Source organism: Oncorhynchus clarkii, chromosome 1 (genome assembly GCF_045791955.1).
Source record: "Oncorhynchus clarkii lewisi isolate Uvic-CL-2024 chromosome 1, UVic_Ocla_1.0, whole genome shotgun sequence".
Taxonomy (NCBI): Eukaryota; Metazoa; Chordata; class Actinopteri; order Salmoniformes; family Salmonidae; genus Oncorhynchus; species Oncorhynchus clarkii.
The window spans coordinates 50594442-50873847 of NC_092147.1; the positions used below are offsets into that span (position 1 = coordinate 50594442).

The 279406-nt window shown below is 43.7% G+C and overlaps 2 protein-coding genes across 12 annotated transcripts in view; both read right to left on the minus strand.

Moving 5' to 3' along the window:
* Positions 1-103400: 103400 nt before the first annotated feature.
* LOC139408486 (contactin-1a-like) lies at positions 103401-240539 on the minus strand. Its single transcript, XM_071152449.1, has 25 exons — positions 240408-240539; positions 160061-160198; positions 149538-149576; positions 138574-138700; positions 138152-138327; positions 137550-137645; positions 136334-136437; positions 135935-136037; positions 134718-134817; positions 134329-134510; positions 133880-134004; positions 132581-132698; positions 132057-132207; positions 131362-131489; positions 127578-127750; positions 124771-124894; positions 118912-119073; positions 116304-116453; positions 113617-113687; positions 112514-112748; positions 111472-111575; positions 110977-111166; positions 110654-110766; positions 107172-107328; positions 103401-105826 (listed from the first exon to the last, which is right to left on the minus strand). The coding sequence occupies exons 2-25, from the start codon at positions 160116-160118 to the stop codon at positions 105747-105749; spliced, it is 3066 nt and encodes a 1021-aa protein (XP_071008550.1). The 5' UTR covers positions 160119-160198; positions 240408-240539; the 3' UTR covers positions 103401-105746.
* Positions 240540-252813: 12274 nt separating this feature from the next.
* The window catches only part of LOC139408501 (neuronal cell adhesion molecule-like), a 110420-nt gene continuing 83827 nt past the window's right edge, over positions 252814-279406 (minus strand). For 3 of the 11 annotated variants that reach the window (XM_071152490.1, XM_071152482.1, XM_071152474.1), the window contains 25 exons: positions 278903-279025; positions 278437-278607; positions 274533-274589; positions 272195-272306; positions 271215-271399; positions 270658-270789; positions 270299-270442; positions 270040-270151; positions 269680-269846; positions 267270-267417; positions 266904-267028; positions 265903-266004; positions 265242-265439; positions 265060-265130; positions 264738-264963; positions 264262-264377; positions 263928-264132; positions 263645-263767; positions 262928-263104; positions 261266-261328; positions 260724-260852; positions 259720-259878; positions 258644-258775; positions 258413-258491; positions 252814-255421 (listed from right to left, as the gene is read on the minus strand). In XM_071152490.1, the coding sequence (XP_071008591.1) occupies positions 255175-255421; positions 258413-258491; positions 258644-258775; positions 259720-259878; positions 260724-260852; positions 261266-261328; positions 262928-263104; positions 263645-263767; positions 263928-264132; positions 264262-264377; positions 264738-264963; positions 265060-265130; positions 265242-265439; positions 265903-266004; positions 266904-267028; positions 267270-267417; positions 269680-269846; positions 270040-270151; positions 270299-270442; positions 270658-270789; positions 271215-271399; positions 272195-272306; positions 274533-274589; positions 278437-278607; positions 278903-279025 (3503 nt within the window). In that variant the 3' untranslated portion in view covers positions 252814-255174. The remainder of the gene's footprint in view (positions 255422-258412; positions 258492-258643; positions 258776-259719; positions 259879-260723; positions 260853-261265; positions 261329-262927; positions 263105-263644; positions 263768-263927; positions 264133-264261; positions 264378-264737; positions 264964-265059; positions 265131-265241; positions 265440-265902; positions 266005-266903; positions 267029-267269; positions 267418-269679; positions 269847-270039; positions 270152-270298; positions 270443-270657; positions 270790-271214; positions 271400-272194; positions 272307-274532; positions 274590-278436; positions 278608-278902; positions 279026-279406) is intronic. The other 8 variants (XM_071152561.1, XM_071152507.1, XM_071152516.1 and 5 more) reach the window with 4 other exon arrangements.

Consider the following 279406-nt stretch of genomic DNA (forward strand, 5'->3'; position numbering starts at 1 on the left):
CCCGAAGGAGACAACTGCAGCATTTACAATCCATTTGCTTAAGCAGCTCTTCATCAAACAACTCACCGCACCACATCCATAATGTATTTTTCCGTGATACAATTTCTAGATGCAAAGAACAATCTCATACAATCAATTTATTTCCTAAAGCATTTTTGGGGTAGAGTGAACATGTTTCCTTTTTTTTTCTCCCCTTCTTCATCTACACTGTATCAGGGCCAGTTATCAGGCGGTGTTGTGCCTCATTGACATAACGCTGTTTTCCATTTCATTCCCAAACGCAGCAGAGCTCGACTCTGCGCCTACCTACTCATTTCTTTCCGAACCCATCATCGTGCTCTGCTTTCTTCTAAATGGGTTCATTGGAAAGCAGGAAGGAATGGTCATTGGAAAAGGACTAACAATCAACTCGGAGTAGGTGTTATAATGGTAGAGACACATTTCGGCTCTGGCGCTTGGGCATTACGTCAGCAACAGTGACAGCTGTCTGTTAGTGTGGCCTAGGGGTGACATATTAACATGACTTTACACTCAATTCACTCAAGCTATTGGAATCCCAATCCCTCCGAGACCAAACTACGACACTAATGCTTTACTTTGATTCTAAGGTAATTCAGTTTGTACACTCCTATCATAGATATATCATAACAAGAAAGCACAGAGGAGAACACATTCATCTAAGCTAATGGACGCTTACTGTAAACTACTATAGCAGACTGCTGGAATCCCATCATAGCCATTAGTCTCTGAGCTCCACTCTGCTACGTTTGCTGTGCCACTCATCAACATCTGTGGTGCTGCTAATTAGCCCCAAAAAGCCACACATCAGTGGGTCTGAGCAGCAAGGAGACATGACACAATGAGATTTTCAAAAATCTATACGAGCTCCCAGAGCGAAGAAACTATGCTATTGTCTAGAAGAATGTATTTTAGGGGGTTTGGGTAGCCTACTGTGTCATTTGAAAGAAAGTAAGAGCTGTTAAGGATGCCAATAGCATGCCAAGCATGCCAATAGGGTTCACTTGTATTCTATCCTTGTCACTGAAACACTGTCTTCACCAACAGGACAATCACTGGGAGGTGAGAGAGAGAGAGAGCGAGAGAGAGAGCGAGAGAGAGAGAGAGAGAGAGAAGGAACAGGAAATATAAAATAAATTATGTGGCTTTCGGTCAGGTTCAGAGCCGAAAATAAAGAGATAGCAACTGGAGAGATGAAGAGGGAGAGAGGGGCAGCAAACAGAGAGCGTGAAAGGGAAATAGGAGAGGTGAGAGGGAATACAGCTCCCACAGCTCATGGGGTCAGTGCAGCAGGGACAGTGTCACAATTGCTTCTGAATGTGGAGAGAGGAGAGGGGAGGCGTGAGGGTGAGGGGAGGCGGAGAGGAGAGGCGTGAGGGGGACCAACCACTGTGACTGACTCCTGCTCCTGAAATCAGCGTCTCTCTCACGCCGGGAAGATGCTCTGCATAATAACAAAGGATTCCAGCTCTCTGTGTGGCATGTAGGTAGAGAGAGAGAGAGAGAGAGAGAGAGAGAGAGAGAGAGAGAGAGGGGGGGAGTGAAAGCGAGAGAGCAAGAAAGGTAGTGTGAAAGAGATAGAAGATGTAGCGTTGCCACTCCAACCAGAGAGAGAGAGAGCAAGAGAGAGAGTGAGAGAGAGAGAGTGTGAGAGAGAGAGAAAGAAAGAGAGAGAGAGTGAGAGAGAGAGAGAGACAGAGAGAGAGTAAGAGAGAGAGAGAGAGAGAGAGAGAGAGAGAGAGAGAGAGAGAGAGAGAGAGAGACAGAGAGAGGGGGAGCGTGTCCTCTGTGCAGCGTAGCTCTCACAGACAAAACACAGCGGGTTGGAAGTGTGTCAGTGTGTCTTTGTGGTCAGGAGGATACGTTTGTTATGACAGGGGACGCTTGCGTACAGAGCTCACACACTGCAACAGCTAACCTAGTCCTCCATTCATTCTCACGCTGTTTCTTCTGACACTCTCTCTTCTTGCTCAATACCTTTCCATCTCTTCAGCTGTTCCCACGATTCTCTTTCCCATTTTTTTCAACAATCTTTTGCTTTCTTTCATTTTCTCTCTCTTTTCCTCTCTCTCTCTCTCCCTCTTGTTCTCTCTTTTCCTCTCTCTCTCTCCCTCTTGTTCTCTCTTTTCCTCTCTCCTCCCTCCTTCTCCCTTTTCCCCTTCCTCTGAAAGTTTCAACTAGGTTTGCTTTAAAGACAAAGACTATTAACCAAATAGCTTCTCCATTACTGGTGCTAGTGCAGAAGCTTAAAACTATCTGACGCAAGCATCACCTTTATTAATTCATACAACGCCAATTACTATGACAACGCCCCTCACTTGAGTATATGACACAGACTCCAGTTGCACAGGACGAGCTGAGAAACGACAGGCAGCGGTTAACACAGCCTTCCCCCTAACCAACCTCCTTATCCTCTTTAAGGTTAAAGAGAGACATTTCACACCTAATTGATGCACCGAATAGTTTTTTATAAATCAGCTAATGAGGGCTGTGATCACACTCGTGTGAAGACACCGCATGTTGGAGGGAGGGGGGGGTTGGTGGAGTTCAATGGTTGAGCTCCAGGATAGGCTGAGCTCCTCCGTTATTAGCCTGTCGTGAGATGAGGCCTGGAGCGGGAAATAAGGGGAGAATGGGGGAGTTTTGAGGGAGACTAACACCACACGTTTACCCACTGAGCCACATAATTAAAAGATGCTTAAATATTGAGATCCACATACCGGTAATGAAAATGCTACGGTACGTGAGTCATGCTTACTATTTTTTTTATTTTTTATTTTACCTTTATTTAGCCAGGCAAGTCAGTTAAGAACAAATTCTTATTTTCAATGACGGCCTGGGAACAGTGGGTTAACTGCCTGTTCAGGGGCAGAACGACAGATTTGTACCTTGTCAGCTCGGGGGTTTGAACTCGCAACCTTCCGGTTACTAGTCCAACGCTCTAACCACTAGGCTACCCTGCCGCCCCTAAAGCTTACTAGTAATCCAAAGGAGAGTTAGACCATCAACTCTTCGTTGTGAGACGTCCCTCCTTGTTTATGCTTCATGCCTGAGTTAGAAAAGTATAAACAAGACATTGTTTCTTGAAGACCAAAGCTAAAAGAGTAAAGTACTAGTGTACATTGCCAGTGAGATTGAGACAGCTTGAAGCGAACAGAAACACATAGGTAGGTATCTTCCAAAATGAGATTAAGTTTTCAAATTGACTATAAACTCAAACATGCTCCAAGCACTCCCACACAAAGACGATTACAAACATTCCCAACCCCAAACAACCTAGCATGAACACACTCAAAGACTCAAACAGTCCCTTAAACACTAAACAATCTGCTACCGATCACACGAAGACAGACGACACAATTTGTACGAGCCAGTCACAAATTGTTCTAACCCCAAATAACATGTACCCAAACAAACAGCTTTTCACCCCAGAACGTGTGACAAGACACCGAATTGTTGACAACCCCCAAAAAAAGACTGGACAATAAATATAACCAAACTGTTAAATCACAACAGTCTGAACACTTCAAGTCTGCTTTTAGTACGACTGACTGTTCTACCTGCTCTCAGCCTCTCTGACTGAATGAACGGATTCCACTCCACTCTGACACATCTGAAGCACTCTTCTGACGAGGTGCGGAACTCACCGTCAGAGCTCTCCCTAGCCGGAAACACACAAGTCTGTCTCTCTCCTCTCTCTCTCTGTATTTATCTCTCACTCTCTTTCATGACGTGAAGCACTTTATTACGCGTGTCGAAAATCGCTATACAAATAAAGTTATTAATATTATTATTATTATTATTATTATTTGTCTCAGCTAAAATACCTCCTGTTCTCCTAACAGGTAAGCCGAAGGAAGCTCTCCTTGCCTCTTTTCAATACACAGAGATGCTTTGCACACAGCACACGGCAACACCATCAGGGCCGGCCCTAGCCTTTTGGGGGCCCAAAACATTTTATATGCCTCCATCTTGATGGGGGGGGGGGGGGGTTTAGAGTTAATTTCCTGAAATAGACACATCTTGCAATGAGGCATAGAGAACATATTGCAATTTTAAAGCAAGGGGCCCTAAGCGGTAGCTTACATCGCTTACGCCTAGTGCCGGCCCTGCTCATCATAGACAGCACACATCACACACCGTCACAGAACACACGCCATGCACACAAACACACTGACTGAATGGCAGCACCGTGACAGTGAGACTCAGCGGTGTCGGTATCCTCCACTCACCTGTGCGATCTCATACAGCAGCTTATAGTGTTCCTCTCGTTTCTGTAAAGTGCACAGATTGCAGCCCATTCTAATCGTCGTGGCAACGCCGGGCGTCCAATCGTCCCCGAGCGACAGCAGCAGCAGTGGAACCGTACGGACAGGGGGTCACCCTCCAGACCGGTGCACCCGTTCTCATCAGTCACTCCGTAGTGGGCATCTCACACACACCACACATTGACACACTCACATTCGCAAACAAACACCCTCCTACACACCGAGCCAAGGATATGCAAAGCTCCAGCGTGGTAGAACAGAAGGAAGCTCTAATGTGAAGCACTGTAATGGATACAGCAGTAGGAGCAGCTGTGATAGTAATGGTAGCGGTTTCAGCATCAGCCGGTGCCTCTCTCTCTCTCTCTCTCTCTCTCTCGTCTCCTCTCTCTCTCTCGTCTCCTCTCTCTCTCCTCGTCTCCTTTCTCTATCTCTGTCTCTCACTCACTCACACACTACACGCTGGAGTTGTGACTCCCGCTCTCCCGCTCACCGAGAAAGACACTCCCCCTTTTCCTTATCGGTTCACTTAGCCTTGGTGCACATGTCTACACAGATAGCTGCTCATGAATAAGGAGGTAGGCTGGGTTCATATTCATGAGGGGGTGTGGTCAGGGGACGGATCTGGTGAGGTAAAAGGGTCGTGTGGTACCCAGCGTGTTGGCTCATTAAGATCAAGGAACACTTACACAATGAGGTTCCTTTGTGTGAGCAGCACCTCGGAGGAGGCTGAGCAACACTGCATTCCCGCTGAATTATACAGAGAGAGAGAGAGAGAGAGATGAGTGAGAGGAGAGCTCTTTATGAAGTGATCGCAGAGAGTAGCCTCATCAACAGAGAGAGCGGAGGAGAGAGGGAGGCAGAAGGGAGGAGAGAGAGAGGAGGATATATAGAGAGAGAGGAAGAGAGAGAGTGAGAGGGTGAAAGAGAGACATGGAGAGAGAGAGAGTGAGAGAGAGAGAGAGAGAGGGAGAGCCGCTTAGAACACAGAGAGTGGAGGATGAGGAGAGAGAGAGAGAGAGAGAGAGGAGAGCCACTGAACTGATCACAGAGTAGCCCGTGTAATGCTCGACCACAAGCTTCCTATTTGAACAACCCCGTAATAAAAGGAAAGGTCAAAACCCCAAATGAAATGCTAACAACTTGAATGACTTCATGGAGCTCTGGACACTATGTGATCAATGTGCGCTGTGCACACACGCCGCGCAGGTGAAAACAGTGTGCATTTCTATGTTAACAGAGCCTAATGTGGAGATAAGACAGTCAACAGTGTAATGGATCTTTCCCAGCCACCATAAAACACACAGTATATTTACCTACACAAGCCACGACCATCTGACAACACAGAGTCGCACTAAATGACAGATTATAGTCCCAATGAATGACAGATTATAGGCACACTAAATGACAGATTATAGTCACACTAAATGACAGATTATAGTCCCAATGAATGACAGATTATAGTCACACTAAATGACAGATTATAGTCACACTAAATGACAGATTATAGGCAGCTGAGAGAGTTGTGGACGGCACTTGTTGTTTTACAAAAATAAACAGCATATATTAACAGGTTGTGTGATGAAACATTTTTGCATGTTACAGTATGTACAGTATATATGCTAAATGATAGATCACAGAGCTCAGAAACAGTTATAGATGGCACTGGTTGTTTTGCAATAAAAAAAGAATGGAGAAACAACAATGGTTGAACAAATCAATGATAAGCGGGTAAATGCGTGACAATAATATCACATTGTGTTATTGTTTTAGATACACATCACAATAGGATGCTTGAGCAAATAAATAGTATGGTATAGCTTCCGGCGGAGAAATACCCCCAAAACATATTGTCAGTAAGGGAGGCCAGGGAGACTTAAAAGAAGAAGATGGATAAATCGCTGGTTTCTCTCAAACTGCGATAATTACAAGACAAAAGACCCTAGCGCGGGTATCAGTCACGGTAGCCCTGACGCTATCAGGAAGCTCGGCTAACGAGCAGTAATTGTTAATAAATTGGGCCTCGGAGCCGTCAGTGTGTGTGAGTGTGTTTGTGTGGCTATAAGAGTAGATGAGTAGCGCTCATCATCAGTTGGCTACCGGGCATCCCAACCCCCTGGGACTCCCTAATGCGATTTTCTGGGCTTTAATTTTGTCTGGAGGCTTGCCAAATAGCTACCTACACTGAAAAAATATATAAATGCAACATGTTTCATGAGCTGAAATAAAAAATCCCAGAAATGTTCCATACGCACAATAAAAAATTACAAAATCCCTGTTAGTGAGCATTTCTCCTTAGCCAAGATAATCCATCTACCTGACAGGTGTGGCATATCAAGAAGCTGATTAAACAGCATGATCAGTACACAGGTGCACCTTGTGCTGACAACAATAAAAGGCCACTCTAAAATGTGCAGTTTGTCACACAACACAATGCCACAGATGTCTGAAGTTTTGAGGGCGCATGCAACTGGCATGCTGACTGGAATGTCCACCAGAGCTGTTGCCAGATAATTGAATATGAATTTCTCTACCTTAAGAACATTGTTTTAGAGAATTTGCCAGTATGTCGAACCGGCCTCAGAATCACAGACCATGTGCATGGCGTCGTGTGGGCGAGCGGTTTGCTGATGTCAACGTTGTGAACAGAATGCCCCATGGTGGTAGTGGGGTTATGGTATGGGTAGGCATAAGCTACTGACAATGAACACAATTGCATTTTATCGATGGCAATTTGAATGCACCAAGATACCATGACGAGATCCTGAGGCCCATTGTCGTGCCATTCATCCGCTGCCATCACCTCATGTTTCAGCATGATAATGCACGGCCCCATGTTGCAAAGATCTGTATACAATTCCTGGAATATGAAAATGTCCCAGTCCTTCCATGGCCTGCATACTCACCAGACATGTCACCCATTGAGCATGTTTGGGATGCTTTGGATCGACGTGTACAACAGCGTGTTCCAGTTTAAATGGACTAATTTCCTTGTATGAACTGTAACTCAGTCAAATCTTTGAAATTGTTGCATGTTGTGTTTGTATCCCCATGCATAACCATTAGGCTACACGCTTAATACTATAGTACCCAACCATCCCCCCTGTTCCTCCAAATCACCCCCCAAACACACACACACACACACACACTCCACAATCCAGAAATCCAGCAATACCATCCATCCGCTCCTCATTCTGAAGAAACCGAGAGAGAAAGAGAGGCAGAGAGAGAGAGAGAGAGAGAGAGAGAGAGAGAGAGAGACAGTGCATGCAGCAGCCTTTTTGCAGTTGCCTGGCAATACCAAATCCATGAAAAGCTGTTCACTAAAGTGTCAATTTGACATCAAAAGGGCTTGTTGTGAAAGAGAAAGACCAGAGAGTGAGAAAGAGCAGAGCAGGGGGATACAATGATATTGCATTTGGAGGAGAGGACCGGCGACTGGGTGCACAATAGCTGTTACAATGAGGTGTAAGGAGGATGTGAAAGGCACAGGAAGAGAGGCTGGGATATTTAAGTGATAATGCCAGAGAAACCGGTGTTTGGAGGACATATTGGCACGGGTGTTGTTAGACATGGGACAAAGTTGAGGGCTGGCTATCCGTGCCAATATATCCTCCAAACACCGGCTTCGAGGCCATTGTCACTTTTATACAACGGATTACCAACATATTCAAATAGTGATTTACATATTTTCAGAAAAAAATGTTATTTAGCGGGCATCCCGAGTGGCGCAGTGGTCTAGGGCACTGCATCGCAGAGCTAGCTGTGCCACTAGAGATCCTGCCAGCTGCGACCGGGAGACCCATAGGGCGGCGCACAATTGGCCCAGGATCGTCCGGGTTTAGGGGAGGGTTTGGCTGGCAGGGATGTTCTTGTCCCATCGCGCACTAGCAACTCCTGTGGCAGGCCGGGCGCAATGCACGACACACTGCTGACACATTGGTACGGCTTCCAGATTAAGTGGGCATTGTGTCAAGAAGCAGTGCGGCACGCACGGCTCTCGATCTTCGCCTCTCCCGAGTCCGTACGGGAGTTACAGCGATGGGACAAGACTGTTACTACCAATTGGATCTCACGAAATTGGGAAGAAACAGGGGTTTTGGTCATCCCTGTTAAGGATAAGATACCCATTGGTCAGACCTAATGGTCATCAACCCTGAACCCAGGCCGGTACAGTAACCTCTGCCTGAGGTCAGCGCTTTCCCTACATGAAATAAACTGTCGGCTGTAGTATGGTCAGAGTGTTCCAGCATGTCTTTTAGGGAAAATTCAAATCAACAGTCTTGCCCAAAACCCATCAGTGGTTGACTATCGTCCAGTACTTTTGGTATGTCTCCTCTCTTAGAAGGATTCCATTACATTCAGACTGTGCTGACATAACAACCGTCCTAACACAAATGTTTAACGGACAAAATAGTATCTTCAAACAACCAGTTCTGGTTGTCCAACAGTTTTTGATGCTGTGGTCAGTGACCCGTTAAGGCTAAGATGCTCATCGGTCAGCCTAATGGTCCTTCTCAGTCGCCCTGAACCCAAGGCCGATACAGTAACCTCTGCCTGCGGTCAACCAGTCAGCAGGCCACCTCTCAATGGGACGTGTCGAGTGAAGGATGACGTCCATAAAGAGCCTATTATGTGCATTGAGCACATTAAGAATGATACAAGTTCTCCAGTGTTAGTTTAATGGCTTTGGGTTTTACATTCTGGCACTTTGAATCTACATTAGATGGCATTTCAAGTGTTGCCTACGGATAGGTTCAGCACATTATACTAACATTTAGTAAAAACCATTAGCTAAAACACATTCACACAAAAGTGTATTTCTGTCCTGGGGTGAATGGTCCCATATGTGTTTGTGTTGCTTTAAATAATATAAATGACGAGAAATTGTCTGCATAAGTGAATACAATTGTGTGTAACTTCATTACAATGTCTACATAACAATTAGATTCTGTATTTTGTAATTAGCTAGTACAACAGTATTTCAGTCTGGTTGCCATCCTTGTCCTTTCTCTCAGTCCACTGTCCAGCAGTCATTTATCACAGGGCTGCACTTTGCCTGCCCGACTAGAAAAAAGGGTCCTTCATCGTGTTCCCAGTCCCAGTTAATAGGGCATGCCTGCATGGGCATGGGAAAGCCATTCATTTTCCTGTGATGGGCCTATTTCTATTTCGAGGTTTCTTCAATTCCATTTCTGACAAACTGCTATTTGAGCCTCACCTTACACCTTGAGGTACAACCTTCAGCCAAGTGTATAATTCAGGCATATGGGTGAGGTGTAAACTCTCACACACATTTCCAGCACACACACAGGCAGACAGGCAAACACACACACACACACACACAAAACGCCCACACTCACGTCTCTGATACGCATGTCCTGACATTTTTCATAGTGACTACTCAATATGAGGCTCCATTTTGCCCTCTTCTCAGCTCCAGAACCAGCCAAAGCTCTTGAGTTTCCGCACAGCATCCTACTCCAACATGCATAGATCAATAAGATTAGTTTGATTAAACTCAACACTTAGCACAGCTGTGACAGTACGCAGGTTAAATATGTTAAAAGCATGTAATTACCAGTGTCAGAAGGGCAGTGTGGGGAGGATCTGAAAGCCACGCGTACGTGTGAGGATTACGCAAGGCACATACACTTGCATACGTACGTGCGCCTCATGCACGCAAGTACACACATACATTTGCACGCCGCACGCACACACACACACTTGCTAAGAGCACTCCATGCAGATGCAACAGAGATGTAGACGTGTGTTTGTTTCCAAACAACACTTCAAGATTTTGGTAACCTTGACAACAAAACAAACACACACACACACACACACACACACACACGAGTAGTGTGTTATGTGATAGCAGGAGAAGATTTCATAAGGAACAGTGGTCGTACGGTTGGTACTGTCTCTCTATGTCACTTACGGTGAGGAATATCAAGTATCTCTACGCCAGTGGCGGTCGTTGCTGTTTAAGATTAGGGAAGATTTTATGAGCATGGACTTATTCCTATTACAGAATATTGGATGATGGCCATTCATATTCCATTCACTTAGCTCAATGTAACATCAAAAGGTTTAGGCTAATACACGATACTGTAAATTTGCCTTATACCCATCATGAGGTTGCTACAACTCACACGCATTAAAGTTTATAACGTAGGTGCACAAGTCGAGAGACAAATTGGAGTAATCAAGGTGACAGACAGTGCCCTTCAATACCGCCTTGCACACTCTTGCCTGCATCTAGCTGATCTGGGGTGTAATCATTTGTCACATGCCCAAAGTAAACTGCCTGTTACTCAGGCCCAGAAGCTAGGATATGCATATATATATATTTGGATAGAAAAAACTCTACAGTTTCCAAAACTTTCAAAATAATGTCTGTGAGTATAACCGAACTGATATGGCAGGTAAAAACCTGAGGAAAATCCATCCAGGAAGTGGGATTTTTTTGATGTGGGTATTTTCAATTGAATACCTATAGAGTATCTAATGGGTTAGGACCCAGATTGCAGCTCCTATGGCTTCCACTAGATGTCAACAGTCTTTAGACATTATTTCAGTTTTGTTTTCTGAAAAATGAAGACGAATGAGACCTTTCTGTAAGTGGACTGTAGAATCATGCAGTGCTGGTTTGCGCGCGTGACCGATTGTGCGCCATTCGTTGTTTTTTCTTTCTTTTGAATACGCTATTGTCCGGTTGAAATATTATCGATTATTTAGACAATTGACAACCTGAGGATTAATTATAAACATCGTTTGACATGTTTCGATGAACTTTACTGGTACTATTAGGATGCATTCGTCTGCATGTTTTGACCGCCTTTGAGCCAGTGGATTACTGAACAAAACGCGCAAACAAAACTGAGTTTTTGGGATATAAAGAGGGACTTTATCGAACAAAACTAACATTTATTGTGTAGCTGTGACTCTTGTGACTGCAACCATATGAAGATCTTCTAAGGTAAGTGATTAATTTTATCGCTATTTCTGACTTTTATCGCTATAATCCTTTTTGAAATCTGACAAAGCAGCTGGATTAACAAGAAGTTAATCTTTAAACCGATGTATAACACTTGTATTTATTATGAATGTTTATTATGACTATTTCTGTATTCTGAATTTGGCGCTCTGCAATTTCACCGGATGTTGTCGAGGTGCGTCGCTAGCGGAACGCCTGCGCCAGAAAGGTTAAGAAATGTTTTGCAAAAGAATCTGAGAAATGAATTCACCCCTGATCACCCGAACACACAGTTCACTTTCATAGCAGCTTCCTTTAGCTTGTGGAATTCAGTGCACACCACAACAGCTGTCTGTAACCAGGAGCTATAACCTTTCCAAGCCAAACCTTTATACCATAACTGCTAAGCATATTAATGTTATAGTCAACAAACAAGAACTAACGCATAAGTAAACCCACAATCCAATCCATGTATACAATCACGCAGTAGATCAACTAGATGGAGCCGTGGGCCAATTCTTTTGGCTGGTCGAGGGGCCAGAACATAATTACAGATCAATTGTAGACTGTAAATTTACAGTATGAATCCCAAACAGATAAACTCAGCAAAAAAAGAAACACACTCTCACTGTCAACTGCGTTTATTTTCAGCAAACTTAACATGTGTAAATATTTGTATGAACATAATAAGATTCAACAACTGAGACATAAACTGAACAAGTTCCACAGACATGTGACTAACAGAAATTGAATAATGTGTCCCTGAACAACTGATGGTCAAAATCAAAAGTAACAGTCAGTATCTGGTGTGGCCACCAGCTGCATTAAGTACTGTAGTGCATCTCCTTTTCATGGACTGTACCAGATTTGCCAGTTCTTGCTGTGAAATGTTACCCCACTCTTCCACCAAGGCACCTGCAAGTTCTCAGACATTTCTGGGGGGAATGGCACTAGCCCTCACCCTCCGATTCAACAGGTCTCAGATGTGCTCAATGCAATTGAGATCCAGGCTCTTCGCTGGCCATGGCAGAACACTGACATTCCTGTCTTGCAGGAAATCACGCACAGAACAAGCAGTATGGCTGGTGGCATTGTCGTGCTGGAGGGTCATATCAGGATGAGCCTACAGGAAGGGTACCACATGAGGGAGAAGGATGTCTTCCCTGTAATGCACAGCGTTGAGATTGCCTGCAATGCAAACAAGCTCAGTCCGATGATGCTGTGACACACCACCCCAGACCATGACGGACCCGCCACCTCCAAATCGATCCCACTCCAGAGTAACAGGCCTCGGTGTAACGCTCATTCCTTCGACGATAAACGCAAATCCAACCATCACCCCTGGTGAGACAAAACCACGACTCGTCAGTGAAGAGCACTTTTAGCCAGTCCGGTCTGGTCCAGCGATGCTGGGTTTGTGCCCATTGGCAAAGTGCACTGATGGAGAGATTGTGCATTCCTGGTGTAACTCGGGCAGTTGTTGTTGCCATCCTGTACCTGTCCCGCAGGTGTAATGTTCGGATGTACCGATCCTGTGCAGGTGTTGTTACACGTTGTCTGCCACTGCGAGGACGATCAGCTGTCCGTCCTGTCTCCCTGCAGCGCTGTCTTAGGCGTCTCACAGTATGGACATTGCAATTTATTGCCCTGGCCATATCTGCAGCCCTCATGCCTCCTTGCAGCATGCCTAAGGCACGTTCACGCAGACGAGCAGGGACCCTAAGTATGTTTCCCATGCTTGTTCAATGGTTCATTGAACAAGCATGGGAAACAGTGTTTAAACCCTTTACAATGAAGATCTGAAGTAATTTGGATTTTTACGAATTATCTTTGAAAGACAGGGTCCTGACAGAGTCCTGTTTCTTTTTTTGCTGAGTTTATAATATTTGATTAAAACATAATAATTTCAAACCTTGCTTACATTTGTATATAATCACATCTCATTATTATGCGTGGGAATACTTGGGAACAGATTTTCCAAATTAAAATCAGTTTAAGCTGTCCAACAATGCTCAGAAAACATGTGACAAATAAAACCACCCCGGGCCAAATTCGGCTCGCAGGCCACCAGTTGGGGAACCAACTGTCAGTTTAGCAGTTACACCGGCAGGCCCCGGTGGCAATAAATTAATAAAACTGAAAGCTTAAAACAGCTGCATTAGCTAAGAAGGTGAAAGGTAAACTAAGAAAACAAAATACAAAAAAATTGCTCAATCTCTCTCTCTCTCTGCTGCTTCTCCTTAATTTTTAAAAATTAATTAATTAATTAACTAATTAAATATTGTCTCTCTGAGAACTACTCACCACATTTTATGCACTGCAGTGCTAGCTAGATGAGCTTATGCTTTTAGTTCTAGATTCATTCTCTGATCCTTTGATTTTGTGGACAACATGTCAGTTCATACTGCAAGAGTTCTGATAGGTTGGAGGATGTCCTCTGGAAGTTGTCATAATTACTGTGTAACTCTAAGGAAGGGGTTAGAACCATGAGCCTCCTAGGTTTTGTAAGGAAGTCAATGTACACGGAGGAGGATTGAAAATAGCTGTCCTCCGGCTAAACCATGGTGTTACCCTAGAGATTGCTGTTGAGGCTACTGTAGACCTTCATTGCAAAACAGTGTGTTTTAATCAGTTATTTGGTGATGTGAACATATTTAATATCGTTTGATCAAAACATTTATACATTATTTTATATTTCCATTTTTTTCTGAAATTCACTGAGTAGGATGGTCCTCCCCTTGCTCATCTGAGAAGCCGCCTCTGCTCTATACTCCACTGACTTGCGACAAAAAAAAAACATGTTTATTAAACAAGACATTGATGTATCAGTTGTGTGGAAGGTATTTCTCTTTGGTGTATTGGCTTTGAAGAACGGAATTCAATTTACATGAATTGAAGATCCCATGGAGCTTTCAGATGTGACACAAATGTGACCTGTGCGTGTGTGCGCGCATCTGTGCGTGTGTCAGAGAGCCCTCAGATGTAATATGTGTGGCTCAGATGTCACAGCAGTGTACCAGTCTCTCTTCTGGGGCATACCGTGGTCTGATTTAGGATTAATTAAATGGCACTCATTTATGAATGAATCATCAACACAGCCCTACCAACTACCAGCTGTGACAGTGCTGATGGTATTCCTTCCAACACACACACACACACACACACACACACACACACACACACACACACACACACACACACACACACACACACACACACACACACACACACACACACACACACACACACACACACACACACACACACAGGTGGGTGCTTCAAAGCCAGCATGTGTCCAGATCGTGCATGGGAAGCCAACCAAAACATGTTTCTCAATGACAATAAATAATTAAAAAGTCTTGAATCATTAATTTATGTGGGAACGTGGCCATGGATATAAATAGCTCATGGATACACAGCCTTGCATGTTAGCATTTATAATTTTGTATTTCAGGCAGTCAACATAACGGCCATCTAATTCATACCCTGTACACTCTTCGAAAAAAGGGTTCTTCCGTTTTCCCCATAGGAGAACCCTTTTTGGTATCAGGTAGTGTAGAATCATCTGTGGAAAGGGTTCTACCTGGAACCAAAAAGGGTTAAACCACTGATTATATGTATCTGACTGTCATGAAGCATTTGAATAGTAGTATGCATTGAATTATAATGTCTGTCTACTATTTCAATGGATGGATGGATATCAGCTTGAATTCAAGTAAATTATCTGACTAAAACAATCATCTTGTCATGTTAATTCATGCCATTAAGAGTGTGCCGATAGAAAGACAACGTATAAATAAATAGCAACATGTCAGGCCAGAATTCCAACATCATTTGGTTCAAACTCATTCCTCCACTTCACAAGATTTTCTATTACAGTTTGTCCATGGGTCAACATTTCCCTCGTGAACCATGAAGAGCCCCAAACATACAGAGAACACAACGAGTAAACACTGCTCTGCTCCCTTTGGGGGTTAAGTAGAGCTCAGGAACATCAGGTTTTCACGGATGCAGTATCTTCAACCTAGCTTCCTTTTCCCCTGAAAACCAGATGTGTGTGGACCCCGCTCTGACGTTTATTTTGCGCCTGCTACATTAGGTTAATGTCTCACTGACAACTAGCATCAGGCAGTCAGACAAAGGACATGTACAACAACAGGCCAGAAATCGATTTCACACTCTCTGTCCGCTCCTGGCTGAGCGGCCGTCAATACAGTCAATAAAGTCCAGATGGTGAGTTTTGCTCCTCCTGAAGAGAGAAAGGCAAAGCAGATCTGTTGGAGAACAATCAGCGCAGAGGACGATGGAAGTGTGTGATCGTGTGTGTGATCGTGTGTGTGATGTGTGTGTGTGTGTGTGTGTGTGTGTGTGTGTGTGTGTGTGTACAAGGACGAACGGAAAAAGAATGAGGTCACTGAAAAGGTCCTCCATTATGTTGATTATAGCATATAGACAACCACAGAAATATCCCGCATAAGGCCTTTTGGGCAATGTCCCCTATACAACCAGAGACACCTCAATGACAAATGTGTCTGGTCCCAATGTCATCAATGTACAGTAACTGACCACAAAACAAAGGGGACTCTAGCTGGATGTCATGGGTGTTGGAACTTAGGGAACATTTTACAACTGAAAGCAGGGCCTGTTTTCATAAAGCATGCTGACCTCAGATCAAGTTGTCCCAGTCCATATCATTATAGGATCTAAAAGACACTACAAGACTCCACTTACTCTTTGTGCATAGGGGCCCAGATCATTAGTTGAAATATAAAAACATGACAACGTTAAAACAAAACAAATATATCACTTTATATTGTTTAGTAGGGGACTGTGCCAAGACAAACCCCCAAACCTCCAATCAGCCAGCTGAGATGAGATGTAGTGAACTTGTATGGCTTCATTTTCACAGGCAGCAGAACCGAGAGGAGTAGCGGCCTGCATGTCTGTCATCTCAATAGCTCTCCAGATTGATTTCAACAGAGGGGGCATTTCTCCCTGATCTTGAGGTGGGAAACAATTTGAAAACCCTGTTATGTGTCCTCTCCAAGCCTGAGGTAGCAAGATTGACTCATAAAAGTCAATGGAATATGTCCATGGAATAAATTCAATAAAAGTTTGACATATACATTTGTACTTAAATTTATAGAGAAAGAGATAGTAGTTTTAAGGTGCTAATATCAGCTGAAATACATTGTGGAGTACCTGTCCCAATGGCGATATGATATGACCTTGATTCTGAGGACTTCAAAATGAAAAAGTGAACAGACTCCACTTCCTCAAGACAAGTCTCCACAGAATCCAAGACAAATTGAAAATGTAAAACCTTGGGTCTAGACAGGCGTTGGCAGCGGTAGCAATTTGTGTCTCTCTCCCCATCTGTGCTGAAACAGGCCACTTTTGTGTACTCCGTAATTTCTGTTGTGATGGAATAGTTCATTGTGCTCTTTCAAGCTATTTGAGCCCAGACAAGTACACACACACACACACACACACACACACACACACACACACACACACACACACACACACACACACACACACACACACACACACACACACACACACACACACACACACACACACACACACACACACATCCATCCATTTCCCTCCACTGCTCCTTGCTATGACGCAGGGTGGGAAAATGCCATCAGCGAAAGCCTGAGGATAAGCTTCAAAAACCTCCAACCTAAAATGCATCGCTCCAGAAGGAAAGCGGTCCAGATCTGCTGGTAGTAATAACAGCAGTGTAGACGGATCGGCTCGCCTTGTTTTCACCACATAGAGATTAGTTGGGAATTATGATGATACCCACATACTCAGGAGGCAGTAATCTTATTTTTACTGTCTCTCTGATATGAAAACAAAAGCAGAAAAAAACTAGAGTGGCGCTGAAGGGCATGGCTGACGTATTACGGGCTCCTAACCAACTGTGCTATTTGGTGTGTTTTTTTCGCATTGTTTGTAACTTATTTTATACCTAATGTTGCTTCTACCGTCCCTAAAATAATTTTTGGATATCAGAACAGCGATTACTCACCTCAAACTGGATGAAGATTTTCTCTTAAAGGAGTCCGGCGCGAAGGATATACTGTTTCTCTGAGACCAGGCCCAAATACCCATCATTATCGTGAAGAAAAGACGGAGGTACAGGGGGCGGAGATTGGGGTGAATTGTGAGAATTTGTTGGCGAGTGGGTAACCCGTCTCTACCATCCGTTCTATTGGCCAACGTGCAATCACCGGAGAATAAACTGGATGTGCACCATTTGAGACTATCCTACCAACGGGACATTAAAAACTGTAATATCTTATGTTTCACAGAGTCGTGGCTGAACAACGACACAGATAATATACAGTTGGCTGGGTTTTTCGTGCATCGGCAGGACAGAACAACTACGTCCGGTAAGACGAGGGGTGGTGGTGTGTGTCTATTTGTCAATAACAGCTGGTGCGTGATGTCTAATATTAAGGAAGTCTCGCGGTACTGCTCGCCTGAGGTACCTCATAAAAAGCTATAGACCAGATCTACGAAGATCTGGTCTATATTTTTCGTAGCCATTTATCTACCACCACAAACCGATGCTGGCACTGAGACCGCACTTAACGAGCTGTATAAGGCCATAAGCAAACAAGAAAATACTCATCCAGAGCAAAGCTTAAATCCATTTGACCTCATTTCTACCAGCATGTCACATGTGCAACCAGAGAAAAAACTAAACTCTAGACCACCTTTACCTCACACACAGAAACGCATACAAAGCTCTCCCTCACCCTCCAATTGGCAAATCTGACCATAATTCAATACCCCTGATTCCTGTTTAGCAGCAAAAAATGAAAGCAGGAAGTACCAGTGACTCGCTCAATACAGAAGTGGTCAGATGATGCGGGTGCTACGCTAAAGGACTGTTTTGCTAGCATAGACTGGAATATGTTCTGGGATTCATCCAATGACATTCAGGAGTATACTACCTCAGTCACCGGCTTCATCAATAAGTGCATTGATGACGTCGTCCCCACAGTGACAGTGCGTACATATCCCAACCAGAAGCCATGGATTACAGGCAGCATCCGCACCGAGCTAAAGGCTAGAGCTTCCGTTTTCAAGGAGCGGGACACTCACCTGAACGCTTATAAGAAATCCCTCTATGCCCTCAGATGAACCATCCAACAGGCAAAGAGTAATTACAGGACTTAAATTGAATCCTACTACACCGGCTCTGATGCTCGTCGCATGTGGCAGGGCTTGCAAACTATTACGGACTAGAAAGGGTAGCCCAGCCGCGAGCTGCCCAGTGACGCGAGCCTACCAGACGGCTAAATCCCTTTTATACTCGCTTTGAGGCAAGAAACACTGAAGCATGCATGAGAGCACCAGCTGTTCCGGATGACTGTGTGATCACGCACGCTCTCAGTAGCCTAAATGTCTTTTATGCTCGCTTTGAGGCAAGAAACACGTTCTCCATAGCCGATGTGGGCAAGACCTTTAAACAGGTCGACATTCAAAAGACCGCAGTCCTCTGATGGATTACCAGGACGTGTACTCAGAGCATGTTTTTACACTGCTCCTACTCGCTGTTTATTATCTGTTTATAGTCACTCTACCCCTACGTACATGTACAAATGACCTAGACCACCCTGTAACCCCGCACTTTGACTCGTTACCGATACCCCCTGTATATAGCCTTGTTATTGTTATTTTCTTGTGTTATATATATTTTTTAATTTAGTTTATTTTCTTAACTCTATTTCTTGAACTGCATTGTTGGTTAAGGGCTTGTAAGCATTTCACGGTTCGGTCTACTACACCTTTTGTATTGTGACAAAGAGAGATAGACAAAGAGAGAGAGAGAGACAAAGAGAGAGAGAGAGACAAAGAGAGAGAGAGACAAAGAGAGAGAGAGAGAGAGAGAGAGAGAGAGGGTGCAAGAGAGAGAGCGAGAGAGAGATGTGTGATTTAGCACGCTGTGTCGGCTGTTACTGTTGTTGGCGCTCCAATTTAAGAGACTGGAGTAGATAGCTGGTGTGTAATGTTTCAATCGAAACAGGCAAAACAAACACAACATCAGCAGGCAGCATTTCCTAGTGGTACTGTACACAAACTGTGGATCAATTTGCACTTAATTGCATGTAATTAAGTGGTGGTATTTCAAGGACTCTTCGTGTGAATGTCACTCAAGTGGTGGGGAGCTGGAGAGAGAGGGGATCGCATGTATGAATACGTCGATGGCTATGTAAGGAATAAGGAGTCAGGTTATCGAATGACTCACAGGTCAGAGTATGGTCTGATGTTGAGCACAAAACAACCGCATTGCTGCTTGACACAGGGGTCAGAGAGAAAGGGGGCTGAAATGATCCCATCGCTTTAATATGCTAATACTGACTCCAAGTATCCAATTTCACAAATGCACACACTCCTCCATCCCTTCTCTCCTCCCTCCCTCTGAACAAATTGATCGATGTGTTTCTTTGGTGAGTTGTTAAGAAAGACAAAACATGGTTCTCAGATCAACTTGAAAGAAATGTCAGGCAAAACATTTCTTACAACCCATTGGCACATTTGATTGCAAACAAAGAATAGGTTTGCTCACTGTTATAACTATCTGGGAGATTCTGATCTTTCTTGATCACAGAATAAGGTTTGTTTAATACAGTGCCTTGCGAAAGTATTCGGCCCCCTTGAACTTTGCAACCTTTTGCCACATTTCAGGCTTCAAACATAAAGATATAAAACTGTATTTTTTTGTGAAGAATCAACAACAAGTGGGACACAATCATGAAGTGGAACGACATTTATTGGATATTTCAAACTTTTTTAACAAATCAAAAACTGAAAAATTGTGCGTGCAAAATTATTCAGCCCCCTTAAGTTAATACTTTGTAGCGCCACCTTTTGCTGCGATTACAGCTGTAAGCCGCTTGGGGTATGTCTCTATCAGTTTTGCACATCGAGAGACTGAAATGTTTTCCCATTCCTCCTTGCAAAACAGCTCGAGCTCAGTGAGGTTGGATGGAGAGCATTTGTGAACAGCAGTTTTCAGTTCTTTCCACAGATTCTCGATTGGATTCAGGTCTGGACTTTGACTTGGCCAGTCTAACACCCGGATATGTTTATTTTTGAACCATTCCATTGTAGATTTTGCTTTATGTTTTGGATCATTGTCTTGTTGGAAGACAAATCTCCGTCCCAGTCTCAGGTCTTTTGCAGACTCCATCAGGTTTTCTTCCAGAATGGTCCTGTATTTGACTCCATCCATCTTCCCATCAATTTTAACCATCTTCCCTGTCCCTGCTGAAGAAAAGCAGGCCCAAACCATGATGCTGCCACCACCATGTTTGACAGTGGGGATGGTGTGTTCAGCTGTGTTGCTTTTACGCCAAACATAAGGTTTTGCATTGTTGCCAAAAAGTTCCATTTTGGTTTCATCTGACCAGAGCACCTTCTTCCACATGTTTGGTGTGTCTCCCAGGTGGCTTGTGGCAAACTTTAAACGACACTTTTTATGGATATCTTTAAGAAATGGCTTTCTTCTTGCCACTCTTCCATAAAGGCCAGATTTGTGCAATATACGACTGATTGTTGTCCTATGGACAGAGTCTCCCACCTCAGCTGTAGATCTCTGCAGTTCATCCAGAGTGATCATGGGCCTCTTGGCTGCATCTCTGATCAGTCTTCTCCTTGTATGAGCTGAAAGTTTAGAGGGACGGCCAGGTCTTGGTAGATTTGCAGTGGTCTGATACTCCTTCCATTTCAATATTATCGCTTGCACAGTGCTCCTTGGGATGAGCTTGGGAAATATTTTTGTATCCAAATCCGGCTTTAAACTTCTTCACAACAGTATCTCGGACCTGCCTGGTGTGTTCCTTGTTCTTCATGATGCTCTCTGCGCTTTTAACGGACCTCTGAGACTATCACAGTGCAGGTGCATTTATACGGAGACTTGATTACACACAGGTGGATTGTATTCATCATCATTAGTCATTTAGGTCAACATTGGATCATTCAGAGATCCTCACTGAACTTCTGGAGAGAGTTTGCTGCACTGAAAGTAAAGGGGCTGAATAATTTTGCACGCCCAATTTTTCAGTTTTTGATTTGTTAAAAAAGTTTGAAATATCCAATAAATGTTGTTCCACTTCATGATTGTGTCCCACTTGTTGTTGATTCTTCACAAAAAAATACAGTTTTATATCTTTATGTTTGAAGCCTGAAATGTGGCAAAAGGTCGCAAAGTTCAAGGGGGCCGAATACTTTCGCAAGGCACTGTATTTCACATGCACCAATTGCATAACATACTGGAATGCAAGATTGTGTGGTAACATAGAAAGCAACTTTTTACAGAGAGCAAATGATTGCCACGCTTGTATAAGGCCTACATTCATGTTTTATACAGCATCCAATAATGAGGGTGGGGAGGGAATAGATTTGGAGCTCAGGTTAGAGCTAGGGTTAGGCTTAAACCGGGATGTGGACATGAAATTAGGGTTAGGGTTGTGGTCAGGGTTGTGGACATTCATATGGGTACAGTGCATCCACAGTGCATCCAAACACAGGCACAGTGGCACACACAGGTACAGTGAGTCTAGCCTTGTGGAGTGTAACACAGCTCATTAAAGCGTCAAGTGCCGCGGTAGAGCCGGCACGCCTCTGATGTGTGTTCCTCGACACCAAACACGGAAACAAATAAGCTAAAAACCCCGCTGCTGCCGTCCTACCCCTCGCCGCCACTGTCTGTCCCTCCAACGCACACACACACACACACACAACATTGATTTTCCAGTTATTATCCACACCAAATTATTGAATGTCAGATGATGGAGCGTTTGGGTCTACAAGTATTTCTCTCAAATGGGTTATCTTGCCCCTCCGCTGACGCCAAGGCAACCGCACTGTTGACACAGCGTTATTTTCTGCAGCACCAATCTACAAAATGAGTTCCCTGTTCGTTCTGCTCGAGGCACAGCGCAGGCCCGACCAGGCAACCCCATATATAAGTGGTTAATGGTAGCCCAGGAAGCCACCATACTGCTAGTAAGTGGGCACAAACTGCGATGATGGACACACACACACACCACTCAGATGTTCTGGGAACCATTCTAGTGTGACCCTGAACAAGGCCACCATAGGTCCTCACACATCCACCGCTACATGTATTTTGTCTGGTCAAATACCCTCAACCACCAACCAGTCCTTCTGTTAATCACATGTCGCAGTATATCGAACCCACAAGGGCGACCTTACAGAGGATCTGACAATGAGCACTGTGGCAGAACACCAAAGGTAACAGTTACTGTATGTCCGGCTCGATCGATGTCCTTTAGGTCTGTGGGGTAAACCATAAAAACATGGAAGAGATCCCGCAGTCCATCTTTTTTTTAAGGTTTAGGGTCAGTGCAGAGGTCACTGTTATGTGTGTATTTCCTGTTTTGCTTTCCTGTGCTTGCTGTGAGAGGGTGGAGCTGAGACTACCCCCTCCCCTGCTACACAAGAGATAAATGAACACCCCCACCACCCCCTCACCCAGTGGCTTTCTGAGAATGGGTTGTGCCTCAGAGCACAGGGCAGATTAAACCAAAGGTGAGCAATCATTTTGAAATCAGCCAATGGTTATGAAGGAAGGGGCAATGCGTTATCGACCCCTCTTCCACTGTAGCGACGTTCTGCTCGCTGGAGGGCGTCCCGGTCCTCACAAACCACACACTGTCTTCACAAAACACACGCTGCCCTCACAAACCACACGCTGTCCTCACAAACCACACGGTGTCCTCACAAACCACATGGTGTCCTCACGAACCACACGGTGTCCTCACAAACCGTAGTGTCCATCACAAACCACCTCATTGAGCCAACCACCCAGTGAGCTCTGATAGTAAAACCAATGTTTTTATAAATGAATGGACGATATACAACATAAATGACAAAATAAACAAAGCTCCTTGAGTCTGATTTGGGACTGATATGATGAAACCCTAAATAGAGGCTGTATACAAAGTGTACCAGGCAAGCTACAATTGCATAGCTTTTTATATCACTGTGCCGTGCACTGCCACAACAGTCTCTCCTGTCCACCATTTTGTAAAGCTATGATTTGTGTTTACTTGCCTTGGCCCAACAACCAACCTAAATTATTATTATTCAGTCCGGCATTTTACAATGGCCTCTATTATGTGCTACGACTGTCTGTTCTACACTCTCTTCATTGACAGTAGAGACCTGTGGTGAATACCAATCGTACAGTAAGCTCTACTATATTAAGTTTGGCAATATTCCAAACAGTAGTGTCAAAGTGAGGCTTTTTGTATTACTTTTATGGGAAGTTATGGACTGGTGTCAGCAATCTGTCTCTCAGCCTTCTGCTCCATTTGACGAGTAAAGAAAGAACGTTTGGCACTGTCGAATTGAAGGCTGCAAATAGTGGTGGGCCTCCAATGAATACAATGAAAATCTCCCAGACCAATCTTCCAGTTGTACACATTATGTTCCAACAGACATTCAAGACAAGTCATTTAAAAAAAAAAATAGTTATAAAATGCATTTGTTTATCGTATAGACAACAACATAACTACGACACAACCCACTGCAAACCCTTCGCAGTATGCAGACTGTACAGCAGCACCCTTGTCCCTTCCACACCCCGGGGGCCATTCCCCTGACATCATAAAACTGCTGCCAGCTAATACTGTGTGTTTAATTCCTTGTTGTGGAGCTCACCTCGAGGTGGCCCTGCCGAGCCCTCCCCGAAGCAGATTTACTGTCGGCCATTTTCTCGACTAATTGCCCGGCTCTGGTGTAGAGAGGTCAGCCGTGTCCGACGACAGGCTCCGGCAGAGCTAGGCGAGTACGGCTGTTCCTGTACAAGACACCTCACACAAAGGGTGAACTCTGCAAATAACAAAGTACACAGGAATTATTCTTGGTTCTCTGTCAGATAGGCTACAATATTATTTGCAGTACTGTTGAAGGCAGAGAGTTCTAAGAGAAGGCCATTACTGTACAAGCTCCTAAACGTTGTACTTTCCCATCTCATACATAAGCCTTATTGGTTCTTTTCAACTGACCCTGTTAGATACAAAACTGTATGTGGCCCATTGTTTGCAGATAAACACGTGTACATCACACAGAGGGGCAAACTCTGGACATAAAGCGAGTACATATTAAGCCTCCTTGTTTCTTGGTTTTGCTCGGGTAGATGCAACACAGTGCATTGTTCGCAGATTTTTTTTCTGCTGCGCTGTCTCTTTAGTAGAACATAAATCAAACACCGCTAGATAAAGCTGCAAGCAGATGTTTGATAGTGGAGATCCAGAAGTGCCATGTCTCCATGTCTCCTGATATGATATGAATCTGATCGGTTCTGCTTGGATCATGTTGCTGATTCGTGATATCATCCCGGTCCCTCCGGGATGCCGCAAAATCAACAGTTCCACGCATACTATGCCAGGGCTTGCAAATTTGATACAGCCACCGTACTATTTCCCACAAGAAACGGTCAAATCGTCGCAATGTCGCATAAGACTGACCAATAACCGCTGTGCATAAAGAGGGCTCACAATTTCAACCAATCACCGCACATTTGCCGCAAAATATGATTCAATCAAGCCACAAGTCAACAAACTTTTTTCCCCCTAGTCAGTGCATTTCTGCCTGTGTCTGGTCCTTGTTAATAGCTCTTAATAGCTCTCCAATAAAGGCACAATCCGTGATACATTTTTCAAACAAACGGCAACCCCACCACTTTGTTTGCTACATAACATCTGAGGGATTGGGCTGGAGGTACAGTATGTGACTACTGACAAATTGATAGAGCTATGAAATCAAGGATGGAATCGTTAATTGAAATGACCATTGAACAGCTGTAAACATGGCAGATTTCCCCTTTAAAGGCCCCTACAAACCCAGCTACTCTGGGCTTTCTCCCAGCACGTACTTTATGGGTACCAGCTGACACTCTCATCATTCAGTGTCTCCCTTGACTTTGTCATTGCCAGTGACCTCTTCCATTGAGCTAATTAGCCACAATTTAGTAATCACATGGTGGAAGTACTTTCCAATGGCTGTATAGCCCTACACCAGTAAGCAGGGACAATTTAAGTGTGTGTGTGTGTGTGTGTGTGTGTGTGTGTGTGTGTGTGTGTGTGTGTGTGTGTGTGTGTGTGTGTGTGTGTGTGTGTGTGTGTGTGTGTCCAGTCAGTATGATCTTCTATTAGTGATCAGGGACAAGCCCATTAACAGGGAGCTCCCACTTGTTAGCCCAGAGTTGCTGGGTTTGTAGTGGCATTTGTGTAGTGTGAGTGTGTGTGTGTTTGTGGTCATGCACCCACCAGAAAAGGAATTTGTGACCCAGGGAATAAAACTGCAAAGTTTCAATATCATTATGGAGATCATTTAATGAATTAAACTCTGTGTGGTTCAAAACGTAAAAGTTGCACATTCATTTCGAAATCATAGCGCATTTTAGGTCATTTTCCCAAGCAACATTTTGTTGCCGTGTTACATCGTGGCTACAGTCATTACACACGTTCCGGACCGTAACGAAAGAAGCTGTTGAAATCAGTAAAAATGTTATTTGTATGATTCGCCGAATACTACAGGTGTAGTGAAAGCATTTCACCTTACCGTGAAATGCTTAATTACAACAATGCAGTTCCAGAAATAGAGAAGAAAATATTGACTAAATAAACTACAAATAAAATAAAAAGTAACACAATAAAATAACAATAACGAGGCTATATACAGGGGGTACCGGTACCCAGTCAATGTGCGGGGGTACAGGATAGTCGAGGTAATTTGTACATGTAGGTAGGGGTAAAATGACTATGCATAGATAATAAACAGCAAGTAGCAGCAGTGTAAAAACAAAGGGGGGTCAATGCAAATAATGTGGGTGTTCATTTGGTTAATTGTTCATCAGTCTAATGGCTTGTGGGGGTAGAAGCTGTTAAGGAGCCTTTTGGACCTAGACTTGGCGCTCCGGTACCGTTATCCATTTGGTAGCGGAGAGAACAGTCTATGATTTGGGTGACTGGAGTCTTTGACAAGTTTTTGGGCCTTCCTCTGACACAGGCCCTGGATGGCAGGAAGCTTGGCCCCAATGATGTACTGGGCCGTTCGCACTACCCTCTGTAGTAACTTGCGGTCGCAGGCCGAGCAGTTGCCATACCAGGCCGTGATGGAACCGGTCAGGATGCTCTCAAACATTTTGAGGATCTGGGGACCCATGTCAAATCTTTTCAAGTCTTCTTTGTGGGGAAAAGGCGTTGTCTTGCTCTCATCACAACTGTCTTGGTGTGTTTGGACCATGATAGTTTGTTGGTGATGTGGACAACAAGGAACTTGAAACTCGACCCATTCCATTTCAGTCCCATCGATGTGAATGGGGGCGTGTTTGGCCCTCCTTTTCCTGTAGTCCACAATCAGCTCCTTTGTCTTGCTCATGTTGAGGGATAGGTTGTTGTCCTGGCACCACACAACCAGATCTCTGACCTCCTCCCTAAAGGCTCTCATTGTTGCCGGTGATCAGGCCTACCATTGTTGTGTCATCAGCAAACTTAATGATGGTGTTGGAGTCATGCTTGGCCACGCAGTCGTGGGTGAACTGGGAGTATAGGAGGGGAATAAACACACACCCCTGATGGGCCCTCATGTTGAGGATCAGGGTGGAAGATGTGTTGTTGCCTACCATTACCACCTGGGTGCAGCCCATCAGGAAGTCCAGGATCCAGTTGCAGAGGGAGGTGTTTAGTCCCAGGGCCCTTAGCTTAGTGGTGAGCTTTGTGGGTACGCTGGTGTTAAATGCTGAGCTGTAGTCAATGAACATCATTCTCACATAGATGTTCCTTTTGTCCAGGTGGGACATGGCAGTGTGGAGTGCGATTGAGATTGCGTCATCTGTGGATCTGTTGGGGCGGTATGCAAATTGAAGTGGTCTAGGGTTTCTGGGATGATGGTGTTGATGTGAGCCATGACCAGCCTTTCAAAGCACTTCATGTCTACCGACATAAGTGCTACAGGGCGGTAGTCATTTAGGCAGGTTACCTTCGCTTCCTTGGGCACAGGGACTATGGTGATCTGCTTGAAACATGTTGGTATTCCAGATTCGGTCAGGTGAGAGGTTGAAAATGTCAGTGAAGACACTTGCCAGTTGGTCCGCGCATGCTCTGAGTACACGTCCTGGTAATCCGCCTGGCCCCGCGGCCTTGTGAATGTTGACCTGTTTAAAGGTCTTGCTCAAATCGGCTATGGAGAGCGTGTTTCTTGCCTCAAAGTGAGCATAAAATACATTTAGCCCATCTGGGAAGATCATTGCTGGGTTTCCCTTTGTAGTCCATAATAGTTTGCAAGCCCTGCTACATCTGACGAGCATCAGAGCCGGTGTAGTAGGATTCAATCTTAGTCCTGTATTGACGCTATGCCTGTTTGATGGTTCATCTGAGGGCATAGTACTGTCACTGTGGGGACGACATCGTCAATGTACTTATTAATGAAGCCGCTGACAGAAGGCGTATACTCCTCAATGCCATTGGATGAATCCCGGGAACATATTCCAGTCTGTGCTAGCAAAACAGTCCTGAAGCGTAGCATCCGCGTCATCTGACCACTTCCATATTGAGCAAGTCACTGGTACTTCCTGCTTTACTTTTTGCTTATAAGCAGGAATCAGGAGGATAGAATTATGGTCAGATTTGCCAAATGGAGGGCAAGGGAGAGCTTAGTATGTGTCTCTGTGTGTGGAGTAAAGAGTTTTCCCCCCCCTCTGGTCGCACATGTGACATGCTGGTAGAAATGAGATAAAACGGATTTAAATTTAGCTGAATTAAAGTCCCTGGCCACTAGGAGAACCGCTTTGGGATGAGTATTTTCTTCTTTGCTTAGGACTTATACAGCTCGTTGAATACGGTCTCAGTGCCAGCATCGGTTTGTGGTGGTAAAAAGACGGCTATGAAAAATATAGATGAAAACTCGCTTGGAAGATAGTGTGGTCTACAGCTTATCATGAGGTACTCTACCTCAGGTGAGCAATACCTCGAGACTTCCTGAATATTATACATCGCGCACCAGCTGTTATTGACAAATAGACACACAACACAACCCCTCGTCTTACCAGACATAGCTGTTTTCTCCTACTGATGCACGAAAAACCCAGCCAATTGTATATTATCTGTGTCGTCATTCAGCCACGACTCGGTGAAACATAAGATATTACAGTTTTGACTGTCCCATTGGTAGGGTAGTCTCGAAAGGAGCTCATCCAGTTTATTCTCCAGTGATTGCACGTTGGCCAATGGAACGGATGGTAGAGACGGGTTACCCACTCGCTGACAAATTCTCTCAAGGCACCCCAATCTCCGCCCCCTATACCTCCGTCCTTTCTTCACACGAATGACGGTGATTTGGGCCTGGTCTCGGAGAAACAGTAAATCCTTTGTGTCGGACTCCTTAAAAAATATATTTTCATCCAGTTTGAGGGGAGTATTCGCTATTCTGATATCCAGAAGCTCTTTTCGGTTCATTAGAGACGCTAGCAGCAACATTACACAAAATAGCATAGTTAGTTAGGAGTCCATAAAATGGCATTCATCACCTCCGGTGCCATTTTCTCATTATTATTGAAACGCGCTAAATTGATTTTTTTCTAACAGAGCTTTACAGGATGTAGCTGACGGGACTGAATATTTCCTCATTTCGGAGTTCATCTGGATCAGTGAAGGACCAGTAACATGTGTTGCATGAGCTTATGCAAGGACAAACACCGGATGCACAATTAGTTATTGTGTTCTGTGCGGCAGCATGCAACAAAAGGGACCAAGGTGAAAGATAGCAACGTCGGAACGTTGCGTGGCGATTAAATACTAAATATTGTAACTTTGATACAAGTTTTGAATCAGCCAGTGTTCATGTTCATAACATTATATACACAATAGTGTTGAATTTTGCAGTTTTGTTTCACGGAACAACAGATTTTTGATGGGTGGCCTTTGGACTACAGGAGAATAGAAGCGTTATATAAATCACACTATATAAAGTTTGCCGAAAGCTGTAACCTCCAAAGTGAGAGGAGGAAAAAACAATTTCAGGTTTCATTTTACAAGAGGAGGTGTAAAAAATCAATAGGCTGAACGTGGGCTTATTGCCAGCCTGCTGTGGGAAAAAATGAAAAAAAAAAAAAAGCTGCAGGTTTTCTTCCCCAGATCCCTGGGTTCCAAACTGCACCCTATTCCCTACGTAGTGAACTACTTTTGACCAAAACCCAATTGGTACTGGTCAAAAGTAGTGCGCTATATAGAGAAACGGGTGCAATTTAGGACACACTTCTGAGTCCCTAGTCCTAACTCTGGATTACATCCCAACTCCTGCATCACAGCAGGGTGATTCAATGTGCCAAGCCAACACGCGCACACACACATGCACACACACATGCACACACAGCAGGTACGCAATTAATGTAGGTAGAGGTAGAGTAAAGACCCATCTAACTAGAAATGTATGATTCACTAAATACCACCCCTTAAAGCACGTTACTCTCCCTTCTCCCCTTCGCTGGTATAGAGAGAGAAACTGCTTCAGTACAACACGCAGGTGTTCATTTCACTCACACTCCCATTTTTGAGTTTCAGACAGTGAGAAAGAGGTTCAGACATTTCCAGAGTGTGTATTATACATCATCATCATGTGTAGTTGGCTACTGCGTCTGTTGTTCTATTTGAGTTGACCGATGCAAAGCAGATTTCTGGACAATTTGACAGGAAAGTACAATAACATGTAGTTTGTCACTGTATCAGTTTTATCCCTCCACCCTATTCTAAAACCTATTTATAACCCAATCAACCCGGTGCAATTAACTATTGACAATCAATCACTCTCCATGGCGCCAATCCATATAACTCCCATCTTCCATCCTTATGAGCCCTGGTCAAAAGTTGTGCACCACACAGGGATTAGGGTGCCGTTTGGGATGCAAGTAAGGGTGAGGGTGGAGCTGCTCTGCTGTGGTCTGTCAGTGAGGACAGGCATCAATAACCAAAGTGGAGGCCTTTAGCTGTAATTGTGTTGGAGGGGTCAGGGGAAGGTCAGGTGGGCATTTCACCAGCTCAGCCCCTGTCTAATGAACGGAGCAGAACACACACACACGAGCACGAACATTGTGTACGCACAAACTCATGCACACGCACACATGCAGGCAGGTTGGGACACACACATGCGCACAAGCAAGTACACACACACACACACCATGCACAACCCACACCCACACATTACTGACATTGTCCAATCCCAGGCCCCATTTCCCCTGCCAATCAAAACCCTGCGTGATGGATCTAAAGTAGATCCCAACACTGCCTGAGGTCCACTGACAGACCACACACTGACACAACACTGCCCAGCCACAGATATCACTCACTCACTCATTCACCATTAGGTTGAGTTGGAAGATGATGATTGGCTTAAAAAGAATCGGTGACTACAGGTGCAGATGACTATGATGTGCAAAAGCAGAACAATTTAACACAAATATTTTCTGTTATCTGAAGTCATATTTTTAAGAGTTCAAAGAATGAACTTGTGAGAAAAATACAGTGTCCAATCTGTGTCCAAGGATCTGTGTCCAATCTGTGTCCAAGGATCTGTGTCCAATCTGTGTCCAAGGATCTGTGTCCAAAGTTGATATTCATTTGGTATTTCATGAATGAACGATGCTAATTAGCAAACCTACAATGTGCACACCATCACACTATGCCGAGTACACTTTGCATCCAATAGACACACCAATTGAGTGGCGAGCCAACCTAAAATTAATTTAGAAAGGAATGATTTGGCTCTGGTTACATCAAGAGCAGGCTGTGCCAAATCAATGTATTCTTTCCAAATAAGAAGCTTCACTGCATCAGTCATGTAATTAAAATAGTATCGTAATGAGATTAGGGGAGCTGGCTGAAGAGAGTTGAAAGAGAGACGAGAGAGAGAGAACGAGAGAGAATGAGAGCGAGAGAGAGAACGAGAGCGATAGAGAGAGAGATCAAGAGAGAGAGAGAGAGGGAGAGAGAGAGAGAGAGAGAGAGAGAGAGAGAGAGAGAGAGAGAGAGAGAGAGAGAGAGAGAGAGAGAGAGAGAGAGAGAGAGAGAGAGAGAGAGAGAGAGAGAGAGAGAGAGAGAATATACAGTTCCTTCAGAAAGTGTTCACACCTCTATACTTTTTCAACATGTTGTTGTGTTACAGCCTGAATTCACTCTTTCCCTTTCTCTCTCTCTCTCTCTCTTTGTCCCTATCTTTCCTACTCTCTCCATTTCACTCTACCCCCCCCTTCTCTCACTCACTCCCTCTCCTTATCTCACTCTCTCCCCCATCTCGCTCTCTTTCTCTGATTCCCCCTTCTGAAAAATGATGAAATAAACTGTAGGTAGTGTTAGCTAACCTGCGGCAAAACTCCAGTATTTTTCATCCCATAGCTTGTTCATCATCTTTTAAGTAGTTAGCAAACAAGTTTTAAGCGCTTATTTTCCTGATTGATCAAAACACATTTTCTCGTTCTCTCTCTTGTCTCTCGGCAGCAGACATATAGTGAGCAATATGTTTGGTACATCAAATCGCAATACATATCGTATCGGCACCGAAGTATCAGGATAATATCGTATCTTCATGTCCCTGGCAATTCCCAGTCCTACTGTCCCTTTATAAAGATAGATCGTTCTGTCAATATCCTATGTGCTGGCTAGCATGAGCTCTCCCAGCCATTTACCAAATGACACCCTATTTCCTATTATAGTTCACTATTTTTGATCAGGGCCCATAGGGGCTCTGGTCAAAAGTAATGCAACATATAATGAACAGGGTGCCATTTTGAACGCAGACCCACTCTCCCGCTCTCCATGGCGGGCCTGGCTGTATGACTCTCCATTCCTGGCAGAAATAAGTATTTAATGCTTGTCCAAGAATCTACGAGCGCTGCTGTTTCCATTATCCATTTAGCAGGCTCTAAAAGGAGGATTTATTCCTTTAAATTAGCTCCTGTATAACATGATTGTATCATGGATCATAAACTTGAAGTCAATACAGGACGGGCGGATAGGAGGGACATTGTGGTTATGGAGAAAGAGAAATCCCTGACCCCGCATCCCAAATGGCACCCTATTTCCTATATAGTGCACTACTTTTGACCAGGGCCTTACAAAGCTCTGGTCAAAAGTAGTGCGCTATAAAGGGAATAGGGTGCCATTTGCGACGCAGACCCTCTCTCTCTCGTCCTCCCCAATAGTATTCAGCCAGGCCGGGGATGTGTGGGTAGGGCAGCAGCTGTTTCAAGCAGAACTTTATCTTAGGCCTCCTCCATATAGCTACAACCTCTGCAACCAATGTCCCACAGTAGCCATTTGCTCATTGGCCTATTACTTTCAATAGGCGTGTCAGTAATTGGCTATTTCACACATGTAAGGGTTGAGCTGGCAGAGGGTAAAGGCCAGGCAACCAGCCTGTCAGTGCCGGGTTCCACAGTCATCCATCAATTATGATCAGGCACTGGGAGAGCGACCACGGCCCTTAGCAAGGCACTCTGTCAAGCCCCATTCCAGCCTCCTAGTATCCTGCTTCATCCATTAAAATGTGTGTGTGTATGCATGTGTGTGTCTGTGTGGGTGTGTACAGCAGTCATAGACCAGAAAAGCCCACCATCAGACCTCTCTGAGAGATGGAACACAAAAAATAACGTATTCTATTCTTCGGACTCAGGGACTACTTTTCCTCCTTTGTCTCTATGGCTACCAGCTACCATCTGCCAGTCACCCACCCACCCACAGATTGGCTCTACTTTACTTCGACTACATCAGACATGCCCTTTCATCCACATGAGATGGATTTATGATTATTGTTTTGTTTTGTGTTGTTCTGAATCTGAAGGCGATAGAATCAATCAGCCGATAGCTGGTTGGCAGCCTTCTAAAACTGTCAGCTAAAACACAGCCTTGTTTCTGTACACAAATTAAAACAACTCATCTGGCAATGAGTGATGGTTGTTTATCTAGAGCCTTCATTCACATGCACGTTGTTGTTGATTGAGTGTCTGGAAAAGGCGCTCAGTGCTACATAGGCACCATTTGAAAGGCAGCAACTGTTTGATACTATAGTTCACCCATATAGAGTTATTTCAAAAAACAAGGAGGTCAGGGCACTCGGAGTGTGGTGTCAGGAAAACAACCTCTTACTCAACGTCAACAAAACAAAGGAGATGATTGTGGACTTCAAGAAATAGCAGAGGGAGCAACCCCCTATCCACATCGACGGGACAGCAGTGGAGAACATGGAAAGTTTTAAGTTCCTCGGCATACACATCACGGACAAACTGAATTGGTCCACACACACAGACAATGTGGTGAAGAAGGCGCAACAGCGGCTCTTCAACCTCAGGAGGCTGAAGAAATTTGGCTTGTCACCCAAAACCCTCACAAACTTTTACAGATGCACAATTGAGAGCATCCTGTCGGGCTGTATCGCCGCCTGCTACAACAACTGCATCGCTCACAACCGCAAGGCTCTCCAGGGGTTGGTGCGGTCGGCACAACGCATCACCGGGGGCAAATTACCTGCCCTCCAGGACACCTACAGCACCCGATGTCACAGGAAGGCCAAAAAGATCATCAAGGACAACAACCAGCCGAGCCACTGCCTGCTCACCCCGCTATCATCCAGAAGGCGAGGTCAGTACAGGTGCATCAAAGCTGGGACTGAGAGACTGAAAAATAGCTTCTATCTCAAGGTCATCAGACTGTTAAACAGCCATCACTAACATTGAGAGGCTGCTGCCTACATACAGGCCTACATACAGGCGACTTTAATAAATGGATCACTAGTCACTTTAATAATTCCACTTTAATAATGTTTACATATATTGCATTACTCATCTCATATGTATATACTGTATTCTATACCATCTACTGCATCTTGCCTATGCCGCTCTGTCATCGCTCATCTACATATTTATATGTACATATTCTTATTCCATCCCTTTACTTAGGTAGTTGTTGTGGAATTGTTAGATTACTTGTAATCTTACGTACTTAGATTACAATTGTTTGATGACTTAATTGTTAGATATTACTGCACCGTCGGAACTAGAAGCATAAGCATTTCGCTACACTCGCATTAAGATCTGCTAACCATGTCTATGTGACCAATAACATTTCATTTGATTTGCAGACGCCCGGCCTGCCACGAGGAGTCGCTAGACTATGATGAGCCAAGTAAAAAAAAAATGGCCAAACCCTCCGCTAAGCCAGATGACACAGGGCCAATTATACGCTAACCTATGTGACTCCCGATCACGGGCCGGATGTGATACAGCCCGGGATCTAACCTGGGTCCGTAGTGATGCCTCTAGCAATGCGATGCAGTGCCTTAGACCGTTGCACCACTTATTGTATGATGCACAATGCATGACACAGGGATGATTTCTGTATTTATCTTTAGTATTTTTTTGAGTGCTGACAAGCTAAACAATTTGCGACTATGTCAACAATGGACTAATGAAACAAATACCAAAAGATAGTTTTTGAGTGGAATTTTCCTTTAAGTGTGACTTATACTCATATTCAGTGTTATATTTGACAACATCACATAAATCAATGTCCATCCAGTACAGCAGGGGAATCATATCTTCATATCAACACATGAGGTTCATATTTATGAAAAGGGAGTGAGTGAGGGCCATTTCTTCTCCCTCCCTTTAGCTCTCCCACTCTCCCTCCCTCACTCCATCCCCCCCACCCTCCTTCCCTCCCTTCCTCCCTCCCTATCTCCAGTAAAACTTTGGTAGTCTTTATAAAAGGAGTGTACAGCAGGTCTGTGCTGGTTGGCTACCTGGGCCTCTGCTGAAAGGTAGGTAGTGAGAGGTGCCATCTATCACCTGAAACTGGCCTAAAGGCTTAACACACCATCAGCATCAGTGCCAGATGTTACCGTCGCAGCAGCAACACACACACACACACACACACACACACACAGACGTGCACACGCATGCACGCACGCTCGGATGCATGCATGCACGCACACGGATACCCACACATACACACACACACACACGTGTGCACACACACATACCCATCACTCTACCCTTCACTGTTAACTACAGTATGCAACATGGTGAAGTGGTCCTCCCTTTCCACCAGAAGGTTTAAGCATTGGTACACATTTTTGTACACGGCATCACTTGGACTCCTCCCTACATACTGTATCTTTGCTCTCAACTTTTATTAAATATATATTTGTATTTTATTTGAGTTTCTTTGCTCTCAACGAACAACAACTTCACAATCCTACAGCCTCCGCTCTCTTTCACAGTTCCTAGGACAAGTGGCTGAAATGAGGAAACAATCCCCATCTATAATGCTCCTTGTTCCTGGGACAAACTACAAAAGACTTTCAAACTGGAGGGGAGATCATCGCAGTCTGAGTTTAAAGCTCTGTTCAAAGAAAATGTCACTAACTATTGTAATTGTTTTCAAAGTATTGTATTGTATTTAGGGCTGTCAAACGGTTAAAATAATTAATTGAGTTAATGGCAAATAGTTGACCCCGATTAAAAGGTAGGAAGCATGAGATTTTACTCACCAAAGTAACAACACAGTGTGGTCAAAGATTTAGTAACTTAGTTGTAGGCACATTCTGGTTACCTATAACTACAAACATAATTATGTTTTGGGGTTTTTACATATTTATTCACTTATTTCCGGATATCTTCTACCCATAATGCACTATTTCTTAACGTCATATGGAGAATCTACTCTGTGCTACCAAGTTCGTATGTTAGCTCGGTAGCTAGCTCAAGTTGGCTAACGTTAGCCACTAGCCATGCTAGCATGTCATTTACATTCCAGACCAAGTCTTGGCGGTGATGAGCTACAATCCACCAGGCTCTGGTGTCTTCTTGCTGTGGGCTGAAAACGAAATTAGAAAATATATTTGTGTAGTAGCTCTTCTGAGGGTAAATGTTCTCGTTTCCAACACACACTATGACATATTTATAGGGATCGTTTACTCAAAATACAAACAAACACGATTTTCCACCTACCTTGGCTGTAGTTTACTCAAGGTATATTTTGGGATTTTAGTTTCCGTTCGAGACTTAATAGCTATATTTTGTTGCTGTTAGAATTCTCCGAAACACACATCATTAAATTGTTCTTGTGCCTGTGTAAGAAAACTACCATTACGTTTGGAGCAACATTTTACTAGCATGTTGTTCCAAAATACTTTGGTAATTGCATTTGAATTGCATAGCACTGTGTAACTACCGTACAGAAGAAGAAATGTGACTGTTCCTTATATCACTCCACTCCATGCACTCCACTCCATTATTATGCAATTATAAAGCCATTTCCAAAGTCCCATGTAACAACAATATCGCTATTGTAATAATCACACAGTTACTACACATGTATATTTAAGAACTTCATGTCAAGTGTTAATTACCTTATGTCTCACTCATTATGAGAATATATATTTTTTGTCATTTCAAGCTGCAAAAGTGGTCTAGTCTTATGTTGAGGCGAGTCCATGCTCCTCATGTATTTAATTATTGGCTATTGGCTAATATTGATAGTAACATACTACCTCAATTAGCCCGACTAACCGGTGCCTGTATGTAGCCTCGCTACTGTTATATTCTCGCTACTTACTGTATGTAGCCTTGCCACTGATATTTTTCAGTCTTTTTACTGTTTAAAAAATATATATATATTTACTTATCTACTGTTCACCTAATACCAATTATTTTACTGAAAAATTGCGCTGTTGGTTAGGGCCTGTAAGTAAGCATTTCACTGTAAGGTCTACTACACCTGGTGTATTTGGCGCACGTGACAAATAAACTTTGATTTGATCTGATATTTGAGAGCCCTCCAAATAATACTAATGGTCATATATTTCGACTAATTCAACTAACTGTTGTAGTTTTTGGTTCTTCATCCAACATTTGGCAGCAATCAAATAACTATTTTGGTTTTGTTTCAAATAATATATTCAAATCCCTTCAAATATTATTTGGTTTTCTGAAACCTGTGTTTGAAAATCAATGTAATTGTTGCCTTTTAATGAAACTCTATATAAACTAGTATTTCAAAAGTTGGAATTTTCAAATGACAAAATACAACAATTGTCTGCCCAGGTCAGCTGTGTGCCATTGTTGCCCTTCATGGGCACTCACCTACACACTCTTTGGTCTTTCTCTCTGGATACCCAGAGGCACATACACACAAAAACACACCAAAGCAAGCTATTGTCCTTACACACAAATGCCCAGCCCAGTAGAGTGACCTCACCCCACCCAATAAAGCAAGGCAGCGTACCATCATGTCACACGCAATAGAATGACCTCATCGTCAGGTTAATAATATAGCCACAATAGTCCCTGCACCCCTCTGTCTTGAGGACACTGAGAGCAAGCAACATAGGTGGCCAGCTCACTGCCTGAGTAAAAACAGCACCACCTCCTCTGGTCCTTTATACCCTCAGGTTTAGTCATCAAAGACAGGGATGGCCAGCTCACTGCCTGAGTAAATACAGCACCAGCCACATTGGGTCCTTCATACCCTAAGGATTAAGCATCATTGTGGTCGGACTGTCCTGTTCCTCTTCCCTCAATAAACATGCACTGGGTTGGTGGTTCTCAATTCGATTGAGGAAGAAGGATAGCTAATAATACATGATAATAATATATGTAATACATGATAAGCACTAATTGATTAGCACTAATTAACACTAATTAATCACAGATCAGACATACAAATGTTAAAATGTGAAAACGTCGATGAGGTTCAAGTGTTGGAATAAAGCTCAACAATGTTTTAATAAACAACGTCTGCCTTCACACACATCATAGGCACATTTCTTCACACACACACACACACACACACACACACACACACACACACACACACACACACACACACACACACACACACACACACACACACACACACACACACACACACACACACACACACACACACACACACACATCAAGTGGTTTTATAAGTGGTTTTCGTTGTGCTATATTTCTTAACTAAGCTGTCCAATTATGCGGTGGAAACGGCCATATTAGAATATATAATAACCCTGTTGAATCCTCTCAACCTCTAATTTGATTGATCACAGTTTAACGACCATGCTCTTGGAATATGTTGCCTTGACTCGTTAATCTAGTAGGATTCAGAAAGAAGTGTTGCAGTAATGTACTGTACAGTTCCACCCTGTTACAAATGGAATCAAACCAGGGCTGTCATGGAGCAGTAGTTTCCCCCAAAATCCATATTATTTTTGCAGTTGTAAATCTGAACTGTGTCAGTGGGCTGTAGTGAGGGGATTGGGGAGAAAATGGACCCCTTCATGCTCTATATACAGTGCATTCGGAAAGTATTCATAACCCTTGACATTTTCAACATTTTATTACGTTACATTTTATTACGCCTTATTCTGGGGCAGCAGGTAGCCTAGTGGTTAGAGTGTTGGACTAGTAACCGCAAGGTTGCAAGATCAAATCCTGTGCCGACAAGGTAAAAAGAATCTGTCGTTCTGCCCCTGAACAAGGCAGTTAACTCACTGTTTCTAGGCCGTCATTGAAAATAAGAATTTGTTCTTAACTGACTTGCCTAGTTAAAGGTTAAAATAGATTTTTTTTTATTCTTCCATGATATATCTACACAATAGATCTGTCAGATTGACCATTGCATTCTTGGTCAACTCCCTGACCAAGGCCCTTCTCCCCCGATTGCTCAGTTTGGCCAAGCGGTCAGCTATAGGAAGTTAAAATTGGTGGTTCCAAACTTCTTCCATTTAAGAATGATGGAGGCCCTGTGTACTTGGAGACTTTCAATCCTACATACATTTTTTGGTACCCTTCCCCAGATTTGTGCCTCGACACAATCCTGTCTCTGAGCTCTACGAACAATTCCTTCGACCTCATGGCTTGGTTTTTGCCCTAATATGTACTGTCAACTGTGGGACCTTATATAGACAGGTGTGTGCCTTTCCAAATCATGTCCAATCAATTGAATTTACCACAGGTGGACTCCAATCAAGTTGTATAAACGTCTCAAGGATGATCAATGGAAACAGGATGCACCTGAGCTCAATTTCGATTCTCATAGCAAAGGGTCCGAATACTTATGTAAAAAAAGGTATTTCTGTTTTCTACTTGTAATACATTTGCTAAAAATTCAAAAAACCTGTTTTTGCTTTGTAATTATGGATTATTGTCACGACTTCCACCGAAGGTGGCTCCTACCCCTGTTCGGGCGGTGCTCGGCGGTCGTCGTCGCCGGCCTACTAGCTGCTACCGATCCATTTTTCCTTTTCATTTGTGTCTGTCTGTATTGTTTACACCTGTGTCCTATTAGTTGATTTCGGTGGGTATATTTACCTCCGCTGCCTGATAGTCTTTGTGCGGGATTGTTTTTGTTGTGTTAGGGGTGCGCATCGGCACCACAGGGTTTTTCTTTCACATGGCAGTTGTACCGGTTTGGTATGTGTGTAGGAGTAGAGCTTTCTCCCCCATGTGTATCGTTTATTTTCCCTGTGTGTGGCGACCTCGGTTGGGCGTATTCTCCCCCCATGTTGTTGTTGGGAGTTTCGGAATCAACTATTGTGCCACTGGGACTTCCTTGCTCTCCTGCTCCTGATTCCTGCACCTCCCTCCTTCACAAGGAGGCACTTAACAAGTATTGTGTGTAGATTGATGAGGATAAAAATGTGTTTAATCCGTTTTAAAATAAGGCAGTAACGTAACAAAATGTGGAAAAAGCCGTGGTCTGAATACTTTCCGAATGCACTGTATGATCCTATAGCATGTATACGGTTGAGATGAGTGAATGGTGATCCTACGGCCGCCTTTACATTTTAACTTATGAACCATGGAGATTTAGCTCACCAGATGATCTATGTAGGCTATGCCATTTATATTAGCCTACATGAGCCCGCCAATATAGGGTATCTTGGGAATGATGGATAGAATAATGTATGCTATGTGATGATCAGCAGGGAGACATATACAGTGTCTTCAGAAAGTATTCACACCCCTTGACTCTTTTCACATTTTGTTGTGTTACAGCCTGCATTTTAAATGTATTACATTTATATTGTTTTGTCACTGGCCTACACACAATATCCCATAATGTCAAAGTAGGAAAATGTTTTTTTAGAAATTAATTAAATAAAAAGCTGAAATGTCTTGAGTCAATATGCATTCAACCCTTTTGTTATGTCAAGCCAGAATAAGTTCAGGAGTAAAAATGTGCTTAACAAGTCACAAAAGAAGTTGCATGGGCTCACTCTGTCTGCAATAATAGTGTTTTTTGAATGACCACCTCATCTCTGTACCCCTAACATACTAGGTCCCTCTGCTAGGTCCCTCAGTCGAGCAGTGAATTTCAAACACAGATTCAACCTCAAAGACCATGGAGGTTTTACAATGCCTCTCAAAGAAGGGCACCTATTGTTAGATGGGTAAAAATGAAAAAGCAGACATTGAATATCCCTTTGAGCATGGTGAAGTTATTAATTACACTTTGGATGGCGTATCAATACACCCAGTGACTACAAAGACACAGGCTTCCTTCCTAACTCAGTTGCTGGAGAGCAAGGAAACCGATCAGGGATTTCACCATGAGCCCAATGGTGATTTTAAATTAATTACAGAGTTTAATGGCTGTGATAAGAGAACTCAATAACATTGTAGTTACTCCACAATACTAACTGAATTGAGTGAAAAGAAGGAAGACTGTACAGAATAAAAAATATTCTAAAACATACATCCTGTTTGCAAAAATCCTCTAAAGCAGTACTGCAAAAAATGTGGCAAAGCAATTCAATTTTTGTCCTGATGCAAAGTGTTATGTTTGAGAAAAAAATGTACGGAATGGAGTTAAGCACAGGCAAAATCCTATAGGAAAGCCTGATTCAGTCTGCTTCCCACAAGATTTATTTTTATTTCACCTTTATTTAACCAGGTAGGCTAGTTGAGAACAAGTTCTCATTTGCAACTGCGACCTGGCCAAGATAAAGCGTAGCAATTCGACACATACAACACCTCAGAGTTACACATGGAATAAACAAAACATACATACATACTGGGATATTGGGAGATTAATTCAATTTCAGAAGGACAATAACCTATTGGCCAAATATACACAGGAGTTGCTTGCCAACAAGACAGTGAATGTTCTTGAGTGGCCGAGATGCAATTTTGACAAAGTCAAAGGGTATGAATTATTTCTGAAGGCACTGTATATGATGACATTCATATCACATCAATGTAATTAAAGCTGGAATCCAAAATGGTGAAACTGACACGTTCGCTTGGGATATTACAACAACAACAAAGTTACTGCAAACAACGAGCACTGTTTTTTTCTCTCTCCCTCAGACATCACTGCATGCACGATAGAACAGCAGAATATGTACTGCAATTTATTTTTTACACACTGCTCGATGCCCCCCCACCTCAGTTACGTCCACAAAACAAAAACAAGGAACAAAGGTGTGGGGGCGGACAGTGGCACTGTTTCCCCCAATGCTGAGTCCATCTTTAAAATAGAAAGTCATTCCTTTCATTGAAATTGAAACTCAATGGCATCATACTCAAAGTTTTTTGCATGAAAAATACTAGACATTCCACGTGTAACAGTGATTAAAATATCCATAGCTCGATTGCATTTTTTTTTTCTCCCAAATATGAATTTATTAACACAAGTAAAGACCGACACCGCAAAGGTGTGAGGGACAGAGAGGTCGATAAATTATGCCGGCTCGTCATTGTGGTGCCAAAATACAGTACATTTCAATTACGTCCATGTGAAATTGGATTTCCCGGGCGCATTAGGGGATTGAGAATCGTTGAGAGGTTTCACACTCCCTCCCTAGGTCCCATCCTTCTTGATGCACTGCCTTGATCACGAGACAGAGACCTAGCTTGAGTCCCAAATGACACCCTATTCCCTGTGTAATGCACTACTTTTAACCTTTGGGCCCTGGTCAAGAGTAGCGCACTATATAGGGAATGGGGTGCCATTTGAGGTGCAACCCTACCAGACTGGCTGCTCCTGGTTGATATTTTACAACCATGCCCAATGCTCCTAGCTTCAACTAGCTCCTGCTATACTGGCGCTGGTGTTATGAGATCAATAACTCAACATGGACAGTTGTGTTTTTTCTCTGGGAACAGCCACAGCTATGAGGGATTAATATAGATGATTACAGTTGTCTGCCCATTCTGAGGCCTGTATCCCAAATGGCACCTTCTTCGTATGGGCCCTGGTCGAAAGTAGTGCACTGTGTAGGGAATAGGGTGCCATTTGGGACGCCAGCCAGAGCCATTTTCCTTCTTCTGCCAGTGATTGGGTCCTCTCTTGACGGTCCTTTTCTAGGCCCTTTGTGTCACGCTCCCGATCGATATTGTTTAAAAGCCAGCGCTGTGTAGCTGGGTATTGTCACTGTAAATAATATTTGTAGACTCAATAAAGATGTCCGGGTCATAAGGTGGGTATGTGTAGGTGGTTTGAGGGGCCTTCTTTTACTATAGATGACGTCTCGAAGTGGGCTTGATATTGGTGATCTCCCCCCCCCCGTCACTGAAAAGCAATAGCTCTTATTATACATTTACCATGCAGTAACTGCAAATGTATTGCATGACTACTGTCTCTTTGGGTTGGCCATAAGAGGTGGGAGTGAGTGAACATTTCCAGAAACAAAGGATATGCCCCGTGGTCCAAATGTGCTGTGTGGTTCAATCTTCACTATGGGGGTTTGAATAAACCACACTATCTTCTCAAGAATCAAAATATCTTCAGCATCTTCACATAAAGACATCCTCTCCAAGTATTTGTTGAAGAGGAAACATGCAGCAGATTGCCTCATGTGTGTGACCATAGAGACATCATTTCTAGAGTGTACATCCGCAAGTCAATGTTCCATGTTGGGCAATTATATTTCTGTGCATGTGACTAGAGAGGATGGAGGTCTTGCCGTGAGGAACCATGAGGGACATAAACGCCAAGCCTCCCTCGTTGGTTCCTTATCCTGATTGGTCAGGTCGTTGGACTGTTAATAACAGCTAATTGACACAGGGAGGGGGCGGAACATTCGATAGGGAACACTCTCCACAGGGTTACCTTAAACTACACATGACCCCTACCTTAAACTGTCACACGACCGCGGCCAGAGACACACAGACGTAAACGACTCGGATGGCACATGCAGTACTCATAGACAAACGTCCTTTTCTCCTCCTGTCGTTCCCAACTTTCAGCAGACATTTTACTCTGAAAGGAGATTTTTCTTCTGCAGATTGCTGCACTGCTTTCTTTAAAACTTGAATGGACTTATTGGATTTATTGAATGAAACTATGTATTTTGGTGGGGGGGCAATTCTGAGAGACTTCATCCGTACAACAGGCTATCAATTGCCAGCCACTCCACCCATTGAGGCATGTAAAAGTCTCAAACAAATACATTACCATTGGATTGCTATCCATCTTGTTTTTTTGAGGCATTTCAAGGTTTTATTGCTGATCAATGGCCTTATTTAAAGCCTGTTAACCCACATGTTTCAAGGAACAAAGGACCATGTAAAGGCTAAAATAGAGGTAGAGACATTTGACGGAAAACTATTAAATATAACAGGCTATACTTCAAACCGAAAATGTAATTAGTTACCAACATGCTTGAGTACTGCAAGTGTGATAAATATTGCTGAAATGAACAATTATATTAGGCACACTACTAGCGCCTTTAATGCAAAACATCAATGATAAGATATTCATGATTACTGGTATCAATGTATGTATTGTCACTTTCAACCACTCAGTGCATATAGTACATACCTATAACGTGTACGCAAAACATCGGGAAGCAAGTACAGGGAGTGAATTGAATGAATAAACGAACATGGAACAAAACAAGAAACACGAGTAGAGTAACAGACATGACAGGTATAAACAGAAACAATAACGCCTGGGGAAAGAACCAAAAGGGAGTGACAGATATAGGGGAGGTAATCAGGAAGGTGATGGAGTCCAGGTGAGTCTCATGAAGCGCAGGTGCGCGTAACGACGGTGGCAGGTGTGCGTAATAATGAATAAACTGCCGACAACGAACGCCAGAGAGGGGGAGCAGGAGTAGACGTGGCAATACCTGTGAAGTACAGCATCTAAAGTGGATGGCGCACCCATATTGCAAATGAATACTAATAAACCTGTGAGGAGTGACTGTTTATAATCATGAATAAACGTATACATTATCTGATAACCTGGCCACTATCTACATGAATTTGAACGGCTAGCACCTTCAGAGAGAGTTACAATGTCTCTCAATAACTCTAGTCCTAATTTAAACACAACATTCAGAGAGGTTCTGATTGGAATGTCGCTCTCGCAAGGTTTCCACGCCATAGTTTATAACAGGACTGTAGGCTGAGAGCTCTCAGAGCGAGCTACTCAGACTGGGGAGTTGCAGAGCGGGAACGTGTCCATTTCTAACACGTCCTAAAAACGCTGTTATCTTAGAACCATAACTGGCAGACTAAAACAGCAGCACCGCTGAAATGTGTTCTGCTTCATAGTGAAACAAACATGCTATGTTACAATAGTAAAGGCTTTCATTTGAGCAACTCTTTTCCATGATGATATCAAAAGACTACAGTTAGCTATGAAGAACAATGCATAATGCATTAACATGCAAAGGATCATTTGTGCTTAATACATAGAAGAAGAAAATGAGCAGCTGTCAAACAGATTATAAACAAACCTTAACTGTTGTTTACTCATAAATGTGTTTAGATGTGTGTGTGTGTGTGCGTGCGTGCGTGCGCGTGTGTGTGTGTGTGCGTGCGTGCGTGCGCACGCGTGTCTATGAGTGAGTGCCCCTCACCTCCCTGTCACTTCCCATCCCATGTATAATGTATACAGTACTCCAGCCCTCACAGCTGGCTCTGATAATACCCTCAGATAGCTTCATTTATCTGGGTGTCAGGTAATGGCAGCTTTGGGTTGCAGCGATGGTCACATCCTCTATCTGTTCTGAATCCCCACTTTACGCCCCACAGATAGCAGGTAAAGATGTCCCGTCAGCAGGTGTGTGTGTGTGTGTGTGCGTGTGCGTGTGTGTGTGTGTGTGTGTTGAACTCATTTCACTCCTCGTCTGGTGAAGAATTTCACACTTAAATCCTGATGCGAGACAGTTGACATTACAAATCATTGAATCATTATTTTTTTTTGTATGTTTGTGTGGATGGGGTGTAGGTAAATGGTGTGTATCATTATGGTAGCAGCCTGCCAGAAGATGAAGAGGGTCTACTGCTGTGCCAAGGGTCATCTGGAGAGGTTAGAGGTCAGCTAGTATCATCTCTAAGGATCCAAAGACACTTTTCACCACCCAGCTGCAATGATCTATAGTTTTTGTTTACATAATGCAATCTTCTCCGCAATTCTGTCCCATCGTTACAGCCCATCCCTGAATGATGATGAAACGCAGACATTTCCAAAGAAACACAATAAAACAGGGGACAACGGTCTCTCTCTATATGGATAACTGGATGTCACCTGGTCATCAGTCCTATATGCCTCCTTTCATTAGCTGAGTGGCTGGATAACCCAGGTGGGACAAATCCAGCGGTCTAATGATGGATCAGAGACCCTCCAGGCACTGGACTGACCCCTGACCCCTAACCTCTCAGAGGACATTCCCCCACACTTCTGGGGTCACAGCCTCTCTGATCTCTCACTTCTTACCTCTAACCACCAACTACCAGCAATGGGACACCTTACATTAGAAGGAGAGGCCCAGGAGCATATGCAATAAGCCAAAAGGATGATCTGAGAGGATTAACCGCAGTCAGATATCAGGATCAACTGGGTATTGGATTAATCTAGAATATTCAGATGGCTCATTGTTGCTTGTTGTTGATAGAGCAGGGAACCTTGGCCAAATGTATTCTAATGTAATGCAATGTACACATACGATCTGCATCATTCTGCCATCCATCAGGTCATTTGAAAAGCACAACGTGTCATTAACATGTCTGGGTGAGTAAAAAGCAGTGACACAAATCAAAGGAAGGAGGCCGTGAGACACCCTCTCTCCATCTCCCTCCCATTCCCAGCATGCACTGATAAAGGGCATGGGTGGCATAAATTTACTGCTAAATGGGCGCCTGTCATGTAGAAGGTGAAGGATCACATCACTTCTCCGCCAGCAGCAGATGCCTGTGAAGGTCTAATGACGGTGACCTAGTGTGTGTGTGTGTGTGTGTGTGTGTGTGTGTGTGTGTGTGTGTGTGTGTGTGACACCTAACCTAGACAGACATCCCACACACACACGCCCACACACCCAGACCCAGGGTTAGGCAGACTCACACCCACACACTCCAGATGTGCCACAGGAGGAATCATTAGATACATTGGTTCAACAGACCTTCAAATTAATATAGGTCTTATGGAAATCAGACAAGCACAATAAGAAAGAGAAGAGAGAGAGAGAGAGAGAGAGAGAGAGAGAGAGAGAGAGAGAGAGAGAGAGAGAGAGAGAGAGAGAGAGAGAGAGAGAGAGAGAGAGAGAGAGAGAGAATTTGTCATTAAGGAAAGCTGATGACAAAGTCCAGTAGCAGTGGTGTCGCGTAGCTTCCTGTGAATAAACCCACTATTTTAACCTCCAGCAACACACACACACAAACACACACACACAAACACACACAAACACACACACGACTACACACCCTCAAATAAATGCTTTTAGCCAGGCGTATCTGCCTAACCACCTATTGGCCCAGTGGTATATGACTAGCTGTTGGGTGGGTGGATGGGTGGGGATATTTGTAAAGCCTAATTTGGGTAATGCAAAGTGACAAAAGAAAAGGGGCTCACACAATGCATTAATACACCATCCATCATGGAGCTAACTGTTCAATGAGACCTAATGGGAATAAGGCTGGGTTCAGCCTCACACACGCATGCAAGCTCACACACACCACACCCACACCCACCCACCCATCCACACACACACACAAACACACCTACACAGGACTCGGCCCACCCTGGCAGGCAGTGAATACAGCTGAACTCACTCATCTGAACAGGGCCCTTCATCATCTCATGTCATCTCCCGATAATACCGATTGCATCCCAAATGGCACCCTATTTCCTATATAGTGCTCTGTGAGCCCTAGTCAAAAGTAGTGCACTACATAGGGAATAAGGGTGCCATTTGGTACACAAACACTACCTTCAACGTCCAACATAAACAGTGGGAGTTTCAACAAGAACAGTCTAAATGCATCAAATACAGACAAGATTATTGTGTGGGAAGGACACAAAGAAAAAAAATGGGATGTTTTTCTATTGGAAGGAAACAGGTCACATCAGTATCTTAAAGGATAAGCAAATTCATTATCTGCTTTTGGGTGGTGAGGGAGGACGGATTAGAGATCCCTTTATGCTGAAATGTGATTGAAAAAGATAGCACATCTCATTTCTCACACGCAGACAAAATATGATTTGATACACTGGTGCTGCCTTCCTTTCCCATCTCTTCCTGTTGCTGTTTCTCAGTTAAAGGCTGGCTGAACTTCCTGATTTGTCCTCATTTTAGATTTGGTTCGTTAAGAAATGCTAGCAGCCATTACTGAATTCAAACGTGAGTTGGTTTTGCGGTGTGGTTTGATGTGGGTGTCTCTTGTTTGTGTTCGCAGGTGGGAAGAGTTAGCCCAATTATTTCACCAATTAGCTTCAGCTGGCTGGTGTGCGACCGTGGCCAAATTGGTTTGACTTTGGATAGCCTATCATCGTCAATAAATTATTACACAATATAAATTAGACAATATTTTCATTTTGCAAACCTTTTGGTTTTCTCATTAAATGCTTTTAATATTTGTACATTCATTTCTACAATTTATAGTTGGTTTGAGGTTTCTAAATCATTGACATTTTGAGCTATTGGAATTTTAACATATTGTCCCATGTACATTGTGTAATTTACAGACGGTCCTAAACTATCCCCATAGGGATATCCAAAGTCAAAATTGACTATGGGCATTATGACCGGGTCGCGTGCAGCTGCACTTCGAATTGATGGTTACTTGTTCCGCCAGCTGTGGGCATGTGGGCAGGATTAAAACAAACTCAAACGTAATTTACGTTGTGATGCAGTCACGACCACAAGTCTCACAAAACTCTGTTTTGGATGAAACTGACTTCATGAATAAAATGATCCTACTTATACTTTGTAGTCAAATTTGACAGCAGAATAAATGTGTTTCTGACTCATATCGATGCCCCATGGGCTGTTTTCGAAATGAGAAGTTGTTTTTTAGTGGCAGTAGCTCTTTAAGCGCTGAAAGTAGAACCAAAATCGTGGAATGTGACAGGGACCTAGTTAGAGATAATGTCAAGTGATGTCGTAGAAGAACAAGATTTACATTTTGACTTGAATTTGATCAGCTCTAGGTCTATGCTTAAAGCAGTGGTCGCCAACCTTTTCTGAGTCAAGACCACTTTCTGAGTCAAGACCACTTTCTGAGTCAAGACCACTTTCTGAGTCAAGACCACTTTCTGAGTCAAGACCACTTTCTGAGTCAAGACCACTTTCTGAGTCAAGACCACTTTCTGAGTCAAGACCACTTTCTGAGTCGAAACGCAAACCGAGATCTACCGCTCAGACTTTAAAAAAGTGTAAGCTATTGCAACATGAACCTATTAAAAACAGTTCTGTAGCAATGAGGTTTGTGCAGTAGGCTATAGGCCCAATACCTTATCAATGTCTTTACTTGAATTTCCCTGCCAATGTATTGTTGTTCGAACCATTTGAGGTAGCCTATATGATCACACCGGTAATAGATCAGCTGTTGTCTTAGCTGAGTGATCATACATTTCAATAAAAAAAGGGAAGGGACACAGTCTTCCAGATGATGGAGAAACTCGAGTTCCACCTCATTATTTCTTCTCATTCACAAATTCATGTTGTTACTCGTCAGGACACTGTTGTTCAGAGGAGCTAGCCAACAACACACCTGACACAATACTTCAAACTGAAGCTGGAAAGACTGCAAAGTAGCTGCACTTTGTTTCGTTTAACCTTTTTTCAATTGGCATTCTTTGTACAGTACATATCCATAAAAATGATGCCAGCTGATTCATGATTTCAGGTGGTGGAGAATCGCTGCCTGCCTGTCTGTCTCGTCCAGACTCCCGACACGTTCATTGCTATGGGACAGCTGGAGATTGAATTTTAATGTTGTGTCGGAGACACCAAGGTTTATACAAATCTCCACTGTTGAAAACCAAATGTTAGTCTAAAAGAAATGTGAGATGACGTCTAGATGATTTTTATAGTGGAGATCAAGTTTATAAATTGCCTGGCTGGGCTGATGAGACAGTGGATTGTGCAGAGAGATGGAACAGAGTAAATAGGCATTTTAACGTCGTAGATTTAGCCGGAGTTACTTGTGGAATAGACACCGGCTGGAATGCGGTTTTAACCAATCAGCATTTAGGATTAGACCCACCTGTTGTATAATTCATCACATCAGCTGCAGTCAGTGAGAGCTAAACAGGTGACGTCAGGTAAATCAATAGGAAGAATACACTGTAGTACACGTCAGATCACACTTACGTTCCAAAATTAGTTCTGAAGCACATGGAAACATCAAGGTTGGTGGAGAAACACACTTAAGACACACGTTTCATCTCATCCTATCCACCTTGTGTACAGTACAGAAGACCTGTGTTGAGGCTGCAGCCATGTGTGTGTGTGTGCATGTGTGTGCGTGTGTGTGTATGTGCGTGTGTGCTTGTGTGTGTGTGTGTTGGGGTGCCAATGTAACGGGGGGGGGCCCTTATTTCAACTGTCAATGAGCATTGGGTGACACACACACACACACACACACACACACACACACACACACACACACACACACACACACACACACACAGGCACACACGCACAGGCACAGACACACACAAGCACACACACTCTAATATCCCCTGATAATCAACGTGACAGGTACTATACATAACACATATCCTAGCCTGTTAGTGGAGGTTCAAAGGCCACCATGACATGTCAATTCTGATGTATGACACGTGGAGGGCTTATTCCATTACGATGGGAAATAGCAATGCTAGAAATGAATATCTTATATCCAGGGGCCAAAGTTTTATTAAATCTCTCAGCTACTCTGCCTGCAAGGCAATTTAGAGAAGGACTGGATGCTAGTAGTCAGAGATGGTTTAGATTCTGGGTTCTCATAATAAACATGAACAATTTGTGCGTTGTTACTTTTTTTTTGTGCTCTCACACTGCTTTTTGCTGAAGGCTCCACTAGCTGGAGGTATTATACAGTAAGTATGGGTATTGGGTCATTTGGGAACAAGATGTTCTTGCTCATGAAGATGCATAGCAAAGAGTTGAAATTTGAGCCTATTATACAGAACTGAAGAGGCATTCTTTTTCTGCTAGCTGGCTGCTATCTCGAAAAGGACTCCCTCTCAAGGGATCGCCGCACAGTAAGGATAAGCAACACAGCACAGGGAACCAAGCAAAACAAATATTAAGCACTACAGCCTGCACTATAGTCATAGTGTCAAGGTTATTGTCAACCCATATCTCCTCTTGTTCTCCTCTCTCCCATCTCTTACACCGGGGGAAGCAGGAGGAGCTTCAAAAACAGCACAAGGAGAAAATAACTACTTTCCAGGATGGTTGTATTTGATACTTACATACCTTGTGTGTGTGTGTGTGTGTGTGTGATAGGAGGCCTTTAGCAGGTCCCCTGGTTATCTCCCGAGCACAAGGCTAGGGCCATTGACTTTACGTGTGCCTGATTGGCAGCGGGCGGCTGATGGTTTAATGTGCTGATAAGGAACCGGGTTGGGCGCTCTCTCTCTCTCTCCTCTCTGTGTCTCTCCTTTTCCCTCTCTACTCTCTTTCAATTCAATTCAATTCAATTCAATTCAAAGGGCTTTATTGGCATGGGAAACATGCTTGCATTGCCAAAGCAAGTGAATTAGAACAAAAGTGAAGAAATAAATAAAAAATGAACAGTAAACATTATACTCACTCAGGTTCCAAAAGAATAAAGACTTTTCAAATGTAATATCATGGCTATGTGCAGTGTTGTAACAATGTGCAAATAGTTCAAGTACAAAAGAGAAAATAAATAAACATAAATATGGGTTGTATTTACAATTATGTTTGTTCTTCACTGGTTGCCCTTTTCTTGTGGCAACAGGTCACAAATCTTGCTGCTGTGATGGCACACTGGGGTATTTCACCCAGTAGATATGGGAAAAATCAAAATTGGATTTGTTTGTGGGTCTGTGTAATCTGAGGGAAATATGTGTCTCTGATATGGTCATACATTTGGCATGAGGCACGGAAGAGCGACTCAGTTTCAACCTCATTTTGTGGGCAGTGTGCAGATAGCCTGTCTTCTCTTGAGACACGGATTTAATGTCTACAGCGGCCTCTCTCAATAGCAAGGCTATGCTCACTGAGTCTGTACATAGTCAAAGCTTTCCTTAAGTTTGGGTCAGTCACAGTGGTCAGGTATTCTGCCACTGTGTACTCTCTGTTTAGGGACAAATAGCATTCTAGTTTGCTCTGTTTTTTTGTTAATTCTTTCCAATGTGTCAAGTAATTATCTTTTTGTTTTCTCATGATATGGTTTGATCTAATTGTTTTTCTGTCCTGGGGCTCTGTGGGGCCCCAGGACCAGCTTGCTTGGGGGACTCTTCTCCAGGTTCATCTTTCTATAGGTGATGGCTTTGTTATGGAAGGTTTGGGAATCGTTTTCTTTTAGGTGGTTGTAGAATTTAACGTCTCTTTTCTGAATTTTGATAACTAACGGAGTATCGGTCTAATTCTGCTCTGCATGCATTATTTGGTGTTTTAAGTTGTACACAGAATTTTTTTTTGTGCAGAATTCTGTATGCAGAGTCTCAATTTACTGTTTGTGCCATTTTGTGAATTCTTGGTTGGTGAGCGGAGCCCAGACCTCACAACCATAAAGGGTTCCATAACTGATTCAAGTCTTTTTTGCCAGATCCTAATTGGTATGTCGAATTTTATGTTCCTTTTCATGGCATAGAAAGTCCTTCCGGCCTTGTCTCTCAGATTGTTCACAGCTGCTCTCTCTCTCTATTCTCGCTACCCCGCTACCTCTTTCTCTCTCTTTCTCTCTCTGCTCTCTTCCTACTCACGCTACCTCACTTCCTCCCTATTTCCTACCTCTCTCCTTGCCTCCCCCACCCCACCCCCTTTGTTTCTCCCATCAAACTTGGCACAGGGACCCGGTACACTGATAAGGACATTGACTTTGCTGGCGCTGCTAGATTTTACACAGTGGAGGGGGGGAGGAACAAAAATACAGAACAGGAACACCCCCATAGAGAAGGAAGGAGAGAGGAGAGGATGGGGGAAGGCGGAGGTGAGCAGAAAACGCTTGTGTCTGTATTTATTGGTTCATGAATCAATATGGCTTTTCTTTTTACAGAATGTTCTCGTCCATGGAGAGGAGTGAGTATCTATCACATCTTCCTGGAGCTGCTACTGGACTGTGGGAAGGTCACCACTGATAGCCTGGCCCGCTGTGTGTGTGAGTGTGTTTGGGTGTACTACTCTTGTGGGGACCAGAAGTCCTCACAAGGATAGTAAAACAAGGACAATTGTGGGGATTGTCGGTCCCCACAAGGAAAAAGGCTATTTTAGGCTTAGGGGTTAGGTTTAGGCTTATGTTAGGGAAAATAGGATCTTGAATGGGAATCATTTGTTTTGGTCCACACAAGAATTGTAAAACAAACACCTGTGTGGTGTGGTGTGGTGTGGTGTGGTGTGGTGTGGTGTGGTGTGGTGTGGTGTGGTGTGTGTGTGTGTGTGTGTGTGTGGATGACAGCTGGGGTGAAATGAGGGATATTTATCATTTCAAAACAGACCATGGCAATGTCCCTGATTATATCACCTGATTCAGTGCATGTATCTCATTCACAAAGCCCTTTAAACATCCATGAACAGCTACCTATAGGATGAAACCTGCATACTGCATACTGCATAGTCCCCACTTTATGTTGATTCTGTGCACCATTAGGTCTATTTACACATAAGCCTGCTGACCTGCAGATCTCCTCCACAGTGGTAAAACATGCCTCTTGTGGTTTATCAACCATATTATGTACATTAAGCACGCATCGACAACCCTGAATGAGCTGCGTGTGTGGATACAGTAAACCAGGAAAGTCATACCTGAATAAGTGGCCTTTGACCCCAGTCAGTTGGTGAAGCCATAGAACAAACATTGAAAGAGTCTTTAAGATGTGAGTAAAAGTACAGAGAGCTGACGCATTGCAGAACAGACACCCAACAGCAGACAGAGTAGAAAGTATCCTATTCCCAAGCAGAGAGTGTATACAGTAGCCTACACTATTTCCATGGGTGGGTTGTACTGTATGCTCAGAATCATGGCACTGTGTTAGTAGCCCTACCACGCAGACCATCTCTGACTGGTAGTCGTAAACAAATCTACTTTGAAACAAAAGTATACACATCACACACATGCTTATGGGCTTAAAAAAAGAATAGACCTGTACCATGTCAGATATAGAGTTGAAATGTATTACATGTTTTGATTGCATCCCAATAGGACACTTCATATACATCACAGAAGACTGAAATATAACAAAACCGTTTGACATAGAGACATCGGATCTTCAGCCAGTTTCTTGAAATAATGTTTATTAATTATGAAATGATGAAAAATAACATTCCACCCATGGAGCCGCTAGAGGGCGATTTGTCCTTTGGCTGCAGGAAAGGCTACGAAGCTTGAAGGTGTTCTAGAATCTAGATTAACAAAGACCTCCTCCACCCTCTCAACAGCCCAGCCCAGCCCCCTGTCTTTAGAGATACACATATATATATATATATATATATATATATATTGATTAATTAATTCATCTATTTAATTCTGTGGGCCCCTGTCTAGCAGCAACATCACCTCTGATTAACATCAATTAACTGCAAGGAGAGATATGAAGATGCCCTGTTTTGATGCTAATGCTATCTGCTACTCCCACCGCTGGCTAATAAAGGGCTTTATCGCTAACCACTGTGATAGGATTATTTGTCAGTCAGTCAGTCAGAGGAAAGGAGGAAGGAGATCAGAGGGAGAGAGAGAGAGAGAATGAAAGCAAGAGAGAGAGAGCGGGAGAGAGAGAAGAAATCAAATAGACACCGCTCATGCATACTGTACATGGGGGAAATGAAGCCCCAGCGTTTGATGTCATCGGTAATATATCTGTCTGGGATATCACTTAATTATCATGTGCCAGCGGGGGCAGGGATGTTGGTGGAGATGGGAAGTGCAATCAGCTGAATTTAGATTGTGTGTTGCCTGTCCGTACTATCGTAGCGGACATCAATACAATGTGACATTATTCAAGAGATGTATGAAATATTCAGATTTTTCCTAGCCTTACTCTCACATTTTCATTCTACCGTCTGCCTTTCTATTTTTCTCCAATTCTCGCAGTTTCCCCTCAGTCTCTCATGGTCTTTCTCTGTCGTGCATCCTTGGTCTTGATGTCTCTTCTTGTTTTTCTCTTTCCCTCTGTGTTTGTCTGTCTCCCTCTCTCTCCTCCTCTCACTCTCACTCTCCCTCCTCCCTGCACTAACCCATTTGATTCCTCTCCTGGGTGGTTCTGCAGTAATGAGTGAGAGTGGGGTCTGTGCGGTTAGCTATCCTGGACAAGGAGGGGGGAGACCCAGCCACAGTGTGACCCTGCTCCTGTCTGATTAAGGGCCACAGCGACACGGAGAGAGGGGATGTCTCAGTGCCAACCCTTCTGATCCTCTCTCTCTCTATCTCTCACTGTTTCTCCATCTCTCACCCTCTCTCTCTTTCTCTCTTTCTGCCAACCCCTCTGACCCTCTTCCCAGGAGACAGTGAGTGGCAGGGGATACGGCAGGGTAATCAACCCACTCATCCAACAGGAGGGGATACAATCAGAGGGAAAGTACTTCACAGGTTAACACAGAGGGGGGAGGGGAGAGATATATAGGGGATAGAGAGAGAGAGATTTAACTATTTGCACGTCATTACAACACTGTATATAGGCATAATATTATTTTGGAACTTTTGTGAGTGTAATGTTTACTGTAAAATGTTTTATTGTTTATTTTACTTTTGTTTATCATCCATTTCACTTGCTATGGCAATGTAAACATATGTTTCCTATGCCAATAAAGACCCTGAAATTGAATTGATATAGGGAGAGAGATGGATATATAGGTGAGATAGATGGATAGATGGATAGATAGATAGATAGATAGATAGATAGATAGATAGATAGATAGATAGATATAGGCGAGAGATAGATGTGTAGGTGAGAGAGAGATAGATAGGGGGTGAGAGAGAGTGGGGAGAGAAAGAGAGAAGCAATATGGGAAGAATTTTAGAGACGGAGGAAGGCATAGGCAAATAGAAAGAGAGCCTGATCATCAGGGAAATATGTGAATTGAACTCTATAGTACTACTCCAACATCCAATATTGGCAAAGCGAAATGACCAATTCAAAATATGAAAACATAGCAGTGTTACCAGTGCCATCACATCAGGACTGGAGTACCATACATACTGTAGCATATGGGTTTCCATCATGGCAACCCAGTGTATCCCGAACTAACTCACACCTTGAGCTCCAAACCTACCAACCATCCATCATACAGCCATACACAGTACCATAACACGAGGGAAACAAACTGCATCTTACCACATGTTGTCTCCACGCAGTGTCCTTTCCACCATACCATGGCAGCCAATCCAAAGCAATCAACTCCATATCTCCTGACCTTCCCAACCCATCCACCCACACCACCCACAGACCGACATCACACGCACGCACACACACACACGCACGCGCTCCTGTTATCTCCCAGATAGGTCTCCTCTATGACAACCCACCGCAATCAAATCCCCATCTAATGATAACACAGCCTCTGATCCAACCCACCCACTCAGAGGAGATAGGGGACTGTAATAGGTGGACAGTGGATATGGTACAATGCAATCTATCTGCATCGAGAAAAGATATCATTTAGGCCACATTACTGTGTGCGAGCGTGTGTGTGTGTGTGTGTGTGCGTACGCGTCGACAACACACGCGCGTCTGGGTTACATCTCATGTTGGTGCAGGGCCATGAATGCATTGCATATCTGGATACATCGATTCTCCCACTCCCACTTGATTTGATTTGATGTGATTCTCCCACTTGTGCTGGTCTTTAGCATCACATCACGTTGCCACCTTACCTGCATGATGCGTTCTCCTTAGTAATAAGCTAACGAGATAAAGAACTCCTCTCAACTCTGAACCCCGAGGTGAACAAAGCGTTGTGACCCAGAAGGCTTGCTGTGCAGGTCACAACCCTAGGGAGGTCATGTCGGGTCAATAGCAGATATTCTATAAGATGACGAGACTTCCATTTGCCTTTGCCCTTCAAAACAACCGGAACCATTCCCAGGGAATTTGTGTCAAACCTTCTCTGCATCCATATAAATAAGGCAACGACACTTCCATCGCAGAGCAGAAGTGTTATTTCCCAGAGGACACAGACCTAATAGCGTCACATCTCAAAATGCCACAAGTCTCATGTCAGTTACTGTATGTTAATGAATTGCAGTTGTCACGCGCACATCTAATAACAGTTAGGTGCTGGGTAAATGAATATATAAGACCCTGTTGTCCTTTTCAGGCAGCGGATGTATGGCGGAATGCAGTATAATGGCATAATCATGCTCACCTCAGTCAGGTAGCAGACCCTGAGTGCTGATATCAGAGTTAATTGGAGACAGGTTTAGAAGAGTGGTAGAGGGAGGAGACGATTTGATGGGTCCGGAAATGAAGTGGTACGAGTTTGACAAGTGGCCCTTTAATGAGTAGACAGAGTAGGGGAATTTTTTTTTTTTTTTTGAAGATAATGTGTCCACTAACATGGCAAGGTGACGCTTGGTGATCTCTCTTTCTTCTCTCTGTCGATGTCCCAAATGGCACCTTATTCATTATTATATAGTCACTTCTACAAAGGGAATTGGGTGCTATTTTTGACCCAGACTTTCTCTTGATGATTATTCCAAGATGGAGGACGATGAGGTTGGAGAACGGAGAGGGATGGCAGAACCATTCTTTCTTATCTCTCCATTGATTCCAGACGACATGGAAGGAAAGGGAATGGATGAATGGATGGATTCCATCAGCAGCACCGAGAGACGAACAAAGACTTTCCATGGCGAAGGGTGTACAGTGGGTCTACAGCCTGAGATAAATGCCTGACTGAGGGCTATTTCCTGGTCCCGGGGATCTTAACGATCGGCAAATGTGACACACTTATATCTCTTGTGGTACTTGAGGCCCAATGACATACATGCTCTTCTGGCCAATCTGTCAGAGCACATACTGTACAGGCAGGTATTGAGGTAGTGAGTATGTTTTGGGGGACGCCATTTTTCTGCAGGTGGCTGTAAGGTTGTCTATTTAAATTAATCCTATTTTATAGTAGATGTCTGTGAGGAGAGCCTGCTGTAGAGATATTGTCCATCGGGAATTGCAGAGGGAGGGAAGAAAGAAAGAAAGATAGATAGATAGATAGATAGGTAGATAGATAGATAGATAGATAGATAGATAGATAGATAGATAGATATTGCGAGGGAGATGGAGAGAGAGGAAGAGCCAGAGAGAGTGAGAGAGAGAGAGAAACAGAACAAGAGAGAGGGAGAGAGAGAGAAACATAGCCGGATCGAGAGAGAGAACGAGAGAGAGAGAATGAGAGAGTGAGAGAACGAGAAACAGCGAGAGATAACGAGAGCGAGAGAGAGAGAGTGAAAGTGAAAGTGATAGACAGAGTGGGAGAGATGGAGAGAGCAAATAGGAAGATGGAGCAAGTCTGCAGCATGTGCCTAATGTTAGTGCATCGTTAACTAGCGGGGAATTGGGGAGATAGCATCAACAAGAATAGGCCAATCCAACCAGAGGGGATGAATTCAATTAATCCGTAAAGCCCATGATGTGCTCAAAATATTCAGAGTGCAAGGACTGCATAGGCTGCATGACAGGAAAAACATAGGCGTGATCATAATTCCAAACAGCAGGGGGGGGGGGGGGGGGGGGGGGGGGGGGGGTATATGCAACTCTTAGGTACAATCTGCAATAATTACAGCCCCTTTCCTCAACTTCATTGCAAAAAAAGTGTGAAAGAAAATACAGATTGTGGCTTTAAAACCAATGATTTCTAGTAACAGTGTCTCTCTACTGAGCCTCTACACCTTTGCAGCTAAGTACACCCTAATTTCCTTTCCTGTTGGCCCATTAAGTGCGCTGGACCACTAACTAGCTAGCAGGAGAGTGAACCTCCATTAGCGCTCACAATTACCTCCATTCCCCCATTAACAGAGAGAGGAGAATAGTCAGTGACTCAGCTACAGAAATCACATGAAATACAAATATGGGCTTGAAATGTAACCTTTGGACAATGCACCCTTATTAGTGCGGTGCGCGGTCTCCTCTCTCTTTCTAATTCTGCATATCATTACTGCCCTGTGCCCCAAGTTTCAGAGCTATCCGACGCACGCAAGTCATTAAAGCGCATCCATCTAAATTAGGCAGTGCATTAAGACTATGCCATGTGAGGCGTTCCTACTGCAGCTCTCTCTATCGAGACTTACAGCACAAGGAACCTGGCACAGTAACCTAATGAGACACACATTGAGTGTGTCTCAAATGGTCCATACAAAGTGCACTACTTTAGACCAAGGAACACAGAGAATAGGGTACTATATATACTTTATAGGGAAAAGGGTGCCATTTGAGACCCCTCCATGTTACAGATGGAAAATGGGCAGGCGCTGACGCCCTATAGCGTAATTAAAAAGAATAATAACACACGACTGCGTTATTTTTCCATTCTTTCATTTCCCAGACAAATGAGTGAAGACAGAGAGGAGGTCGTAAAAAAAACTGCACGATGATGAATAACCTTGCGCTGAACCGCTAATGTACGAACCATTGAATTCATGAGTGGAGGGTGGAGTGGATGGAGTCTAGTGCTTATAGGGGTTTTGCAAATGAGACCTCCTGATTGGGTAACAGTATGCTGGTCTGACGACGTAAAGTCTAGTCAAGTCAAGTTTATATGTACAGCATCGTACACAGTGAAATGCTTACTGGCAGAATCACCTCTCAACAATGTGAAATGGCATGATAAGAACAGGTGTAAGTTAAGATTAATAAGAATAGAGTAAATTTAGCAAAAATATATATATACAAGCAAGGCACTCCAACACATACAGTTTCACAATTCCTGACATTTAATCATCGTAAAAATTCCCTGTCTTAGGTCAATTAGGATCACCACTTTATTTTAAGAATGAGAAATGTCAGAATAATAGAGGAGAGAATTATTTATTTCAGCTTGTATTTATTTCATCACATTCCCAGTGGGTTAGACGTTTAGATACACTCAATTAGAATTTGGTAGCATTGCCTTTAAATTCTTTAACTTGGGTGAAATGTTTTGCGTAGCCTTCCACAAGCTTCCCACAATAAGTTGGGTGAATTTTGGCCCATTCCTCCTACAAAACTGGTGTAACTGAGTCAGGTTTTTAGGCCTCCTTGCTCGCACACGCTTTTTCAGTTCTGCCCACAAATTTTCTATAGGATTGAGGTCAGGGCTTTGTGATGGCCACTCCAATACCCTGACTTTGTTGTCCTTAAGCCGTTTTGCCACAACTTTGGAAGTATGCTTGGGGTCATTGTCCATTTGGAAGACCCATTTGCGACCAAGCTTTAACTTCATGACTGATGTCTTGAGATGTTGCTTCAATATCTCCACATAATTTTCTACCGTCGTGATGCCATCTATTTTGTGAAGTGCACCAGTCCCTCCTGCAGCAAAGCACCCCCACAACATGATGCTGCCACCCCCGTGCTTTACGGTTGGGATGGTGTTCTTCGGCTTGCAAGCCTCACCCTTTTTCCTCCAAACATAACAATGGTCATTATGGCCAAACAGTTATATTTTTTTTCATCAGACCAGAGGACATTTCTCCAAAAAGTACGATATTTGTCCCCATGTGCAGTTGCAAACCGTAGTCTGGCTTTTTAATGGTGGTTTTGGAGCAGTGGCTTCTTCCTTGCTGAGCGGCCTTTCAGGTTCTGTCAATATAGGACTCATTTTACTGTGGATATAGATACATTTGTACCTGTTTCCTCCAGCATCTTCACAAGGTACTTTGCTGTTGTTCTGGGACTGATTTGCACTTTTAACATCAAAGTACATTCGTCACTTCCTCAGTGGTATAACGGCTGCGTGGTCCCATGGTGTTTATACTTGCGTACTATTGTTTGTACAAATGAACGTGGTACCTTCAGGCATTGGAAAATTGCTCCCAAGGATGAACCAAACTTGTGAAGGTCTACATATTTTTTCTGAGGTCTTGGCTGATTTCTTTTGATTTTCCCATTATGTCAAGCAAAGAGGCTCTGAGTTTGAAGGTAGGCCTTGAAATACATCCACAGGTACACCTCCAATTGACTCAAACGATGTCAATTAGCATATCAGAAGCTTCTAAAGCCATGACATCATTTATGTTTAGAGGCATGTTTAGAGGCACAGTCAACTTAGTGTATGTAAACTTCTGACCCACTGGAATTGTACAGTGTTGTACAGAGTTATACAGTGATTTATAAGTGAAATAATCTGTCTGTAAAATTACTTGTGCCATGCACAAAGTAGTTGTCCTAACCGACTTGGCAAAACTATAGTTTGTTAAAACCAGTTGCACTTAGCCATCCCGGATCCGGGATCGTGAATACAGACTCAAGCTCATTACCATAACGCAACGTTAACTATTCATGAAAATCGCAAATGAAATGAAATAAATATGCTAAATATACAAATATAAAATATAATTTGTGTAACAGTAGCTAGCTAGCGTAGCATTTAGCGTTAGCATTAGCGTTAGCATTCAGCAGGCAACATTTTCACAAAAACCAGAAAAGCATTCAAATAAAATAATTTACCTTTGAAGAACTTCAGATGTTTTCAATGAGGAGACTGTTAGATAGCAAATGTTCAGTTTTTCCTGAAAGATTATTTGTTTAGGAGAAATCGCTCCGTTTGGTGCGTCACGTTTGGCTACCAAAAAATACAGAAAATCCAGTCATCAAAACGCCAAACTTTTTTCCAAATTAACTCCATAATATCGACTGAAACATGGCAAACGTCGTTTAGAACCAATCCTCAAGGTGTTTTTCACATATCTCTTCGATGATATATCGTTCGTGGAAGTGTGCTTTCTGTACTGAATCCCAGGAGAAAATGCCCGCAACTGAAGATAACGCACCAATTTAGACAAAGGACACCGGGCGGACCCCTGGAAAATGTAGTCTCTTATGGCCAATCTTCCAATGATATGCCTATACCACATCTTGAAGAAACGACAGAAAGCGCAGGCTCGTTCCTGCTGCATTCACAGCCATATAAGGAGACATTGGAAAACAGAGCTTCGGAAATTCTGCTCATTTCCTGTTTGAAGTTTCATCTTGGTTTCGCCTGTAGCATGAGTTCTGTGGCACTCACAGATAATATCTTTGCAGTTTTGAAAACGTTAGACTGTTTTCTTTCCAAAGTCAATTATATGCATAGTCGAGCATCTTTTCGTGACATAATATTGCGCTTAAAACGGGCACGTTCTTTTATCCAATAATGAAATAGCGCCCCCATAGATTCAACAGGTTAACAAGAAATTTGTGAAGTGGTTTTAATGACTCCAACCTAAGTGTATGTAAACTTCCGACTTATGTAAACTTTATGTAAACTTCCAACTGTATGTGCCGGGGAGCTACTCTGGAATGTAGCTAGCTTTCTCCTGTGCTCTTTGTATGCCGCAAACCAATTTCACGTTTTGAACGATAAAAGAAACAAACTTCGACTCACACTTATGACTGAATACTTGGCTCTGTCACGTCCTGTTCTGTTTCACCTGTCCTTGTGATTGTCTCCACCCCCTCCAGGTGTCGCTTATTTTCCCTGGTGTATTTATCCCTGTGTTTCCTGTCTCTCAGTGCCAGTTTGTCTTCTCTTGTCAAGTCAACCAGCATGTTTTTCCCGTGCTCCTACTTTTTTTTATCTCTCTTTTGCTAGTCCTCCCGGTTTTGGCCCTTGCCTGCCCCGACTCTGAACCCGCCTGCTAGACCATACTTCCAGCCCTGACCTCGGGCCTGCTTGCCACTCTGTACCTCCTGGACTCTGTCTTTGTTATGATCTTTTTGCCTGTCCACGACCATTCTCTTGCCTGCCCCTTGGATACTAATAAATATCAGAGACTCGAACCATCTGCCTCCCATGTCTGCATCTGGATCTCGCCCTGTGCCCTTATAGGCTCTTTGTATGCCGCAAAGCAATTCCATGTTTGGGACGATAAAAGAACCAAACTTCGACTCACACTTATGACTGAATACTTGACCTATCAAGGTGGAACGCCTGCCCATGTGCCACTTCCTATCCTTTCAACCCAACCGAAACCCATTGATTTTGATCAGTTCCTGTCCCCTCAGAGATATCCGGGGGCCGCTGGTGATGACAGCACCTCACATCTTCATGTCAATGGCAGAGCCATCCGTCACCCTGAAGGGCCGAGTGAAAGGGACTGACGTGTGTATGCGTGTGCGCGTGTCTTCCTCACTCTCTGCCACCTTTGTGTCTGATGGATGCCTTGTGTCTAACCACCACCTCTCTTCCTTTATCTGCCTAGGACTAGGCAGACCAAACCTCTGTTTCCCTCTATCCCCCTATAATTATCTCACCCCCCCCCCTCCCTCCCCTCCTGATCCCCCCCCAGGCCTCTGCTATATATATTTATTCTTAATGTCAGATAAGAAATTGTTTGTGTTAAGATATGATAGCTACTGTATGTTGGGGGGAACGTGTGAAAAATGACAGGTCTGCAAATAGGAGCAGATTGGTTTTTTTTCTCCCTTTCGCTTGCTGATAAATGGGGTTTTGATTGATTCGATTGCTTATTTAACCTTGGTAATAGCAGCAAACTGTCGACAGCAGGCCAAAAGTGACAAAAGATAGAGTTCGTCTCCTTGCTACTATTGACGACTGCAATGACTCACTGTGTTAGGGGGAGGAGGAGGAGTACCATGTATAGTGTCAGTGCCAGTGTGTGTGTGTCATTTCTCAGTTGTTATTTTGAGACCTATATGGGCTTTTTTAGTAAGTAGTAAACACATTTTGCTCCTTGCTGGAATTACAGTAACAATACGCAAGGCTGTCTGCCTTTTGCCTTAAATATGAAGTATAATAACAATATTCATATCTCCCCGAAGAGATAGACAACTTCCCGGTTGTGTATTTGCTATTCCATCTTCTCCATTTGCTTCAGGCCAAATCAGGCCGAGTCCATATCCCTCCCCAAACTCATCTAAGATCCAGCAGGTCTCCACACCTCTAGTCCTCCACCAGGCTCCGGTCTCATCTACCCACCTCCATGTTCAGGTAGGAAGCTTCCAAAGCCAGACAACCTCCTCCCTTTCCCAGGAGGGTATGTCTACTGCTGGAGCTGAGCTTGAGATGCCACCCGGGAAGTGAAAAAAAATCCAGCCTGTCTGATGAATTTCTCTTCATACTAAATGGTCCCTCTTAAAGTCCCTTGCACACCAGGTTAGATTTATTTCAGTTCGCAATTTTTTTTACCAGTTTCGTAGCATTGCAAAACAACAGTTTCACAATTGATGTTGACATGAAAATCTGACACGGTGTGAAAAGCCTTTCATCCAAAGTTGGAAGCACTTTCTCTTGTCTACTTTCTTTTCTAAGTCCGTTGCCTGGCTATGCGTAAAGACAAGTGTATTTTGTGTAAATTAGTCGATATAGAATTCTCAAAGCTCTCTACCGCAACACTGAGCATTGATTCATTGTCAGGTGAAATCGTTGGTAACTGTTTCGTTAAGAATAATCTGGCAGTTTAGCGATTGAAGACTTGCATTGGCATAGGCTTTGGTTTCCCGGGCTAAGTAACACACACTTCTGGCACACAGGAGACCCAGGATCAAATCCTGTTAGTCACACACACACATACACAAGCAATATCTTATAGTGCATACGGTATGGTCAAAAGTAACAAAGTCTAAGAAAAAAATAACCAAAAATGGTTCTTCGGCTGTCCCCATAGAGTAGGAGAACCCTTTGAAGAAACTCTTTTGATTCCAGGTAAAACCTTTTGGTTCCAGGTTCCCTTTTGGGTTCCCTTTCACACAGGGTTCTACATGGAACCCAAAAGAGTTCCACATGGAACCAAAAAGGAGTCTACCTGGAACCAAAAAGGGTTCTCCAATGGGGACAGCCACAGAACCCCTTTGGAACAATTCTTTCTTAGAGTGCAGGGCACAAACTAAATGCATGCTCTTCAACCGATCGATGCCTATACCTGCCCGCCTGTCCAGCACCACTACTCTGGACGGTTCTGACTTAGAATATGTGGACAACTACAAATACCTAGGTGTCTGACTAGACTGTAAACTCGCCTTTCAGTCTCACGTCCAAAATTCTAATTAAATCTACAATCGGCTTCCTATTTCGCAACAAAGCATCCTTCACTCATGCTGCCAAACATACCCTCGTAAAACTGACCATCCTACCGATCCTCGACTTCGGCGATGTCATTTACAAAATAGCCTCCAACACTCTACTCAACAAATTGGATGCAGTCTATAACAGTGCCATCCGTTTTGTCACCAAAGCTCCATATCCTACCCACCACTGTGACCTGTACGCTTTCGTTGGCTGGCCCTCGCTTCATACTCATCGCCAAACCCACTGGCTCCAGGTCATCTATAAGTCTTTGCTAGGTAAAGCCCCGCCTTATCTCAGCACACTAGTCACCATAGCAGCACCCACTCGTAGCACGCGCTCCAGCAGGTATATCTCACTGTTCACCCCTGAAGCCAATTCCTCTTTGGCCGCCTTTCCTTCCAGTTCTCTGCTGCCAATGACTGGAACGAACTGCAAAAATCACTGAAACTGAAAACTCATATCTCCCTCACTAGCTTTAACCACCAGCTGTCAGAACAGCTCACAGATCACTGCACCTGTACATAGCCCATCTGTAAATTGCCCATCCAACTACCTCATCCCCATACTGTATTTATTTATTTATCTTGCTCCTTTGCACCCCAGTATCCCTACTTGCACATCCATCCTCTGCACATCTACCATTCCAGTGTTTAATTGCTACATTGTAATTACTTCGGCACCATGGCGTATTTATTGCCCTTACCTCCCTTATCTTACCTCATTTGCACATGCTGTATATAGACTTTTTGTACTGTATTATTGATTGTATGTTTGTTTATTCCATGTGTAACTATGCGTTGTTGTTTGTGTTGCACTGCTTTGCTTTATCTTGGCCAGGTCGCAGTTGTAAATGAGAACTTGTTCTCAACTAGCCTACCTGGTTAAATAAAGGTGAAAATAAAAAATAAATAAAACACTTAAAAAACACACAGACTAAAAGTAAAAAGTAGTGCAATATCACACAATTTTAGAGAACGTTCCCTTAATAATCTTGTTCGGTCATTAACTACATTTGTCATAGGAATGTCCCTGTGATGTGCAAGCAATGTTTACAAGAGACCATTCTTTTAGGAGAATATTCCATCAACGTCGCACCAAACATAGAACATGGTTGCCATGTTCTCTGAATATAAGATATCAATGTTCTAGACAAGTTTCATGGGAACGTTACGAGAACATTTCTGTGCATCAGTTGTCATGATGTCGCCTGATGGTCCCAAAGGAATGTTCCCCCCCCCCCAAAAAATGTAATTTTACATTAAACATCACGCCTTGTTACTGTTGCCGAGCCAATCAAGGCCCTGATTAGTGAACCACTGATCTATTCTTTGTCTGTTGGCAAGGTTTGGAATACTCACACCCAATGCTTTTAACATACAGTGTTTTCAACTTACATATTTGACACACTTTGATGTAGATGATTACAGTACCTATTATTCAACAGTCAAGACCTAGGATTTGAACTCATCCTCTCGGTTCACCATTCTTCTTGGCACCAAGTCTGTGTCATTTATCAGTTAATCATTACTGTTTTGATTGACTTATTTCAGCAATTTAAGTTCATTCAGTATAGTAGGTGTGGCATGTTATTTTAATGATACTGTCTTGAATGTGCTTTTAACAGAACTGAAATTGACTTCAAAGTGCATGTTCTTCTAACTCTAATGCCAGAACATGCTGAAAAAAAGGTTCTCAGAAGGTTTTTGCTTATATAGATAGAATGTTCCCCTAGCTCATGGAAAACGGGACCCTCAAACAATAGGGAAACATTACGGGTAACAACACAAAATTGTTAGCTGGGAAGCTGGGAAGGTGCCATATGGGATGCGGTTGGTCACTGGGCGTGCCATGCGAACCACTCAGTGGCTTTACTTTGTGTAGTCTAATAAAACGTTAAGTGAGCAAAAAAATGCATTTCATAAAATGTTGACGGTTCAACGGCTTTATCATCCTGGGTCCGTTGCAAATGTCAAGCAGGAGATTTCACGGGCGCTCCATCAAATCTCCATCATGTAAAATGGTCCATATAATTCTACTCTGCCAATGAAATCATCCCTTAATGGTGAGAGCAGCTATTCTGACCAGATGTGCGTTATCCTCAAATCCAAATCGAGTTCTACAAGCAAATATTTCACGAAATGATTCGAAAGATGAATATAAAATAAGCTGAATAGCATTTGAACTACAAGATGTGGATTGGAGAATTGATGTGGTTTACCTGGTATTGACTTCATATCCATTACAGCAGTATTAATGAGTTGGTGATCAGCTCTATGTTGACCTAGAAGGTCGGTAAGACTGGTCTCTCTCCCACACCCTCCACCTCTCATCTCTATATTCCATCCTCTGAACGAACTTCACCCCCCCCACCCCCACTCTACCACAGCCAGTTGCTCATTTCCTACAGTCTCTTCAACAGTACTCTTTGGATGACTGTTGACCTGCATGGACCTCCAATCTCACACACCAGACCTAGGCCTGTGAAATAAAATCCTCATGAGTGCAACCATGCACATCAATCATAAACAGCTATCAATAAATAATTACATTTAAGCGTATCTTAATGGCGGACGTTTTGCTGACTGGGGCCAGCATGTTTATGGCCTCATGATGGAACTGCACAAGACATTTACAACGCGGTATGATGTCATAGCAGGTGACCTGCTAATGGTCCTCAACACATTGACTGCATTGACGATAACGCTCCTACAATTACCGCCATGATAACGGCATGCTACAACTGGATAATGCAAAACACTACAGTGTATTAACAATCCAGCATTGAGGCCCTTTGCTCCACTAAGAGCTAAAAGCAATATGTTTCAAATCAAAATGTGTGTCAGATTGCCAATGTTTTTCTTCAGAAACAATCCATTGCAAGACTTCAGGTTAGGAAAAGGTTCTTGGAGAAATGAAAAGAAAAAAAGAAAGTTAGTTAGATGAACACCATACCAATTAATCCCAAAGAGAATGTTCCGGTATGCTGCACAGTATGATCTGCTTTCTGCAGTTTCGGAAACAACACATACTTTACATCCATAGCCCCAGAGTCTCAAGCAGAGATCCACTCTAGGACTGACAGTCAGCAACGCACAAGGAATAACAGCAGTCCGTCTACAGTGCATATGAAACATTCCCAAAATGCCAGGGAATATATGCCACTGTCACACTTACTATGCGGTTATTTGTCTGGCAGAGAACACAGAGACAAAGGTATCAATGGCGAAACACAATGGCTGTTTAAGCCGCACGTGGCAGACCGACGAGGAAGGTCAGGTTGAAATGAGCTTCCCCTTCGGGTATTGTGTTGCGTAAAACTGTTACGTTGAATTGTACATGGGTCTCTTATCCACATGCTTATCTTTACTTATTAATCAGGAGTGGTGACTGTGTGGGGCAACAAGGGACCTCTGTGTGACATGATGAGTACAGTAGACATATGAAACAGGTGCAGTGAGGCCTCAGCACAGTGTGTGACCACAGACCGGCAGACTGTGGCATACAGTCTCACACACACACACCCTCTCCGTCCCCCTCGCCCTCCACTGCCAGACGTGTACCAGTAGAGCCCTGGGTTGTCACTCGGTTGTTCCCCTGATGACACCAGGGGGCCTCCTGTGACAACACATCCAGGCAAGCCTTGGACGTCCATGACTGTCACCTACCTGCCATGTGCGTGCGTGTCTGTGTGTGTGTGTGCGTGCGTGCGTGTGTGTGTGTGCGTGCGTGTATCTCAGGCCTCATGCGTATGCATTCTTATGAATAATGAATGATTTACACTGTGACAACATGAAACCCAAACAGTACCCTGCTGCTGAAGAGGAGGATGGGAGCCGAGGAGAGTGGGAGCCGAGGAGAGTGGGCGGTCGGCGGGAATGTTTTGGTGAGTGCTCACCACTGAGGAGATGACAGAAAGAAAAGAGAGAGAAACATCACAAAAGAGAGGGGGGGGAAAAACAGGAAACAAAAGTGAAGGAAGCTGCGAGAAGCGATAGAGCGCCTCTCCTCCTACACAGTCAGAGGATGAGGATGAGAGGACGAAGAGATCAGAGCCTCCCTGTTCACCGTTCATTGTCTCCTTCCACAGTGGATGAGGAACATTCAGAGTGTGAATGGAAAAAAAGGATTTGCTTGACGTTATGGCACGGCACACAAACAGTCTGTATTCTCCCCACTTTATGGATGTGTGTGTGTGCGTGCGTGCATGCGTGCGTGTGTGTGCGTGTGTGTGTGTCTGTGTGCGTGTGTGCGTGTGTGTGTGTGTGTGTGTGTGTGTGTGTGTATATGTATCAGTGGGGCAAAAAAGTATTTAGTCAGCCACCAATTGTGCAAGTTCTACCACTTAAAAAGATGAGAGATGCCTGCAATTTTCATCATAGGTACACTTCAACTATGACAGACAAAATGAGAAAAAAAATCCAGAAAATCACATTGTAGGATTTTTAATGAATTTATTTGCAAATTATGGTGAAAAATAAGTATTTGGTCAATAACAAAAGTTTATCTCAATACTTTATTATATACCCTTTGTTGGCAATGACAGAGGTCAAACGTTTTCTGTAAGTCTTCACAAGGTTTTCACACACTGTTTTTGGTATTTTGGCCCATTCCTCCATGCAGATTTCCTCTAGAGCAGTGATGTTTTGGGGCTGTTGCTGGGCAAGACGGACTTTCAACTCCCTCCAAAGATTTTCTATGGGGTTGAGATCTGGAGACTGGCTAGGCCACTCCAGGACCTTGAAATACTTCTTACCAAACCACTCCTTCGTTGCACGGGCGGTGTGTTTGGGATCATTGTCATGCTGAAAGACCCAGCCACGTTTCATCTTCAATGCCCTTGCTGATGGAAGGAGGTTTTCACTCAAAATCTCACGATACATGGCCCCATTCATTCTTTCCTTTACACGGATCAGTCGTCCTGGTCCCTATGCAGAAAAACAGCCCCAAAGCATGATGTTTCCACCCCCATGCTTCACAGTAGGTATAGTGTTCTTTGGATGCAACTCAGCATTTTTTGTCCTCCAAACACAACGAGTTGAGTTTTTACCAAAAAGTTATATTTTGGTTTCATCTGACCATATGACATTCTCCCAATCTTCTTCTGGATCATCCAAATGCTCCCTAGCAAACTTCAGATGGGCCTGGACATGTACTGGCTTAAGCAGGGGGACACGTCTGGCACTGCAGGATTTGAGTCCCTGGCGGCGTAGTGTGTTACTGATGGTCGGCTTTGTTACTTTGGTCCCAGCTCTCTGCAGGTCATTCACTAGGTCCCCCCGTGTGGTTTTGGGATTTTTGCTCATCGTTCTTGTGATCATTTTGACCCCACGGGGTAAGATCTTGCGTGGAGCCCCAGATCGAGGGAGATTATCAGTGGTCTTGTATGTCTTCCATTTCCTAATAATTGCTCCCACAGTTGATTTCTTCAAACCAAGCTGCTTACCTATTGCAGATTCAGTCTTCCCAGCCTGGTGCAGGTCTACAATTTTGTTTCTGGTGTCCTTTGACAGCTCTTTGATCTTGTCCATAGCAGACATTGGAGTGTGACTGTTTGAGGTTGTGGACAGGTGTATTTTATACTGATAACAAGTTCAAACAGGTGCCATTAATACAGGTAACGAGTGGAGGACAGAGGAGCCTCTTAAAGAAGAAGTTGCAGGTCTGTGAGAGCCAGAAATCTTGCTTGTTTGTAGGTGACCAAATACTTATTTTCCACCATAATTTGCAAATAAATTCATTAAAAATCCTACAATGTGATTGTCTGGATTTTTTTTCTCATTTTGTCTGTCATAGTTGAAGTGCACCTATGATGAAAATGACAGGCCTCTCTCATCTTTTTAAGTGGGAGAACTTGCACAATTGGTTGCTGACTAAATACTTTTTTGCCCCACTGTATGTGTGTGTGTTTGTGGTGTCTGTAATGCTCAGTGAGAGGGGCACATTTCCCTCCATGTGGAGCAGTTCTACACAGCAGGCTCTTGGACTTGCAATTACAATGAAAACTCTACACTTATTACAGATAATGGATAGAAAGCTATAGGCAAGTTATTAAACTGCACCCCATTATGGAAAGGATATCCCCCATTTATAACACAGCTTCTCATAGGGTGAACATAACCCAATTAAGTGGATGTAGTTTAGCTACATAAACGTCAGACATGGTCAACAGAAACGCTGGGAAAAACATCTAGATATTCTACAGGTAAACAAAGATAGACACTGAATCATTGATGGAAAGGCCTAAGTGCTCCATTGGATCTTATCGATAGTTGGATCTTCTATGAGATGAGAAGAAAGAACCGCACAGTGCCCGGGAGAGAATCAGATGACAAGGCGGCAATGTTTGAAGATAAGATGGAGGTACAGGTTGAGAGAGGTGTTCATTCCTTCCCTCCTCTTCCAAACAACCCCCCTCCTCCACCTCTCACAGACTCCTCCTCTCATCCTCCACTCCTCAGGGCCAAACAAGCCCTCTACCCATCAGGCTCTGGTGTCAACGTATGGACCTGCATTTCAGAAATACTGCAATTGACTGCAATTGTCCAAGACAGTGTCAATCCATCACATCAGCGGCAGGGGTGAGTCTCCAGTCTTTTGTCTTCTATCTGAGCATGTGAAGATGGGGATCAGATAACACCTTAGCCCCAGGCTACGGCCCTCGGCGCATAAATCAAGTGTAAACAGCATGGCTGGTGGTACAGCATCTGATAGTTAAGGTTTGCACAAATCGTTCTGCCGATCGTTCAGCAGGCTGTAGATATCTGACTGCCAACATTTTCACTTGATTCTACATGTAAAGCCGGTCAGCGTGCAGATTACGGCACTCTGTTCAGAGGTGCTAAGTACCCTAGGGACTCTATTCAATAAAAACGCTGAAGCGTTACAGATTAGGCAATAGAAATGTGAAGGTAATTTCCGATTGAGGCAACATAGGATAGTGTTTACTGTGAATGCAGTCTCCGCTAAAGTGGGGACATTGCCTTTAAACTTTAATCACGCTGTAAAGGGGAATTTTCCACGATGCGGATTGAATAGAGCCCTAGGCCAGCAAACAGATAACACCTTAGCCCCAGGCTTCGGCCCTCCTGCACAAATCAAGTGTAAACAGCATTAAGGCTCGCACACATCCCACAGAATGTCTGTCTGACGATTTATCGTTCAGCGCGCTGTTTTAGGGCCCTGCCGCTGGAGCAATCGGTGCGCACTCGTTGTGCAAATTAAGGCTGGCACTCTGTTCAGTGGTGCTAAGTACTTGTTGTGTCTGAGCCCTGAGCCCCCCACCTGTCTGTATGGCAATGGCAAGCTCCATATGAGAATATCACACTCATACACATCACACACACACACGCATGAACACAAGCACGGACGCACACACACGCAAACTTGTATTTATTTATGACCTTTACTTTGACAGGGAGTCACGCTGAGACCAAGGTCTTTTTATTACAGATGAGCCCTGTATACACTTTGATATACACACACACACACACACACACACACACACACACACACACACACACACACACACACACACACACACACACACACACACACACACACACACACACACACACACACACACACACACACACACACACACACCAATATGAGGACAATATTTCCCAGCCTTACTATTCGTCACTAGAGTAAACAGTCATAAAATCCTGATAGAACCTCCAATTACGTTCGGGAACCCTGACATCTCTGCATGGCAAAAAACAACAGGAGGCCGCTGCATATCGCCAACACACCAGAGAGAGAAATAATGGCACTTGTTATCTGTGCCCATTTGTGGCAATTAAAAGGGAACCCAGGAGAGCAGGCGGTGTTCGGGGTTGCACTCACTGTGCCCTGCCACCCTGGCCCCCTGACGTATGGCACAGTGCTGGTAGACCTCCGGTGGGAGCTGTAGCGCCAAGCCCCCCCCTGACGGAGACAGCTGATTTATCACCTGGCTGCTGCGGCTAATGCACCGGGCTCTTCGGTTCTCCTTGTGGGGCTCAACCAATGATTGAGAGAGGAGACGTTATTATCCACGTTGGCATCCACATACAGTAGCCTACATAGCACACAAACACCCATACACAAACTGAGAGCGAGAGAGCCCTGTATTATTCATTAGATTGACTATTCATTCCCTCATTCTAATGCGGCTCCATTATGGAGAGTGCAAACATAGATTGAATTGATGGTGTTTCTCTGTGTACACACATGCTACAGAGGATGATTTTTCCATCATGGTTTTCTATGCATCGGCAGGACGGAACGGCAGCGTCTCGTGAACTCGTAAGACAGCAGCTGTCGCGCTCTCTCTGATACTATGGAAGTCTCGAGGTCAGTAGCGGCCAAGTCAGAAAAAACAAACCTATTACAAACTGTGCGTTGTGATAATTGCGTTGTTTTCTCTATAACCTGTTAGTTCATATGACTTGTGACCGCGATATATAGGCCAAAGGCCAAGACAATAAGAAGAGAGTGACAGAATACATTCAACCACACCTTCGTTCCCATCCCAAAAACAACCTCTGTCCGGTGAAGTCCACAAAGCATATCGCATGTAACAAACAGTAACATGACCTACAGCATGGTCAAGCAAGTCAAAGTTTCTGACATTTTTGGACTACTAAAGAACTATTAATTTCGAACCACAAAAAAATAAAAAAATAAAAAATAAAACAGCCTCCACTATTTCAGCACCGTTTCATTTTACATTTCAATATAATCAAATCACCTCTGCTTAGTTTAATACAGTGACAACTAAAAGATGCCAAAAACAATTTAGTCCAACCAACATAAGCTAAATATGATGTGGCTGTCCATGATTCTGATTTCTCTCTCTCTGTGTGTGTATGGTTCGATCTGAATCACCGTTATATTCATTGGTCAATACGGAGAATTAGGTAAAACCAATCTCCATCCATGACTAATTTAGGAAAGGGCACATTTCTTTCTATCTAGCTGGCTAGCCACCGGAGGACAACGATACAACGAGATGCAACAATTTTAAAAAAAAATCTGTAAATTACATTTCGCTTTTGATGTGATGTGATTGGTGTGAAGCCAAATAGAAACTGGCTTCCCTTGACACTTTTGTTGGATGCGCCAGGACCATTCACAGTTGAACTCACTTAGTTATGGGTGGACTTGGGGGAACTTTTTCTGTCCTCAAGGGCCTGATTGGTGTCATACTCTCCATCCCTAGCAAACACAGCTGATTAATCAAATTTCATTCTAAACTGAAGGTCATGATTAGGTGATTATTGGAGTCAGCTGTGTTAGCTGGGGCTGGGGCAAAACTTTGACACCAATCAGGCCCCTGAGGACTGGAATTGCCCATCCCTGCTGTAGACCATACTATTTACCAAGATAGTTTTCATAATTATTTTTCATAGACATCTATTTACCACCCCAAACCGAGCTATATAGGGCATTAAACCAAAATGAAAATGCTCATCCAGAGGCAGCGCTTCTAGTGGCTGGTGATTTTAATGCAGGAAAACTGAAATCTGTTTTAGCTCATTTCTACCGGGATGTCACATTTTCAACTAGAGGGAAATAAACTCTAGAGGATCTTTACTCCACACACAGAGACACGTAGAAAGCTCTCCCTCGCCCTCCATTCGCAAATTGAACCATAACTCTATCCTCCTGGTTCCTGCTTACAAGGAGAAACTCCAACAGAAAGTACCAGTGACATGCCCAGTGGTCCGACGAAGCAGATGCTAAGCTACAGGACCGTTTCGCTAGCACCGACTGGAATATGTTCCGATGGCATTTAGGAGTTTACCACATCACTCACCTGCTTGATTAATAAGTGCATCGGCGACGTCGTCCCCACTGTGACCTTATGTACACGTCCCAACCAGAAGCCATGGATTACAGGCAACATCCACACTGAACTAATAAAGGCAGTTCTTTATTTTACTGTTATTATTATTTATCCTGATGCCTAATCACTTTACCCTGCCTTCATGTACATATCAACCTCTAATACCTTGTACCTCTGCACATTGATCTGGTACTTAGGACTGTGGCAGTCATTCAAATGTGTCAGCCGGCGGTTGTCAAGAAAATAACTGCCTGTCTCACGGTAATTGACCGTTAATTAACATAAACACATTTAGCCTCTCCTGGCCTCCACGCATAGCCTACAATCCACTGATGCAGACCTTTGGAACACCAATATATATATATATATTTTTAAGTCTAATAAATCCATTAAAATATAGCCTACACCATCACAATAAATCCATTATTTTCTTTAGACAGGTCTTAAGAGATGATATGATATGAAGAAAATGTTGTCTATTTCAGAAGACAAGAAAAGCATACTCTGAGTTGTCCTCATGTTATGCCCTGATCTGGCTATGCCATATGTCTGTGGGCTACACTAGTTCATTTAGCAGACAATATGTGCTTTATTTTATATTATCTTATAGTATGAAGAATACAACTGAACATAGTTGAATAAAATAGAGAGGATATTTTCTACAAATGATTTCTGAAGGAGTGCGCACACGCAGCTATTCTGTGTTGAGGGGTGAACAAAGAAACTGGTCCTCCTGTATGCTTCATTTAGAGTTATTTATTCAACTTGAGTTGTGATACAAACGTTGGGCTATATGTTTAGGTTTTTAATACATTCTAAGGATGCATGATGAGACTCCAAAGTTGCATGAAAGGCATGAGCTCTGCTTTGTTCCTTGCGCAGCCTGCACCCACTTCATCAGTCTCTCATGCACAATTGGACAAGCACTTGATAATGCCTCGAATTTCCCGGCAGCGTCCCCTTTGTGTGGCCGTAATGCCCTCTAAAAGAAATCAATGCTTTTTGCGACTAGTGGCCGTTGTGCACTTGAGCTGAATATAATAATTATAATTCTACCAGCTGCATACTCCGGGAGGCACCTCTCACTCTGTTACGGCTTTCTTCCGTCGAAGGAGAGGCGGACCAAAATGCAGCGTGGTTATTTGTATACATCTTTAATAAAGATGAAAAACACAAACAGTATACAAAAACAATAACTGTGGAAAAACCTAAACAGCCTTATCTGGTGCAAACAAACACAGAGACCGGAACAATCACCCACGAAACACTCAAAGAATATGGCTGCCTAAATATGGTTCCCAATCAGAGACAACGATAAACACCTGCCCTTGAGAACCACTCCAGGCAACCATAGACTTTTCTAGACAACCCTACTAACCACAATCCCATTACCTACAACAAACCCCTAGACAAAACACACCACATAAAATAACCCATGTCACACCCTGGCCTGACCAAAATAATAAAGAAAACACAAAATACTAAGACCAGGGCGTGAGACACTCACATGGCTCTCTCAGATATCTTAATTCTGATTAGCCAATGCCCGTCACGTGATCGGGTCCTTCTTATCAAATTCTGAGGCGCATATTGAAGATAGAAGAACTGTCCACATTTGCTTTCGTCAGCCAACAAGATGAGTAGGCAGAATCACTAGCCTATGTCAATCTATTATCCCCAGCCTATGTCAATCTATTATCCCCAGCCTATATCAATCTATTATCCCCAGCCTATGTCAATCTATTATCCCCCATAGTATAAAAGTTGATCTATTTTAAATGTTCCAAAAATAGTCTGGGACAATTGTGGGATGCAATAGATCCCACTCGTATAAAATAAAAATGTTTTAAAAGCAATGAGGCTGATGCAACGGATCAGAACATTTAGCTCAAAATGTTGATAGATTATTAGGCTATTTCTTCACATTATCAGCACAGAAATGCGCACACGGCAGTAGGCTATGAGTGTGGATGTTCCATAATGCAAAACATTTGCGGGAAAACACCATTCATACATGTAATGCTTTCTTAGAAAGGTGCATTTTTATGGTGAAAATTATCTTCCCCAAGCTTTAAACTCTCGTACCGCCTATGTATGCCAGTTAGTCGTGGCCAAAAGTTTTGAGAATGACACAAATATTAATTTTCACAAACTCTGCCTCATGATGGCAATTTGCATATACTCCAGAATGTTATGAAGAGTGATCAGATAAATTGCAATTAATTAAAAAAGTCCCTCTTCACCATGCAAATGAACTGAATCCCCCAAAAACATTTCCACTACATTTCAGCCCTGCCACAAAAGGACCAGCTCACATCATGTCAGTGATTCTCTCGTTAACACAGGTGTGAGTGTTGACGAGGACAAGGCTGGAGATCACTCTGTCATGCTGATTGAGTTCGAATAACAGACTGGAAGCTTCAAAAGGAGGGTGGTGCTTGGAATCATTGTTCTTCCTCTGTCAATCATGGTTACCTGCAAGGAAACACGTGCCGTCATCATTGCTTTGCACAAAAAGGGCTTCACAGGTAAGGATATTGCTGCTAAATCAACCATTTATCGGATCATCAAGAACTTCAAGGAGAGCGGTTCAATTGTTGTGAAGAAGGCTTCAGGGTGCCCAAGAAAGTCCAGCAAGCATCAGGACCGTCTCCTAAAGTTGATTCAGCTGCGGGATCGGGGCACCACCAGTACAGAGCTTGCTCGGGAATGACAGCAGGCAGGTGTGAGTGTATCTGCACGCACAGTGAGGCGAAGACTTTTGGAGGATGGCCTGGTGTCAAGAAGGGCAGCAAAGAAGCCACTTCTCTCCAGGAAAAACATCAGGGACAGACTGATAGTCTGCAAAAGGTACAGGGATTGGACTGCTGAGGACTGAGGTAGAGTCATTTTCTCTGATGAATCCCCTTTCCGATGGTTTGGGACATCTGGTAAAAAGCTTGTCCGGAGAAGACAAGGTGAGCTCTTCCATCGGTCCTGTGTCATGCCAACAGCAAAGCATCCTGAGACCATTCATGTGTGAGGTTGCTTCTCAGCCAAGGGAGTGGGCTCACTCACAATTTTGCCTCAGAACACAGCCATGAATAAAGAATGGTACCAACACATCCTCCAAGAGCAACTTCTCCCAACCATCCAGGAACAGCTTGGTGACAAACAATGTCTTTTCCAGCATGATGGAGCACCTTGTCACAAGGCAAACATGATAACTAAGTGGCTAGGGGAACAAAACATTGATATTTTGGGTCCATGGCCAGGAAAATCCCCAGACCTTAATCCCATTGAGAATGTGTGGACAAACATAAACCCACAAATTCTGACAAACTCTAAGCATTGATTATGCAAGAATGGGCTGCCATCAGTCAGGATGTGGTCCAGAGGTTAATTGACAGGATGCCAGGGCTGATTGCAGAGGTCTTAAAAAAGAGGGGTCAACACTGCAAATATTGACTCTTTGCATCAACTTCCTGTAATTGTCAATAAAAGCCTTTGACACTTACAAATGCTTGTAATTATACTTCAGTATTCCATAGTAACATCTGCCAAAAATATCTAAAGACACTGAAGCAGCAAACTTTGTGAATATTAATATTTGTGTCATTCTCAAAACTTTTGGCCACGACTGTACACCGGTTGTAAAGCGGATTCATGTGCTTTTATTTGGCCACTTTAGTTGTGATACAAACCTTATCAAAACATATAGGTCTATGGGCTAGGCTACATGAGGTGTGCAACTATGATTTGAAACAGTCGCACAAAAAAGGAATGTGCTGTTTCTTGCCTTACTGCACACACGCTGGGCATCATTCACATGTGATAATATATCATTCACAAGTGATACGCTAATATTGTCACCCGCCAGACTATTCTTGATTTAATCTAAATAATATATGTGTCAAATTTGTTTTGATTTAGAAAGGACCATTATCATGCATCTGTCTATGCACTTAAATAGCGTATGGAGGACGCTTTTCCCATGGTTCATTTTCATGCTAGACAGGTAGGCTATACTCCTGTTGTAAAACAAAGCAAAGTGCTTAATATTAGGAAAGTTGAGAAATAAATATAGTAGGCCTAGCCTATAGAAACGTTTTAATAGAGGCCATCAAAACCCCTTTCTCACCCATTTGCATAGCCTATAGAAATGTTGCGCAACATCAGCTCATGAAGTGTTTGATTTGATTTTCCATTATATTTGCATTGATGTCAGCGTGATTAAAGGGACAATAGAGAGCTGAGTACCAGGCAGTTAGCAAGTTTGGTAGGCTACGAATGACCATGACCAGGATCAGAGCTTGGAGAAGCCTAGTTACGGTCATGTGGAATTTGACTGTGGTCATGACTCTTGACCGCCAGTGTGGCGGTAATACGGTCATCGTAACAGCCTTAGGTACTGGTACTCCCTGTATATAGCTCCATTTTTGTGTATTTTATTTTATTCCTCTTGTGTTACTATTTTATTTTTAAACTCTGCATTGTTGGAAAGGGCTCATAAGCAAGCATTTCATGGTAAAGTCTACACCAGTTGTATTCGGGGCACGTGACAAATAAAATCTGATTAGATTTAGAGCTGCCGCTTTCAAGGAGTGGGACACTCACCTGGACGCTTCTATGAAATTCCACTATGCCCTCTGATGTACCATCAAACAGGTAAGGCATAAATACAGGACTAAACTTGAAATCCTACTACACCAGCTCTGATGCTCGTCGGATGCGGCAGGGCTTGCAAACTATCACAGATTACAAAGGGAAACCCAGCCACAAGCTGCCCAGTGAAACGAGCCTACCAGACAAGCCTTCTATGTTCACCTCGAGGCAAGCAACACTGAACCACGCGTGAGAGTACCAGCTGTTCCATGGGGACTGTGTGATCATGAGTAAGACCTTTAAACAGGTTAACATTCACAAGGCTGCAGGGCCATACAAATTACCGGGACGCGTAGTCAGAGCATGCGCTGACCAGCTGGCAAGTGTCTTCACTGACATTTTCAACCTATGAAATTCTTTAAAAGGCTGGTCATGGCTCACATCAACACCAACATCCCAGACACCCTGGACCCACTCCATTTCCACAGATGATGTAATCTCAATCGCACCCCACACTGCCCTTTAACACCTCGACAAAAGGAACACCTACGTGAGGATGCTGTTCATTGACTACAAGTCAGTGTTCAACACCATAGTGCTCTCGAAGCTCATCAATAAGCTAAGGTCCCTGGGACTGAACATGGGTCTGCAAGTGGATCCTGGAATTCCTGATATGCCACCCCAGTTGGTGAGGGTAGGCAACAACACATCCGCCACACTGACCCTCAACACAGGGGCCCCTCAGGGTTGCGTGCTTAGTCCCCTCCTGTACTTCCTGTTCACCCATGACTGCATGGCCGCACACGACTCCAACACCATCATTAAGTTTGCCAATGACACACTGCTGGTAGGCCTGATCACCGACAACGATGAGACAGCCCACAGGGAAGAGACCTGCCAGGACAACAACCTCTCCCTCAATGTCAGTAAGATAAAGGAGCTGATCGTGGACTACAGGAAACAGAGGGCCGAGCACGCCCCTATTCACATCAACAAGGCTGTAGTGGAGCGGGTCGAGAGCTTCAAGTTCCTCGGTGTCCACATCACTAAGGATCTGTCATGGTCCAAACACACCAACATAGTTGTGAAGAGGGCATGACAAAACCTCTTCCTCCTCATGAGACTGAAAAGATTTGGCATGGTCCCTCAAAATCCTCAAAGGTTCTATAGCTTCATCATCAAGAGCATCTTGACTGGCTGCATCACCGCTTGATATGGCAACTGCTTGTCATCTGAACGCAAGGTACCACAGAGGGTAGTGCATCCGGGGCCTAGTATATCACTGGGGCCGAGCTCCATGCCATCCAGAACCTCTATACCAGGCGGTGTCAGAGGAAGCTCCCCAAAAAAACTATACAACTCCATCCACCCAAGTTACAGACTATTCTATCAACTACTGGACTTCAACTGAACAGATTCTACCCCCAAGCCATAAAACCTCTAAACAAGACTGCTAAATAGCTAATCAAATGGCTACCAGGACTACCTGCATTGACCCTTTATTGCACTGACACACATACTGGACTCTACCCACACACTCACACGTACTTACAATGGCACCCCAACACACACACACACACACACACACACACACACACACACACACACTTTTACACTCACCCCACACCCTGCTGCTACTGTCTATTATCTATCCTGTTGCCTAGTCACTTTTCCCCTACCTACAGTATATGTACAGTACATATCTACCTCAATTACCTTGTATCCCTGCACATCGACTCGGTACTGGTATCCCTGTATATAGCCATGTTATCTTCTACTTCCTGTATATAGCCATGTTATCTTCTACTTCCTGTATATAGCCATGTTATCTTCTACTTCCTATATATAGCCATGTTATTTTGACTCTTTATTTGTATTTGTTATTCACTGTGTATTTATTCCTCATGTCACTATTTCTATGTTTAAAAAAATAATAATATTATCTTTAACTCTGAATTGCTGGAAAAGTACCCATAAGGAAGCATTTCACTGTCTACACCTGTTGTCTACGAAGCGTGTGTCAAATCAAATGTTATTTGATTTGATGAGGATGTTGATGATCATGGTACTAAAAAGGAGAGCAGGAGGAAGGACAGGCATTACAGTGCTTTCAAATGCAAGAGAGTGAGGGATAGAAAGAGAGAGAAAAAGCAGTGAGAGAGAAATCAAATGCTAGAACAGTCTAGGAAATAAGATGAATTACAAGTCCCTCCTCAACATACTGTAGGAATAAACGGAAGCAAGACAAAGGGAATAGCAACTAATCGGTTCCCTCTGATTTATGCTGAATGTGAACAAGACAGAAGGACCACTTTTCCCAACTGACACCCATCGCCACTTGTCTATTAGACTCCATTTGAACAACTAGTGCAGCAGAAAACATTGTTATAGATGGATGAAACAAAGGAGAGAAATACCGTATAATGGGCAAAAAAAGAAAGAAATGCTTATATTCTTTTCAATCTGTAGTGTATCTATCTATAAGAGGCGCCAATTACAGAGAGCCAAACAATGAATGCTAAAGCTCCGCACGGCAGCAGGAGACTCCTTCAACGTGATCGCCCGCAGATCGGTATAAAATATAGATTTTATGTCCTTCTCTTCCGGGCTGCGATAATTTCTGTCCTTTTTAAGAGGAAAACTTTTAGAGGGAAAGCCAACACATTCTCAGAACAAAACCACTGATTCCTCACACTTTGGAGCATAGGAACACACACTTACACGCACGCACGCACGCACACACACACACACACACAGGCAAATCACTCTCATCAGTAATATGAGTGATCAACCCTTGATAGTCCAGGGATATTGATTCAGCCGCACAACAGCACTCAATGGCCACTGGGTGATGAGGGAAGACAATCATGGACAAATCATCCCTGGGATTCATTAGGCCTGAACCAGAAAAAACTAACTAGTCGGTCGTTCCACCTCAAAAATCATAATAAAGAGAATTTCGACAATCACCATCTCAGATTGTTCTGAAATTGCTTCGTGTAGTTAGCAACAGATACGATTAGCATTCCTGAAACATTATTTTATGAAAACATAATTTGATCTCAGCTAATCGATTGCACCCACATTTGCCATTTTAATTTATAGGATTCAGATAATATTCAATAACTATAGTACCCAACATCCGATTTGGACCAAACTTCCTACCAATGAGTAAGACATGAGGAATCCCCCCCCAAAAAAATCTAAAGCCACCCACGGACCTCCCACACCCCATTCCAATCCCACCCCAACAACCAGTATATGTAACAGTCTTGCTTCCGTCTCTCTCCTAGCCACAACCTGGGCTCTGAACACATCAACAACTGCCTCCCAAGGAGCATCGTTATCTACCGCACCACAAATGCCATGGTCCTTGCAGAACAAGGGAAACAACTACTTCAAGGTCTCAGAACAAGTGAAGACAGCGATTGAAACGCTATTTACGTACACCACTAACTAGCTAGCCATTTCACACTGGTTACAATCACCTAACCTTTGACCTCCTCCTTCTCCACAGCAACCCAGCAGCTGGGCAGAGCCCAACCGAGTTATCCGGGTCAACAGCATCAATGACCACATTTACATCCACACCAATATCCCGTTATTTTTCGTGATACTCAAGTATTCTGTTTTTGAGTTTGACACATATAAACATCATATCCTGTTTAAAAGAAACAGAAAGAGTTTGTATCCTATTTATGAGAAACATGGATAAAAATGCGTGGGATATGCTGATCTTAGATGAGATACTGTGGCATGTCAACACCTTATCCCGTTTACTGTTGTGTTTTTCGCAGTCTGTGCAGGCTCAGTTTCGCCTTTCATGGGTGTTGTGTGTTCATGTTTTCATCTGATTGTCAAACAAACCACTTAAAAAAAGTAGGCTATACCTGCGCAGTTCCATCCACCATAATAATTCCATAATAGTTTATTTTGTTGATACACCGTACTGGACCGTATAGCCTAGCTACTGGCTTAGGTTACTTTAACCCCTAATTTGGATACATCTTTGCTTATCATTTCCATCATTTGGTAAGCCAATTTGTATGTCAACTATAGTTAGATACATGCAGCTTCTCTTCTCTCATACAGTAGTAACTTGTTGCCGTGGCCTAGACTAAAGACTAAATAAAGTAGTGCTCACCAGAATAGTGTATTACATCGATATTATATGAATGCATTAGTAATCTAGTTAACACCGGTAACGTCTGTTTTTTTTTTGGTTTAGGGACCAGGGAGAAAATGCAATAACTCCAAAACAGCGGAGAGATTATTACTGTGCAAAATGTCTGAATGTCGTCAGTTTGACCGGTTTTAATGAAATGAAAAGCGCTGAAAAGGATGAAACACGTTTCTGATAAGACTTCAGTTCATCTTGGGTGCATATTCTATGTGGTTGAAATACTGTCTGCTTGCATAACAGTGTCAAAGATAATAGGCTGAAAGAAGTGAATCACATTTGTCCACTTCTGTTCCCGAGACAACATTTAAATTTGTTGTATAATTTTGCTGCAAGAAATGCATAATTCTGCAGGAGTTAATATTATATGACTCTACGTGTGAGAGGTTATAGGCCTACAGTCACTGTCCATATTTCAGTTACTATTCTGTTTATTCATGGACACTCGTGAGCAGAATATCAAACGTCCATGTAAACAGCTTACCCTGAATAATACCTTAAGTGGAATATGAGCTACTATTCGGAATACTGTGCACATGTAAACTTGGTCATGGTGACAGTGTTTCATCCGTCCCTCTCCTTGCACTAACCTGGGCTCCAACCAGGGACCCTCTGTACACATCAATAACTATCACACATGAAGCTTCGTTACCTAGCGCTCCGCAAAAGCTATGACCCTTGCAGAGCAAGGGAAACAACGACTTCAAGGTCTCGGAGCGAAGGACGTCACCGCTTGAAACGCTACTGGGCCACACCGCTAACTAACATTGATGAGAGAGGTCGTAGGAGAATGGCAAGCATCGTGCAAGCAAAGAGGCAGGGCCACAAACAGACAAATAACGGCACAGGTCAACAGCAGCGTGCAGGACGGAACGCACAACTTGTTGATCAATGATGGTCCATTGCAGCAGACAACCACACCAGGTTCCACTTTTATCAGCTAAAAACAAGAAGAAGTGGCTCCAGTGGGCATGCGATCACCAACACTGGACAAAAAGGGGTGTAAAAACTGGAACTGGAACATGACAGCAAGTTCAGTTTACTTGAGGGCCTGCGCAGTCCCCAGACCTCAACCTAATAGAGCATCTTTGGGATGAGATGGAACGGGCTGTTCACAGCATGAATGTACCACTGTCCAATCTGCAGCAGCTGCGGGATGCCATCTCGTCAGCATGGACCAACATCCCTGTGGAACGTTTCTGACACCTTGTAGAATGCCCCGAAGAAGTCTGGCTCTTCTGGAGGCAAAGGGGTGTCTGACCCAGTACTAAATGGGTGTACCTAAAAAACTGTGAGTGTACACAGTATCAGTTCTCTATGTTTGACAAGTAGGATGAAGGTGTGGCTTGGAGTACTGCTTCTCCATACTATATAATGTATTCTCTGAATCTGGTGATATTTTTTCCCCCTGTTCAGAGACATTTTAAATTGAAGTCGCTTGCATTATTTGACCACTAAATGGCGCTGTTCTTGCTATACTGACACATTTGTATTCATTTTACTGGTGTCTTGTGTTTATTAAACGGAACACAACATTTCCTTGGCAATTTTGTGTTCTAAACCAATAGATTTGGCTCATTATGAAATTAAATTGTGTGGTCATCCTCAGTTCAATCCAGTCCTCCATAAAAGCAATTCCATGTATCCTTCTCTTAGCAACCTAATGCTTCAACCCAACTCTCTTAAATAGTACATCAAGTGGCCACTCTCTGAAAGGGCTATTTCTATGCAATTCTCATATGAAGACCTTTCCTACACAACATGCCCAAAACGTTGATAGATAAATGGGCTAGAGGCTAAAATGTTGTGACAACCCTAATAAAATAATGAATTGCATGTCAGTCTTATGTTATCAGGAAACAGCTTTATATGTATTGTGATTAGTGACATTATCATTAAACCCAACACATTCCAATAAAATTGCGAAATGTATACAGTGTGAGTTTGGGACTTTTACCATCAAAGACCATTAGAGACCATAACATTGATGTGCTGTGATGTGCTGTAGCCTAGTAGTTTGCTTGTTCACCAGGAATGGTCTAATAGTAACTAATCCAGAACTTTTCATAAGGGAATAAACCACACACAGAGGAGCTGTTTCCTGGACACTGATTAAGCATGAAAGAAGAACTGACTGATTTAATTTAATGGAAGACTGGCTTGAATTGTGAGGATGACCACGCAATTTATTTTCATTATGAGCCAAATTTATTGGTTTTCTACCCAAAGTTGCAAAGGAAATGTTCTGATGTGATCTATTTAATAAACACAAGAGACCAGCAAAACTACTTTATGGTAAATAATGAAAGTTACTTATTTCTCTGAACAGGGGAACAAAAACCTATCCAGATTCACAGGGAATACATTACATAGTATCGAGAAGCAATATTCCAAGCCGCAGCTTCCCACTACTTGTCAAACATAGAGAACTGATACTGTATACTCGTTGTTGGGGTGGGATTGATATGGGGTGTGGAGAATCCGTGGGTGTCCGTTGGGATTCCTCATGTCTTTCTCATTAGTAGGAAGAAATGTGGTCCAAATAGGGTGTTGGGTACTATATTTACTGAATATTATCTGAATCCTATGAATTAAAATGGCCAATTTCGTTGCAATCAATTAGCTTAAAACTTCAACTTAAATTTCAACAAAATAATGTTTCAGGAATGCCAATCCTGTATGTTTCTAACTACGGAAGCAGTTTCAGAACAATCTGAGATGGCGGGTGTCATGGCTTGCTGAAATGACAAGGACTGTGCTAGTCAATTGGAACTTCAATCAACTGCTGCCTAACAAATAAGTGGCTGGAAAGGGTCTTGACGTTTTCCCAATTGCTCAAAGTTTTAGGGGGTAGCTTGTGTTGCAGTTACACCACTAGGAATCAACTGGTTCAATACAGTTTTTCATGAACAATCAATGTTGTTTAAAACAAACATTGTGCAACAGTTATTTTTTTGGGGAACTGAGCCCATCCTGGCTCGGGAACATCACTGGCCACTTTCTGTGTAGACTATAACATGACAGGCTTGTAAGCATGGTTCTGTGATCTTTGAGAGAGTTATATGTAAGTCGGAGGCTCTCTTGGAAGTACATAGAACCGAGAGCACAGCTGAGATGACTCAAGACGGGAGATGAGAGGGGAAGGGAAGCTGAGCAGTACACTTCACATGGGCCTTGAAGCCTTTGGGAGATACTCTATTTTGAAATAGTCCTGTGTATATATTCGATTGACGTACACAGGAAAAAAGCGCATACACCGTAAAACACAATATCTAGACCCTAAGCTGTTTGGCAAAGAGTAGAGACCATTCCATATGCTGCCAGAATGCAATCAGTTTATACTTGAGCTGAACCAGTAATAAACATATACATGGAAAAGATGTACCAGCTGTAAAATGGGTAGACAGTCCCAGAACAATTCAATCCACAATATCAACTCAAATCCTAGAATGCTATCTGGCTCCCTCTCTACAATCGTCAGCCTCACAATACCAAATTTGCCAACACCCGTACCTTCCATTGACTGTTTTTTTTCCCCCCTACACAGAATGTGCATTCTGCCATCTTCTGGAGAAGGACGGTAGTCACCCTACCACCACACTTACACACACTTAAATTAACAATATGATCTCAATGTTGGAGGCAGCGTTGGCGCAATAAAATAGATTGGATCTGATTGGCTATTATCCTTTCTGATCCAATCAGAGTTTGGCCGATTTGTCCGTCGGGCAGAGGGCTGGTACCAATAGAGAGGCTTTGACCTCACTATGATGACTCAGCACACATACACACACACACACACACACACACACACACACACAAACACACGCCCTCAGACACGGCGGAGGTCAATTAGGGAGAAATGGAGTAGAGAAAACACTGACCGTCCAGAGAGAAAACACACTCAGGCCTGCACATGCAGAATAACAAAATAAACACAGACAAAACACATCCGACTGGGCGCACACTGGTTGAATCAACGTTGTGACATTGAACCCGACGTGGAACAGACGTTGAATTGACATCTGTGTCCTCGGTGGGATAGCCTACGCTGACTGTGCATGTTAGCGCACACACAAATGCACACTTGACGGACCAAACATAATAATTCCTTGGATGGACACACTTTACCAGAAGAGACATCACAGGTTCCATTTGAAAATGACAATTGCATTTTCTTGCTGAATGTCTCTTCCAATCCCGGACAACTCATCAGCTACTTGGAGCTGGCTGATAACCGGTGAAAGGTAGTCTTTCCTCGTTCCTCCTGTCTTTACAGGAGTGTTACAACAACCATGGTCAAAAAAGACACTGACGTTTATCTATGAGACGACATGACCGCGTGCTTCCTCAGAGTGAATATTCATAACCTCAACCATCCCCTCAGACTCTACCAAATGTACCTTGTTTCAAAATCAAACCCATCACAGCTCCGGTTCCATCTCTATTGCAGTCAAACTAAAGAGGGGGGGGGGGGGGGGGGGGTTAAATTAAGCAGCTCTATTCTGTTTAATAAAATTCCAATTAAGAACACACACAAAGCTTGTCACTATTCACTTCCTACTACAAGGCCACACAATACAGAGCTGTCAGTAGTGAGTTGTGATTGAGGAATCGCCCCCACACACACGCACTGGCACTCGCACACATTTTTACCATTGATGAAGATCTGTCAAACCTCCAGTATAAGATTCCCCACTATTATTGTTCATACTCGCGTCTTTCTCCTCTTCACAATGGGATTTGACTAGAAGACTAGAAGGATTGTTCCAAAGGACAAATAACAGGGCTATGCATATTCATTAGGAGGGATTTATGGAAGGCAGACAAGGCAAGGCAGACGTCTGTGAAGCTGTCTGTTTGAGTGGGATGAGTGTGTTTGAAACTGCATGTCTTTCTCTACGGGGGTCGCATGGAACTTCCTGAAGAGAGAGGACTGAAGCAGCTGACGAGGAAACACTTTGTCAAGACAGTTAAGGAGGAGTCTCTTTCACTTCAAAGTAAACACAGACTAACCTAACCTGTGTGCCTCACAAGAGGTTCTGACATCTTCAAAACCCTCTTGCTCAGACTTGGATGAAGTCAGGTAGCTTTTTTTTTCTAAGTTTCCCCTCTGATACTGTGCCAGGGTAACTGAAAGCCTATGAAAACAAAGTGTGATGTTGTTTTCATGTCTTTTAATTCAGCGATGTGTTGAAGGGGTTTAAAGGAGGATTATCTACTCATTCAGCATGAAGTAGAAAGCAGGAATTGTTTTTGTCCCTCTGGCTTTCCCCTTGGCAAGAGTACAGTGCAGTGCCCAACGCCAAGCTTCATCAACTAATACCCAGTGCACCTGGCACATTACCTTGGCTTATCTCTCCCTTCAACACATCCATAATGTACTGTACTTTACTATACTGTACAGGCTGTCTTAACTGTACACCTGTCTCTCTGCATCTAACGGCTTCCCTTTCCCTCACTTATTAGGACTTAATCCTCCTTCTGAACAGAGAGGCTGTCTGAGACTGGGTGCTGCTGATTGTAGCTGAACAAAAAGATGATACAGTACAGAGGAGATACTTCTTTGGATGGTATTTCACCTTATTTCATGTCATTCAACAGTGCTGACGCTGGTCACGAGGGCTTAGTTTGCGGGAGAGAATTGTCCCACAGACAAAACTCCTCAGCAGGCGGACCGGGCCACGTCTAGCCCTAAAGGCTCATATCCACAAAGCAACTCAGAAAAGGTCCTAGGAATCCTGTTAAAACCTGTCTTAAAGACAGGTACCGCAAAGTATAGATAGGAATGACGCTCATTGGCATTGTTGCAAATGATGGGGGATATAAGCAATCGCGATGAGGCTTCGCCAGCTGTGAAATTGATAGAGCTTCAGAAAACCACAGCGAATGTGACTGTACATCAAATGTTGCAATGGTCAAATTGTGATCGAATTTTAGCATGACACGATCACTTTGCCTCCTCTTAATTCTTGCCTAATATGTTGGCCTTTTTTAAAAAACAAATTCTGATATTTTGAATAATGTACTATGCATAGGCTTTTACAGTATAAATCCTAATTTTGACCTGTCATTCCCATTCAATAACTCGCTTTTGGCACAGCCGGCATCAAGTTGCTTGCAATTATTGTTACATAAATAGTTTGAACGGTCTATCATTAATCATCAAACACATAGGCCCTAGATGCTGTCAATTGCCCAACTTATAGACATGCCCAATTTAGGGGTAGTTTGAAATGACATGATGTAAGTTAATGAAATAATTGAAAGAAAAAGATGCCTCATGTGAAATCATTGTCAAAAGCTCTAGATATAGTGGTGCATGTACTGTAGGTCTCCATTATATAGAAATATTAAAATATTCTGTCAATTCCAAAGCATACCACTGACTTGCTGCCTTTTTCTATAATCAACACACCTGCTGGTAACTTTTAACTGGTTAGGACAGCTCAGGAGGTCTCCTAAATATCTGTCTACTAGGTTGGTCTCATATGACTAAAGAGGCTTCATGCATTGCATTTATTTTTTACCCATCGGAGTAAGAGTAAAATGTCTCTATTCCTATCACTTATGACCAATTTTCTACTCTGAGACCCTTTTGTGGATACGGGCCCCTGATTACATACTCCTTGATGATAAGCAGCCAGCTGTGTGCGTGCATGTGTCCTGAATCAGGACTTTCCTAATCGTCCTGTAACAGCTGGACATTAGGCCACAGGATAACGTAAGAGTGTGTAGGTTTCTGTGACGGTAAGAGACCCACCAGGTCAATGACTAACAGGGGGTCTGGGGATTTTAAACAGTCAACCACAGCAGTCATTTTGTGGGTGAATCAAGTCACTTACAAAGCGATCTACTCATCATAAAGATACAGAGAGCACTCAGTCTCACGAGAGCCCTTCTATGCGGTAGAGTCTTTTGTGACAGAAGGGTAAAATCATTGGACACAGCGGTGTGTGTGTGTTCCTGGCCCTATAAAGAAGTCCCTCGAAATGCATTTTCTCAACCTGTTCATCTCATCAACTGCTTGGCTTCTTTTGACTCATTGCTCACAGCATGTTATGGCTTTGAACTGTGCGATGGTATTAGACTTCTTCACCAGATTCTGCAGCCATGAGTGTTGAGCTCTGATCTGTTCTACGCCACCCGGGTTCAGTGGAGAGGCAGGCTCTAGGCTGCACTCATTACGGTGTGAAGAGCGCAGAGGTCTCCCTTGCTGTTCGAGCGAGTGGTATAATGGTGTGGTTGCTCCAGTCATTGGGTGGAGGGCACTCAGCCTCAGAGTACCTGACATTTGGGTCACTCGTCTGAGAGCAAATATGTTGTACTTTGAGGTTCACTATCACAGACAGGATAAATACAGATGTGCACAAACACACGCTCACATGTTGATGAACCAGCGAAGTTTATTGTTCATCAAAGTGGATTTAAAGTGTAGTTCTTAGGGGTCAACTAGTGTGATTCACCTATGATCGGGACATAAGCTATACTCCAACCATCCACAGCTCAAACTAACTAATTAACAACTCTTCAACTGCTTGAAAGAGCCTTTCAAAAAAGCCACAGTTTTACCCAGCATAACTCTCTTCACGACCCCGGTGGCCTTTAGGGGAACAGCTTCCTGGTTCACATTATCTGCCTAAAACAACACACCTCTAAATCTACTGCATCACCGAGGAGAGTCAACACACGCACGCACGCACGCACACACATACACACACTATGCACCGCGGCGGAGGGAGACTGGATATAGAGTCAACACACACATCGCCAAACACAACAGTGCGTGTTTCCGGCGGTGTGTGTGTGTCTGTGTGTGTCTCTGTGTGTGTGTCTCTGTGTCTGTGTGTGTGTGTGTGTGTGTGTGTGTGTGTGTGTGTGTGTGTGTGTCTGTGTGTGTCTGTGTGTGCTGCAAGTGCACTCTCAGGACCTCGGTGGTGAGGTCCAGCTCCCTAGCCATACCCTCCGTGGTCCAGAAATCATCTCAATCTCTACTTATTTTAATGAGAAGGCCACAAGCGTCTAAGCTTTATAATTAGCCAATGTAACAAGGAAAGAAATATTAAGAATTTCATTGCTACAATAAACCTAAAGTTAAGCCACAAAAGCAGCACGTTAAAAGACCTGAATAATCATCTACTGAGACATACTTGAGGCATACTTTTTAATATCTCTTAAACAAAAAAAACTCTATGAACCAACCGCATCTCACATATAGGTATGTATACAGGTCTACAGAGCTATAAAAAACACCATTATCTTGGCCTTCCCTACAGTACTACAATCTAAATAAAGCCACGAAGAAGTTTGTTCTAGCTGCTCCACTAAAAGTCAGTTGTGCGCATTAGTCAAAGGATACAGGAAGTAGGAAATACGGCCAGGAGCTAGAGTAAACAGTTACACCGTGCTTGCTCTGCACGACTGACCACCGCAACCGAGCATGTCAGGTACAGAAAACACCCCCTAAATGGCAAACTTTAGTCTGGTAGAAGCAGACTGCAAGGGACTGACAGACAACAGTTACGCTGTCTAGATAAGCAACCAGGGGCTGAATAGACACCAGAAAGACAATCCAAGTGTCCATCCGCAAAGTGCGTGACCAATGAAACCCCAGTGTCTTACAACACACAGAGGTGAAGACTATCTGATACTGTGTGTCTCTCGGCAAACTAATTGAATGAGATTGTTTCTCCTTTGTTTCTCCTCAAACATAGCGGGCGACATTGAGTTTGCTGTTGGGGTGGGAAAATCCAACTGAAAATCCTATTGCTTATCGGCAATCATCTTTTGTTTGGACTCAAGTCTCGCTTCCTCCCCCCAAAAATCAAATCAGCTGACATGAAAGTGTAGGTGATAAATCTATATTTCCTCTTGTCACAGCACAATCTATTTCTGTCATCTTTGTGCTCTGGGTCTAATCAGAATGGCCTTCACTCCCTCTCCCTCTCTTTCTCTTTCTCTCCCTCTCTCTCTCTCTCTCTCCCCCTCTCCCTCCTTCAGTCTCTCTCTTCTTCCTTTAGTCTCTAACACTCTCTTCCTCCTACCCTACCTCCATCCATACCTCCCTCTTCTCTCTCCCTCCACTCTCTACCTCCTTCCAAACCTATCTCTCTCTCTCCCTCACTCCAGGCTAAGGTATCAATGAGACGAGCGACCAGCTACATCTCCAGTAGAATCAATCACAGCCAGGTGAAAAGGCCTGATTGTGCCTTGGGTTTCACTTTGTTTTAGTGAATGGCACCTCTCCAGAATACCATTACTGTGTCAGCAACACTCTAAACTATAGGCCCCTTCCACTTGAAAAGTCTAACGGAGTACCTACCAATCTCGTCCCATTGACAACAACACTGAAACAGTGAGCTACACTTCTAGCCATTACACATTTTATAACAATTACAATGAAAATATGTTACAAGTATACACAGAAGCAATTTCAAACTGTGCAGTAGTGGTGATAGCCATTTGTCCTTGGTCCCTTAGGCTTAGGACATCAACGGAGGCGCACTATAGGCCCACAAAATGTGTTAAATCTCACCAAGTTTTCAACTCCTTATCTACTCACAGAGAAGGATCCTTTGTAAAGGCAGGAGTGACTCGGCCTGCTCATCTTGCTTAAATTATTCCTCTTCAATTATTCATCCTGCTAACTGACGTCATCCTCTGTGTGAGGCCAGAGTGAAGACTTTCAGCTGCACCATCGAAATCAACCAGCTGACCCACAGCACGCTGCAGAACCCACAGTGGCACTGCTCACAACTAGATAACTAATTGGTAGTTACAGTCTTGTCCTATCGCTGCAACTCCCGTACGGACACCGGACAGGCGAAGGCCGAGAGCCATGCGTCCTCCGAAACACGACCCTGCCGAGCCGCACTGCTTCTTGACACACTGCTTGTTTAACCCGGAAGCCAGCGTCCTCTTGAATCTTAGGAATCGACTCTTGACGCTCAGAAAATGGGAGTCGAGGAATGCAAGGAATCGAGGAATCAATTATTTTGAAGTTGACTCTCCACCACGACATCATCGACATTAAACAGTTGCAGAAATGTCAGGGAAAGGCAAGCGACAGCAGCGAAGTCCGGTATGGCAATACTTTGAGACGTTAAATGAGAAGGTGGTGAAATAAACCTTTTGTAAGGTGGAAAGGAGGTACAGTAATGGAAGGACAGGTGCAATGCTTAACCATCTGAGAGGGACACACCGTGAGACACAAACCATTGCTGGCATCAGCACAAATGCACAAAAAAACCCGTCAAGTCAGAGTAGCTAGCTTGTCTAAATACTTTAGCTGGCATGCCTGCTGGCAAGGTTGGTCGTCTTTAGAAAAGCAAGCAATAACTAAATGCCCCGAATAAGACTCACGTTCCTTTCAATATTTTACCCAGATTTTAGCAGAGATGCAGAGAACCATATTTCGTTTCTTTCACCACTAGTCAAGAGAATACTGACGGCTCAAAACGTATATTAGATATGCAGTAAAATATACATATATTTTTTACATAGAATTAGGCATAATGATTATGGATCTAGATTGCAGTGAAAAAGCTTTCTCCAACTTATGTAGGGGGGGGGGCCTGGAAGTCCATTTTGAAGTCCATTTTGGAACAAAGGGTTGTCTGACATGGGCAAGCCAAAGAAATGTTAGTGTGTTAAATATAATAGTTCTGATGATCAATACTTACTGAATCTCTTCAGTCACAAGGAGTAAATGATGTGCTCTGGAAAAGCCCAAGTATGCCACTCAGGTAAAAGATGTAATCATCAGTAGAGTTAGAGTGTTGCAGTGGCTTACCTCTGGTACCAGGCCATGCTCCTCCTGGTCCTGTAGTCCGTCCAGTGCATCAGTTGGACCTTGTTCAGATAGCTGGGACAGGCAGACTCCAGAAGCTCCCGAGTCACTCTGTACACATTATCATAACAAACCAAATAAAACAGTGAAGAGAAATAGCCTTATAGTGTACGTTGCTGGATAATGGGATATAGTGTTATAGATGCCATCTCATGTGTCCATCTCAAACACAGTAGGCATTACCTATCTTGACATTATGTAATTGTATCACATCAAAAGCAATACTTGGTGTTGGGTTTAATATGATACAAGTTCTCACCTTGTAATATCCAATAACCTGTTTGGCTATGTTGTTGATGTTCAGCATGTATTGGTGCAACTTTCGCTGGTACCTCAGAGCAGTCAGCTGCGCCTCGCTTTGGAGGGATGACACCTGGGCCAGTAGCGACTGCTCTCTCCTGACCCACCTGAGCCGCTGCATCCGGGCTTCATGCTCCAAGGTAACGCTCCGTTCCTGGAGCGCATCGTTCAGCATGCGAAGCGCATCTAAACAGCAATGGTCTCCCTGGGCGATGTCTGTCTGCAAGAGAAGTCTGCATCCTTTCTTACAGACACCCACATCTCTGTGGTCAAAGTTGGAGTCGTCGTTTACCATACACAAACCATTATCCATCTTGCTTGGTTTCAAAACCTCTCCGCTACTTTCTCCGTCCTCCTTGCAAAAAATTGGTCAGTTGGCGCTGCAGAGAAAGATTTATCTTCCTCGCTGGTCCAGAGTCCGGTTGATCAGTTTCATATACAGCCTCTCTGCAGTGGCAATATAAAAAAGTTAGTAGAAGTTTGGCCAGGTGTAGAGTGAACTGATGGATTTGCAGACGGTTGCTATACAGACGGTGCGTAAACTCAAAATCCCAATGTAAAACAGCCTAGGCAATAGGAACGTTGCGCTTCAGGTGAAAATGCGATGTCAACGTTTGCCACGCCTACGTCCCATCGATGTCGACGTCCCTTACTAACTATAAAATAACTGGATAACTTTTTACCCCCCACTTGTTGCTGGAGTTGTAGACCAACTAGTCTACTCACCCTTGTCTATTCCCAATATGATGAGAGAGAAATAAAATATGCGTCATGGGTAAGTTCCCTAACCATAATAGTAACAAAAACATTGGTGGTATGCTAATAGTACTGAATACATTTTAAACCGAGGACATCACAGTAATTTCTATTGTTTTCAACAGAACCACCAGAGGTCACTCAAGCCTTCGGATAACACGATACAATGACGTCATTGATTTTCAGACTATTGGATTTCCGCAACTCATCAAAACCCGTTGCCTCCATTTTCACACCATACAATTTTTTTTCTTCTTCAAAATAAGAATAAATTATGTATTCTAATTAATTTTCCATGCTCTACGAAATAGGCTGCAATGTAGCATGTGGCTCTATGATGGCTAACCATCACAAAAAGTGGTATTTTGGGAACTCCTTCTATACAGCTAAACTCTGTAATATAATATCTTTGTAGAGATCACTACGTGAGCCTGATCCCGTGCCTACAGCCCAGTGTCCATCCACCATCTAACTGTCTAACCGAGCATGACAGAGTACAGGCACCTCTCAGAGAGAAAGCATCATGTTTCAGGGCTCTGTGTCTGGTATGGAGTACACAAAAACAAAGTGACATCACTCAGGCTGTGTGTTGTATGACATGTCAGAGAGAGAGCTGGCAGGTGTAGATTTACAAAGCCAATAGTTCTCAGCCCCAGGATGTTTGCACCTATCTGGAAGAAACACATACAGTATACTAGTCTAGGCCATATGTCTCTGACATACTAATAGTGTTTACTACTGACAACAGTCTTGGTGAAACACAGCCTCCAGTAGTATTCTGTCTAGTGTCACATCACACTTCATAAACAGTATGTTGATTCCAGACCAAGCTGTTCTGTGAGGAAAAAGTGAATAGTCCTCCTCATTAATAATAATTTAAAAAAGTAATTAACAAATCCTCCTTGTCAATAAATTAAACCAAGACAGATACATTTTCTAGTGAGACAATCAAGGTTTGTTTTTACATCACAGTTGAAGTAACTACCCACTGGGCACAGATGTCAATTAAATGTCTATCCCACATTGGTTCAACCAGTGTCTGCCCAGTGGGTACACTTTTTGGACTCTGGTTCTTTCAGATGGAATTTACAGATTAAACTCAGTAGGCGGTATCTATAAATCTGACAATCTGATTTCCCTTAGGACCTTAGGAGATGTAGCAACAAATGATGTCAACAAGAACAGCAAAACAACAAAACCACCTGGGACGAGGCCTATCACCTATCACAGAGAAGCCATATGTTCTGGCTGATAAGCCAATTGATGTGAGACACATTCAGGGAAAAGTTATCTCCCTCTTTTTCCCAGAATCTTCCTCTGTATGTTCATGTGTGTAGAAGTAACCATTGAAGCCCTTTTGATTAGCAGGAAGTGTGGATGGATTCCCTTATCTCAATTTTAATCTAAATCTAACTGATAAATAGGCTGTGACCTTAATCCCCACAAACAAAGGGGAAATAGATAGTTTTGACTTATCTGAAATCATTGTTGGATACAAACTGGAAAAGAAAACTCAGACTGTTTCTGGGTCTGGCATAAAATAAATAGTATCCTGAGAGAGCTGGTGTTATCTATAATGGAGAACAGAGTTGTAACACTATCTCTGATCTCTAATCAGCTCTACTCTCTGCCAATGAAAAGGGATATTATTAACCTGAGATGTTATCACAGAAATAGTCAATCATTGGAGAGGACGAATGCCTAACAGTGAAGATGATAAGGGCGCGTTTTAAATGGAGGTACCGGTACAGAGTCAATGTGCGGGGGCACAGGTTAGTCGAGGTAATTGAGGTAATCATTTATGCAGGTAGAGGTAAAGTGACTATGCACGGACGTGCTACCTGCTGTTTTCAACTCTCTAAAACCTGCTGTTTTCAACTCTCTAAAACCTGCTGTTTCCAACTCTCTAGAGACAGCAGGAGCGGTAGAGATACTCTCAATGATCGGCTATGAAAAGCCAACTGACATTTACTCCTGAGGTGCTGACTTGTTGCACCCTCGACAACTACTGTGATTATTATTATTTGACCCTGCTGGTCATCTATGAACATTTGAACATCTCGGCCATGTTCTGTTATAATCTCCTCCCGGCACAGCCAGAAGAGGACAAAGGTATGGTATCTTGGGCTGGGTGATGTAAGAAGGGCTTTATAAATAAATTTGATTCATAAACAGAGAGTAGCAGCAGAGTAAAAATGGTGGATGGAGTGGGGACAATGCAAATAGTCTGGGTAGCCATTTCATTAGCTGTTCAGGAGTCTTATTGCCGGAGCAGTTGCCGTACCAGGCAGTGATACAACCAGTCAGGATGATCTCGATGGTGCAGCTGTATAACATTTTAAGGATCTTAGGGCCCATGCCAAATCTTTCCAGTCTCCTGAGGGGGAATAGGCGTTGTCGTGCCCTCTCCACAACTGTCTTGGTGTGTTTGGACCATGATAGTTTGTTGGTGATATGGACACTAAAGAACTTAAAGGAGAGGCATACAAGCCACAGTGTCTCGCACCCACTGTGAAATTTGGTAGAGGATCGGTGATGATCTGCGGGCGCTTCAGCAAGGTTGGAATTGGGCAGATCTGTTTTTGTGAAGGACGCATGAATCAAGCCACGTACAAGGTTGTCCTGGAATAAAACTTGCTTCCTTCTGCTCTGACAATGTTCCCCAACTCTGAGGATTGTTTTTTTACAGCAGGACAATGTTCCATACCACACAGCCAGTTCAATCAAGGTGTGGATGGAGGACCACCAGATCAAGACCCTGTCAAGGCCAGTCAAATCTCCAGACCTGAACCCCATTGAAAACCTCTGGAATGTGATCAAGAGGAAGATGGATGGTCACAAGCCATCAAACAAAGCTGAGCTGCTTGAATTTTTGCGCCAGGAGTGGCATAAAGTCACCCAACATCAATGTGAAAGACTGGTGGAGAGCATGCCAAGACACATGAAAGCTGTGATTGAAAATCAGGGTTATTCCACCCAATATTGATTTCTGAACTCTTCCTAAGTTAAAACATTAGTATTGTTGTTTAAAAATGAATATGAACTTATTTTCTTTGCATTATTCGAGGTCTGACAACACTGCATCTTTTTTTGATATTTTGACCAGTTGTCATTTTCTGCAGAGAAACGGATCATTTTGCAGTGGTCTCTTAATTTTTTTCCAGCGCTGTATATTACGCTCAGTCAGCTGTGCCTCAAAAGTAAAACAACGCATGACATATTAACTGTGGTAATCATATACCAAAATGTTGTAAATATCCTTTCTAAATGGTCTGAGAAGAACAACATTGGCAGGGCAATTCAAGCATAGTGATAAGGTATTGGGCGTATAGCCTACTGCACAAACCTCATTGCTACAGTACTGTTTTTAATTGGTTAATGTTGCATTGGCTTACGTTATGTCACGTTTAAAACAAACCTGAGCGGTAAATCTCTGCTTGCTTTCAGACTCAGAAAGTGATCTTGACTCAGAAAAGGTTGGTGACCACTGATGTAGGGGAAACACGGGAATTACATGTTTTCACAGTTAGACCGTATAGGCCTACTTTTCCATGACAATATCCTAAATACAAATCTTAAAAACCTGAAACCCCGGTAAAAAAAAGGTCTACCACAGCTATGTTACTGAGGAAGAACTGCATTGAGCAGAGAGAGCTTTATGAATGAGAAAAATCCAAAGTCCACTTTGCCTAATATTCAATTATGTTTATTATTGTCTTTGTATTGGTAAATATTAATACTCATGGCCTACATATTTACTGGAAATACATACAAATTATTCCTGTTTACAATGCAATGTTTATATTTGAGATACTTAACTGTTGCGAGGTTTGAGTATAATTTACCCCTGTTATTGGACCAAATTATATTGTCCAGAGAAAAAATAGGCAAGTTCAATCTAATGGAGTCTGTTTTAGCAGCCTGGTCTCATAGACTAGACATAACATAATAAATATAAATCCGGGACAATCAAGTTAGTATAATATGTTATGTTTGATATGGTTACACAAGACAGAAGATTACTTAAGTCAAAAACGAAAGGAGGGTATTTGTTCAGGGTGTATGGATGGGTGTATAACGTGAACGTCTAGCAACCCAAAGGTTGCGTATTCAAATCTGATCACGGGCAACTTTAGCGAATTAGCAACTTTCCAACTACTTACTACCCCAGAGTCCAGGTGGTTTTAGGCTGTGGAACAGCTACTTTAGACCTTAATGCACAACACCGCTTTCTGGAAATTCATTTAGCTCTTCAAGTCTTCAAGGATCTTATGTTTATTCAGCTGAGACTTTTTGGTTTTGTGCACATAGAGTTTAGTCTTTCCTTCATTTATTCACTGTACATTCTGTACTTCAGTCGGCCTATGGACATTCAAGACAATATATAAAAAGAGACAAGTCACCTTAAATGGATAGTTAACTAAACTTTTATTGTTCCTTTTATGTCCAGCCAATTGGAGAGTCCAGTTTCAGCCCTCTCAACATGTGCGATTCAGACTCAGTACAGTATGAATACAGCACTGAACATACAGCCAAACAGTGCTGCTGTATCAACAATGGTGATGTCATCAAAGCCCAACCCATCTTAGAGTAATGCATGAGACCGAGCGCAGGACTGACCAGTAGGGCCTACTGAACATGAATGAGTGAGATTCCTTTAGTCAGTTTAGTTTTTTTTCTGTAAGACCTTAACCCCCATTAGGATGAAAAAAAATTCCCAAATTTTCAGTTGAATCCTCCAACTGGATTTCTTGGAAAATTTGGGAATTTTAGGAATCCTCCATTTGGGATTTCTGGAAACGCTGGGAATTTTGGGAAAGTTTAGAAACATTTGCAACCCTGTCCTCCATAGACTTCCCCTTGAGATGACTGGCTTGCTAATGCACATGTTAGGCTTATCTATAGACTGTGCAGTATGCACACATAACACACAGTCTCTGACATAAAGGGATGTCACTCATAATGGAATTAATGTTTATTATTATTTGCCACAAAGGCATGTTGAGTTCATATGAAGCTGATAGGAAGTTGCCTGTATGTATGATGCGTTGACTCATTGCAATGTATGGATGGAGCTTCTTTACCATATAGGCCTATAATCACTTTCCAATGTCATGCATGTTAGGATGTAGTAATAGCAACTTTCCTTCCAAATATCAAAGTTCAAGGCATTCATGCATTTGGCAACTCTTTCAATGACTTGTCGCATGAGGGGAAACCAGGGAAAGCACTTTGGTAGGTGTCTTGTTGACATAGTCACAATGTATGCAGAGGCATAGCTCTGGTCCAGGGCGCTGCTTGAGCCTTGCGTAGCAAGCCACTTGAACACCCTGGACCAGAGCTAGAACACCCTGGACCAGAGCTAGTAAAAGCATGGCTAGCATCACACCGAACATGTATTCAGGGAGAAATTTTAAAAAAGAAATCTGCATTTTTATACTTCTTGCGGGAAATAACAGTAATACATCTCTACTGTTTAACCAGTGGCGGGTCATAATGATGAACAACAACACCAATTGATAATGCATACACTATATATATCTCTGATGACATCATAACTCTCATGTTGTTAATAAAAAAAGACAAATGAATGTCGCAAACATAGTAGGACCAATGAATGAGCTTTGGAGGACTATGATACGGGTATTGAAAGTTTGTGTTATTTATCTTGAGTTGCACCAGTTTATGGACCATGACACACAATAGTAGTATAACTGTTATAGGAGCTAGGCAGGTTGTGTTACGTGTAATACAATTTAAATAGCCATTCAAGATTCAAACAGACATTGCACGCTTACTTACTGAGTGAGAGTCACTGCGTCACTGTTGATAGGGACACTCACACTTCAGACATTGATTAAAAAGGGGCTGAAACATAAAAAATAAAACAAACAAAAAACAAAATAAATGAGACATTAAAAAGATGAAACCAAATGCGAAACATTCTTTACAAAGCACCAGCATGTAGTCTACCACTAAGGTCTGATACAGTCAAAACAAAGCCTTTTTGTGCTCAATGTACTCTTTCATGGGATATTCAAACCACATAAATAGAATCCTTAGAAGGGAAAACACCCATTCTATATTTCTATTTCTATGATTCCAAACTCAGTTTAGTTGATATGGTTCCTCCAAGTGCACATGCTTACAACACTGGACACATGTTATGGCAAGGCGATGGTCACGGGACAGTTAGGTGTCCTGACAAGCAAACCAAATACACTACTGTCACACATTGTTTATGTCATGTTATACAACCGGTGGGTCTAGTCCTGAATGCTGATTGGTTAAAAACCGCATTTCAGCCGGTGTCTATTCAACAAGTTACCACCAGCTAAGTCTATGACGTTAAAATGCCTATTTACTCTGTTCCACCCGACTGCGCATTCCACTGTTTTATCAGCCCAGTCAGGCAACTAGGCGTATGTCGAGGGTGACTACTTCACAGGAGAGCTGTTTGAACTTTTTTATTTATCAAAATGCGTTCATTGTTTATTCTGGAACATGTGAACTTTCATGTGCCTTAATAACAAACTTGTATGCCATCTGTAAATACAGTGGCTTGCCAAAGTATTCACCCCCTGGCATTTTTCCTGTTTTGTTGCCTTACAATCTGGAAATAAAATGGATTTTGCGGGGATTTTTATCATTTGATTTACACAACACGCCTACCACTTTGAAGATGCAAAATATTTTTTATTGTGAAACAAACAAGAAATAAGACAAAAAAACTGAAAACTTGAGCATGCATAATTATTAGCATTAGCCACCTTTTGCAGCAATTACAGCTGCAAGTCTCTTGGGGTATGTCTCTATAAGCTTGGCACATCTAGCCACTGGGATTTTTGCCCATTCTTCAAGGCAAAACTGCTCCAGCTCCTTCGAGTTGGATGGGTTCCACTGGTGTACAGCAATCTTTAAGTCATACCAAAGATTCTCAATTGAATTGAGGTCTAGGCTTTGACAAGGCCATTCCAAGACTTTTAAATGTTTCCCCTTAAACCACTCGAGTGTTGCTTTAGCAGTATGCTTAGGACCATTGTCCTGCTGGAAGGTGAACGTCCGTCCCAGGCTCAAATCTCTGGGAGACTGAAACAGTTTTCCCTCAAGAATTTCCCTGTATTTAGTGTAATCCATCATTCCTTCAATTCTGACCAGTTTCCTAGTCCCTGTCGATGAAAAACATCCCAATAGCATGATGCTGCCACCACCATGCTTCACTGTGTGGATGGTGTTCTTGGGTTGATGAGAGGTGTTGGGTTTGCGCCAGACATAGCATTTTCCTTGATGGCCAAAAAGCTAAATGTTTTACTCATCTGACCAGAGTACCTTCTTCCATACGTTTGGGGAGTCTCCCACATGCCCTTTGGCGAACACCAAATGTGTTTGCTTATTTCATTCTTTAAGCAATTTTTTTTTTCTGGCCACTCTTCTGTAAAGCCCAGTTCTGTGGAGTGTACGGCTTAAAGTGATCCTATGGACAGATACTCCAATCTCAGCTGTGGAGCTTTGCAGCTCCTTCAGGGTTACCTTTGGTCTCTTTATTGCCTCTCTGATTAATTCCCTCCTTGCCTGGTCTGTGTGTTTTGGTGGGTGGCCCTCTCTTGGCAGGTTTGTTGTGGTGTCATATTCTTTAAAACATTTTAATAATGCATTTAATGGTGATCTGTGGAATGTTCAAAGTTTCGGATATTTTTTTATAACTCAAACCTTATCTGTACTCCTCCACAACATTGTCCGTGACCTGTTTGGAGAGCTCCTTGGTCTTCATGGTGCCACTTGCTTAGTGGTGTTGCAGACTCTGGGGCCTTTCAGAACAGGTGTATATATACTGAGATCATGTGACAGATTATGTGACACTTAGATTGCACACAGGTGGACTTTCTTTAACTAATGATGTGACTTCTGAAGGTCATTGGTTGCACCAGATCTTATTTAGGGGCTTCATGGTAAAGGGGTGAATACATGCACCACTTTTCCATTTTTTATTTTATATAATTTTTTAAATTTCACTTCACCAATTTAGACTATTTAATAAATACTATTAAATAAAAATCCATTTAAATTACAAGTTGTAATGCAGCAAAATAGGAAAAACGCCAAGGGGGATGAGTACTTTTGCAAGGCTCTATACAAATAAAATAGTTAAATTACGAGCACAGTTGGTTAATTAACAAAAGACTCTACTATGCAAGTATCCATTTCAATAGAACGTCACTGCAGCAACTGTTTCAGAGCACTCTTGTCTGAGTGTAGAATAATGGCGGTTGAATATGTCAGTAAAAGTTGGCAAAAAAGCATACAAACAAAATGGAAACAACACAGGATGTCTTATTTAATGAACGGGGTTGCAATCTGCCATGAAGCATTCGTCCATGTATATGGGTAAGAGTCTAGCTACAGTTTCAGATATTATACGTTTATAATTTTTTCAGAAAGTTGTTTTCATTGCAAGCTAAAGCTTGATGTTAGCTAGCTAGCTGACATTAGATGGCAGGCTCGCTAGCTAATATTATGCTTATGATCTGTGTGTAGTAACTTTAATGTTATATCAGAATGCCATTTCGCATTGCTAGTTATAGCCTAATGTTAGCAAGCTAACTAGCTAACACTGAACCTATTTGGATAACTTTAGCTAGCACTCTATGGATTGGGATTATGGTTCATTGTTTAGCCCCACCCATTTTAAGAGGGTGTGAACAATGCTGAATGGGTGTAGACAAAGAAGAGCTCTCCAGTAGGTACCAAAACATTCAAAAGGCAATTTTCTCAAAAGTGAGTTTATACGTTTATCAACTTTCAAAGCAGAATTACTTTCCCATTGTTCCTCAAATGCAGTGTATGAAATACCATTCTGTAGCTCTGAGTCTCTACTTTTATCCAATGTAAAAAAAAAAAAAACAATTTCAAATTTTGCGGCACGAGACCGATTTAAGCCGGTCGGTCACAATTTATAAACTTGATCTCCACTATAAAAAGCATCTAAACATTATCTCACATTTCTTTAAGACTAACATTTAGTTTTCAACAGCGGATTTTTGTATAAACCTTGTGGTCTGTCCCTCAGGTATTTGCAACATTGTTACAATATTCAAATTCGATCTCCAGCTGTCCCATAGCAAAGAACGTGCCGGGAGTCCGGATGAGACAGACAGGCAAGCAGCTTTTCTCAGCTAGTCGAAATCATGAATCCGCATCCTTTTTATGGATATATACAAACTGCAGGTCTGATATGTTTTCAAGCTAATTTCTCGTTCCCACAGTTCATCAATACATTCAACTTTTACATACACAGATATGCATGTGCTAAAAATGCTCGCATCACTCTGGCTGAGAAGTTTCTCTTGTTTTGTCAGGAAACTCTTTCTGATAACAATGGCTACATGCAAACACTTGTAAACGGGGTCCATTCGTTTTCGAGAACGTTACGAGTTGGAAATAAGCATGTTTCTGTGAGATAAAAATCAACGTTTCTCTGAACAAAGAAGTTACAGCGTTAATAGTAAGCTATATGTACTGGCTATATGTACTTATTAAGATAGCAGAACCATATACATTGCATATATTATATTAGTATTACATGAATTGCTCTTTTGTCTGATGATGTTCGATAAGAGAAATCGTAGGATGCCGGGGACCATGAGTAGAGATTTGATTTGACTGTATCTCTGTGAAGGGGATGGTGTAATTCATCTTGAAAAAAGAAAAGAAAAAGGGGGAAGAAAAAGTCACTGAAATGCATATAAAACACAAAGACATTTTCAGAAACTCATACACTTATCCTTCACAACTATATTACCTGCTAAGCTTATATATATATACACTATATATGGAATGCTATGTTGTAACAATTGTCCATAATGCCATACATCAAATGAAACACACACTTTGAAGCTACTGTACCTTCATGAATGAACAAGAAAGGCCTGTAATCACAATATTTTTTTTAAACAGTTACCTGCCATCTTGGTGCAGTACCTATGCACTAACACCTCACCCAGTCAAGAGCCAGTCATGGCATTGTGAAAGATAAGTGTAACCGTTCACATATAAGGCATATTGAAAAAGTTGAAACACCCCCTTTAGACGCTCCTCCTTCAACGATAATGTAGGTTTAAAATAAGAGAGATCCCAGATATCTTCTCTGTCCAAATTTTGTATTGTGTCTTTTTCCCCACAAACAGAGCCATAATTCCTCGAAACGAGGAATACTTTTTTTTTTTGGCCTGCAAGGTGAAACCAAAGGTTGTGGAAACCAAAGTTGTCATAGATAGGCGTCAACTTCACAGAGTCTCCTTCACTGGACTGGACAGTGAAGACAGAGAAAGATGGCGCTACATTCAGAGGCCCATCAGGCAGAGCAGAGCCACCAGGAGCAGGGAGGCCAAGCTGAGGGACTTGGCAGCCATGACGCCTCCACCTGGAGGGAGAAAGACAGAGGCACAATGGTGACATTTCAATTACAGTTTGGGTAACATTCTAACCTATCAACCAAGCCATGTATATTCGGTCTGTTCTGTTAGGGATCCTGTGTATGGTTTCACGATAGGAAAATATTACATACGCACTATCCAATGTGTTTGAGCAGGTAGTGGATATCAAATCATATGCTTAGAAAATGGTAAAAAGAGTGAGTGCACACTGCAATTTATGCTCCAATGTTGTTAATTGGCGACAAAAGTTTTGACCACTTTCCTTCGTGGTTTTATGATATCATGCCGTGTACCCCTCTGAGTGTCCCCTCTCCCTACCACCTGTGTAATATGGTGTGACATGTTCTCAATAAGCCAAAGATTGGATCTAGAATTTGTACGGCAAGACAGAATCAGGTTTTTTTTTTTTCAGTGGCAAAATGTGAGTGCCACATCCAATTTGGAGATCGATGACATGTACTGCAAATTACTGGCTGACGGTTATGGCTGGCTGACACAACATTTATTGTCATAGAGAGTTCACCTCTGTTTCAATCCACACATGCTACATTCATGAGGGCTCGCTCCAGTAGAGAAGCCATTGGTGAACTGATTCCAAACGTATGTATAGATGGGTGCATTGTGTAGCCTACAGCTGATTCCTTGGGCTGTCATAAAATAGCAGGATTATTTCAGTTTTAAAGATGGCCACCGAAAGCCAGAGTCATTTGTCACAGTCAACCAGGGGGCCCATGGACAGGAGCTGTCACTGACATTTTCATAGTGGATATTATTATAGAGGTATAAGATGGGTGGAAAGGCTTTAGTCTAAAGTCCATTACAAAAGCCTGGTGATGGCCCACTGACTTCAGATTGACTGGCCGACTGACTGAACGACTGGCTGAGTGGATGGGGTGGAGGATGGAGGGTTGGCTGAGAGTCTGGGTGGATGGATCAAGGGGTAGAGGGGGTCTTGTGAGAAGAGGAAGAGGAAGAGGGAAACCCCCTCCTGGGTAGCTGTTATCATGGAGGCCAGGCCCACCTGACAGCTTGATTACACAGACTCCTGGGAATAACAGCTCCGGGGGGGATTATAATGGAGGGGGTTTGACAAATGGAGGGCCAGCTGCCTTGGATAAGATGGTGATATCTCCCCACCGTACCAAATATGGGATTCAACTTCAGATGGACTACAGTGCTTAACTCAAGTGTTATTATGTTGGCGCTGTGTTACTTACTATAGCACCTCCTCACAATCAGCCTCCATTTTGTGTCATATTCATTTCTGCCTCTAAAAAGGGGCTTTATACATTTTTGTAAATGTATTACGTTGATATTTGATTGATGCGTTACCTGAGATGCGTATTTGGGCCACAGCCCCGTCTCCTCCCTCGCTGTGAGCCCTGACCTCCACTATGTAGTCCCCATCCTTGTGCATGGGCAGGTCTATGGACCGCTTCCCAGTGTTAAACAGCATCCCAGTGGATTTGCTGGCCTGCCTGTACAGGACCTGTATGGAGACCAACACACAGACAGAATATTAGATCAGTTCATATATGTTCATACTAAGGAGCTGTGACTACACCGCAAAAAGTGAAATATAAGCTAGCCTAAATATCTTATATTGACTGATAATTCCCTTAATTGTCTTGTATGTACCGGATACACATGGTATACACTGTCCAACAAAATGCTTACGTGCAGGTTCCTTCTTGACAATACAACAACAATAAGATTTAATAACAGATAAGAATACAAACATAAAGTAAATGGCCCAGTAGAATAGAATAAACATTATAGTGTAATACAGGAAGGCACAATTTATAGCCCAATATTTAAAAGTGTTTTGGGGAAGAGGGATTGGTGGGCAAGTGTTTTAAATTGTGAAGTATTTAGCAATCTTGTAGCAGCAGTTTGTGATGTGTGTAGCATCCTTGTATGTGTGTGCGTGTGTGTGTGTGTGTGTGTGTGTGTGTGTGTGTGTGTGTGTGTGTGTGTGTGTGTGCGCGTGCGTGTGTGCGTGTATGAGTGTACAGTGGCAAGAAAAAGTATGTGAACCCTTTGGAATTACCTGGATTTCTGCATAAATTGGTCATACAATTTGATCTGATCTTAATCTAGGTCACAACAATAGACAAAGTCTGCTTAAACTAACTAATAACACACAAACGATTATACTTGTTCATGTCTTTATTGAACACACCGTGTAAACAATCACAGTGCAGGATTGAAAAAGTATGTGAACTCTATGATTTGATAACTGGTTGACCATCCTTTGGCAGCAATAACCTCAACCAAACATTTTCAGTAGTTGCGGATCAGACCTGCACGATCAGGTGTAATGTTGGACCATTCACTTTACACACTTTACAAAACTGTTTCAGTTCAGCAATATTCTTGGGATGTCTGGTGTGAACCATTCTCTTGAAGTCATGACACAGCATCTCAATCGGCTTGAGGTCAGGACTCTGACTGAGCCACTTCAGAAGGCGTATTTTCTTCTGTTGAAGCCGTTCTGTTGTTGAATTACTTCTGTGTTTTGGGTTGTTGTCCTGTTGCATCACCCAACTTCTGTTGAGATTCAATTGGCAGACAGAGAGCCTTACAATCCCCTGCAAAATGTCTTGATGAACTTTGAAATTCATTTTTCTGTCGATGATAGCAAGCTGTCCAGGCCGTGGACTGATGAATATCAAGGCTTTTATAGATACATTTGTAACCCTTTCCAGCTTTATGCAAGTCAACAATTCTTAATCTTAGGTCTTCTGAGATCTCTTTTGTTTGAGGCACGGTTCACATCAGGCAGTGCTTCTTGTGAATAGCAAACTCAAATTTTGTGATCGTTTTTTTTTTATAGGGCAGGGCATCTCTAACCAACATCTCCAATCTCGTCTCATTGATTGGACTCCAGGTTAGCGGACTCCTGACTCCAATTAGCTTTTGGAGAAGTCATTAGCCTAGGGGTTCACATACTTGTTCCAACCTACACTGTGAATGTTTAAATGATGTATTCAATATAGACAAGAAAAATACAATAAGTTGTGTGTTATTAGTTTAAGCACACTGTGTTTGTCCGTTGTTGTGACTTAGATCAAGATCAGATCAAATTTGATGACAAATGTATGAAGAAATCCAGGTAATTACCAAGGGTTCACATACTTTTTCATGCCACTGTATATCTATGTGAGTGTATGAATGAGTGAGTGCATGTGTGCTAAGGTACAGAGAGTCAGTGCAGGTGGCTGGTCTAGAGGGGCCAGCTCTCTGATGGCTTGTAGATAGAGCCTGTTGGTCTCTGAGCCTGTTGGCATCATACCTCATACTCCAATACCCTCTGCTCGACAGTAAGGATGCTGCCGGCCTTCCACACTGTTTCAAATAGATGTCCTGGATGGGTGGGAACATGGTCCCGGTGGTGTACTGGACAGTCTTCACCCATTGGAGGGCCGTTTGGTCGTGGAAGGAGCAATTCCCCATACCAGGCCGTGATGCAACTGGTCAGGACGCTCTCAATGATGCAGCGGGTAGTATTAGGAGAGGCCCCGGGGTGGCATGCCAAATTTCAGCCTTAATTTGGGAGCCTTAGGAAGTAGAGACACTGTTGCGCCCTCTTGACAAGAGTGGTGGTGTTGTTGGTCCATGTCAAGTCCTCGGTAATGTGGACGCCGAGGAACTTAAAACGTTTCACTCTCTCTACTCCAGTCCCATTGATGTGGATCGGGGAATGTTCCCTCCTCTGCTTCCTGAAGCCAACAATTAACTCCTTTGTTTTGCTGACGTTGGGGGAGAGGTTGCGGGCCTGGCACCACAATTCCGCTTACCTCCTCTCTATAGGCCGACTCTTCGTGGTTGGTTATGAGGCCTACCACCGTGGTTTCGTCAGCGAACCTGATGCTGCAGAGGGTCAAGCTTGGAGGGAACAATAGTGTTGAATGCTAAACTGTAGTCGATGATCAGTACGCTCACATAGGTGTTTCTCTTGTCCAGATGAGTTACGGCCGTGTGAATAGTGATGGAAATGCCATCTACCGTGGATCTGTTGGAGCGGTAGGCATATTGGAGTGTGTCCAGTGTACCTGGCGTGCTGGCCTGACTAGGCCCTTGAAGCACTTCATGATGAGCTGGGTGAGTGCGACAGGGCGGTTTTGGGCATGACACCTTGTTTTTCTTTGGCACTGGGATATTGGTGCTGTCCTTATAGCAGGTGGGCACTACGGCCTGGGGCAGGTTGAATATGTCCGAGAAGACACCCACCAGCTGGTCAGAACACACTCTGAGGATGCGGCCAGGGATGCCATCTTGGCTGGCGGCTTTGTGAGTTTTTACTCTTTTGAGAGTTTTCCTCGCGTCAGCCTCGGAGAGTGAAAAGCACCTGGTCGTCCGGAACAGCGAGAGTCCTCCTGGATGGCTTGGTATTGTCTGCCTCAAAGCGACCACAGTATGTGTTAAGATTCTCTGGGAGGGAGGCATTGGTACCCTTACTTGTAATAAGCCTTTTTTTAGGTTACAATAAGCAAAATTATCTGCCAATGACGTTAGATCATTTAGCTTGGTAAAAAAGTGAATTATCACTCAATATAGGATATTCAGGCTTGCTTAGATTTCACTTTTTGCAGTGTGTGAGAAAGGCACTTGAGTACACTGTATGTCGTGTCGAGTAATGTGGACCTTCTAGCTTGGTTGAGTTTTGAAAGCTGTAGCTTTAAGAAATCTGTTACGTCTCGTGCGTATGTGGCAGATGCTGGAGAGAGACTATTGCTCATGTGTTAATCTGAAGTACAGGCCTTTTTTTAACTACACTACAAGCTTCCATGCATTTGTAAAACTGTACCCACCTTGTAGCCATCTATTGTTGACTCGTTGGCCAAGGGCTCAACATGTTCCCAGGCGATATTCACTGATGTGCCTTTCAGCTTTTTACTGATTATTTTAGGAGGCCGGCTTGGGGCTGGCGAAAAACAGAAGAAGAATTGTTCTACAGTGTAAGGATCAGGTGACAACCAAACAGAATCAGTGAGATTACACTTTTGCACCCCGGTTCATAACTCAGAATATGCTGACGATTATTTAGCGGAGGACCAGTCTCCCAGACACAGATTAGTCTAAGAGTAGTCTTCATTTATTTCCAGGAAACCAGCCCGGAGATAAAAATACGTACGGGCTTTCTTGGTGTAGATCTGTAAGTGTTGGCTGGGGGGTCCGTATCCGGCTGCATTGTAGGCCTTGACCTCTATGAGGTAGTGAGAGTCTGGCCTCATGTTATCCAGCCTGGTCTGGTTCTCTCTGCTGGACACCACCACCCTCTGACTGGACGTCTCGCTGTCCTCCGCCTTCCTCCAGTACCGCACCTGGACAGGAGAAGAAGGAGACGGTCACAGAGACTCAATATACTGTATATAAAATATTCTAAGGCCTAAATACTTCCTGGTAAAATAATATGGTAATGACTACTAGCTGATTGTGCTGGATCAAATACAATGGAGTACTCAGGCTTAGTCCATTGTTTGGAGGACTCAGGTTTAGTCCATTGTTTGGAGGACTCAGGGTTAGTCCATTGTTTGGAGGACTCTGGGTTGGTGCAGACAGGTCGCTTCTACTTCTATCTGACAAACAGTCATGTTACTCCTCATAGACAAAGACACATAGTACTGACCTGGTAGCCTTCTACAGTGTGCTGGGTGACAGGAAGCCACCACACGATGGCCTCAGTGGCGGACAGCGCCCTGGCCCCCACACTAGTCGGGGCTTTAGATGGCACTGGTGGCACACACAGATATATAATTTAAGACACTATAAGACAGAGAGAGAGAGAGAGAGAGACCCTGTAAAAGTATTTCCTCCATACACCCATCTACAGTAACTATCCATTTTCTATGAATATAGTTTCTCTTTCACTTTACAACTTCATGTTGGCACCAAGTCTGACCTGTTCATGCAGACCTCCCTCAGTCTTGGTAAGGAGGCATCTGTTAACAGCCATTAATCATTACTTGGAACAAGCTCAGTGACAGAAATCTCTCTCATCACATTATTTCTGCTCTCCAACAAACACTTTCCTCTGAGTTATGACCCAAGACCTCTCAGAGTGTTCGCTCCAAGACAGAGCGCTGACCTTCTTTGGATGTTTAAATCCCACGGCGGGCACCGCACCAAGAAACCTTCACGCACACGTCGTCAAGCTTAGCTGAATGCTTCTCCCCTCTTTTGCACTCCCAACGAGCGTTACCACCGCAACTGAGCATCTCTCCGTAGTGGCTATCTTGATTGTCTGTCAGCTGAAGTTAATAAGTGGGCTAAATGCTTGGCATCCTTGGGGCGAATAATCAGCTTTCTGGTTCATGCCACAAAGATCACGATAATCCTACTCTGATGAGGGCGGGGAATGGAGGGAGGGAGAGAGGTAGGGAGAGATGGAGGGAGGGTAGGGAGGGTTCACATTCTAAGGGTACAATTCTTCACATTCATCTTTGGGATTAGTTATGAAGTATATCCCACGCCATTAAAAAGTCACCGTGCTGATAAATAATTGACACTGACAGATTGAAACAGTTGATATGAAGGTGTGGCATTCTGAAGAGCCCTGCTCTCGCTATGCTGCGGACAGAGTGCAATAGTCTGGGTTCAGTTTTTCTGTTTTTCCCACCGATGCTTGCGGTTTGGGCTTAGGAGTAAGATGATCCTCGATCTGTGCTTACCGTCCTGCGCAGAGTAGATGACAGCCATGAGACTATAGGGTCCTTCCCCTTTGCTGTTGAAGGCCTTCACTTTGACCTCAAACTCTGTGGAGGCGAGGATGGACGGGTCTTTGTGGACGTAGTGTTTAGCCCCGGGGTCTGCCACAGTCACCTTCCTCCACTCGTAGCCATCCCGGGGCTTAAAGGCGATGATGTAGCCAAAGTTACGTCCATAGTAGTACTGTGGCTGCACTGGCTGGAGGTAGATGGAATAGAAACTAGAATTGAATGACTGAGAATAACAGAAATATCCACAGAAACAAAAGACATCCTTGCAGAGAGCGTTACGCTGAGTGACAAGACAATTGCCAGACCCAAAATAAAAAGGGTTATCGTCACTCTAAAGCATGTTTATATAATACTAATTCTAGTAAACATGACGACTGTGTTTCTGACAGAGTGTTTATTCCAAAGTTATGACACTCTTATTATTAGACCAACACCCTCTCCCCATGCCTCATCTCCTAGCTTGGCTCAGGCACCATCAGACCATATGTTCTGCGTGACGTACATGCATCAGACACCGCTAACCTCTAAACACACACAGTTAACCTTTAAACACAAGCCTCATCACATCGACCAACTGCTGTAGGATTGATGCTGCCAGGCTTCTAGCAAGAAAAGGCAATTTGCCCAGGAGCGCAATGACAAATTCCTAAAGGGGGCAGCAGAGAAACGGAGGCTAGCTAATGCCTGATACCTATCACTGATAGATTTGCTGGTGATCGTGTTGTGAGTGTAAACAAGTGAGAGACCGGTACAAAAGCACTTCTGGACACCCGTGTTTATCCGTCAAACCGCACTGTTACGAATGTGCTGTGGTGGGATGTGTTTTCTTCCCTCTTCCTCCATGAATATAGCCACCGTACTTTCATAGCTGTTTTGCACTGCCTTGCAAAGAGGAGGAAAAGAAAGGCAAAAACTAAATGTACTTTGCATGTGCTAAAACTTCTGCTAATGCTCGTCTCCATTGGCTTGCTCCTGGCTGTTGTCAGATCAGATTTAGGAGGGAAGTTGAGTTCGTGGTCATAGGTCACCCTGGAAAAAGTATTGGCTAGACCTACCGTCCAAGTTATGGTCAGCTCCCTGCTGGTCCCGCCGCCACCGCTGATGTCTGAGGGCGCCACCACAGGAACTAAAAGCAAAACGCCAAGATCTGAGTTCACATTCACAGGGCAGTATTCACAAAGCCCATCAGAGTAGGACCCAGCCTGTCCATTTGATCATATTCATTATGATCTAAAAAGGTCCAACTAGATCCGAGATCAGAACTGCTACTCTGAGACACTTTGTGAATATGGGCCATTGTCCACACAGGACAATGCCAAACAACACATACTGTACCCTTCCATTGGCACCAGTACTGACGCAGCATTGGCTTTGCAAATACCATATCACTGTCACTAATGCTGCCAAGTGCAACACCTTAATGTTCATATGGGACCGATGCCACACTGTGGGGGTAGAAAGGCTACAGCTCGTTCCTGCTCTGCTTAAAGCTCAGTCTTATCTCATGCGTCTTGGTTTCGTGAGATGTGTTCTAGTAGATATTATTATTTTAGAAAGGTTCCACTAGGCCTACTTTTTCCAATGTTGAACTTAAATGAGCTTATATGGCCGACTGGGGTTCAAAACCAGATCTCCAGTTCAAAACCAGATCTCCCGCTGAGCTAAAGCCAAGGCCAGTGGTCACCAACCGGTTGATAGTGATCAACTGGTCGATCTCCAAGGCATTCATAGTCGATCACCAAACATTTATGTTAAAAATTATATTTATTTATCGCAGTTGGCAGTAGGTACATTTGATTCAGAAGCTCTAGTGCCGGGAAGGCAAAGAGTTCCCATTCTGAACTATTTCATGTGTCTGAAGGTAGAACTCTGCATACCCGACCCGGCAGTCCTAGAGAGCAAATCAAGTGAACGTATAGGTCTACCGCTGGCCAATCAGATAGCTCAGATCACCGTCTGTCTGCACAGTTTCCTTGTACCGTAGGCTGTAAAAAGAAGCCGTGCGCGCACAGCAAAGTTGAGACCGTGAGATTTCAAAACGTTTAAAACCGCGACTAGAGAGAGACTCGGCGAATACAGCAAAGAGCTGCTGTTTTTATGAGTAAGTTCATGTTTAAGATGTTATTCAGCACCTGTCCACACTTTTCTCAACACTTTTACAAGCCATAAAATGCGTGTTCTCCCTACTTTCAAACACACTACAACCAGCACCGCAGCAGTCATGAATGAGTATAGCAAAGTGTTTTGATAAGCTTGCGTTGCTACTGTATTATTAGCGGTTTGTGTCAAGGAATATTTCACTTTCTCTGGTCATAGGAGTAACAACATGAACTGGTGCATGAGGCAGACATTTTTATTTTATACCTTTATTTAACTAGGCAAGTCAGTTAAGAACAAATTCTTATTTTCAATGATGGCCTAGGAACAGTGGGTTAACTGCCTGTTCAGGGGCAGAACGGCAGATTTGTACCTTGTCAGCTCGGGAATTTGAACTCGCAACCTTCCGGTTACTTGTCCAACGCTCTAACCACTAGGTTACACTGCCCACCGTAGTAGTAGATAATAATGCAGTGCGACTTGAGTTTCGCCATCAGCTGGAAGACTGTGTCCCCTTTTCTCAGCAGAGAGCGAGCAGAGGGACAGTGAGTCGGGTGAGAGGCAGCCTCACCGCTGCCTTCTCTCTACCTCCCTCTCCTCAGACTGGGGAAAGGGGTTACCTAGTCAGTTGCACAAATGGATGCATTCAAACGTAATGTGTCTTCCGCATTTAACCCAACCTCTCAGAACCAGAGAGGTGCGGAGGGAGCTGCCTTTAACCGACGTCGTCGGCGTCCGGGGAGCAGTTGTTGTTTGGGGGTTATCTGCCTTGCTCAAGGGCAGAGCCGACAATTTTTCCACTTTGCCAGCGCTGGGATTTAAACAAGCAACCTCTCGTTACTGGCCCACCGCTTTTAACCTTTCACTGCAGTGGGCTAAATCAGGGTTTCTTGGTTGTCTTAAAAAAAATCTACTTTGAAACAAAAGTTTGCACCTGACACACATGGTCATGGACGTACCGTGTCAGATATGGAGTTGAAATGTATTCAATATTACACTTTACATACATCACAGAAAACTGAAATATAGCAAAGATGTTTGCCGTCGAACCCCGGATTTTCAGCATTTAAAAAAATAATCATGTTTATTAATGATGAAATTATGAAAAATATGAACAACATTCCACCCATGAGGCCACTCGGTCGTTTGACTGCAGGAATGGGCTACCCGCTAGGCTACCAGCCTAAACTGACCATCAGATGCAGGCCATCAGTCCAGTAAAATGAATTATAGAAAATCATTATGCTCACTCAGCTGTACCTCACAAGTAATACAATTACCAGTGTGATCGCATACCCAACATGTTTAAATATCATTTCTAAATGGTCTGAGAAGAACACCATTGGCAGGGCAATTCCAGCATAGCCAATATATAGTGATAATGTATTGGGACTATAGCCTACTGCACAAACATAACTGTTTTTAATATGTTAATTTTGCATAGGCTTACAGTTTTTAAGTCATGTTAAAAAAATCTGAATGGTAGATCTCGGCTTGCTTTTGGACTCAGAAAGTGATTGGTGACCACTGGCCTAGACCACTGTATGACCAGACATTAGCTCTGGTAGCCAAGACAAGTTTTCATATCTAAGGCAAGGTTACTCATGATGCGATGGCGTTTCCGTACTAACTCCGTTCCACTCACCTGCCTCCAGCGTGGTGACTTTGGGAGAGGGGCTGCTGGGGTCTCCTGTCCCCAGGGTGTTGGTGGCTATCACCCTGAACTCATACTCTGTCCAGGGAAACAAGTCCACCACCGTGGCCGACTCTGCATTTCCTTCCACATCTGGAGGGGCTACAAATCAAATCAAGCTTTATTTACACAGCACATTTCAGACATGGAAATGTTCACATTGCAGAAGAAAAAAAACAAAGAAAAACGTAAATATTTACTAAACAACAAACATAAGAGGAGAAAAAAACTAAAGAGTAACAAGAACTGAAAGACTGAAAAGCACCCTAAGACAGAGATACATAAACACATAGTTTCACCTCAGAGAAGTGTCAGATAAACAATGACAACAGAGTGTGTATAAATGCTGCCAGCACTTGGACGTCTTTTTCATACAAGTTGTATTACTTCGGTGCTACTGACCAAAGCACTCATTTACAGAACTTTGTAAGAGTTTAGCTCATCTTATTTTGCATTTGATATAAATGCTGACCTAGGACTTATGAAACGGTGCCTGTGAGGACACATTCCATGCGTCCAGAACTTTTTTGGTTTCGGTCTCTGCAGGTTTCGCTTCTTTAAGAGCTCCGCCATGTATAGCTATGTATCTGGCGCTTCTAAAAAAAAAAAACAGGTTTGCTATGTCATTATGGGGTATTGTGTGTAGATTGGATTAAATAAATAAAAAATCAATTTAGAAGGCTGTATTGTAACAAAATGTGGAAAAAGTGAAGGGGTCTGAATACTTTCCCGAAAGCACTGTACGTATCTGGCACTTAGCCAGTCAGAGTGGCACCACAGCAGTCTCTGCTTCAGTGTTAGTTTATTTGACCAGATTTTGGTGTTCATGGAGTAAAACATAATATTTTATTGGACTGATAGACAGTAGGAGAGAGACAAAAAAAAGGTTGGAGAGGAGACACTAGTATGGGTTCTGAAAGTGGCAGTACAAACTGCAAGACCGGACCTACACATTTAGGGTACATATTTGACCAGTCTACAGTTTGATGTACAGTACCAGTCAAAAGTTTGGACAAACCTAAACATTCAAGGGTTTCTCTTTATTTTTTGCTATTTTCTACATTGTAGAATAATAGTTAAGACATCAAAACTATGAAATAACACATATGGAATCATGCAGTAACCAAAAAAGTGTTAAACAAATATATTTTATATTTGAGATTCTTTAAAGTAGCCACCCTTTGCCTTGATGACAGCTTTGCAAACGCTTGACATTCTCACAACCAGCTTCACCTGGAATGCTTTTCCCTACAGTCTGGAAGGAGTTCCCACATACGTTGAACACTTGTTTGCTGTTTTTCCTTCACTCTGCGGTCCAACTCATCCCAAACCATCTCAATTGGGTTGAGGTCGGGTGATTGTGGAGGCCAGGTCATCTGATGCAGCACTCCATCACTCTCCTTCTTGGTCAAATAGCCCTAACACAGCCTGGAGGTGTGTTGGGTAATGGTCCTGTTGAACAACAAATTATAATCCCACTAAGTGAAAACAAGATGGGATGGTGTATCGCTGCAGAATGTTGTGGTGGCCATGCTGGTTAAGTGTGCCTTAAATTCTAAATAAATCACAGACACTGTCACCAGCAAAGCACCCCCACACCATCACACCCCCTCCTCCATGCTTCTCCGCTTGTGTGGTTCCCACCGTGATCATCCATTCGCCTCTCACAAAGACATGGCAGTTGGAACCAAAAATCTCAAATTTTAACCCAGATTTCCACCGGAATATTGTCCATTGCTCGTGTTTCTTGGCCCAAGCAAGTCTCTTCTTATTATTGGTGTCCTTTAGTAGTGGTTTCTTTGCAGCAAATTGGCCATGAAGGTCTGATTCACGCAGTCTCATCTGAACAGTTGATGTTGAGATGTGTCTGTTACTTGAACTCTGTAAAGCATTTATTTGGACTGTAATCTGAGGTGTAGTTAACTCTAATGAAATTATCCTCTGCAGCAGAGGTAATTCTTGGTCTTCCTTTCCTGTGTCAGTCCTCATGAGAGCCAGTTTCAACATAGCGCTTGATAGTTTTTGCCACTGCACTTGAAGAAACTATCAAAGTTCTAGACATTTTCCGCATTGACTAACCTTCATGTCTTTTAGTAATGATTGACTGTCATTTCTCTTTGCTTATTTGAGCAAACTTGGTCTTTTACCAAATAGGGCTATCTTCTGTATACCACCCCTACCTTGTCACAACACAACTGATTGGCTCAAACGCATTAAGAAGGAAAGAAATTCCACAAATTAACTTTTAACAAGGCACACCTGTTAATAAAAATTAATTCCAGATGACTACCTCATGAAGCTGGTTGAGAGAATGCCAAGAGTATGCAGCACTGTCATCAAGGTAAAAGGTGGCTACTTTGAAGAATCAAACATATATTTTGGGATTTGTTTAATTAACACTTTTTTGGTTACTACATGATTCCATATGTGTTATTTCATAGTTTTGAGATCTTCAATATTATTCTACAATGTAGAAAATAATTTAAAAAAAGAAAAACCACGGAATGAGTAGGTCCAAACTTTTGACTGGTACCGTATGTCCTTTATTTATTTGACTTACATGTGGTGGCGTCTCGCCAGTCCTCCTGAGAGAACGAGTCCCGGCACTGGATAGTGTATTTAGAGATGGGGCTGTGGTTGTCTGTACCTCGGCTCCAGATCAGACGCACACTCTTATCCCTGATCTCCTCCACGCGCACCCCACCTGGAGACCCAGGCGGACCTGGAGAGACGGAGAGGAAGAGAGGGGGGAGAGGAAGGGAGGGGGGAAGGGGGTGGAGCATGCAGTTGGGTGGAGAAACAGAGATAATCATTGGTTATTACTACAGAAAATACTAGGTCAGAACAAAGAATGTCATAGTATCATGCACACATACTGCAAATGTGCATGCCCATACTGAATAGTAAGGTATAATGTGAAACAAAAGAAACGTATGCTTTTCCCCTTCTGTTCATGGGTGCATAGACTTGGCAAGATGCCTTGCCTGTTAAGTCTACGTTGTACTTATACTGCAACACCTATTCTGAATGAACATCAAAACAGGTGATTCCACTGGCATCAGTCTTAGCCTTGAGGATTAATACCTTGCTTAGGGCCATTGACATTCACTAACTGAGCCTATGGACCGAGATACTTTTTTAATCCACTGTTTCTCTAGTTCCATCTTCCTGGAGGAGAGAAAGAAGAACTCTAATAGAAAATCCAGACTGTTGGGGTGAGTCTCTCCCGCTCTTTCACACAGCCTCAGCCTCAGACAGCCGCAGAAATCAAGCAGGACCTTCGTGTCTGTCACAGAATCCACCCTGAGTACTAAGGCGATTAGACTGTAGAGTGACAGAGAGAGGGAGAGATGTGTGTGTGTGTGTGTGTGTGTGTGTGTGTGTGTGTGTGTGTGTGTGTGTGTGTGTGTGTGTGTGTGTGTGTGTGTGTGTGTGTGTGTGTGTGTGTGTGTGTCTGTGTGTGTAGAATGAATCAATTAATTCATTTATTAATGACATTTTATTTCCGTGTCAAATCGCCATTTGGCAACCCATCCCTTATGGGATTATTGACACATAAACAAACATTACAATAATTCACTATGGTAATTAAATTATAATTCTTCTTCTGGCATTCTCCGCATTGTGCATCACATAAAGAGTAAAAATGTTTATATAATAAAAAAAATATATATATATAAAAATATAAATCAATACATAATAGTAAATAAGGTTAGCCAAACAATAATTACATGCCTAGAGCAGTAAAATAATGTACATACATACATACAGTTGAAGTCGGAAGTTTACATACACCTTAGCCAAATACATTTAAACAGTTTTTCACAATACCTGACATTTAATCCCAGTAAAAATTACCTTTCTTAGGTCAGTTAGGATCAACACAATATTTTAAGAATGTGAAATGTCAGATTAATAGTAGAGAGAATTATTTATTTCAGCTTTTATTTCTTTCATCACATTCCCAGTGGGTCAGAAGTTTACAAACACTCAATTAGTATTTGGTAGCGTTGCCTTTAAATTCTTTAACTTGGGTAAAACGTTCCACAAGCTTCCCACAATAAGTTGGGTGAATTGTGGACCATTCCTCCTGACTGAGCTGGTGTAACTGAGTCAGGTTTGTAGGCCTCCTTGCTCGCACACGCTTTTTTTAGTTCTGCCCACACATTTTCTATAGGATTGAGGTCAGGGCTTTTTGATGGCCACTCCAATACCTTGACTTTGTTGTCCTTAAGCCATTTTGCCACAACTTTGGAAGAACACTTGGGGTCGGCAGGTAGCCTAGAGCACTGGACTAGTAACCGAAAGGTTGCAAGATTGAATCCCCGAGCTGACAAGGTAAAAATCTGTTGTTCTGCTCCTGAACAAGGCAGTTACCCCACTGTTCCTAGGCTGTCACTGAAAATAAGAATTTGATATTAACTGACTTGCCAAGTTAAATAAAAATGGTCCACTTGGACCCATTTGCGATCAAGCTTTAACTTCCTGACTGATGTTGCTTCAATATATCCCCATAATTTTCCTACCTCATGATGCCATCTATTTTGTGAAGTGCACCAGTCCCTCCTGGTGCAAAGCACCCCAACAACATGATGCTGCCACCCCCGTGCTTCACGGTTGGGATGGTGTTCTTCGGCTTGCAAGCCTCCCCCTTTTTCCTCCAAAATGACGATGGTCATTATGGCCAAACAGTTCACTTTTTGTTTCATCAGACCCGAGGACATTTCTCCAAAAAGTACGATCTTTGTCCCCAGTGTGCAGTTTCAAACCGTAGTCTGGCATTTTTATGGCGGTTTTAGATCAGTGGCTTCTTCCTTGCTGAGCGGCTTATCAGGTTATGTCGATATAGGTCTCGTTTTACTGTGGATTTAGATACTTTTGTACCTGTTTCCTCCAGCATCTTCACAAGGTCCTTTGCTGTTGTTCTGGGATTGATTTGCACTTTTCACACCAAAGTACATTCATCTCAAGGAGACAGAAAGCGCCTCCTTCCTGAGTGGTATGATGGCTGCGTGGTCCCATGGTGTTTATACTTGCGTACTATTGTTTGTACAGATGAACGTGGTACCTTCAGGCATTTGGAAATTGCTCCCAAGGATGAACCAGACTTGTGGAAGTCTACAATTTTATTTCTGAGGTCTTGGCTGAATTCTTTTGATTTTCCCATGATGTCAAGCAAAGAGGCACTGAGTTTGAAGGTAGGCCTTGAAATACATCCACAGGTACACCTTCAATTGACAAAAAATTATGTAAATTAGCCTATCAGAACCTTCTAAAGCCATGACATCATTATCTGAAATTTTCCAAGCTGTTTAAAGGCACAGTCAACATAGTGTATGTAAACTTCTGACCCACTGGAATTGTGATACAGTGAATTACAAGTGAAATAATCAGTCTGTAAACAATTGTTGGAAAAATTACTTGTGTCATGCACAAAGTAGATGTCCTAACCGACTTGCCAAAACTATAGTTTGTGAACAAGAAACTTGTGGAGTGGTTGAAAAACTAGTTTGAATGACTCCAACCTAAGTGTATGTATACCTCCGACTTCAACTGTACACACTGCATATATACACATACAGATGAAGTCGGAAGTTTACATACACTTAGATTGGCGTCATTAAAACTAGTTCTTCAACTACTACCCGAGGGTGTGGGAAACCAAACTGTACGATATTCATTAACACGCACACAAGCAATTGGTACTTTGTAAAGAGACTGGATTGCTTGATAAAATTTCCCATCAACCCCAGTCTTTAACAAACTATAGGATAAAGATCCCTATTTACAAAATCAAAAGCTTTCTGGAAATCAATGAAATATGCAAAAGTAGGCTTCTCTTCATGCAACCTATTTCTAATTATTGTACAGACCGAGAAGACATGATCTGTACAGGCTGTGAATTTCACAAAAAAACATTTAGTTCTTCCACCAGTATGTTTTGGTCCTCTAAAAATGTAATTATCCTTTTGTTAAGGATGGATGAATATCATTTATAAACCGTAATTAATAAACTTATGCCTCTATAGTTCAGTGGCACGCTCGGGTCATTTGTTAAAGACTTGGGAATGGGATTGACTATAGACTTATACCAAGTGGATGGCAGTATGCTGTACTCAAAACACATTTTGAGCAAATCATATAGGACGTTAATTCATTTAGGGGGGATTGTACGTGTGTGTGTGTGCTAAGCTTCTGCCTCCACTCTGAAGTAGCCCTGAGTTGTTTCACAGGAAGGTATAACTAACATCTTTTACACAAATAAGTCAATTTTCAGGCTTGTTGTATAGTTGTGTGGAAGCGGACTGGTGAATAGAGCAAGCTCAGACTCCACGTCCCAATGCAGGCCAGGGTCTGTGCAGGATGATAAGCTTCAGAGCTAGGACATTTATTTATTTTAAATGACTGTCATATGGGGGAAAGTCTATTAGAGAATTCAAAGGCGCTGCTTTTTAATGTTTTTCCCCCCATTGAACTTTCTTTGTTTGGATAGTTTATCATTTATTCGCCGTGAGTCAGCACCTCCACACAAACTATTTTTTTCTGGGTGTGCGCCAGCTCATGTTTTTAAATCCCCCATTGAACGACAACAATTATACATTGTTGTGATATGTAGATGTATCCAGATGCTGCACGTGACACATAGAGCGATAATAACAAGATGGTAATAATAAGATACAGCTGCTGTGGGATATTTCCCCAGTAAAGTCCTTCAATAGATCTACTTCCTCATTGTCAGAATTGACACATGGTCATCTTTCATCTCCTTCCTCTTGGCACTCCATTGGTCATACCTGCAGGCCAGGGTCTCTGCCTTGTTTTTTTAATTTCACTGCATTCTGGGAACATCACCTTCCCATCTGTCAGTGCCTGCTCTATAGCATCACCACCAGGGCACGATGGGGATCATCACACACAGGATCGCTCCTCTGCTAAAGTTCTTAGTCCGTTCGGCTCCTTTGTCCACTGAGAGAAAGGTTGTTTTAGGGCATACCGCATTGCAGAAGTCATGCCTTGGAAATACGTACTTTAGGAGATTCCATTGTTTGAATACCAAAGGAACCCCAAACACTGGAGCATTCATTTACCAAGCTCTTTGAGGAGGCCACATAAAAGGCCTGACCTTCTCTTTCCGGATAGATAGGTTTTATTTACACAAATACATAAATGCATGTGCCACGACGGTGCACTCTGTCAGTTTACAGTAAAGGAAATGGAATTTGAGTTCAGCTTACATAAGATACGAAGAGCATAAAAATAATAAAAAGCAGGAACATTTCAACGTGATTATCTACCCCTCGTCTCGTGTCAGTTTAAAAGCCTAACTAATGGTGATATTTGGCTTTTTCTGTAGTGTTTCTGTGTTGCTCTCAAACTTTGCCGCTTGAGAGCAAATTTCAGGCACAGCTCCACTCGTCTGCTGCAATGGTTTCATCTGTAGGTTTTGGCAGGCCGCTGAGTATGTTGTGTAGCCAGAACCTTGAATGATCTTGACGGCCCAGCTCTGGACTCTTTCTAAGGCCTGGTTCTGTTTCTCAGTGAGGTTGAAATGCCACATGGCAACAGCATACTTCCACCACAGGACGTATGTGTGTCTCATAGATAGTTTTCAGGTCTTGGACTGCCAAACCTCCTCAGACTTTTTTTCGGACGATGCGTTGACCTGCATGTCCCATTGAAGATCTGACTGTACCCACAAGCCTAGGACCTTGGTGGCTGGAACATTCTCAGATGCAGCGGGGTAGCACAGATAATTCAACTAGTGTGTTTATAAATGACATGGTGTGAGACTCTGTGACATGTGCCTCCTCTCCAGTGGTTGGCCAGGCTCCAAGACAAAAGGCATATCCCCCTACAGTGGTTTTTCCACTGCTCTGAAAGCCATGGTCTCCTAACTCTGGCTAGATTTACAACCCCTCACGCACACACACACACACACACACACACACACACACACACACACACACACACACACACACACACACACACACACACACACACACACACACACACACACACAAACTGTATGCAGTCACACATACACATTTTGCAGGCTAACTTATGACACCCCCTCTGTGTTAAGAGTTCAGTTTATAGGGGCTATTTAAGCCAGCTACTGTAGCTTGTCATTCAATTTGTCATTTGTTTCCAGAGGGCAGCCCCTCTTACCTTGTAGAAATTAGATCTGTTTCATGAACTAATATACAGAGCAGATATGGAGACAAACTACAGGTTCCACAGAGAGTGGGAAAACATGGCGTCAATCATCTCCCACTCTCTGTCTAGCACCCCACTTATACCTACCTCCCACCCTGTCAACTCTAGTGCTGTGTGTGTGTGTGTGTGTGTGTGTGTGTGTGTGTGTGTTTGTGTTTGTGTGTGTGTGCTGTGTGCATGTGCGCGTGCATGTGTGACGTACCTCTGACTACCAGATTGGCGGATGCGGTGACGTTGTCCACAGGGGTCTGGGCGGTGCAGGTGTAACGTCCAGAATGCTTCAGCTGGGTGTTCTTAATGAGCAGCTCTCCACTGGAACCACCATTCTGAACAGGGACAACAGGACACATCCAGAGATACAGTATAATACCAGTAATAGTGTAACATAATTGCCTATTTCATTCTGTGCAGACACACAACCTCTTAGTTATAGTCATTTCAGTTAGAACAGACACTTAGCTACACTATTTATATATCACAATACAGGTATATTATTCTGGGTTCTATTTATATATCACAATACAGGTATACTATTCTGGGTTCTATTTATATATCACAATACAGGCATATTATTCTGGGTTCTATTTATGTATCACAATACAGGTATATTATTCGTCCAGAGAAATACAGCTCAGTGTTCAACACCATAGTGCCCACAAAGCTCATCACTAAGCTAAGGGCCCTGGGACTAAACACCTCCCTCCGCAACTGGATCCTGGACTTCCTGACAGGCCCAATCACAGTAACTCATTGTGTAGTAATTTATTCATGGTGACGGGGCACTGGCTGAGATGTGACGTTTGGGGTACAGACAGATACCGTTTGTCTCCCTCAGTCCATCTGTCTACATTGTTTAATCATAGGACACTAACACAACAGAGTGGGAACCAAAACCAAACACTTCACTCCATCTCTCGCCCCCAGTTGGTGACGGTAGTCAACAACCCATCTGCCACGCTGATCCTCAACACTGGGGCCCCTCAGGGGTGCGTGCTTAGACACCTCCTGTACTCCCTGTTCACCCACGACTGCGTGGCCAAGCACGACTCCAACATCATCATTACGTTTGCTGACGACACAACAGCGGTAGGCCTGATCACCGACAACGATGAGAGCCTTTAGGGAGGAGGTCAGAGACCCGCCAGTGTGGTGCCAGGACAACACCCTCTCCCTCAATGCGAGCAAGACAAACGAGCAGATCGTGGACTACAGGAAAAGGAGGGCCGAACACCACTGAAGTGGAGCAGGTCGAGAGTTTCAAGTTCCTTTATGTCCACATCACCAACAAACTATCATGGTCCAAATACACCAAGACAGATGTGAAGAGGGCACGGCAATACCTTTTCCCCCTCAGGAGACTGAAAAGATTTGGCATGGGTCCCCAGATCCTCAAAAAGTTATACAGCTGCACCATCGAGAGCATGCTGACCGGTTGCATCAACGCCTGGTATGGCAACTGCTCGGCATCTGACCGTAAGGTGCTAGAGGGTAGTGCGTACGGCCCAGTACATCACTGGGGCCAAGATTCCTGACATCCAGGAACTATATACTACCCGTGACAGAGAAAGGCCCAAAAAATGCTCAAAGACTCCAGTCACCCCAAGTCATAGACTGTTCTCCCTGCTACAGCATGGCAAGCGCCAAGTCTAGGACCATAATGCTCCTTAACAGCTTCTACCCCTCCAAGCCATAAGACTGCTGAACAACTAATCAAATGGTCACCCGGACTATCTACATTGACCCCCCCCCCCCCATTGTTATTGTTATGTACATTTGTTGTGTTACTTTTTGATTTATTAGATTTTTTAAAACTTTAGTTTATTTAATAAATATTTTATCAATTATATTTATTGAACTGCATTGTTGGTTAAGGGCATGTAAGTAAGCATTTCACGGTAAGGTCCCCTACACCTGTTGTATTCGGCACATGTGACAAATACAATTATATTTGATTGGATTCTGGGTTTTATTTCTGTAGCACGATACAGGCATTTTATTTGTCCATGTGGGCCATCTTTTTAAAATATTATGGCTGTTGTAAAATGTCTCGTGAGCTCCAGCTAGACAAAAAAAATTCCCCTTCCCATCTTCCAATTAACCATTAACATGGTATCTATTGTTACAAGGCTACAACTTTCCAAATCCTGAGGGATATAGTCCCGCTTGCCAGACTCCCGTCACTACATAGGCTTTGGAAGAAACTCGGTGGGATACAGAGATCTGAACATCCAATCAGGAGAACTACAGGGAGCTGTACCAGAGGGCTATCGCCCTTCTGCCTTGTTCGCCGAATATAACATGGTGCTTCTTTAGTATTCTCAACGGGAAAATGGAATAGACAGAATACTTGACCACAGAAGCCTGCAGAATATCTACAGTAGCCATTCACAGTTTGTTATGTGAACTGCACTCTCACAGCACGAAGCAAACCAAGGTCAAAGAAGCACTCCTTACGTCACTGACCCTTTATCCAGGCGAGTCAGTCATTTACAATGACAGCCATATTTTCTGTGTATGAAATACTCCCATTGAGAATATAAAGGCGGCATTACATTAACTTAGTTACTATAATATGAGTCATACGATTCTGATAGGCAAATACAATTCAACTGGAGCCTGCTGTAATTTTAGGAGAGGGGAAATAAGCCTTGTACACAGCTGTGCAAGGTCATCAATTGTTATATGGAGACATTCCTGTGGAAGGACAGATGAGGAACGCTAGCTGCTGCTTACTGCTAAGGGTGCACAGACAGAGAGTGGCTCACATCATTGATGAGGAAACTGCAGTTAAACTGATACAGGCCACCAGCAGTTAGCGGTCCATGGGTCTTTCAGTAACCGATGCTAAATGGGTATTACAGTACAGCGGTGTTACAGTGTTACAGAGATACGATTTATACCAGAGTATTACACAGCTACACCAGAGTAATGCTAACTTAATATCTCAGCCATACCCGGGATCTGAACTGTCAACCCAATGTTTTCTGGCCTGCCTTTCTAATCTCTTACCAGGTTGCGTTCATAGTGGGATCCCTCCCGGTCGAAGTCGATGGAGTGGGCGTCCAGGGTCCAGACGAATGTGATGTCCAGTGTGGAGTCATGTGACGCGGCACACTGCATGTGGGTACTCTCCCCCACCGTCACGTCTGCGTTGGAAGGAGCCAAGGTGATCTTAGTGGCCTCTGGGGAAAATAAAATGAAAGGGGTAAGTAGTCAAGTTTGCAGTATTGTGCTGAGCTTCGCTGACCACAATGTGCTGACTACAATGTGGAAAGATCAGCAATGGATGTACTCTACAGTACAATTATCCGCCAAAGTTCCACTTTAGTTTAATAGTCAAGCCTTAGGGAAATATGTGCAATTTGTCCGACACTGTAAAAATGCATTGATGTGAACTGGGTGGAGTTAAGTGGTAGTGAGCATCTCTGACCAGTAGAGGACAGTGAAGTGTGAGATATGGATCACAGTGGACTCTTCAGGTCTACATCTAACATGCTGACGACACCGCCCGCGTGCTCCGTCGCAGACATGTCGATGTGATCAGGACATGCAGGTTGAAATATCAAAACGAACTCTGAACCAACTATATTAATTTGGGGACAGGTCAAAAAGCATGAAACGTTCATGGACATTTAGCTAGCTAGCTTGCTGTTGTTAGCTAATTTGTCCTGGGATATAAACATTGGGTTGTTATTTTACCTGAAATGCACAAGTTACTTTTTTTCCCTGTATCTTTGCAGAATTTTGTTCCATTTTGAGTCACACAAAATCACATGTTTTCTACTCCAACAACTAATAGACAGATAAAAGGGGAAACCTAGTTAGTTTCTAGTAACCTCTCTTCTTTAAGTCTTCTTAATGTATTGCAAACTTTATATGGTGGTTTTAAGCCTGACTGACATGCCCAAAGTAAACTGACACTTTGACATTTGTAGAAATGTTTAAATAATGCAGGAGAATGTAACACAATAGATATGGTAGGAAAAAATCAAAAGAAAAACCAACCAGATTTTTTTTTTTTAAGGGCCCATGCTCTTCCAATGGAACGTATATTGAAATAATAAAATCGAGCTCCCAGTATGCAATTCCTATGGCTTCCGCTGGGTGTCAGTAGTCTTTGTCCAAGGTTTCAGGCTAGCTTCTTCCAAAACGAGCAAGAAATATGAGTTTTACTACAGGGACACGTGTATGCGCGCATGATGAAGAGGACACACACCTGCTAATATCGTTTTCGTATTGAACATACTTCTTTCCATATGAAATATTATAGTTGAATTACATTTTAGGGTATCTGAGGTTTGGATAGAAACGTATTTTGACTTGTTGAAAGAAAGTTTAGGGGTAGATCTTCAGATTCCTATCTTGGCATGTTGAAGGAGTGGATTACTCAAATCGATGGCGCCAACTAAACTGACATTTTGGAATATAAAGAAGGATTTTATCTAACAAAACGACACTACATGTTATAACTGGGACCCTTTGGATGACAAATCAGAGGAACATTTTCAAAAAGTAAGTGAATATTTAATCGCTATTTGTGAATTTATGAAACCTGTGCCGGTGGAAAAATATTTTGATGTGGGGCGCATTCCTCAAACAATCACATGCTTTCGCTGTAAAGCCTACTGTAAATCGAACAGTGCCGTTAGATTAACAAGAATTTAACGCTTTTAACCGATATAAGACACTTGTATGTACCAGATGTTTAATAACCATCATTTTTTAAATTATTTATTTGAATTGCGCGCCCTCCAGTTTCACCGGAAGTTGTCCCGCTAGCGGGACGCGTAGCTTTGAGAAGTTTGTTGCATTACCACCACCAACTGGACTGGAGTGTGGACCTCAGTTCATCTTTCAATCACCCATGTCGGTATATGCTCCTAACAACCAATGAGGGAGACTGGGAGAGGCAGGACTAGCAGCGCGTCAAGCTTCAAAAATAGAACCAAGTTCTCGTTGATGCAATGCTCGCAACACGGTTCGATGTGGTCGGCATGTAAGGATGCTTGTGAGTTATTCCTTATCCAATCAAAAACACATTAAAAAATATATATATTTTAAAAAATGTACCCACTTTTCGTGGTATCCAATTGTTAGTAATTACTATCTTGTCTCATCGCTACAACTCCCGTAAGGGCTCGGGAAAGACGAAGGTCGAAAGCCATGCGTCCTCCGAAACACAACCCAACCAAGCCGCACTGCTTCTTAACACAGCGCGCATCCAACCCGGAAGCCAGCCGCACCAATGTGTCGGAGGAAACACCGTGCACCTGGCGACCTTGGTTAGTGTGCACTGCGCCCGGCCCGCCACAGGAGTCACTGGTGCACGATGAGACAAGGATATCCGGCCAAACCCTCCCTAACCCGGACGACGCTAGGCCAATTGTGCGTCGCCCCACGGACCTCCCGGTCGCGGCCAGCTGCGACCCCAGTGTCTCTGGTGGCACAGCTAGCGCTGCGATGCAATGCCCTAGACCACTGCGCCACCTGGGAGGCCCAAAAACAAATTTTTTGACCAATGGGAAATGTTAATTGTGTAGATACTCCTCCAAGAAAACCAATGATCCAAACCTCACGTCTCTATCATGATCCGTTCAAATGTTATTGGAGTTTTTACCCTCGTAGGATGGCCAAGATTAGGGTGACCAAATCAAAGGAGGTCAGCAGATAGATATTCGATTTTGAGACATGTAGTACTTTCATATTAGCATACGCTTTTCACGTTAATGCAAAATTCCTGTTATTTTTCAGAGATCTCTCCCTGAAAAAAAAACAAGCGTATCTCTGTGAAATGTCAACAGAGCACTGAGCGTTACTGCAAGCTTTTTATTTTCAAAGCCTTTCACGTTGAATTCAGCTTGTGTCACGTTAATTTAGCTTTTTGCGACCCGCAGAAACAACTTTGCAGATGACCCCCACATCACGGAAAATCCTCAAAAGTCGCTGTGAGAAGCGGCACCGCTCGGTGCTTATTATAGGATGTATTAGGTTACGAAATCTGACTTTTTAGATATAATGTTAATTATATGTTAGAGAAAGACCCCACTGAATGATTCAGAACATGAAGAATCATATTTGTATTGATGAAATACTATATAATATCAGGAAGTGAAATTTCATCACCAAAGCGTGTTTTCGTCCACTCTGGGCAGAGTTGGTGGACACCCTATTCCTTATGATAATATACTGAACAAAAATATAAACAGTGGTCTGTGGACGTTTGAGGTGTCACATGGTAGAGAAATGAACATTAAATTCTCTGGCAACAGCTCTGGTGGACATTCCTGCAGTCAGCATGTCAATTCAACACTCCCTCAACTTGAGCATCTGTGGCATTGTGTTGTGTGACAAGACTGCACATTTTAGAGTGGCCTTTTATTGTCCCCGGCACAAGGTGCACCTGTGTAATGATAATGCTGTTCAATCAGCTTCTTGATGCCACACCTGTCAAGTGGACGGATCATTTTATCAAAGAAGAAACGCTGACTATAAGGGATGTAAACAAATTTGTGCACAACATTTGAGAGCTTTTTGTGCATGTGGAACATTTCTAGGATCTTCTATTTCAGGTCATGAAACCAACAATGTTGCGTTAAAATATTTGTTCAGTGTAATTCCCATAACATGTACTCAACAATAATAATTGACAAGCCGTACAGTTAGCAGAAGCTCACAACATACTGTAACCTACTGCCATTGTGCAAGGCTCGTGTGTGTGTGTGTGTGTGTGTGTGTGTGTGTGTGTGTGCGCGTGCGTGCGTGCGCGTGCGTGCATTGTGTGTTTGTAGCTTGCCTGTGATGGAGAGGGAGCCTGTGCTGTTGGCCTGGCCCCGATTGTTCTCAGCAAAGCAGGTGTAACGCCCCTCGTCTGCTTCGGTCACATTCAGAATTTCCAGACTACCATCCTCCCAGATTAACACCCTGATGATAACACACAATCTGTGAGTGTTACAAAACACAGATACAGCTACTTCATTGCAAGAGATCGGATACTGATGATCACAAAATCCTCAGAGTGTACAAAATACATAGACAAGGGCAATACACATGTGACAAGAGCAAATCCTGTAAGGCAACATTCTATTCAGCACTCATTCACATGGACAGGGAAAACCCTCCAGAACCTACATGATAGGCAGGCAGTCATGTTGGACATCTCTGTTATTAAATAATTCCTCCGTAGTGAGTTAGTGGTAGGTGGTTGAGAGTGATTTGGGTAGTTTGAGAGAGACAGAGATTATTTGGCTATGGTGACTTTGGTAGTTTTAGAGGGACAGAGATTATTCAAGTATAGTGATTTTGGTAAGTTTGAGAGAGACAGATTATTCGGCTATAGTGACTTCGGTAGTTTGAGAGAGGCAGAGATTATTCAGCTATAGTGATTTGGGTAGTTTGTTTCAGAGTGATTATGGCACAGGAAGCCCCAGTGTCCCTGTGGTGAGTGGTGGGTCTTTGTGAAGGCAGATTAGCCCAACCCCAGATGCTGACCTGGTAGAGTTGAAGAGCAGTTCAGTGCCCTTGCTCCAGGAGAACAAGGGTTTGGGAGCTGCTTTAGGTTTACACTCTATGACCACTCTGCCGTTCTTAGCTCCCAGAATCCTCCACTTCACAGGGTTGTGCTCAAACGTAGGGGCGCACGCTGCATAGGGCCACAGAGAAAAAATATTTGAGTCATTACACTAGGGTTTATTCAATTAAACTGTTTCTGTTAAAACAAAAAAAGTGTTGAAAACAATCTCAGAGAGAAGCATGGGGGTGTGTGTGTGTTAGCAATTGACTTCTGTTCATGCTGCATTACCATAATTAGGACGTGTTTTGGATCAAGTCACCGCTGAAAAGGACATGCTGTCGGTTTATTGGACTATGTTATTTGTTTATATGTGTAACGTAGCCTCGATGAAAACTGACAAGGCAACTTCATGTTTTAATTTCAGTCCAAATTGGTCAGCTAGTGCGGTGACCTTTAATCTTTGGACTGAGCCAATTACAATGATTCTGAGCTTTTGACTCACCAATCACTCGCAGCTCTGCGTTAGCATAGATGACTCCATGGCGATTCTCTGCTATACACTGGTACATCCCAGAGTCCTTAAACGTCAGACCACTGAACCTCAAATCACGCTTATCGTACTGCAGAAAATGAATAAATAAATATGGCACAATTATATCCTTCAGCATTTTAATTTTACAATAAAGCAACATTGAGATTTCATCACAGTAAATAATAGTGACGCTTTACTGACAACATCTAGATTTCATTTTTGTGATAAACCTCAACGTTGACGTTGAAAACATCAAAATGCTTTTGAAATCTAGGAATAACGTGTGCCGATTGATGCAGTGTTGAATTAAATAGCATCCCTTTAGCATTAAAATGACTTTATTTGACTTAATGAAACCGTCAATAATACATAACGAAGTATCCCAGTGGCATCAGAATCCTCCCACTTGCCTTCCCTCCTGACAGGGGTTGGTGTTTGGGACCGTTCGAGATGTAACCTCTTTGGGCTGGCACCCTCAGAAACAAGTACTTTTCCCTCTCCTCGTTGCATTTTAGCAGACACTTACATTAGTGATTAAATACATTTTTTGTACTGGTCCCCTGTGGGAATACGAACCAACAACCCTGGTGTTGCAAGCACCATGCTCTACCAACTGAGCTACACAAGACCCCTCAGCTTGCCTCTCTTCCCTCCTCATATTCTCCCTTCTCCTCTCCTCTCCTTTCCCCTCCTCTCCACGCTGGCACCCTCTCAGAAACAACAAGAGGTACCTTCTCCTGAATCTTGACTGTGCCTTGTGTTCAGACTATTCAGAGTACCCATGCTAGCGGCCCGGTCACAACAGTTGCCACCCTGATGCTTGGCTGCTGAGAGGGTAGTGCTGGAACACTACAGGAATTTTAACACAACTCAACCGAGCCGAACCAAATCAAGCTGTACTGAGCAGGCCTGGTTATGCATACACCATAGCTGATGGAGCAATATTTAAAAGTATATACATTTATATATTTTATTTAACCTTTATTTAACTAGGCAAGTCAACAAATTCTTATTTGCAATAACGGCCTACCTCGGCCAAACCCGGATGACGCTGGGCCAATTGTGCGTCGCCCTAGCACTATTGCCTGATTCACATTGCCAACCCCAACCACACTGTGCTGGCTCAGATTTTTTGTCTTCATATGGTATTTTCCATTACGGTACCAGCAACTATGGTGGGTGATTAACCAGACCAGCTCAGCACAGCTCTGCTTGGCTCTGTTCGGCTCAGCTCAGCAGTGTGAAAAGGGTATGTGAAAGTTCTCTTACGGCATAGCTGTTCTTGAGCCACTGTATGTGGGGTTTGGGCTTGCCGCTAGCCACACAGGACATGGTGTAGTCACTACTGATGTCCTTCTCTGTACTGTTGATGGACTCGGTCCACTCCGGGAATGCTGGAACAGAGTGAGATGAGGAAAACAGACAGTGTGAGGCCCAAATCCCATCTTGAGATCAACGCTCAACATCAATGCATGATCTATGTGAGAATTGTACATTTATCCAGAGCAATTTACAGGAGCACATCAACAGATCGTTCACCTAGTCAACTCAGGGATTCAAACCAGCAACCTTTTGGTTGTTGGCCCGACTGCTCTTAATCACCAGGCCACCTGCACAACTCAAATGAGGCCTGAAAAGGTGTTAAATCATAACAATTTGCAAGTCAATGAATTTGCTACTACCAAGCTGGGGAATATATACCTTATTAGTAGCCCCACCTTCTACAGAGACGCGTGCCCTGTGCCAGTCCTTTCCTTTGGAGTTGAGGGCCTCACACTCGTATGTCCCCTCGTCCTCATACTGCACGTTGTACAGGTGGAGGTGGGCCCCCGCCATGCTGACGTCGTGATTGGACGGCAGCTCTCCGTTCATCTTCTTCCAGCGGATCTGAGGGATGGGGCTGTGGAGAGTGAGGGATGGGAAGTGAGAACAACAGAGAGGAGAGGAGCTTAGACCTATAATCCCATAGCCTTGTCATTAGAATCTATACATACAGCTGTATTACAATAAACTATTTCATACTCTCAAGTCTGAGCTAGGATAGCTAGTATAAGTGATTCTCTAATATATGTACTTGTAGCAATGCACTGGCTTTATCCATACTTACTTTCCCAGGGCAAAGCATTCCATTGTGACATTCTGTCCCACCAGTGCGTAAGTGTCTGGGAACTTGACTTTGATGTCAGCGGGGTATTTCCTGATTGGACCTGGTTGGTGGAGAAACAGGAAATAGAAACAACTGGATGTGAGTCACCTGTTTATTCATAACAACCCCCGAGGAGGCAGAACAACTTAGACCAGCAACAAGATGTTGTGTTAGTTAACTCTGTGTACGGACAATATACGGTTGGAGGCGCTTTCTTGTAAATGGTTGTGTCGGGTAGGATACGTTAGCTATGCTGTAGCACACACACACACACACTGTTTCCAGCTCAGTCTGCCCTTCAGGATGAGTGTCCAATACAGTGCTAAATATGGGCCATGACACAGCCAGAGGCCCGTGTTGTGTTGTAGTAACGTGGTCATAATGAAACATGTGCATGACAAAGCCATGAAGTGTTACCGGGTAAACTGTCCTCCCCTACAACCTTTTCAACTAGAACACGACACGCTCCCATGCTCCCAATTACGTTTGTGCTATAGACAACTCCTTGGGTAATCGCCATGCATGTAATCGCCAAATAGGACACGACCACAGGCGTTGCCAAGAGAGTACAAACATATCTGGGACCAGGCTAAGAACATGCTAGTTTGTGTTTTTAAATCTGCTAGGTTGGTACTAGGTAACGTGAGCATAAACTCGGCAAACAAACAAGGAGGACCAACTGAGAGTACATCACCAACAAGTAATCATTTATGAACTCTTGAGGAAAGGGAGGCCTCCTCTCCATCTTTTATCTCAATCATTTATCTAATCAAGCCTTTCCCACAACCATAAACAACACAGGCACAAGCCTCTCTCTCAACACTTCAACTGTGATCTCAAACTCCAACTCCAGAGATGGTGACTGCCTGGGTTCTCGCCTGTTACCGACCTCTCTTTAACAATGTTCATATGTGGTTCGCTGGTCACAAGCTGGACCAACTCTACATACTGTAGGGTAATATGGTGCCCATCTGCACTGAACAGATTCATATCTTCCAAACCAAAAAAAGTGAGCAATTGTGTGATTACGGAAATCCTCCGGGGTAACGACAACTTTTATTATAGGCCATGGTGCGTGCATACTATTAGATACGATGGGACAGGAATCTTTGCTGAATAGATTCCTCTACCTCAACATACAGGACAGTTAAAAGAGGAACTGAAAAACAGGAACCAACGTTCAGTCAGGGGGACGAGGGGGATGAACTTGCTGAAGACGCTCTTGGCGATGGAGGCACTGGAGACGAAGCAGGAGTAGTTGCCACTGTCTGATAAATCCACCTGGTGAGAGACGTGAACAATTCAGGTAAAACACATTTGATCTTATATCCTATATTATGTAACCCATGTTTGCCACCGCGTGTTTTATGCTGTAAATTCAGCCTTTCTTCAGTTTATATAAAACTGTGAGCGTCTCTCAATAAAGTTCAAAAGCTGTGTCAGAAATGGCACCCTAATTCCCATGATAGTGCACTACCTTTGACCAGATAGGGTGTGTAAAAAATAAAAAAAAGTATGGTAGGGTGAAATGATAGGGTGGCATTGCAGTCCAGTCGAAGACACATTCTGAAATCCACCTTTGAGATGTAGAGGTTCCCTGTAGTCTGGGAGACAAAGCGACGTTTATCCAGCGTGATGAAGATAGGGAACTCGTTGAGAATCCAGCGGAATGACAGCTCGTCTGTGGAGAAAAGATACACAACCCTCAACCTGGCGATTAAGCCTGAATCTGTCAGTCAAAGACAGAGGAGGTGGGGGAGCGGCGGAGTGCCAAGATGAAGCCGAGCCAGGAGAAAGGCTCTTTTATTCTTATACTTACACTATTTTCAAACCACACTATCATGCTGACCCAAACCACACTATCATGCTGACCCAAACGATACTTTAAAATGAAAGCTATAACAACGAAAGCATTTGATGCTTTAATATCAAAGTGTCATCATGACGCTAATGAAAAGAGTTGAAAAGGATCACTGAGGAACTGTAATTCAGTAGCCGCGGCAGCAGCTGAAATACATGTATGTTTACCGTCATTTCACACAATGATTTTGGTGTAGAATTTGCATAAGAATGACTATGCATATCTGCTGTGCAGAACTCTAGTGGAGCTCCTGGTTGATACCAAATAGGTTTGTTTAACGAAGATCAATAATTAAGAAATATACAAATAAAGGAGACCAAAATTGGGCCAAGAAACACGCCCGACTCAGATATTAAAACCTGAACAGATGTGTAAAGTACCTTTGATGAAGAATACAAAGCTACTGTATGAAATTACATTTTTAAAAAGCATTCAAAACAGCTTATTTTGCCTCACACATCCCTACACTGAGACTATAAGGGTAAAACTCAGCTCAGGGCTACAGTGTGAGGATATAGCCTACAATGTGTCAGAACAGAAGCCTCATGAAGCAGTACTGCCAGTCACCAGCAGGGGGCACACTTTCATTGATTTTCACTGTTATGACTATCTGGGTTAATTGCCTGAGTCATAACATACTGTTGGATTTAATACTGGAATAGAGACACATGTAATATGTGCAATGCTACAGACCATAGTGTTAACCTAGCACCCTAGCATTCATCCCCAGCCATCACACTTTGTCTTAAGACGTCTCGACACATCTTGAGACATTAAGTCAAGACGTCTTGGGACACTTGAAGATAGATACTTTTCAAGACGTCTTAAGACCTTTTAATGATACATTTTGAAGACATGTCTTAAGGCAAAAGCTGTAGAAATAGCCTAGCGTCAGAGAATTAGCTGCAGCTGTTAGCCTAGCTAGCACTCACGTGGGTAGTGTGGTGGTGGAGCGCAGAGCAGGACTGCCCCCTGGCCCTCCTTCACGTGCACCGCCTCTCTTTCCTCAGACGAGAAGAAGTCCAGGTCTGGAGGAGAGGGGGGGGGGGGGGGGGGGGGGGGGAGAGGAAGACCGAGAGTTCAGATTCATTAACGTGCCTGGAGAATCCACTGTGATGCTCTCCCTCACCTCATTTAAGTAATAACACTTATCCTCCTATACCCTTAAACCCTGTAACCTCCTAGGTCAAAGCCATTTTAAAACCAGAACCTGCATTAGTTTAGCTAGCAGGCTTACAATTTGCAACTGTCATATTTCAAAGGGAGGGAACTAACTATTGATTCGGCAGAAGTGATTCCGTCTCGTGCCACACTCTATACCATTCAAATGTCATTTCCAAAGTTGTTTTGATGTGGCGCTGCTGCCTCCCTCCCGAGGCCCTATCACAGCTCTACAGCTCTACTATCAGCTCTACTATCACAGCTCTCCTAACATAGGCATGGAAGTGTAGTCCTTCCTGCCTATGATAATGTGTCACGCAAAAAAACCTAACGGTGGACCCGATGTCCCATCCCCAGTGTCCCATCCACTCACATCCAAACCGGACGCCAGCCTCTCGGCTGACCACAGTGCCGTAGTCGTTGGTGGCCACACAGGAGTAGTTCCCAACGTGTTTGTTCTTGATGGGGTTAGAGATGACCAGGTCGCCCCCGACCAGAGTGTAATGGTTATCACCATCCAGGTCTATGCTCCGGCTGTTCAACCTCCACCTGAAGAAGGAGAAGACCACGTTCATTTTAAAACATACATCACAATGCATTTCTCCACATTTCAAGAATTGCAATGGCGAATGAGGCCTGGATGTTTTAAAGTCCTTTAAAGCCATGTATTAGGACCTCCAGACTTGGCCATCATGCTGGGGAGAGACAGAGAGATGGGGGTTGGGGGGACAAACAGCACACACAGCGTGTGGTATTTAAGGGGGTGAGCAGAGAGGAGAGCAGAGCATATGTTACTGGTATGTGGCAGGTGGGTTGGCTCGTGCTCGACAGCTCATGGTGATTTTGGCCTCAGGCGACTCCTCGGGGTAGATGGTTTCGACCGGCTGATCCTCAAACACCGGCCCGTAACCTGTAGCATCGTCTGAGAGGAAAGAGACACACACACACAGACAAATAGGGCGAATGAATCAGGAACTAGTCGGTCAGATTGGAACAATCCTGTCCATCTGTCTGTTTCAGTTCCGTTTCTTTCGCTTCGTGCCTAACGACTGAGACGCAGGTCTCGGGATTAGACGTGTGAGTGAGTGATGTGAATTTGAGTTTATTTTCGTTCACGAAGAAAACATTGTTATTGATTAACTGCACTCTTGCAGTGCATGAACAACATGGTGTAACGTCTTTCTACTCCCAGCAACTTGGCTCCTACCGCACCCTTGGTATTTCTTAGTACTGCAGTATCTGCCGATGTCAGGTGGCTAACCTACTATACGCAGAACCATCTCCCATTGGTTCAATTATTGTCGGAAGCAAATACCAAATCTTAAATTGGAAGCGAACATTTCACCCAAAACCCTTTCAGATGCCCCCATCATCCTCAGAGTTGACAAGACAAGCAGTCGGCGGGCTAAACACAGAGAGAGATCTCTTTGATGGAGATGCCTTTCGTCATTCGACCTGCCTTTAAACCGGTTTCGACACACATTGACAACGAGATCTCGCACACACACACGATCAAAACATACGCGCCACGCATGCACGCACACACACACACTTGGATAATTAGATCCAATTAGTCATTAAAAAACACACGCATCACAGAGCTCCCATGAATAAGACAGAGACACAATGCAAGACAAGGCAATGAATAACCAATGAGGCAAAATGTTCCTGAGATGCTGATTATTCTCTCAGATCGTGACTGTCCATTCAGGTGTGTCTGTGTGTGATCTCGCTCTCTGAGCACATCTGTCACCTCTATGCCACTGTCACTGAGGAGCGACCTCTGCGCGCGCGCGCGCACACACACACACACACACACACACACACACACACACACACACACACACACACACACACACACCCTGCACTTATCTCATCTGTCTACATAGGAAAGCAATGCCTCTAAAAGATTCCCTGAAAATTCATTCCCCTAGAAAATAAGAATTACACACGAACTGTCACCTTTACAAACCCAAGACAAAGGGTTCATAGTCTCACAATATCCTGACAGAAAAAAAAGACCGGGTGGTTTGAGCTGAAAGCTGTGGTATATCAGACAGACCACGGATATGACAAAAAAAAAAGAATTGTTTACCACTTTAATTACGTTGGTAACCAGTTTATAATCGCAATAAGGTACCAAGGGTTTGTGGCATATGGTCAATATACCACGGCTAAGGGCTGGATCCAGGCACTCCGAGTTGCTTCGTGCATAATAACTTAACAGCGGTATATTGGCCATATACCACAAACCCCTGAGGTGCCTTATTGATATTATAGTCTTCATTCTCAGTGAGAGAGATATAGAGAGAGAGACAATGAGGGAGAGCGAGAGAGAGAGAGACAGAGAATGAGAACGAGAGCGAGAGCGAGAGGACTTGGGACTTCAGAAAATGTGATTTTATCCGATACTTCAGAAAATGTAAGAAAACAATTGCAATGGACAGGAATGACGCTCACACACTCCAACACAAGGACCATGTGTAAGTGCTTGACACTGTCATAGCTTGATGGCCTAGTTCCAACCATTTGGATTGACTGCTGCTTGAGAGAGAGAGAGAGAGAGAGAGAGAGAGAGAGAGAGAGAGAGAGAGAATTACACATGCTCTGCCATAAATAGGGCACAGAGGCACGTTAAGTGAGAAACAGTGTTCAGGGAAGAAGAGAGGAGAAGAGGAGAAGAGCAGTGACCGTATGGAAGAGAGTTGAAATGGACACACAGGCCTGTCTGGCCCAGTGAAAGGAATGCTGGTCATCGTAAGGTTGTGTGTGTGTGTGTGTGTGTGTGTGTGTGTGTTCACCACTTCTTGACTGTACCATGTGAAGTGACAGATGGTAGAGAGGAGTGTTGAACAGACCCCATAAAGCCCACAGCCTGCAGATACCAGGGACCTTGATGCTCTCACATCTGTATTAATGCTCTCTCTCCCTTCCCCTCTCAGATGAAGGTCTCTCTTTCCTCTCTCACTAGTTCTCATTGCTTCTTGATGCCTCTCTCTCTCCCTCGACGGTCTCGCTGTTCTGCCTCTATCGCTCTCTCAATGAAGAAACATCAATCGTCTCTTTCTTTCTCCCTCTTTCCCTGGCTCAAACACCGACTGTTTCTCTCGGTCTCCATCTCTCTCATCTCTCTGTTCCCTACTTCTTGTAGACCTCTCTCTCCCTCTCACAGTCCCCCTCGAAAGACTTCCATATTGTTCTCCGTCTCTCTCTCTCCTCTCATTCTGTGCGTCTCTCAGACACTTTCTCTCTCTGTATTAATCCCCCTCTCTGTCTCATCTTCTGGCATGACTTGGCTGTGGTAGCAATAGCTGGGTGACTCCATTAAAGAGGTGTAAAAGCTTTTTCGGGGTATGCAATCATGTCCTCGGCAGTCAATGGACAAAGACACTGACACACACACACACACATACACACCCTATTCTCTCCTGGGCTGTGAAGAGAAGAGCCTTTCCTCTGGACTTTATTACCAGACAACAGGACTCTATTCAACAACACTGTCTGGCCTATACTGGAACAATACCAACACAAACCTGCTCTCTCCTGATCCAGGATCCTGGTCTTGTCTGAAGCTTTTCTTTTCCTCCTTTCATTCTTACTTTCCTTCCTGGCATCAGAGCCTCTAATGAAATGACACATCTATTCTTCATCAGGTAGGTATATATATATTAGGCAACATTTTAGCCAGCAGGAATTTGGATTGTTATTTAAGCGTTATAATAGTGTAGAGAACTGTGACAGTGCAAGATGCCTTGTATCGCACACAATTGTCTCCCAGCCTGTAGGGAAACTCGATAATGATTTTGTTTTACAATGGATATGTGAGCTATATATAGTGTTGCACCTATTTAGGCATATGGTGATATAATTTGTAAATGTAATTAATAAATAATATAGACATATAACTAGTCAAGCTACAAGCTAGCATGTAGTTAACTCCCAGACAGTTGTTTATCTGGGCGTCTATTTGTTTGTTTGTTTGATTACATGAAGAAATTGGTTGTCGTCCAATTGGGACAGTGAACATATGTGCTGTATCCTGAAGGCATCTCTACTGCAGCATTCTGTGGGTATGTTCACCATGCCAGGTCTGTGAGTGAAATGTGGCTAGAGCTTTGCTGCTAGCCAAATCCTCACTGTGAAAGTGTTACTGTAGAGCGCACTGGCTATCACTGCATCACAAAGAATACGTTAAGATGTGAATACTATTCAGTACAAGAGATGTGCATGGTCATACTGTATGGTGCATGTGTAGATAGATATACATGGAGCGAGAGAGAGAGCAAGAGAGCGAGAGAGAGAGCAAGAGAGCAAGAGAGAGAGCGAGCGAGCGAGAGAGTGAGAGAGAGAGAGCAAGAGAGCGAGAGAGAGAGAGCGAGAGAGAGCAAGAGAGCGAGAGAGAGAGCGAGAGGTTGAAGTGTTTCCATTTAGGCAAATTGGTCATTAGTAAATTGGTGACAGCCTGTATGCCTTGCCACCTCTCTGTTTCATGTCTCAGGTAGGCTGCGAGCGCAAACATGGATAGAATACAATAATTGACTACTATTTGCCATACTCTAATAATTCCACATGTGCCATCGTATCGCCACGGACCGAGCCAAGGTGAAATTTGCACTGTAGATATGAACTAATTAGAAGGTGAAACTCGAATCGGATCAACCAGAAATGCAAGGTGAAGCAATTCAGGCATTCTTGAAAGTCAGGACAATCCTTGTCCTGCAAATTGTTGTTTTGGATTTTTGAAGGAGTAGGCATTTATAATTCAATGTGGGGTGGAGCATTATAATTAGGCCTAAGTGATGCCATTGCGTTCAAAATGATTTGGCAATCATTTATTCGAAAAACACAATTTGCATCATCATTTGTCGCAAATAAAGACAGTTAAACACAATAAAAATACACCTCTGTCGAACGGATACAAATTTTGTCGATCTTTATTACATCTATCCCATTTCTGCTGTTTCCATTACACATTTCGTAATGATTTTTTTTGCAGCATTGCTTTTGTTGATTAAACTTGGGGTCAACGGAAACCTGTCTACTGTAGGCCCTAGATCCTGCAGCATGCTCTGCATGCATTCACGCAGCACGACACATAGTGGAGGTAACATAAATGTGTCCTAGGGTTTACATAGATGCAGGGGCCTTAATCTTGCACATCTCTGCTGCTACATTCGCAGACACACTTACAAAGAAGGCAGACTGGCCCTTTATTCTTGCACACCTGCTGTGACATCCACAAAAGCATACCCAATTTGATCGCCCGCGGTCGATACAACACTTATCATCCATGAGAGAGAGAACGTGAGAGGCCGTGAACAGAGAGAGAGAGAGAGAGGTGAGAGAGTAAGAGAGAGAGAGTGAGAGATGATGTCTAGGAGAGAATAAACAACGCACCCTGCATGCATTGTCACGACATGTTCCCCTTCTCACAAAATCATTTCAATTCACCCTTCACTGACTGTCACTGGTTGGTTAGTGAGGGAATATAGTGGTGGGTGAGGGGAATATATAAATAATGCTATCTATGCATACCCTGTACACTATGACAGCACACAGTAAATTAACCATTGCAGGTCCCTGACCTTGTCTATAGATAAGTAGGAGGCCTCCCATGTTTCTGTGACAAGGAGTCACCTTGGTGTGTGTTACGTCTTCCAAATGCACAACAAACGTGACTAGAGTCAATGGAAACGCTTCCTATAGCTCAACAGTTCATCATTTGTGTTATTTCTAGAAAGAGCTGTATCATTATCTATGTGTTTTATCCACACAGAAGCCGTGAAACCAACATATTTTCACATAATCTGTCAATTCTAGTTATTCACCCATTTTATTTTCTCCATAAAGGAAGAAAATAATAATAACGTTTTTTTGTATTATTGTTACAGAACATCTAAAATACATTACAATAACGTAAGATGCTCTTTCTTCGTGGCCAACCTCTGCTTAATTAACTTGAATTTTCTCAATTACAAATTGATGAACCTGATGAACTCTCGGAACCTTCAAAAACATCACGCATTCCATCTATAATAGCATAACACATCTAGATCACTGTATTGTTACAAGACTCGTTGCCTCTCCCATGGCAACCTAACGCCAGACAAATAAACAATTTCCTAAAGGTCCTCATCATCGCCGTAATGTCAGGACATTTAACCAGATCATCACTTGTGTTGTTGTGGAGGAACATGCATCCTCATCATCTGCTACAGCGGAAGGATCCCCAGAAGAGACGCGGTAAAAGTTAATCTTGACCCCCCAGACAGCGTTTCATTAGGCTCTGTCCTTCCCCAGCCAACAACGATGAGAGGGGAACTTCCAGGCCCGAGTCCCAAATGGCACCCTATAACCTTTACAGGGCCCTGGTCAAAAGTAGTGCACTATATAGGGAAGAGGGTGCCATTTTGGACGCACCCTCGGCCAGTGCCAGTCTGTTAACCCACGCTGACAGGCCGATAACGTTCTAAAGTGTTTCAACCACCACCACCCTGTGGGTCGATGCAAGGCCAGAACTGGGGACTAGGGAGTACTGAGGCCCAATAATGGCCTTGACATACTTCCATTGTTTGCGGGCTACATTATACGAGACAGACATACTTCCATCGTATTTTTTTGCTACAAGTATTTTTATTTTTTTAAATACATTGGAAGATCCTGGAGGGAAGGACTGATGGTTTGTGTACTAGTTTGTCAGAGCACAGAATACCAAAAATTAAGCAGGGACACAAATCTTTCCAGGTCATTGAAGATAGATGCAGTAGGAAGCATATATCATGCTAATAACCTAGTTAGCTCTTACAAAAGTTTGTTCTGTCCCTCTTTTGACATCTGCCAGCTACACTCTCATGTCTTATTGGCTGCAGAAGTGACCAAACAAAAAAAACTGTCAATGATGAAAGTTTGCTGGAACAAACATAGCTGTGTTCTAATCTAGTGGAACGAGGGACACACAGGCTATGGTGTGTTCTAAAATGGAAAAGAGCTGTCTAATAACGTCCCAAAGAGGGACAAGTCAACTGCAGGTCAAATATCGTTGTGATTGATATCTCGGACTTGGAGTTGCCTGACAACTGATGCCTTCCTAATATCGATGTGACTGATATCTTGGACTTGGAGTTGCCTGACAACTGATGCCTTCCTAATATCGATGTGACTGATATCTCGGACTTGGAGTTGCCTGACAACTGATGCCTTCCTAATATCGATGTGATTGATATCTCGGACTTGGAGTTGCCTGACAACTGATGCCTTCCTAATATCGATGCCTTACAGCCAAACTTGCAGTGATGAAATTTTGCTGAAATAGACCATCCCCATCTGTGTTCTAATCTAGTGGTCGAGGGAAGTGTAAACTATGTCTTCGAATGGTCTAAAAACATCCGGAAACCGTCAAAAGGTCTAAAACCAGACAAACTAGTCAACTGCAGGCCATACAGAGGACAGCAAAAATCTATCAGAATTTTCTCCAACTCTCTCAATCTTCCTGGACTTGGGTTAAGTGTCCAACAAAATGCTCTTTGAGAGCATTGCCTGTGATGCCTTTGAAGGCCCTCAATGAATCACGAAGGACTTTCCACCGGGCATGAAGGCCTTAAGGCCACGGCCCATAAACAGACAGACTGAGAGCTCCATTACAAGGTCATTTTCAGTAGGGTAAGCAACCAAAAATGTTTTGCAATGGGAAATGAAAATGAGTTTTCCTGTTTCAGTGCGTTTTCTTCGGTTACGTCCAGCATGGAGAAAACAAGGTAACACTTAATGTTACGGGGGCCTTATTACAGTGTAATTACACCGTAACAAGTATTGTAATTAATCATAATAATTCATAATTACACTAATAGCAAGATGTAACTGGTGGTAATTGCAGTCTGTAATTACAGAGGTGCAACAACGAGTGCTTGTTAGGATGCTTGTTACAAACATAAAAGTTTACGATAGCATCCCAACGCACCATATTTCAGCCTGCACAAATCACGTGATAGGTGTCAGCCAATTGAAAACTTACCACCTCAATCACACAACTCTGCAATAAAGAGCTCTGCAGTCTGATATCCAGGCACAATGGCAAAAACAGGTTCACATCAAATAATACTGTTAATTATGCATTTAACAATGGGCAAATTACTTTAACCATCAATAATATATATTTTTGTACACGTTAACTTCTTGGTGACAGGGGGCAACTGCCTGCTACTCATCCCCAGAAGATAAGATATGCATGGTATTAGTAGATTTGGATAGAAAACACTCTGAAGTTTATAAAACTGTTTGAATCATGTCTATGAGTATAACAGTACTTATGTAGCAGGCGAAACCCAGAGAAAAAAACATTCTGATTTTTTTTGAGGTCACTGTCTTTAGAAGTTCAGAAATTAGAAATTCAGATTTCTAAGGGACATTCTTGCAGTTCCTACCGCTTCCACTGGATGTCACCAGTCTTTAGAAATTGGTTGAGGTTTTTCCTTTGTGTAATGAAGTAGCCCTGTTCAAAACGAGGGACACTTCAAGTGTATTGTTTGTTAGAGGCGCGAGACCAGAAAGGTAGCGTCAGTTTGTTTTCTTCCTTTATTGAACACAGATCATCCCGTCTTCAATTTTATCGATTATTTACTTTAAAAAATACCTAAAGTTGTATTACAAAAGTAGTTTGAAATGTTTTGGCAAAGTTTACAGATAACTTTTGAGATATTTTGTAGTCGCGTTGCGCAAGTTGGAACCGGTGTTTTTCTGGATCAAACGCGCCAAATAAATTGACATTTTGGATATACACTGCTCAAAAAAATAAAGGGAACACTTAAACAACACAATGTAACTAACTCTAAGTCAATCACCCTTCTGTGAAATCAAACTGTCCTCTTAGGAAGCAACACTGATTGACAATAAATTTCACATGCTGTTGTGCAAATGGAATAGACAACAGGTGGAAATTATAGGCATTTAGCAAGACACCCCCAATAAAGGAGTGGTTCTGCAGGTGGGGACCACAGACCACTTCTCAGTTCCTATGCTTCCTGGCTGATGTTTTGGTCACTTTTGAATGCTGGCGGTGCTTTCACTCTAGTGGTAGCATGAGACGGAGTCTACAACCCACACAAGTGACTCAGGTAGAGCAGCTCATCCAGGATGGCACATCAATGCGAGATGTGGCAAGAAGGTTTGCTGTGTCTGTCAGCGTAGTGTCCAGAGCATGGAGGCTCTACCAGGAGACAGGCCAGTACATCAGGAGATGTGGAGGCGGCCGTAGGAGGGTAAGAACCCAGCAGCAGGACCGCTACCTCCACCTTTGTGCAAGGAGGAGCACTGCCAGAGCCCTGCAAAATGACCTCCAGCAGGCCACAAATGTGCATGTGTCTGCTCAAACGGTCAGAAACAGACTCCATGGGGGTAGTATGAGGGCCGACGTCCACAGGTGGGGGTTGTGCTTACAGCCCAACACCGTGCAGGAAGTTTTGTCATTTGCCAGAGAACACCAAGATTGGCAAATTCGCCACTGGTGCCCTGTGCTCTTCACAGATGAAAGCAGGTTCACACTGAGCACATGTGACAGACATGACAGTCTGGAGACGCCGTGGAGAACGTTCTGCTGCCTGCAACATCCTCCAGCACGACCGGTTTGGCGGTGGGTCAGTCATGGTGTGGGGTGGCATTTCTTTGGGGGGCCGCACAGCCCTCCATGTGCTCGCCAGAGGTAGCCTGACTGCCATTAGGTACCGAGATGAGATCCTCAGACCCCTTGTGAGACCATATGCTGGTGCAATTGGCCCTGGGTTCCTCCTAATGCAAGACAATGCTAGACCTCATGTGGCTGGAGTGTGTCAGCAGTTCCTGCAAGAGGAAGGCATTGATGCTATGGACTGGCCCGTCCGTTCCCTAGACCTGAATCCAATTGAGCACATCTGGGACATCATGTCTCGCTCCATCCACCAATGCCACGTTGCACCACAAACTGTCCAGGAGTTGGCGGATGCTTTAGTCCAGGTCTGGGAGGAGATCCCTCAGGAGACCATACGCCACCTCATCAGGAGCATGCCCAGGCGTTGTAGGGAGGTCATACAGGCACGTGGAGGCCACACACACTACTGAGCCTCATTTTGACTTGTTTTAAGGACATTACATCAAAGTTGGATCAGCCTGTAGTGTGGTTTTCCACTTTAATTTTGAGTGTGACTCCAAATCCAGACCTCCATGGGTTGATAAATTTGATTTCCATTGATAATGTTTGTGTGATTTTGTTGTCAGCACATTCAACTATGTAAAGAAACAAGTATTTAATAAGAATATTTCATTCATTCAGATCTAGGATGTGTTATTTTAGTGTTCACTTTATTTTTTTGAGCAGTGTATATCGACGGAATTAATCGAACAAAAGGACCATTTGTGATGTTTATGGGACATATTGGAGTGCCAACAGAAGAAGCTCGTCAAAGGTAAGGCATGATTTATATTTTTATTTCTGCGTTTTGTGTCGCGCCTGCAGGGTTGAAATATGCTTCTCTCCCTTTGTTCACGGAGGTGCTATCCTTAGATAATAGCATTGTTTGCTTTCGCCGAAAAGCCTTTTTGAAATCTGACATGTTGGCTGGATTCACAACACGTGTAGCTTTAATTTGGTATCTTACATGTGTGATTTCATGAAAGTTTGATTTTTAGAGTAATTTATTTGAATTTGGCGCGCTAGCGTCCCACATATCCCAGAGAGGTTAATAAACAGTTATGGTTAAAATTGTGAGATAGTAATTAGTGTTTGTTTCTGTCTCATTGTAAAACATGTAGAATGGCGTGAAAATTAGCTATATACAGTAGCTGCACATTTTCCTCTCTGTCCCATGGCAATATATGTAGAATTGCAAGAAATTACCTTTAAAAATTGGGAATTCTCTCAGCCTCATTGACAAATGTGTAGAATAGCATTGGATTAGCTATAACACTGCACATGTTTTTCTCTGCCCCATGGTAATATGAGTAGAATTGCAGAAAATTAGCTTGAAACAGCAACATTTTCTCTCAGCGTCATGTCAAAATGTGTAAAATAGCATGAGATTAGCTTCAGTATATTAGCTAGATTTCATTGGGGAGCCCCCCCCCCGCAAAAAAAACTGTTGGACGCCACTGATTCACAGGTAGGTAATTAGAGCCTATTGAGCCACACAGCGCATCTGTCCACAAGAGATTACAACCTTGTGATAGTTACTACTGAATGGATGCAGCTGAGAAGAAACTAAGCAGTCAGTCTGTCTGGTGAGAAGGATGTCTGCCACATATCACGTCTGAGGTGTTAAATTGCTCTTTCGCTTCCAGTTCTGTCTTTCACATGAATTGTTGACATAGATACTTATCAGTTCACTCACAGATTCACTAAATGCCTTGTGGTCTGGTGTGTAGTGCTCACTGTACACATGCTAATAACCAGCTGGGGGAGAAATCCCCTCCGAACATGGTTTCTAGTAACTCTTGTCAGATTTTTAAGTAGGCTACTTACTGATAAATCCCATTTGAGAAATCTGCATATTGCTGTGTGTGTTTCTGGATTCTGCTTGGATTTGGTGACATTGCAACATTTCCTCATTATTCCAAACTGATAAGAAACACATGCACGCAGGCACACACACACACACACACACACACACACACACACACACACACACACACACACACACACACACACACACACACACACACACACACACACACACACACACACACACACACACACACACAAACACTCTGTTGAGATTATCCATAACAAGTCTTACCTCCGTAGAAACCAGGTTCCCCTCCGAAGACAGATGCATCTGGAAGAGAGTCAAGAGGGAGGGGGAGACAAGGCAGGTCAGCATGTTCATTTAGAAAATCCATTACAGATCCTCTATCTTTTTTTGCAGATTGGAGAAAGCAAACGAATAACAATCTCTCCAGTGCCATTGCTGAAAGCTCCTCCACCATGCACCTGTCTGGTTAAAAGCCTCCTCTCCTACCCAGCCTCCCGACACTAGCTTCCCCAAGCGGGTGTGATACCTAAGCTACTCCCATGGCGTGCTGCACTGCTTGTCCCCCACCTTTCGGTCCGCTCCCGACTACCCAACCTGGCACAACCCTGCCACTTGCCCATTCTCACCCGAGCTTCGGTCACCGCTCCAGCACACACTTACACCCGCACACATGCACCCCAAAAATCTGAGGGGACACAAAGTAAATGCAGATGGGTGGTAAATTTAGCATTTTTCAAACACCTGAAACAACCTTTTCCTGCTGTCTGTATCGTCCTGTCTGGTGATTTTTTTTTTTTTAAATAAACAAAATATGCTTCTATGCATATCGGGGTAAACGATTGAAAGGAATGTGAGCATTATTCAATACATTTGGTTATTTATTGCTTTTCGAAAGTCTACCAACCTTGTCAGCTGGCGTGCTAGCTAAGATAGGTACTCTAACTTGATTAATAGCCTAAAATGGCTCCTTGGTAGCTAGTTATGAGGTTGGGAGCTTGGGAACCTATTTGGGCTAGCTAAAGCCTACTTCGTGAAACTGCTTGGTAACTAGTAGTATTAAAGAGATACAACAAAAAATATATTTACTGTGTATAGTGTATACATTTAGTAAATAGGACAAATCTGAGCCCCTGTGCCTCCTATGGGCATGACGCCTCTGCACTTCTATGCATTTAGATTGGTATTACTTGGACTTTATTGTTATCTCATTGTAGCTTATTTTATTGTAGCTTATGCATATTTGTGATTAGTATGCAACCTCAAAGGCATAATATTTTAGATCTGAGTCTTAGAAAAGTTTCTATGGTTATTTCTTATGTTGATTGATAGGATGTAAATGAACATGTTGCTGTTGCTATTGTCCACCCTTGACTCTTACACTGAGGATGATGCATGATCCCCCCCCCCCCCCCTTTATAACAGCCTCCACTCTTCTGGGAAGGCTTTTCACTAGATGTTGTAACATTCCTGCGGGAACTTGCTTCCATTCAGCCACGAGAGCATTAATGAGGTCGGGCACTGATGTTGGGCGATTAGACCTGGCTCAAAGTTGGCATTCCAATTAATCCCAGAGGTAGTTGTTGGCATTGAGGTCAGGGCTCTGTGCAGGCCAGTCAAGTTCTTCCACACCGATCTCAACAAACCATTGCTGTATGGACCTCGCTTTGTGCACAGGGGCATTGTCATGCTGAAACAGGAAAGGGCCTTCCCCAAACTGTTGCCACAAAGTTGGAAGCGCAGAATCATCTAGAATGTCATTGTAAGTTGTAGCGTTAAGATTTCCCTTCACTGGAACTAAGGGGTCTAACCCGGACCATTATCCCTCATCCACCAAACTTTACAGTTGGCACTATGCATTCAGGCAGGTAGCGTTCTCCTGGCATCTGCCAAACCCAGATTCGTCCGTCAGACTGCAAGATGGAGAAGGGTGATTCATCACTCCAGAGAACGCATTTCCATTTTATGAAGCTCCCGAAAAACAGCACTTGGCGGTCTGTGAGCTTGTATGGCCTACCACTTCGTGGCTGAGCCACATTGAAAGTCACTGAGCTCTTCAGTAAGGCCATTCTCCTACTAATGTTTGTTTATGGCGATTGCATGGCTGGGCACTCGATTTTACACCTGTGTCAGCAACGGGTGTGGCTGAAATAGCCAAATTCACCAATTTGAAGGGGTGTTCACATACTTTTGTATACAAAGTATGTTGTGTTAAAGACTCTGGTTCCTCTGGACAAGGTTTTCCTTGTAAAACAATCTTCACATTCTCAAACAGTACATTTATATATTCCAACGGGGCTATTTATTTGGGTGAGTTTTTTTTTCTTGCCTGAGTAGCCTCGTTTCACTGCCAAAAATAAAATTAAACCATCTAGCGTTCAGCGAAATAACACAATGTCAAATACAGGTAGCCTAGTCAAATAATGAACATCCATTCACATTAACCGTTACTCTCTTGCGGGAAAACTTCAGTCTTGCGCAGACATTTAGAAACTAAACATGACAATTTAAAAAATAAGCCACGGGAGTTTAATGAGCGAGAATAAAGACCATTTTTGAGTAGTAAGTAGTATAAAAGCAACAGATACCATTAATAAGAAGGGGCTAGAAGCGTCTGATATGGTGAGCTACTGAGTGGCTAGGTGTCACGTTCGTTATAAGGATAGGACCAAGGCGCAGCGTGGTATGCATACATTCTTTTTTATTTAAAGAATGAACACCGAATAAACCAACAAAATAACAAAACGTGACGCTATACGAATAGTGCAGACAGGCAACTAAACATAGAACAAGATCCCACAAACACCAAAGGGAAAATGGCTACCTAAATATGACCCCCAATCAGAGACAACGATTAACAGCTGCCTCTGATTGGGAACCATATCAGGCCACCATAGACATACAAATCACCTAGATCTACAAAAACCCTAGACATACAAAAAACCCTAGACAATACAAAAACTAGTGTACACACCCATGTCACACCCTGACATAACCAAAATATAAAGAAAACAGAGATATCTCAGGTCAAGGCAAGCCCCATACTATTGTGGAGGACTTAATTCTTCCTGCTGCCGCAGATATGGCTGGGACACTGCTGGGGGAAAAGGCCCTAAAAACTATATAGACAATGACTTCATAAAACAAAACTGTTTCACGACATATAAGTGACATGGCAGGAAATGTTTTGAAACAATTACTGCTTTGCATACAAGCCAGTGAATTCTACGCGTTACAGCTGGATGAGTCAACAGACGTGGCGGACCTGGCACAGCTCCTGGTATATGTTCTTTACGTTTACAGGGGGTCAATTAAGGAAGACATCCTCTTCTGGAAACCAGGACAACGTGAGAGGATATTTTTAAATTACTAGACAGCTTTGTGACACCAAATGGACTTGGGTGGTCAGGATGTGTTGGTATCTGTACTGATGGTGCAAAAGCCATGACAGGGAGACATAGTGGAGTGGTAATGCGCGTGCAGGCAGTTGCTCCCGACACCACTTGAATACACTGCAGCATCCAACGAGAGGCTCTTGCTGCCAAGGGAATGCCTGACAGCTTGAAATATGTTTTGGACACTACAGTGAAAAATGTTAACTTTGTTAAAATAAGGCCCCTGAACTCGTGTATTTTACGCATTATGCAATGATATGGGCAGCGACCATGTAATGCTTTTACAACACACAGAAGTGCGCTGATTATCAAGGGACATGTTTTTTTTTTAATTGTGAGATGAGCTTAAAGTTCTCTTTACTGGCCATAATTTTCACTTGTCTGATCGCATGCATTATGAGTTTCTCACACGACTGGCCTATCTGGGTGATGTTTTTTCTCGCCTGAATGATCTGAATCTAGGATTACAGGGACTCTCCGCAACTATATTCAATGTGCGGGACAAAATTGAGGCTATGAAATTAACTCAAGCTTAGGGACAATGTCATATGTGATATAGCGAACCACCTGGGTGAGCTGGGTGCGCAATTATGCAGGTACTTTGCCAAAACAGATGACACAAACAACTGGATTCGTTATCCCTTTCATGCCGTGCCTCCAGTCCACTTACCGATATCTGAACAAGAGAGCCTCATCGAAATTGCAACAAGCGGTTCTGTGAAAATGTCATTTAATCAGGAGCCACTGCCAGATTTCTGGATCGGGCTGCGGTCAGTGTATCTGCGCTTGGCAAATCGCGCTGTTAAGACACTTTGCAACCACATACCTGTGTGAGAGTGGATTCTCGGCCCTCACTAGCATGAAAACTAAATACAGGCACAGACTGTGTGTGGAAAATTGTCTAAGACTGAGACTCTCTCCAATACAACCCAACATTGCAGTTATATGCATCCTTTCAAGCACACCCTTTTCATTAGCCTATGGTGAGATATTCACCATTATTGATGAACAAAAAGTTTTATATGTAAGATGGCTAAATAAAGAGCAAAATTATTGATTATTATTATTAGGTCCTATAAGAGCTCTTTGTCACTTCCCACGAGCTGTTTAATAAATGTATCGTATACTGTAGTGTGTGTGTGGAAGGCTGACAAGGATAGCAAAAAAACGACATTTGAGAGTGCGCTGACCCTGGTGCAAGAGGGGGTACGCAGCTGGAGGTTGAATGTTTGAAGGGTTACGGGACTATAACATTTTGGGAACCACTGCTCTGGACTATGGTTCTAGTACTGTTTGTGAATCAAAATATGCAATCTAACCCAGGTCCTGACAGCTCTACCCCATCTGAATTAAAAAGTCAGAGTGGCACATAAATCGTATTGCAATAATTGATCTTGTGAATATCTGGATAAAAACCGCAGACCCAGATGTATTTATGCTTTCTGAAACCTGCCTCGGACAATCTAGCGCTGACAAAGACATTGTAACCATCAACGCCAATGTCAAATCTGAAATTGTGCTTATGGGTGACCTGAACATAGACTGGTTGACATCCAGCTCTGACCAACTCAAGAATCTATGCATTTACCTATAATCTTACGCAGATTCTTAACAATGTAACAAGATTGAATGCAAAGTGTCCTCTGAAATCCTCTTTGATTGATCTTATTTCAACCAACACTCCACATTGTTTTAATGCTGCTGGTGTAACTGATATAAGTGATCACTGTGCTGCTGCCTGTGTAAAGGATGGTAACATTCCTAAACTACCTCCTGTGTATCATCATGAAAAGAAACTGGAAGCAGTTTGATACTCAGGTTTTTTTTTTACATGATGTTTTGAATATTGCCTGGAATAGAGTTGAATTCGTCCCTGATGTCGAATTAGCTTTTTCTTACTTCCACAAAGCATTCCAGGAAGTATGCAACAAGCATGTCCATTCAAATAATACAGAATTAAGTGCAGATTCCTTGGTTCTCAGATGACCTAAAGCAAGAAGGTCTGATTCAGCTGATGATTGGATGGCTTTTAAATGCCTTCAGAATCAGGGTGTGGCTATGACCCCGAAAGTTGAAAGCAGACCACTACCTCAGTTCTCCCGCTGATAATCTGAATAATCCTTCCAAATTTGGCAAGTAGTGAATGGTTTAGAGTGTAAACAAGAAGCACAGCTCCTTAAACAACTGCTGGTTGACTCACAGGTGGTAATTTATGCAGGCAGATTTTCTTGATGCAGGCGGATTAGTTGATAGGGTTAAAAGGTTAACATGAGCACCCTGTGAAATGCTCGCCCTATTCTGTCTCAGAGGTGCATAGAGCCCTGAGAGCAATTCATGTTTTTAAAAATCCCCTGGCCCTGATGATCTAGGCCCCCGCCTACTACAATTAGCTGCAGACATCATTGCTCCCCCTTTAACATGCATCTTTAACCTCACCATAGAATGTAATGAAATCCCCAAGTTGTGGAAATCAGCATTTGTACTACCTCTTTTGAAAGGAGGTGGTCCCACTCTACTGAATAACTATATCTACATTGTCTGTTCTGGCAAAGGTCCTTAGTCAATAAGCAGTTTAAGGCACATCTCCAGGAAAATATAATTTTGAGTGGTACGCAATCATTTTTCAAGTCTAGCCACAGCACTGTCACATCAATTTTTAGGGTTTTGAATGATATTCACTGTGCCCTGGATAATAAGCTGCATTGTTTATCTGTATTCATAGAACTGTATTGGGATTACTTGTCATGCTCTGGAGTGGTTTGAGAACTACCTGTCAAAGGCAGATGGTTGTAAGTCAGACACCGTAGAGTTGTGCTCAGGTGTGCCTCAAGGATACATTTTAGGTCCCCTGCTGTTTATTATCTACACTGCTCAAAAAAATAAAGGGAACACTTAAACAACACAATGTAACTCCAAGTCAATTACACTTCTGTGAAATCAAACTGTCCACTTAGGAAGCAACACTGATTGACAATACATTTCACATGCTGTTGTGCAAATGGAATAGACAACAGGTGGAAATTATAGGCAATTAGCAAGACACCCCCAATAAAGGAGTGGTTCTGCTGGTGGTAACCACAGACCACTTCTCAGTTCCTATGCTTCCTGGCTGATGTTTTGGTCACTTTTGAATGCTGGCGGTGCTTTCACTCTAGTGGTAGCATGAGACGGAGTCTACAACCCACACTAGTGGCTCAGGTAGTGCAGCTCATCCAGGATGGCACATCAATGCGAGCTGTGGCAAGAAGGTTTGCTGTGTCTGTCAGCGTAGTGTTCAGAGCATAGAGGCGCTACCAGGAGACAGGCCAGAACATCAGGAGACGTGGAGGAGGCCGTAGGAGGGCAACAACCCAGCAGCAGGACCACTACCTCTGCCTTTGTGCAAGGAGGAGCAGGAGGAACACTGCCAGAGCCCTGCAAAATGGCATTTTGGCATTTGGCATTTGCCAGAGAACACCAAGATTGGCAAATTCGCCACTGGCGCCCTGTGCTCTTCACAGATGAAAGCAGGTTCACACTGAGCACATGTGACAGATGTGACAGTCTGGAGACGCCGTGGAGAACGTTCTGCTGCCTGCAACATCCTCCAGCATGACCGGTTTGGCGGTGGGTCAGTCATGGTGTGGGGTGGCATTTCTTTGGGGGGCCGCACAGCCCTCCATGTGCTCGCCAGAGGTAGCCTGACTGCCATTCGGTACCGAGATGAGATCCTCAGACCCCTTGTGAGACCATATGCTGGTGCAGTTGGCCCTGGGTTCCTCCTAATGCAAGACAACGCTAGACCTCATGTGGCTGGAGTGTGTCAGCAGTTCCTGCAAGAGGAAGGCATTGATGCTATGGACTGGCCCGCCCATTCCCCAGACCTGAATCCAATTGAGCACATCTGGGACATCATGTCTCGCTGCATCCACCAACGCCACGTTGCACCACAGACTGTCCAGGAGTTGGCGGATGCTTTAGTCCAGGTCTGGGAGGAGATCCCTCAGGAGACCATCCACCACCTCATCAGGAGCATGTCCAGGCGTTGTAGGGAGGTCATACAGGCACGTGGAGGCCACACACACTACTGAGCCTCATTTTGACTTGTTTTAAGGACATTACATCAAAGTTGGATCAGCCTGTAGTGTGGTTTTCCACTTTAATTTTGAGGGTGACTCCAAATCCAGACCTCCATGGGTTGATAAATTTGATTTCCATTGATAATTTTTGTGTGATTTTGTTGTCAGCACATTCAACTATATAAAGAAAAAAGTATTTAATAAGAATATTTCATTCATTCAGATCTAGGATGTGTTATTTTAGTGTTCCTTTTATTTTTTTGAGCAGTGTATATTAACAACATTGGGAGACATTGAGACAGCTGATGTAAATTTTTATGCGGATGACACTGTTCTCTATTCAAGTGTCAGCAGTTTAACTTTGGCTTCTGAAAAAGCTCAAACAGCTTTTAACATCAATAGAATCGGTACGATTTGAAGCTTGCTCTGAATTGCTCTAAAACAAAATGCACTGTATTTTCCAATAATAAACACAAAAAAAACATAGAATTACTACTGTGGAAGGACAGTCTATAGAGCAAGTAAAAATGTACAAGTATTTGGGAGTTTGGGTGGATGAGAAGTTGAGCTTCACCACTCAAAACTTCTTAAAGCATTTCACTGTATTCGGCGCATGTGACAAATACAATTTGATTTGAACCTTGTCAGGAATCTCAAGCTACGTGTTGGGTTTTATTACCGGCACAAAGCTTACCTTTGCCGCCAGAAAATAGTTGATTCGTTGTACTTTTCTCTCTGTGTTGGACTATGGTAATACTATTTATGCACAAGCCTCAAGCTTTACACTGACGGCTCTTTACTCTGTGTATCATGCAGCCCTTTGTCTTGTCACCAATCAGAGGTCTAAGTCACCATTGTGATCTCTACAGTGCTGTCGAGTGGACATCACTAGCAACCCGCAGGCTTAAAGAGTGACACATTCTTATTTATAAGGCCATTTTAGGAAAATGTTCCATTTTATCTATCCTCCTATCTACCTCAAAATGAAAACACATTCAAGCTCAGATCTCAATCTTGTTTCATGCCAACAGTCTCAAAAAGTTTTACAGATCATAGAAAAAGGTCCTTTCATTACTCAGCCCCCTGGTCTTGGAATTCCTTCAAAGCCAACATAAAAACCCCAGGACCTGGTGTCCCTGGAGGAGTTCAAAGGACAAATAGATTAATAGAATTGAGATAATGCCAAGAGTGTGCAAAGCTGTCATCAAGGCAATGGGTGGCTACTTTGAAGAATCTAAAAATATATTTTGATTTGTTTAACACTTTTTTTGGTTACTACATGATTCCATATGTGTTATTTCATAGTTGTGATGTCTTCACTATTATTCCACAATGTAGAAAATAATAAAAAATAAAGAAAAACCCTTGAATGAGTAGGTGTGTCCAAACTTTTGACTTGTACTGTAGCTTTTTCTAGTTTTCACCCGATATCACTAGTTTGCATTGCTTTATATAAGGAAGCTTGTTGTTTTACTTTATACACTCCACACACATTCCTGCACAAACACACACACACACACACACACACACACACACACACACACACACACACACACACACACACACACACACACACACACACACACACACACACACACACACACACACACACACACACACACACACACAGTTTGTTTGCTGTTGTATTTGTGCTGTTGCCAGTTTCTTCTGTCTCTGTTTTGTTTTACATAGTTTAAAATGTTTTTTATCCCCCGTCCCCAAAGGAGGCCTTTTGTCTCATGCCAGGCCGTCATTGGAAATAAGAATTTGTTCTTATTTGACTTGCCTGGATAAATAAAAGGTTAAATAAAAAATATTAAGATCAACAGTGTGCTGGAGTTTCCTTCTATTCAGCATATTCATCCATCACTGTTGAGAGAAAACAGCAAGGTTAATATTGCAGCAAGTTAAACTTCTCACCGCCCCCAATCTATATACAGCACATACTGTCACTGGCTTTCTATCTACCCTATCTCCCCTTCTGTACGAAGCAAGGGGTTAAAGGTGACATTGCTATACATTGCAAGCTGACCGAATGATGCTTGCAGTGACATTCGACTTGTCTTTTGAATACACTGCTCCATGCATTTCTGTCTCTTGTTGCATTATGGAATGTGTGACAATCACGGTGATTGGGCATTGACAGCAGACGTGTACTGAAGGCTACAGACTAGGGCCATGCAAACAATCACACTGAGATGAGAGATTTCTCTCTCCCATCTTCAACATGGTCAGCTTGGGTTTGATGTGATGAAAGAAATATAGAAATCTGCACACTGGAGAATGATGCTGCATTTTCTTTGTGCAAAGATATTTCAGGCTCGAGTTGGATGTCACATCATGTAACATGACATGAGACATACAGTACTGAGGCATTGTCCAATAAGAGCCTTAGTAGGGTGGAGAATCAGCTTGTCAACAGCAAAAAAATGAAATTACTAGAACAGACATTCCTATTCAAGTCAATGTTCTGTGATGGACTTTGTCCCTTCTAGTGACTCTACTTCTATGGTCAACAACGATTATCAGACCTCTGCCCAAAGAGACAGTAGCCCTCTCCTTCTCCACGGTCTTGACTATGTTGTAGTTTATGTAACTACAACAACAACATTAAATTAATCATCAGGCTAACTTCCTCCTTGTTGGCTCTCAACGGCTATGTCAAAGCGATGTCCCTTAGCCATAGGGATGACCCATTTATGCATGCTGGTCTGTTGTTGTGTTTCAGAGGAGGCCGGATCAGGCAGGCATACAGCACAATGTGATGCGCTGGGCCAGGCACACACAAACACACCCTGTTGTCATTGCCTTCGGGTGAAGTCGAAGCATGACTCACACACCTCTTCCTATGAACAAACGTAATCTCCACTATCCCAATCTGTTTGAAGGATATGTGTTGGGAAGTAGTGAGAACGCCAGAGTCCAAACAACACATTCTTTGCTTCAGCTGAATTGAAATCTAAACTTCTGAAGAGGTTTTCTGGGGTTACACAACACAGACAGGTCATTTTCAGCCCTGCTCTCTTCTATCTGCCTGCACATGCAGTGGATAGTTGCTAGACCTTGGCTGCAACCCAAAAAGTTGCAATTCAATGAACAGACGCATTCTATTTCTCCTGCAGTTGAACTGAAGATGAGATCGTTACCCTTTTTCACACTACCGTGCCGGCCCGGACTAACCTGTGCTAGCTAGCGCTGATATTTTTATTTTCAGTAAAGTTCCAGCAACTACGGTGACTGCATAACTAGGCCAGCGCAGTACCGCTTGGTTTGGCTCGGCTCAGTACGGCTCAGTAGTGTGAAAATCCCTAGAGTGTGATTACCATACAAAACTCACCCGTGGAGGGGAAAGTGAGGGACAGGAGGAAAAGGAGGAGCACAGTGAGGTGCAGCATGTTGCTCTGTGTAGAACCCCCTGAGGTGATGCTTAGAACCACGGCTGATGACGAAACATTAGCAGGACAGGCTGCTTTTCCTGCAAGGGAGACAGAGACAGAGAGTGGAGAGATGTAAAATTGCCGGATAATGGAACAACACATTGCACCACTAAAATAAGACAGTAACGTTGCATCACGTAGCCCATTACTTTCTTCATTACTTTACCTCATTAAATGAAGGATTAACCAACAGCAGTTCGGACCAGGAGGTATTAATACACTTTGGCAGCCATTTTTTTTAATGGACTTCTTAAACCCCTAAATATAATAGATATTCTGATGGCAATCATTTTTTGGTAATTGCCGTGAGAGCTGAGCAGTTCAAACTTGCAGTGACATTGCTCTGATTAAGCAGCTTAACCCAGCAGTGTGAAATTCTCATTGGCCAATCAGGAGGAAGTCAAAATAAAACGACTGAGCATGGACATGAAGGAACAGTTTAAATGAATATTAACGTGCAATAAGATTAATACGCTTGCCCCTTTTTGCCATCAGGCGAAGGAGCTATTTCAGTGAATCCAATACACTTCAAGATAAGAGCAAATATGTGAACCCGATTCAGGAAACTAGGCATATGTCGCAAGTCACGACTTCACATGAGAGCTGTTTGAACGTTTTTGTTTTGGCAGAAATGCCTTCTTGAACATGTGAACTTTCATGTGTCTTAATATCAAATATTATACGTCATCTGTACATACGAATAAAAATGTTCAATTGCGATTTTTATTTGGATTTAATATAACAAAATAATCCAAATTGGTCAAGTGAAATGAAAAAAATTACTTGTTTCAAAAAAAATATATACAAAAATAAAAATGGAAATGTGGTGCATGTATTCACCGCTTTACTATGAAGCCCCTAAATAAGATCTGGTGCAACCAATGACCTTCAGAAGTCACATAATTAGTTAAATAATGTCCACCTATGTGCAATCTAAGTGTCACATGATCTCAGTATATATACAGTTGAAGTTGGAAGTTTACAAACACTGAGGTTTGGAATCATTAAAACTCGTTTTCAACCACTCCACACATTTCTTGTTAACAAACTATATTTTTGGCAAGTCGGTCAGGACATCTACTTTGTGCATGACACAAGTAATTTTTCCAAAAATTGTTTACAGACAGATTATTTCACTTATAACTCACTTTATCCCAATTCCAGTGGGTCAGAAGTTTACAGACACTAAGTTGACTGTGCCTTTAAACAGCTTGGAAAATGTCAGAAAATTATGTCATGGCTTTAGAAGCTTCTGATATGCTAATTGACATCATTTGAGTCAATTGGAGGTGTACCTGTGGATGTATTTCAAGGCCTACCTTCAAACTCAGTGCCTCTTTGCTTAACATCATGGGAAAATGAAAATAGAAAAATTGCAGACCACCACAAGTCTGGTTCATCCTTGGGAGCAATTTCCAAATGCCTGTACATTCATCTGTACAAACAATAGTACGCAAATATAAAAACCATGGGACCATGCAGCCGTCATACCGCTCAGGAAGGAGAAGCGTTTTGTCTCCAAGAGATGAACGTACCTTGGTGTGAAAAGTGCAAATCAGTCCCAGAACAACAGCAAAAGACCTTGTGAAGATGCTGGAGGAAACAGGTACAAAAGTATCTGTATCCACAGTAAAACGAGTCCTATATCGACATAACCTGAAAAGCCACTCAGCAAGGAAGAAGCCACTGCTCCAAAACCGCCATAAAAAAAGCCAGACTACGGCTTGCAACTGCACATGGGGATAAAGATCGTACTTTTTGGAGAAATGTCCTGTGATCTGATGAAACAAAAATAGAACTGTTTGGCCATAATGACCATCGTTATGTTTGGAGGAAAAAGGGGGGATTCTTGCAAGCCGAAGAACACCATCCCAACCGTGAAGCACGGGGGTGGCAGCATCATGTTGTAGGGGTGCTTTTCTGCAGGAGGAACTGGTGCACTTCACAAAATAGATGGCATCATAATGGTGGAAAATTATGTGGATATATTGAAGCAACTTTTCAAGACATCTGTCAGGAAGTTAAAGCTTGGTCGCAAATGGGTCTTCCAAATGGACAATGACCCCAAGCCAGGTGCACGGTGTTTCCTCTGACACATTGGTGCGGCTGGCTTCCGGGTTGGATGCGCGCTGCGTTAAGAAGCAGTGCGGCTTGGTTGGGTTGTGTATCGGAGGACGCATGACTTTCAACCTTCGTCTCTCCCGAGCCCGTACGGGAGTTGTAGCGATGAGACAAGATAGTAGCTACTAAACAATTGGATACCACGAAATTGGGGAGAAAACGGGGTAAAAAAATATATATATATATATAAAAAAAAAGCCAAACCAGCTCTGCTATGCCGAGTAAAATGGTCAGAGTGGGGTGTTCCCTCATTATGTGTCTGGAAGTAACGTTCGCTAGCCAATGTTAGCCAGTTAGCTTGGGTGCTTGACTGTAGTTGTAAAGTCAGAGCTTTCGGAACAACCCTACTTATTGGCCAGAGCGTCCAGTGTGTGCTCTGAACGCAAAACCACAGAGCAATAGGGTTAGTAATTTTCAGTGAGCTGTTCTATCTCTCTTAGATGTCTGGAAGTAGCTGGTTATAACGAGATGGGTGGGGCTAAGGCCTAAGAGGGTGTGAACAATGCTGAATGGGTGTAGACAAAGAAGGGCTCTCCAATAGTAGTACCAAAACATTGAAAGACGGTTTTCTCAAAAGTGAGTTAACAAGTTGATCAACTTTCAAAGCAGAATTACTTTCCCAATGTTTCCTCAAATGCAGTGTATGATATACCATTTTGTAGCTCTGAGTCTCTACTTTTAGCTAATGTAAAAAACAGAAATTCAAATGTTGCTACATAACACCGAATCCAGGTGGTGAGTCACATATGGTAACACTTTACTTGACACCCAGCACCATAACACGTTATGACAAGGTGATAACCATGTCATAATATGCAAACATAACCTGTTATAATATGGTCATAACATTGATGAAGGGGAGAAGGATTTTTAAGTCTTGCAACAATTGAGACATGGATTGTGTATGTGTGCCATTCAGAGGGTGAATGGGCAACGCTCAACAGTTTCCTGTGTGCATCAAAAATGGTCCACCAACCAAAGGACATCCAGACAACGTGACACAACTAAAGCATTGGAGTCAACATGGGCCAGCATCCCGGTGGAACACTTTTGACACCTTGTAGAGTCTATGCCCCGACAAATTGAGGCTGTTCTGAGGGCAAAGGGCTTGAGTGAATCAATTGACTACATGTCATAACCTACAAATGAACAGCACTAGTCATGCCCAGTAAGACACCTCTGGAACATTCAGTACTAGTATCCTTTCCACTATTCATGTCATTGGCCCTGAACAACAGTACTGATCATGTCAGCCTTCTAGGTACCACAGCAGGAGACCAGCTCCCTGTCTTCCCTAACAGGTCGACAACACCATGATTGACAGGTCCATGGTTGTCACTAGCAACCACCCTCCCTAAGTGCTGTTTTAGCTGAACACTCAGTCACTATGTGTCCCCCAGAGTCAGAGACTACCTGGAGCGTACAGTGACATGATCAACCCATCGCCAAGGAAACACAATATGACAAGCAACAGCTGTTTCAGCAACACTCTAGAATGCGCTACTTACAGACAGCGGAACAGCAGAATAGAACAGCATCTTTCTGGTTTCCCTGGAGACGTCTGCCATAGCGACAGACAGGCTCAGGTAATGATACTCATCCCAAGGCACTAGGCAGGATTCATGAAACACCACCGGGGGTTTAAAAACAATGGATTGCATGCTGGTTCATCAGATAATAAAAGCATTTGTATTGTTATCAATAATGTTGAATTAGATACGGATTTCTAAGCATCAAATACACACTTTTCAGAGGACTACTTTAAAAGTACCAAACGGGCACTTGAAATGCTGACACTTGAAAATCGACTAATAACTAACATAAATCAGAAACAATTAATCAGACAATCGATTTGTATGCCGAGCTAATGACCTATCTTCAGCAAGGGTTGGAACCAAAATGAATCCTTTCGTTCTGAGCAGAATCATCTTTTTTTTTGTTCCGTTCCACTGTTCTGACCAACAAAACACATTTTCTGAACTGGTTCGAACCAACAACAAAAAACTAAAGGTTTATATAGTTCCTTTCTGTTCCTTTTTAAATCTCTGAAATGTTTCCCATGCTTGTAAAATGACAGTTCTGTTCCGGAACAGTATAGATTCAGTTTTTCTGTTCTGTTCCCTGAACTGGTTCCAACACACACATAACATAACATAATGTCTGAGCTTTGCAGCTGGAGAAACGAAACACAGAGGGGATTTAGTCTCTGCTGCGCTCGTATCCTAGCAACACATTTGAAAGGGAGCAATTGTGTGTTTGCAGGGGCCTTTTGTGACCGTGGATAAAAACCATGCAAACTCTAATTTTAGTCCGGAACGCCATTGTTGTTGGGGACCTAGGCCTGTATTAATAGTCTTAAAGTAGGATCTAGGATCAGTTTCACTCCTACTCTGAGACAGTTCATGAATACAGTTTGATCCAGCACCAGGTCATTAATTCCAGGCCCACAACAACCCAGAGACTCTCATGCCGCAAACAAGATCCTCATTTTTCACAGCATTATTAAGTTATGAATCATGAATGAATTTAAGAAGTGCACCTAGGAGAGGATATGCAGAGGCAGATTCTAGAATAGATCTATCAAATATATATCTCACATAGACCTATTACAGCCTGAATAGTTGTTAGTCCCTCAAATTCATTTCAACATTTAAGCAGACACCTGAGTGCCCGGCGCCTGGCTTTCTTTTTCTACGATAGGTGTCCTTGGGTATGTATCTCAGAATGCTCTAGAATCAAAGAGTCAGCAGAGGAGCAGCAGACTGGGTAGTGAATCTAATAATCAGTAGTAATATGGTCTCTTCAGGCTCCAATTTCCTCTATTGTAACAGTCTGAATGCACCTGATGAAGGAAACTCACTTATCACACTAAATCACCAGCCAGAGGGTCAGGGACGCGACAGCCAGGCCTCAAGGCACTTTCTCATCCTCTATAAATCACACCTTGAACATTATCATCAGACTCACGCACGGGCACAGACACGCCATTACTGCATGTGGTCAGATATCCGGGCTGGGTCTCTCATCGTGACTTTCTGGTGTGAAATCCTGAGATTACTTAAGGATCCCTTATGCCGTATACAACACAAGGATTTCAATTCAGATTCGGTGATCTTCTTAGATTTTTTTACTTTCACACTCCAGTAACCAATAACATTAGCTATGGTTTAACAAGACTCCCCACCCCCACCATTGAACCCCACCCCCCCCACCCCAGGGCATCCGCTGGTGCAGAGCGACCCCCCCACCCCCCTTTTTCCTCCGCTTGGTCTACTCTAAGCCACATAATAGAGGGTGGGAGGTGGGGTGTTTATGGTTTATGAGGACATCAGCCCTTATCAGCCTAGTCAAAGCCAAGGAGGGGGAGGGTAGGGGTGGATATATGAGTTGTAAACTGCACAAACAAGATGTTCTTCCCTATGAGAGAGAGGGAGAGAGAGAGGGGGGGAGAGAGAGAGAGAGAGAGAGAGAGAGAGAGAGAGAGAGAGAGAGAGAGAGAGGGGTCAGATTTCAACTAATCCTGTGATAGAGGATGCCAAGAATGGATGGGTCTCAATCAGAAAGGGAGTGAGTGACCACTGGGGTCAAAGTTTATAGCGAGACATTCTTTGTTTATGAACTGACCACAAACGTGGGGTATTCAATGTGGTCCCCTTGCTATTTGCTATTGTACATGTTTGTCAAGAATGTATGTTGGTCCTCACACACGAGAGGAAGTTGAGAATGGCCAGTATATCATCATACAGAACATTATTGTGTGGTCATTCTGAGAACATTTTGTCCAAATGCTGCAGAGAATGTATAACGAGAAAAAAGGAAAGAAGGAGACATACAGTATATTGATTGGACTGAATTGCAAGGAGAGAAACGATGTCAAGCTGTGCATACTAATAACATGGTTGTGAGGCTGCAGAGTCTTACAAACCAGTAGTCTGAGTGTAAGACTACTGGTTTGCTTCAATTCTTTTGGTCGGAAGGGTCTGTCGATCATTCCCCACAGTATTTACCCCACTAGTGTTGATTTACATTTGGTTGAGAAGTCAGTAGGATTCATCATTTATTCAATTCTAATTCAATATGTCACTGGATTTAGGTTAAAAGTTGATGTGGAAATAATGTTTATTCCGCCGTTTTCTGTCTAATAGGTACCTACTGTAGTGTACACCATCAGCCAAAAGCATGTTGATGTTGAATCACTGCTTTTCAACTATCCACATTTAAAAATGTGTCAGAGAAAGTACTACTACAGTGTAGTACTCCATTCTGGTCTCAGTCTTTGTTGCATGTCATAGCCTTCCCCTATGAATTAATTATCAAAAAGAATTGACTTGTGAATATAAAATGAGCAACAGCTGATACAAATGTGGCCTCCATAATCTACATCACTCCAATTCAGCCTTGATACAGTAAGGGGTGAAGGCAACTTCTGACCTCAACCACATCATTTCTGACCGCATCCACACAACTGCTTAGAGGCTTTAAAATGCTCCCCTTGTTTCCCGACCCTGCTTCCCATCCTGTAGCATAGGGAAGCTTCTCCGTTGTTTACCCTATATTCATTCAAATAAATGATTGCCACCACTACAACAAATAATGTAACTATATTTAAAGAAATATTTCTGCCGAGACGCGCTTTTAAATGGATAGACGTTGGCTCAATAAATGGAAGTCTATGGGAACAGCTAGCATGTCATTGCGCTAACGCTAGTAGCAATCCATGCAAAAGTACTTTGCAGTGGCTCCAGTGGTAGTTTGGTAAGAGGACAGACAAGACAAAGAAATATGATGCTAGATAAAGTAATAAACCTAATACACACAACTGTCAAGAACTGGATTGATTACTGATTTCATTGGCACATTCATAACAGCTGCTTTATAAAACCAAGTGTAGGCTATTACTAGCCTGTGGCACAGTATGGTACACATCCCACTGACTAGGCTACTGAAAATAATGCCCCAAACAGAAGGCGTAGTATCGTGACGCAATCCCATCGTAGACAGCCCCGACATGCTTCGTTCTCTGTGTCACTCCCTCTCTTCAGTCTCCACTTGTCGCTAATATAATGTAAGCTATTTATCCGGCTCTCCCAGTCAACATAATGCCTTTCGGGCCACAAAGGCTACACACACCAGCTGACCTGTATATCAATAACACCAGCACACAACCATTCCTTCAACGCATGCCAAAGCATTCAAGCTTAATGCTAGCCTAGGCTATACATAAATCCCGTAGCCCTATGCATGCTCTTACAGTCAGCACCACAGTAGCTTCGCCCTAAGTCATGGCTGTAGACTCCTCTGTTTGGAAGCGTCAAGAATATCAGCGTGTTGGAATTTCCGTTCTATTACGTAGACTCCTCTAAGGGCAACACAAAGCAATGCTGTTTCGAAAAATAGAGTATCTGATTTTCTCAATCTACCTATCAGTGAAGTCATGACTCGAAGTATAGAATATCAAGCCTTTCAAGTTCTTGAAATGTCACTAACCAGGAATCTGAGTAACTGGTACGTGATAATATATTATTTTATGTATGAGCCAATTTCACTGCTAAAGATGTTGCTGGACTGGAGTGAAGTAATAATTTAAACCTATATACGGTCCATTCATGATTCATCTCGTATATGATATTAACTGTCTCATCACCATGGAGACACGGTTCTTTGTTCACTTGAACTTTCTCTACTGATTATGCTCCCATCGGTTCTTACTGTTCCCACTCATACAGTGAGCTCCGAAAGTCTTGGGACTGTGACAAATGTTTTGTTGTTTTGGCTCTGTACTGAAATGAAACAATGACGATGAGGTTAAAGTGCAGACTGTCAGCTGTAATTTGCGAGTATTTAAAAAAAATCCAAATCGGGTGAACCAAAAGTATTGGGACAAATCCACTTATTCACTTAAGTTTAATATTTGGTCCCATATTCCTAGCACGCAATGATTACATCAAGCTTGTGACTCTACAAACTTGTTGGATGCATTTGCTGTTTGTTTTGTTGTGTTTCAGATTATTTTGTGCCCAATAGAGATTAGTGTCAAATAATTGATTGTGCCATTTCGGAGTAAATGTTATTGTAAATAAGAATAGACTGCTTCTTTATTCACTTGACCTTTCTCTTGGTTCTTACGGTCCCCACTCACAATTAACTCTGTAATCATGTCTATTAAATGTCGGACTGGGGGTAAATGGCTGTGCGGTACATTTTCTTCCACAGGGCTAATCACTGATAAGTGTAATGTGAACTGGGATGAACTTTCAATCCGGTAGTCACACACATGTGCACAAGTACCCGCATGTGCACACACACGGACGACACACACACATGGACGCACACACGCATGCGCCCACACACAAACACATAAACACACTCCTCTGTACTATTTACTAAACAAACACTCCAGATCAGTAACCCATGGGTATCGAGGTGTTGTATCGAGGTGTTGTATCGAGGTATTGACTTGAGGTATGGAAAGATTGCCATTATAAACCCAAACATGGTTAATGAGCTTAAGGCAAAATGTCAAAGGGAGGACTGAACTCTCAGAGGAAAAAGGCACACAGCTCAATTACTTTAAGCCACCTCTGGTCTGAGAAGATAGCAGCTAAGTGGTCTCCATAGAATAGTATAGGATAGCAGTGACAAGCATCAGGCCCAAAACACAATAGACATCTTAACCCCTACACTCACCAGTAACTACGGGTTCACCCAACACAAATAACTAATCAGTAGCTAAGAATGACACATCAACAGATGGATCGGTGCTTCCAGACAGATATACTTTAGGTGCATAGTCCCAGACCACGATCAGGAAGAGTTATGTTGAAGACTAATACAAAAAGTGTAAAGAAATAGGAACTTCAAAACTACAAAAATGTAGTCTAATGCATCATGCATGTCTAGAATAGAAAGAATAGAACATAAATACGTCATTTTTCCAAGAGGGGCCTTAAGTGACGTTATGAAAATATTGAACATTACTGTGCAATGAATCCCAGAGAGGGCGTCAATGCCATTTACATTAGCCGGCTAAACCGAGACAAACAATAAACAGATGAATCTATGTCGAGGCTTCCGAGTGCCTAGTCCCATTCATTACATTATTGGATTAAAGGGAATGAATTCAACATTAGGCCACAGATTAACTTTGCCTAAACCACAGAGAGAGAAAACCGTTTAACAGAATAATAAAATAAGCCACGAGCATTCTGCTTAATTATATTTAGTCCTTCAGAGGGGTTACATTCATTGGTGCGATGAATATCCATATCCATAACCTACAATAACATATTGGAGTCATTATCCTGGACCTGAAAATAACCAGGATACAAAATAAGAGTGGAAAACCATCTGCTGTAGCCACCTCTTTCCTTTTTGAAGGAGGACTGTGTGTGTGTGTGTGTATGTGTATGTGTTCATATGTGAGCGTGCTTGTTCGTGTGTGTGCCTGCGTGTGTTCATATGTGAGCGTGCGTGTTCGTGTGTGCCTGTGTGTGTTCATATGTGAGCGTGCGTGTTCGTGTGTGCCTGTGTGTGTTCATATTTTTTTTGTATTTATTTTACCTTTATTTAACCAGGCAAGTCAGTTAAGAACAAATTCTTATTTTCAATGACGGCCTGACAGTGGGTTAACTGCCTGTTCAGGGGCAGAACGACAGATTTGTACCTTGTCAGCTCGGGGGTTTGAACTCGCAACCTTCCGGTTACTAGTCCAACGCTCTAACCACTAGGCTACCCTGCCGCCCCCCATATGTGAGCGTGCTTGTTCGTGTGTGCCTGCGTGTGTTCATATGTGAGCGTGCTTGTTCGTGTGTGCCTGCGTGTGTTCATATGTGAGCGTGCTTGTTCGTGTGTGCCTGCGTGTGTTCATATGTGAGCGTGCTTGTTCGTGTGTGCCTGCGTGTGTTCATATGTGAGCGTGCTTGTTCGTGTGTGCCTGCGTGTGTTCATATGTGAGCGTGCGTGTTCGTGTGTGCCTGCGTGTGTTCATATGTGAGCGTGCTTGTTCGTGTGTGTGCCTGCGTGTGTTCATATGTGAGCGTGCTTGTGAGCGTGTGCCTGCGTGTGTTCATATGTGAGCGTGCTTGTTCGTGTGTGCCTGCGTGTGTTCATATGTGAGCGTGCGTGTTCGTGTGTGCCTGCGTGTGTTCATATGTGAGCGTGCTTGTTCGTGTGTGCCTGCGTGTGTTCATATGTGAGCGTGCGTGTTCGTGTGTGCCTGCGTGTGTTCATATGTGAGCGTGCTTGTTCGTGTGTGTGCCTGCGTGTGTTCATATGTGAGCGTGCTTGTGAGCGTGTGCCTGCGTGTGTTCATATGTGAGCGTGCGTGTTCGTGTGTGCCTGCGTGTGTTCATATGTGAGCGTGCTTGTTCGTGTGTGCCTGCGTGTGTTCATATGTGAGCGTGCTTGTTCGTGTGTGCCTGCGTGTGTTCATATGTGAGCGTGCGTGTTCGTGTGTGCCTGCGTGTGTTCATATGTGAGCGTGCGTGTTCGTGTGTGTGCCTGCGTGTGTTCATATGTGAGCGTGCTTGTTCGTGTGTGTGCATACAGCATGTGGTTTCTTGCTTGTTTGTGAGAAAACGAACCTACTTAGCAGCCCGTGTCGCTACCATCCTCTCAAACGGGCCTTTCCTGCCAACTGTCCTATAAATCCTTCTCTCCATTGTCTGTCTCACAAATGAGCGCAGCAGTGGATGGATGGAGGCAAGCAGAGGAGAGAAGCTCTCAGTCGGAGAGGCGGAGGAGTAAAGCCTAATTCCCTGACGGAGAGGAGCAGGACGGTAGCATCCTGCAAATACGCTGCCATTGAAGACGCCTCCCCGCAGCGCAGAGAGAGTAGATTCCCCGAGGGGTTGACGCTACACACACACAGATGGAGAGGCATACGCACACACACACACATACACACAGCGGACAGGGGAAGGTCTAATCTCTTAAGCCCTCCTCCTGTCTCACTCACTATCAGAGAGATATACACATTCTCTCTCTATAGTCATACCCCACGCTGGGGTCCAGACCATGAGACGTTGAGAGGCAGCACCTCAAGTGCAGAAGCACCTTTTTCAATTTGTCCTCTGCCTCCTCCTTCTCCTCATCATCATCATGCTCGCTGTGACACAAGCCCACGGGGACATTGTTTTGACTGAAGATGACACTTGAGTACAAGTATAAATCCAAGAGTTTAAAATTTGAATGATAAAATAAAAACTTGTTTTGCATGAAGAACAAGACTCAGCACCTTGTGAACATCCTTACCACACTGAAGCATTTCGCAAAACCCGCAATAACATCTGCATGTGACAAATCAAATGTGATTTGAAACATGAGGATGTGAAAGATGATTCAATGAATATGGGTATGTCACTAAAGCACTGCCATTAAGCCTGTCACGCCCTGACCTTAGTTATCTTTGTTTTCTTTATTATTTTGGTTAGGTCAGGGTGTGACGAGGGTGGTATGTGTTTTTGGCTTGTCTAGGATTTTTTATCTATGGGGTTTTGATATTGTCTAGGTAAATGTAGGTCTAAGGTGGCCTGAATTGGTTCCCAATCAGAGACAGCTGTTTATCGTTGTCTCTGATTGGGGTTCCTATTTAGGTTGCCATTTTCCATTTTGGTTTTGTATTGTTATTGTCTATGTGGAGTTGCCTGTCAGTACTCGTGGTGGCGCATAGCGTCACGGGCGTTTCTGTAGAGTTTGTTCAGTGTTTATTCTTCATTAAAAGAAGTATGTATTCCTATCACGCTGCGCCCTGGTCTCGTCGTTATGACGAACGTGACAAAGCCTTCCTCCCTGGGTTGTTCTAATTCAATGCCTACATAGTCTGTCAAACATATTCAGGGGTAAAGTATTCCCTTCATCCCATACCAGTTATCTTTCGGGAGAGTGTGCCCCAAGTGGAACTTCCTATTCTGGGTTGCTCTTTACAACTCTCAGTGGCACGACACTTAAAGTGGAAACGGAACTGTGAAGCTGGCTCGATTATTAATTCATGAATGAGCTCCATTAAGTTTCTAATTTCACAAACATTAGATGAAGATGCACTTCAATTGAAAAAGAATACAAGGTGGTGTTAGCCCGGAAACACCAAGCTAATTAGATGTAGCCTTTGCTCTCCATTGGGGACATAATCCAGTCACCATTTACGGCAAAGTGCTGGGCAAGAGCGGCAAGGATTTGTAAGACGATAGATACGTAGATATTGGACGGGGTTTTGTCTTTTGGACATAGCCGCCTTGTCTGGAGTGCCATGACTCTGGCAAGCGAGACTTGCATTACTACAGTACTGAATGCATTACTCATAGCAATTCATCTTTTAGATGTAACACCTTACCAGATTACTCTGCCATGGTGATAAATAGTGCAATCAGTCTAAAGAACTTTCCGTGTGTTCTGAGACGATACATGCACACACACACACACACACACACACACACACATAGAAAGAGAGCAGAGAAACACAAGCAGGGCTTGGGATTGATTGGATTTATAGGATTTCATGGGCGGCGTAATCATGCAGAAAACTATGTTGTTTCTCTCTGTCTGTGTGTCCCATATGCATCCATCTTAACTGAACACACACACACACACACACACACACACACACACACACAAACACACATCATCCATCTTACTGGGCAATTTATGCCCTGCCGACCATGCCAACACCATGAGAAGAGGAAATGGACCTTAATTGATCTAAGCTCATTCCAGAAGCCTTAAAACATGTCAGGAAGGAACCGCAGTGACACAGACTATCCTGCAATGGTTTGGAGGGAGAAGAGAAACATCATTGCTTGTCATTCATGTTGCATTGTATAAGTATGTCAATTAACCACAGTATTGTCATTAGTCGTCCACCCCCCCCCCCCCAAAAAAAAAACATGAGTAACCAGTAACCATCTCACTGGTCTCCCTTGGGAACAGGAAAATGGAACTCAGTAAAAGTGCATCAGTCAAAGCCACCAACGTATATCTAATATAAATATTCACCAAATATTTATTTAGTTCACCAAATATCATACTTGAAATGCTAATGAGGTCAAGAAGAGAGTCAAAGGCGTTCCCTGAGACTACATAGTAAACACTCATGTTATTTAGCTAAGGTTCCCATTAGTGGCCATTACACACTGTAGTACCATAATAGCTGAGCATAGGGTTTGTGTTGTGTGTAGTTTATGCTGCGCACACACACACACACACACACACACACACACACGCACGCACGCACACACAAACACACACCCAGACATGCACGCACACACACCCCCACATGCACGCACACACACACACACCCACACACACACACACCCACATACACAAACACACACCAGGACATGCACATACACAGCTCTGAGGTAGTTCTCCTCTATGTGATTGACTCCAGTCTTCTGACTTCCTCCCTGTAGTCCACACACAAATGCACACACAGGGGCACGCACATGCACAAACATACACACACACGCAAACACACACATACACACACACACACACACACACACACACACCCATAAACACTGATAGGAATACAAGAGGATCATGAGAAAACACTGAATGGGAAACCAAGAGTCCGATGTTCTCTATCAACCCCACTCATCTGACCACAAGAGCATCAAGTTATGTAGCCATGAACACAGCTAGCTACAGTACAATGTACAACATTGACAGTATATTTTGTATGGAAGCTGCCTTAGCCTCATTTTAGATGCCCAGAAAATGCTGAGCCTAACATTCTACATTCTCATGTGTCTCACCTGGAGGTTCTTGGTAAGACTACTGGACACGATGGGAGCTCCAAACCACAAGGTACAACACAGAACATAGGGGCTTCGGATTCTCCAGAGGGGATTACAACATGGAGGTTATTGGGGCCCACACAGCCACGTTCTGTCTCTTCAACAGAGTACTGTACTTACACTTGATTGTGTTTTCCTCTTCAATCTCTCTTTCTAAAGTAGACGAACCAAATCCAACCAGATTGAACTGACTTGACTGTTATACCACTTGGGGGTGGCGCAGTGTGTATGTGCGTGTGTGTGTCTGTACGTGAAGGGGAAGCATACTGGGGATATCTAAATATAACTATAAAGTCAAGTTACTATCAGGTCAGGAACCACATTGCCCCAAACACTTGCCTCCATCCATTAATCCTTAAGAGTCTAAACTGGGGTGGGGGGGGGGGGTTCTACTAAGTTAACATATGGAATTGTTTTAAGATGGTCATACCAAGGATCATTTAGCAATTTGATTTAGAATTTTAGGACCCCATTAGGTATAAAAAATATATATATACAAATACAATTTGATAAAATGTTTGATATATTTGACCTTACTATAGATATATATAGCCCATAGAAACACACTGAAATAACACATTCATACATGGAAAGACAGTCAAAAAAAATCAAAAGGAAGTTTGTTTTAAAGTGTCTTTCCTATATCTGAGAAATACAAGAAAGATCAGGATTATTATTATGTATCCATATATATATATATATATATATATATATATATATATATATATATATATATATATATATATATATATACACACGTGTTCAAAAGTTTGGGGTCCCTAAGAAATGTCCTTGTTTTTGAAAGAAAGGCTACCTTTATGTCCAATTTAAATAACATTAAATTGATAACAAATACAGTGTAGACATTGTTAATGTTGTGAATGACTATTGTAGCTGGAAATGGCTGATTTTTAATGGAATATCTACATAGGTCCATTATCAGCAACCATCACTCCTGTGTTCCAATGGCACGTTGTGTTCGCTAATCCCAGGTTAACATTTTGAAAGGCTAATTGATCATTAGAAAACCCTTTTGCAATTATGTTAACACAGCTGAAAACTGCTGTGCTATTTAAAGACGCAATACAACTGGCCTTCTTTAGACTGGTTGCGTATCTGGAGCATCAGCATTTGCGGGTTAGATTACAGGCTCAAAATGGCTAGAAACAAATAACTTTCTTCTGAAACTCATCAGTCTACTCTTGTAGTGAGAAATTAAGGGTATTCCATGTGAGAAATTGGCAAGAAACTGAAGATCTCATACAATGCTGTGTACTACTCCCTTTACAGAACAGTGCAAGTTGGCTCTAACCAGAATAGAAAGAGTAGTGGGAGGCCCCGGTGCACAACTGAGCAATAAGACAAGTACATTAGAGTGTCTAGTTTGAGAAACAGATGCCTCACGAGTCCTCAACTGGCAGCTTCATCAAAAAGTACCCCCAAAACACCAGTCTTAAAGTCAACAGTGAAGAGGCGACCCCGGGTTGATGGCTTTTTCTTTGCAACTCTGCCTAGAAGGCCAGCATCACCAGTTGCCTCTTCACTGTTGACTTTGAGACTGGTGTTTGGTGGGTACTATTGAATGAAGCTGCCAGTTGAGGACTTGTGAGGCCTCTGTTTCTCAAACTAGACACTGCAATGTACTTGTCCTCTTGCTCAGTTGTACACCGGGGCCTCCCACTCTTTCTATTCTGGTTAGAGACAGATTTTCGGGATGTCTCATGATTTAACAAACACCGCTGTAGCTCGGCCACCTTCCACCCCAGATGCAGATTTCTTTAGGGGGATTTTTGTATTTTGCTAATTGTATTTCCACAGGGGAGCGGACATCGGCTGTATTTAAAAAAAAAAAAAAGATTTTTAATTTAACCTGTTAAGAACAAATTCTTATTTACAATGACAGCCTAGGAACAGTGGGTTAACTGCCTTGTTCAGGGGCAGAATGACAGATTTTTACCTTGTCAGCTCAGGGATTTGATCTGGCAACATTTCGGTTACTGGCCCAATGCTCTAACCACTAGGCTACCTGCACCCCTATGTATTTAAGACAATCAGGTCAATTAATCAGAGTGTATACATGCAGGTAGTTCATTTTTTAAATTGAAACCTGGATAATTGTGTTGCTGTTAATAATAAAACGCTGGGCCTCAGCGCTCAGACAAGAGAGGCTTGAATTGAGCCTAAGCCAAAAGCAGGAAAACTACCCATGATTGCCAAGCTTTGACCACTGGGATCTGTAGGGCTCAAAGCTGCCTCTTTTGCTTCCTAAACAGTCTGTCTGGTGCCATACGTGTACATCAGCCCTGTGTGGCTCAGTTGGTGAGAGTCTGGCGCCAGCTACACCAATGTCAATACAAAATATGTATTAGCCTCTTTTGGCGTAACAACACCCTTAGAAAAAAAGGGATCCAAAAGGCTACTTCGGCTGTCCCCATTGGGTAACTCTTTTGGCGGAACCAAAAAGGGATCTCCACAGGATTCTCTTTTATTGGGACAGCCGAAGAACCCTATATGGCTCGAGATAGCGCCTCCTTTTTAAGAGTGCCGTCTGTCTGCTAGCATACAAGTACAACAATACTACCACACAGCCAACCCTAGCCGTATACCCCATAACCCCCATCATTATACGGACATTGTCGCACTCCCAGAGAATAACAACAACAATCAGTAAACAACAATGTGGTTATTATGGTACAGGGCTTAAGCCAAATCCATCCGAACCAACACAGAACCCGCCAGGATGAGCTAAATCAGCCAAATCCATCCGAACCAACACAGAACCCGCCAGGATGAGCTAAATCAGCCAAATCCATCCGAACCAACACAGAACCCACCAGGATGAGCTAAATCAGCCAAATCCATCCGAACCAACACAGAACCCGCCAGGATGAGCTAAATCAGCCAAATCCATCCGAACCAACACAGAACCCGCCAGGATGAGCTAAATCAGCCAAATCCATCCGAACCAACACAGAACCCGCCAGGATGAGCTAAATTAGCTAAATCCATCCGAACCAACACAGAACCCGCCAGGATGAGCTAAATCAGCCAAATCCATCCGAACCAACACAGAACCCGCCAGCCAGGATGAGCTAAATCAGCCAAATCCATCCGAATCAACACAGAACCCGCCAGGATGAGCTAAATCAGCCAAATCGTAGAGGAATATTCTCCCTGTCTGTCTCAGAGGTTGAACCAGGGTTCATCTGGTGTCAGTGAAGTAAGGTGGCGTGCAAACACAGACTGTCATCCCTTCTACCAAAGTGCTGTCTGTGCATTATTTTTAAAAACTATTCAAAAGCTAGAGGTTATAATTGGATTAGTTTCTGCATGGAAGGAGAGAAAAAAACACCCATTCATAATATTCTGAATAATATTTTAAAAAACAAAATAAACCTGACCTATTATACAGAAGGAAACATCTGAAATCCAGATTAACATATTCAGGGTCGTACCTCAAAGGCTTATCATCACCGTCAACAGTGAATGGGTAATAATATTCACAGTACATTTTTGTTGATTTGAAATGAAGTGTGTCCTTGAACATTAATGTGACCTACTGTAGTAACCAAACAAGTTCCCTATTCCTCTTTTACACATGGGTGCTTTCTCATGAATTTTTCAAGGGGCAGAAAGAGAATAGAAAATGGGCCTAACCCAAGGGACACAAGTGAGAACCATTTCCCTGCCTGCTGCTATTCACTCATGGCTAATCAAATAACAGCACTTTATTCACGCATACAAACTCATTATAAAAGGTCACTACAGTACGACACATAATGTCTGAGTCCCAAATGGCACCCTATTCCATATATAGTGTACTACTTGTTGTATGTTTACAGAGGTGAAATTAAATCAAATCAAATCCAGTTGTATTGGTCGCATACATATATTTAGCGGGTGTAGTGAAATGCTTGTGTTCCTAGCGCCAACAGTGCAGTAATATCTGACAATACACAACAATACACACAAATCTAAAGAAGTAAAAGATTGGAATGAAGAAATATAGAAAAAAATATTAGGACGCGCAGTATCGGAGTCTGGAGTATAGAGCACGTAACAAGGAACTTAAGCCATTGAATTCTACTGTACTGATATACCGTGCGTTATAGGGAAATAATACACACTCTAGAATGCCCTTCAAGCCAATTAGAAACAAGTACATAACATGGTATAGATTATATACTGTATATGATGGGATGTATAGACATTATGGACAGTATGTAGATAGAATATGTAGTATATCTGAAGAATAGTATATGTACAGCTATAGTTAAATAGGATAGGCCTTGACTAGAATACAGTATATACTTGTTAGAAATATTATGATTAAATGACTGAACAATATTCTCATTTTAAATGGAACTGTAACTAAGTAAACTTATACTTAAACTTATGTTTTATTATATCTGATTAACAATATGAGTTCATAAGAAGGGATTGTGTGACACGGACAAGGAGTAATTAAAGTTAATGAACACCATTCCAACTAGGCAGAAATGAATGGGTTGTGGATTAAGTAAGCAGATAAGGTAGTTAACCTATGGTTGAAACAACGAAACTGAGCTCTGGGGTGTTTTAGATAAGGCAGTGAGTGCATTCCTAGATTTTCTGTTAATTAGAACTGTCAGCTAAGTGGTGATTGATAATGGTGAGGGGTCTAAAGTTAATTCAGTTAGGTTGTGTGACCTGTGAGTGTGTTAGTGAGTTGGAATGAATTTTTAAAATCACTTGATTCTAGGTCGGGAGGAGGGGATTCATTCTAGAAGCAATGAAATTACGTCATATTATTGTATATAAACTGTTGCTCGTGGTAACGTGGCAGCGCGCTCCGAGAATAAATTCTGTTACCTATTATTGATAAGACTGGTCTCCGTCTATTTTATGCAAACAAGAATCTTACAAATTCTCATAAAATAGATTAAGGGAATTAAATTAATGAAAACATATTGGTATAATTAAATTACAGTAACAATACTGTACATACTGTATGAAGTGGGTAAAACAGTATGACAACATTATTAAAGTGACCAGCGTTCTATGTCTGTGTGCATAGGAAGCAGCCTCTAAGGTGCAGGGTTGAATAACAGGGCGGAGACCGGCTAGTGGTGACTATTTAACAGTCTGATGGCCTCGAGATAGAAGCTGTTTTTCAGTCTCTCGGTCCCAGCTTTGGCTCACCTGTACTGACCTCGCCTTCTGGATGGTAGCGGGGGGAACAGGCCGTGGCTGAGGTCCTTGATCACTTTTGGGGCCTTCCTGTGACACCGGATGCTGTAGATGTCGTGGAAGGCAGGCAGTGATGCAATGCGGCAGACCGCACCACCCTCTGGAGAGCCCTGCGGTTGGGGACGGTGAAGTTGCCCGTCCGTATTGCCCACCTATTGCACTCAATAGGGAATAGGGTCACATTTTGGATGTAACCCATATGGTGATACTGTGGCAGCGCATTCGGACCCTCAGGAGTTGCAAAATTCTCTCTACAGGTGACGTTTTAAACCTGGATTGAAAACACATCACTCCTCTATGGCTCTGTATTCCATGCACTGTATATACAGTGGGTGCATATACACTGTAAGGCAGACTTACACATAACCTACATATGATAATGAACAAGGATGCACCCCTAAAGCAAAGTAGGGTATACTGGGCTACTGGGCACATAGGACGATGCATTTACTTTATCGTACATGAATAATACTTATTCATATATATATATACAGTGGGGAGAACAAGTATTTGATACACTGACGATTTTGCAGGTTGTCCTACTTACAAAGCATGTAGAGGTCTGTAATTTTTATCAGAGGTACACTTCAACTGTGAGAGACGGAATCTAAAACAAAAATCCAGAAAATCATATTGTATTATTTTTAAGTAATTTATTTGCATTTTATTGCATGACATAAGTATTTGATCACCTACCAACCAGTAAGAATTCCAGCTCTCACAGACCTGTTAGTTTTTCTTTAAGAAGCCCTCCTGTTCTCCACTCATTACCTGTATTAACTGCACCTGTTTGAACTCGTTACCTGTATAAAAGACACCTGTCCACACACTCAATCAAACAGACTCCAACCTCTCCACAATGGCCAAGACCAGAGAGCTATGTAAGGACATCAGGGATAAAATGTAGACCTGCACAAGGCTGGGATGGGCTACAGGACAATAGGCAAGCAGCTTGGTGAGAAGGCAACAACTGTTGGTGCAATTTTTTGAAAATGGAAGAAGGTCAAGATGACGGTCAATCACCCTAGGTCTGGGGCTCCATGCAAGATCTCACCTCGTGGGGCATCAATGATCATGAGGAAGGTGAGGGATCAGCCCAGAACTACACGGCAGGACCTGGTCAATGACCTAAAGAGAGCTGGGACCACAGTCTCAAAGAAAACCATTAGTAACACACTACGCCATCATGGATTAAAATCCTGCAGCGCACGCAAGGTTCCCCTGCTCAAGCCAGCGCATGTCCAGGCCCGTCTGAAGTTTGCCAATGACCATCTGGATGATCCAGAGGAGGAATGGGAGAAGGCAATGTGGTCTGATTAGACAAAAATAGAGCTTTTTGGTCTAAACTCCACTCGCCGTGTTTGGAGTAAGAAGAAGGATGAGTACAACCCCAAGAACACCATCCCAACCGTGAAGCATGGAGGTGGAAACATCATTCTTTTGGGATGCTTTTCTGCAAAGGGGACAAGACAACTGCACCGTATTGAAGGGAGGATGGGGCCATGTATCGCAAGATCTTGGCCAACAACCTCCTGCCCTCAGTAAGAGCATTGAAGATGGGTCGTGGCTGGGTCTTTCAGCATGACAACGACCCGAAACACACAGCCAGGGCAACTTAGGAGTGGCTCCGTAAGAAGCATCTCAATGTCCTGGAGTGGCCTAGCCAGTCTCCAGACCTGAACCCAATAGAAAATCTTTGGAGGGAGCTGAAAGTCCGTATTGCCCAGCGACAGCCCCGAAACCTGAAGGATCTGGAGAAGGTCTGTATGGAGGAGTGGGCCAAAATACCTGCTGCAGTGTGTGCAAACCTGGTCAAGAACTACAGGAAACGTATGATCTCTGTACTTGCAAACAAAGGTTTCTGTACCAAATATTAAGTTCTGCTTCTCCGATGTATCAAATACTTATGTCATGCAATAAAATGCAAATAAATTACTTAAAAAATCATACAATGTGATTTTCTGGATTTTTGTTTTAGATTCCGTCTCTCACAGTTGAAGTGTACCTATGATAAATATTACAGACCTCTACATGCTTTGTAAGTAGGAAAACCTGCAAAATCAGCAGTGTATCAAATACTTGTTCTCCCCACTGTATATATATGAATTATATATATATATATGACCATTTTAATAAAACAGACCCAGAAAATAAGACGAAACACTAACTTAAACATATTTAAGGAGGCATTCCCTAAATAAATTAAGTGTTGAATCAATAGCTCAAGAGCAAACATAATGTACAAATGATCTTACATAAATACACACACGCAGAGGGAGGGAAGAAGAAAAAACACTGAGACACAGACTGTGTGCTATCCCCCCCTCGTTACACACACACACACACACACACACACACTGCCACTACAGAGAAACAAAGACCGACACACAAGGGTTGTGCTCAATTCAGAATTTTGGAATTGACTCCCATTCAACTCCTGAGTTGAAATCCAAATTTAATTGACCACACCCCACAGGATGTAGAATTTTTTATTTGAGTGACAGGAAGTATAATTTAATGCAGTGTGGCGCAGTGCTAGCTGTTCCACTAGAGATTCTAGGTTCGAGTTCAGGCTATTTTCCACCATAATTTGCAAATAAATTCATTAAAAATCCTACAATGTGATTTTCTGGATTTTTTTCCCTCATTTTGTCTGTCATAGTTGAAGTGTACCTATGATGAAAATTACAGGCCTCTCTCATATTTTCAAGTGGGAGAACTTGCACAATTGGTGGCTGACTAAATACTTTTTTTCCCCCACTGTAAGTGATTCATGAAATATAATAACAGTTGGGGTTTTTTATCATTCATTTTAAGAGTTTGTCCTGAAAATATTTTATATACATGTATTATAATGACATGTTTGATCCTTTACAAAAAAATGAATTTGTTGCAGGAAACTACCCTAAAATTGTGGCCAGAAAATGTTGCCAGAAGTTTGCAAATGTTTGCCACTCGTGGTGAATCTGAGGCAAACCTGTAGCAACAGTATTTACCTGTGGCGTTGGAAGAGACATTGGTGCACTCACTCATAACACATTGTTTGAGTGACAAATTAGTGTATCTTCTTCAAGATTGAGAAGGTAAGCAAATGCATGTATTATTCTCATAAATGTAGCCCATACATTCATTATTTGTAACAATTCGATATTTAATTGCTTTAAAGTAGTAGCTAGCTCATCTTGATCATGTGTTGTTCCTTCTCTCTTTCTAGAAGCAATCAGTTACAAGGCAAAAATACAGATCAACGCCTCCAATCCAACTGAGGACAGAGAAATGTGTGTGCACCAGGTCAAGGATTCTTGCGTGCATGGCTTTGAGATGTACGTTAATAATAATTCATTCTGGAAAAATAATATGAAGTCAATAACTCAATGTTGTGTTGCTTTTCTTCCACCCAAGCCAGGGATAAAATACAACTAGTAGACAGCTGTCTTTTAATTATGAAGTCCCCAGTCTAGATTTAATATCATAATTCGCCGATTCATTTGAATCAATTCTGTATACTGTGGCTCTCTAGGAACAGTTGACCACGCATTTAGATTTAGTAGGCCTAAGTCCCTGTTGATGCTAGCTGAATCATTTGTTTATAGCATTTATACAAGGCAGAAACATTGTTTCCTTGCTGAAAAATATATAATATGCCAGATCCAGCGAGAAGCATAGCAGAATCAAGGCAACTTTGTAACAGTTGACCCCTTTTTTCCAAAGCCAAACCCACCCATTAGCTACTGAGTCTACTTTTAACATGCCAAAATAGAAAATGTTCTCAGTAATTGTTTTCAGTATCCTCATTTTATTTTTGCATTCAACAACATTTGGCTGAAGGACTTCCACAGGGCCACCATCTCCAAAGTTCACTCAAAAAGGCTATAGTTCTGAAATGGGTTTGATTTCGTTGTTGGTTCTTTTTATTATTTAAATGTTGTTAACTATCTTTTCAATTTCCATTGGTTGAAAGCTACTGCTCAGTTATCACTTGGCTCATGTAAATTCTGTAGTTGCCCATTTAAACATCCCCATAGTGTACACATTTTTCTCATGTAAATGTTGTAGCTACATAAAAATATAAAATAATCTATTTATTTGGGAAATAGCCAGTGTTTGCTCTATTCTTTAGCATGCTGATGATTTCAATTTGTATTGGTTTTATTTCTATCTGTTAAGACATTGAATACATGTTGTTTAGGATATTTACTACATTTATGTTTAACTTTCTCCATGAGAAGCAAGTTAATTTAAAGGTATATGTGATCTGGTTGATGTATTTCACGTTGTTAACACACACTAACCAAAAAAACGGATCTCATTTGCACATTCATAATGAGTTTGCAGCAAATTTGCAAACCGTAGAATGTTTGGCAGAATTGTCTGCCAGACGATCAGTAGTCGCAGTAAATTTGCCGCAACGGTTTGCCACAAAACTCATTTGCATGTGAAAATATATGCGGAAAACTGCCAGAAGACAGTTTTTTTCAGTAATTGATGTTTTATGTACAAGACGTATATTTGTATAGACTACACTTAATATGGAATAGAAGAGGCATTTTAATTTAATTGAATTTGACTAAATTAAATGATATTTCCTTTAATTCAAATTCCAATTGTAATTCTGTATCCTATTCTCTATAAAATTCAATAATTTAATTGGAATTTATGAGGCATATTCAGTTCTGAATTGAGCACAACCCTGACACATACACACACCCACTACAGACACATCCCTTCTCCGGTGCGGCATAGCAGTATTGAGACCCCTTCTGCAGAGCACAGGCCACAAACCTGCAGGCTGGTGTTGTACTGCAGCACAAACATACACAAAACAGACACATAGACATACACGGACACAGAGAGAGGCATCCAGTCAGCTCCATACCATCCTCCATCCTCTGCAAGCCCTTTATCATCTCATCCCACCTCACCAGACACTACACGCACACATTGAACCATCCGCCCCACCTCCCTCACACACACACACACACACCCCAGAGGCTTCACACAGACACCTCCGACTGTGTGGCCAGGATTACCCTGGTAGAGCTGGAGAGCTGCAACGGAGGACATACAGTATACAACATCATTGGTTTCCTTCCCACTGGCCCTGAACTCTCTGTTGTCTGTGTCATATCCTGTATGTGCTACTCTGAGGTCATTACAGAGGGCATCTACACTGTGTGGTGGCCTCTCTGCCTCTCCTTTGACTGAGGTCCCCAAATATAGGTCAGGGTTGTCATTAGACTGACTGATCTGTGTCAAAGCCTACCCATAACAATAGTGCTCAATTTCTGTGGGGGGAAACGCGCAGGAATAAGCACAATGGCTTAAGTAAAAGCTTGGTCAATGTACCATAAAATCGCAGGAAAGAATAGACTGTTCAGGTTTTTTTCTTCCCCCCACCTTGATACCTTTTCTAGGGTGTACAGGAGAAGAGGTGTTTAGAAAAACACTGGGCCTCGTTGTGTATGGTTAACCGCAGTCCTGAGAAGCCTGGGAAGCGGTGGTTAAATAGGGCAATGTTCACGCTCAGTGAATAACGTAAAGCTGACCAAGAAATGCAACGGGACGACTGGAAATATACGGCTAAAGAGAAACTAAAACAACGAGGAGAGCCTGTGTGGGCAGTGCACTGTGATATGGAATAGCGAAAGTGTTTAGAGGATTGGTGTCTGTGGAATAACATTCATATGGTCATATATACTTAGCCCGATGATATGAGTACACACGAAGACACACACACACCGTCAGGCTGAGAGGATTGAGCAACGAGCGGCTCTTAGGGCCTTCTGGCGATCTCTAAGATATGAGCGTTTTTCCTCGAGTGGAAAAATAGGTTGGACACTTAATTAGCAAACAAGGTCAGAGCCTGGACCCAGGACCCGTTTGTTCCTTCTACTGCTCCACATTATAAGAACAGATCTGGGAAACACACACACACACACAGGCATGGACACACACACACACACATGCAGGACCACAAGTGTGCCGAACACACACAGCCACACAAACTGAGGGAGAGAAAACTGAAGAGAAGGCAACCTACACTGACATATATACAGGTCAAGAAAAAAAAAACTCAAGCAAAACGTTTTCCCTCATCTCTTACAAAAAAAGCAACATCTCTCCTCTGACCTATTCCTCTTCATTTTAGCCTTCTGATCAGAATAACTCTACTTGAGAATGCCAGCAGGTGAGAAAGGCACTCGGAGCACCAGAACATAGAAGAGACACAGGACTGTAGATCAAAATGACTGAAATCCTATCTGTACATTTCCTCAGTTCGACCCAGGCCTAACACTTATCTACCCCGCATCGAACGCTGCCTAAATTGCCTTTGTTTCTTGTGCTTTGTCAGGCTGGGAGACGCAGCAACTTGAATGTGTGTGTGTGTGTGCATTAAGTGTGAGCAGTAAATGCTTGTCAGCTAAAGAGGAGAGCCACTCTATCCCTGCAGTAGAGTGGCCCTTTCCATTAGAAAGCCTAGAATCTTGACAGATTCAGCATCGGGTATAAAACACATACTGTAAGCCATAATATATAGACTGCATAAGATGAACACTCCTCTGTGAAGTGTGAGACTACAATAAACCAGTCAATAAATCAACCAATAACTAACGTTTACATTATAATGCTGTACTGTAAATGTGATGCATAGCAGAGGCATGACTGAGTTTACAATATTGATCGATGATAGTCTTGCATCCATACTATGTTAACTGTAATAATCCCTAAGAAGCTGTAAACCTGTCTGGTTTCATCCAGTTGCCTGGATCTGATGGTAACCTTGCTCTCTGTCTGCTTTGGGATATCCTGTTGTTGATTTCCTGTCCTGTGCACACAGAAGAAATACACAACACACACAGACAGACCGGGAGCAGACACACACACACACACACATGCATGCACACACACAAACACAGACACACATGCATGCACACACACACACGCATGTGCATGCACACACACACACACACGCATGTGCATGCACACACACACACACACACACACACACACACACACACACACACACACACACACACACACACACACACACACACACACACACACACACACACACACACACACACACACACACACACACACACACACACACACTGGCTGGCCATCTCCCAAACAGTAGATATTCTAAAGCTCAATCTACATTTAAACCTCTAACTATAAATTAAACCAACTCCAACTTAATGAATCCTACAGTTAATGGTATTCCCAAATGGGGATAAATAAGGAGAAACCCTTAAAAACGGTCAAAAGCACACCAATAAATAAACAACAACAAAGAGTGAAGCACAAACAAGCTCCTTTGTAGCCCTCCTAAGAGCTTCCAGTTGGTGGATTTTAAGTTGTTTAGCCTAGTTTTTTTGGGGGGGCCGGAAAGACATTTCTGTTTCTGTTTCTGAGGTTGTTGTTACAGTTTTTTATTTTGGGACACAATGGTGAAAGAGCGACTGTATTCCTCCTCAAGTCTTTGAGTGAACAAGACAAAGGCAGCCTTGTGATTGTATTGACTACTGAGTGAGTTTGTGACAGGGCCTGAACAACTAATCAAATGGCCACCGGACTATTACATTTCCATGGTGAGTGTCCACCATATTGTTTTCAACTGTCAAGTCTTTCCCAATCAGTGCAGATTAACAGAAGGAGACGAGGAGAGGGCATATCTTTAGGCAAAAGAGACAGAGCCCTGTTCTTGGGCTGTTTCTTCCCACTGCTGACACATCGCCTCAATGCAACTCCCTCTTTAAAAACTGTGTGTGTCCAGACTGACAATGAGCAATGAGCTCTGACTGGGCCCAGGGCTCTGAGGCCTGAATCACCATCCGCTGGCTGTTTCTGGCCCAGTCACAGTGTCGGTATCATGGCTCGCCAAATACTAAGCAGGTGTCTTGTTAGAACAAATGCCTCCAAAAAAACATGAATTTGCTTGTCTCCCTCTACAGCGCTGTTCTGACCCACACAGCAATATTAGGTCTTAAGATAGATGTTAAGAGAGACAAGTACTGTGATAATTGTCACACTCTGATCTATTGCACCTGTCTTTGTGATTGTCTCCACCCCCCACCAGGTGTCGCCCATCTTCCCTCATTATCCCCTGTGTATTTATACCTGTGTTCTCTGTTTGTCTGTTGCCAGTTTGTTTTGTTCATCAAGCCTACCAGCGGTTTTCCCTTTGAGCCTGTCTTTTCTATAGTTCCTGGTTTCTAGTTTTTCACAGTTTTGACCATTCTGCCTGCCCTGAGCCTGCCTGCCGTCCTGTACCTTGTCCCACCACACTGGGTTATTGACCTCTGCCTGCTCTGACCCTGAGACTGCCTGCTGTTCTGTACCTTTTGGACTCTGATATGGATTACTGACCTCTGCCTGCCCTTGACCTGTCGTTTTGCCTGCACCCTGTTCTAGTAATTAACTTTTGTTATTTTGACACCTGCATCTGGGTCTTCCCTGAACCGTGATAATAATAGACTAAATAGCAACACAGTGTGTATACGTGGTGATGTAATCTCAAATCGATCACCTACATCATATGGCAGATTTACAGGAAACTTGTAAATTTGAAAAGCTGATGTGAAATATATATCTTAAGCACAGGTATTATAACACGTGAAAAATAGCTCCCTTTCACCATACTGAAGAAAACTCCCACATTACATTTTTTTTAACATCCTGATTACAAATTTATATAACAGTATAATCGTCCAACAGTTTAGTTCTTGCAAGTGGAGCAGCTAACAGTATGGACTCATTTCTCAAATAAAACCTACGCAGCCTGAAATGAACCAAACATGCTGGCTGTACACTGACTGCATCCAAAAAGGCACACTATTCACTGTGTACTGGGGTGCACTACTTTTGACCAGGGCCCATGGGGATTTGGTCAAAAGTAGTCCACTATATAGGGAATATGGTGCCATTTGGGACACACACTCACTTTGTTCATTCACCATCGTCTTGATTCCTGCAGCTAAATAGAACAAAGCTAAAGTAGGGTATGGGATGTGTTGCACAATATGCTGCTTCACTACAGATAGATGGGGTTTCGGTTGAGTGCCCAAAGAAGGGTAGCTGTTCAAGTTATTTTGCATAGTTTGTGAAAGTCATGCTGTTTTGGCATGTTAATCACAGTTACAGAGATCACTAGAAGGTAGAGAGACATTGTGCACTGTTCTGTGAAATAATCATTTAGTTCACATCTGTTTGGGGGGGGGGGGGGGGACATTTGATAATTCAAGATCTATCGATGCCAAACACATCAAAACCTATTAAAAGAGAATCCATGTGACGAGTTGTTTGCCAAAAGTGCAGGTCCCTGTGGTCTGCAGGGGTGTAGTTGTCTAAGCCATTGCCGCTGAAACACATGTAGTGCACAGCTGCAGCATGGGTTTGAATCCACCCCACTGCTGTTTCAACACACTCACTCTCCCTTATTTCCTCTTTTTCTATCTATCCTATCCAATAACATGAAAAAGTACAGGTCCCCATATTGCCATTAGTATTAATCTCCTGTCCTAATGCTGTCCCGATGCTGTCCCAATGCTGTCCCGATGCTTTGTGGTATTAGAGAGACGCACCATTGGGAAATGAATAGATAATGTCAGAGGAGACCAACAGTCTGGTATAGTCTCCAGCACACACACACACACGCATAAGCATAAACACAACCACCAAAACAGACACAGACACACACACACAAACGTCTCCCCCCAAAAAAACACAGAATCGCAGACCAACATCAATCCATCCAGTGTCTGACCAACTGACTGAAACATCACATCATACCCCGCTCTGAAAAAAATCATGTATTAATAATATAAATGTATTCCACCAACAGACGCTTGTATCCAAAGCAACTTACAGTACAGTGAGTCAGTGCATACCGTAGGCTACAGTACTGATACATGTTGATGAAAAATATGTTGTTTTGATTACAATTTGTGACGGGAAGGCAGACTGTTGGACGCCTCCCAAAGCACTCTAAAATGTGCTGGATGGTGATGCATAGCTGCAACAGTATCACAGACCGGCTTGGTTATTAATGACTATGAGAGCTGTGTAATGGCAGTGAATGGAGGAGAGGTCGCAGTGAGGTGAGGCAGACAAGGGGGAGACAAGGGGGAGACGGGTGAATCCTAACCCTCCACCCTGCTGGTTGTTATCTCCCACACACAGCTCCACTCATGCTGCATACAGTCACACAGCGGGACCATACTGTGAGTAGGACAGACAGAGCAAAGGGCACCGCGTCGCACGCACACACACACACACACACTGTACACTCACACACACACACACAGTACACGCACACACACACACACACACTGTACACGCACACACACACACACAAACACACTGTACATACACTCACACTCACACAAACACACACACACTGTACATACACACACACACTCACACTCACACAAACACCAACACAAACACACACACACTTGAACTCAATCAAAAACTCAATCCTCTCAACTTCACCATGATAGTTCACTTAACTGAACTATGTCTGACTCATCGTTATAGAATCGTTGCATCTTAGAAAAGAAAGAAAGAAAACCATGAAACAACGGGCTCATCAAAGCAGATGTGAATTGATGTCGCATGGCTGTAATATTAGCTGCTTCCTCGCCAGACAACGTTCGTTGCTAAGAACATTTTCCATTAATACGAGCTGTAGTATGAATAGCAGCATGAATTAGCAGAATTCAACAGAAGTTATTTTCGGTCGGTAAAACTAAAGCAAGGAAATTTGTTCGAAGCACTGCATCGTATTAACGTCAGTCGAACGGTCTTTGAACGATGAGGGTGGCACAGATGAACTGTATGGTGATATGGCAAATCTCTATTTCTCTCTTTCTTCCCCCTTTTTTTCTCTCTCAGATGCGGCAGGAACATTCAGGTACTGTCGTCTTATCAATAGCGATTTGTGAGGGTGTGCTATAGCATTACACAATGATGGGGAAAGATTACGTCAGACAGCCGACCAGTCCTGGCCCAGATGTGAAAGCATCACTCTAGCTCAGGGATGGGAAACTTTGACCTCAACTAATCATGAGGGGCTGCAGTGGCTCACGATCTAGGATAGAGAATGACCAATAATCGTTTGAGCCGATATATCGGGCCGATATTGGCCTTTTCTAGTCTATCGGCTATCGGCCCTTCTCTATCAGCTTTGCCGATAGTCCCTCTACGTAGAAAAACTGCTGCTATGTCAGCCGCCGCTCAAATCAAATCAAAATCAAATCAAATGTTATTTGTCACATACACATGGTTAGCAGATGTTAATGCGAGTGTAGCGAAATGCTTGTGCTTCTAGTTCCGACAATGCAGTAATAACCAAAAAGTAATCTAACTAACAATTCCAAAAACTACTGTCTTGTACACAGTGTAAGGGGATAAAGAATATGGACATAAGGATATATGAATGAGTGATGGTACAGAGCAGCATAGGCAAGATACAGTAGATGGTATCGAGTACAGTATATACATATGAGATGAGTATGTAAAACAAAGTGGCATAGTTAAAGTGGCTAGTGATACATGTATTACATAAGGATACAGTCGATGATATAGAGTACAGTATATACGTATGCATATGAGATGAATATTGTAGGGTAAGTAACATTATATAAGGTAGCATTGTTTAAAGTGGCTAGTGATATATTTACATCCTTTCCCATCAATTCCCATTATTAAAGTGGCTGGAGTTGAGTCAGTGTCAGTGTGTTGGCAGCAGCCACTCAATGTTAGTGGTGGCTGTTTAACAGTCTGATGGCCTTGAGATAGAAGCTGTTTTTCAGTCTCTCGGTCCCAGCTTTGATGCACCTGTTCTGACCTCGCCTTCTGGATGATAGCGGGGTGAACAGGCAGTGGCTCGGGTGGTTGATGTCCTTGATGATCTTTATGGCCTTCCTGTGACATCGGGTGGTGTAGGTGTCCTGGAGGGCAGGTAGTTTGCCCCCGGTGATGCGTTGTGCAGACCTCACTACCCTCTGGAGAGCCTTACGGTTGAGGGCAGAGCAGTTGCCGTACCAGGCGGTGATACAGCCCGCCAGGATGCTCTCGATTGTGCATCTGTAGAAGTTTGTGAGTGCTTTTGGTGACAAGCCAAATTTCTTCAGCCTCCTGAGGTTGAAGAGGCGCTGCTGCGCCTTCTTCACAATGCTGTCTGTGTGAGTGGACCAATTCAGTTTGTCTGTGATGTGTATGCCGAGGAACTTAAAACTTGCTACCCTCTCCACTACTGTTCCATCGATGTGGATAGGGGGGTGTTCCCTCTGCTGTTTCCTGAAGTCCACAATCATCTCCTTAGTTTTGTTGACGTTGAGTGTGAGGTTATTTTCCTGACACCACACTCCGAGGGCCCTCACCTCCTCCCTGTAGGCCGTCTCGTCGTTGTTGGTAATCAAGCCTACCACTGTTGTGTCGTCCGCAAACTTGATGATTGAGTTGGAGGCGTGCGTGGCCACGCAGTCGTGGGTGAACAGGGAGTACAGGAGAGGGCTCAGAACGCACCCTTGTGGGGCCCCAGTGTTGAGGATCAGCGGGGAGGAGATGTTGTTGCCTACCCTCACCACCTGGGGGCGGCCCGTCAGGAAGTCCAGTACCCAGTTGCACAGGGCGGGGTCGAGACCCAGGGTCTCGAGCTTGATGACGAGCTTGGAGGGTACTATGGTGTTGAATGCCGAGCTGTAGTCAATGAACAGCATTCTCACATAGGTATTCCTCTTGTCCAGATGGGTTAGGGCAGTGTGCAGTGTGGTTGAGATTGCATCGTCTGTGGACCTATTTGGGCGGTAAGCAAATTGGAGTGGGTCTAGGGTTTCAGGTAGGGTGGAGGTGATATGGTCCTTGACTAGTCTCTCAAAGCACTTCATGATGACGGAAGTGAGTGCTACGGGGCGGTAGTCGTTTAGCTCAGTTACCTTAGCTTTCTTGGGAACAGGAACAATGGTGGCCCTCTTGAAGCATGTGGGAACAGCAGACTGGTATAGGGATTGATTGAATATGTCCGTAAACACACCGGCCAGCTGGTCTGCGCATGCTCTGAGGGCGCGGCTGGGGATGCCGTCTGGGCCTGCAGCCTTGCGAGGGTTAACACGTTTAAATGTCTTACTCACCTCGGCTGCAGTGAAGGAGAGACCGCATGTTTTCGTTGCAGGCCGTGTCAGTGGCACTGTATTGTCCTCAAAGCGGGCAAAAAAGTTATTTAGGTTGCCTGGGAGCAGGACATCCTGGTCCGTGACTGGGCTGGATTTCTTCCTGTAGTCCGTGATTGACTGTAGACCCTGCCACATGCCTCTTGTGTCTGAGCCGTTGAATTGAGATTCTACTTTGTCTCTGTACTGACGCTTAGCTTGTTTGATAGCCTTGCGGAGGGAATAGCTGCACTGTTTGTATTCGGTCATGTTACCAGACACCTTGCCCTGATTAAAAGCAGTGGTTTGCGCTTTTAGTTTCACGCGAATGCTGCCATCAATCCACGGTTTCTGGTTATGGAATGTTTTAATCGTTGCTATGGGAACGACATCTTCAACGCACGTTCTAATGAACTCGCACACCGAATCAGCGTATTCGTCAATGTTGTTGTCTGACGCAATACGAAACATGTCCCAGTCCACGTGATGGAAGCAGTCTTGGAGTGTGGAGTCAGCTTGGTCGGACCAGCGTTGGACAGACCTCAGCGTGGGAGCCTCTTGTTTTAGTTTCTGTCTGTAGGCAGGGATCAACAAAATGGAGTCGTGGTCAGCTTTTCCCGAAAGGGGGGCGGGGCAGGGCCTTATATGCGTCGCGGAAGTTAGAGTAACAATGATCCAAGGTCTTTCCACCCTTGGTTGCACAATCGATATGCTGATAAAATTTTGTGAGTCTTGTTTTCAGATTAGCCTTGTTAAAATCCCCAGCTACAATGAATGCAGCATCCGGATAAATTGTTTCCAGTTTGCAAAGAGTCAAATAAAGTTCATTCAGAGCCATCGATGTGTCTGCTTGGGGGGGGATATATACGGCTGTGATTATAATCGAAGAGAATTCTCTTGGTAGATAATGCGGTCTACATTTGATTGTGAGGAATTCTAAATCAGGTGAACAGAAGGATTTGAGTTCCTGTATGTTTCTTTCATCACACCATGTCACGTTAGCCATAAGGCATACGCCCCCGCCCCTCTTCTTACCAGAAAGATGTTTGTTTCTATCTGCGCGATGCGTGGAGAAACCCGTTGGCTGCACCGCCTCGGATAGCGTCTCTCCAGTGAGCCACGTTTCCGTGAAGCAAAGAACGTTACAGTCTCTGATGTCCCTCTGGAATGCTACCCTTGCTCGGATTTCATCAACCTTGTTGTCAAGAGACTGGACATTGGCGAGAAGGATGCTAGGGAGTGGTGCACGATGTGCCCGTCTCCGGAGTCTGACCAGAAGACCGCCTCGTTTCCCTCTTTTTCGGAGTCGTTTTTTTGGGTCGCTGCATGGGATCCACTCCGTTGTCCTGTTTGTAAGGCAGAACACAGGATCCGCATCGCGAAAAACATATTCTTGGTCGTACTGATGGTGAGTTGACGCTGATCTTATATTCAGTAGTTCTTCTCGACTGTATGTAATGAAACCTAAGATGACCTGGGGTACTAATGTAAGAAATAACACGTAAAAAAACAAAAAACTGCATAGTTTCCTAGGAACGCGAAGCGAGGCGGCCATCTCTGTCGCTCACCGCCTGAGCCACGAGCACTGCATAATGCCGAGGAATGCATAGCTGGGAAAATCAGCAGCAGCAAGCTAGCTCATTCTCCAACAGAAAGGTACAGTATTGAGAAATGAATGAATTGACACAGTGACCAAAATCGAACTCCTGTTGCAAATATTAGTTGAGTTTAATTCACTAATAATAAGGCTTGTGTTGACGTACCCGGCCCTGGACATGTATAAGCAATACGCAAGCTAGCTATCTAAGCAGATTGCTATGTGACCTGTTAGAAAAGCTTACAATATCTAAACCTTTCATCTGTAGTGTTAGCTAGCTAGCTATATTAGTTCTTATGCTAGCTAGCTGTCTAGATAAACATGGTGCTAAGATATCAGAGGAGAAAATAGCCAACGTAGCTAGCTAACGTTACCTGGTTATCATTTTCAACATGCACCATTTTCCGGTAACGAGCCATCTGACTTGCGGTGTAACCACAGAGTTTCTAAACCTCTTTGGTGTGTTAGCTATTTACTGTTGTGCTTCTCTGATCAGCTGCAACCGTATTTGTAAATTGACAGTTGATAGTTGGATTAGATGATTGCTGTTACGGTTTTCTTCTGGTGAAAGGAGGAGGAGAGGAGGACCAAAATGCAGCGTGGTTATCTTTATACATCTTTATTGAAAGATTAAAAATACGAACAATTTACAAAACAAGAACCGTGAAAAACCGAAACAGCCCTAACTGGTGCAACAAACACAGAGACAGGAACAATCACCCACAAAATACTCAAAGAATATGGCTGCCTAAATATTGTTCCCAATCAGAGACAACGATAAACACCTGCCTCTGATTGAGAACCACTCCAGGCAACCATAGACTTTCCTAGACTACTTAACCAAACACAAATCCATAAACTACAAAACCCCTAGACAAAACAAACCACATAAATCACCCATGTCACACCCTGGCCTAACCACAATAATAAAGAAAACACAAATTGCCATAATAGGGAAAGAGGGAAGGGTTTTAAAATGCCTAAATAATAAGGCTTGTGCCTGCATGTTTATGAACCAAGAAAGCTGTAGATCAGCGCGCGTGTATGTGTTCTCAGTTCTCAAACTGTGGGCAGATTTGAGTTATTCAGACAGAATGTGCATCGTCATAATAAAAAATAATTTAAAAAGTCCTACCCTTGCCCTCCTTGTTAGATATTATGCACATTTATGGAATGGTAGAAAATGTCATTGCCATTGAGCTAGCTAATATAGTAGTATACAGCAGCCAGCAAATTATTTGAGCGATGGAGAGAGATGTGAAAGGGAGCAGAGTTACAGCCTCGCTCTATCCAATCGTAACAGTAGGATCAAGTTACAACCTGCCCATTTCTTGACAGATAGCTGAACTAGCCAACTGGGTTGTTCCAAATTTTGTCCTGGCAGCTGAGTTGTTAACTTTTTCCAGATCACGGAAAATTACAAATAATAGTAGTGCCTGTTTGGCCCTGTCCGGGGGTATCATCGGATGGGGCCACAGTGTCACCTTACCCCTCCTGTCTCAGCCTCCAGTATTTATGCTGCAGTAGTTTATGTGTCAGGGGGCTAGGGTCAGTCTGTTATATCTGGAGTACTTCTTCTGTCTTATCCGGTGTCCTGTGTGAATTTAAGTATGCTCTCTCTAATTCCCTAATTCTCTCTTTCTTTCTCTCTCTCGGAGGACCTGAGCCCTAGGACCATGCCTCAGGACTACCTGGCATGAGGACTCCTTGCTGTCCCCAGTCCACCTGGCTGTGCTGCTGCTCCAGCTTCAACTGTTCTGCCTGCGGCTATGGAACCCTGACCTGTTCACCGGACGTGCTACCTGTCCCAGACCTGCTGTTTTCGACTCTCTAGAGACAGCAGGAGCGGTAGAGATACTGTCAATGATCAGCTATGAAAAGCCAACTGACATTTAGTCCTGAGGTGCTGACTTGCTGCACCCACGACAACTACTTTGATTATTATTATTTGACCATTGCTGGTCATTTATGAACATTTGAACATGTTGGCCATGTTCTGTTATAATCTCCACCCAGAACAGCCAGAAGAGGACTGGCCACCCCTCATAGCCTGGTTCCTGTCTAGGTTTCTTCCTAGGTTTTGGCCTTTCTAGGGAGTTTTTCCTAGCCACCGTGCTTCTACACCTGCATTGCTTGCTGTTTGGGGTTTTAGGCTGGGTTTCTGTAGAGCACTTTGAGGTATAAGCTGCTGTAAGAAGGGCTATATAAATCCATTTGATTTGATAAGCATCCTTGACAACAAATCATGACGTTATGTTACGTAAAACTGTCCTTCTTTAGACTGGTTGAGTATCTGGAGCATCAGCATTTGTGGGTTCGATTACATGCTCAAAATGGCTAGAAACAGAGACTTTCTTCTGAAACTTGTCAGTCTATTCCATGCGGGAAATTGCCAAGAAACTGAAGATCTCGTACAACGCTGTGTACTCTCTTCACAGAACAGCGCAAACTGCCTCTAACCAGAATATAAAGAGGAGTGGGAGGCCCCACTTGCACAACTGAGCAAGAGGACAAGTACATTAGAGTGTCTAGATTGAGAAACAGACCCCTCACAAGTCCTCAACTGGCAGCTTCATTACCCACAAAACACCAGTCTCAACGTCAACAGTGAAGAGGTAACACTGGGATGCTGTCCTTCTAGGCAGAGTTGCAAAGAAAAAGCCATATCTCAGACAGGCCAATAAAAATAAAATATAAGATGGGCAAAAGAACACAGACACTGGACAGAGTGTTATGGACAGACAAATCTAAGTTTGAGGTGTTTGGATCACAAAGAAGAACATTTGTGAGACGCAGAAAAAAATGAAAAGATGCTGGAGGAGTGCTTGACACCATCTGTCAAGCATGGTGCAGGCAATGTGATGGTTTGGGGGTGCTTTAGTGGTGGTAAAGTGGGAGATTTGTACATGGTAAAAGAGATATTGAAGAAGGAAGGCTTTCACTCCATTTTCAACGCAATAACATGCCCCGTGGACGGCACTTAATTGGAGACAATTTCCTCCTACAACAGGACAATGACCCAAAGCACAGCTCCAAACTATGCAAGAACTATTTAATTAAGGAACACACAGTCAGCTGGTATTCTGTCTATAATAGAGTGGCCAGCACAGTCACCGGATCTCAACCCTATTGAGCTGTTCTGGGAGCAGCTTGACCATATGGTACGCAAGAAGTGCCCATCAAGCCAATCCAACTTGTGGGAGGTCCTTCAGGAAGCATGGGGTGATATCTCTTCAGATTACCTCAACAAATTGACAACTAGAACGCCAAAGGTCTGCAAAGCTGTAATTGCTGCAAATGGACGAAAGCAAAGTTTGAAGGGAACAATTATTATGTCAAATAAAAATAATTATTTATAGCTTTGTCTACATCTTCACTATATTTCCTATTCCTTTTGCAACTCATTTCATGTATGTTTTCAAGGAAAACAAGGAAATGTCTAAGTGAACCCAAACTTTTGAATGGTAGTGTATAAGGTTTACCAAACTTGTGAGGATCTCCATGCTCATTAGTTGGTAATTTAACATATGTGTTGCTACTTCACTCAATTCCATTTTAAAAGGTCTCCCTTCCTAACTGCTTTACATTCACTGAGACCAACCAGAAAGGTTTCCTTGGCCAAATATTCCCAGATTTCCATAAAACAACCATACAGTATTCAGCCCCTTCAGCATTTTCCTATTTTGTTGCATTACAACTGTTCATTTAAATATATTTTTATGTGGATTTCATGTAATGGACATACAAAAAAATAGTCCAAATAGGTGAAGTGAAATTCAACAAATTTAAAAAAGTAAAAAAATAAATAAATAAAATGGAAAAGTGGTGCAACCAATTACCTTCAGAAATCACACAATTAGGTGGACAAACAGGTGGACTTTATTTAATTGTCACATGATCTCAGTATATAGTCTGCAACAGTCTGCAACACCACTAAGCAAGCAGCACCATGAAGACCAAGGAGCTCTCCAAACAGGTCAGGGACAACGTTGTGGAGAAGTACAGATCAGGGTTGGGTTATAAAAAATATCTGAAACTTTGAACATCCCATGGAGCGCCATTAAATCCATTATAAAAAAAATGGAAAGAATATGGCACCACAACAAACCTGCCAAGAGAGGGCTGCCCACCGAAACTCATGGACCAGGCAAGGAGGGCATTAATCAGAGAGGCAACAAAGAGACCAAAGATAACCCTGAAGGAGCTGCAAAGCTCCACAGTGGAGATTGGAGTATCAGTCCAAAGGACCACCTTAAGCCATACACTCTGCAGAACTGGGTTTAACAGAAGAGTGGCCAGAAAAAAGCCATTGCTTAAAGAAAAAAATAAGCTAACATGTTTGGTGTTCGCCAAAAGGCATGTGGGAGACTCCCCAAACATATGGAAGAAGGTACTCTGGTCAGACTAAAAATGTAGCTTTTTGGCAATCAAGGAAAACGCTATGTCTGGCGCAAACCCAACACCTCTCATCACCTCGAGAACACCATCCCCACAGTGAAGCATGGTGGTGGCAGCAGAAATGTTTGCAGTTTTTAATATGATATATGAGTGAGAGTGACTAACAAAGTCAATGCCCCCCCCTCCCCTGGTTTAGATTGCTGGCTAGACTTATTTACCAATCTAAAACATTTTTGCTAACATCAGCTAATTGAGTGACATAACAAGAGAAAAACTGCTGATACACAACCAAATTTTGAAATTACACCTTGTGTATTCTACTATTCTGACTCTCAACAGTAAGTTGAGATACGTATGTACGTATGTACAAATAAGTATTTGGACAGTGACACAATTTGCATCATTTTGGCTCTGTATGCTAACACAATGGATTTGAAAGGAAATAATCCAGATGTGCTATAAGTGTAGACTTTCATCTTTAATTTTGGGGTTTTATCAAAATGATTGTATGAATCGTGAAAGAATTACAACCATTTTTATATATAGCCAATTTTAGGGGCTTAAAATTAATTGGACAAACTAACATGATCATAAATTAAATTGTGAGTTGAATTACTTGATTGCAAATCCTTTGCAGTCAATGGCTGCCTGAAGTCTGGAACCCATAGACATCACCAGATGCTGGGTTTATTCCCTGGTGATGCTCTGCCAGGCCTTTACTGAAGCTGTCTTCAGTTCCTGCTTGTTCTTGGGGCATTTTGCCAACCGTTTTGCCTTCAGCAAATGAAATACATGCTCAATTAAATTTGGGTCAGGTGATTGACTTGGCCATTGCAGAACATTCCACTTTGCCTTAAAAAGTATTGGGTTGCTTTCGCAGTATGCTTCAGGTCATTGTCCATCTGCACTGTGAAGCGCCGTTTAATGAGTTTTGAAGCATTTGGCTGAATCTGAGTAGATAATATAGCCTTTAATACTTCAAAATTCATCCTGCTGCTTTTGTCAGCAGTCACACTGTCAATAAAAACAAGGGAAGCAGTTCCATTGGCTGCCATACATGACCACACCATAACACTACCTCCACCATGCTTCACAGATGAGGTGGTATGCTTCAGATCATGAGCAGTTCCTTCCCTTCTCCATACTCTTCTCTTCCCCTCAATCTGGTACAAGTTGATCTTTCTCTCATCTGTCCACATGATGTTGTAACAGAACTGTACAGGCTTTTTTAGATGTTGTTTGGCTAACTAATCTGCTCTTCCTGTTTTTGAGGCTTACCAATGGTTAATTAACATCTTGTGGTAAAACGTCTGTATTTACTCTGGTGAAGTCTTCTCTTGACTGTTGACTTTGACACAGATACGCATACCTCCTGTAGGGTGTTCTTGATCTGGCCAACTGTTGTGAAGGGGTTTTCTTCACCAGGGAAAGAATTCTTCTGTCAAGTTATTCTTCTGTCAAGTTATTTTCTGTGGTCTTCCGGGCCTTTTGGTGTTCCTGAGCTCACCAGTGTGTTCTGTCTTTTTAAGAATGTGCCAAATAGTTGATTTGGCCACACCTAATGTTTTTGCTATCTCTCTGATGGGTTTGTTTTGATTTTTCAGCCTAATGATGTCTTGCTTCACTGGCAGTGACAGCTCTTTGGACTTCATATTGAGGGTTAACAGTAACAAATGCAAATACAACACTTGAAATCAACTCTAGACCTTTTATCTGCTTACTTGTAAATTAACTAATGAGGGAATAACACACACCTGGCCATTGAACAGCTGAGCAGCCAATTTTTTAAAAGGGGGGACCACGTATAAAAAGTGCTGTAATGCCTACACCGTTCACCCGATGGATGCACTTTCAGCTCATATTCCTTATTTAATTTCAACTCCAATATGCTGTCGAAGACGGCAAAATAATAACTTGGTCATGTCCAAATATTTATGGACCTGACTGTATATTTGTGACCATTCCTGCTCTAGCTAATGTGTTGTTGTTTTGTTCTGACCTGGCCTGATTGCAGCCAGGTGCCACATCCATACAAATGTCTGTGCTATTTAGTCGAGAGGGCTAACACAAGGTCTCTTATTTAGCCTTTTATCTCTTCTCATTCCGTATGCAGCAAGAGGGTGGCGGTGGCATCTCAGACCCTTTTGGGTGGATCCAATGGAAAACTCTAAGGGTAGGTAGTGTGAAACTGGAACCCGACCTGTTTTCGGGCGGCTCGCCTACATGGAATGCTAATGCAGCCCACATCGATGGTCTCTTCAAAGACTTGGTTCTGCCAAGGGGCCTGGGGGCCTGGGACACCAAGTAGCAGCAAGCAGTGAGACAATCGCTACACAAACACAGAAGCACAGACCCGTAGGTCGACAACCGCACGACACAAACACGCCATACAGTACAGCATAGGCCCATAGCACAGTGCTGGCTCATAGCTAGGGACAGCAAGTAGCAGCCAGCAGAGAGACAAGCATTTCACAAACGCACCAGCAAGCAGTACAGCACAGCACAGTACAGGCCTCCAGCACAGGCCTTCAGCACAGGCCTCCAGCACAGGCCTTCAGCACAGGCCTTCAGCACTGGCCTCCAGCACAGGCCTCCAGCACAGGCCTCCAGTACAGGCCTTCAGCACTGGGACACCAGCCACAGGGCAAGAGCTGGATGGGTGGTTTAATTTATGGTTACACTGTTCGAAGGGAAAGAGGGAAGGAAAGAGTCAGAGCTCAAGTTTTTGTTGTCTTCTCCGCCTTAGTCATTACCTTCTCCGCCTTAGCCCTCGTCTTCTTTCGCTCACTCATTCCCTCACTTGCTCTCTCTCTCTCTCTCTCTTTTTCTCTCTCTCTCTCTCACTTAGTCTCTCTGTTTATTCTCAGCCAAGCTCTTGTACACCATCACCATCAGAACTCATTTAAAGGAACAACAGTGAATTCTAAATGAGTGTTAAATCAATAACGACCCCGGTGTTGGCCGTGAGGTATGTCATTAAAAATGACAGTAGTAAATAATAGTCTGTAGTACACAATGTGATCCCGACCTTCTTCGGATCGATTCCACTGAGCACAGCAACAACTTCACATTGAAGAACAATGTGATTGAATGCTGAAAGTTTTCAGAATAACACGGTGTATAAACACGGCTCCAAATGATCCAAACCTTTCCAAACAATGGACATGATAAAAATATGACTGGATATTTATGTAGGTAATTGTGTTAAGATGGGGAATCTAATAACATACAAGCCCGGCTTGAGATGGAGGGGGCACTTTGCCATGGTAGAACAACAAACAAGGTATATTGAATAATGGGGATAATAATGTGGGATGTGCTTGTCTGTTGCAATGCAATCAATACAAAAGTCCCAAAAGTGCAAACCCTGCCCACCTGGCACTCCAGGCCTGCTGTGACGAGTGCGCTGAGAGTCGGGAAGCAAGTTCAGGGAGTGAGTGTTTTAATAAACAAAAGGAACACGAAACACACAAACAACGCACTGACATGAAAACAGAGTCAATAACACCTGAGGAAAGAACCAAGGGGAGTGACAGATATAGGGAAGATAATCAAGGAGGTGATGGAGTCCAGGTGAGTGTCATGTGCGCGAGACGATGGTGACAGGTGTGCGGGATAATCAGCAGCCTGATGACCTAGAGGCCAGAGAGGGAGTATACGTGACGGCATCCTAAAGAAAACGTTGACAGTATCTGACAGATTTTGAATAGCATTTAAACCCATGTCTGTTTGCTAGCTGTGGCCCATCTCCCTGCATGAGAGTGAGCTGTGTTAGTGCTAAGCTTCCCATCCTTGCCAGGGATAATGGGATTTCTGGGTTTTAAATGCACTTCACTCCATCCGGAGCCAGTCGGAAGGTAAACTATTGATCCACAAACGATTTACCTGTCCAATCTAAGAGAAGGAAAACAGGACACTCTAAATGTATAATGAAGCTTTCTCTAAGAGCACTACTCTGTCCATCCGTAGTCTGTATTCCCTCCAAGCTCCATTCTAGAGGTCTTTATCTTTCACTCTCTCACTCTCTCTCTCTCCCCCCTCTCTCTCTCTCTCTCACACACACACACACACACACACAGACACACACACACACACACACACACACACACACACACACACACACACACACACACACACACACACACACACACACACACACACCTTTCCTCCCTGGCTACTAGCTGGCCCTAGTATTAGCCTTCCAACTGCAGCCTCTAACTCACAGACCCTCCCCTACTAAAAGCAAGAGGTCACACAACAATAGAGCTTGTATACATACACTATATGACCAAAAGTATGTGGACACCCCTTGAAATTAAGTGCTGCTATTGTGAAGTAGAAACGTCTAGGAGCAACAGCTGCTAAGTGGTAGGCCCTACAAGCTCACAGAGTGGGACTACTGAGTGCTGAAGTGCGTAGCGTGTAAAAAGTTGTCTGTCCTCGGTTGCAACACTCACGACCGAGTTCCAAACTGCCTCTGGAAGCAACGTCAGCACAATAACTGTTTCGTCGGGAGCTTCATGAAATGGGTTTCCATGGCCAAGTTTACCGCCACTGGACGGTGAGCTGTACACGCTCCACCATCCTGCAGTCTGACGGACAAATCTGGGTTTGACGGATTGCCAGGAGAACGCCACCTGCCCCAATGCATAATGCCAACTGTAAAGTTTGATGAGAAGGAATAATGGCCTGGGGCTGTTTTTCATGTTTCGGGTTAGGCCCCTTCGTTCTAGTGTAGGGTAATCTTAACGCTACAGCATACAATTACATTCTAGACGATGCTGTGCTTACTTTGTGGCAACAGTTTAAAACCATAAAGCCTTTTGTCCTTGGCTGGTGTTACGAAAACTGGTTGGCCAGACTACAAATATGCCCACTCTTCAACAAACACAGATTCAAGATTCAAACAAAAGCAAGTTGTCCCGCAAGGCCAAGACGGTACAGTCCAGCCTCACGGCTTTGCAATCTGCCACTGCCTCGCCGCTCACTCACACCTGTGAGCATTCATCACTTATCCTTACAGGCACAGCTCGTTCCTAACACTGGTCTTGGACAATTTACACAATCAAAAATGACTAAAAACACATAGGTAGGCTAGATGATAAAAATGATGGAGAAAGTATAGGATGTGTAGAGGGGGACTTGTTGCAAAAACTGTAACATCTTATGTTTCACAGAATCGTGGCTGAATGATGACATGGATATTCAGCTAGCAGGATATGCGCTGCACCGGTTAGATAGAACAGTGTAAGACGAGGGGGGCGGTCTGTGCATATTTGTAAACAACAGCTGATGCACGAAATCTAAGGACGTCTCTAGAATTTTTCTCACCTGAAGTAAAGTATCTTATAATAAACTGGAGACCACACTTTCTGCCAAGAGAGTTTTCATCTATACTTTTCATGACTGTTTATTTACCACCACAGAGGGATGCTGGCACTAAGACCACAGTCAGTCTGCTGTATAAGGAAATGAGCAAACAGGAAACTGCTCACCCAGAGGCGGCGCTCCTAGTGGCCGGAGACCAATAGGAGCACCGACAAATGAAATCAGTTTTACCTAATCTCTATCAACATGTTAAATGCGCAACCAGATCACCTGTACTCCACACACAGAGATGCGTACAAAGCTCTACCTCACCCTCCATTTGGTAAATATGACCACAATTCTATCCTCCTGATACCTGCTTACAAGCAAAAATTAAAGCAGGAAGCACCAGTGACCCGGTCTATTAAAAGTGGTCAGATGAAGCAGATGCTAAACTACAGGACTGTTTTGCTATCACAGACTGGAACATGTTCAGGGATTCTTCCGATTGTATTGAGGAGTACACCACATCACTAACTGGCTTTATCAATACGTGCATCGAGGACATCGTCCCCACAGTGACTGTACGTACATACCCCAACCAGAAGCCATGGATTACAGGCAACATTCGCACTGAGCTAAAGGGTAGAGCTGCCGCTTTCAAGGTGTGGGACTCTAACCCGGAAGCTTATAAGAAATCCTGCTATGCCCTCCAATGAACCATCAAACAGGCAAAGCGCCAATACAGGGCTAAGATTGAATCGTACTACACCGGCTCCAATGCTCATCTTATGTGGCAGGGCTTGCAAACTATTACAGACTACAAAGGGAAGCACAGCAGCGAGCTGCCCAGTGACATGAGCCTATCAGACGAGCTAAATCACTTCTATGCTCGCTTCGGGGCAAGCAATGAGAGCATCAGCATGAGCATCAGCTGTTCCGGACGACTGTGAACATGTCCCTGATTGAGTCTGTAATACCAACATTTCTCAAGCAAACCACCATAGTCTCTGTGCCCAAGTACACTAAGGCAACCTGCCTAAATAACTACAGACCCGTAGAACTCACGTCCGTAGCCATGAAGTGCTTTGAAAGGCTGCAAATGGCTGATATCAACACCATTATCCCAGAAACCCTAGACCCACTCAAATTTGCATATCGCCCAAACAGATACACAGATGATGCAATCTCAAATGCACTCCACACTGCCCTTTCCCACCTAGACAAAAGGAACACCTACGTGAGAATGATATTCATTGACTACAGCTCAGCGTTCAACACCATAGTACCCTCAAAGCTCATCACTAAGCTAAGGATCCTGGGACTAAGCACCTCGCTCTGCAACTGGATCCTGGATTTCCTGACGGGCCGCCCCCAGGTGGATCCTCAACACTGGAGCCTCTCAGGGGTGCGTGCTCAGTCCCCTCCTGTACTCCCTGTTCACCCATGACTGCGTGGCCAGGCACGACTCCAACACCATAATTAATTTTGCAGACGACACAACAGTGGTAGGCCTGATCACCGACAACGACGAGCCAGCGTATAGGGAGGAGGTCAGAGACCTGGCCAGGTGGTGCCAGAATAACAACCTATCCCTCAACATAACCAAGACTAAGGAGATGATTATGGATTACAGGAAAAGGAGGACCGAGCACGCCCCCATTCTCATCGACGGGGCTGTAGTGGAGAAGTTTGAGAGCTTCATGTTCCTTGGTGTCCACATCAACAACAAACTAGAATAGTCCAAACACACCAATACAGTCGTGAAGAGGGCACAACAAAGCCTACTCTCCCTCAGGAAACAAAAAAGATTTGGCATGGGTCCTCACATCCTCAAAAGGTTCTACAACATCGAGAGCGGTTGCATCACTTCCTAGTACGGCACCTGCTCGGCCTCCGACCACAAGGCACTACTGAAGGTAGTGCGTACAGCCCAGTACATCACTGGGGCTAAGCTGCCTGCTTTCCAGGAAATCTACATCAGGCGGTGTAAAAACTGGCAAAGACCCCAGCGGTACTGGCAAGCAGTACTGGAGCGCCAAGTCTGGGACCAAAAGGCTTCTCAACAGCTTTAACCCCTAAGCCAATTAGCCCGACTAACCGGTGCCCCTGCACATTGGCTACCCGTACTGCTACTGTCCTGCTACCCACCACCCACAAACTCCTCTTTTACGCTACTGCTACTCTCTGTTTATCATATATGCATAGTCACTTTAACCATATCTACATGTACATACTACCTTAATCAGCCTGACTAACCGGTGCCTGTATATAGCCTCGCTACTGTTATTTTTCACTGTCTTTTTACTGTTGTTTTTTATTTCTTTACTTATCTATTGTTCACCTAATACTTTTTTTTTTAATTGCGCTGTTGGTTAGTAAGCATTTCACTGTAAGGTCTCTGTTGTATTTGGCGCATGTGACAAATACACTTTGATTTGTTTTAACTAAGACGCAGCCCATGCAAAAACCAAATATCTCTAGATTAAACTGACTTATTTGTATTAATTTAATTACTTAGTATTTTAATGGGCGTATCTCTGTTCCATCTCCGAATAAGAGAATAGAAAGCACTGTTGAATTTGCATGTGTACATGATAATGAGGACAGATTGGTAAAGAGGGATTAGGGTTTATCTAAATAGGCTAGAACATTACAGGAACACATCAGGGCCTGTATTCGCAAAGCCTTTCAGAGTAGGATCACACACCAGGAGCCATTCTAAGCTCGAAAACAATGTCAAATATTGGCTCTGGTGTCGGGTGGGTGGCTGGATCAATTATCATATCTCAACAGCAGAGATGAGGTATCCCACTGGGCAAAAACTGATGTCTGTCTGTGCCCAGTGGAATGTGACTAGTGTTTGAATAGAGAAGGCAATACCAAAGAGAAGGATTTGTCCATCCAAACCTACAAACCACTAATCAGCTGAGGAATCTATGTTGGAGTGTGAGAAAAGTAATCGTTCATATTTCTGCCTAGGTTGGTTAGCCGCATAATATTTCGACCAGGAATCAACATTCAACAGATCTGCTTGTGTTAATAACATTTTTGTTACACTGTGACTGCCAATATATGAGAACATAAACTATTTGAGGTCCACTACTCATCAGGATTTATGTAACTCTTTGTGAATTTTGTGCATTTTGATATAAATATCCTAAATGTGCATTTTCCAACTATATTCTGTTTTGACAATGTATTGAACTAAATCTAGGCCTATGATATCCAGCTAAACAGATGGTTCCAGCCTCCCCAGTGAGAATACAGCCCACACAGCGAGTGTAATGCAACGTGATCTTTCTGCTCCGTCAAATGCTAAGCTAATACACATGGGTAAACTGGCACTTTAACACTTTAAGCACGATGTTAATTAACATGTCCATATTATCCACATTAGGAGACTTAAACTTGACCAACTAATTAGACAAAAATGAGCTATTTGTAGAACAGAATTGGTATTTAAATTGTCAGGGAAGGAAATTGAAAATAGTCGAGCCAAGCCTGATATATATATATATATACATACAGTTGGGCAAAAAAGTATTTAGTCAGCCACCAATTGTGCAAGTTCTCCCACTTAAAAAGATGAGAGAGGCCTGTAATTTTCATCATAGGTACACTTCAACTATGACAGACAAAATGAGAAAAGAAAATCCAGAAAATCACATTGCAGGATTTTAATGAATTTATTTGCAAATTATGGTGGACATAATTTCAGGCTTCAAACATAAAGATATAAAACTGTATTTTTTTGTGAAGAATCAACAACAAGTGGGACACAATCATGAAGTGGAACAACATTTATTGGATATTTCAAACTTTTTTAACAAATCAAAAACTGAAAAATTGGGCGTGCAAAATTATTCAGCCCCTTTACTTTCAGTGCAGCAAACTCTCTCCAGAAGTTCAGTGAGGATCTCTGAATGATCCAATGTTGACCTAAATGACTATTGATGATAAATACAATCCACCTGTGTGTAATCAAGTCTCCGTATAAATGCACCTGCACTGTGATAGTCTCAGAGGTCCGTTAAAAGCGCAGAGAGCATCATGAAGAACAAGGAACACACCAGGCAGGTCCGAGATACTGTTGTGAAGAAGTTTAAAGCGGGATTTACCAAGCTTTAAACATCCCAAGGAGCACTGTGCAAGCGATAATATTGAAATGGAAGGAGTATCAGACCACTGCAAATCTACCAAGACCTGGCCGTCCCTCTAAACTTTCAGCTCATACAAGGAGAAGACTGATCAGAGATGCAGCCAAGAGGCCCATGATCACTCTGGATGAACTGCAGAGATCTACAGCTGAGGTGGGAGACTCTGTCCAAATCTGGCCTTTATGGAAGAGTGGCAAGAAGAAAGCCATTTCTTAAAGATATCCATAAAAAGTGTTGTTTAAAGTTTGCCACAAGCCACCTGGGAGACACACCAAACATGTGGAAGAAGGTGCTCTGGTCAGATGAAACCAAAATTGAACTTTTTGGCAACAATGCAAGACGTTATGTTTGGCGTAAAAGCAACACAGCTCATCACCCTGAACACATCATCCCCACTGTCAAACATGGTGGTGGCAGCATCATGGTTTGGGCCTGCTTTTCTTCAGCAGGGACAGGGAAGATGGTTAAAATTGATGGGAAGATGGATGGAGCCAAATACAGGACCATTCTGGAAGAAAACCTGATGGAGTCTGCAAAAGACCTGAGACTGGGACGGAGATTTGTCTTCCAACAAGACAACGATCCAAAACATAAAGCAAAATCTACAATGGAATGGTTCAAAAATAAACATATCCAGGTGTTAGAATGGCCAAGTCAAAGTCCAGACCTGAATCCAATCGAGAATCTGTGGAAAGAACTGAAAACTGCTGTTCACAAATGCTCTCCATCCAACCTCACTGAGCTCGAGCTGTTTTGCAAGGAGGAATGGGAAAAAATGTCAGTCTCTCGATGTGCAAAACTGATAGAGACATACCCCAAGCGACTTACAGCTGTAATTGCAGCAAAAGGTGGCGCTACAAAGTATTAACTTAAGGGGGCTGAATAATTTTGCACGCCCAATTTTTCAGTTTTTGATTTGTTAAAAAAGTTTGAAATATCCAATAAATGTCGTTCCACTTCATGATTGTGTCCCACTTGTTGTTGATTCTTCACAAAAAAATACAGTTTTATATCTTTATGTTTGAAGCCTGAAATGTGGCAAAAGGTCGCAAAGTTCAAGGGGGCTGAATACTTTCGCAAGGCACTGTATGTGTGAGTGAGTGAGTGAGTGTGAGAGAGAGAGAGAGAGAGAGAGAGAGAGAGAATCAGAAATGAAATGCTGAAAAACAGCACACCTGAGTAGCAAAATGCTGCCCTCAAATTGTTCAACATGGAATTAACTTCTGTCTGCTTTCCTGAAACCAGGGGCTCATCTCCCCTGTCCACAAAAGCGGAGACAAATAAGACACCAATAATTACAGGGGAATTATGTAGCATTTTGAATTCAAGAATTCAAACCTTTCTTCAAGAAAAAAATGAAATAAGTAAATGTCAAATTGTCTTTCTCCCCAACCATCGTACTACTACTGACCATATATACACCTTACATACACTAATTAATAAACACATCTACCAACAAAAAAAAGGGCCAAATCTTTGCTTGCTTTACTGACTTTCAAAAATATTATATTTAGCATGAAGGGCTATTCTATAAAATTATCCAAAGTGGGCTTGGTGGTAAGGTGTATGACTTAATAAAATGTACGCACACAGAAAACAAATGTGCAATAAAAATCTAAAAACAGGCTACAGTTTGAGTCCAAATCTTTTCAACATGTATATCAATGAATTAGCAGACATCTTGGACCATTTTCCAGCCCCAGCAGGTAAAATACCTGCTATATGCTGATGATTTGGTACTTCTGTCACCAACCAAAGAATGTCTTCAACAGAACCTTAACATTCTATAGCAATATTGCCATAATTAGGCCCTGGCAGTAAAAAAAAACAAAACAAACGAAAATCACAATTTCCCCCCCAAAAAACACTCATATAAATTCACCCTGAACAACACCATAATTGAACACACACAAAATTACTCATACCTTGGTCTGACGATATCTGCATCGGGAAACTCGTATGGCAGTGAATGCACTCAAAGAAAAAGCCTGCAGAGCATTGTACGCAATAAAAAGGAAGTTATTCAAAATAAACATCCAAATTAGAATTTGGAACAAGAATTTGACAGTGTAATCCTACCAATAGCTCTTTACGGAAGTGAGGTTTGGGGGCCACTCAATAAACTGGACTTTTAAATGTGGGACAAACATCCAATTGAATTCTGTCGGAACATTATACAAGTCCAAAGAAATACACCAACTAATGCATGTAGGGCATTATCTAATGCATGTAGGTCTTCAAAATAAATATTTCCAATAAACAAAATCATGAACCAATCAAAGAACTCATATTTTCAACAATGGAAAAACAAAACTAAAACCAAAAGCCGACTAAATTGCTATCTGGCCATAAACAGAGAATATGAATTGGCTGATGATCTCTACTCTGTCAGAGATACGAAGCAGAGACAGATCCTTACCAAGTACAGACCGAGTGACCACCAATTCGCAATAGAAACTGGTAGACATAAAAAGACATTGCTACCCAAAGAGGAGCTGTACGACAGGGGAGGTAGAAACAGAGATGCACTTTCTCCTTTACTGTGATAAATATTCCTCACCAAAAGATTCATTATTCACAGAAATGACTACATTTATTCCAAATTTAACTTATTAATCCCAGAGGAAAAACTAAAAATACTCATGGGTGAAGGAGCAATGGCTCTTCTTGCAGCCAAATATGTATTTGCCTGCCATAGCCTGAGGGATACTGGATAATAACATGTGCATAGTAAATACTAACTTACTTATTATTAGTATTATTGTTATTACTATTATTATTGTTGTGATTATCATTCCAAATAGTAGTGGAATGGGTAGTTGGGTGATGGTAATGATAGCAGTTTAATGATGATGGTGGTGGTAGTAGTAGTAGTAATGATGATGGTAGTTGTAGTACTGATGTAATGGTGAATATGACATTTATTTAGTTATAAGATAGTTATAGTTTCATTTTCCATGTTTAGCTTTTTATATTTATTACATTTCTACTATTGACTGAGAGACAGAGACACAGGGAGAGACGCAGAGAGAGACACGCAGAGAGAGAGACAGAGACACAGAGAGAGACACGCAGAGAGAGAGAGAGAGAGAGACACGCAGAGAGAGAGACGCAGAGACGCAGAGAGAGACACGTAGAGAGAGAGACACGCAGAGAGAGAGAGACATGCAGAGAGAGAGACATGCAGAGAGAGAGACATGCAAAGAGAGAGACACACAGAGAGAGAGAGACGCAGCGAGAGAGACACGCACAGAGCGACAGCGACCCTGTGTGATCTACTTCTCCCCAAAGATGTACTTTGTATTGTAAAAGCTAAAAATATCTCCATAGGAAGTCAAGAGACGAATCAGAGGTTCAATCCTCTGTCAAATTTAACCCAGTTACAAACCCAAATATAAAGTACTGTACAACCAACAGTCCAAGTCTGATGATGTTTGCATGAAGATGTTATGGAAAGCAATGCTTTGGGGTAGTTTGAATGGACCATAGAGTCATCACCTATAACATGATTTCATCACTATGATGCGTTCCAAATGTCCCCCTATTCCCTATAAGAAAATCGCTATGGCCCTTGGTCAAAAGTAGTGTACTATAAAGGAAACAGGGATTTGGGAATGTGTCCTATGAGTGATATAAGCCTACTAGACAAACACATTTCTCAGTTACAGTCAACACCTCTACCCTCTCAGAAAAAAAGGTACTAACTAGAACCTAAAAGAGGGGTACCCTTTGAAGAAGCCTTTTTGTTTCCAGGTAGAACCCTTTTGGTTCCACATAGAACCCTTTTGGGTTCCATGTAAAAACCCTTTGCACAAAGTGTTCTACACGGAACCCAAAATAGTTTTACCCGGAACCAAAACGGGTTCTACATGGAACCAAAAATGGTTCTCATATGAGGACAGCCGAAGAACCTTTTTGGAACCCTTTTTTAATTTTTTTTTTTAGTGTACCAATACATTCAGCCAATACAGCACCAGACGTATCTGACATTTACCAATGTCATCTTATTACCCTACGGAAGCGACAATGGAGGCAGATATGGAGTCAATTTCCCAAAGGTCCTCTTTGTCTAATGGAACATTATCTTAATGAAAGGCGGCAATCTGATTTAGAATGAGACGTCTCGTTGGCAGACAGACAACTTGAAGGGACTAACTCTATATGACTGAGGAAGTCTCAGCGCTTTATCAGCAAACAGAATCACACTGATGAGGACTGGGGAACACGCGCGCACACACACACACACACACACACACACACACACACACACACACACACACACACACACACACACACACACACACACACACACACACACACACGCACACACATTTTACAAGCTTCAATGCCAAAAAGGCACATGACATACAATTACATGACATTGTAACAAATCAACCTCAGGCATTCTGATTGTGATGCATTATTCCATTATAAAGCCTTTTCACCCTAAAACTGTTATCCCTGAAGTCATCAGTCTTTAACAAGTAAATGACGAATTGTATGTCCCACTCCTCTGCAGGGCCATGTTACCTATCATAGTCCCACTCCTCTGCAGGGTTACGTTACCTATCATAATCCCACTCCTCTGCAGGGTTACGTTACCTATCATAGTCCCACTCTGAAGGGCTATGTTACCTATCATAGTCCCACTCTGCAGGTCTATGTTACCTATCATAGTCCCACTCCTCTGCAAGGCTATGTTACCTATCATAGTCCCACTCCTCTGCAGGGTTACATTACCTATCATAGTCCCACTCCTTTGCAGGGCTACGTTACCTATCATAGTCCAACTCTGCAGGGCTATGTTACCTATCATTGTTCCACTTCTCTGCAGGGCTACGTTACCTATCATAGTCCCACTCTGCAGGACTACGTTACCTATCATAGTCCCACTCTGCAGGGCTACGTTACCTATCATAGTCCCACTCCTCTGCAGGGTTAAATTACCTATCACAGTCCCACTCTGCAGGGTTACATTACCTATCATAGTCCCACTCTGCAGGGCTACGTTACCTATCATAGTCCCACTCCTCTGCAGGGTTACATTACCTATCATAGTCCCACTCTGCAGGGCTATGTTACCTTTCATAGTCCCACTTCTCTGCAGGGCTACGTTACCCCAGAAACCGTGGATTGATGGCAGCATTCGTGTGAAACTGAAAGCGCGAACCACGGCTTTTAATCAGGGCAAGGTGTCTGGTAACATGACCGAATACAAACAGTGCAGCTATTCCCTCCGCAAGGCTATCAAACAAGCTAAGCGCCAGTACAGAGACAAAGTAGAATCTCAATTCAACGGCTCAGACACAAGAGGCATGTGGCAGGGTCTACAGTCAATCACGGACTACAGGAAGAAATCCAGCCCAGTCACGGACCAGGATGTCTTGCTCCCAGGCAGACTAAATAACTTTTTTGCCCGCTTTGAGGACAATACAGTGCCACTGACACGGCCTGCAACGAAAACATGCGGTCTCTCCTTCACTGCAGCCGAGGTGAGTAAGACATTTAAACGTGTTAACCCTCGCAAGGCTGCAGGCCCAGACGGCATCCCCAGCCGCGCCCTCAGAGCATGCGCAGACCAGCTGGCCGGTGTGTTTACGGACATATTCAATCAATCCCTATACCAGTCTGCTGTTCCCACATGCTTCAAGAGGGCCACCATTGTTCCTGTTCCCAAGAAAGCTAAGGTAACTGAGCTAAACGACTACCGCCCCGTAGCACTCACATCCGTCATCATGAAGTGCTTTGAGAGACTAGTCAAGGACCATATCACCTCCACCCTACCTGACACCCTAGACCCACTCCAATTTGCTTACCGCCCAAATAGGTCCACAGACGATGCAATCTCAACCACACTGCACACTGCCCTAACCCATCTGGACAAGAGGAATACCTATGTGAGAATGCTGTTCATCGACTACAGCTCGGCATTCAACACCATAGTACCCTCCAAGCTCGTCATCAAGCTCGAGACCCTGGGTCTCGACCCCGCCCTGTGCAACTGGGTACTGGACTTCCTGACGGGCCGCCCCCAGGTGGTGAGGTTAGGCAACAACATCTCCTCCCCGCTGATCCTCAACACTGGGGCCCCACAAGGGTGCGTTCTGAGCCCTCTCCTGTACTCCCTGTTCACCCACGACTGCGTGGCCACGCACGCCTCCAACTCAATCATCAAGTTTGCGGACGACACAACAGTGGTAGGCTTGATTACCAACAACGACGAGACGGCCTACAGGGAGGAGGTGAGGGCCCTCGGAGTGTGGTGTCAGGAAGATAACCTCACACTCAACGTCAACAAAACTAAGGAGATGATTGTGGACTTCAGGAAACAGCAGAGGGAACACCCCCCTATCCACATCGATGGAACAGTAGTGGAGAGGGTAGCAAGTTTTAAGTTCCTCGGCATACACATCACAGACAAACTGAATTGGTCCACTCACACAGACAGCATCGTGAAGAAGGCGCAGCAGCGCCTCTTCAACCTCAGGAGGCTGAAGAAATTCGGCTTGTCACCAAAAGCACTCACAAACTTCTACAGATGCACAATCGAGAGCATCCTAACGGGCTGTATCACCGCCTGGTACGGCAACTGCTCCGCCCTCAACCGTAAGGCTCTCCAGAGGGTAGTGAGGTCTGCACAACGCATCACCGGGAGCAAACTACCTGCCCTCCAGGACCCTCCAGGACACGTTACCTATCATAGTCCCACTCCTCTGCAGGGTTAAATTACCTATCATAGTCCCACTCCTCTGCAGGGTTACATTACCTATCATAGTCCCACTCCTCTGCAGGGTTACATTACCTATCATAGTCCCACTCCTCTGCAGAACTACATTACCTATCATAGTCCCACTCCTCTGCAGGGTTACATTACCTATCATAGTCCCACTCTGCAGGGCTATGATACCTATCATAGTCCCACTCTGAAGGGCTATGTTACCTATCATAGTCCCACTCTGCAGGGCTACGTTACCTATCATAGTCCCACTCTGCAGGGCTATGTTACCTATCATAGTCCCACTCCTCTGCAGGGCTACGATACCTATCATAGTCCCACTCTGCGGGAATATGTTACCTATCATAGTCCCACTCCTCTGCAGGACTACGTTATCTATCATAGTCCCACTCCTCTGCAGGGCTACATTACCTATCATAGTTCCACTCCTCTGCAGGGCTACGTTACCTATCATAGTCCCACTCCTCTGCAGGGCTACATTACCTATCATAGTTCCACTCCTCTGCAGGGCTACGTTACCTATCATAGTCCCACTCCTCTGCAGGGTTACATTACCTATCATAGTCCCACTCCTCTGCAGGGCTACGTTACCCATCATAGTCCCACTCCTTGGCAGGGCTATGTTACCTATCATAGTCCCACTCCTCTGCAGGGCTACGTTACCTATCATAGTCCCACTCCTCTGCAGGGCTACATTACTTATCATAGTCCCACTCCTCTGCAGGGCTACATTACATATCATAGTCCCACTCCTTTGCAGGGCTACATTAGCTATCATATTCTCACTCCTCTGCAGGGCTACGTTACCTATCATAGTCCCACTCTGCAGGGCTACGTTACCTATCATACTCCCACTCCTCTGCAGGGCTACGTTACCTATCATAGTCCCACTCTGCAGAGCTATGTTACCTATCATAGTCCCACTCCTCTGCAGGGCTACGTTACCAATTATAGTCCCACTCCTCGGCAGAGCTACGTTACCTATCATAGTCCCAGTCCTCTGCAGGGTTACATTACCGATCATCATTCCACTCCTCTGCAAGGCTATGTTACCTATCATAGCCCCACTCCTCTGCAGGGCTATGTTACCTATCATAGTCCCACTCCTCTGCAGGGCTATGTTACCCATCATAGTCCCACTCCACTGCAGGCCTACGTTACCTATCATAGTCCCAATCCTCTGCATGGTTACATAACCTATCATAGTCCCAATCTGCAGGGCTATGTTACATATCATAGTCCAACTCCTCTGCAGGGCTACGTTACATATCATAGTCCCACTTCTCGGCAGGGCTACGTTACCTATCATAGTTCCACTCCTTTGCAGGGCTACGTTACATATCATAGTCCAACTCCTCTGCAGGGCTACGTTACATATCATAGTCCCACTTCTCGGCAGGGCTACGTTACCTATCATAGTTCCACTCCTTTGCAGGGCTACGTTACATATCATAGTCCGACTCCTCTGCAGGGCTATGTTACCTATCATAGTCCCACTCCACTGCAGGGCTACGTTACCTATCATAGTCCCACTCCTTTGCAGGGCTACGTTACCTATCATAGTCCAACTCTGCAGGGCTATGTTACCTATCATTGTTCCACTTCTCTGCAGGGCTACGTTACCTATCATAGTCCCACTCTGCAGGACTACGTTACCTATCATAGTCCCACTCTGCAGGGCTACGTTACCTATCATAGTCCCACTCCTCTGCAGGGTTACATTACCTATCACAGTCCCACTCCTCTGCAGAACTACATTACCTATCATAGTCCCACTCCTCTGCAGGGTTACATTACCTATCATAGTCCCACTCTGCAGGGCTATGATACCTATCATAGTCCCACTCTGAAGGGCTATGTTACCTATCATAGTCCCACTCTGCAGGGCTACGTTACCTATCATAGTCCCACTCTGCAGGGCTATGTTACCTATCATAGTCCCACTCCTCTGCAGGACTACGTTATCTATCATAGTCCAGCTCCTCTGCAGGGCTACATTACCTATCATAGTTCCACTCCTCTGCAGGGCTACGTTACCTATCATAGTCCCACTCCTCTGCAGGGCTACGTTACCTATCATAGTCCCACTCCTCTGCAGGGTTACATTACCTATCATAGTCCCACTCCTCTGCAGGGCTATGTTACCCATCATAGTCCCACTCCTTGGCAGGGCTATGTTACCTATCATAGTCCCACTCCTCTGCAGGGCTACGTTACCTATCATAGTCCCACTCCTCTGCAGGGCTACATTACTTATCATAGTCCCACTCCTCTGCAGGGCTACATTACATATCATAGTCCCACTCCTTTGCAGGGCTACATTACCTATCATATTCTCACTCCTCTGCAGGGCTATGTTACCTATCATAGTCCCACTCTGCAGGGCTACGTTACCTGTCATACTCCCACTCCTCTGCAGGGCTACGTTACCTATCATAGTCCCACTCTGCAGAGCTACGTTACCTATCATAGTCCCACTCCTCTGCAGGGCTACGTTACCTATTATAGTCCCACTCCTCGGCAGAGCTACGTTACCTATCATAGTCCCAGTCCTCTGCAGGGTTACATTACCTATCATCATTCCACTCCTCTGCAAGGCTATGTTACCTATCATAGCCCCACTCCTCTGCAGGGCTATGTTACCTATCATAGTCCCACTCCTCTGCAGGGCTATGTTACCCATCATAGTCCCACTCCACTGCAGGCCTACGTTACCTATCATAGTCCCAATCCTCTGCATGGTTACATGACCTATCATAGTCCCAATCTGCAGGGCTATGTTACATATCATAGTCCAACTCCTCTGCAGGGCTACGTTACATATCATAGTCCCACTTCTCGGCAGGGCTACGTTACCTATCATAGTTCCACTCCTTTGCAGGGCTACGTTACATATCATAGTCCGACTCCTCTGCAGGGCTATGTTACCTATCATAGTCCCACTCCTCTGCAGGGCTACGTTACCTATCATAGTCCCACTCCTTGGCAGGGCTGTGTTACCTATCATAGTCCCACTCCTCTGCAGGGCTACGTTACCTATCATAGTCCCACTCCTCTGCAGGGCTACATTACTTATCATAGTCCCACTCCTCTGCAGGGCTACATTACATATCATAGTCCCACTCCTTTGCAGGGCTACATTACCTATCATATTCTCACTCCTCTGCAGGGCTACGTTACCTATCATAGTCCCACTCTGCAGGGCTACGTTACCTATCATACTCCCACTCCTCTGCAGGGCTACGTTACCTATCATAGTCCCACTCTGCAGAGCTACGTTACCCATCATAGTCCCACTCCTCTGCAGGGCTACGTTACCTATTATAGTCCCACTCCTCGGCAGAGCTACGTTACCTATCATAGTCCCAGTCCTCTGCAGGGTTACATTACCTATCATCATTCCACTCCTCTGCAAGGCTATGTTACCTATCATAGCCCCACTCCTCTGCAGGGCTATGTTACCTATCATAGTCCCACTCCTCTGCAGGGCTATGTTACCCATCATAGTCCCACTCCACTGCAGGCCTACGTTACCTATCATAGTCCCAATCCTCTGCATGGTTACATGACCTATCATAGTCCCAATCTGCAGGGCTATGTTACATATCATAGTCCAACTCCTCTGCAGGGCTACGTTACATATCATAGTCCCACTTCTCGGCAGGGCTACGTTACCTATCATAGTTCCACTCCTTTGCAGGGCTACGTTACATATCATAGTCCGACTCCTCTGCAGGGCTATGTTACCTATCATAGTCCCACTCCTCTGCAGGGCTACGTTACGTATCATAGTCCCACTCCTTTGCAGGGCTACGTTACCTATCATAGTCCCACTCTGCAGGGCTACGTTACCTATCATAGTCCAACTCTGCAGGGCTATGTTACCTATCATTGTTCCACTTCTCTGCAGGGCTACGTTACCTATCATAGTCCCACTCTGCAGGGCTACATTACCTATCATAGTCCCACTCTGCAGGGCTACGTTACCTATCATAGTCCCACTCCTCTGCAGGGTTAAATTACCTATCATAGTCCCACTCCTCTGCAGGGTTACATTACCTATCATAGTCCCACTCCTCTGCAGAACTACATTACCTATCATAGTCCCACTCCTCTGCAGGGTTACATTACCTATCATAGTCCCACTCTGCAGGGCTATGATACCTATCATAGTCCCACTCTGAAGGGCTATGTTACCTATCATAGTCCCACTCTGCAGGGCTACGTTACCTATCATAGTCCCACTCTGCAGGGCTATGTTACCTATCATAGTCCCACTCCTCTGCAGGGCTACGCTACCTATCATAGTCCCACTCTGCGGGAATATGTTACCTATCATAGTCCCACTCCTCTGCAGGACTACGTTATCTATCATAGTCCCACTCCTCTGCAGGGCTACATTACCTATCATAGTTCCACTCCTCTGCAGGGCTACGTTACCTATCATAGTCCCACTCCTCTGCAGGGCTACATTACCTATCATAGTTCCACTCCTCTGCAGGGCTACGTTACCTATCATAGTCCCACTCCTCTGCAGGGTTACATTACCTATCATAGTCCCACTCCTCTGCAGGGCTAAGTTACCCATCATAGTCCCACTCCTTGGCAGGGCTATGTTACCTATCATAGTCCCACTCCTCTGCAGGGATACGTTACCTATCATAGTCCCACTCCTCTGCAGGGCTACATTACTTATCATAGTCCCACTCCTCTGCAGGGCTACATTACATATCATAGTCCCACTCCTTTGCAGGGCTACATTACCTATCATATTCTCACTCCTCTGCAGGGCTACGTTACCTATCATAGTCCCACTCTGCAGGGCTACGTTACCTATCATACTCCCACTCCTCTGCAGGGCTACGTTACCTATCATAGTCCCACTCTGCAGGGCTACGTTACCTATCATAGTCCCACTCCTCTGCAGGTCTACGTTACCTATTATAGTCCCACTCCTCGGCAGAGCTACGTTACCTATCATAGTCCCAGTCCTCTGCAGGGTTACATTACCTATCATCATTCCACTCCTCTGCAAGGCTATGTTACCTATCATAGCCCCACTCCTCTGCAGGGCTACGTTACCTATCATAGTCCCACTCCTCTGCAGGGCTACGTTACCTATCATAGTCCCAATCCTCTGCATGGTTACATGACCTATCATAGTCCCACTCTGCAGGGCTATGTTACATATCATAGTCCAACTCCTCTGCAGGGCTACGTTACATATCATAGTCCCACTTCTCGGCAGGGCTACGTTACCTATCATAGTTCCACTCCTTTGCAGGGCTACGTTACATATCATAGTCCGACTCCTCTGCAGGGCTACGTTACATATCATAGTCCGACTCCTCTGCAGGGCTATGTTACCTATCATAGTCACACTCCTCTGCAGGGCTACGTTACCTATCATAGTCCCACTCCTCTGCAGGGTTACATTACCTATCATAGTCCCACTCCTCTGCAGGGCTACGTTACCCATCATAGTCCCACTCCTTGGCAGGGCTATGTTACCTATCATAGTCCCACTCCTCTGCAGGGCTACGTTACCTATCATAGTCCCACTCCTCTGCAGGGCTACATTACTTATCATAGTCCCACTCCTCTGCAGGGCTACATTACATATCATAGTCCCACTCCTTTGCAGGGCTACATTACCTATCATATTCTCACTCCTCTGCAGGGCTACGTTACCTATCATAGTCCCACTCTGCAGGGCTACGTTACCTATCATACTCCCACTCCTCTGCAGGGCTACGTTACCTATCATAGTCCCACTCTGCAGGGCTACGTTACCTATCATAGTCCCACTCCTCTGCAGGGCTACGTTACCTATTATAGTCCCATTCCTCGGCAGAGCTACGTTACCTATCATAGTCCCAGTCCTCTGCAGGGTTACATTACCTATCATCATTCCACTCCTCTGCAAGGCTATGTTACCTATCATAGCCCCACTCCTCTGCAGGGCTACGTTGCCTATCATAGTCCCACTCCTCTGCAGGGCTATGTTACCCATCATAGTCCCACTCCACTGCAGGCCTACGTTACCTATCATAGTCCCAATCCTCTGCATGGTTACATGACCTATCATAGTCCCACTCTGCAGGGCTATGTTACATATCATAGTCCAACTCCTCTGCAGGGCTACGTTACATATCATAGTCCCACTTCTCGGCAGGGCTACGTTACCTATCATAGTTCCACTCCTTTGCAGGGCTACGTTACATATCATAGTCCGACTCCTCTGCAGGGCTACGTTACATATCATAGTCCGACTCCTCTGCAGGGCTATGTTACCTATCATAGTCACACTCCTCTGCAGGGCTACGTTACCTATCATAGTCCCACTCCTTTGCAGGGCTACGTTACCTATCATAGTCCAACTCTACAGGGCTATGTTACCTATCATTGTTCCACTTCTCTGCAGGGCTACGTTACCTATCATAGTCCCACTCTGCAGGGCTACGTTACCTATCATAGTCCCACTCTGCAGGGCTACGTTACCTATCATAGTCCCACTCCTCTGCAGGGTTAAATTACCTATCATAGTCCCACTCCTCTGCAGGGCTACGTTACCTATCATAGTCCCACTCCTCTGCAGGGTTACATTACCTATCATAGTCCCACTCTGCAGGGCTATGATACCTATCATAGTCCCACTCTGAAGGGCTATGTTACCTATCATAGTCCCACTCTGCAGGGCTACATTACCTATCATAGTCCCACTCTGCAGGGCTATGTTACCTATCATAGTCCCACTCCTCTGCAGGGCTACGCTACCTATCATAGTCCCACTCTGCGGGAATATGTTACCTATCATAGTCCCACTCCTCTGCAGGACTACGTTACCTATCATAGTCCCACTCCTTTGCAGGGCTACGTTACCTATCATAGTCCAACTCTACAGGGCTATGTTACCTATCATTGTTCCACTTCTCTGCAGGGCTACGTTACCTATCATAGTCCCACTCTGCAGGGCTACGTTACCTATCATAGTCCCACTCTGCAGGGCTACGTTACCTATCATAGTCCCACTCCTCTGCAGGGCTACATTACCTATCATAGTTCCACTCCTCTGCAGGGCTACGTTACCTATCATAGTCCCACTCCTTTGCAGGGCTACATTACCTATCATACTCCCACTCCTCTGCAGGGCTACGTTACCTATCATAGTCCCACTCTGCAGGGCTACGTTACCTATCATAGTCCCACTCCTCTGCAGGGCTACGTTACCTATCATAGTCCCACTCCTCGGCAGAGCTATGTTACCTATCATAGTCCCACTCCTCTCCAGGGCTACGTTACCTATCATTGTCCCACTCCTCGGCAGAGCTACGTTACCTATCATAGTCCCACTCCTCTGCAGGGTTAAATTACCTATCACAGTCCCACTCTGCAGGGTTACATTACCTATCATAGTCCCACTCTGCAGGGCTACGTTACCTATCATAGTCCCACTCCTCTGCAGGGTTACATTACCTATCATAGTCCCACTCTGCAGGGCTATGTTACCTTTCATAGTCCCACTTCTCTGCAGGGCTACGTTACCCCAGAAACCGTGGATTGATGGCAGCATTCGTGTGAAACTGAAAGCGCGAACCACGGCTTTTAATCAGGGCAAGGTGTCTGGTAACATGACCGAATACAAACAGTGCAGCTATTCCCTCCGCAAGGCTATCAAACAAGCTAAGCGCCAGTACAGAGACAAAGTAGAATCTCAATTCAACGGCTCAGACACAAGAGGCATGTGGCAGGGTCTACAGTCAATCACGGACTACAGGAAGAAATCCAGCCCAGTCACGGACCAGGATGTCTTGCTCCCAGGCAGACTAAATAACTTTTTTGCCCGCTTTGAGGACAATACAGTGCCACTGACACGGCCTGCAACGAAAACATGCGGTCTCTCCTTCACTGCAGCCGAGGTGAGTAAGACATTTAAACGTGTTAACCCTCGCAAGGCTGCAGGCCCAGACGGCATCCCCAGCCGCGCCCTCAGAGCATGCGCAGACCAGCTGGCCGGTGTGTTTACGGACATATTCAATCAATCCCTATACCAGTCTGCTGTTCCCACATGCTTCAAGAGGGCCACCATTGTTCCTGTTCCCAAGAAAGCTAAGGTAACTGAGCTAAACGACTACCGCCCCGTAGCACTCACATCCGTCATCATGAAGTGCTTTGAGAGACTAGTCAAGGACCATATCACCTCCACCCTACCTGACACCCTAGACCCACTCCAATTTGCTTACCGCCCAAATAGGTCCACAGACGATGCAATCTCAACCACACTGCACACTGCCCTAACCCATCTGGACAAGAGGAATACCTATGTGAGAATGCTGTTCATCGACTACAGCTCGGCATTCAACACCATAGTACCCTCCAAGCTCGTCATCAAGCTCGAGACCCTGGGTCTCGACCCCGCCCTGTGCAACTGGGTACTGGACTTCCTGACGGGCCGCCCCCAGGTGGTGAGGTTAGGCAACAACATCTCCTCCCCGCTGATCCTCAACACTGGGGCCCCACAAGGGTGCGTTCTGAGCCCTCTCCTGTACTCCCTGTTCACCCACGACTGCGTGGCCACGCACGCCTCCAACTCAATCATCAAGTTTGCGGACGACACAACAGTGGTAGGCTTGATTACCAACAACGACGAGACGGCCTACAGGGAGGAGGTGAGGGCCCTCGGAGTGTGGTGTCAGGAAGATAACCTCACACTCAACGTCAACAAAACTAAGGAGATGATTGTGGACTTCAGGAAACAGCAGAGGGAACACCCCCCTATCCACATCGATGGAACAGTAGTGGCGAGGGTAGCAAGTTTTAAGTTCCTCGGCATACACATCACAGACAAACTGAATTGGTCCACTCACACAGACAGCATCGTGAAGAAGGCGCAGCAGCGCCTCTTCAACCTCAGGAGGCTGAAGAAATTAGGCTTGTCACCAAAAGCACTCACAAACTTCTACAGATGCACAATCGAGAGCATCCTAACGGGCTGTATCACCGCCTGGTACGGCAACTGCTCCGCCCTCAACCGTAAGGCTCTCCAGAGGGTAGTGAGGTCTGCACAACGCATCACCGGGAGCAAACTACCTGCCCTCCAGGACCCTCCAGGACACGTTACCTATCATAGTCCCACTCCTCTGCAGGGTTAAATTACCTATCATAGTCCCACTCCTCTGCAGGGTTACATTACCTATCATAGTCCCACTCCTCTGCAGGGTTACATTACCTATCATAGTCCCACTCCTCTGCAGAACTACATTACCTATCATAGTCCCACTCCTCTGCAGGGTTACATTACCTATCATAGTCCCACTCTGCAGGGCTATGATACCTATCATAGTCCCACTCTGAAGGGCTATGTTACCTATCATAGTCCCACTCTGCAGGGCTACGTTACCTATCATAGTCCCACTCTGCAGGGCTATGTTACCTATCATAGTCCCACTCCTCTGCAGGGCTACGATACCTATCATAGTCCCACTCTGCGGGAATATGTTACCTATCATAGTCCCACTCCTCTGCAGGACTACGTTATCTATCATAGTCCCACTCCTCTGCAGGGCTACATTACCTATCATAGTTCCACTCCTCTGCAGGGCTACGTTACCTATCATAGTCCCACTCCTCTGCAGGGCTACATTACCTATCATAGTTCCACTCCTCTGCAGGGCTACGTTACCTATCATAGTCCCACTCCTCTGCAGGGTTACATTACCTATCATAGTCCCACTCCTCTGCAGGGCTACGTTACCCATCATAGTCCCACTCCTTGGCAGGGCTATGTTACCTATCATAGTCCCACTCCTCTGCAGGGCTACGTTACCTATCATAGTCCCACTCCTCTGCAGGGTTACATTACCTATCATAGTCCCACTCCTCTGCAGGGCTACGTTACCCATCATAGTCCCACTCCTTGGCAGGGCTATGTTACCTATCATAGTCCCACTCCTCTGCAGGGCTACATTACATATCATAGTCCCACTCCTTTGCAGGGCTACATTAGCTATCATATTCTCACTCCTCTGCAGGGCTACGTTACCTATCATAGTCCCACTCTGCAGGGCTACGTTACCTATCATACTCCCACTCCTCTGCAGGGCTACGTTACCTATCATAGTCCCACTCTGCAGAGCTATGTTACCTATCATAGTCCCACTCCTCTGCAGGGCTACGTTACCAATTATAGTCCCACTCCTCGGCAGAGCTACGTTACCTATCATAGTCCCAGTCCTCTGCAGGGTTACATTACCGATCATCATTCCACTCCTCTGCAAGGCTATGTTACCTATCATAGCCCCACTCCTCTGCAGGGCTATGTTACCTATCATAGTCCCACTCCTCTGCAGGGCTATGTTACCCATCATAGTCCCACTCCACTGCAGGCCTACGTTACCTATCATAGTCCCAATCCTCTGCATGGTTACATAACCTATCATAGTCCCAATCTGCAGGGCTATGTTACATATCATAGTCCAACTCCTCTGCAGGGCTACGTTACATATCATAGTCCCACTTCTCGGCAGGGCTACGTTACCTATCATAGTTCCACTCCTTTGCAGGGCTACGTTACATATCATAGTCCAACTCCTCTGCAGGGCTACGTTACATATCATAGTCCCACTTCTCGGCAGGGCTACGTTACCTATCATAGTTCCACTCCTTTGCAGGGCTACGTTACATATCATAGTCCGACTCCTCTGCAGGGCTATGTTACCTATCATAGTCCCACTCCACTGCAGGGCTACGTTACCTATCATAGTCCCACTCCTTTGCAGGGCTACGTTACCTATCATAGTCCAACTCTGCAGGGCTATGTTACCTATCATTGTTCCACTTCTCTGCAGGGCTACGTTACCTATCATAGTCCCACTCTGCAGGACTACGTTACCTATCATAGTCCCACTCTGCAGGGCTACGTTACCTATCATAGTCCCACTCCTCTGCAGGGTTACATTACCTATCACAGTCCCACTCCTCTGCAGAACTACATTACCTATCATAGTCCCACTCCTCTGCAGGGTTACATTACCTATCATAGTCCCACTCTGCAGGGCTATGATACCTATCATAGTCCCACTCTGAAGGGCTATGTTACCTATCATAGTCCCACTCTGCAGGGCTACGTTACCTATCATAGTCCCACTCTGCAGGGCTATGTTACCTATCATAGTCCCACTCCTCTGCAGGACTACGTTATCTATCATAGTCCAGCTCCTCTGCAGGGCTACATTACCTATCATAGTTCCACTCCTCTGCAGGGCTACGTTACCTATCATAGTCCCACTCCTCTGCAGGGCTACGTTACCTATCATAGTCCCACTCCTCTGCAGGGTTACATTACCTATCATAGTCCCACTCCTCTGCAGGGCTATGTTACCCATCATAGTCCCACTCCTTGGCAGGGCTATGTTACCTATCATAGTCCCACTCCTCTGCAGGGCTACGTTACCTATCATAGTCCCACTCCTCTGCAGGGCTACATTACTTATCATAGTCCCACTCCTCTGCAGGGCTACATTACATATCATAGTCCCACTCCTTTGCAGGGCTACATTACCTATCATATTCTCACTCCTCTGCAGGGCTATGTTACCTATCATAGTCCCACTCTGCAGGGCTACGTTACCTATCATACTCCCACTCCTCTGCAGGGCTACGTTACCTATCATAGTCCCACTCTGCAGAGCTATGTTACCTATCATAGTCCCACTCCTCTGCAGGGCTACGTTACCAATTATAGTCCCACTCCTCGGCAGAGCTACGTTACCTATCATAGTCCCAGTCCTCTGCAGGGTTACATTACTGATCATCATTCCACTCCTCTGCAAGGCTATGTTACCTATCATAGCCCCACTCCTCTGCAGGGCTATGTTACCTATCATAGTCCCACTCCTCTGCAGGGCTATGTTACCCATCATAGTCCCACTCCACTGCAGGCCTACGTTACCTATCATAGTCCCAATCCTCTGCATGGTTACATAACCTATCATAGTCCCAATCTGCAGGGCTATGTTACATATCATAGTCCAACTCCTCTGCAGGGCTACGTTACATATCATAGTCCCACTTCTCGGCAGGGCTACGTTACCTATCATAGTTCCACTCCTTTTTAGGGCTACGTTACATATCATAGTCCAACTCCTCTGCAGGGCTACGTTACATATCATAGTCCCACTTCTCGGCAGGGCTACGTTACCTATCATAGTCCCACTCCACTGCAGGGCTACGTTACCTATCATAGTCCCACTCCTTTGCAGGGCTACGTTACCTATCATAGTCCAACTCTGCAGGGCTATGTTACCTATCATTGTTCCACTTCTCTGCAGGGCTACGTTACCTATCATAGTCCCACTCTGCAGGACTACGTTACCTATCATAGTCCCACTCTGCAGGGCTACGTTACCTATCATAGTCCCACTCCTCTGCAGGGTTACATTACCTATCACAGTCCCACTCCTCTGCAGAACTACATTACCTATCATAGTCCCACTCCTCTGCAGGGTTACATTACCTATCATAGTCCCACTCTGCAGGGCTATGATACCTATCATAGTCCCACTCTGAAGGGCTATGTTACCTATCATAGTCCCACTCTGCAGGGCTACGTTACCTATCATAGTCCCACTCTGCAGGGCTATGTTACCTATCATAGTCCCACTCCTCTGCAGGACTACGTTATCTATCATAGTCCAGCTCCTCTGCAGGGCTACATTACCTATCATAGTTCCACTCCTCTGCAGGGCTACGTTACCTATCATAGTCCCACTCCTCTGCAGGGCTACGTTACCTATCATAGTCCCACTCCTCTGCAGGGTTACATTACCTATCATAGTCCCACTCCTCTGCAGGGCTATGTTACCCATCATAGTCCCACTCCTTGGCAGGGCTATGTTACCTATCATAGTCCCACTCCTCTGCAGGGCTACGTTACCTATCATAGTCCCACTCCTCTGCAGGGCTACATTACTTATCATAGTCCCACTCCTCTGCAGGGCTACATTACATATCATAGTCCCACTCCTTTGCAGGGCTACATTACCTATCATATTCTCACTCCTCTGCAGGGCTATGTTACCTATCATAGTCCCACTCTGCAGGGCTACGTTACCTATCATACTCCCACTCCTCTGCAGGGCTACGTTACCTATCATAGTCCCACTCTGCAGAGCTACGTTACCTATCATAGTCCCACTCCTCTGCAGGGCTACGTTACCTATTATAGTCCCACTCCTCGGCAGAGCTACGTTACCTATCATAGTCCCAGTCCTCTGCAGGGTTACATTACCTATCATCATTCCACTCCTCTGCAAGGCTATGTTACCTATCATAGCCCCACTCCTCTGCAGGGCTATGTTACCTATCATAGTCCCACTCCTCTGCAGGGCTATGTTACCCATCATAGTCCCACTCCACTGCAGGCCTACGTTACCTATCATAATCCCAATCCTCTGCATGGTTACATGACCTATCATAGTCCCAATCTGCAGGGCTATGTTACATATCATAGTCCAACTCCTCTGCAGGGCTACGTTACATATCATAGTCCCACTTCTCGGCAGGGCTACGTTACCTATCATAGTTCCACTCCTTTGCAGGGCTACGTTACATATCATAGTCCGACTCCTCTGCAGGGCTATGTTACCTATCATAGTCCCACTCCTCTGCAGGGCTACGTTACCTATCATAGTCCCACTCCTTGGCAGGGCTGTGTTACCTATCATAGTCCCACTCCTCTGCAGGGCTACGTTACCTATCATAGTCCCACTCCTCTGCAGGGCTACATTACTTATCATAGTCCCACTCCTCTGCAGGGCTACATTACATATCATAGTCCCACTCCTTTGCAGGGCTACATTACCTATCATATTCTCACTTCTCTGCAGGGCTACGTTACCTATCATAGTCCCACTCTGCAGGGCTACGTTACCTATCATACTCCCACTCCTCTGCAGGGCTACGTTACCTATCATAGTCCCACTCTGCAGAGCTACGTTACCCATCATAGTCCCACTCCTCTGCAGGGCTACGTTACCTATTATAGTCCCACTCCTCGGCAGAGCTACGTTACCTATCATAGTCCCAGTCCTCTGCAGGGTTACATTACCTATCATCATTCCACTCCTCTGCAAGGCTATGTTACCTATCATAGCCCCACTCCTCTGCAGGGCTATGTTACCTATCATAGTCCCACTCCTCTGCAGGGCTATGTTACCCATCATAGTCCCACTCCACTGCAGGCCTACGTTACCTATCATAGTCCCAATCCTCTGCATGGTTACATGACCTATCATAGTCCCAATCTGCAGGGCTATGTTACATATCATAGTCCAACTCCTCTGCAGGGCTACGTTACATATCATAGTCCCACTTCTCGGCAGGGCTACGTTACCTATCATAGTTCCACTCCTTTGCAGGGCTACGTTACATATCATAGTCCGACTCCTCTGCAGGGCTATGTTACCTATCATAGTCCCACTCCTCTGCAGGGCTACGTTACGTATCATAGTCCCACTCCTTTGCAGGGCTACGTTACCTATCATAGTCCCACTCTGCAGGGCTACGTTACCTATCATAGTCCAACTCTGCAGGGCTATGTTACCTATCATTGTTCCACTTCTCTGCAGGGCTACGTTACCTATCATAGTCCCACTCTGCAGGGCTACATTACCTATCATAGTCCCACTCTGCAGGGCTACGTTACCTATCATAGTCCCACTCCTCTGCAGGGTTAAATTACCTATTATAGTCCCACTCCTCTGCAGGGTTACATTACCTATCATAGTCCCACTCCTCTGCAGAACTACATTACCTATCATAGTCCCACTCCTCTGCAGGGTTACATTACCTATCATAGTCCCACTCTGCAGGGCTATGATACCTATCATAGTCCCACTCTGAAGGGCTATGTTACCTATCATAGTCCCACTCTGCAGGGCTACGTTACCTATCATAGTCCCACTCTGCAGGGCTATGTTACCTATCATAGTCCCACTCCTCTGCAGGGCTACGCTACCTATCATAGTCCCACTCTGCGGGAATATGTTACCTATCATAGTCCCACTCCTCTGCAGGACTACGTTATCTATCATAGTCCCACTCCTCTGCAGGGCTACATTACCTATCATAGTTCCACTCCTCTGCAGGGCTACGTTACCTATCATAGTCCCACTCCTCTGCAGGGCTACATTACCTATCATAGTTCCACTCCTCTGCAGGGCTACGTTACCTATCATAGTCCCACTCCTCTGCAGGGTTACATTACCTATCATAGTCCCACTCCTCTGCAGGGCTAAGTTACCCATCATAGTCCCACTCCTTGGCAGGGCTATGTTACCTATCATAGTCCCACTCCTCTGCAGGGATACGTTACCTATCATAGTCCCACTCCTCTGCAGGGCTACATTACTTATCATAGTCCCACTCCTCTGCAGGGCTACATTACATATCATAGTCCCACTCCTTTGCAGGGCTACATTACCTATCATATTCTCACTCCTCTGCAGGGCTACGTTACCTATCATAGTCCCACTCTGCAGGGCTACGTTACCTATCATACTCCCACTCCTCTGCAGGGCTACGTTACCTATCATAGTCCCACTCTGCAGGGCTACGTTACCTATCATAGTCCCACTCCTCTGCAGGTCTACGTTACCTATTATAGTCCCACTCCTCGGCAGAGCTACGTTACCTATCATAGTCCCAGTCCTCTGCAGGGTTACATTACCTATCATCATTCCACTCCTCTGCAAGGCTATGTTACCTATCATAGCCCCACTCCTCTGCAGGGCTACGTTACCTATCATAGTCCCACTCCTCTGCAGGGCTACGTTACCTATCATAGTCCCAATCCTCTGCATGGTTACATGACCTATCATAGTCCCACTCTGCAGGGCTATGTTACATATCATAGTCCAACTCCTCTGCAGGGCTACGTTACATATCATAGTCCCACTTCTCGGCAGGGCTACGTTACCTATCATAGTTCCACTCCTTTGCAGGGCTACGTTACATATCATAGTCCGACTCCTCTGCAGGGCTACGTTACATATCATAGTCCGACTCCTCTGCAGGGCTATGTTACCTATCATAGTCACACTCCTCTGCAGGGCTACGTTACCTATCATAGTCCCACTCCTCTGCAGGGTTACATTACCTATCATAGTCCCACTCCTCTGCAGGGCTACGTTACCCATCATAGTCCCACTCCTTGGCAGGGCTATGTTACCTATCATAGTCCCACTCCTCTGCAGGGCTACGTTACCTATCATAGTCCCACTCCTCTGCAGGGCTACATTACTTATCATAGTCCCACTCCTCTGCAGGGCTACATTACATATCATAGTCCCACTCCTTTGCAGGGCTACATTACCTATCATATTCTCACTCCTCTGCAGGGCTACGTTACCTATCATAGTCCCACTCTGCAGGGCTACGTTACCTATCATACTCCCACTCCTCTGCAGGGCTACGTTACCTATCATAGTCCCACTCTGCAGGGCTACGTTACCTATCATAGTCCCACTCCTCTGCAGGGCTACGTTACCTATTATAGTCCCATTCCTCGGCAGAGCTACGTTACCTATCATAGTCCCAGTCCTCTGCAGGGTTACATTACCTATCATCATTCCACTCCTCTGCAAGGCTATGTTACCTATCATAGCCCCACTCCTCTGCAGGGCTACGTTACCTATCATAGTCCCACTCCTCTGCAGGGCTATGTTACCCATCATAGTCCCACTCCACTGCAGGCCTACGTTACCTATCATAGTCCCAATCCTCTGCATGGTTACATGACCTATCATAGTCCCACTCTGCAGGGCTATGTTACATATCATAGTCCAACTCCTCTGCAGGGCTACGTTACATATCATAGTCCCACTTCTCGGCAGGGCTACGTTACCTATCATAGTTCCACTCCTTTGCAGGGCTACGTTACATATCATAGTCCGACTCCTCTGCAGGGCTACGTTACATATCATAGTCCGACTCCTCTGCAGGGCTATGTTACCTATCATAGTCACACTCCTCTGCAGGGCTACGTTACCTATCATAGTCCCACTCCTTTGCAGGGCTACGTTACCTATCATAGTCCAACTCTACAGGGCTATGTTACCTATCATTGTTCCACTTCTCTGCAGGGCTACGTTACCTATCATAGTCCCACTCTGCAGGGCTACGTTACCTATCATAGTCCCACTCTGCAGGGCTACGTTACCTATCATAGTCCCACTCCTCTGCAGGGTTAAATTACCTATCATAGTCCCACTCCTCTGCAGGGCTACGTTACCTATCATAGTCCCACTCCTCTGCAGGGTTACATTACCTATCATAGTCCCACTCTGCAGGGCTATGATACCTATCATAGTCCCACTCTGAAGGGCTATGTTACCTATCATAGTCCCACTCTGCAGGGCTACATTACCTATCATAGTCCCACTCTGCAGGGCTATGTTACCTATCATAGTCCCACTCCTCTGCAGGGCTACGCTACCTATCATAGTCCCACTCTGCGGGAATATGTTACCTATCATAGTCCCACTCCTCTGCAGGGCTACGTTACCTATCATAGTCCCACTCCTCTGCAGGGCTACGTTACCTATCATAGTCCAACTCTACAGGGCTATGTTACCTATCATTGTTCCACTTCTCTGCAGGGCTACGTTACCTATCATAGTCCCACTCTGCAGGGCTACGTTACCTATCATAGTCCCACTCTGCAGGGCTACGTTACCTATCATAGTCCCACTCCTCTGCAGGGCTACATTACCTATCATAGTTCCACTCCTCTGCAGGGCTACGTTACCTATCATAGTCCCACTCCTTTGCAGGGCTACATTACCTATCATACTCCCACTCCTCTGCAGGGCTACGTTACCTATCATAGTCCCACTCTGCAGGGCTACGTTACCTATCATAGTCCCACTCCTCTGCAGGGCTACGTTACCTATCATAGTCCCACTCCTCGGCAGAGCTATGTTACCTATCATAGTCCCACTCCTCTGCAGGGCTACGTTACCTATCATTGTCCCACTCCTCGGCAGAGCTACGTTACCTATCATTGTCCCACTCCTCTGCAGGGTTACATTACCTATCATAGTCCCACTCCTCTGCAGGGCTACGTTACCGATCATAGTCCCACTCCTCGGCAGAGCTACGTTACCTATCATTGTCCCACTCCTCAGCAGGGTTACATTACCTATCATAGTCCCATTCCTCTGCAGGGTTACATTACCTATCATAGTCCCACTCCTCGGCAGAGCTACGTTACCTATCATTGTCCCACTCCTCAGCAGGGTTACATGACCTATCATAGTCCCACTCCTCTGCAGGGTTACATTACCTATCATAGTCCCACTCCTCTGCAGGGTTACGTTACCTATCATAGTCCCACTCCTCTGCAGGGTTACATTACCTATCATAGTCCCACTCCTCTGCAGGGTTACATTACCTATCATAGTCCCACTCCTCGGCAGAGCCACGTTACCTATCATAGTCCCACTCCTCTGCAGGGTTACATTACCTATCATAGTCCCACTCCTCGGCAGAGCTACGTTACCTATCATTGTCCCACTCCTCGGCATGGCTACGTTACCTATCATACTAAAAATAGAGATGGTGTGGACACATTATGGGCTGCAGGGCTGGAAGTCACGCATCCACACAAACACTAAAACACACACTAAATGCACCTCTTCAAGTTCAGTGCCTTGAAAATAAGTGATTCCTTAAAGATAATAACTAGCCCTTCTAAGCCCTAGCAACAAACTAAAGCAGCTGAAATCATTGGACACAGGTAGGCACTAGGTAGGCACCCACAGAAGTGCCACCGAAAACGTTATCTGGATTCAAAGCCGCAAACCATCATTTGGCCTCCCTGTGGGGGCGGCGACAGGAAAAGCAGGGTTGAGGAGGACCCATACAGAGAGAGAATGACAAGCCTGTAGCACTTACAGTAGTGGTGTGTGGGTCAGCGGTTTGTTCACCCGCACCCACCCGCAATTGCTAATAAACCATCCGCAACCCGCATGACTGTGTGTGATAAAGTGACGATATGAGGCCCGCCCCCCACCCTAACCTGCAAATATAGAACATAATTTGTTAGTCAACTTGTCTATAATTAAATAGGCTACATGCAGATTCTCTTCTGTCATTAGCCTATATGTTGCCATAGAAGACTAAATAAACCCTTGCTCAACATAGTAATGTGATAGTGACAACTAGATTGAAACAATCATTCTGACGTTGATCAAGTTCTCTCTGTCACCTCTGCTTCTTTCACTGAGCAAAGACGTTTAGGGACCGGGGATAAGATGCAAGATTATCTGTGCAAAATGTTCAAATGGCATCAGGTTGACCGGTTGTAAAAAAATGAAAAACAGAAAGCTGTGAAAACGACCCAACATGTTACTGACTCGATTTCAGTTCGACTTGGATGCATAATATATATACGATTAAAATACTGTCAGCTTTATGATGCTGATAAAGACAGCACCTTTACAGACATTTACATTCTCTCAAGATAATGAAAGAAAGAAATCCTATTTATCCACTCCTGTTCCTGAGTCTAAATGTAGCCTACATTCGGTGTATTGTTTTACTGCGTAAAATGCTTAATTCTGCAGGAGTTCATACTAAAGCTAAAGTATGTGAGAGGTTCTAAACATACAGTCAGTGTCCAGATTTCAGTGTCCATTTAACTCATCTGAACACTAGGCTACATTCCCCTTGACGTGCCATAGGCCTATTTTAAGTCCCCGTCTCGTGGCTGTCGAATTTGTATAGCGCCTCACAATCATCACACATAACACTGCTGTCATCCTCTTTAAACGCCGATATTGTCATTTTTGCCTCTGAGGATCTCCATTAACTTTTCTGCCCGTTCCCAAAAAGCATTTGGAGACTGGCCTGTAGGCTATTTGGCACGCATATAGTTAGGCCGTAGGCTTACGCACTAATGCCAGATAGCCTGAAATAATGAAAGATGAACCTCCATGAATCCTACAAATATAAATTGCACAAGAATTATACATTCATGGACTTTTTTAAGGTCTTGTTTTCTCTTTATTCAATCTGCCCCTTCATCCACACAATATTTAATGATACTTAACCCCCCTGCCCTGCGGATACAGCCACGGGGACTACGGGTCATGAGTCAACCCGCACATCACTAACATACAGTACAGATCGGCAGTGGGGACAATATGCATACAGAGATAGCAGTGGGGACTAACTGACAACCTTTATTTCTCTCTCTCTCTCTGGGTTCGAACAAAGAACTAAATGGACCAACCCTTCTGATACATGAGCGAGAAGGACAACCCACAGACATAGAGAATGACAGGCCTGCGGCACAGACAGAGATGGCAGTGGGGACTAAACACATACAAAGACGATAGAGAGCAAAGAGAAGGCAGTGGGGACGGACTGAGGGCCTTTCCCCCCTCTGGATTGAACAGAGGGGGGGGGGGTCTGTCTCCGAGCAAACAGAAGAAGAGGGAGAAGAAGACGTCATGTCTCTCTCACAAAGCCAGCCAGCTAGCGGTACCATTAGTGATCCTCTCTTTATTGATGGAGGTTTGGTGAAATTTCTGAGCAATCTGAAGAGACCATCAAGACAAGAGTGTCACATGGTTGCCAGTGGGATAAGGAAAGGGGAAAGGGTTTTTGCCCCATTGTTACAGCACTTAGGCTTAGAGCTGTGTGTGCGTGTGCGGGGGGGGGGGGGGGGGGGGGGGGGGGGTGTGTGTGTGTGTGTGTGTGTGTGTGTGTGTGTGTGTGTGTGTGTGTGTGTGTGTGTGTGTGTGTGTGTGTGTGTGTGTGTGTGTGTGTGTGTGTGTGTGTGTGTGTGTGTGTGTGTGTGTGTTAGGCTTGGGCGGTATACAGTATATACCGTATGCTGGAAAAAGACACGGGATGGTTTTTCAATACCGTTAATACAATATTTCATTTTAATATTTGTAGCTACTTTTTAAGTAAATACCAGCAATCATCTTGTGCAATACGTTAGGAGATAAAGAACATTGCGTTCTTCCTTTCACCTGTCACATTATTATGAAGCTTATGATAGTCCCCAGTCAAGTGTCACGTGGTGTTTGTTTACAAGAGAACACAGCGACAAGAGACCGGAGCCTTGTGAGTCACTCACTGTTGTGCAGAATGCACCAGGTGATCTAGTTACATTATGGACTTCACAACTAAATATTTGACAGCTAGATATCTTACAACTATTAAGTTAACTGTCTAAAATGTGCTAAATGCTCCACAGTTGTGCATTTGGTTTGCTAATTTAGTAGCTAGTTAGCTATCTAGCTAAGTGGTTAGAAGAGAATCCCTTCTTGGATCAAGAACCTTGCTGGCTAATATAATTGTTTTGCATGCAGCAAACTGGGAGTAGCAGTGGAGGCTGCTGAGGGGAGGATGGTTCATAATAATGGCTGCAGGTATCCTAGGGGTTAGGGCGTATGGCCAGTAACCGGAAGGTTGCTAGATCGAATCCCCAAGCTGGCAAGGTAAAAATCGGTCGTTCTCCCCCTGAACAAGGCAGTTAACCCACTATTCCTAGGACGTCATTGTAAATAAGAATTTGTTCTTAATAACTGTCTTGCATAGATAGCTACATAAAAATATGGAAACCATATTTGATACCATTCCACCTACTATTCTGCTCCAGCCATTACCACAAGCCCACTCGCCCCAATTAAGGTGTTATTTATTTGTATACTTATATAGTTTAGGTCAAAAACTGTACAAAATGCAATGCGCTCATTAGCATTTGGTTAGCATTCTCTATGGGATATTATATGTACTCGTTAACATTGCTAACTTTCAGATTACAGAGTATCAGTGGGGTTTGAAAACAGCGGCACCTGAAAACAGCGGCACCCAGAGTACCTTCATTATCAAACCCAAATCTCAAAAAACGACTATAATAGTTTTCTCTGACCAGCTAATCCTTTGACTCCCTAGGGTCTTTGGAAAGCTTGGATTTGGGGAGGGGTATCTTGGGACAAATCAAATCTCACAAAAAGTCCTTTGAATGACTTTAATCTCAAATGGCAGCCATCCATGACTTCAACTTCCCTGCTTTCTAAATCACTGATTTAAGGCTAAGAGGGTTAGTCCATTTGTTATGGAGCTGTACCAATTCAGTAATATCACACAAAAAGGACCACCTTTCTGACCTGAAGTACTCCAACAAAAAAAGAGCAACACTCAAAGTATCTCAGTCTGAAAATAAACATATGGTTCATGTTTTGATGATGTTGCAATTGTGAGGTTGGCATAATGCCTAATAGGCAAGAAGACAGAATAATAGACAAGACCATGTAGCAGGCCCAAGCTCTATTGTGTAGCCCAGGTATTCCCAAACTGGGGTATGTGTATCCCCAGGGGTATGCTCCATGCCGTCGGGGGTACACCAAATAAAAATGTCATTCACATTTTTAAAAATTAAATATATATATATATATTTTTTATTTTTATTTTTTATTTTTTTTGTCATTTTTATTTATTGTACTTTTTTTCACATTTTCAAACAGATATTGATATTTTCCAACGGGGCTATACATTTGAGTGAAGTTTTTTCTCGTCTGAGTAGCCTCATTTCACTGCCAAAGATAAAATTCAAACATCTAGTCTTCAGCGAAATAACGACACAATGTCAAATACAGGTATCACAGTCAAATAATTAACATCCAATCACATTAACCATTACTCTCTCGCGGGAATTCCACTAACGGTCCGTATGTAACCAAACGCAGCTGCTGCTCATGTTGCTATCTGTACTGATGGCGCAAAAGCCATGACAGGGAGACATAGTGGAGTGGTAATGCGCGTGCAAACAGTTGCTCTCGACGCCACTTGGGTACACTGCAGCATCCACCGAGAGGCTCTTGCTGCCAAGGGAATGCCTGACAGCTTGAAAGACGTTTTGGACACTAGAGTGAAAATGGTTAACCGTGTTAAAGGAAGGCCCCTGAACTTATTTTCTGCACTATCTGCACTATCTAATGATATGGGCAGTGACAATGTAACGCTTTTACAACATACAGAAGTGCGCTGGTTATCAAGGGGCAAAGTATTGACACGTGTTTTTTTATTGAGAGACGAGCTTAACGTTTTCTTTACTGACCATAATTTTCACACAACTGGCCTATCTGGGTGCTGTTTTCTCTCGCCTGAATGATCTGAATATAGAATTACAGGGACTCCCCGCAACTATATTCAATGTGCGGGATAAAATTGAGGCTATGATTAAGAAGTTGGAGCTCTTCTCTGACTGAATTAACAAGGAGAACACACAGGTCTTTCCATCATTGTATGATTTTTTTCTGTGCAAATTAACTCAAGCGTACGGACAATGTCAAAAGTGATATAGCGAAGCACCTGAGTCAGTTGGGTGTGCAATTACGCAGGTACATTGCCGAAACGGATGACACAAACAACTGTATTCGTTATCCCTTCATGCCCTGCCTCCAGTCCACTTACCAATCGATATATGAACAAGAGAGCATTATCGAAATTGCAACAAGTGGTTCTGTGAAAATTTAATTTAATCAGGAGCCACTGCCCAATTTCTGGATTGGGCTGCGCTCAGAGTATCCTGCCTTGGCAGATCGTGCTGTTAAGACACTGATGCCCTTTGCAACCACGTACCAATGTGAGAGTGGATTCTCGACCCTGACTAGCATGAAAACTAAATACAGGCACAAGACTGTGTGTGGAAAATGATTTAAGACTGAGACTGTCTCCAATACAACCCAACATTGCAGAGTCATGTGTATCCTTTCAAGCACACCCTTCTCATTAACCTGTGATGAGTTATTCACAATTTTCCATGAACAAATAAGGTTTTATATGTAAGATGGTTAAATAAAGAGCAAAAGTATTGATTATTATTATATTATTATTTGTGCCCTGGTCCTATAAGAGCTCCTTGTCACTTCCCACGAGCAGAATTGTGACAAAAACTGACACTCATTCTTGTTTAACAAACGTATTGTATACATCTGAGAGTGCGCTGACTCTGGTGCACGCAGCTGGAGGATGAATGGTTGAACGGGTACGGGACTATAAAAAGTTACGGGAACCACTGGTGTAGCCAATGCATTTGGTCTCCTCTACTCAAGAGGTTTACCGACACCATGATAAATCCACAGAATCAAATGTTAAAAATTTAAAAATGTGTTTTTCCTTGCTACTGGCATTTCTGCTGGCGAGCATTTCTCAAAGGATGCCCTCTCTGGACCTATCTCTGGGTTCAGTTGGGTCACAAAAACACTGACAGAGGACTCCCCAAACCCAAGGACAGCTCCAACTCCACTGAGGCTGCAAATTTGAAATGCATGATAGGACACATGATGGTCCTGGGCAGAGCCAGACATGTCTTGGAGGGACAGTGACTGTTATGTAATGTGTTTCTCATATAGCTTCTCTGGCTGCTTTGTGCTGAAACTGTTCCAAAGCAACGAGGGAAACATTTACTGACATCATAGTAACTTACTTTCGGGAACTATTACACTGGTTCCATTGTGCCAGGCAAGCTCAATCAAGTAGCTGAAGTATCCGAGAGACAATAAATACTACTTCAACTCAGGTCTGTTATGGTATACAGCAGCAAGAGCCCGGAGGAGCATTATCATTCCTCATACACCAAGTCGGAATTTGGTCAGACTTTGCAGGGCACGGGACAACAGAAGATGCATTACATTAGCAGTCCAGTTTATAGGATTCCTATCAAAATGACAAGCATTCCCATGAAATCCTTCTGACAGTTCATGTCAGATTTATGAAACTGAATACATTGGGTTGAATTGGCTCTTGGCCAACAGTCCAGCATGTCCATTGCATCTGTCATGTTGAATCGTTTATACCTCATCTATTATAGTACAGACTAGGCCGTCAGTGTAGTCTTCAGTTGCAAAAATACTGCGAACACCCAGGCAGGACGCGCCCATGACATGGTACCTTGGCTGACAACCTGGCTGACATTCTAGTGGTTGAGGTGATTTCCTGATGATGCTGGGATATGCTATCGCCGTCTGTTGGGGCTCCAACTAGTCGGCTACAGTGAACCCAGCGACCTATATTTTCTGCTACGTATAATTCATATAATTCATAATAAATACAATGTTCATCTTGCAGGGATTGGTCTGTTTACAGTGAATCACCGACTGTTTCTAAATCAATTACTAGGAAAGAATAGGAGAAGCATTAGATATCCTGCTGCCTAACCTATAATAACAATATCCTAACGAATAGGGATAGATAAGCAGCACCGCTAGGCTATTTTATATGTTTAAGGTTTTATGAATGTCATTCATTAACAACGTACACAGGTGTGTAGCTAATCATCCGTAATGTGGATAAAAATGCAATCCCACTATTCCTCCCTTCAAGACCATGGAGCAAGCGCACTGTCTTGTCTGTCCGTGCACGGAAAATGCATGCTACCAAAGTCACCCAGAATAACGTTTCATGTCAATGTGCAAACAACATCCATTCAAGATCATCTGTATAGTCTCAGTTTTGCAGTCGGGAATAACAGAGCGAGGATGCAAGATGCACAAACTTGTCTAAATTGTACACGATTCTGCATTGCGGTAGGCTCCATCACTTCGTCCCCATCTCAATCATTGTAAACAACACGGATTCCCCTTGCTTTGCCCCGTGCTGCAAAGACACAGCTTTTCTAGGGGGGGGGGGGGGGGGGGGGGGGTATATAGAATCGCTGAAGTTGTCATCTTCTTACCTGCAATAGCGAACGACCCGTCCGTCGGTGTACATTCACGACTCACGCCTGGATCATCGCCGGGTGCTCAGGAACTAGGAGCAGGGAAGAAACTGACAGGCAGCTGCGTCTCTGCCCTTGTCCTCTTCGATTGGACGGATGTCTATAGGGGGCGCTATACGGAACTTTCATTGGGCGACAGGCGCAGCCACCCAGTCCAAAAGATGTGTTCATAACAGAAGAGATCTGACAACATAAAGGAGGATCGATCATAGCTAAGTGTTATTTGACATATTCTGCAGTGTGATGGTATCGTTTTCATTTTGCCTAAACATGAACTCTACCTGGATGATGTCAGTACTTCAATGGGAAAAGGCAGTAGCCTATTTTAATATGGAATAGCATACCACTGGGCACAGACATCAATTCAACGTCTATTCCACGTCTATTCCAACGTCTATTCCAATTTCATTGAAATGACGTTGATTCAACCAGTGTGTGCCCAGTGTGTAGGCATCATTATATATTTTAAAATGTGAGAACGACGTTGCCTGAAGCAGTCTAAGTGATTGGAGATATGAGAGAGATGTGAGCTATTATCAAGATTAGCGGAGACAAACAAGGCTCACAGAGAGTAGGTCACTAGTAATTAAAAAAAAGTTCAATCCCAATCCACATGACATCCTCAAAACATGTCTACAAGCATTGCATTGCTGTGAATGTATACAAGATACTTAAGGCCCTCAATTATATTTTGGCACCAATGCTTATGCTTAGGCCTACAGCGAAAACATTTAAATCAGCAATGATGACGTGCTCAAAAAATGTCTAGGTACGGTGTACATTGTATAAAATATAATGTCCTCAAAGATATTTTTCTACCAGTAATACAAGATTTGTGTGTCAATCTTTCGAATAACTGTCTGAGAAACATGTCAGTGTACATACAGTACCTAGTGGATATGAATGGCATTGTCTTCTATCAATCTCCAGGGTGACTCATAAACAGCTTCCACCCAACTGAGAATAGGTAATTGTCACATATGTGGCAGAGAAAGTGGAGAGGCAGAGACAGAGAGAGAAAGAGAGAGTGAGAGACAGAGAGAGTGCGAGAAAGAGAGACAGAGAGTGAGAGAGACAGTGAGAGAGAGAGAGAGGGGGAGGGAGAAGTATGAGAGAAGAAGAGTGAAGAGTCTGAAGAGGAGAGGGGGATGTCGTGATTTAACCCCCTACTGATCCCCTTTGGGACTCAACCCAAGGTATCTCCATCCCTGAAATCCAAATCCACATGGGACGTGTGTGCGCTCGTGTGTGTGTTCAGGTTGGTGGGAGGTGAGGACGGGGATACAATCCCCCACGGTGCCATAAGGATATCAGGTGGAGGGGAGGAGACAGAGGGCATGTCAGATTATTAGAACAAAAGCACTCTCACTTTATGTATACACCCACCCAGTGGTGTGCACACACACACACACACACACACACACACACACACACACACACACACACTGGTGGTACACTGACCTAGGGTTGTGAGAGCCTCTGTTGACTGTATCAGCTAGCTCCCCCAAGGAATTAGCTCCTTCGATTAGAGAGCGATGCAGGGGGAAACCATCACATTAAAGGGGCATTTCAAAGCATTTTGCATGATCCTGAGACTTTGCCAGGAAGTAAACACAGGCTTGCCAGTGGGATAACTATAAGGTGTATTTGCAAAATAGGCTGATTAATGGTGGATATCAACAACAACAAAAAATAGTGAAATTACCCCTTCATGTAGTGCCATTTCAGTTTAATAAACTCTGGGTATGCTATCGTTGATCAGCAGAAGGGGACACACTCTGAGGGGTCAGACGGTTGGTCTCTTAACAGATGTGCGTGTCTTGGCTCACCATTCGTCAGCCATATGGAAATGTCACAGAGGAATCATAAAAAATTATCATCTTGGTCTCTCAGGCCTGTGGTGGAAAAGGCCACATTTACATATGAACACAAAGGGCCAGACTCTTCACATCAGGAGCAGACACTCTCTCAACCTTTGATCACACTACAGAAGGAGAGAGAGGCACACCTCTAGCTCATCTCTTGGCAGTAGTACTGTAGACTACTTTATCACTGACCTCAACCCAGAGTCTCTCAGAGCGTTCACAGTCAGCCCACTGACACCCCTATCAGATCCCAGCAAATTCCCAGTCTTCTTGAACAGAGCAAAACTACAGTATATCATGAGGCATCAAAGCCAAAGGAACGGAATAATATTAATCTAAAGATGGAAGGAAAGTAGTATGGAAACCTACCAAAAAACAACAAATTCAATCCCTTTTGGACAACTTCCTGGACAAAACGTTTCACTGTAATAGTGAAGGTGTAAACTTGGCAGTAGAACACCTAAACAGTATATTTGACCTCTCAGCTTCCCTATCAAATCTAAAAATGTCAAACAGAAAACCGGAAATTATCATCAATTACAAATGGTTTGATGAAGAATGCAAAAACATAAGAAAGAAATTGAGAAACCTATCCAACCAAAAACATAGAGACCCAGAGAACTTGAGCCTAAAACAATACAGAAATACACAACGGAAAAAGAAGGAACAGTACGTCAGTAATCAGCACAATGTAATTGAAGAATCCATAGACTAACCACTTCTGGGAAAATTGGAATGCACTTAAACAATAACATGAACAGTTATCTGTCCAAAACTGAGACGTATGGTTAAAACACAACAGATTCACAATCTTTTTGGCTCTAAAACAAAGAAAAACAGCAAAAACATGTACAGTTGAAGTGGGAAGTTTACATACACCTTAGCCAAATTTCATTTAAACTCGGTTTTTCACAATTCCTGACGTTTAGTAAAAATTCCCTGTCTTAGGTCAGTTAGGATCACCACTTTATTTTAAGAATGTAAAATGTCAGAATAATAGTAGAGAGAATGATTTGTTTTAGCTTTCATTTCTTTCATCACATTCCCAGTGGGTCAGAAGTTTACATACTCTCAATTAGTATTTAGTAGCATTGCCTTTAAATTGTTCAACTTCGGTCAAATGTTTCGGGTAGCCTTCCACAAGCTTCCCACAATAAGTTTGGTAAATTTTCGCCCATTCCTCCTGACAGAGCTTGTGTAACTGAGTCAGGTTTGTAGGCCTCCCTAATCTCACCCGCCCACAAACATTCTATAGGATTGAGGTCAGGGCTTTGTGATGGCCACTCCAATACCTTCTTTGTTAAGCCATTTTGCCACAACTTTGGAAGTATGCTTGGGGTCATTGTGCAATTGGAAGATCCATTTGCGAACAAGCTTTTTTTTTTCATCAGACCAGAGGACATTTCTCCAAAAAGCACGATCTTTGTCCCCATGTGCAATTGCAAACCGTAGTCTGGCTTTTTCATGGCAGTTTTGGAACAGTGGCTTCTTCCTTGCTGAGCGGCCTTTCAGGTTAAGTCAACATAGGACTCGTTTTACTGTGGATATAGATACTTTTGTACCTGTTTCCTCCAGAATCTTCACAAGGTCCTTTTCTGTTGTTCTGGGATTGATTTGCACTTCTCGCACCAAAGTACGTTCACCTCTAGGAGACAGAACGTGTCTCCTTCCTGAGCGGTATGACGGCTGTGTGGTCCCATGGTGTTTATACTTGCGGACTATTGTTTGTACAGATGAACGTGGTAACTTCAGGCATTTGGAAATTGCTCCCAAGGATGAAACAGACTTGTGGAGGTCTGCAATTTGGCTGATTTCTGTTGATTTTCCCATGATGTCAAGCAAAGAGGCACCGAGTTTGAAGGTAGGCCTTGAAATACATCCACAGGTACACCTCCAATTTACTCAAATGATGTCAATTAGCCTATCAGAAGCCTCTAAAGCCATGACATAATCAGACAATTTTCAAGCTGTTTAAAGGCACAGTCAACTTAGAGTATGTACACTTCTTTCCCACTGGAATTGTGATAGTGAATATTAAGTGAAATAATATGTCTGCAAACAATTGTTAGAAAAATGACTTGTGTCATGCACAAAGTAGATGTCCTAACCGACTTGCCAAAACTATAGTTTGTTAACAAGAAATGTGTGGAGTGGTTGAAAAACAAGTTTCAATGACTCCAACCTAAGTGTATGTAAACTTCCTACTTCAACTGTACATGATTAAATACAAACCTTAGAATCAACTATTAAAGACTTCCAAAACACACTGGATTCTCCAATTACATTGAATGAACTACAGGACAAAATACAAACCCTCCAACCCAAAAAGGCCTGTGGAGTTGATGCTGTCCTCAATGAACTGATAAAATACACAGACCATAAATTCCAATTGGCTATACTTAAACTCTTTAACATCCTCCTTAGCTCTGGCATCTTCCCCAATATTTAGAACCAGGGACTGATCACCTCAATCCACAAAAGTGGAGACAAATTTGACCCCATTAACTACCGTGGGATATGCGTCAACAGCAAACTTTGGAAAATCCTCTGTATTATCATTAACAGCAAACTCATACATTTCCTCAGTGAAAACTATATACTGAGCAATTGTCAAATTGTCTTTTTACCAAATTACCATACGACAAACAAACAAAACAAAACAAATGCAAAGTCTTCTTTGATTTCAAAAAAGCTTTTGACTCACTTTGGCTATACAAATTGATTGAAAGTGGTGTTGGGGGAAAAAACATACGACATTAGGAAATCCATGTACACGAACAAAAAGTGTGCGGTTAAAATTGGCAAAAAAACATGCACCTTTCCACAGGGCCGTGGGGTGAGACAGGGATGCAGCTTTAAGATCCACCCTCAACAACATATATATATCAACGAATTGGCGAGGGCACTAGAACAGTCTTCAGCACCCGGCCTCACTCTACTAGAATCTGAAGTCAAATGTCTACTGTTTGCTGAGGATCTAGTGTCACGCTGTATAATGATAGGAGACAGGCGCAGGAATACGTAATAGGGGTTTATATTTCTCCACCCATAAAAAAGTATGTAATGAAAACGACGAGGACGAAGCCCAAAACAAACACGTGTATATATATATAAATATTATATATATATATATATATATATAATATATACATGTGTTTGTTTTGGGCTTCGTCCCAAAACACAGGTATGTACCCCAAACAAAAGAGTGAGGTGTAAACCTATAAATAATACACGGGACGAGACCAGTAATAACAAGTGTACAAAAACACGTAGCACAAAAGCCGATACAACAGAGCACAGGTACTGTACTCACAAGACCAATGGACATGGGGAAATAATCAACAAGGACAATGCGGAATAGAAGGCGCATATATACACATACTAATCTAGGAATGGGAACCAGGTGTGCATAATGAGACAAGACAGTCCGGGGTTGGTGGTCATGAATCAAATTCAGTGTCGCCTAGAAGGCCGGTGACGTGGACCTCCGGAGCTGGTGAACAGAATGAGCAGCAGTACCGGAGGGATCCATGACAGTACCCCCTCTCCTTCCCCCGAGCAGGACGTCACCCGCCTCTGAGACGACCACAGGGATGCAGTGCGAGTCGGTCAGTGCGCCGGCGGTGAAAATCCCTGGTCAGCGAATTGTCTAGGATGCCCATCGCAGGAACCCCTCACCGGTCCTCTGGGCTGTACCCCTCCCAGTCAATGAGGTACAGGAGACGCCTCGCCCGATGCCTCGAATCCAGGACCAAGTACGCCGGACCTCCCTCGATGTCCAGAGGAAGAGGAGGGGAGTCACTGGGTCCAAGCCTTAATGCATGCTCTTCAACCGATCTCTGCCCACACCCGCCCGCCTGTCTAGCATCACTACTATGGACGGTTCTGACTTAGAATATGTGGACAACTACAAATACCTGGGTGTCTGGTTAGACTATAAACTCTCCTTCCAGACTCACATTAAGCATCTCCAATCCAAAACGAAATCTAGAATCGGCTTCCTACTTCGCAACAAAGCATCCTGCACTCATGCTGCCAAACATACCCTCGTAAAACTGACTATCCAACTGATCCTTGACTTCGGCAATGTCATTTACAAAATAGCCTCCAACACTCTACTGGGCAAATTGGATGTACAGTCGTGGACAAAAGTTGTTAGAATGACACGAATATTACTTTTCACAAAGTCTGCTGCCTCAGTTTGTATGATGGCAATTTGCATATACTCCAGAATGTTATGAAGAGTGATCAGATGAATTGCAATTAATTGCAAAGTCCCTCTTTGCCATGCAAATGAACTGAATCCCCCCAAAAACATTTCCACCGCATTTCAGCCATGCCACAAAAGGACCTGCTGACATCATGTCAGTGATTCTCTCGTAAACACAGGTGTGAGTGTTGACGGGGACAAGGCTGCAGATCACTCTGTCATGCTGATTGAGTTTGAATAACAGACTGGAAGCTTCAAAAGGAGGGTGGTGCTCGGAATCATTGTTCTGTTAATAATGGTTACCTGCAAGGAAACACGTGCTGTCATCATTGCTTTGCACAAAAAGGGCTTCACAGGCAAGGATATTGCTGCCAGTAAGATTGCACCTAAATCAACCATTTATCGGATCATCAAGAACTTCAAGGAGAGCGGTTCAATTGTTGTGAAGAAGATTTCAGGGCGCCCAAGAAAGTCCAGCAAGTGCCAGGACCGTCTCCTAAAGTTGATTCAGCTGCGGGATCGGCGCACCACCAGTACAGAGCTTGCTCAGGAATGGCAGCAGGCATGTGTGAGTGCATCTGCACGCACAGTGAGGCAAAGACTTTTGGAGGATGGCCTGGTGTCAAGAAGGGCAGCAGGGAAGCCACTTCTCTCCAGGAAAAACATCAGGGACAGACTGATATTCTGCAAAATGTACAGGATTGGGCTGCTGAGGACTGGGGTAATGTAATTTTCTCTGATGAATCCCCTTTCCGATTGTTTGGGGCATCCGGAAAAAAGCTTGTCCAGAGAAGACAAGGTGAGCGCTACCATCAGTCCTGTGTCATGCCAACAGTATCCTGAGACCATTCAGGTGGGGGGTTGCTTCTCAGCCAAGGGAGTGGGCTCACTCACAATTTTGCCTAAGAACACAGTCATGAATAAAGAATGGTAGCAACACATCCTCCGAGAGAAACTTCTCCCAACCATCCAGTTTGGTGATGAACAATGCCTTTTCCAGCATGGTGGTGCACCTTGCCATAAGGCAAAAGTGATAACTAAGTGGCTCGGGGAACAAAACATCAATATTTTGAGTCCATGGCCAGGAATCTCCCCAGACCTTAATCCCATTGAGAATTTGTGGTCAGTCCTCAAGAGGCGGGTGGATTAATTGACAGCATGCCAGGGCGGATTGCAGAGGTCTTGAAAAAGAAGGGTCAACACTGCAAATATTGACTCTTTGCATCAACTTCATGTAATTGTCAATAAAAGCCTTTGACACTTATGAAATGCTTGTATTTATACTTCAGTATTCTATAGTAACACCCAACAAAAATATCTGAAGACACCGAGGCAGCAGAAAATGTATATTTGTGTCATTCTCAAAACTTTTTGGCTACGACTGTAGTCTATCACAGTGCCATCCGTTTTGTCGCCAAAGCCCCATACTACCCACCACTGCGACCTGTTTGCTCTCATTGGCTGGCCCTCGCTTCATATTCATCACCAAACCCACTGGCTCCAGGTCATCTATAAGTCTTTGCTAGGCAAAGCCCCGCCTTATCTCAGCTCACTGGTCACCATAGGAGCACCCACACGTAGCACGTGCACCAGCAGGTATATTTCACTGGTCATCCCCAAAGCCAACTCCTGCATTGTCTGCCTTTCCTTCCAGTTCTTTGCTGCCAATGACTGGAGCGAATTGCAAAAATCACTGAAGCTGGAGACATATCTCCCTAAATAACTTTAAGCATCAGCTGTCAGAGCAGTTTACCTGTACACAGCCCATCTGTAAATAGCCCACCCAACTACCTCATGTTCTTATATTTTTTTTGCTCCTTTGCACCCCAGTATCTCTACTTGCACATTCATCTCCTGCACATCTATCACTCCAGTGTTTAATTGCTAAATTGTAATTATTTCGCCACTATGGCCTATTTATTGCCTTACCTCCCTACATTTGCACACACTGTACATATACTTTTCTATTGTATTATTGACTGTACGTTTGTTTATCCCATGTGTAACTCTGTGTTGTTGTTTGTGTCACACTGCTTTGCTCTATCTTGTCCAGGTCGCAGTTGTAAATGAGAACTTGTTCTCAACTGGCCTACCAGGTTAAATAAAGGTGAAATCATTTTTTTTAAATTAAACTAATTTAGTTAAACTCCCATATCTATTGGGTGAAATACCACAGTGTGCCATCACAGCAGCAAGTTTTGTGACCTTTTGCCACAAGAGAAGGGCAACCAGTGAAGAACAAATACCATTGTAAATATAACCCATATTTATGTTTATTTATTCTTCACTTGCTTTGGCAATGTTAACATGTGTTTCCAATGCCAGTAAAGCACTTAAATTTAATGAGAGAGAGAGAGAGAGAGAGAGAGAGAGAGAGAGAGAGAGCAACATCTGCAACATCTATCAGGGGTCAGAATATAGAAATCATAAAGGAATATAAGTATCTGAGTATCCTTTTGGACAGTAAGATTCAGTGGAGTAAATGTACAGACCTGATCGGCAAAAAGAGCCAACAGAGACTGTACTTTCTCAAAAAGCTGGGATCGTTTAATGTAGACTGTACTATATTGACTCTCTTTTACAAATCTTAAATTGAGAGTATTTTATATTTTTGTATTGTTTGTTGGTTTGGCAATGCCACTGTCAGCCAGAGAAATATGACGAGAAGGATTATCACCACAGCAAGCAAGGTCCTTGGAGTCAAACAGACAGGCCTGGATGAGATCTTTAAGGTTGGAGCCCTCTGCAAGGCTCACAAAAATCATTTTAGACCCAAGCCATCCCTTGTACCTGGACTTTGAACTACTCCTCTCTGGGCGCAGGTATAGGGCACCCCTCAGCAGGAAAAACAGAACAAGACAATCATTTGTGCCAGGTGTGATATCCCTCCTAAATAGCTCGGGCTAATGTTCCTTTCGACTCCGTAAGGCTAGGCGACACTATTTATTTATTATAATTATTATAACTTTTTTTTATTGGTATGTAACTGTTATGAAAGTTGTATTGTCCATTTTGTTTTGTATTTAAACGCCACTTTAAATGTGTACCTGACACTGCAACAACATTTCCCCTTGGGGACAATAAAGTCAGTACTAGCAATAGAGATGTCGTGTATTTTTTTCAAGCATCTCCTTTAGTAGATCATTGACCTCGTAGATTGGCAGATTATCCGAATATTTTCCCCTTCATTCTTCCTCTTTTTCTTCCTGTTAAAAGCAGGCAATGCACATTCTGACATGGAGCATACCACAGGCTTTTATCTGAACAGGAACAGTAAATCAGATGGATGGACAGGGAGGAGGCAGTACCAGCCGGGAATGAATGGCTAATGGGTGTCATGGCAGACATACTGTCGACACAGAACCTCTGATCAGTCCGCAGAGGATTGGGATGATAGGGGGGGAGGAAAAGAGGGGGAGTTGGGGATAGGAAGGAGTTGTAGGGGTGGGACAGGGGATGGGGGAGGGAATGAAGATGTAGGGATGGGGTTGGGGTAGAAGAGAGGAAGGATTAGGATAGGGAAGAGATGGACGGGAAAAGGGGGGGGGATTTGTAGGGGGAAGGTTGGGGTGATGCAGTCGACGCTGGAGGATTGGGAAAGGGAGATGGCTGAAAGGAGAGGGATGGAGGGAAGGGTTGTAAGGTTTAAAGAGGGCAGCTGCTGTTTCGGTGGTAATGATCACCAATATACACACAGATAATATGACTCTGTTGTCATGAAAATGAATAGCTAAGCCTCTTACCAGGGAGCCCATGTAATCGAGGACCAAAAAGAAAACAACAGCATATGGGAACTGTGTTGTGGTGTATGACCATGTGGTAGAATAATGTCAAATTATTTGGTTATATTGTAAATATATTGACATTGGTTCGTGTCAGATCACTTACCTTCGATGCTCCCAGAAGGTCATTCAGTATGTCATGATTTTATTTGCATAACATTATCCATCCTATGAAAATGTGAAAACGTTTCAAAATCAAATAATAGTTTCATTTGGATGTACACTTCCGTGCTCGTCACAGGAGGTTGGTGGCACTTTAATTGGGGAGGACGGGCTTGTGGTAATGACTGGAGCCGAATCAGTGGAACGCTATCAAATACATCAAACAAACATGGTTTCCATGAGTTTGATGCCATTCCATTTGCTCTGTTCCGGACATTATTGCGAGTTGTTCTCCCCTCAGCAGCCTCCACTGGGTCATTCTTTTATTTCACATTGAGACGGTAATGATCCTGTTTGTTATCTCCTCATCCGTATGATTGCCTTTTAATCACTAGGTGGCAGTAAAGGCTAGAATACAAATCAGTCTTCCACATATTGTGTGATGAGATGGCAATAATGAGTCCACAAATGGCAATTACCGTCTGTACGATACTGTATAAGGATTAGAGGACAATAGCCACCTTTCTGGGTTAAAGTTATGATTGTTTTCGTTCATTTTATATCCACAAAATAATACAAGCTGGTCCAATTGCTGGTGAGGAAAGTTTCCCGTTTGAGAGCATCCATTTAGTTCTCTCTCTGTGCATCCAGGAAGATTTGAATAGCTGTTCTATCAACTGCTATAATTACTGAGAAGTCATCCGTGAAATAATTACTCCCAATGAATTTAACCATGCAGTAGAAAGAGAGAGAAGGCAAAGTGAACAGAAGGCCAAGTGTCCTTGCCAAACGGAGAAGTGGTCCAAGAGCCCCCCACCAGACGTTCTTGCTTCCCGACACCAGTGTAGTGTACTGTGTGTGTGTATGGCACACCAGATGGTCTGTGTGTTCGCTCCCAGTTACACCCATACATACAGTGCATGACCATAGTGGAAACGCAAGGGTCAACAAGTGAACGCCAACAAATATGGCTGAGCTGTTCTGTTTCATCAGGACTCTCTCTGTCTCCATCCTCACACATGATCTCTCTCCCTGTCTGTGTATGACTCTTTCTCTCCCTCTCCCTCCCTCGCTCTCCTCCTCTTTGCCCTCTTGCTCTCCCCTTCCTCTCCTCTCGCTCTCCTCCTCTTTGCCCTCTTGCTCTCCCCTTCCTCTCCTCTTGCTCTCCTCCTCTGCCCTCTTGCTCTCCCCTTCCTCTCCTCTCGCTCTCCTCCTCTTTGCCCTCTTGCTCTCCCCTTCCTCTCGCTCTCCTCCTCTGCCCTCGCTCTCCCCTTCCTCTCCTCTCGCTCTCCTCCTCTTTGCCCTCTTGCTCTCCCCTTCCTCTCCTCTTGCTCTCCCCTTCCTCTCCTCTCGCTCTCCTCCTCTGCCCTCTTGCTCTCCCCTTCCTCTCCTCTCGCTCTCCTCTTTGCCCTCTTTGCCCTCTTGCTCTCCCCTTCCTCTCCTCTCGCTCTCCCCTTCCTCTCCTCTCGCTCTCCTCCTCTTTGCCCTCTTGCTCTCCTCTACCTCTCCTCTCGCTCTCCTCCTCTTTGCCCTCTTGCTCTCCTCTTCCTCTTCTCTCACTCTCCCCGCATCACTCTGATTCGGAGGGGTTGGGTTAAGCGCAGAAGACACATTTCGGTTCAGTCCATTCAGTTGTGCAACTGACTAGGTCTCCCCTTTCCTTTCCCACTGTCTCCAGTTTACTGTGAGGCTAGCAGCATACTCCAGACTCTACGGTTGACTTAATACTTTCACTGCGTTGCATAAGTTGCCTGCATCCTTTGGCTCGCAGCATAGGATGGTGTTGTCTCACACTGTGCTACCCTGTGATCTGTGTGTTTTTGGAGCGACTACTGCTACCTGTTCCTGTTCCTGCCGGGGAGTGTCTTAGCCCTGACGCGCCTTGTAAACTGACTTGTGCTTTCATTTCACTCAGGTTCCCTCGTGTAGTCCCTCATCTCAAAAAAGATCTCAGGTATAATAAGCACCCCCAAAGTGTTTATCATTCGTCTCATATCAAAGTCTGGTTTGGCGCTCACACACGTGATCACACACGCGCTCACACACGCGCTCACACACCTCCATCCCCTGATACATAGAGCGCAGTGGGAAAAGAAGTGATGAGAGATCCAGAGCGAGAGATTCAGCATGAACCCCTCACCAACACACACACCTTATCTCCCAGTTCTGTGAAGGTGTGGAATCCTCGTCCTCTTCGTTGATACTTATTCCCATTGCCAACGAGTTGGTCTGTTGTGGAGCATATTTATGGAGCCATTGTGTAGCACCTTTATCATAAGATTGGTTTTATCATCTCATTTGCAAAGCTCCATTGGCTTCCATTGCATTGCTGATTAATTTAGAACATTACGAATATTAGAACAGTCAGAATGAAGTTTCACAATAAGGATAGAATGGACATCGAAGAAGATAATAATACTTTATTCATTCATTATATTTCAAGTTACTTGGAAATTCGTTATTTCACTACGTGGAGAAACTTAAATACAAATCAATTGTTAGTAAAAACCTTGAAACGGTTTTAGAATAAGAACACCAAACCATTTTCAATACGGTCACAAAGTGGAAGAGTTTGGCAGACCTTGTGCTGCTCATATAAGCAACACAAACCAGAATGACACAGTACGTCGAGGGGTACTTCTCTTACACTCCAAAGTCCATTACATCTCAAGGCTTCCAGAGTACTGTAATGGTTTCATTTAGTACAAAATAGGGACATTTCGGGAAAAACACAACAATATCGCTGACAAATGGAAACCATCCAAATGTGAACTCATGAGCAACGTCTTGTCCTGTTAGTTACAATAATGTACAATGTTCACAGCAAAGAAAAAAAAGAAATAGTAACAACATTTTTTATATTTATTCTATAGAAGTAGTCTATATTGAACACAGCTCTCTCAGCCAGTCAAAACCTTCTCATGCACAGTTCTGCCTCCCAGGCTCTTAAAAGGGATAGTTGATCAAATGTTGTCATGTGGCTGAACTATCCATTTTAAGCTCCTCTTGCAGTGGTTTTCTGTACGGTCAATTAGAGTATATATTTACAAATGCGACAGATAATGTTCATTCAAAAAAATAACAACAACGTAAAACTTGATGCAAGTTAAAATAAACATCTCGATCCCTTCCCTTATCCTTCCCTTATCCTTCCCTTATCACGCCAAAGGCCATCAAATGTAGTTAGTATAAGTGACTCGCATGAATATTATACCCGCAACACGCACGCACACACAGCGCAGAAATATGATCAAACACTACGTAGATGACCCGAACCTTGAAAAAATGTACAGAGACTTGACCATGTCCAATATGGCAACCCTAAGCCGCTTATCTGAGGGAGAAGCATTTTGAAGCTTTTCAAAAGATGACTGTATGAATTATTCCTTAATTGATGGAGTCCTCCATCCTTTCATCCTTCCTAGCTGAACACATCATCCTCAGAGTATGACTATTGCTTTATGGGCATTCCACTCACTGAACTCTGGGTAAAACGGTCTCTTTGTGAATTAATCTAGACTGAACTGAATCAGAGTTCTGTATTAAAAGGCACCGTACTGCTGAAGGCCACACAGCACCACAAATAAACGCAACATTTTGAAAGAAAAGCGAAAGAAAAGAGTTGGATGTCAGTACATGCACCTTGGGTCGCACAGAAAGAGCCATAAAGTCACCGTCAGGTCATGGGATGTGCAACCACAGGAAGTAAGGTCACATGCAGGTCAAAGGTTATGATGATGATGTCATGACAGCATGCCGCACTTCAGCATTTGCAGTGATCAAAACAAAGGTGACATGTGAGCACCAGTGAAGGCTGGTGGCTTCCTGGTGTTTGATACCGTCCCGTTAATTTAATTCGAGCCATTACGGCGAGCCTGTCCTCCCCCATTTAAAGTGGCACCAGCATCCCCTGGTGAGGGCGTGGATGCAGCGACTGATGTAACTTGAGTCATGCTTGATTGAGCCTGCTTGGAGTCGGAATCACAGATTCAGGCAGGAGAATACGTTTAGGAGCTCACTGGACATCATCCTGCACGGTAGATGCAACTGTCTTGCAAAAAGACATGGAATGATTTATATGTACTTAGTAACATGTTGCACCACCATGTCGACAGACACTGATGTCTCTTTGCGGTTGCCCTGAAGGGCAAAGTACCTCGAACACACACATTAATATCAAGATAATGCTTTGACCGGAAAAACCATATGGCAAACCCAAATAATTCAAATGTGTACCGTATAGCAGTTCAAGATAAATAGACAATAGCTTCCATGTAATAATCAACTCATTTGTGTTAATATGTGTTTGTGCATCATTTCAGGAAGACGTCTGGTTCTAAGTGTCGCTACTAAGTCAACAGGCTACAGAGAATAAAAGAGTTGGAACAGTCTCCGCAATCCCTCCACAAATTCAGTGATTTCCAAATGATAACGTACAATCCTCCAGTGTAGAGAGTCTCACACGTGTCTGTTATGTGTCTCTTAAGAAGTCTCCTATGTGTTTGTGACAGTAGTGTGCGGATGGGCGGGGCATGGGATGACAATAAGCCACAAGGTGACGTGAGGAACAGCCCTGTGAAGATGGCGAAGGGAACAGTCACTGGAGAGCCCCTACAGGTTTGGATGTCCAAATGTCTGGCTACACAAACCTATGGACCTGGCTGTTTAACCAGCTGGCTACAAAGGAGTTCAGTTTACTGCAGCACCACCTACTGGCCTGGCTGCCGATCCCTCCACCTGGCTGACCTACTGATCAACCATGCCGGCTACACAAAGGAGTTCATAGCGGAGGTATTAACAGGGGACGGGGCCTCGGAGCTTTCGTGGCCCCCAGCAGTGTCCCTGGCGGAGCTCTTCCCGCTATACTGTCCAATAAAAGACCCATCCTCGTTGAACTGGCCGTCTCCACCATCGCCGCCGTAGTCTACTAAACTGTCGTCACTGTTGTCCCTGTGCACCGTCCCATTAGACGGTGTGCGGCTCCCTTTTAACGGCTTATGGTCCTCAGTGTCACTAGGAGAAAACGACATGCAGGTGAAATGAGGACAGAATGATGTAAACAAGGATTTTAGTGTATGGCCTTTTTTTTTTTTTTTAGATGGAGCACTGAAGTAATTTCCTAATTACTTTACTACCATTACCCAAGTATTCAAATGTGTCTAATTCCAGGAAGAAAAAAAAGTTCAAACATATTATTCCACAGCTTATGAAAATGTTTGTTTATATCCTGAATTGGGTTGAAATTTGGACAGTGGATGTTAACAGTATCATTTTTCATCATTTTTTTCAAATCTAGCCCCAAGTCTAAAAAGAATGATGTGAGCGAGTAGTTGGTTTTCATCACGCAACAGGGGAATACAAGCAAAATCATACCCATTCCCTTATTTCCCCTGAAGCCATGACACGAGGTCGACAATAATACATATTTGCTGTATTGCCAGACAGAAACGTTCCTCCCCAACAAAAGTTGCGATGACAAACTGAAAATCCAAATATGTAATAAGCAATCACATGAAAAGCAAATGAATTGTCAGCCAAACGTCCCTAAAAGCATAAATAACAAATAATCACACTTTTGCAAACAAATTAAGAAACTGCAAAGAAAGCTTTCTTTGAGGATTAACATTAGTCTAGTCAACATTCAAATCAATGTCAGCCGATGATTCATGAGAGGGAATAGCAGGTGGACTCTCTTTCAATAAAGCCTTCATAATGCTATCACACTTTTATTACACCTGTTATAGCCAGTCATAACAGGTTATGTCAGCTAATAAAACATTACTCGACAAGAAATCCAATGTCATCAGGATGCAATCTTACTACAGATTAACGACTGAAAGCACTGCATTGGACACCAATGATGATGATACGTTATGACACCACTATGTAGGCTTTATGACAGTTAATGACAGTTTATAGCACAGACAAGGACAGTGGTGTAACTCTGGGGTGGTTTTACAGCAGGCCCTTTTCTCCAAGTGGCAGTAAGTACTGTTTATCAGAACGATATCACAGTATAGCAGCCCTTTCGTCACTCCTCTCATGCCAGTCTTGCAGTACCCTTCATTACCTTGTCTGAGACCCACATAAACAGAGTGAGACCCCCCCCCCCCCCCCCCCCCCAGATGAGACAAGCCTGCACTGGTTGCTAACCCATCAGTGTTTTCACGTGGGTTTCACTGTTCCCTTCTGTGGTCTAAGCATACAGCACCCACACATCCATCCAAACATAGCATAGCAGTATGTATCTCTCTTCAACATCACATTTCTCCCTTGTAAGGGTAGACACTGGCGTTCAAGGTCAACAGCTACATCATAGTTACAGCACAGGATTTATGCACGCCTACAGCCAAACCCGGAACAGCTTAGTAGAGTTAGATGAGTATTTATTGACATAAAGCCCCATGGTTGGAACATTTGATTTCCTTTCACAAAGGCACTCTATATTACACATTTAGCCTTGTGATATATACTTGTTATTTCAACAATATACACTCTGTCATATTGTCTATTATGTTGCTATTTGAATTGGACAGATTTGGCCCATCAGTAGCTTATTGTCTCTCGTGTTACGATCGTAAACTAGATAAGAGTTTTGATGTGGACAGGACAAGAATAGCTTTTTGCCTTGTTGAAACATAACATCTTTAACTCCAACACGCCGATAGCTTCATACTGGATGACTTATACTGTACATATCTATGATTTCATTCAAGACATTATTGCCTACAGCGAGTTTTATATACGGTCTTCATCACGCCATGCACATCACACAACGTTATATATCCATAATTCCATATACACTGTGTAAAGTATGTGGACAGCCTTTCAAATGAGTGGATGAGGCTATTTCAGCCACACCCGTTGTAGACAGGTGTATAAAATGTTGGTGGAGGAGGGATAATGGTCTGGGGCTGTTTTTTGATGGTTCGGGCTAGACCCCTTAGTTCCAGTGAAGGGAAATCTTAACACTACAGCATACAATGACATTCTAGATCATTCCAGGTGTCCACATACTTTTGGCGGTGTAGTGTATTTATGTGTTACAGCATAGATAGAATGTATATTATAGAACACATTTATGTTTAAAACACATGATACAAAAAGTAATAATATCAAATATAAGAAGAAAAAAAACGTCATATAAATTGAAAAAAAGCTGGACCGGTACAAAATAATGTTTCCAAAACGCTATACATAATAAGTAAAGTGCTTCATTTTTCTTAATATCTGCGTGCATGGTTGGAAAAGCAAGCAGCCTGAAAAGCAGTTAGAAGGCGCTATAGCAAGCATAACTAGATTAACTGCAGTTAGTCAGAGCTTATATCAACTGGGATGAGTGTAATACCTGTACAGTATGCATATGTATGCAAATGTTAATTTATTAAGTATGTACGTATATTCCATAATACAAAAGCTACTGTATATTTATATGCACAATGTATTTGTTACAAGGTATTCATTTGGTTACAAATGTGAAATTAGTGGGGCAGGTATCTATGCATGCCAGCTTGGAATACTGAAAGTTATTCTTCAAAAATATTCCTGACTGTTCTAGGGAAAGCTTTTAAAAGTCCCCGAAAAACCTAAACCCCTAAAACGTAGACCTGAATAATACTGTATATCCTGCTTATCGAATGACGCAACACAGTCAAACACACTACAATATCGATCTGGCCACCAAGCCACTGACACACTAAGCGGAGAAGAATCCCTCCCCGTCCCTGTCCCCCTTACCCAACCTCTTCCATAAAGAAGAGGCTTGTGCTTTACAGTGTAGCTCCAAACGTCTGCAATACCAGAATCCCTGTTAGAATGATGGTAGTCCCGCGGCAAGTAGAGGTCAGCTGTTAGGATGGGGAGGCCAGAGCGCCTGCCTTGCTGACAGGAACCAGGTCTGGGGAGGGAGCAAGGGCTTGGTGGGGTGGTTTGGGGGGGCGGGGGGGGCTTGGGGCAGGGAAGAATTGGGGCCCCAACAGGCTCCAGGAGAGTCATGTTTCTCACCTGTATTCCCCGAAAGTACAGTCATCCTCTTTCATGGGCTGGAACTCTGGGTCTGTGTGAGCGTCCTCCTTTTCTTTCACTGGAGGGGGGGGGGGGGGGGGGGATTCATCAAATGTGTCATTTACTACGGCCTAAGATGGGTGATGGATATGAAGGCGACAACGTGCGTGCGTGTGCTTGTTTGTATGTGTGTATGCGTGCGTGTTTTATGCGCTAACCAAAAGTACCCACCTGGGTATTTTCCTCCCTTGTTTCTCTGTATGAAGCAGATGATGAGGAGAACGAGGATGAGGAGAGCGATGGCACACATCAGGCCGATGAACCAGCCCTGAGTTGCAATATCCACCTGTCGGGCTGCCATAGCTGGTCAGGCACAGAGGGAAGGAAGAGGATATCAGAAAACTGTTAACGACTGGCCTGTTGCTTTAATTGAGAAAGGAAATATATAAGTAACGTTGAGTTCCTGCACTGGAGTACAATGAAAATCGAATGTACAATAAAGTTTTGTTAACTTCCAAGTGTTTCAGACATCTTCTATTGTCATCAAGGCTACTAAAGGAGATTGTGGAGGAGACAGAAGTACATGATAGTATGAAAATAGGTTCCAAAGAACTCATTGTAAGTATTTTATTGTTTTGGAAATTGTCACATAGTGTTACTGCAAAAGACAAGTGGTGTGTTAGTGATGTTATGTTAAACATCCCGTCTGCGGAAGTTACAGGCACATGAATGCAGAGCGTATCGAAGACGGTTAACAGCTTGACTTCTACAGTGTCTGGCGCAAACAACATTTGCGTCTTCTCCCTCTCTTTCTGCCTCTCAGTCATGCTCATGCATCCCCCCACCCCCCCCCACACACACACACAGTACACACACATTACAAACAAAAACCAAATGTTAACCACAGCAGGAGAGAGAATTAGGTGGATTATTAGACAGCTACACATCAATCTTCTATATCATGTGAATGGTATCCGTCGTCGATATGAGGACGGTCTGACTGCACGTCTCTCCAGAAACAAGACGGTGTTCCTAACTTCAACACAAATATGCGTACAGGACAACATCATGCAGGTCAGGAAACTCTACTGAACATGCCTACAGTATGTTTCCAAAAGAGAAACTACGACAACAGATACACTGTTGATCAGCAACGCTGTATTCCACAGGCACCGAAACAGGTTTCTTGAGGTGGTGAAGAATAGCAAAGCTACCGCACACACACACACACACGTTTCTCTACAACACAACACAGGGCGAGGCAAAGCGAGGCCGGGCGGCGACCGGCCAACCGCGTGCTGCCTCACCTGGAATCATCACCAAAAGCTCTTCTGATTGGTGGAGCACCGCTTGGCCGTTGTGGCCCTTGGCGACCACTCGCACCCTATAGGACAGGCCCTCCTTTAAGCCCTTCAGCACATAGACCCGAGAGCCATTTACATACTCTTTCTGCCACTCCTCTTCACCTAGAGAGTTGCAGGACGAAAGATGTACGGTGTACATATTAGGACATCCATTGCAGCCAGCCGAGAAGTGTTCATGTCCTAATATGTACACCGTACACTGATAAGTTGGAATGGGCTGTTGGTGTTCATGCAGAGATGGTTTTTACTTGTGTATCTATTGAAATGCTATAGGCAGAGGTGAAGTAATATACAGTATATAGCATCACATATGGCATCTATGTTAGATATTACTACATCTGTACATTTGTATTATGTTATTTCATGGTGTTCTACGAATGAAGTACGGTGATTACAAACATTTGTGGGATGTGTCTCAGTGAACTGGGTTACTAGACTAAATGTTACAATGTGACTCTGAATAGGGAACTGAAAAGCGTCTGAAACTACTTGACTTGATAGGAATGACACATCATGCTAATTCACTTTCTGATTGTTTTCAAGGTATAGGTGTGAGAGAGCCATACTACACACACTGTGTTTTTTTTTAAACCCTCACTGCTGGTCAATAAAAACAACTAAAGCTAATTAAGAGTCCAATCGACATTGAGCGTTAAATATTATTTGAGACTGTCTATACTGCTTTTGACTATGAACCATTTGAATAGGTTTGTGCCAACTGTTTAAAGCAATATTCTGTATTCCGGCCAATCACATGGAGGATATTTTTATTATCCAATCAGAGAAATCAGTTTTTATCATCTCTGGGCACGAGGCAAAGTAACAGCAGCCAGCCTCATAATTGCCAATTATTATTTATTTTTTTACACCTGCAACAGCCAGTCATTGAGTAGGAGTCTCTTGCCACCTATTCGTTGAAGTATACGTGATAGAGGGATATGTCTTACTGTTATCGTTCTCTACTATATATTCTACATAAACGTTTTTTTCCGCTCCCCAGTATTCCCAACTGATCAGCGTTCCGTCCTCTCCCACGGAAGAGCTAACGTTCCCGAATGCCGGAGCCGCTGGATGCACTGAGCACAAGAGAAGAAGACAGCAATGAAGCTTCAACAAAATCAGGAGTCTATTCCCCTTCAGATGATGCACTCGCCGATAGCAGAATAATAGCTTGTGATTCAAATATTGACATCCGTCCATATCGCAACATACGTCTGTAGATCCAAAGCAAAGCGAGACAGACTTCGAATTTTTCCATTCCAACTTCAATTACTCTCAGGGTCGATCAATAACCTTTACAGTTGCACTGTTGTTTATGAGCCTTTCAATCAAATGAAAACGCTAAAGCCTAAACATTTGTAATACACATTCTATAATACAATATGGATGATAACATCGACCCTTGTGAACCATCGATCAGAAGAGAAGCAATGATAAGATATACTATACAGCATGACTGGGAATGTGACAATGTCTATAGCGGCTGTACCCTTGTGGAATGGGAGGTGTGCCGGAGGAGACCGTGCTACGGGAGGTGAGGGTTGGGTGTTCCCTGGAACAACATGGAGAGGAATAAGAAACGTCACACAACACCACAGACAAAGACACACAACAGGCAGGCCGAAGGCAGAGGTAGGCAACACAAACCACGCGGGCAAAGGTCGGCGGTGAGGTTACACGGGCCCATTGGCATGCAGTGGGAGTGCAAACAGACAATCAGCATGTTTGAGGGGGGGGGGGGGGGGGGGGGGGGGGGGGGTCAGTTTGAAGCAAGGTTCAAACACGCACAACGTCATGCACGGGACAGGCAGTACCAGCCGGACATAGAAATAGGCATAGATCAGCAGTTGCAGGGGGAGAGGTAAAGTCTCCACAACGCAGTTAGTAAATCAGACTCTGAGGAGTCTTGAGTCTGTTGTGTGGCAAAAGGTGTTGCAGCAGCCAAAGATGCATCACATCATATTTGAATGTCTTTATCCAGCTACAGTGAGCTCCAAAAGTATTGGGACAGCGACATTTTTTTGGGGGGGGGGGGTTGTTTTGTCTTGTTAAAAAGGGGGGAAAAATGCTATTTTAACCTCTTTGCAATAAGGAATTGATACCAAAAGCTTGAGGGAAGTTTAAAGTGTTTATTAGCAAGGATGATCGTCAGCTGAATGCATACACATTCAGAAAGTATACATTCACAATCTTGTACTCTCCCCTCTTTTTAGTCAACACCCTCTTGTCGGTGGCACCTACCTATCTATACATTTTGTGACCCCAATGAGTTTCCCATATATCTCCCCATGTGGAATGTCCACGGTCCTCTTTCTCAGAGATGCTTTGTTAATGAAGGCCCAGATCAGTATGAGGGGGTGTGCACTTTGACAACCACACCGACAGAGGGCGGACGCATTAGGACTTTGAGAGGGGAAAAGGGACACAAAAGGGGAGAAAGAGGACACAGAGGCCAATGATCTGACCCCTGAAGTCCCTCGATGTATCCGTGAGTGAGTCTCTGAGACGTCCAAATGAGCATGCTTTAATGTCAGTATAGAAGGTGCACAAGGGTAGAGGAGGAGCCAACTGTGTTTAACAAAGTGCAACTGGGACACGATCCACTATTTTTATTACAACTACTACACTGAGGTGATATCATGCTTTGGTACGATTCTGTACACATTTTCACATGCTAACCGGTGAAATGATTTTGTACATCCACAAACAACATCCACAAAAAAACGACAATAAACAATTATAAACTGGGCGGTTCGAGCCCCAGATGCTGATTGGCTGAAAGCCGTATACGACGGGTAGGACAAAACATTTTCACTCTCCTAATTACGTTGGTAACCAGTTTATAATAGCAGTAAGGAACCTTGGGGTTTGTGGTACTGTATATGGACAATATACCACGGATAAAGGCTGTAGCCAGGCACTTGTATCGTGCTTAAGAACAGCCCTTAGATATATTGACCATTATACCACACCCCCTCAGGCCTTTTTGCTTAAGTATAATACACAATCTAGATGTTGGGGGATGACATTCCTGAGTTGACTTGAAGCATTCAAAATGGTTGACAGGTAACCCTCGTATGAATGGGGTTTTGCATCGATAGAAACTGACTACAGTTCAGGTTGTAACCATCGTCAACGCGTTAACACATACCTTCGTCCATGATCGTTGCGGCTTCCTCTGTAACGACAGGCCCTGCTCCCTGGCCTGTTTTGGCATTGAAATAAAACTTGTAACGTGTGCTGTACTTGAGGTTAAGGAGAGTGACGGAGGTCTCGTTGGCTGGCAGGGCCAGCTCCTCCACCGGACCCAGCACGTCGGAGATATTGACTGGAAGAGCGGAAGAGGATGTGACAGGGGTGTAAGCAAGATGGGTGGAAGGGGGGGAAAAGGTGTAGTGAGAAGGGGCAGGTGGATGGATGGATGGATGGGATGGGAAGGTGAAAGAGGGGGCAAGGGCAGAGGTGTAGCAAGATAATGCGGGTCGAAAGGTGGGGGGGGGGGGGGGTGGAGAGGTGGATGGAAGTGACATCAGATTATCCATCGCGCTGCGGGGTGGTTCTCAGTCTGTTCGACGATGTAGTTTCTAGCTATCACAGGCTCAACCCCTTGGTACATACACCTCGCAATAATACCAAAAACCTACGGTGCTAACAAGACATGTAAAGGAGGGCATACTGAACAGCAGACTGGACCACAAACTACAAGTAGAAAAGGTACTCCCTGGCTAAGACACTGCTAAGCAGTAGAGGTGCTCCCTCCGTCGAAGCTCTGGCGGAACCTCTAGCTCTCGATGCCTACTATGTTATCCCTGACCCAACCCTCCTACAGCCAAAACACAAGTAGAAGAGTATTGCTACGTAAGCTCACCGGTCTGATATTTGAGGGTGTAGCCGGTGAGGCGTCCGTTGCGGTCGTAGGGAGGGCCCCACTCCAGAGTGAGAGAGTCCAGGTTAGGGTTGGTGATCCTCAGGAAAGATGGCCGCCCAGGGACTGTAGAGCATGACAGGCACACAGTCAACAGCTGCATGCTGATTGTCCCCAAATGGCAATTTGTATGCGTCATAAAAGCATGAAAACAGACCCATCAACCCTAGCTGAATTGGCCTTGACATGATACCCTCTATACGAATAGATTGTTGGCTCCTCCTACCTCCCTCAGGGGTCTCGAACTGCTGGTTGGAGCTGGCGGGACCCTCCCCCTTGCCGTTGAAGACCCTGACGTTGAACAGGTAGAGGCTGTAGGGCTGCAGGCCTGGGAGTATGCCATGGCTCTTGTTCCCACTGAAGGTCAGGACTTGCTGCTCCACATGGTGGGGGTTGTGTTTGTGGAGGCTCCGCTCACGCCAGTAGTACACCTGGTAGGACACAGAATGAGATACGTTCAATGGGGGATGATACAGAGCTGTGTGTGCGTGCGTGTGTGTGCGTGTGTGTGTGTGTCTGTGTGTGTGTGTGTGTGTGTGTGTGTGTGTGTGTGTGTGTACCTTGTATCCCTTAAGACGTCCCCGTACTGTCTTAGGAGGGACCGGCTCCCAGTGCACCTCAGCCAGACTGCTGTTCAACACCAGGACCTGGACATTGTCTGGTGCCTGCATCGGCACTGTGGAAGCAGATGTTAGAGGGAGTGGAACACAGTTTTCAGGGAGCAGGACCCGATGGAGAAACTTCATTAAACCCACTGGTCTAGTTACAGTAACTAGTCACGGTACAGGTTAAAGGGAGAGATACTTGTCGTCTCTTTCGACAACTTTTAGTCTGGCAAGTCACGCAAACAAGTACTGTATGGGTCGGTTTTCAAGACCAAGATCAAGCCTAGCCATGTACTAAAAATCATTTGCAACACAAACAAATCTATTTAGAGCATGCTTTTAGTCCAGGACTATCCTAGGCTTAATCTGTGTTCAAAAAACTGGCCCGTAGCGTCTCCCTAAAATGCAAAGTTGCGTTGTGTGTTCCTCACAGTCCTCCCCAGAGTGCCCGGTGACCACAGCAGGCTCAGGTCCAATCCCGTAGTCGTTGATGGCTTGAACCTGGACCTCGTAGGGTGTGAAGGTGGGCGTGCCAGAGACCATGAACTTGGAGACGTTAGCCACGGTCACTGACGTCCACTCCTTGTCCACGTCCTTCTGTCTCCACATCACCTTGTACTGCAGGCCTGGTCCGTTGGCCTGGTGACCTGACATTGGCTGCAGATGAGATGAGATGAGATGAGGATGAGAGAAAGTGTTTAACCACATTGTAATGACTGAATCCATCGCCCTTACATACACAATGATGCTTACCTTCCATGAGATCACAAGGTTGTCGTGTTCCGTTCCAAAGCCATCAACTCCACTGGGGTTCTCATCTGGAGCTAATGGGATGAAACAAAATGCCAAATCAACAGTATGCACAAATCTACATACTGTAAGTCAACACATTGCGCAAAAAACCACATTAAGCAAGTAAATCCTACAGTCTGTACCTGAAGGGTTGGTCTTGTATACGCGGGAGGGCAAGGAGGGGTTGGAGAGGCCCACGGCATTGAGGGCCAGGACTCGGAAGGTGTAGTGGACATAAGGAGACAGCTTAAGGTGGGCCGTGGTCTTGAAGCCCGGAACCACCGTCAGGTTGTGCCAGTGGCCATGGTGGTGGAGAGAGTCTGCGTATTGGATCACAAACACTGGGGGGGGGGGGGGGGGGGGGGGGTAGAAAAGTGGTGAGCGATTGCAGAGACTGCAAGCCATGTTTTTTACACTCCAACCATTAGATTGTATTTGGAATGTATGAGCCAACTCCCGTCTTCGGAGTTAACAATCAAATGCAAATAGGCCGAAGCTCTCTGAGCGCATTCATATACCGGATAATTAACGAGAACATCCTGGAAGACCCTATACCCAAACCTGCACATTTTAAAAACCCATGAAATCCAATGTTGAAAACATATGACATGGGGTAGTGCTGTGCAAACATAACTAGAAAGTGCTCTGAGTGGTGCTAACCTCATTAAACACAGACTGAGTTCAACTAGCTAGAGTACACTCTCAGGTTAATAACGATACAGTCAGCTTCGAGCTTCTGGGAGCTTCCGAGAGTAGGTCAGTAAGGTCATTAACAGACACACACGCAGGCACGCACACACATACTGTGAATAGGGCTGTTGTGTTCGTCTCCGGGTATCCAGGTGAGCTGGACACTCCTGGGCTTCTGGTCTGTCAGCTCCAGGTCAGTAGGAGGGTCTGGTTGTTCTGGAGAAGAAACACACAAGACGTGACGAGATAAATCAACTGGGTTTAGAACGGTGCGTTGGAATAGCACTTTAATGGCACAGCAGCAACGCCAAGACTCAATGATTTTGGATAAAGATTAAGCAGCATGCGCCCTCGGGCTGGATGGATGGAGACGATAACGCATTTCAGACGGACCCCACTGTGTGACGGGATGGAGAGGGAGGTCAAATGATCTTAGCATTCAAAGGCACTGCTAGTTACTTCACACTCACAACCTAGGAGTTTGAATTGCACCACATTGGTCACGTATCTACTCAACACATGCAAAACAGCATGAGCGTTCGGACATACGCCGGAGAACAAAAATCTGCAAACCGCATCGACAGTAAGACTGAAATCCAAAAAAAGGCCATAAAACATGGTGGTTAAATCAAAAATGATAGTCCCTTCCGTCCGCCCATCAGTCCAGGGTCTGGTGACATTACAAACAAACAGAATAGATGATCACATCTGCGAGCAGCGGAGCATGCTTGAGTTTGCAGACCAGACTGACAGATCCCCCCACACACACAAGCGTGGAAGCATAGCTTAAGCACCCGCTTGTGTGTGATGCTGCTTTACCGTAGACTATAGCTGGAGTAGGAGCTGCCTCTGCCAGGTAGGAGGGCAGGTAGGAGTGAAGTAGGGGGGTCAGCGGTTAGTGGTACAATAAGACAGACCACCTTCTCTCTCACTGGGTATTATTACACATTTAGGATAGAATCATGTTATTTTCCGCAAAAACACTAACCCATACTCTTAACAGAAATGATGGTATACTTCAAGGAAGGTAAAGAAAAACACCCAGTTACACTTGAACTTTAAGGAAGGATTCACAAAAGCATGTGGAGGTTGTTCGTATGAGAGAGTGAACATACCGACAACAGTGAGCTCAGCGCTAGCAGAGTCCTGGTCCAGAGTAGTGATCATGATGCAGGTGTAAGTTCCTGAGTCATTCTCTGTCACGTCTGTTATGGTCAGGCTGTCAGAGTCCACCACAAACCTGGGAAGACATAGTCAATGTCAGTCAGTTTAATGCCTCCTCTTATGGCCTCTTAAGTTAGTGTACAACCCTTTGGTTTAGGTTGATTTGTGTGTTTTGCGTATGAAGTCGGGAAGATTAGCCTTGATGGAATAACGGATCAACTAAAATACTGTCACAAGAGGAGACATAATATGAAGCTAGGATTGACTGTTGTAGATATAATTGCATGGTGCTCTATGTTGGAAAGTGTGTGTTTGACCTCTCGTCGTCGGGTAGTTCTCCGTTGTCTTTGACCCAGGTCATGGTAGGGATGAGGGAGGGGTCGTGTTTTACTTTACACTCAAACACCACGTTCCTGTTCCTCTGCACCACCATGTACTCCGGCTGCTTCAGGATACGCGTGGGCTCTGAGGGGAGAAGGGGTCAGGAAACTCAGTAAAGGAGAGCAGAGTAAGTTGAGTCAAAGGGGTAAGTTGAGCCTCCCTTGTTTCTAGGAAACCATAAACCAAAATTAATCATTTGACAAAATAGTTAGGAAGAGGTCATCATTTCATGTCAACCAAGAAACCACATGGAAAAAGTGGTAAGCAAGTTAAGACCAATTTTTTTTAAATTTCACCAAGTCAAGTGAATTTATTGTGTTCAGGTTTCATTATACTTGTATTTGAACCAAAGTAGATATTCAAGATTGTTCAATACATCAGTTGGGGTCTCTATAAGCTTCAATACGAGGTCCTAAACCGAGCATGTAAGTGCATCCTTGTAACAGTGAGGGCTAATATCGTCAAAATGTTTGCTTTGGGGTAAGTTAAACCAATATGCTTAAAATTATAAAAAGACAAAAAAGTGATTGTGACTGTGTTGAATTGTGTTTGGGAAATAAAGATAGACATTGGATAAAAAAGATAGTGGTAATATTTCATTCAGTACAGACATTTGTAGGTGTCTTAACTTACACTGTCCCGCGGCTCAATTTACCCCATGCTCGGGTTAAGTTGTACCAAGACAACACTTTTTTTGGACAAATGTTTACATTAATTCTAATTATTTCCAGGGAAACACAACATCCTAAAATATATTTAGATAACCTACAGTTGAAGTCGGAAGTTTACATACACTTAGGTTGGAGACATTAAAACTAGTTTTTCAACATCTCCAAAAATGTCTTGTTAACAAACTATAGTTTTGGCAAGTGGGTTAAGACATCTACTTTGTGCATGACACAAGTAATTTATCCAAAAATGGTTTACAAACAGATTATTTCACTTATAATTCACTGTATCACAATTCCAGTGGGTCAGAAGTTTACATACACCAAGTTGACTGTGCCTTTAAACAGCTTGGAAAAATCCAGAGAATTATGTCATAGCTTTAGAAACTTCTGATATGCTAATTGACATCGTAAGAGTCAATTTGAGGTGTACCTGTGGATGTATTTCAAGGCCTACCTTCAAACTCAGTGCCTCTCTGCCTAACATTATGGGAACATCTAAAGAAATCAGTATCCACAGTAAAACGCCCTATATTGACATAACGTGAAAGGCCACTCACCAAAACCGCCATAAAAAAAGACAGACTATGGTTTGCAACTGCACATGGGTGCAAAGAGCATACTTTTTGGAAAAATGTCCTCTGGTCTGATGGCCATAATGACCATCGTTATGTTTGGAGAAAAAAGGGTGAGGCTTGCAAGCCGAAGAACACCATTCCAAACGTGAATCACAGGGGTGGCAGCATCATGTTGTGGGGGTGCTTTGCTGCAGGAGGGACTGGTGCACTTCACAAAATAGATGGCATCATGAGGAAAGAAAATGATGTGGATATATTGAAGCAACATCTCAAGACATCAGTCAGGAAGTTAAAGCTTGGTCGCAAATGGGTCTTCCACATGGACAATGACCCCAAGCATACTTCCAAAGTTGTGGCAAAATGGCTTAAGGACAACAAAGTCAAGGTATTGCAGTGTCCATCACAAAGCCCTGACGTCAATCCTATAGAAAATGTGTGGGCAGAACTGAAAAAGCATGTGCGAGCAAGGAGGCCTACAAACCTGACTCAGTTACACCAGCACCAAAATCCACCCAACTTATTGTGGGAAGCTTGTGGAAGGCTACCTGAAATGTTTGACCCAAGTTAAACAATTTAAAGGCAATGCTACCAAATACTAATTGAGTGTATGTAAACTTCTGATCCACTGGCAATGTGATGAAATACATAAATAAAAGCTGAAGTTAATCATTATCTCTACTATTATTCTGACATTTCACATTCTTCAAATAAAGTGGTGATCCTAACTGACCTAAAACAGGGAGTTTTTACTCAGATTAAATGTCAGGAATTGTGGAAAAACTTAATTTAAATGTAGTCGGCTAAGGTGCATGTAAACCTCCGGCTACAACTGGATGTTAGAAAGAATACTACATTTCCCTTGACGGAGTAATGCTGAATGTAAAACAGGGCTCAGCTTACCCCACTCGCCCCTAAAGGATGAACCAAAGCTTGTCAAGCTGTTATACATTCTTTACTGTAACCGTCCTTCATGAATGATGTCAAAGTATGACAAATATTTTTCAGCAACTCTTGGAAGTCTGTTTCAAAAAAAGCTAAATAACAAAGGCATAAAACAGACAGAGGAGACAGGGTGTTTTGTGGTCATCCCAGGCTCTCACCTTTGACCTCAAGATAGACATGGTTCTCGGAGATGCCCAGAGAGTTCCTGGCCACACAAGTGTACTTCCCACTGTTGAGGGCCTGGGCCACGTGTATCTCCAGAGTCCCGTTCTCATGCAGCACGTAGGGGTCCCCGTCCAGGGTGCTGGACCTGCTGTCCTTAAACCTGACAGGGGATAGGGGAACCACAGGCTATGAGCTTCTAAGCTGGGAACACATTTGACTGCGTCAGATATTCTCCACCCTTCTCCCACCCCCTCCCCTTCCTCATCACAGATTTAACAATAGTGGAAACGTTGAGAGAAGGGTGGAAAATCTGGATGTCGTCTTCTAAGAATTCAAATGGGCCATGAACTCACCATGTTATTTTGGGGATGGGCGAGCCGAAGGAGGAACAGTCCAGTAAGGCGCGGCTGTTCCTGATCACCTGGTAGACCTTGTTAGCTGGTGTCAGGACTCTGGGTGTTTCAGCTATGGAGACAACAAATGCTTCATGATAAACCACGTCACAACAATACTGAGTACTGAGTTCATGCAGTGTCGATCACATCATGATGCACTCCGATGCAGAGGCAGAAAAGGGCCCTGCGTTCTCAATTCAAGTATGTGCCGACTCACAGAGAACGTTGACGAAGGCATTGGACAGCAGATATCCATATTCATTGGAGGCGTGGCACTGATAGACTGCACTGGATCCGGTCTGAACTTCCTCGAAGATGATGGTGTCGCCCTCCACCTTCCTACTAGGGTCCTTAGGTGAATCTATCAAAGGATCAAAAACAAGTGTCAAACGTGTCATCATAAACCTACAAAATGATTCCCTTGTCTGAACCTCACATTGGCACATACAATGACTTAACTGCAAGTATTTGGGGAAATATACTTTTAGTGTCTGTGCACAGTGAGTGCACCGTACGAGACATAGGCAAGGCCACTCAATCAATCGATCAATGAATCAATCAATACTGAGTACTCACTTTCTATGGGGATTCCGTTCATGGCCCAGGTGATGGTGGGTTTGGGGGTACCGCTGGCCCTGCAGATCAAATTACCCCTCTCTCTGGGAGCCAGCACCAGGTTTCTGGGGGTACTGATCCAGTACGGGGCCGCTGGGAGGGGAACATGGGAGCACAAGGCAAGCCGATGGTCGGGCTATTGATTACCTCACGTCACAAAGGGTCAGCAACAATGGCACAGTGAACAATATCGAAAGGCAGGCAACCGGTTAATGACTGAATCCCCTGCTCCAGATAACACCATTTAAACATCTATATAGGAGATAGATAGGCAGCATCGAAGCCCAGAAGGCAGGTAGACCAAGTCAGCCGTGCGTTCCCGACCGATTTCAGCCCTGCTCATCGCCGACCGTTGTCTTGTGGTGTTATTGAACAGCATAGTGAAAAGCAGACAGGAAAAGTAGGACGACCGCAAGTCACAAGAGCGGTGGGTTGAATTCTAACCCGTGGCCGCTCTGCTATAGGCTACACGCGTGCCAGCCAGTCAGTGGCACTAACTGCTAAGTCACATGACAAACCTTTGACGGTGACGCGGATGGTGTGGTGTACGGAGGCCAGGCGGTTGCGGGCGGTGCAGCGGTACTCTCCGGCGTCCGCCTCAGACACGTCAACAATGCGCAGTGTCTTCTGGAAGTGCAGGAAGGAGGTCCGCTTGGCAGGGAACTCCCCGCTCACCTTACTCCATGAGACCTCTGGAGTGGGTCTGGAGGGGGAGGAGAGGGAGGGTGGGAGGGGAAAGAGACAGATGGAGAACATAAGAAATTTCCAGTGAAATTCCCCCCCCCCCCCTCCTTCTGCTTTCAGAACAGCCACAATATGTCGGGGCATGTCGATTACGGCAGCCCCCCGCACCTCTCTGATTCAGAGGGGGTTAAATGCGGAAGACATTTCAGTTGAAACACATTCAGTTGTACAACAGACTAGGTATCCCCCTTTCCCTTTTCCCTTTCTACAAGGTGTCGAAAGCGTTCCACAGGGATGCTGGGCCATGTTGACTCCAATGCTTCCCACAGTTGTGTCAAGTTGGCTGGATGCCCTTTGGGTGGTAGACCATTCCTGACACACACAGGAAACTGAAAAAAACCCAGCAGCATTGCAGTTGTTGACACAAACCGGTGCGCCTGGCACCTACAGCAATAAACCCCGTTCAAAGACATGTCAAATCTTTTGTCTTGCCCATTCACCCTCTGACTGGCACACATACCCAATCCAAGTCTCAACTGTCTCGAGGCTTAAAGATCCTTCTTTTACTTATCTCCTCCCATTCATCTCCACTGATTGAAGTGGATTTAACAAGTGACATCATTAAGGGACCGTAGCTTTTACCTGGATTCACCAGGTCAGTCTATGTCATGGAAAGAGCATCATGTTTTGTACAGCCAGTGTATAAGCACACATACAAAATTGTATAATGCATTAATAGTAGAGGTATATAAATAAAACAATATAATATAGGTCAAACAAAATGGACATTTTCTCGTTGACACTGTGTCCTTACAGTCCCTCAGCGATACACTCCAACTCCAGGACCTGTCCTCTCAGCACCATCTTGGAGCTGCTGGAGCCAGACGGAATCAGGAAGGTGGGTCTCCTCTCCTCCGCCGAGCCATCTGCAGCCACAGGGGGAGGGGTCAGAGACACAGTAGGTCACAACAAGACTTCTACTGTTCTATCTATTCTATTTCTATGGTTCCTCTACCACAGTCAGTGCTGAGCCACAGTGGAGGACCAGCTCAGGGCTCACACACTTAAAACCCAGCAATTGACTTTCAAAGGTGATTCCTGTTTGAGCAGGGTTTTTAGTGAACCTGATCTCCGCAAGCATACACGAAATTGCCTTTAATTAAAAGTCTATCGCTGCGTGCAGGTGTTGGATTGAATCCTTGCCTTCATCACTTACTGTGAAGGTGCTCATTGGTCGAGGGGTACTAAGAGGCGGTATACAGTTCTAGAACATGTATTTTCCTATGCAGTTATAACAGTAAACTACTTTCTAGTAGTGTAAGATAAGGATAACAAATACGTCGAGGACAATCAAATGGGTTATTGGTGGTTATGATTTCATGCGTTCAACGAATGGTGCTTGTGATTGGGGCAATGATGATACATGTCGACATTAATTGAGGTGCATCGCAAGCATTACTTTGAGAATCGACTCTCTCCGAATTGGCTTGGATGTGGCCTCCTGACAAAATCACTGACTGTATCTATTCACAAGACATGTATCTTCAGGGTACCAGACAGACAGACACACAGGAAGTGATGCTTTTACAAACAATGAGAAATGAACTGATAGGAAATGAAAGATCGTTTTAAAAGTGGATTGGGGGGAAAGAATTAGGTCGGCTGGGTGTAAAATAATAGAACAACAAACTGTGGTGTTGGTAGTGGTTGGAACATTCACAGTTTGGAAGCTGTCAATCTACTTTGCTCTAATTCAATACATCACTATAATAGAGAGAAAGCTTTTTTTTAAGTAGTCTACTGAATAAAATATATATTGTTATTTGTCCATTTACAAGATACACTACGTGACCAAAGGTATGTGAACACCTGCTCGTTGAACATCTCATTCCTAAATCATATGGGCATTAATATGGAGTTGGTCCCCCGTTTGCTGCTGAACAGTCTCCACTCTTCTGGGAAGGCTTTACACTAGATGTTGGAACATTGCTGCGGGGACTTGCTTCCATTCAGCCACAAGAAACAGAAACAGCCTTCCCCAAACTGTTGCCCAAAGTTGAAAGCACAGAATCATCTAGAATGTCATTGTATAATGTAGCGTTAAGATTTTCCTTCACTGGAACTAAGGGGCCTAGCCCGAACCTTGAAAAACAGCCCTAGACCATTATTCCTCCTCCCCCAAACTTTACAGTTGGCCCTATGCATTGGGGCAGGTAGCGTTCTCCTGGCATCCGCCAAACCAAGATTTGTCTGTTGGACTACCAGACGGTGAAGTGTGATTCATCCCTTCAGAGAACGCGTTTCCACTGCTCCAGACTCCAGAGCATTGTGCATGGCTATCCTAGGCTTGTGTGCCATGGAAACCCATTTCATGAAGCTCCCGACAAACAGATCTTGTGCTGCCGTTACTTCCAGAGGCAGTTTGGAACTCGGTTGTGAGAATTGCAACCGAGGACAGAACATTATTACACGCTACGTGCTTCAGCACTAGGTGGTCCCATTCTGTGAGCTTGTGTGGCCTACCACTTAGCGGCTGAGCCGTTGTCGCTCCTAGATGTTTCCACTTGACAATAACAGCACTTACAGTTGACCGGGGCAGCTCTAGCAGGGCAGAAATTTGACGAACTGACTGGTCGGAAAGGTGGCATCCAATGACGGTGCCATGTTGACAGTCACTGAGCATTTCAGTACGGGACATTCTACTGTCAATGTTTGTCTATGGAGATTGCATGGCTGTGTGCTCGATTTTATACACCTGTCAGCAACGGGTGTGGCTGAAACAGCCCGAATCCACAAATTTGAAGGGCTGTCCACATACTTTTGGCCATGGTGTGTATGAGGATGGCAAAGGTTAGAACCATCATGCAATGGTTCAGCATTTGGAATGGTGTTAATAAATAGCTGCTGTCGAAAAGAAAGTAGTCTCTCACAAAATGTGAGTTCTAGTATTGGTTTACTACTACGGGAAAGGGTATCACTAGGGTAAAGGGTTAACGCTAGTTATGTGTTTGATTGCTAATATTGGTTCCCTACTAACGTAGGGACAAATCACTAGGGAAAAGGTTAAAGGGTTACTGTAATGTTAGAGGTTGGTATCTAGTTGGTTGATTACTACGGGAGGAGGGTGACCACTAGGGGGTACCAAAACTCACCACTAAGAAAATCAGTTTCATTGTACAAAGCAGCAACAGTCTCATTGATTGCATCCACTGTAACACAACAGGAAATAATCAAACATGCCACATGTTGAAATTGAGTGATGTAAAAAAAAAAAGCAGTAAAGGGAATGGACAAAATTAACATACATGCTTGATTCTAAAGTCAAACCGTGTGAACGGAACAAAATACTGGATACTGATCATACATAAAAAGTATACAGTTGAAGTCGGAAGTCTACATACACTTAGGTTGGAGTTATTAAAACTAGTTTTTCAACCACTCCACAAATGTCTTGTGGAGTGGTTGAAAAACTATAGTTTTGGCATGTTGGTTAGGACATCTACCTTGTACATGACACAAGTCATTTTTCCAACAATTGTTTTTAGACAAATTATTTCACCTTTAATTCACTGTATCACAATTCCAGTGGGTCAGAAGTTTACATACACTAAGTTGACTGTGCCTTTAAACAGCTTGGAAAATTCCAGAAAATTATGTCATGGTTTTAGAAGCTTCTGATAGGCTAATTCACTTCATTTGAGTCAATTGGAGGTGTACCTGTGGATGTATTTCAAGGCCTACCTTCAAACACAGTGCCTCTTTGCCTAACATTATGGGAAAATCAAAAGAAATCAGCCAAGACCTCAGAAAAAAAATTGTAGACCTCCACAAGTTTGGTTCATCCTTGGGAGCAATTTCCAAACGCCTGAAGGTACCACGTTCATCTGTACAAACAATAGTATGCAAGTATAAACACCATGGAACCATGCAGCCATCATACCGCTCAGGAAGGAGACACGTTCTGTCTCCTAGAGATGAACGTACTTTGGTGCGAAAAGTGCAAATCAATCCCAGAACAAAAGCAAAGGACCTTGTGAAGATGCTGGAGGAAACAGGAACAAAAGTATCTATATCCACAGTAAAACAAGTCCTATGTTGACTTAACCTGAAAGGCTGCTCAGCAAGGAAGAAGCCACTGCTCCAAAACCGCCATAAAAAAAGCCTGACTACGGTTTGAAACTTCACATGGGGACAAAGAGCATACTTTTTGGAAAAATTTCCTCTAGTCTGATGGCCATAATGACCATTGTTATGTTTGGAGAAAAAATGGTGAGACTTGCAAGCCGAAGAACACCATCCCAACCGTGAAGCACGGGGGTGGCAGCATCATGTTGTGGGGGTGCTTTGCTGCAGGAGGGACTGGTGCACTTCACAAAATAGATGGCATCATGAGGGAGTAAAATTATGTGGATACAGTGCCTTGCGAAAGTATTCGGCCCCCTTGAACTTTGCGACCTTTTGCCACATTTCAGTCTTCAAACATAAAGATATAAAACTGTATTTTTTTGTGAAGAATCAACAACAAGTGGGACACAATCATGAAGTGGAACGACATTTATTGGATATTTCAAACTTTTTTAACAAATCAAAAACTGAAAAATTGGGCGTGCAAAATTATTCAGCCCCCTTAAGTTAATACTTTGTAGCGCCACCTTTTGCTGCGATTACAGCTGTAAGTCGCTTGGGGTATGTCTCTATCACTTTTGCACATCGAGAGACTGAATTTTTTTCCCATTCCTCCTTGCAAAACAGCTCGAGCTCAGTGAGGTTGGATGGATAGCATTTGTGAACAGCAGTTTTCAGTTCTTTCCACAGATTCTCGATTGGATTCAGGTCTGGACTTTGACTTGGCCATTCTAACACCTGGATATGTTTATTTTTGAACCATTCCATTGTAGATTTTGCTTTATGTTTTGGATCATTGTCTTGTTGGAAGACAAATCTCCGTCCCAGTCTCAGGTCTTTTGCAGACTCCATCAGGTTTTCTTCCAGAATTGTCCTGTATTTGGCTCCATCCATCTTCCCATCAATTTTAACCATCTTCCCTGTCCCTGCTGAAGAAAAGCAGGCCCAAACCATGATGCTGCCACCACCATGTTTGACAGTGGGGATGGTGTGTTCAGGGTGATGAGCTGTGTTGCTTTTACGCCAAACATAACGTTTTGCATTGTTGCCAAAAAGTTCAATTTTGGTTTCATCTGACCAGAGCACCTTCTTCCACATGTTTGGTGTGTCTCCCAGGTGGCTTGTGGCAAACTTTAAACAACACTTTTTATGGATATCTTTAAGAAATGGCTTTCTTCTTGCCACTCTTCCATAAAGGCCAGATTTGTGAAATATACGACTGATTGTTGTCCTATGGACAGAGTCTCCCACCTCAGCTGTAGATCTCTGCAGTTCATCCAGAGTGATCATGGGCCTCTTGGCTGCATCTCTGATCAGTCTTCTCCTTGTATGAGCTGAAAGTTTAGAGGGACGGCCAGGTCTTGGTAGATTTGCAGTGGTCTGATACTCCTTCCATTTCAATATTATCGCTTGCACAGTGCTCCTTGGGATGTTTAAAGCTTGGGAAATCTTTTTGTATCCAAATCCGGCTTTAAACTTCTTCACAACAGTATCTCGGACCTGCTTGGTTTGTTCCTTGTTCTTCATGATGCTCTCTGCGCTTTTAACGGACCTCTGAGACTATCACAGTGCAGGTGCATTTATACGGAGACTTGATTACACACAGGTGGATTGTATTTAGCATCATTAGTCATTTAGGTCAACATTGGATCATTCAGAGATCCTCACTGAACTTCTGGAGAGAGTTTGCTGCACTGAAAGTAAAGGGGCTGAATAATTTTGCACGCCCAATTTTTCAGTTTATGATTTGTTAAAAAAGTTTTAAATATCCAATAAATGTCGTTCCACTTCATGATTGTGTCCCACTTGTTGTTGATTCTTCACAAAAAAATACAGTTTTATATCTTTATGTTTGAAGCCTGAAATGTGGCAAAAGGTCGCAAAGTTCAAGGGGGCCGAATACTTTCGCAAGGCACTGTATATTGAAGCAACATCTCAAGACATCTCAGTCAGGAAGTTAAAGCTTGGTCGCAAATGGGTCTTCCACATGGACAATGACTCCAAGCATACTTCCAAAGTTGTGGCAAAATTACTTAAGGACAACAACGTCAGGGTATTGGAGTGGCCATCACAATGCCCTAACCTCAATACTATAGAAAATTTGTGGGCAGAACTGAAAAAGCGTGTGCGAGCAAGGAGGCCTACAAACCTGACTCAGTTACACCAGCTCTGTCACGAGGAATGGGCCAAAAAACACCCAACTTATTGTGGGAAGCTTGTGGAAGGCTACCCGAAACGTTGGACCCAAGTTGAACAATTTAAAGGCAATGCTACCAAATACTAATTGAGAGTATGTAAACTTCTGACCCACTGGGAATGTGATGAAAGAAATAAAAGCTGAAATAAATCATTCTCTCTACTATTATTCTGACATTTTACATTCTTAAAATAAAGTGGTGATCCTAACTGACCTAAGACAGGGAATTTTTACTAGGATTATATGTCAGGAATTGTGAAAGACTAAGTTTAAATGTGTTTGGCTAAGGTGTATGTAAACTTCTGACTTCAACTGTAGATATTGGTCATCAAACCTTGTCTGTGAATCTGGTCTGGACAACTTGGCATCATGACAATCAGTCAGTAGTAAAATCATAAACTGTATGAGAAAGCCTTTTTTTGTTGAGAGTGTACACGATACAGTGCAGTCATGAAAGCAGAGGCTTCACAAAATCAGTTAACTTAGTGGTGGGGCTACATTGCACGTAATGCAGAGAATAACCTAGAAGGTATTTTACCATGTGTCTTTTCATCATAATGACCACTAGACTACTACTGGCGACGCTGCGGTTGGGATCAGAGATAGGAAACACAATTTCCCTCCAACCCAAACTGACACACACATTCAGGGCGCAAGCACATTCACACCCACACGCAAGAAAACACACATGCTCGCATTCACTGGTGCGCACGTGAGCACACGCACACACTTACGGTTGAGCACTGTGACGGTGATGGGTTGTTTCTGCTGGATGGTCTGCGTGTGGGGGAAGCGGGCGTAACAGATGTAGTCGTTCCTCGAGTCCTCCTTCAGGACGTTGGAGAAGTACAGGTCTCCATTCAACGCCTGGGACACACGGCTGCTCTGAGGCAGCCTCTGGAAGTCTAAGGGAGGAGAGGAGAGATGTGTTTTAAGGCCTGAGATATCCCAATGATCTGAGTCAGTCTCTGGGAGACTGGGCAAGAGTGGCAATTAGGAGGAATGTCGGTGAGCAACAATTTTGAGACTTTAGTAAAATATCTCATTTAATTTCATCATTTACAAGCAAAGAACCCAGAAAGAAACAGGACAAAATATATAAGATTTCCCCATTCAGAAACTTGGGTGTGTGCATTTTTCCTTCTCTGTGTACAGTACGTAGCTAACAGGCCTAGACACAACAAATAGCATGCAACTTACTGATGTTCATCCAGAAGATGATGGGAGGGGGCAGGCCGGCAGGGGGCCGGCACTGTAGCACCAGAGACACGCCCTCCTGAACGATGATCGGCTCGTTTCTTTCCTTCGACCACAAGGGGGACCCTGAAGAGGTGGAGAGGAACACACCTCATAAGTTAGATAGCCCAAATACACATGAGGAAAACTGTGGTTTCTAGTCATCGAATGTCACCAAAAGGTCTGAGAGAATAAGGGGACATGGAGTTCTGGCTATATGGAATGGATGAGTTTTGGCTACATGGAAGTAGTGTTCTGGCTATATGGAATGAATGAGTTCTAGCTACATGGAAGGAATGAGTTCTAGTTATATGGAATGAATGAGTTCTAGCTATATGGAATGAATGAGTTCTGGCTATATGGAATGAATGAGTTCTAGCTACATGGAAGGAATGAGTTCTAGCTACATGGAAGGAATGAGTTCTAGCTACATGGAAGAAATGAGTTCTAGCTACATGGAAGGAATGA

What these genes read in the sequence shown, in the direction of transcription:
- LOC139408486 (XM_071152449.1), bottom strand. Translation starts at nt 160,118, where the DNA reads ATGCTGCACCTCACTGTGCTCCTCCTTTTCCTCCTGTCCCTCACTTTC. An exon ending in GGCACGCGTCTCTGTAGAAG is followed by an intron (nt 134,005 to 134,328) that starts GTGGGGCTACTA and finishes ACTCTGTTCCAG; the next exon opens with CATTCCCGGAGTGGACCGAG. An exon ending in GGCTCAAGAACAGCTATGCC is followed by an intron (nt 132,699 to 133,879) that starts GTAAGAGAACTT and finishes CATTTTCTGCAG; the next exon opens with TACGATAAGCGTGATTTGAG.